Source organism: Melozone crissalis, unplaced genomic scaffold (genome assembly GCF_028551555.1).
Source record: "Melozone crissalis strain CALT ecotype California unplaced genomic scaffold, PUWL_Pcris_2 ptg000006l_1, whole genome shotgun sequence".
NCBI classification, from domain to species: Eukaryota; Metazoa; Chordata; class Aves; order Passeriformes; family Passerellidae; genus Melozone; species Melozone crissalis.
Window position 1 is genome coordinate 14,280,835 of NW_026535784.1, and position 254,167 is coordinate 14,535,001.

At 40.0% G+C, this 254,167-nt stretch overlaps 3 protein-coding genes across 6 annotated transcripts; 2 read left to right on the top strand and 1 right to left on the bottom strand.

Moving 5' to 3' along the window:
• Positions 1–8,719: 8,719 nt before the first annotated feature.
• On the bottom strand, positions 8,720–155,051 carry ZFYVE28 (zinc finger FYVE-type containing 28). Of its 4 annotated transcripts, none has more exons than XM_054295065.1 (14): positions 154,886–155,051; positions 88,613–88,753; positions 70,111–70,248; positions 67,400–67,602; positions 65,573–65,662; positions 63,140–63,229; positions 60,389–60,490; positions 51,267–52,631; positions 39,693–39,797; positions 25,464–25,615; positions 24,753–24,869; positions 23,071–23,175; positions 11,921–12,024; positions 8,720–11,025 (listed from the first exon to the last, which is right to left on the bottom strand). In XM_054295065.1, the coding sequence occupies exons 1-14, from the start codon at positions 154,922–154,924 to the stop codon at positions 10,894–10,896; spliced, it is 2,883 nt and encodes a 960-aa protein (XP_054151040.1). In that variant the 5' UTR covers positions 154,925–155,051; the 3' UTR covers positions 8,720–10,893. The 4 variants fall into 4 exon arrangements, with proteins under 4 accessions (XP_054151040.1, XP_054151033.1, XP_054151055.1 ...); XM_054295058.1 differs by having other exon boundaries at positions 25,464–25,618; XM_054295080.1 differs by lacking the exon at positions 39,693–39,797.
• A 693-nt stretch (positions 155,052–155,744) lies between these two features.
• CFAP99 (cilia and flagella associated protein 99) lies at positions 155,745–208,453 on the top strand. The gene is made up of 16 exons (XM_054294576.1): positions 155,745–155,838; positions 158,486–158,610; positions 169,453–169,597; positions 171,697–171,791; positions 178,149–178,261; positions 180,342–180,522; positions 185,504–185,584; positions 188,573–188,638; positions 189,571–189,630; positions 193,514–193,602; positions 195,842–196,046; positions 197,652–197,793; positions 198,579–198,730; positions 200,904–201,109; positions 207,515–207,674; positions 208,278–208,453. Exons 1-16 carry the CDS (start codon positions 155,745–155,747, stop codon positions 208,443–208,445), a joined length of 2,082 nt encoding a protein of 693 aa, XP_054150551.1. The 3' UTR covers positions 208,446–208,453.
• An 11,797-nt stretch (positions 208,454–220,250) lies between these two features.
• On the top strand, positions 220,251–227,370 carry RNF4 (ring finger protein 4). The gene is made up of 7 exons (XM_054295623.1): positions 220,251–220,336; positions 220,799–220,919; positions 221,676–221,755; positions 223,012–223,021; positions 224,149–224,314; positions 225,450–225,498; positions 225,833–227,370. The coding sequence occupies exons 1-7, from the start codon at positions 220,328–220,330 to the stop codon at positions 225,980–225,982; spliced, it is 585 nt and encodes a 194-aa protein (XP_054151598.1). The 5' UTR covers positions 220,251–220,327; the 3' UTR covers positions 225,983–227,370.
• The last annotated feature ends 26,797 nt before the right edge of the window (positions 227,371–254,167 follow it).

Below are 254,167 nucleotides of genomic sequence, written 5' to 3' on the forward strand. Positions count from 1 at the left end.
CGCCGCTGCCTTCTGTCCAGAGAGCTTGGGCATGAAAACACGAATTGCTGCTCTGCTCTTGCCCCAGCCGGGAGAGCTGCGCGCTCCCCGCCAGGCTCGGCGGCTTCACGCTGCAGATCGTGGTCTCCTGTGGGCTCACGGAGCATTGAAAATCTTATCCCTCACTTGAGGCAGGAGCGCTGGGGCCTCCCTCGGTACATCCCGGGGATCGGAGGCTCCGAGGCTCTGGTGCCAGACCCCAACACCGGGTGCCAGCTGCCAGCACCCGCTGGGGACAGGGGCCGCGGAGGACGGTGTGATCCCTGCCGCTGTGCCAGCACTTGAACCGCTTACATTTGACCCAAATATTGTGCTCTGCGTTGGCTTTAACGCTGCTGCGTGACAGCAGAGCAGAGGATGGAAGGACTCGGTACTCACCCCCCCCAAACAGAATCGGCTTCCACGCAGCTCAAACACTTGACCTAAAAGTCTGCTCTGACTCGGCCCGGGCAGAGCCCGGTGCTGTGACAGCGGTAGAGCAGCCTGGCTGTGAAAGCGCTGCCCGCTCCCTGTCCCACACGGCTGGGACAGCCGAGGTGGAAAATTGTTATTGGGCAAGAAGAATTGGAAAGAACTGCTTTGCTGCATTTTAAATATGAGATATTCGTTTTGGTAGAAGGCGACTTTAGAATGCTAGGGTAGGCCTTAAAAATACTTAAAAGCCCCAGTGAAGAAAAATAATCCGATTTTGTAGCTGCTGGATGCAATGGACGTAATGCAGGAGCTGCAGTTCGCGCTCCCTCAGGGCAGGGGTACAGGGGACTATCGGTGAAGGCGGGAGGGAAGGGAAATGTTTCAGCCCGTGGCAGGTTTGGAAGGGCTTGTGCAGATCAGTGCCGGCAGAGCAGAGGCTCGGCACAGCCGGGGACAGCGCGGGAATGTCCCAGCCCGGGCGGGAGGCGCTGGCTGGGCAGCAGCACAAGCTCTGCTCCCGCGGGCGCCGTGCCAGAGGAGCCCACGCCGGCACCGCCGCTGCTGCCCGCCACTGCACACAACATTGAGCACAGAGGGCTGCTGAAACAAGCAGATAAAATATGTGTTTGGAAAGAGCAAAACAATCAACAAGGGAGCTGGGAAAGCTGGGCGGCCAGGGATTTGGGGGATGGCTTGGATGTGCTTACACAGCCTAGGATCCGTGGGGCAAACCTCTAAGATATTTCCCTGAGCAGCTGGGCAGAGACAGCCATTACTGAGTGCAATTAACTGCTTCATTACCACCTAAGCAAAACAAACCCATCAATCTCTGCTGCATTTACCAAAATGAGAGACTGATACCAAGATACAAACACTGTGCTGCAGACTGCAGGCATGGCCCACACCCCCCAGCCTGGCACAGTGACTCTGCTGCCCAGACAGTCCCTGGAAGCAGATTTTAGATACCCCACACTATTTCAGTGTGTGACACACACCAGTGAGCCAGTACTCAGCACCCTCATGAGCTGAGCTGCCCCATGGTGTTATAAGCACCTGCTGAGATGGAGATGTAGGCCCAGGTGGGAGTAATGGATGTGACAACAGTTTAGCCTTTTAAGGTCCACCTTAAGGTGCCTGTGCTTGATGCATCCAGCAGGTTTGAACAAGCGAAATGAAGGCCAGGGACTGCTTCTCGACAAGAGCAGACTACCAAAGGGAAAGAGAACCTACAGGGTACTGGTCACTTTCAGAGGATCAGGAGAAGCTGTGGTTTTCAAGCTGAAACCCAGAGCCAACCTCAGCTTACATGGCACAACACCCTTCTTTACAGCAGCATAGACATTTCCTACAATCTCTCTTCTTCCCACCAGACACATCTCTAAATAAGGCTCCAGGTGACAGGCAGGGAGTAAAAGGTCCCCTGGCATGCAGGAGGAACAGGGATAACTGACTCTGAGATCCAAGGTTAAGCTTCAAAGGACCACTAAAACATCAGGGTCTGGAGACTTCAGCATCTCTAAAACCCTTGGTCTACTGAGAAGATTAAGCTCTAAGCACAGTAAAAATAACTGCACTTACCTCTGTGATGAGATACGAGTGATTTATGAAAGGGATTATTCATGGATGCTTGAGATAGCAGGACAGGATCTCGTGTTCCCAAGTATTTTAATAAGCTCTTCTGTAGGATGGAGATAACATACCTACAGCAGTGTGAGGGCGCAGTAACCAGTGCTGGTATTGTGGTTGGTGGGGAAAGATCAGGAGCACTGTGCATTGTACAAGGTTAAAATGACAAAAATGTACAAAATCCTACAGACTCTACTGTGGCACAGTGTTGCAACATCCCTGTTGTGGGGAGGCCCAAAAAAATGCTCACAACAGCCCCTTCATCCAGAGCCTCTCTGAAAGGATGGACTGGGGCTCAGCAGAAGGGTGGGGGGCAGAAGCCACTTCTCAAGCTCAGGCAGAAGAAAGACATGGCTCCCCCCTCCAGTCCTTCACAGCTGGGTGAGCATATGAATAAATCCCTGTTGTGTAAAAAAAAAAAAGTTTACTTGCATCTTCTATTATGCCTCACGGTAAGGTCTGTGCAGGGCAGACCACTGTGGTTCCATGCCTGGTTCCTCAGCCAAACCTGCTGCTCTGTGTCCAGCATGTGTGAAGGAAAACAAAGCAGAAGGATCATTTCTTCTCTGGCTGCAGGCAGGGTGGTGGAAGCAGTGATTCTACACAGCCATGCTCAGCTCCCACATGTGGCACATTGATGGTAGCCAGAGCCCAGCCTGGCCTGTGCAGGAGAGATGTGTTCAGCATGACACCAGTATTAATGAGCACTGCAGGAAGTCACAGCCAGCTCACAAGGACAGGAGACTGCTCTTGGCAAACTGGGAAATGATTCCTGTAGCTGATTGGGAATTGCACATTGGGAGATTTCTGTGCTCAGGGATTTTCCTTCCCTTTAGATACTGGGCTCCTAAACGGGAGTGGGTTCCTCCCTGCATCCCTCTTCCTTGTGTTTGCTCCATTACCTTTCTTGTCCTGCTGCTTGTAAAAGCCCAATGCCAGCGTGAGTCCAGCCCCGGGGCAGGATTAGCTCTGGGGTGAAACAGGAAGATGGAGAGCACTGGGTGGCTTTGCTGCTGCATCCCTTCTGTACATCAGCCCACAGAGAATCCCTCCTCAGTTGATAATCTGAGACCACCAGGACCCTGCCCTCTGTCACAGGATAGCCCCACTGGGTGCTTATTTTTGCCTTAGTCCCAACATGGGTGGCTGCACCATTGTGCCTGTAAGAAGCACCTGATGTTGTTAAAAATACTTGTGCTCATAGATATAAGGCTTCACAGGAGATTTAAACTCTTCTTTCTCACCTCTGTTTGTTCAAGTTGACTCAACTTCTGGCCCATTCTGGTTCCCATTAGACCCCTGCCAGGAGGAGCATGGCCTTCCAGACCTGTGCACCCAGTGTAGGCATTTACTGATGGCGTCTGCAACCCTATCTCTGACACATTCAATAGATTGCAACTCTGAACGTCTCCAAGCCCTTGGTCACTCCCATGGCTTTTCCCTCACAGCAAAACACACCAGGAACATTTTTAGCAGGACTCTTGCTCAATACCTTCCCCCGATGAGTTCCATCCTCCTTTGTGCCAGGTTCTTTATCCGTTTTATAAATACCACAAATAAATGCAAACCCTGCAGAGGCTGATGGAGCTGAACACCAGCAGCACAAGGGCACAGAGCAGCCAAGAAGATAGAATTTGGCAAGAACAGCCTTCCTCTGGCAGCCAATGCTGTGACAACATCTGAACCTTGGGAAGGCACTGGAAAGGCTCCAGGAGCAGCACATGGGGCAGAGGGTTTTATCACATGGAGCTGGTATTCTCAGCAGCTTCTGAGCTGTTTGTTCTCAGAGGAAGTGCTTTCATAATTGCTTGATTTGAGGTTAATGATTTTTCTGTTTAAAAACAACCTAATATTATTTAATGATTGGTAGTTATTTGCACTCTGCAATTAGAACATGCTATGAGAATTATTTGTTGCAGGAATGGGAACTTGAGATTTTCAAGAAGCGAACATTTTTTTTTCATTTCTTACTGCAGCAATCAAGCAGAAAATACATGTAAAAATATAATCAACAAGCAAAAAGACAACAGCCTCTGTCCCCTCCACCTGCCAAGGAACAGTGTTTCTTTAACACTGGGTGGGAATAGACAAGTAGCACTCTCAATGGGTTTTTCTCTAAGCTCACTGAAAATACCCTCAATGCAGTAGGTAAGACAAAATCTTGCATTTCTCTTGGGAGTTGCTTTTAGCAAAACAGCCTGTGAAAAAAGACCTTTGGGCAGTGTCCCTTGGGCTGTCAGCTCCTTGGCTTCTTTGTCCCTCCAGCCTGGACGGGTCCCAGGTGCCCAGCTCAGGGCTGCAGCACCTGTGGCCTCGTGCCTGGCAGTGGCAGAGGCTGGCACTTGTGTTGGGTATTTTCAGTAAGCACTCAAGATAGCCTTAAGCTTTCACACTTTACATCACCCTGACTTTTGGATTCTTTACTGCTGCTTTACTTTGGAGTCTTTACTTTGTTCTTGTTCCAGTGTAAGTCAAAAGTTGCATAGAGGCAGCATCTGGATGCAAGTCTGCATCCTCAGGTTTTCACAAAGCACCTTTTGAGACAGACACTAGACACAGCCATATTTCAAACACTCCTTACAGGAAAGAAATATGGAAACATTTTCCCTGAGACTCAGTTTAGAGTCTAACTCCAATATCATTCCTTTAAAGAGAAAAAAGCAAGAGAAAGTGCAGAAAGCAGAATGTGAGGAACAAACATGACAGAAGAACACCTCTCAGGTGTACAGGTAGGCAAGGTTCTCCTGCTTTGTTCTCCAAGCAAGGCTGATGTTCTGTCCTGAAAGAAACTCTAAAAGACATGACAATGAGAGGGTATAAAAGAGGTCACTGAATTCATTAGTGGTAGCTTTATATTTTGTTCCTAGACACTTGGACCAAGTGGAATTTTCTTCTTTGAACAGAGGTTCTTTACATGGGAAGTATAGCAATTTCCTTTTTTTTTTTTTTTTTTTTTAAATTAAGGAAGAGTTTCTAGACAAAGTAGTTACAATCACTGGCTCAAACCTGTAAGTTTTGGTCCCTTGTACCTTTCCAGCAGCTACAAGTCCTCCTAGACAAAAGCAGATGATTCAGAGATGGACACCCAGGACTTTTGGACTACTTGGGGTTCAGTTTTTACTGTATAATTTCCCAGTATTTGAGAGCATCATGGAGTAATTTCTTTTAAATATATTTATGAACTTGAAGTGATCATTTTTCTGTTTGTATCTTCAATTATTAATCTCCAGCTTTCTGCAGATAAGCCAAAGAAAATGAAATCAATCTTAAAAACCAAAACAACACAAAACCAGCAGGCTTTGCTGCTACATAATAAACAGAAAAGCTGCTAGTGAAGCAGCAATCACAAATGATCTTGACCAGAAAAAATAATTATCATCAAGTGCCTCAAAATTTGATCTCAGAGGCTCCCCAAACAGAGAGGAAGATGGCATGGTACAAGTCCTTTGGTGACAAAGCCATGATAATCTCAGTGCTCTTTACATACCTGACAGGTGCCTTCCCATGACCAAGGATCTGACTGGGACAATCCATGCAGAGCCATTGGCCCAGCCCTGGAATGCTGAGGGACAACTTTCTTCAAATTGTCCAAAAAGGCTGAGGGACTTGCACATCATTTTCAGACACACCTCTTATGAAAGACAGGTATTTTTAACATGTTTTACAGGATATCAGCAGAGAGGTCACCAGTAGAAATGCCATTCAGGGCTAGCTCTTACCATGATCTTCAACTGTACTGATGTGCCCATTGGAACCACAGCCTAACTCCAGCTAAAAACCTGAAAGCTGGCCATTGCTGAAATATTATGTGGAAAGCAGTCACCTCAAGCACCCTCCCTGCTGCTGTTTTATATCATTTTTATTAACTCAGTGAATTAAAAAGTCATGGCAGAAATACCAACATTTTATTGCCCTGTGAAGAACTATGTAAAAGTGCAAAAATACATAAAAAAGACTTTCTAGAGTAAGACATGAGTTTAAGTGCTTGCTTAAGTGGTGTGAGTGCCTGGCCTGGGGTTATTTTCAGAAAATAAAATCTCTGTATTATGTGAGGTAGTTACAGCTCAGTAAGCTCTGCCATTCCCAGGCCCAGTGGTCCCTCACACCCTGGGCTGTGTCAGACACCTCGTGCTCCTGAGGAAGAGCAGATGGGAGCAGCGCTCACAGCTGGACATGAACAGCAGCCCCTCTGCTCACAGACACCCCTCACTGCTCCCCAGGGGTGGGAGGCTGACAGGGCCCCACTGTTGGATGCTTTAACACAGGATTTGCCCTTTTGCAGACAAGTTCAGTCAGAGCCCTTAAAGGCTGCTGGTTCTTTGCAGAGAAAAATTGAGGGGAAAAAAATCAGTTTCCTACCTTGGAGTGAAACGTGAGGGAAAATCACTCTTTACACTTCAGAACCTTCATGTTTAGTGAAAACAAGAAATGAAATGAGTTCATGAAAGACTAATTGCCCAGTTTGTTTTATGCATGAGCCTCAGCATTCCTAGCACATGCAGTTACAGCTTGTTTTCAAAGAGACCAATTACTTCATTAAAACATCATCTTCACACTTCCAGAGCTGCTTTAACAAGTCTTTTCCTCTTCATCCTTCTAGCCTATTATTTTACCATTTTTTGGTTTAAGAGCAAATGAAAAAAGAGCAAAATGGCAATATCTATAATTTACCAACAGCTATTAAAACCTGAAAATTAGGATCTATCCTTTCTCCACCACAAAGTAAAGGAATACTGCGGAACTTTAAGCACTTTGGTGCAACACCCATGGCATCTCAAGCAGGATGCTACTGCAGGTACAAGGATACCAAGAGGTTTGAAACAAGCCTGTGCCTGGGAACTTGAAGGGCAAGATCAAGAAACAATAAAGATGAAAGCTCTTTGAGTTGTCTTAATATTTCACTATGCATAAGATATTCATGGAGGCCACAGAGTAAATCTAGTTTATACACAGCAGAAACGGAAAGCTGAGTGATGGGGTGAGGCAAAGGGTGAAAGAGAAGAAGGAAAAAGAGCTAAATCCCCCCCAAAAGAAGTCAAAAGGATGCCTACAGAGATGATTTGTTCCAGACAAGCAACATAAGGCATAATTCAGTGAAATGCTGTCATTAGAGTTCACAGAAAGCTCTTGACTGCAGCACAAACCTTGGTTCCAAATGAAGACATTTGAGGCATCACAGTCCCTGTGAGGAAGCAGAAAGCAGGAGTCTCCATCCTGCATGTGCAGGAGCAGAGCGCTGCAGTCCTGGCGCTGGCAGGGAGATGCTATCGGGGTTGCCACGGAAACGGCGGCGCAGCCCCAGCAGCAGCTTTGACTTTGCAGGAACCGAGAGCTCAGTGAGGCTCTGAGAGCTGGCTCTGAGCTCCAGGCAGGGCTGGGATGGGGCTGTGCTTGAGGCTTGCCCACCTCCCCACCCGAGTACAGGCACAATCACACACAGCCCGTTCCCTCCTCCTTCCTCTCAGCTCAGACAATGCACACAGAGGTCACTCCTCACCCATCACTTCCATCCAGGTTCCCCTCTTACATACCTGACATGCTCTGTGACAGCTTTTCAGTCTGTTTGAATGTTCTGGACAGGGGTATTCCCTGGAAGCAGAGGTATTTTACTGAAGTTCCTTTCACTGCAGAGGAAGCCTTGATATCCACCTGCTTTTACAAACCCAGAGAGAGCTGGAAACGCTGTACAATTTGTACAGACCTAGAAAGGATCACTCCAGAGTTTACTGTAATTACTTTTTTTCCCCCTGGAAACAGGCGTAATTCAGAAGGGAACTGTCATACAGGAGAGTCCAGCACCAGGTGAATTATTGTTGTCTTTGGCAATGCTGCTCTTACCTTATTATCCTCTTCACTCCCATTGTGATATCCCCAACAGGAAAACTGCTGTGAAACATATTGTATTCTGGAGAAATCCCCTTTTTGATTAAGAAGTCCCTTTAGGATCAATTTCTACTGTTCACTTATTCATACACCTGAAGGCAGAATTATTTGCCCATAAACATTATGCATGTTAATTCAGATACAATCTCACATTTGTGTGCAGGTTTCTCATCAAGTTTCCCCATTGCTGCACCACTGAAGCCAAGACCCCAATGTAATGGAGGCGTAACGTTTTCTGTTCAGTGAAACGGCATCCCAGAGCCATGCAGCATTAGGTCCACTGGAAAAGAAAATTAATTCCCATAAAACCTTTAACAGCTGTATCTCATACAGGGGGCAGAACAAAGCAGCACTGGGCATTTATATTTCCCAAGGATAACTGTGCACAGAGATCCAAGGAGCACTGTTTTCATTGCAGATTTGTATCCCCCACAGGAAAGATTATTCAGATGTGACACAGGCAGATCAAACATGCCTGATGACTGAAGTGGCCACTGACACAAGATATTTTAGGAAGGGAGATTTTCAGCTGGTGGCAAGAGATAGCACGAGGCAATGCTAAGTGACAGGCTGGTATTCCAGCTTTGATTTACCACCCCTTCACTGTATGGGTGACTTCCACCTTCAAATTTAAGCTCATTTCTTTCACATTTTTTGCAAAATGAGAAAGAGTTAAGGCCAGTTTGTTTGACAGGATGGCAGCTGTCACTCCATGTAAACAGACCCCAAAATGAAAGAGCAATCCAGCACATGGAAGTAGAAAGTCCTGACACTTTAATTATCTGAAGAGATTACAAGATGAAAGTCTTTCTTGAGGCAAATGTATATTAGTATTGATATAGTCATTGTGCTTTTCAGTAAGAGAAATAGGAGTCTGTATTTACATAAGAAACTATAGTGTCTGAGATCTTTAAATATCATATTTATGGAAATGATTCTGAATTACAGCATTTACAAAATAAAAACAAGCTTAAATAAATATTCAGTGCATTAAATAAGATTTTTTCCACAGAAGCAACTTTTTGTGCATATTTATTTCACAATTGAAGTTTGTTGCAATTTTTTTATCCTATAAAAGAAGCATTAAATTTCTCGTGTGTTTTTCTGTTTTTTTCTTCCTAAAAATAAAACTGCAATAATCATTGCAATGTGAAGCCTGAGATTTAAGCCTGAATAAGTATCATTGCTTGCACCACATTACCCATCTCCCACCAATCACCCAGCCCATGCCTTTCCAAACTCTGGTGAATGCAGACACTCCAACCCAAGAGTTTCATGAGGATTTCAGGGATGTAATAATAATAAAAAATATAAATAAGTGAGGATAACACATCAGAGCTGACATTGTCTACAAACAGCATCATAAGGCTTGTGCATTACACATCAACTAAGTGAAGCTGTTTCATCTGAATCAAAATGACAGTAGTGCCAAACTGCAGCACCCTTATATGGCTCATTAACACTCAACAGTAAACCACTGAGCAAAGAGAATGTCCCCAAAAAATAAACAAACTTAAAAACAAATTAACACTGGCCAGTTTTGCCTTATCAGTTTGAGTGACGACCTTTCTCAGGCGTGATACCACAAACAACTTCCTCACCCATTTTGGTATTTCTCACTTTGAAACACAGTGTGTAGTGCCACAAGTCAGGAAAGGGGGCACAGCAAAGAGCTCTTGATCTCGTTTCCTCTGTAACCACAGCACACACTGCCTTGCTTTTCATGTGGCCAACTCAAAGCAGGTCCAAATGCCTTTGAAACCTCAGTGCTCAGGGAGCTCTTACTGCAAATAGTTCGTGCAAGATCATAGCATGAATCTGTGTGAGTCTCATTTCTCTCCTCTCTGAGTGGAGATAACAATTATTCCCTGGTGTTTCAAATAAATACAAATGTCTTCTGAGTTGTTAGCATGAGTGAAGTACCAGTATGCACTATTTTACATGGTTACTCTGCCAAATGTGGACAACAAGTATCCTTCTCTGGCTGACCATTCTGTAAGACCTTTTGGATATCTCATTACATATTTGCCTTTTAAAAAACCTCAGTATGGAAGAAATAATTTTTAAAATATTGTCTACTAAATTTTGCTGCCAAACTTTCAAAAATATCTATTTTAATATGAATTAATTTATTTGGTAACCACTTCCTCTGAAATTTGTTAAGTTTAAAATGCTGATATAGAAACCAAACTTCTGCGTCAGACTTTATTAACAGGATTTAGCATAAATTATTCAGATTATAAATACTTCCAAAATTCCAAACTATGGAAATGGAAGTTGAAAAAATTCTTAGACGACAATTTGGAGTTATTGCTCTGCTTGGTAAATAAGAGGCAACAGAAATATATTGTTTTAGGGCCTTCAGGGCTTCCTATGGGATTCACTGAAAATTTTGCCTTTGTAAATATTGAATAGAGATTTGAAATAGATTTGCTTTTTTTAATCCTAGCATAGGTAGCAAAAATCTAGACATGGGGAAGTTAAATGGCAGCAGGTGGGAGTGTGCTGATGCCCACAGCCATGCTGGGATTCCAGTGGGCACAGGAGTGTCTGAGCTTTGGGACTGATCCACTGGGGATGGACTAATTAACTGGCTACTCTGTTCCTAGCATGTAAGATAAGCAGCAATGCCTGTTCAATTCTCTGAGCCCTATTTCCTTCCACACAGTGCATTTGTTCTGCATATGGCATCGTAACATTAATGTTATAAATTTATGGAAGACTGTCCTGTAGCCTCAGAGCTACAGACGCCTCATAGTTCCCTTTAGCAGCTTAGTAAAATGCAATAAAAACTGTCTGTACAAAATTTATAATAATGGATGTCAAAGCCTACATGCCCTCACTGGGTCCCTCTTTCAAGTTAATTCTTGGCTTAGGTCAAATATATCAGTCCATGTAAGACTCCAGAAGACACAGCAGTAGTTTAATTTGTCAGATACCAGCTCTGTCACTATAGAAAGGAGTGACATGGAACATGTAACAGTGAGTGCAAACACGGACAGGCTTCATCTGGCCATAACGAGGTAATGGAGCAGAGTGGGAGGAACAGCGGGAACAGAAGATCTGAAAAACAAGAGGGAAAATTTCTCCTCAGTTCCTCTGAAGAACAGGATGGGACAAAATTCATTTCAAGGGAGGGGAGAGAAGATTGTATGAGCTGGCACCAGCACCGTCCTCAGCACAGCAAGTGAAGGGCCCCAGCAGGCAATCCCCACCCAGCTTATCTGGCCAGGCTCAGTCCCTCTAGTGAGGGTGGCCAGCACTGACAGCAGCCAAGGCTGGCCTGTCCTCCTCTGCAGCTCCTTCAGAGGTGCAAAGAAGCATCTCTCCCTTGGTTTTAAAGAAAGGCTAGGGGAATACTTGTGAATACCTCTGAATTTCATACTCCTGCAAGTCCACTACATGGTTAAAGAAGCAGCTTCTTCCTTTCTAACTTGTACCCCCCAGCCAGCAAGTGAAACGGGATTGCAGATTTCTGGCTTCCTGTGGTACATGACTGCTTTTTTCTCCCTCGCTCCCTCTTCCACCCCCACAAACTTGCAAAGCAGCAGCCCTACACACCAGAGTGATCCTCCAAGGTTTGGAAAGACAGCAAAGGGACACCCTGTCATGCAGCTGAGCTGTGAGTGCATCACCCCTGGCAGTGCAGGCTGCCCTGGCTCCTTAGAGCTTACAGCAATAGTCCAGAGTGACTCTGTTGGGGTGGGGAGTGTTCTAGGATCTCATCAGGGAATTCTGCCTTTAGCTTTATACACTTATTGCTATATAAAAGTCAAACCCCTCCCCAATCCTTTGTAAACATCAGCTGAGAGCTGGCAGCCCAGGCACACAGAAGCACCTGTGAATTGAGAACCCTGGCTGAGTGTGCACATTTTGCTGTGCAGCCAGGTTCTGTGGTGCACATGAATTTGCTGCTGGCTTTGGTGGGAGCTCCTCACAGCCCTGAGTGAGTCATTACCTTGCCACAGCTCCTGCAGTGGTGCTTCCTGCGAATGACTGTGAAAGGAGCCTTGCATGCAGTGCAGTAGCTGCAGACTTCATCTGGAACCCAGTCAGGAGGATCTGGCAGAAACACAGCAACAAAAGGGAATCAATCAAAGGGGAATAAAACCAAACATGTGATTACCAGATCCACAAGGAAGTAGGGAGAGTAAAATATAACAGCAGCTGCTTTCATCTGCATTTCTCCAGGCGCTTGGCAAACAGTAGCTGAGTGAGTTCAGGATGCCCAGGAGGGCTCAAACTCCTCTCTTCTCTGCCAGGCACCCAGCTTTGGGCAGAGCAGATCAGGCATTAAAATGGCAGCTTTGAACTCGAATTAAAATCTTAGTCATATGCAAGTCCAGGGAAAAGAAGATAAGCAAAATAAAGCAAGAAGACGAGAGATTATTAAAGCAGAGCTGAATCACAAGTGTTTTTGTCAGTGCCACCACCATCAAAACAAGCTTAGAGCTGAGATCATTCCCAGCCTCTTCAGCCTTCCCTCCAGAAAGGCCAACTGCTTTTCTTCAATTAGGCAAGCAACTGTACAGGTAATAAACCCTAAGCCTGATTACCATCTGTTCAATTATTAGGACTCTTCCTGGAAGTCACCAGTAACTACAGAAAAACCACAAAATCAAGTGTACACAGCTCAGTAGAGAAGGAGCTTGCCCATTACCACAGACAGCATGTTTCAGTTGTTTATGTCTCCTGTGAGCTCTCCAACCTCCCATAAAAGACAAGCAGGGAAATTATTTGGTTTTGGCAAGGCAGAAGGTATTGGGCTCCCTTCTGTCGAGCTCTTTCTGCTCATGACAGGCTGACATGACCTCAGAGTCTGGAGTTACAAGTGTAGAAATGATGAAGCTGACTGCTTAATCAAGTTGGTAAAAATCTAATGAGTGCAAAGCAAGTTCTGTCCAGAAGGAATCCATGGACAGGGTGAGCATGAACTGCTGGGTGTATTTATCAAAGTTCCCTGCATGCAGCTCCTTTTTTACTATTATTTACAATTTGCAAGCCATGCAATTGCTGATTTATAAACCTGACAAGCAACATCCCTGCCTCAAGGAGCATACTATCAAACAACAAAATATATGGTGCAGTTGATGCAGAGGTTAAGAGGACTATAGCTACAGGCAGAAAGATAATAAATGAAAAATCCACTGGTTTGTTCCAACATAACTATGACCATTTTTCATGTGTTTGTCACATTGCAACATTTGTCAAATTAGAAGTACAAAGGATGTAGCTTTCAATGTAAGAAACTGCTCAAAAAGCAGATTAGTAAAAACAAAGAGAACTTGAAATTTGACTCAGCTTTTATAGGGTTCTCAACTACTTCAGAGGTTGAACCAGCTTAAGGAAGTTACCCTTCACTTAATGAGCACATCAGTCTGATAAAGGTTACACCTACAGGGCCAGTAACCAAACCCAGAAGTTGATGTGCAGAGAAATTACTGATGTGGTGGACAAAAAGGAGATTGCACAGAGAAGCCTTCACCTCATCCCTGAGAGCAGTTCACCAGAAAATGTTCTGTGGGGACCCAAGGCTACAAATCCCTGATTCAAAGCAGGGTTTCCTTCAGCAGCAGGGACATACAGGACTGCCAGCTTAAGTCAAGCACTAATAACAGTGCAGCCAAGACGTGTTGCTTTCTACTTTTTTTTCCTTTCCTGCAATCTCCCAAGGCACTACATGTATCTTGCCCAGTGAAAATTACTCCCAATATCAGTTTATGGTGTAGATTTTGAAAACTTTGTCACTTTCTCTGATCTGAAACCATGGCAAGCCTGATGGAGAATCCCCATGTTCTCCATCCAGGAGGCCCCTTGGGTTATCACATACATCCAAAACAAAAAGCAAAATTATGAATCAATAACAATGTTCCTGTTTAAAACTTATCTCTACATAGATTACATTTCCAGGGATTTAACTATCCATTAATTCTTACTCATTTTGAACACAGCAAAAATTCAGGAAATTATCCAAGCTCTGTGCCACCAGGTCTCCCTCTGCAGGTCTGGTGGAAGCAGGCTTGGTTAAGATGCTCAATTTGATACTGATGCTTTATAAACTGCATTGCAGGGTGGGCTACCAGGTTCAGAGAGATACTGATTTTAATATTCACAGAAAAGCCACAAAGCACAGGCCCTTTCTGTACCCCCTGCAGCATCCCAATGTGATGTGCCACTTCTGCAGCAGCTGGAGCCACCATCACTCCTTCCCTCAGATCACAGCTAGGTCACACACATTATAAGCCAGCTACAAGCCCACCCCAAAGACTCTGGGACTCATCAGCAGAAAGCAGCTTTCTTATCAGCTGTTTAATTTTTTTTTTTAGTTTCTTTGAGGGGCTTTTTTTGCTTTTTTTGTGGAGGAAAGACAGAGTGATTTTTGATTCCCCCCCTATATTTTTCTGTTGCTGCCTATTGAAGTGCAATGCTGAAAAAGTTATTTTTTAATTGATCTTACATAGATTTTCTCCATGCTAAATAGAAAGAATAACTGCAAAACAAAACCCCAAAAACCCCAGCCCCCTCAAAAAACCAAAACCAAGCAAATAAACAAAAACAAAAAAAACCACCCAGCAAATTTTGATAAATAATGACCTCCAACTAACAATAATCATATAAGCTGTAATTCACAGTTACAGAATCACTTGACTGACAGATGAATTAATCTGAAAACTTTTGTTATTGTAACTTGGTTTTCATAAAAAATAATTCACAACTTCTTGGCAATTTATAGAAACAGCACAACCCTCTCCACAGAACACTCTCCCACAGCAGAGGGAATCTCTCTGCCTCCACACTGGTGTCACCTCAGCTGATTCACTGAATGCGAGTGTCACTAGGGTGGCCAAAGGGCACATTTCCCCAGACAGTGACTCACCAGCAGGGGGGCACAGCCAGTCCCGTGCCCCTTGCCTCAGGGGTTTCGTGCCCTCCCAAGTGCTCACACCAAGATCTGCTGCACTGCAGCACACCCCCAAATAGTAACACTTGGTTATGTAACAGCTTTTAGCATTCAAACCGCTCTACAAATGTAATTGCTTTAATCCTCATCACCCAGCTACAGTCAGTGTGTGGGGAGAAATCAGGAGAGGGATGTCTTGCACAAAATGAAAGCGGTGCAGCACTGAAGTGACATTTGAAATGGGGAACTCTGGGCCACTACCCCAAAGCCTTTCCTTCCAGTTGACTGAAAACGGCCTTACACTGACTACAGACACAGAGCTGTGAGAGTTAGAAATGCAACGCAGTGCTGGAGTGGAGCTGAAGCGCTCACCCTGGCAGGAAGGATGAAGTCCTGGTTAGGTCTCCCTGAGCCCATAGAAGAAGCCCCAGTGGATGTCACCCCTTGGTTCCCTTCCCCAGGCTCATCTCACTCAACCTTGGGAGCAGCCCCTGACTTACATCAACAATTGAGTCACTGAGCTTTTTACAGAACAGGCTATTGAAATACTCTCTGAAGAGCCCTCTCCTGAGGGGAAAAGCTTCCATGTGAGGAGCAGAGAGTGCGTTACACGAATTAAACCCCAAGCACGAGCCTGGAGCTGTGCTGGGAGCAGGGCAGCAGCACTGCACCCACAGGCTTTTTATGTTACACTCCTTCTCCAGGCTATGCTGCTCCATTAGCTCTGCATGCTGCAGCAAATAGCAACATCCAGTCTCTAAAGCATTATCTGCCTGTGCTTCAGGGATTTGGACAAGGAAGGGAGGGCAAACCTTGTTCCTGGGCTAATTGGCCCAGTGCTTTATCATGCAATGAGAGTTTGGAGAAGTCTGCTGGGAAATGGATGAAGTCCACAGCACAAACATCAAAGAGAAGGAGGAAGGGAAGGAAGGGATTAATGAGACAGAATACAGATATAAATTTTAGAAGAAAACATTAAAAGCATGCACAAGAAAAAAGGCAGAGAAATTAAGAGAAACAAGTATTTAAATGAATAAAAAACAAGTTTAGAGAAAGGAAAAAGCACAAGATAAAATTAAATAGTTTTAAGACTGAAAAAGGCTCTTAATTCAAACATCTTGCATAACAATTTCTCATAATTCATGAAATTTTAGTCTTTTTATTTATTCTGTAGCTTTTAGCATTCTCCTTTACATGTGTATGCTACCTCATTAGGTAAATACATTTTCTGCTCCTGGAGTTAAAAGTCAGGTAAATCCAAGATGCTGGAGCTTTAAGAAAACCATAATCATGGACAAAATATCACAGACACTGTAAACTATCAAAATGAACACATTAATTGGGCATTAAATATGTGCATTATACCTAATGCAGTCCCATCTGATCTCAGAAAACCAAGATGATCATCTGTCTCAGAACCCAAGAGGAAGAGAAGGTGGACCCAGGTCTATCTGCTGTGTGATGACTGAAACATTAGCCGGGAAAGCTGAAGATTTTCTGTGGTGCTGAGACACAAGAGACCAATGCAGAGAGAGAAACAACCCCAAAAGTTGTTAGAGCTTGCAGAAGGCCTAGGCCAGCAAATCTGTACTCTGGTAGGAAACAAAACAGAAGCAAGCACACCTCAACTCCCTGCTGAAGAGCAGCTGCTAAACCCTAAACTGTGGTGTTTGTGTTACAGCCAGACAATTCAGAGAAAATACCCCTTTCTGCACCTTTTGTTTTTATCCAGTGTTCCTAATGCAGAACTCCAACTTAAAGTTCCTCTTGCATTAGATTTCAGAGCACATCATGCAAAATAACCCTGATTACACCAAACTGAGCTGCAGAGTGCGGCTCCCACAGCATCCTGTGGAACTGCCATGGCTGCAGCAGTCACAGCATTACTTTCTCCACTGCCAAAAGGGTCAGATGGAGCTGCTGGAGCTCTCTGAGCAAAGCAGGATTGCAAATTCTCACAGCTTTAAGCACAGAAAGTTGAAAACTACGGTGGCTTGACTTTACCCCTCACTTGAACTGCCACAGTAAAATGAACCTTTTTTGTTCCTCATCACATCTGATTTTCCACGTCATTCTGGGCAATCTCTGACTTTGATGTAAGATTTCTACCAGGCAATTGTACCAAAGTAATTTTTGTCCTTGCTCAGAAGATTCAGTGCTGATTACAGCCAGCTTGACATTTTTCAAAAAATAAATTTTTATGCTGAATATAATTTGATGAAAATTTTGGGGCTAAGGGAGAAAAGAGGTACAGACTTCTTAGCTTCAGCTCTGGTCAAATGGCTTTGTTAGGATGGAATTTCTGTGCCAATCTAGAAAGCTTTCACCAAGACACAGAGCTTTGCAAACTTGGGCTCAAGCCTCTGCTCTACCTGATTCAACATCACCTTGAATGATGTCCTGTGTCCATTCTGTCCAGGTACATGATCAGCAACTAATTCTTTGGGCAAATTAATTATTTATATAAAGTGGAGCAACTCTCATAGAAAACACTGGTTTCCATGGAGATATGGGTCAAATCTTTAAATCAGATGGAGCAGAGACTTGAGTCTTCCATATAACCATTAGTAGGAATATTCTCTTACCAATCTTTATAATACAGAGAAGTTGATAATGTAGATCTACATAAAAACATACCAGAACACTCAAAACACATATTTATTAGACAAAACCTAATCAAAATCTCAGCTATGATGTTACAGAATTGAATAAGTCTGTTTTTTACAGTATTTAGGGGATGTTTTCCCATAAGTGCTGCATGGAATTCTCCACAAGTTCCACATAGTGCCAACAAAGAGGGATAGTCTGAGAAGGGAAAAGGCTCTGAGCAAGTTCTTAAAGCCTAAGTCAGATTGAATTATTGCACTACAACCTAAAACCTGTAAGAATCCTGTAATTCTACATGCATGATTAAATATGTTCAGTTGATTATAAAACATTGCCTCCATATGGAAATTTGATTCCTCTCTCACACAGTGTAAGCAGAGCTGCTGAAAAAGGAAAAAGTGAAAAGTTATGGGGACAGAACATGTTTGGCCAATGAAGTGTGCAACAGTTTAACTTCTTTCATTCACAAGGTGTTGCTGGTCATCATCATAAATAACAGAGTAACCACAGGCACAAAGAGGACACAAGAAAAACGGAAGCATTCAGCTGGGGCTGACAGCTATCTCAGAGCCATGGTGATTAGATTCTGCACATACAGGAGCATGGGTGGGTTTTTCTGACCCAGGGACTTATAATGCGACAAGAACAAGGGGCTGAGCCTGGGAACTTCTGACTTTTGCTTGTGCTGCTGAATAGAGAGCAGTCAGGGCCTGTGACCAAACAGGAGTGGGTGGGATGGCAAGGGATCAGGGAGGAATAGTGTGTGCTGTGAAGGAAACAGATGCTAACACTACTTGGCACAAGCAGGTATTTGCTGTGGCAGCCACAGCAAATCCATTATGTCTGCAGTTTTTAGTAGGTGCTAGCAAGCAAGGCAGTTCTGTGCAGATGCTAGAGGGATAAGGAGTGAAGATGCAGGTATGGCTGCAGAGACAGCTGAGATGCTACTGCTAATATTTTCATGGAGCACCAACAGCTTCATAATGCTTGCTGGCTTCCTTGAGAAAAATCTTCAGATTTCTAGATATCTCATGCTAGGACAAGAATTACAACTCACTTTCTTAGCCTGCCTTTAACTTCATTAAACGGGTAATTTAAAATATTCACATTTCCCTCAGTTGTAACAGATCAGTCCTCCTGAGTAATAAGTTACCCCAAAATACATGTCCAGTAAAACTCAGATTTGCCCACCTTTAGTATTAAAATCATCAAACTCACAAGGATAAATGTAATGCTCCCAAATATGGTGAGCAGGGTCACACTTATGCTCTATCTCATTAACAAACTGATAAATGAAAACAATAAAAGGCAATAATTTTGAAGTCAAAAAAGTTAAGAAGTCACTCTGTGTGTGTGCACACCTATGTATACACATGGGAATCTGCTAAGCAAATACAAAGGAAGTTTTTTGTTAGGACTAGAAATATGATGCCAGATGCATAAATGGCAGAAAGACACCAAACTTCTACTTCCCCAGTGTTTCTAAAGCTGTACTGGATATTAAGAATGACACAGCTCTGTCCTGATCAGGGATGCATTGACACTGGGTTAAATAAGAGCAATTTTCTTACATTTTCAAGGTTTCCTTTACATTGTGTGTGACCTGTGCTGTCCACTCTCAGTCAGCTCTCATCCAGCTGTGCTTTGTCCAAGCTGGAGCTCAGGAACTTCCCAGCAAGGTTCCTCCTGTGCTGGTTTGTAGCTCACCAGGGCACAGGGAGAAAAGGCAGTCCCATGGAAGTTCCAGCACACAGGCCCTGTCTGCTGTTACTGCAATTCAGAGCCCAACCTTTTTGCCCAGCTGTAGCCTGCCACTACAATTTGCTTTGAGTTTATACACAGAATTTCGTATCCCACTTGCCATCACTTCCATCATACAACCAGGACAAGAAATTTAACTATATTTAAAAAATACTTATTGAATATTGCATAAATTAATATTCTACCATAGGAAAATAAAATTGTTTTACACTCTCTCCCTATAAATATATATAATTTTTTAATACTCCATGAAGTATAAATGTATATACTCTCTTGACAAAAATCTTAGAGCATTAGGACACCAAAGATTAACATATAGACCATAGGCTCATGCTTGTTTTGGAATGCCAATTAAGCTGTAGTTTATTGTATTTCAGCCTTCAGAAGGTCACAGGATTTAACTCTTAAACCCTTGCCAATGTCAGTTGGCTCATAATAAACATTCACATTTGTTTTATGTCCTAGACCAGCTGGTGGGTTTTATATACAATAAGAATTAAAAGTCTGACAAAAACAAGCGATTCATCTTCATGATGTGAGTAGAGGCTAAAACCTTCAGTACAATCTTAAGGCCATTTATTTGTTCAGGTTGCTGGGCTTGCTTTCCATTTTTGAGGGTTTTTAAAATTTGATTGAATACAATCTAAAACATTTGCTACATTCAGTTAGAGGGATTTATTTGATGATAGGGAAGAGCTTTCCTGGCAGGTAGCTGGCTGGACCATCTCAATTTGATACACACTCTGCCACAATGGCAGAAGGGAAGAGCTATGATGTGCTCCTTTGCTTTCAATTGTTTTCACTTTCAGTTGAAATAATTGAGTGACCTGAGGTATAGAACTGAAGTACAAAAAAGGAATTAATTAACTCTGATGCAATGCTCTCAGCCTTTGCTTGAATACCCTTACAGTGATAGCTGTGGTGTATTCCCTACTCCTGTTGATGGCCCCTGACCCAGATTTGGCCTGAAAGACAAACCCACCAGGCTCACTGCAAGAAACAGGGAATAATGTTCAAGCAGCAAAAGTTGCTTTATCCACCAGACATCTTCAACCTGCACCCAAACAACACCCAGGGGTTGTTCCTTCCACAGTGGCCAGCAAAAACAAGACACGTGGGGAGGTGCTGTAAGGGGAAAAAGGCACATGGCTGCTGAGGTTAAAATATTGGTGGGAGTTTATGCCTCATGCTGGATGCCTTAGGGATGGCAAAACCACGTATCCCATTAGCTGTCCCTGCATACCTCAGCAGAAAAAGTCTGTACAGTGTTGCCAGCAATGACAACTTGTGATCTGAAAGGACAGGGATGTGTATTGGAGGTGAGGGATATTTCCAAAGTTCCCACAAATTCAGCAAATTGACCCACTTCAGATGCCCTTTTCAGTAGCCTTTCTGTGACGTGTTGTGTTTTGGAAGGTGGAAGGTGGAGCTCATCTCCATACTCCTCAGCATCCTGTGTCTCTTTGGGGTACACAATAAAATTCCTGCCCATCAGGAGCCAAGTTACAGACAACTCCACTCTTCAGTTTGCACAGCCAGAAGAGCTACACTGGTTTGTAGGTATTTACAGCATAACCACTTCCACATAAGGCAAGGGAGGCTCCCAGAGAAAGCCTGCAAGGAGACTGTGCAGGCATGGCCAAGCCCCACAGTGAGCCTGTGCGAGCACCAAAAGCAGAGTACCTGCAGGAGCACCTGCTATTGGCTTGGTTTAGAGGATATGTTAGCATGGGACACCATTGGCCAAGGCAGCCAAGCTCATCCTGGCATCCACATCTATTTATTCCAAAGGGACTTACTTATCCCACAAAGATCTGCTTTCTACCATGCAGGCACACATAAAGCACGCGCTATTCTGGAATAAAGGTGCAGGCAGGGGTTGCTTTTGTTGAAGTTATCTCATATGCTATAAATACTACATATCTGGTTTTACCATTCACTTAGGGCAGGGACATAAATGATTCACACTGCCTGGGTGCTGCAGGGCCTTTTGAACCTCCAAAGATTCCCCTTTACTGTGTTGGCCAGAACATCACCTAAGTACCCAGACCATGGTCCTCTTATTTCAGTAAATAACATCCCAACCCACTTCTCCAAACATGAACCCTTCCCCATGCCAATACCAGCTGCCATGAAAGGCTGAAGAACCTTAAAAGCTGAGCAACATGCCAGGGAAAAAAAACTTTTACATTTTGCTGTGACAAAATGCACATCCACTGTGAGAGGGTTATGCAGCATCCTGCAGTTCAGAATAACTGGTTTTCAAGTTCTGTAAGTCAAATTCACCAAGAGCATCAGCATTGATCCAAAACAAAAGAGAAAGAATTGAAGTGGTAGAGAAGGAATAATCTTGCACTCTCTTGCAATACAGCCCGTACATGGCAAGGATTTTGCTTAAAGATTTGTTCCTTCCCGCACCTTCTGTGACATTCTGAATTACAGCACAATAGAGAAATCAATTAAAATGACTACTGAATAGTCCTTTATCTGCCTCCAAATCATCTTCCTGCAGAAGAGATAATATTTCTACAGTGCATTATACATGAATTAGCCCTGCTGTCCTAAATAGATTAGATTTTTTTAGCCTGCAGCTTCAGAAGAAGGGTAAGCAAGCAAACCATGGGTTTTATATAAGCACAAAATAAGTTATAAATAAGTAGCATTTCTCTAAAATCTGATCTTTAAGAGTTCTTTTTTTCCCTCTGTGATTTCTGATCTTTATTACAAATGACATGAACCAATATTTCCTTTCTGTTGGTCACCACCCTCCACATGCAAGCAGAGGCACACACTGCTTATCACCCAGCTCTGTCATCCTGCATTCCAAACCTCTCACTGGAAGGACAGTAGTGTACATGGACAAATATATAGCAATAAACCAAAGTTTTAAAGCACGAGGAAATTACTGCACACTTGAGTTTCTGGGAAGCTCAGGGACAGCTTCACAGCTGATGGTCGTCTTGCACTTCTCACTTGACCACAGACATATTATGGCTCTGGTAATTGGGCTCCTGGTGTGCTGAAACCATCACTTAGGCCTTGAAGATCAAAGCTGATTGCTTTCTTGTTTGTTCCATCTCATATATTTCTTTTCTTATTCTTTGACTGCAAGTGCTCTGATATCTTTTAATCCATTTTTTATACTGAGTTTGCCAGAATAGGACTTGAGCCCATAACTAACTCTGAAGAAGCTCAGATTAATAAAAGAGAAACAACTTTTGGGCTTTCAGAATACCCAAACCTCAACCAAAACTCTGAGACTTACATGCATTTTTCATTCTTACCATGTACTCAGTGAGATTTGAGCAAGCTCAGACGACTTATCTAAAGCTTTCATTTACTTTGAAATAATATGGTGAAGAATGTGAAAATATTAGCCAAAATATCTTGATCAAAGACAAAAGTAAAGAAAACATGAAAGGTACCTCTACCTTGGGATAAAGCAGCACATCCACATGCAGCAAACAATACAAAAACCCTCTCAAGATTTGGCTGAGAAAACCTTACTTAGGGCTTTGCATCTCACACAGCCCTGAGAAACTCATCAGATGTAACATCATACACTGTATTAAAGCCTTTACTATACAGACCCTTTCTGCATTGATACAGAGCAATTCCTACTGAATATGACCATTTGTGGATAAGAGTTTCATGAGTCTGTTAGAAAAAACCTGAAAGAAAATATGCTCAGTTTACCTTCTGCCTTTTTCTCTAAACCAGCATGACAACATTTTATACTCCCTTCCCAGAGTCAAACATTAAAAGACTTTTCATTTTAATGATCACTTTTTTAATACATCAGTGTTGTCTCATTTTAATTCTTAGAAAAAAGAAAATACCTTCAAAGTCCCCATCTCTGGCTTTTGCTGCAAGTTCTGAGGATGATATACTTTCTTGACATAAAGCACAGTCTTCCAATGCTGCATTCCTTAAACCATGATTAACTGTAAAACAATTCAAAAAATACTCATATTTGTCCAATTTTCACTTTAAAGATTCATGTTAGAACTTCTGAGGTTAGACCACAGTGGCACCTTCTTAGACTTCTTGCCTTTTCTCTACCCTGACTCAAACAGTGATTTACAAGTCTCCTGCTCTGCTTTGGGATGACAACAGAAATGAAAGATGCTGTTATTACAGGACATGCAGTCTTCTTCCTTCTGCTAGTTTAGCTGCACTTACATTATATTTCCCAATTCTTAACTTGGATCCTTTAACACAAGTAGATTTTGAGAACAGTGATAGAGTCCCAAGGTGAATCACACACATCAAATCATACATATCAAAGAGAAACTTCACCCCAAAACTCCAATTTTTTTGCTCATTTTGTTTATGCTTACTTTTGTCAATACCTTCCTTTTTAATGCAAGAGTTCATCCATTAGAAATTACATCCATCCAAGTACTATTGATTAATATATATTTCTCAATGATAGTTCTTTACAGCTCCAGTTTCTTTATTACTGTTATTTGAAGGTTCAGGAGCTCTTGTGTTCTCTTTCTAGCAATTCTGTCTAACCCCATTTATTTATTTTTTTTTAACAATAAAAAAACACAGTCTATTTTCACATCATGACAGGCTGCCACCATAAAACTGTTGTGGAAGTTTCAACCAAAAGAAGACTGTAATGCATGTTGTGCATTATCCCACTGCAGAATTGGGACTGGAGTGTAGGTTTTTTCTGCTGACTTGATCCAACTTTTTAACTAAGTGTTTCACATAAAAAACTGAATGCTTTTAAGTGAAACTAGGAGAAAGAAAAAGTTTTCAATCTGGAGGAAAGGAAGTAGGAAAATAAAAAGAGCTCTGGTCACTTTCAGATGCTGGTAGTTCTGATGATAACAAAGGACAAAGGTAATTGCAGTCTTGCTGGGATGACACTGCTACTCTTAGATAAGTTAGCAGACTTGCCACTTAGAAAAGAAATAATAAAAATGTTCACAGAGTAAAAAAAAATCTTTTGTTGGTTCATGATCTAGTTCTGGTTCTATTACTTTCATTATCTACAAGTGAAATGTGGTATTTTTCTATTTTGAAGCCAAATTCATCAATTTGTTCAAGAGAGGAAAGATTTCAGCATCTTACGATATTCTAAGATGAGCATTCCCATCTTACAGTCTGTTCTTTGGTAATTTAAAATGGACCCATTGTGAAACAAATCTGGGGAGGAGAAAAAAAGAATCTACAGAGTCCAAACTCTGCATAAATCATGGGCTATAAACTATATGGGCTACAAACACTGTGCTGCTGTTAAATACAGGAATATGGAAACAGCAGATGAACTCTGAAGACTAACTCTTTAGTATTTGCCTTAAAATGAACTCCTGTGTTCCTAAACAGGACTTCATCCAGTTTACAGCCTGTTTCCATGACTCCTTTTAAACTTAGGTGAAACCCTGTACAGTGAATCCTGTCAAAAAGATAACAATATGTTAGGGGAATTTGTGTCTAACAGCTTATGGATTCCCACTGGGCTACCAGCAGAAATTCATTAGAGAAAACAAATGTTTAGATCATTTACCTTTCTTCTGCTTTTCCTTGTCTTCTGTTTCAGGTTTGGTTGCCATAACTTCAAACAAGGTCTTCAAGATACTTCTCAGATCACTAGCATAGTTTGTCTGCAACTGGTCAGCAACACCTTAGAGTTTGAGAAAAATGGGTAAATCAATTCTAGACTGTCACACCATCCTTTAAAAAAGTATTTAAATCTGCCTGTTAGTACCAGTAATGGCCTCACTTATTTTAAGGGGATCAATTGTTCACCTTAGGAATAAAAATTGAACACCTGATTAAACTAATTAAACTAATTCTGATAAAACTAATTCTCCTTAATGGCCAAGTTACATTCTGGTTTTTATGCTATCTGCAAGCCAATACATACATTCCATATCCTTTGGCAGGAAATACTGAAAGATTAATTTTGCATGAAAACAGAACTGCTAAGTCACATTTCATTCCTTGAACACAAAAGGGCATCACCAGGGAAAAATCAAACCTGATACAAATCCAAATTCTTCAACACTACTGGTCTAAGATGTCAGCATCTCTGATTCTGTAAGTTCCAAACAGGTAACAGGTCCTTCTAAACCAGACTGCAACTTAGGCCCCAAAACCAGAGTTTTCCTGAAACTTCATCTCTAGTCCTTTCTACCACAACTTGATGTGCAAAAGCTCAAAAAAATAAACCAAAAACCCCCTGAACAATACTTTAATAATTCAGTGATTCTCATACCTGAGATACAGACAAAAAGGCGGTGAATAAGATCGTTACTGCCATGAAATCTAGATCTGATCTTCTCTCTTGTGGCAATTTTGGCAGCCTGCAAAGCCAGCTGGATTTCTTCCTGATCAATGTCATCAGATGAACAAGAACTTGTCATTAAACTGCTGTCAGAGAAAAAAAAAATAATGTAAAGGAAAGTAATGTAAATCTTCACTCAGTTGTTCAGGATGTTCAGCAAATCCTAAAGGATTTATGACTCAGGCAAGACTCTATAGTAGCAGAACTAATTGCTGTAAATTCTTGTTGAAGTTAATCAGCACACAACCAATCACCAGCACGTTTGATTTTCACTCTGTGACAGCTGCAAAAAAACTTGAAGCAGAAAATCTCTCGTCTGTATTTTACTGCATTTTTCCGCACAAAGTGCTGTGCCATTTTTCACATTAACTTCTTCTAAAAGCTCAATCCTGAGACCATAACTCCACCAAAAATCCTGAAGGGGAATATCAACCTAAAAATGTGAAGGTCAGTTCTGAAGTCAACTTAGAAATTTACGAACATGGAAATGATCTGAAAAAAAGAAAGAAATTCTGAATTATGTTACCTTAATATAGCAAGAACAGAATCTAACTTCACCAAAAAAATGGAAAGAGCAGCAATAAAATATGATTTACACAGTAGAGGTAGGTTAATTCCCTTATAAATGTAACATTAGAAATAGCTGAAATGTCAAACTATTGTGAAAAATGGCTCATCAACTCTAAAGAGATTCAAATGTGCCACCAAATCTATACTCAAACTTTAAATTTTTTGTTAAAAACCAGATGTCAGACATTCCCACACTTTCACCACCACCACCCCTACCACTTTTCTTTTACAGAGAAGCAGCTTGAAACAACCTGAGACAGCAGGGAAGCCTTGGAGAGAATCTTCAAATATCAGCAATTACCTTAAATATTTGTAAATCAAGATGTTAAAACCAGGAAGCACTTAAGGGAAAAGCAGCACTTTGCCCCTAAAAACTCTGAAATGGGACTAGAGCACAGAATGTAACTACACTGAAGTCCTAAGGATTCACTGTGCTGACCAGAGGAGACAGGAGCCTTCTTACTTGACTATTTTCAAGTCACAGGGAACATGAAACCATTTTTCTCCACATAGTGGAAAGAAATTAATATAGCCAATTATTACCAAAAAACTAGACTATTTTACTTAAAATCATAGTTTTGATGCCCAAAACGCCAACAGTCTTTACAGACAAATACTCTGTTAAAAGAAGAATTACTTAATGCAGGTATAAGTAGCATATGTAACAAAAAAAGTAATTTCTAACACATTTTGAGTTCAATCTGCTTTTGTCAGGTGCAGAAACATGCACCATCTTACAGATCCTGTCCTTATGGCAGTATGCATGAACAGTTATTTTGGGAGAAGACACATGGGTAACATCACTATTTATAACAAAATTTTATAGGATATAGTTTTCCAGTTCTACCTGTAGGCTCCACAGGTAACCCTTTGAAATATAAAAGAGAAATAATTATGTCACCCAATATTAAAAGCCCTAGGAAAAACAGACTGAAAATAAGCACTGGAGATTAGTTATTGATAGAAATATCAATGGCAGACATGTAGCATGAGTACCTTAACTGGCCTCCCATTCTTTCAAACACAGAGTAAAGACCAGGCTTGCAGGAGACACGTTTTATTCATGTTATCTCTTGCTACTAACAAAAAAAAATTTCTTGTAAGGAGAGGTTATTTCTGTGTTTACAGTTCCAGCAGCACCATGACTGACTGGGCTTATCAAAGACACTGAGAATGAAGTGAGAATTCTCTTTCAGTTTTCCTTTGCCTTTCCAAAGGGGATTTAGTAGATATTAGAAAAGCAAGCCTGGCAGCATGGATAGGCCTGTGTTCAGGACAATGAAAAGGTCATGTACAAATGTGGTTTACAAAAGAACAAACTGAAAGGCAGCAAGAGCCAGGAGGAGATTGCTGGCTCACAAGGGTGTGCAGGCAGAGGATGCCTGTTCTCTGGCATCCCTCTCACACACAGATAAAGGACTCTGCCTGGCAACACGGCCAAACGGGCTCTACTTTTTGTTTCACATAAGAACTTTCTTAGTGATACACACATAAGCACCATAAACTGCTCTGCAAGGCAAGCAGGGACCTCCTGACAAAGCCAGGTGCAGTCTGTGTAAATATTACTTTAGAAGAATTTAATGTGAATAACCCTAGCTTTTAGAAGAAGTTAATGTGAGTAACCCTTACACAAAGGTCTCTTCAAAGCTCCCAATACACAGAAGCTTTAGTGCAGGGAGAAAACAGGGCCACTGAATCAAGGATGACTTTTCCCTCCAAATCACAGCTGAAGAACCATTTCAAAGGAAGGTGTTAAGTGGGCAGAGAGCTGTGAAGAGCGCTTTTCAAGAATATAAACTACATGGTCCTTTGCTGTTTTGCAGAAAGGAAGAAAGGCTCATTCCACAATCCTGACCAATTTTAATAATAATATTTGCCTTTCTGAGCCTCCTCCAGGTGGGAGGAATGCAGGTTTACCTACTTCATTCAGGAATGTGGTTTGACCTACTTTCATTGCAGACTGTTCTGTCAGGTTTTGTGGTGTGTCATTAGGACTGGCCATGTCACCACAAGACTGGCTGGGACTCTTTTTTTCCCCAAAATCCCCAGCAGAGAGCACATGTGAATTGCTCCAGCACTGTGGGATGGAAGTTCAGTATGTCCGTACACTCACATTTATGACACATTTTCATATGCACACTCCTATGTAAACTACAGTACCCACATACAGGAGGTTCAGAAAAGAGGATGTTTTGTACTTGGGATTGCTTGTGCTACTACAAAGCAAAAAAATGAATATTTCAGAAAAATTTAAAACTGGACCTAAGAATTGCTACAGAGTCAGAAACAATTACTCTGCCTTTACCAACACAACCAAGTCCAACTAAGACAAAGATGACTCTCAAAGAACATCTAACAACCATCAGTTCTTTACTTTAAAGTATATCTGTTAAAGAATGTAGCCAAAACCACAATATTGTAGAGACAGTAAGAAATACTGTAAGAACAGAAACACTGCAACTGTTTCAGATAAACAGCAGAAGAGCCAGCTATTTTTTAACATTAGAGTATCCCAAACAACAATGACTACATCCATACAAATAGATTCTAATGATTTTATAAATGGGTATTATAGAAAACAGCCCTGAAATGTGATCTACTTGGTGCAGCTTATCTTCCCCCCCCAATAAAGAATATCTTTCCTACTTGGCTTATGTAGGGACAATTTGGATCAACATTTTCAGCCAATACCAGATGTTTAGGAAGCATTTCCTTAATGTCCTACTACACTTGGATCTACAATGTTTCACAGCCAGCATCTACAGAATCATGTCTCATTGCACAATACAAACAGCCATACTACTGCTAGAGACAGGTCCTCATTTTCTCAACTATTTGGTTGAAAGGAACTTTGAACAACCCAATGGATTAAGTTACAAAGAGGTAACACCAAAATACACATGGAACTCCTTGTGAAACATTTAGCATATACACAATGCTCATCATGCATTAATTTTTCAGACTGTAAAAACATTGCAAAGCTAACACATCTGAAGGTGAATATAAAGAAATAAGATGTTATGTCAAAGGTTGATTCCAAACAATAAATCTGCTTTTACCTTATAAAGGAACAGATATTCTGTGGCAGATAAAATGAATTGTCTTTTTGTTTAACTTGGCTGGAGCCACCCATTTTAAAATTACACTTCATTTATTACATGAGAAGAGTTGTACAACTCTTCCAACACTGTCAAGGTGAGTCTCTACACCTTGCCTGCTCTCAAGGCTTTACTGTGAAATTTAGCCAAATATGTACAAGCAAACAAAAGCCAATAATGTAATTGTACGCCATTAAATCTTTCACCAAGATGCAATCTGCTTGATAGCTTTTGTATTTCAAAGGACACTCTGAGCCAGTTTACGTGGCAGTGCTCATACATAATGGTAAACAGGACTGTGGAACAGGAAGGTTATGACAGACATTTCACTTAAACATCTCTAATACAGTAGGCTTTGGGCTGTGCTTGTTGGTCATTGACAATCATCCAAAAATGAGTGAAAGCAGCAAAGTCTAAACGCAAACAACCAAAGTCACCAATTCAACGTTGGTCCAAATTTAAATATTTTACATTTGTGCTTGAAACATAGCAACAGCTGTAGAAATCTGTGTCCACTCACAGATGTTTCCTTTCAAATTTGTCTGGAAATGTTTGGTTCTTTAAACCCGAAATCTGCTCTGCATGAATGCAGATTGTATGATATTCTCTGAAAGAATTTCTCATTATTCACACACCAACCCTCAGAGTATCTTAAAAATGCATTAAATGTACAGCAGTAACAGACAAAAATAATTTAAAAGCTCTATGTTTCAAATACAATGAATACAAAAAAATCAACTGAATCTTCATGTTTTCAAATTAATCACAAAAAACTTTAAAAAATACATGGTTTGGTTTTGTTTCTTTATCTTTTGAAATCTTAAATCAAAAGCAATAGTGGGTGACTTCTTGCGAAGGAGAAAGCCCAACAGACCCACTGTACTCTTTGCCACAGAATCAGAGAATGGTTAGGGTTGGAAGAGAGCTTGAAAATTATCCAGCTCCAATAGAAATATGGGATGCAATGATGTCAACAAATTTAAAACGAAATTAAGACCATCCTTTAAGTGTCTGATTTCAGGCAAGTTCTTGAATGACAACTGATTTCCAGGAAAAGATTTCAGAAGATTGTTAGTGGTGCCTGTAAACAGACAGGGCTCAAGTTTCAGTCACACAAACTCATCCCAACTAAGTCTAAGAAGAAAACTCTATAACAATATTACAAATGTTTACTAGAAAAGTGTTAATAAAAATTCAGTGAGTAACCTCACCATTTATGTTATCCAAATACCTGTGACATCAGGGATTCCCATTCACTTTCTCTGGGAATCTCCAGCAAACTACACAAGCAGGGGCAGAAGTAGAATAACTGCAACAAAACAGATAACACCTTCCTGCTATAGTGAGAATTTATAGCTGGTGAGTCCACTTCACAATGAATTCAAAATCCATGCAAGAATTCAATCCATTAATTGGTACCATTCTGATGCAGAGGTTCACCCAGAGATGCATTTTACAACCAAGGTGCTCTCTAGGATAGTTTGGTAAGTGATGTACAGTAGCAGGTGAGATCCCTGACAGTAGAGAAAGGTGAAAACTTTCTAAGAAGTTTTCTGTGATTTCACACATTCCTAATGTTCTGCACAGAAGGACATTACAGTCATAAACCTTGCTGGAAGTTTTTACAAAGGGTCAGTAGTCCAATTCTTAAATACAAATTAGTGTTCATTTAAAAACTGATTTGATCATTATAAATTATCAATTATCTACAAATTATAAAACAGTGCAGTTCTTTGGACTTCGATGACATCAAACTCATTTGCACTAGTTGGTCTTAACAAATCTCTCATGTCCACTATTTAACACCTCATGTATTGAATAACTAAAGATACACACATGTGTCATGTATGTGAATTTCCTCGTATAGAGACATACATTTAGAATATTCTAGTTCTTAAAATATTTCTCAAAACACATTACCATGAGTTCCCCAACTTTCATTGTTTGCTCAAACAGAGTTTAGCACAATGGCCACTTATGCTCTGTGTACAATATCAATAACATACACTTTTTATCCAATTTACAATATTTAAGATTCTCTCCCATTTGAATATTTTCATCCTTATGGTAAATGAAAAAAAAACCAAACCAAAATGCTTGCAGGCAAATCTATGTTACTGACTGCATACAATTTCTGAAACAACTTCAGCAAGTTGGTACATTGCTCCCACTGATATTTGTGTAGGCTGTAACTGGAAATCTCACCACTAACCTGTCAGCCAAGCTATTACTCCTCTACTTCAGAAGGCTGCAGTCAACTCTGGATTCCAGTTTGCTAAGAAGAACAAACAGCAACTCCAAAGGCCACGTAAAGGTTCAAACACAATAGTTCAGGGAAGACAAAGGTTGTATATCCATGAGGAATGACAAGAGGAAAATTACAGGGGTTTAGGTAAGAGCTATGTAATTCCCATATCAGTGAGAAAAAAAATCCCAACCTACTTCCCCATCCTGCTTTTTGCAGTACCTGTGGTGTTTCTTTTTGGATACTCTTAGCAGAAACACAAACAGTAGGCTAAAACCTATTGTTCTAACATGTGCTAGTTTTGATATGGTTGGAAGAGAAACTGTGAGAATCACGGCTTCTTACAAATGTTTTAAGTGAAGTGAGTGGCTACACACTCAATTTTAGAGCCACTTAAACCCAAGCCAGAACATTATATGCTATTATTTAGGTAATAGCATATAGGTTTTTAGCTAAGGACTATGCTTTAAGGAATGACTCCAGAAGCTACATTTAAAGGAAACTAAAAAAAGCTTTAATGCAGAACTTCATTTCTTGTCTTTTAAACCCTAGTATTTTTTAAGTCAAGAGGGTTTTAAAATGTAACCAAATATAACCCCTTAGCTATTTCCTCTCTCTTTTAAGAGAAACAGGTCAAGAGGGTGAAAAACCCCCACCAATCAAGCCAACCACCCTTAAAGCACACCAAGGCTTCAGAACTTTGTCTTGAGAAACAAATAATGTAACTGCATGCAAATCACTGTGGCTAGAAATTACCAAGAGAACTGGACTTGATTGGACAACAGAATTACCCCATGTGTGAGCAATGCCCAGCTCCATGTGCTAGAAGCCCCCTCTGCTGTCAACCTTCTGAACTCCTCAGGGGGGAAATACTTTTCACACACTGCAAGATTTGCAGAAGCCTGTCCTCAGCTTCTCCTGCCCCTGCAGAAGTCAGCAGTCTGAGGCTGGCTCAGTAAAAAAAGGAATTTGTCTAACAAATTCCTAGGTGCTATCTCCAGCCAGGAAAAAGTCCTGAGCATTGAACTCTGTTGAATTTGAAATCAACAGCAAGAACTTCTGCTCCAGATCTTGGCAGCTTCTGTAGCTCCCCACTCTGCTGGAAGAACATCTTGAATCTTTCCTCAGCTGTTCAGATCTCAAACTTCAGAGCATTCTCACTTGGACTTTGCGAAATCCGCAGTAAAGCAGCATCTTGCCAAACAGATCCACTGTAAGAAACTCAGCCTAGGAGAACTTATGGCTTACTCAAACTCATCAACACTCTGGACTGGGTTTTCAGATTAATGCAAAGATATAGTATTTCAAATGGAAATTAAAATAAACAACACAGCCAGTGCAGAATTTATCAACTTTAACAGTGCTCTCTCCCAAATAGCTTTTTTGATCGTTATAGATAAAACTTCTATAAGTGTGCATATGAAAAAATAACTAAAGAGCATTAGTAATCAACAGTGGTGCTTTCTAACCATCAAATTTAATGTCAGAGACTTGCAAGGTACCACACTTACTGCTTTTCCTAAGTTAAGCCAAAAAGGGGTAAAATCTGCAAGATAAAGTTATTGTACAATTCAAGAAAAAACAGAACAGAAAAAACAAGAAGTTAGAATATTATCTGGGTTCTACTTTTTCCAACTCCACCATGACATTTTTTTCCACCACTTTCTTGTAATCAAACTTGCATTTAAAGCTCTCAATCATTCATTCACACTGCAAAAGGATTAAAAAAAATGAGATTAGACAGCAGGAATACTTAAATTTCAAAAATATATATTGAACTGGAAAAACTGAAAGTGAAATCCACAAATAGTACAGGACTTATAATGAAATGGTATGTAAAACCAGCTCTGTCCCTCTGATACAGGGACAGAGATGTATCAGTCCCAGTTTTTACACTTTATACAGAACTTGACAAAGGACAGGCAGAGCTTGGATACCATAAATATTTCAGGGCAAAGAGTAATTTTATAGAGCTCATTAGTAATGTCCTCTGTCATAGGCAAGGCACAGTTCTGCATGGCATCACAACAAGTGAATTAATTCATTTAGCATCCAGCTCCTGCAGATCCACTTCCCAGCACAAGGAACTCTGAGGAATATGGAAACTTGGTAGCATGACATTTTCATGTTGCTTCCATCAGTTCCCTCAAAAAATAATACAAAAATGAGCAGCAGAAACATGAATGCATCCCAGGGTCCAGGAGAATCCCACAGAAATTCTGTATCCAGATGTGGTAGTCAAAGCTGAGAAAAGCTAATGAAAGTAAAAGGTGGAATCTTAAAATTTTAATTCGAAAAGATAGCTTTCTCTTTTTCACCTTCAATACAGCTGTAAGTATGAGGAAATCCTCTCTCTTTTTCCTTCAATCTAATTGTGATTTTACAATGTATCTTTAGACATGGACAAAAACTCTGCAAAAACTGCAGTTACTACAGTGATTTTAATTACACATAATCTGAAAACTCCCAAACATGCTATTCTAAGGGTTTTACTGAGAGAAAAAACACTAATCTGTAAAATAAAACCTAATTTCTGAAAGCTAGTAATTTTGTTCTATTACTATCACAGAGAACACCAAGTGACATTCAACAGCAGATTTTTTGCACATCACTAAAATGAAAATGATTATAATTGTGGCCAAATTACTAAAAATGAAAATTGCAACTGAGCTATGTAGAAACAAGAACACAAGCCCATTATGATCACTTTGTGTCAGTCTCCAGCCATATGGTATGTTTGATATGCCACTTGGAATACAGCCCCCAAATGGGAAATTTGGAGTGTCTACCAATTCTGCCAGAACTGTCTTACTGCCTCTGCCACTGATGCTAGTCAGCCTAAAATATTGCCCTGTTTTACTTGATTTACACAGAGAGCAATATATTCTATATTTACTTCAACCACATTGAACATTCTAACACCTCTAAAATATTAAGTTTATAATTTTAATAGGGAAAGACCAAAAAACTTCCAAAACTGAATTCTCACCTTCCCACTGTAACAAGCATTTGTTAACATTAGCTGCCTGGGTTATTCCTTGGAAAAAATAAAATTGGCATCCAGTTACTTGTTACTAAAGACAGATATGCATAAAATATAGAATATCCTGTAGAATATCCTAGAAAGGAACCCTATAACTTAGAAAATGCTACACCATTTGACATTTAATTTTTTTTTTGTCTTGCAGGGTGAAGAACAAGATAGGCATGAAACACATCAAGAAGAATCCTGGCGGTGAAAACCCAGAGACATCTGCTTCAGTCACACACATCTCACTGACTAAAATCAGAAGCAAAAGCTGATAGACCTCATCAAAGCTGACTTTTTGTTTTGCTGGTACTGCTCAGCTGGTTGTTGGGGCAAGGGATTTAGCAGCTGAACAAAAAGACTGTATACAGCAACCTGTTTATGAGTGTATTACTACTGCCCTCACATTGCTTGAGTGACAGAGCTGTGCAAAGCAGCACAGACTCTCACTGCCTAAGAGACACACAAACAGTTTGCAGTTCAAAATCATTAGGCAGGAACAGCATCTATAGTGGAAGTGATTCAGATTTGCTCAAAGTATAAAACCCCTTTCTCTCTCCACAGCTCTGCTCACTGAGCTCTTTATTTCTAGAACTCCAGTAAAAGCCATGTAAAGCCATCACTAACAGCCTCTTTCTGGTTGTGAGCAATTTCTCCATAAAGAGCAGCTCTACAGAAAAAAAAGAGAGAGAAAATCCACAGTAATGCACTGATCAGACCCAAAATTACAGTACCAAACATGAATGCAGAACAAATCTGTCATTTTGCATAGCTTCAATGTGAGCTGAGCACGTTAATAAAAGCAAAAGCGCAGGACAGAAGAACTGGAGACAGAGCTGATCAGGTGGGCTGACCAATCAGCTAAAATGCATTGTTAATGTATTTGTTGTACTCCATGTTATGATCTACAAGTTCCCCAGAGTAGCTGTGGTCTCTGTTAAAACCTGCAGCCATGTAATTTGTGCTGTAGCTTTGATAGCTTAAGCTCTGGACCATGACATGAAAGAACTTAATTCTCCTACTACAATTCACAGTCCTGGAGAACAACCAAGTTCTTTTTCCTTCTTGAATCCTTTTCAAGGCACTGAGTTCTACTGATGAGAAAGCACTGTATAAAACCTGCTTCTGTAAGAAACTGTCCACCCACATGAATTTTGTTTGGTCTGAGAGATGGGCAAGAAACTGGCTCAGAGCTCCCACTCAGAGTGCTGATCCATGGTCTGTACCAGGGCTGGCAGCCTGCCACGAGTGGGAATCCCCAGGGATGGATATTAGGCCTCAGTTGTTCAGCATCACCAAAACCATCTGGATGACAACAGTGAGAGCACTGTCCCCAGGTTTGCTGGTGACACCACACTGGGCAGTGAGGTGCAGCACGTGCCAGCAGGGAAAGGCATCTCACAGAGCAGGACAGGCTGGAACAGGGAGCTGCCAAGAGGAATGTGGAGTTAACAGGGACAAGTGCAAGGTCCTGCAGCAGTGATGACACCAAAGAGCCTGGTCCGGGCTGGGATCCTTTGCTGAGGGGACCTGGGGGTGCTGGGGGTGCACACCAAGAGCTGAACAGGGCCCAGCAGTGAAGCTCTGCAGCAGTGACAGCACATCAGATGCTGCCATGCACCCACAGGGACACCACCAGCAGAGATGAGAGATGTCACCATCCCAAACTACCAAGAGCTTGTCAGGCACACCTGGAGCACTCCTGTGTGCAGCTGTGGTCTCCACAGCTCAAAAAAAGGAACAGATGGACTGGAGAGCATCCAAAGGAGATCCAAGATGATGATGGAGAACTAGCCCTATGAGGAGAACTGAAGGAATTATGTCAGTATTTTACTCCCTGGAGAAGGCTCCAGGGGACCTCATCACTGTACATAAAGAGTGGCTGCAAAGAGGATGGAAGCTGACTCTCCACAAGGAGTCATATGGAGAGGACAAGTTGCACCAGGGGAGGTTTCATCTTGATATAAAAATATTTTACACTAAGAATGATCAATGCCTGCCCACATATGCACAAATACAGATATTCTAACTGAAATATCTAGATAATTATCCCACTCTAATTGCTGGCAGATTCTTGCAGTTTTGGCATAAACTTGAGTCACAATTCATTGCAGATACTGCCTTTTGCAGACTGTAAACAATGTGCTAAAACTTCACCACCAATTTTTTAAAATTACGAAAATAGTAGAAAAATATACCAAAACCCACCAGTAGTTAAGCTGCAATGACATATCTAAAAAAAACCCCAACCTGTTGACTAGGGAAAGTATCTAGTGTAACACTAAGGTTAGTTTTAAGAGTTACTACTTATATTTAAAGTTCTCATTTATTGGCTCTTTATAACCTTAAAACAAAGAGGTAGAGTTTACCATGTACAGTTTACTCTAGGCAGACAAACCCTTGAATAGATTCGTCAGTATTTCTTTCTCCCTGGCACTCTTACAACAAAAACTCCAATGAGACTTGAAATCCACTAATTGTAACTACCCCGGTTCTTCTGTTGTCTCACTTATCTTTCCTTATCGTTCCCAAATCAACATTTTTCTTGCATTTTCTAGCTGCAGTCTTTCTGAAAACTTAGGTCCAAACTTTGAGCATATATTATTCTTTGCTGAGAAAGCTGACTCCTGGTATGGGCATCTCAAGTCTGGATACTGCCTAATGAATATTTTGAAAAAAATCATCTTCTGAACTGGGCTGAAAAGTTAATTTCTTGACCACCAGACCCTCTGGGACTAGAAAGAGGAACATTTTACAAAGATCAAGTACTAATGAAATCAAACTTTCCTTAGCAAAACCATTTGAGAACCCAAACCACTGGTCTGAACACTGCTTTGGCATCCAAAGAGTTGGAATTTTCTCCCTGGTTCTCCATTTGGAAAACAATAAATGTACATTTCTACAGAATTCCATACATTCAACACTCCATTGTTTCAAATCAATTCCATCTGTGCTATTTAATACACAATTAGTTCAACATTACTGCTGCAGTTAAACTGGTTTTGCTATCACAGCTAAATTTTCTGAAGATATTCCCAAAACATGCTACAATCTGACAACATGACTGTCAGTCTCAGTACTGATTATTAAATAGCACGAAGAAATTGTTTATGTTTCACAGGAGGATGAAAGACCACATAAATGTATTTCAAGAATTCTATCTTCTGCCAATTATTTTTCAGATAAAATTGCAAAATGTTACATTTAATGTCTAATTGTTGTTAAGTGCAAACAATAAGAAATTAGATACATTAGAAGTGCATATTTCAGATGAAAAAGAAACAAACTCCCAAATTAGGTATTATTTTGGATATTCATATGGCATCATGGAAAACCCAGTTATTTCAGAAAAGAACATTTTAGAGATTATCTTTGCAAGGAACATGTTTGTTGCAGTAAACAAATAATGCAACTCTAGAGAAGCTGTTTAATGGCCAAATAAAGCCCTCTAAAGAGAGAGCAGAGGAACACCTAAAAATAACATATTCTCAAAAATTATACAAATGGATGCACTGAATATTACATTTCAATGTACAAAGATCTAGAAACATACTACTGTGAAGCAGTTAGAACTTTAGAGTTGCTTTTTTCTTTTATTTCATTAAAACAAGCTGGTTTTAAACGAAGTCTTTCAAAAGGGGAAACTCCTGTCATTGCAGTCAAGCAGGCACTTTGCTGGTTTGTTTTACTGGACCACAAACTACATCTCTGGTAATATCCATCAGATTGCAGAAAAATGGACAGCTTAGATTTCATCAAGCCACCCAGGGATGATGCAATGCTGTTTCTCTGTGGACAAGAACACAAAGGCACATGTGCAAATACTGCCTTAAAAATCCAACTTCCTTTCTCCTAACTACCAATACAGTGCCAACTGCAGCACCAATGGACAAAGGCAGTCCAGTAAGGCCTTCCAAAGAGGTGGTGCATCTAATCAAGGCTTATTCTCCCTGCTCCAGTTATTCCTGAAGAGTCACTGAGGCTACACCTACCATCCATTCAGACAGCCCCGTGTGAAACAGTCTTCAATGTACAGAGTACATGGAACAGGGCGACTGCTGCATGCAGGTAAATTGGGTTTTGTTTGAAGAACAGTCAAAAGAAAATGTATTTTAAAAATAAAACAATGAAGAAGAGTTTTTGTTGCATCTTTCTGCCCTTATTTGAAAAATACAAAACCCTAAAAAATTGAACTTGAAGGACACACCAGCCTAAAAAAACCTCTCATTGTTATTTGTAGTATTGCTTCTACCAGTATTAGAAAAGCCATCTTATCTCATCTTTATATCCCCAAACCTAGATGAAAGCTCAAAATCCTGAAGTTCTAATGAAGTTCTGGGGAAAAAAAAACAAATGAAAAAGAGAGGACAACAAGCAGTGGAGAATGAAGTAGTGGTATTTCATCAGCTGAAGTAGTGGTATTTCAATCTGTCTGTACCAGGGCAAAAATGTTATTGCATACAGTGCATGCAATACATCTCATACATGTATGTTATGCAAACAGTGAAAAATGCAAAGATTTCATTTTTATGTTTTAGTTACATTTTTCTGTCCTAACTTTAATTACATTATCACTCTCAAGAAGTGCTTTGAGTAAAACTAAAGTTAAAACTTCCATACAGTTTCAGAAGATGAGAATATAAAATAGGATTGCTAAAAACACCAAGATCATGGTTTCAATCCCTGTATGGGCCATTCACTTAGAAACTGAGCTCCACGATGTCTGTGGGGCCCTTCCAGCCCAGAACATCCTGTGAAGTCAGAAGCAGCTCTTCACTGTATTCTTACCAGTATTGGCCAGCAATAGGGTGTAAGTTAAACTGTTAACTGGAACATCTTTTATTTTACAAGGCAAAACAAAATGGAAAAGACATGTTTTTTAGAAAGCTAAAGGCTGGCTAAGAAAAACATTTGTTACTTGTCAAGATACAACCTGAAGTCTCTTCTGAGAATTGCTACATGGATAAATAAAAGTGAGATCATGGACATATGTAAGTGGTTCCTGCATGCATTAAAAACTTTTCCATAAATAGTTGTCTCATTTGTCACAGCATTGAAGAAAGCTGGCAGGTTAAAAAAAAATAAATCAGAAAGCACCTGTTGTTCAAAAGGAAGAATACTCAGAAGTGTTGCTGTCACTTGATTAATTCAATGAAAATTTTTAACCAAGCATAAGTCAGTAGCATTTGTCAAATCTGACTGCAAATTGATGTTATTACCTCAGAGCGTAAATGCTGGAGAGACTACAGGTAGTGACAGAAACACTCTCATAGTCACTGCTGGAGATGGAGCTGAGGGGGGAATCGCGTAAGCCATCCTGAGAACTGGAAAAACACACGGAGACAAAATGAACTGCTGAAGCAAGCAAAGGCAAAAACAGCATTGACATAAGTCATGGCTTGGCACGGGTCATTCAGAAATAAGAATAAACTGGAACTTGCATTTTTTTGCTCTCCAGATGATGATACAAACCTATTCCGTTTTCTTTCCAAAAGGACAAGCAATTCAGCAAAGTCAGTGGGCACACATCTCACAACAATTTTCAATTTAATTCATGCCATACAGTTAAAATACCCAGGAAATAACTGTGAGTCTTACATTTTCATTGGAGATAGAGGGAGTAGCTTGCCCACGCTGCTAAGTGTGGTATAACTTTAAACTGAAGATATAACAAAGCTGAAAGTTCATAAAGTCATCTTGGGTTTCAGGCCAAGGCACAGTAATCCATACACTTCAAAAACTTCTGAATATTGTGACAAGTCTGACCTATGTTTGCTCCCCATGGGAAGGAAATTCCCCATTGTTTTCTGTTAGAAAACAGAACGTTGACACTTGGGTGATGGAGCTGAATGCACCCACCCCTAAGTTTGCTCAGTCCCTCTAAGTGCCATAGAAGTACCTCAAATTTTGTGCTTTGAGCCAACAGATACCCAGGAAGGAGCAGTCCCATGGCAAACCACTGACACTTTGTTAGCAGAAATCCACTAACTACTAATTAAAAGCATATGACTAATTTAAATGAATGGTAGACAACTTGTCTCTGGCATCCCATGACTAAGGAAAAGCCTCTAAAACAACACATCATTTCAGATCTTACATCATATTATCAACATAAATTAGAATTAGAGGAGTAAAAATAGTTTCATAAGCACTTATAAAACTATCTTGTAAAGACCAATTTCTTGTTTGAATAACAATTTACTGCTCAGCTACTGGAAATTCCACAAACTGAGAAAAAATAATATGAGATAAGAAAATATGTAATCTTGAGCAGAGATATCAAAGTTGTATTGGCTCTAGGCGGTGCAGAAGATTCACTCAAGCCAGCTGAACTGAAATGTTCAGTCAACAAATCTTTGGACAATCCAAAGAGAAACCTAAGAAACATCTCCAGTTAAAAGAGAGATACTTAATATAGGTCAGGGCTATTTCACCTTACTTGTCCACAACTATGAGTAGATTTTTTAATGTCCTTTTGCTTTTTAGATATATGCAAGCCAGTTATGTTTCAAGCTCTTTTTTTCCGCCAAATTTATTATTACAGCTATTTTTTCAGCTAGAAGTCTGGAAGAATGCTTAAGGGGAATTCTTCAAAGCAGTGTATGGAAGGTATGTGCTCTAATCCCACTAAGAAATAATAGGATTTGTTTGCATACCTCCCACTAATCACTTGGAAAATGTACCCCTTCATGTTTCTCATTTCTGACTGCCAATCTGAAAATAAATCCCAAGTGTACCATGCTTTAGTTGAAAGGAAAGACTTCACAACCAGAAAATAATTTTATCAGACTAGAACAAAAATCTATTTAACTTTCATTCGTTTTATGTAATTTCCCTTGCTAATTCTGCTCATTATGAAGAGATATATGCATTTAAACAAAGGCTTACTCTTTTATAGCTCATCACCTTTACCCATCCAATCTTACAATATGGTCATGCTACTAAAATGTAATTTTACTGTCTGTTTTACAGCAGCTGAGTGATATTAAAAAAACCATTAGCACACAATTTCACACCATGATTAGGCAGGTGTGGTGGTGTGCTCAACCCCCCCCTTTCCTTTTTAAACAAAAGCAAGAAATGGCAGTCTGAATGTCTGTACCCAAACTGGGCTCTGGGGAGACAGGTAACACCACAGGAGCCAAGGGCCATAAATCTTGCACAGCAGCTGGGGGCTACCTGAGCACACAGCAGCCCAAGTACAATGGGTATGCAAATATGACTGTAAGTCACTCATTTCAGCCCAAAAACAGTGGACAGGCCAGGGCCTGCTGAGCTCTCCTGTGTGGCAGCAGCCTGCATGCCAGGATCTCCCCCATGGGGATGGATGCCTCTCACAATTAGTCTTCAAGGCTGAGTGAATCCTTATCACAGCAGATACTAAGTGAAACTGGGAATAAGCATGCTGAAATGTGGAAATATTAGCTAAGTGACAAAAAGATTGACTGCACATATATAAATAATGCTTTAGACATAAACCATTGATCAAGTCAGGATCCAGCTACTCTCTGAGCTGGATATCTCAAGACTCAGAGTGAAAGAGTCTTCCTGGCAGCTTTGTTTGATCCTGTCCTCCAGGCACTAAATACTGAAGTGTACCTTGTCACTGAACCTTGTTAAACTGCTCTTCCATTTATCATGGAATTTTGTTAACTCATTGTCTCACAGCAAATACATCACTGCTTCTCCCTTGCAAGTCAAGCATGTCACTCTTTTGTTCAGAATAAACTAATCTTTGAACAGCACAATCAGGAACCAAGAACAAGTAGCAAACTCAGCATCTTCTTGTATGCTCTTCCACCTCTCCACCATTTCCAGATTTTTCCAGTGTAAAAATCCTGCCAGCTGATTTGGGTAGTAATCATTTTTCTGAAAGATGTCAGGTTTGCTGTCCTTCAGTGCTTTCTGTGAAGCTCTGCCTGCTATATTTGCAGTCCAATCAAAATATCTCAGTTACCAGTATTTAAGCACTTAAATTCAATTTTCTTAGGTTCTTAGTTTTTCACTTTGTTTTAAAGAATTTAAGACTTAAAGTTCTTACAGAGAGCCCAAAGGGCTTACATTTTTCCCAAGAACTCAAAAGTTCACACATGTTTTTTGGGAGTTGAATGTAAATGCTCTAGGCTAAAACATAAACCAAAGCAAGCACCACCCTAAAGTAACACCTCTCTGCTAAGAGCAGATATTATTTATTACCAACATTGATCCAAGACATGAAATCCCTTTCTATCATCAGCTATCTATGTGGAAGGGACATTCTGAGAGAGAAGGCAAAGCAATAAAACACCTTCATGGTAAGTAAACCCAGTGAGCATGATGAACATTAATGGCCCACAGCCAGCTGGCATTATCAATCATCTCAATGCTATCTTTACTTTCATCTCTACAAATGTCTTCTCAACAGGCAGTAAGCCTCACCTCATCTCTTCTCCATACTTCTTTGCCTCTCATTTCAATCTTCTCTCACTCCATGCCAGTTCCTGTCAGCACAACTCCTTCTCACCAGTTTCATCATCTCACCAGTTTTTAAGCCTTGTCTTAACCCAGTTTGCCATTCTAAACTGCTTTATAAATGCCTTCATTTTCCACTTCATTTTTCTCTTGGGGCACCAACCTGACCAGGCTGAACAATCTGCTGAGTTCAGGATGAGAAATCCATCCAGTCAGTCATCACTTGGCAATGCAAACTGCTTGAACACACTTGACACAAACCACACTCACAGACATTTGTTTGTTGTAATAAACTATGTGTAGTTCAGGCAATTACAACACAGAAACATTTTCTCATTCCTGTGTATCCACATAGACTGACTCATTGTACTGGAAACAGTATTTATGATTAACAATGTTTATTACTGATTCATATTCAGGCTGTAACTCTTCACATAAGTTCTGTGTTTATTTAGTACTAAGAAATGGGAATCCAATAATGATAACTGTTTTATACTTTCTAAGTGTTATACTAACTAGCTTTTTAAAAAACTCCTTAATAATCACTGCTTTCCCTCTGAGAACACACAGTCTTGGGATAACTGTAGTTTTTTTTCTTATTAGTATCTGGCTGAAGATCCTCTCTGTTTTTCTAAGGTGCAGGTAGATCCTGAGGTGAATTGACCTGTTTTTCCCATCTCAAGATTCCCATCACTAACTGATGATGGCTCAGCACACACACTCATTAGCACAACCATAAGAGAAAATCTGTGCATAAAGCCACATTCTGCAGCTGGGAGCTGCTAACCCTTCCTTCCCACATCAGCCCACAGCTGACCTGAGCTTCACGACATCATGCTCATTTGCAATAATGTTGTTTTGGATTGGGACTCATAGGCCTGCTTAAAGTGGGGAATGTGGCAAAAGTTTCCTTCGTTTGTAGGTTTTAAACGCCTACAGTGCTGTTTTAAAAATTGCATTCTGGCACTGGATAAAACCACAATCCATGCTCATCAAAACATAATTCTTCAGCACTTCTGACAAAATTACAGAATAAAGATTTGAGGACATGGAGCAAAGTGCCATGGGATGATATGGCTGCCTCTTTTCATGGAATACTGGCAGACTGAACCAATGAACCCTTCACTGAAAGCTGTTGGTCACCTTTTCTAACTATTCTAAAAAGAAAAAACAAACTGAAAGCCACCTTTATTTTATCCATGCTTTTTTCTACTGGAATGTGTTTCTAGCCTCTCACATTTAATTAAACCTCTGCTTCAGGGGACAGTTCCTTCATAAATGCTACCAATTGAATACAATTACATTTCATATTACAATAGCTAATTGGCACAAGTATTGTTTGACTGGCTCACTACATGAGGGCTGACTAAAGCCTCATGTGTCACACCAAATCCACTCAAAAATTATCTTTTAAAACTTGTTAACTTGTTATTTCAGGAATCCCTACTTTGAAAGCTAATACGGTTCCCTGCTTTAATTGATATGTGGACCTAGTAAAAGGGAAGCTGGTATAAAAGAGTGACACCAAAGCTTCATAACAGCAGTGGTGTTATAGGATACTGCACAAAATCAGAGTTCAATAGGCAAGGTAAAACACTGCCATTTCAAATTTGAGACCTGTGTTGTTAAAAAGAAGGGGAGGAAGGACTGAAACAATTAATTTATATTGAATCTGAATTTGGCTAGTTGCACAAAGGCAATAAACAGAATACTAGAAGAGGAACAAAGAACTTCAATCAACAGCCAGATAAAGGATTGCTTAAGGGAAGTTTTGCAGTTAAAAGGCTGATGTTTGATTCCCAATCAAGTACTATTTACTTTTTGCTAAGAAGAATATTTGATGAGAATTTTTCTTTCTCCTGAACAGCCAGTTAAAAGACTAATCAGTACAAGACAATAAACAGACATTTTTGTTTACGTGAACTTGTACAGCTGTCCCTAATTTTTCATAGAAAAGCCAACATTTTCATGTAAAAATATACACCATTTTCTTAAATCTTACTGTGAAGACAATATTCTAGAAAAGCATACATTTAAGACATTTAATCAAGTTAATTTGAATTTTAATATCAATTAATTTAGTTTTGATAAAGGAATACTTGTAGAAAAGCTAGAAACTCAGACAAGCAAGCAAGGTACTTGTTGTTAATTTAGTTTTGGTTTTTTTAGCAAATGTTAGCCATCCTCCAAATACAAATGGCTGAATGGCTGTTTTCCATGCATTTATAAAGGTGGAATGACTTATCTTCAAGTTACTGCACAGAAAATGTGCACACATCACATGTTGCTAAGGAGTGAACAAAATAAAGTACAGGCCAAAAAAATCAAAATTAGAAACCAACTGTCTGAAACAGGTGTTCATTTTTTAATGAAGTTATTCTAATATGTTGAGGAAATAAGATTTTTAATATATTGCAATAGACTATTGTAATATATAAATATTGTACAATATATACAATTTAGGATTAAAGAATTGAAAGACTAAGAAAAGAGATAACTTGAACACCAAGCTCAAGAATTAATTATTCCTCTTATTCTAGAGTTGCAATATAGATCAACAAATAGCAAAACATGCTCTTCCAAGGACACCTCATTCTTCCTCCTTACACTGCAAAAGCAAAAGGCAAAATATTCTGATTTTTAGTCCCCACAAGTAAATGCAAACAATGCCAGCATCCAACAGCTGCTGGACACAGCTGGAGCTTGCAGGAAGGGTGAAGGTAAGAAATTCTCCTCACTACCAACTGCAGCTCCTTTTGAAAACTGTCACTGCAAAAGGCTTCATCAAGAATACATTCAAACAGATCAAGGCAAATGCAAAAAAAAAATTGTAAAACTCAAGGTAGACATTTTAAACAGACCTGCAGTGGAAAAGAGAAACTACACTTAATAATCCCTTTTTTTATATCAGAACTGTTCTGAGGTCAGTATTGTAGATAAACAAACATGCAATGGAACCAGGTATTTAAGACTAAAACATGAAAACACCAGCATTTTATGACAACATCAAACAAGTTGCCAAACTTCATAAAACATTAGCAGGTTTACATGGACTCCTTAGCTCCAGAAAGAACGGAAAGACAAATATTTACAAAACACATACAAAAAATATCTTCCCTCTTTGTAGTTTTCTTTCTTCTCTGAAAGAGCATGAATAATTTTACATTTAAATGAACATTTAAAAGAAAGAATTTGTATAGCTTGCTCCTGATTGAAAAACAAGGAATACTAGATAGAGATTTAAATAAAGCCTGGTTGTGGGGTTAACTTACATTGTTTTTTACTCCAAAACACCAAATGGTGGGGGTTTTTGTAGTTTTATCATCTTACTTTCTATTCTTACATGGCTTTTCCCCCTTTAACTGCTTGTTTTGTTACATGACAGCCTTTATTTATCACCTTGTCCCTTCAGCAAGTCAGACACTGCATCTTTGCTAATGCTTTTCTCTTATTTGCATCTCATCAGCACTGCTGCCCAAGACTTGTGTGCTGTTGCTGTTCCATATCTTTGAGATACAAGCAAATAACAAAGAAAGACATCAAATCAGGTAACACTTAAAAACCCAAGCAGCAGAGACCTGTCAATAGCCAGTGGTGGTTGTCTGTGATGGTGTGACTCCATCAGCCACAAGGGAAGGGCTGTGGGATGTCATTGAGCTGCACTTCTCTAAAGCCTCTGACACAGTCCCTCAGAACATCCTTGGATGCAAACTGGACAGAGATGGATGCAGCGCATGGACTGTTTATGGATAAGAAATTGGCTGGTCAGATCCAGAGGGCAGTGGGCAATGGCTCAAATCCCAATGGACATCAGTGACAAGTGGTGTCCCTCCAGGGACCAGAATTACTTAATATTTCCATTAATGACACAGATGAAGGGATTGGGTGCACCCTCAGTCCATGTGCAGCTGACACACCTGAGGGACAGGACTCCATCCCCAGGGACCTGGACAAGCTCCACATGTGGCCCATGGCAATCTCCTGGGCTCTAACAAGACCAAGTGCTGGTGACCCAGGGCAGCTCCCAGTGCCAGCCCAGGCTGGGGATGAACAGATCCAGAGCAGCCCTGAGAAGGACCTAGGGGTGCTGTGGCTGAGAGGCTGGACATGACCCAGCCATGGGCACTCCCAGCCCAGAAACCTCCCTGTCCTGGGCTCACCCAAAGCACCGTGGGCAGCAGGTGAGGGAGGGGATTCTGCCCCTCTGCCCACTCTGCAGCACTGCATTCAGCTCTGGGGCCCCACCACAGGAAGGACCTGGACCTGTTGGAGCAAGTCCAGAGGAGGCCACCAAGAGGGATGGAGCACCTCTCCTATGAGGAAAGGCTGAGAGAATTGGGATTCTTCAGCCTGGACAAGAGAAGGATTCAGGGTGACCTAACTGGGGTCTTCCAGTACCAGAAGAGAGCCCACAGGAAGGATGGAGAGAGACTTTTTACAAGAGCCGGGAGTGACAGGATGAGGAGGGGTGGCTTCAAACTGCAGGAGGGAAGGTTTTGATTAGATAGATAGAAATTCAACTGAGAGGATGGTGAGGCCCTGGCACAGGTTGCCCAGAGAATCTGCAAGGGTCCCATTCCTGGAAGTGTTCAAGGACAGTTTGGACAGGGCTTTGAGCAATCTGCTCCATGGAGGTGTCCCTGCCCATTGTAGTTGTTTGGAACAAGATCTTTAAGGTTCCTTCCAACCCCAACTATTCTATGATTCTATGAAATCTTTAGTGGAAGAGTGTTTGATCTTTATTTTAAACTCCACTGAATTTTGAGGCTAGACAGAGAAGCCTGAAATACCAGCTATTCCAGATACAAGGATTATTAGGGTAAACCTTTCTGGATCACAGAAATTACACCTATAATGTCATATTGTGTAGTAAAATAGTTTGGACTTACTAAAACAAATGGTTTTATCACAACAGTCACATTTAAGAGCTGCTTTATTCAGAAAAGGGAAAGAAAATTTTCTTCTACCTGGTGACTTACAGTAACTAGAAAGTAAATACATTTATCAGCTTGATAAATGAGCCTATCCTGCAGCTATTCCATGTGTATGAGATTGCTTATTGTTCTAGCTAATGGGTCCATCATTCTGAAAATAATCTACTGTCTCCAACATTTTCCCTATGGTTAAGCTGGCATTCACAAGCATGTAATAGGGAGCAGTCACAGAAGCCTAATGTGATCTGCCAATTTAAAAATATCATCAAAAAGCAGTGATTAGTCATTGCCCAGGCAGCATGAGTAAGGAAAGGTCCACAAGTTTTGGAACTGAATTATCTCTTTTCCTGATAACATGACTAGTGATTCACAGGCAAGACCCCAATCTTACATACATACATATATATATATATATATATACACACACACATTTAAGGCAAAAATAGGATCTATCCTATATATACATATACCTATCCTATATATATACATATAACTTTTTAATCTAGTTCTCAGTAGAACCCCAGCATCTCCATCTTTCACAGAATATACCTAAGGAGTTGTATTAGAATGCTTCCAAATAAAGTAGCAACAATCTAGTAACAAAATACCTCCATCCCTACTGCTCTACTGCTGCAAAGGTGGAATACTTGACAACTCATAACAGATGTACTGTAGTCTCAAAAATGAATACAGCTAATTAGAAGAAGTAATCAACAAAGTATCTGTGTAAAAGGCTATGGTGAAAACAGAAAATCCAACTAATGTGTTAACAAGATATTCAAAAACATTCACCCAAGAGTTTTAGAACTCAAGAATGAATAAGATGAAGTATTAAGCTCTCCTTTAAAACTTCCCTGATGCCTGGAGTCTAAAGTTGGCCATCCCTAAAAAAAAGGACTCCATAGGGATTCAAACAGCTCTAGCTCTGTGAGCCTGATTATCATACCAAGCAACTTTAAATGTATCCAAAGCTAAAATAAGTAGACAACAATATGAAGGTCTGTCTGGGAAGATGTAAGGCGACTTCTGCAGAGGAAACCTCTTGGGAGCTCTGTGAAGGGGTCAAGAAGTTTGTGAAGAATGGTGACTCATCTGTCAAGCCTCTGGATTTTTAAACAGGTTCTGTCAAAATACCTCACTTAGGGCTTTTAGGAAAACTAAGGAGCTACAGCACAAGAGGGAGGGACTCAAAAAGGACAGATAATTCTTAATCACAAACTGGGAGAAGCTGGTAAACAATCACTTCTCAGAAAGGTGAGATTTCATTGTTGAGCACCCTGGGAGCTTTGGTTTTGTGCATCATGTTCAAAAACAGGGAAAGCAATGAGCTCTGACAGGTTACTACCAGTGTAAAATTATTATCAACCAAAAGAGACTGCACAACTGCCCAGCCCCCCAAAGTGTGAGTAACATGTACTAAAACAGCAAGACTTAACAGGTAAACACATGGAGAACAACTTTAGCATCAGATACAGAATGACAGCCTCTGAGACCACAAGCAACATCTTGGGGCTTTAGTAGACAACTTCAAAAAGAACCTCAGCACACCGCTTAGTAAGAATTCCAAGTCAAACGCTGAAAACCATTGAAAAACAACTGAAAACAATTATGGCACTGTGCACATCCACAGTTTGCTCATACCTCGAGTAAGTGCAGTTCTGATTCACTTATTGCCAAGAGGAAATGGTATAATTGAAAATTGCTTAGGGCAAGAGATAAGGCATGATCAAAGCTATGGACAATTTGTGGACAACTTCTGAACAAGTAGGCTCTGACTTTTCCAATCTGAAAAAGTAACCAGACTGACAAAACGTGACTTAGGTCTACAAAATCACAACAGGCAGGCGAGGCCAGACAGGAATCAGGAGCACACAAAAGCAAACAGGAAGACAGACTTACAGAACTTCCTGTAAAAGGATAATTCTCAGATAAAGTTTTAAACAATATTAGCAGAGGCTGGATAAGACAGTGGAGAAGTTACTACATTCATAAAACATGCGAAGCTGAAATAGCAGCTTACAGATATATATAATTTTATTAAATTTTACAGACCTGTTCTCAAAAATTCATTTAATATCCTACTCAAGGCAAAAACTGGTAGACAAAGAGTCTGAATTTTGTATTATTTATGAGAAAACTGATTAGACACAATGATTACTTTTACATAGTATTTCATTTGAAGTGCTGCAAAATCATGGAATGTCAAAGGGATTTGTGAATTACATCTTAAAATGAACTCCACTTAGAAACCCTGTTGTAAGGCCTTGAATATGATCATACTTGCAAGCCTAAGACAGCAAATAGTCAGAATAATGAAAAAGATAAGTCGAGTTTTGGATGTGCTAAGTCATATTTAACCTGTAAAAGCAATTAGGTCCAAGCTAAAGAACTCATGATTCTATTTCCACTACCAGTAAAATATTTCATAATTCAATTGGTACACTTATTTCTGTAGCTTTTATATTTGTGGTTCAAGCTACCTCCACTGTGTTACCCTGAACTCTGTGAACATAACAAAATGGGAGAGTCTGCATCACACACACACAGAAACACACACAGTTGTCACAGAAGTACAGAGGTAACTTATCTCTAATGTCTTCCCTCTGCTTCATGATATTAATACTTCAGGGAAACTGAGGATTCACTACAAAACAGGTTATCCTCTAAACAGTAAACCAAAATGAAGTCAGGTTTTCTACTGATCTATGTAAGATCCCTCGTGTCTAATCAAAGTTGAGCTGAAGTGTGGCATTTTCTTTATTACAAGTATTATGATGTTATCTCCCTGTTATCAAGTTAAGTTCCTTACTGTCATTAAATATACAGAACCTTAATCCATGACCTCCACTCTTCTATCAACTTTGGCTGAAATGGTCCAACAGGTTTAAGAGCCACCTTTGCACTCTGTCAGGCTCCTTCAGCACACACACATCCACAGGTACACTTGTGCCCAAAGGCAACATGGTCACATCATCCCCTTTCTCTCAAATGAAGCCAAGGTAAAATGTGTTTAGATAACAATTTAATCCCATGCACTGATGCAAAAGTTAACTTTTTAGTATTTGCCAGACACACTTCTCCTATAAAACAGCAGAGGACAAGGGAAGTAATGACCCAGTACTATTTAGCAGCAGTGCCCTCCTGGATACATTAAGCAGGTAATGTAACATTGATTTCAATGATACAGAGACACTGGATGATCAAAATTCAGATCTCCAAATCTTTTGCAGTAAAGCTGAGGTCCAATAAAAAGCTACCTGCATGAAAAGATATATATGGATAAATTCCTTAATCCTGCAACACTATTGTCCTTAAAATCAACATTAACAATACACCAATCACTGCAGTAGAAGGGTACAGGAATTTATGTACATGCAAATTACTACCAAGACATCAAGTTGCTCTTACCTTGAACTAGATCTTGACTTTACATCTTCCTTTGCTGTCCTTTCACTACTAGTATCTTCATTGTAGTCCATTTTTTTATCACACGGTTGTTTCCTCTTCTCCCACTTCTTCTGCTGACTTGAGATGCTCTCTGCTTCTCCTTGGGAGTCACTCCCTACTTCTACCTGTGAACCTGAGGAATGTGCCAGGCACTTAGAGGAGGTTGGCAGTTTTTGCTCTTCACTGCCAAAGTCTCTTTCTGCTAACAAAGCAGAAGTTTCAGGTTTTAATGTTTCCTGCTCGGGGACTGAACTGTCCAAGTTATCTACATGGTCCATTTCCTTAGACTTTACTAATGTGTATGAAGCATTTACAACACCTCCTGCAGAATGTTTAGTCTTTAAACCTTCAACACCGTCCTCCCTGCTGTCTTCACAGCTGCCACAACACACACAGGAATTAATCAGACAGTTTGTGGCAGCTATACTGAGTTTATGGGACTCATCCTCCTCCTCATTTGCTAATGGATTAGCAGATCCAGGAATACAGCTAATAGCTGCTTCTGGGGTTGTTACTGGGGATTCTGAGCTAGAAGGAGATTTAGGATTGAATATTACAGTAGCAGATATTTTCATTCCCCCTGTCCTGTGCGCGATCACTTCTGCCGTTTCCGCGTCGTCGGCATACGCATCCCAGCCATTGAGGTATAACTGTGAGTCTGCCCCTTCCAGACAGCTGCATGAGTTTGGAACTGAAATGCCAGGCATCTGTTTTCCATCTTCAACATTGTTATTATTGCTTAAGTCACTTTCAGCATCTTTTAAAAGCAAAGTTTCCTCGGTCTGATGGCCGTTCTCATAAAGCAAAGCATCTCTATATTGCAGGTTCTGCTTTGAATCGTGGCAAGGGTTATTCACCCAAGCAAAAGTATCACTTACTGAATCCAACCCTGCCAGGGCTTCTCCTGCTCCATCTAGGTCATCCATAAAAAACACTCTGTCCTCTTCATCAGTTAAGTTGTCAAGATGGTGTCTTGTTGGTGAAGCTTCAGCACTAGAACTGTTTCTTAGGCCAGCTCTGTGAGCTGGAGACTGACAGATGCTCGGGGGGGAAAGCAGAGAAGACATTTCATCGCCGACTCTGTGCACCATCCTGTTCAGCTGCTCCAGCTCCTGCTCATCATACTGCATGGAACAAGCCAGCTCAGCCTCTGTGTTCTCAGCTTTTGCTGAAAGTTCCTTAGGAGGCAAAGCTGCAGTTATGCCTGGTGCAATGACAGAGGGTACCTCAGGATCTGCTCTGACAGGAAAATCCACATCCTGGGAGATGCACAGGTTACGTTCCAGTGTGTGCAGCTCATCCTCGGTCAGCGTCTGAAGGAGATCCCTGAAAAAGGAGAAATACACACATCACTTGTCATTTACAATCATGAGGCATTGATGTCACAGATTTTAAAAAAGCTTTTACTGTTAGTGCAGAAATCCAGAACTTGAGGGCACAGAATACTTTTGACTGTGTTATTTAGTGCATTTGGCATTCATATCCAGAGCACGTGACTACTGATGCCTGAATTTGAGATTACTCATGCAAATAGAGGGCATAAAATTATATACATGCTTGCAGTGAAGCCTCAAAATAAACCAAAACACACATAAAAATGGAAATTTTCCCCTCCCCATCATTTATAGTGAAAATGTCACCCACAATTAGATTTATTTCATCATTTTACTTTTTTAATTCACAAATTTGACTTTGATTAGCAAACCAATTTTCCATCCTTCAAGTTGATTCAGAAAATTATTCTGCAAAAGAGTACCGCAGAAGTTTCACAGCATTACACTGTCAGATAAAAGAATTCAATAAAACAGTAATATTGCTTATACACCACTGGTATCTGGAAGCCAGATCACTGAAACTGGGATTGGAAGTTGGCTCTCTCCTGCCTCAAACATTGAACTCAATCTTCTAGCTTTGTCCGGCATAAACTTCATTTTCTTCACAGTGGCTACTATGGGGCTGTGTTTTGGATTTGTGCTGGAAGCAGTGCTGATAACCCAGGGGTGTTTGTGTTGTTGCTGCCCAGGGCTCACACACAGCCAAGGCCTTTCCTGCTCCTCACCCCACCCCAGCAGCGAGGGGCTGGGGGTGCACAAGGAGCTGGGAGGGGACACAGCTGGGGCAGCTGGCCCCACATAACCCAAGGATATTCCACACCACATAGATAGCATCAGGTCAGGACATAAAGCTGGGGATGGAGGAGGAAGGAGGGTTGTTTGGAGTGGTGGCATTTGTCTTCCCAAGGCACCCTTATGTGTGATGGAGCCCAGCTGTCCTGGGCATGGCTGAATTCAGCCTGGGAAAGTGCTGAGTTTATTCCTTGCTCTGCTTTGCATGTCTGGGGCTTTTGCTTTACCCATTAAACTGTCTTTATCTCACCCCATGACTTTTCTCCCTTCTACTCTTCTGCTTCTCTCTCCAGACCCACTGGAGGGTAAGCAAGTTGGCTGCATGAGGCTGAGCTGTCATCCAGGGTTAAACCACAACACCAGGTCATCAAGAACTAAATAAAGCTCCTGTATGATGTTAAGGACAAGGCAGGGCTGGAAGCAAACACTGAGCAATTCAGCAAACTGTGTTTTCTATAGACATGCAGCATCTCCAGTGTTACCAAGTGTCCTCAGTACTGCAGTTTAGGACTATGGGCACCTGAAAACAAAGTGTTATTAAGTGCTTGATAACTCAAAAACAAATCTGCAGACACAGCAGCATGTAATTTTAGGCCTGAATTTGATTTACATTATCCTTCTCAATAAGAAGTCACATATACAAATATCCTCTGTCAAGAACTGCTGCTACTATTTCCAAAGATCAGTAAGTGTATTTTAGCATAAAAGAATGGATGGGAAAAGCAAAACCTGTTCAACAGAGGTTAGGAGTCCATTATTCCTCATGTGTTTAGGAATAATTTGTAAGCAGGTAACATACAGCTGTAGTAGTAGTGGTAGTAATAATAATAATAAGCACATATTAAAAGAATTCCCTTAAAGGAGTAACTTTGGTATAAAAAAGAGGCCAAAACCCACCATTCAATACATCTCACACCTTGATTTCCAGTAAATGGTTTACATTCTTAGCTTTCTAACTCAAAGATCAAATATTTTTGCAAGTACTACCAATTTTTCAAATAGCTCAAAATGTACATTACATCACTAGTATCTGACCTGTATACCAGCTACCTACAGTTTGAAAAAGCTAACAGTTAAGACAAACATTCTCAAGTCAGAAAAAAATTATGACTATGTACATTGCACACAATTAACATTTTATTTCTTTAAAAAAATCTTGCTTTATATGAGTAATACGACCTTGAAAAAAGCTCTAAGCTTCCAGTAGTACCACTTGTAAGAACAATTGCAGTATTGTATTCCCCCTCTTCACACTCTGTAACTCAGAAGTCAGAATTTCCTAGAATCATTATATCTGCATCTTCAAATCTAAGGTTTGATCATTTTTTTAGTCATAAAAAAGTAAGAAAGGAAAATGGGCAATCTTTGTTAGACCCACCTGCCTAATAAGCTATAAAGCAGTATTGCTATTTAACATACTAGAACATTTTAAATACCTATACATTACTTTTGTCTACACAGTATGTACTGATAACACCTTATCAGTTATTTTAGAAATAATTATACCAATAGGATGGAAAAAAACATAGAAGAACATGCTTGCTGCCATGAGGCTTTGCATTATGAATTTCCATTGTGTTCGTGAAGAAACACTGATGTAGAATTTTATAAACATAAAGTAATGTGATATTGTTAAAAACAAACAAGAGTAAGCACAGAGATGTAACAGCAAAGGGTTTAAGCTTGTCCCTCACATATTCAAATGCATAAAGACATAGGAAATTTCTGGGTTGGGCCAGGGTCCATCAAGTAGAGAATCCTGGCACCTCATGGGTCCTAAGGAAGAGCAAAAGCACAGGACAGACCCACAGGGATCCCTGTGAGTGCATCCTCATGGCTGCCAGCAGCCAGGAATCTCTGAACCAAGGCAGCATCCCTGTGCTCCACAATCTACAGGGAGCTTTTCTTGCACAAACTGAAAATTGTGTGTCAGCAACTGAGCAACAGAAAAGTGCTTAAACATCAGCTACCCTTCTCCATATACACCACAGTCACACACAAGTTATCAAAACAAGGAAATGAGCAACTTCTACAAACGGAGGCTGCACCAGCAACATGCAAAGGAATTTGCTTTCCATCCAAGCCCATCAGCATAATTGAGAATGATCCACTGGGCCCAGGAAAACCTAAGATTGAATCTTTGGACATGCAGCATCTATTCTGGGGTTTTATTCAGTACAGAACACCACATGGCAGCACCCAGGATTATTGCATGTCTCGGTGTCCAGAGCTACTCTGCTTCCTTTCCAAAGGCTCAGAGAGCCTGGCTGCTCAGACTTATCCAACACAGGTTTCACACATTCACTGTAAATTCAGGGCTGGAAACACATATTTACTTTATACTAGCTAGCTCCATGGACTTGAGTAATAAATTCTATTTCTGCCAATAACAACACCCCAAAATTTAAGAGTATGCAGTTTTGAGGATAGTAAATAAAGCCTGGTTAAACAACAACCACCACCAGTGGAATCAGCTGACAATCCTCATGTCTTTTCAGGTGAGTCAGATCCATGCAGCCTTGGAAGAATAACATAACCAGCTGAATTACACATGGTAGTCTACCAGCCCTGTAATTTCAGTAGAAAAATAATCCTGCTTTAAATTCAAAGGGAATATGCTCATTTTCCTAATCCAAACACAGGAAATTTTGCTATTAACAAATATAGCTTATTCTAAAAGAGGTTCAAGTAATTACCTTCACTTCTCTGGTTAAAAATTCCCCAGATTCACCAATCATTTTTAAGGATGACAAATGTTTGAACAACAGGTACCTTTTAGAGACACTGTACATTAGATTATACAGGACTCACTGCCAATCTGTCATGTTGTAAAATGGCTATGAAGATACTGAAAGTGAATGTTAACCAATATATGGAAAGAAATGTGACATTTCACCACTAAAAAAGTGAACATCAGGCATCATCAGTAAACTTTAAGCTTTAATTAAACTGTAGCTGCTTCAGTGGTTCATTTCTTTTCTGCAGAAGAAGCTTTAACTCATTGTGCTCATATGGACAAAAAGGATTTCTCCCTCTGCTTCCATTATTCAGAAGGCACAGATAAAGTCAGCTTCTGCAATCCACCCTGAGGAGCAGCAGTTGCACTTTCTTCTCAGAGGGGCTTCAGAAAACACTGAATTTTAAGAAGTGCATGTTGAGGTTTCACCTGCTTTTTTACTCTTTTTGGCATTGTATCACAGAAAGGCAATCTAGCTTTAAAAACAGGAGGAACATTCTTCTTTCAGTAGTTACAGCTACTCTCAGAAAAACAAAGCAAGTTCCTCAGATGTGCTCTGCCTGTTACAAGCAGCAGCAGGGATTTGCTCTGCCTACTGCAGAACCAATGAGCATATTTCATTTCTACTGCCAATATCCAGGGTACAGAAATGACAAAAAAACTTCAAAGACATGAGGCCAGATGTCTTTAAAGACAAGTCCAGCTTAACAGAGGTCAGGGCCACAAACGTGCACATTCCTCAAGCCTTCTCCATTAACTTTCTCCTATTCTGACCAGAATTTTAAACTGCCTTGTTGTCAGAGAACAGCTTAATTTCCATTGCCAGCCTGTGCTTCAGTTCATGCTCCAAAGGGAGCACAGCCAGCTGCCCCAAAGGAGCTGCCACTGTAGGAGCCTGCTGCAGGTACACAGATGCCACACACATCCCCCCACTCCTGCTGTGCCCTGCTCACCAAAGTCCACAGATGTGTCTGACACACCCACACTGAGAAACCAACACTGAGGTATGTGACAAACTGCACTGACACTCCTTTACTGCCACAGGTTTGAATCAACTCAAAGTTTTGAACACAGCCACTTCGGAAAAACTAATCCAGTTTTCTCCCAGTGCACACTTAATGTAAAGAAAACAAATTTACACTGCCCCACCCAATTATTTAAAACACAGAGAGGATGCATACTACATTTAATTTCTAGTCAATGATACAGAAAGGTTTCAGTGTATTTAAAATGGCATGATTCTTTGATTCTGCACCACTTGATGTGCACCTCCTTGATTCTGCACCACCAAAATCCATGGGGACCCTGCCATCACTTGGAATGGTCTAGAAACAAGCACCAGGAAAGCAAAGAGCTCTGAAACAGGGCAGGATAAAGGAGTGCTGCAAAATCCCAAGTTTGCTGACTTTGGAAAATCCCTGTACAGCAGCCTCAAAGGCATATGTAGTATAGGCAGTGCTTTATCACAAGAATGTTCAGTGTGACAGGCCCTCAGTGACATATCTGTGCACAGAGCAGGTGATGTGATCTGGGTATTTCCTAAGCAGACTGCAGCAGTTTGGCAGAAATGGTTCAAACACCTTTGTTTCAAAGGCACAGGGATAGCACCACTATATAATTATGCTTTGGTAGATGTAATGCTAATATTTTACATACAAAATAAAAGTCAACACAAGCACCTGGCTTATTAATTAAAACATTCAAAGCCATAATTTGCTGCTCAACCTTTCCAAAAACTCAGCAAGAACCTTTACTGCTTTTTCTCAGAGTCTCAACAATCTCTATTGTTTTCAAAGTTGTCAGCCACCAGTAGGACACCAAAAATTTTCATACCTAATAGATATTTATCTTCTCTGCTAGCTCTGATTTAATTATGTGGATAAACATAATTAAATACAGTACTTATCTTTGCCTTACGGATATTTTAGGATAATACAGTTTTAAAATTAATTACCTGTAATCCTACAAAATAATCAGCTCTATGATGTTACTCCATGAGCTAAAATACTTAGTTGGCTAAAAAGTTACAGAAATTTACAGAGAAATTCACTGGGATGTGATCACATTCTGCAGTAAGATGTTCTATATTCTTACAACAGGCACAGAACTGGAACACAAAATGCAGCTGTTTTTAACAGCAAACTTCTGAATCTGTTTTCATGCCTTAACTATTGGTGCTGGAGACTGGAGAAAGACTCCAGGGAAAAACACTCTTCCTTTGTTGGGGAGCAGAACATCTTCTTCATAGGTTTCTAAGAACCTTCTCACAGAGTATGGATTGCAGCCTGATGAGTTAAAAAAAAATTATAAGAAAAAAAAACCCTACACAGCTGAGGGACTTTTAAAATAAATTCAATTACTCTGTATGAACAGCACACTTATTTGCATCTCATTGTTATTTTCATTCAATGTATTTTCCATTCAAGATTATTACTAAAGGATCTTTCTGAGCTCAGTTCTTGCCAGTATTAGAGTTCCTTCAATTCAGAGACTGCCAGACCTGGAATTTCATATTACTTCTTGCTTGAATTTTTGCTCTGATAGATGTTATCTCAGTAAGAACACTTTGCCAACTTTGTCTCCCAGACAACTGAAGTGACATTTTTTAATGTTCCCTTTCCTTTACAGAATAAATACAAGTCTTAAAGCATATCAGAACTTTGCCAAAATTGAATATGAAGGATTTCTATTTTTTAAAGTTTGCATTGAAAACTGCAGTTATTGAACAAACAAGGATTTTACAAATTTGTTTTCAACCCCAGAGCTACATTCACAGTAAAAAATGCAAATTAAATGAAAATTAAATGGGCTGAGCAATACACTGACTTCACTGATTTTCATTTTCCACGTTGTGGAATATGAGGAAAATAAAGTAGAAAATACAGATTATGAGAAGAATATTAGCTTTTAAGTATCTTTTTGGCTTTAGACAGCAAGTGGAATGCTGGGGAAAATAACTGCAATAGCCACATATTGGGAATAAGGTATTTTAATGTAAACTTCATGGACTTTTCAAGCTTCAGTACCAACAAAGCTTTTTCCTCCTTCTAACTTCAAGTTTTGCCCCTCAGTTCATGTTGTTATTCTTTACCCAGTGTTTTAAACTACCACGATTACTCAAAAAAACCCAACCAACCAAACATGTTCATTTATCAATTTTAATTCTCAGATTTCAATATGAATATCACTAATGTACCTAAAAATAAGACTTCTAGACAAAAATACTAGGAAGCTTTCAAGGGACACACAAGGATGTGGTCTAGATATTTATAAAGGCTAACTTCAGAAATAGCTCCCCTCTGAACCACCCCTGACAGAGCTCACATTCCCTCAGGAGATGCCTCACCTCTAAGGGATGAGAGGAGATCAATGTGGATATAAACTATGTGAAAGCTATTCTGGTATCAGACTGTCACTATGACATCCAGGGAAGGCAATAAACTGCTGAAAATTGGACACAGGGAAAAAACCCCAACCTTTCAAATTATTTCTAGGAACAAAAGTTGCAGTTGCTCTATAAATCTGAATTTTAAGAAAATAACAGGGCTTATGGATTAAGAAAATTTTTTAACACCCAGATAAAATACCAGAAGAGTGAACATAAAGATCCTTTAAAGATACAGCTCAATTTCTCCAAAGTAACAGATCAGTCTTCTAAAAACCTCAGCTAAGGAAACAAGATTTTAATGTTCTTTATACTTGAGCCAAAGCCCACATGTCCAATGGTAACCCACACTGAAGCACTATGGAAAGAAGTATAAAGTGATTCATCCTGTAAAAAACAAATTTACAATATGAAAAACTGATAGTCATTTCTATTAGGTTAAGAATTATCTGGGTATTGCATCATAGCATAACAAGAAAATGTAATAAACCTAGTTAAGCAGAAACATGGATGCTAATTAGAAACAGAATCTCCCAAAAATAAACTCTAACTTTAGTACTTCAGGCATCATCTAACCAGAAGGAAAATGTGAAATGCTATAAAATGATACTCAAAAAAAAAAAAGAAACTATCACAGAGATTAAAAGTTCAGAAAACTACCATGAAATGAAAACCTACATTTAGTTATTTCATGGGTATATCAAGCTGATGAGAGGAAAATGCTGTTTATGGTTAACACAGCAAACAGAAACACTTTTTAAAGCATTTATGAGTTTTCAGGACTCTGATTTTCACTTCAGAAGAGAAGCAATTACAACTATCATTTATTACTTGCCTTATTTTTCTTAGCAAAGTGTGAAAAGGTCTGAAGAGCTCAGACATATCTTCTGGTTTATGGTCCAAGTTTAATGGTCCCTCGGAGTAGACAACAAGGCCACTGTAATTCAAACACATGCATGAACACACACAAATGAAAATTTTATTACACAGAGCAACCACTGAATAGTCAGAAAAGCAACTGTACATAAACATTAGAACAACATTTAACTACATCTCGTTATCTTATTTTTGTCTTATTCACCCACATCTAGAATTAGATGCTATTTAAAGTAACAGGAAAAAGATCGTCTCCACTCTGTTCCCCTTTCTTAAACATGGCAGAAAAAGCAATGGAAGCATAAAGGGAAGAACACACATTTATTGCATTGCTGCAGCTGAATTTAAAAAAAAAAAAAAAAACCAAGAAAAACACAGAGAAAACCCCACAAGGGAAACTTATTATCAAGTACATTGGGGGAGGGCCACTGATTTGAGATACTGCAGGTGGCTTTTCCTTTTCAGTCTATAATTTCAAGGTAAGGTAGCTGACTCCTGAGCTCCTAGTTTTCTACCTCCAAGATAAATATAACATTGTATTGACATACGGTAAAAAAAGGAAACAGATTTTCTTAATCACCTTAATCACATGGTTTCTTAAGAAGAAACCATGCTTTTAAATCAATTCAGCATTTGTACAAATTTCCCTGGAAAGAGGTAAATTCACAATCCTGAGAGCCTCCAGGTACTTCACTGTAGGTATCTCAACAGCTCCTCCTGACCAAACCACCACTGCCCAAACCTGTTTGTGTACCATGGATTAAACAAAATTCACCTTCAGATCTGCTGTGCCACACCATAGTGGGTCTGAGAGGATTCCCAAAGGCACCACTCTGCTTAAAACTATTTCATCCTCTGCCCACTGCAAAAGCAATGTATGTTTCCCAAAGGCAACCCACCCTCACAGCTGAGATTTCATCAGTTTTCTTTCTCCAAAGCCACTTTCCCCTTCCTGCCCATGGTGTCAGTGCTCTGTTACCCACGATATTTCAAAGGCACATTACTTTCCTTACACTTAAACTCCATATTGCTCCAGAGAGCTATCCAGCACCCAAATCACCCAGAGTAACACAAGTCAAAGTCTTTTGGTCCCCAGCCTCTCCCTAGCAAGCACTTGTGTGACCACCAAAGACTCTCTGAAACACAGCAGCAAAGCTGATATCACTTTGGATATAGGAATTCCTCTGAAGTATTAGAAAAAAAGACCAGAGGATTAGGGATTTGAGGGCAGGAGCAGGGAAGAGGACAGACAGAAAAAGTTGCTTTCTTTGCAAGTCACTTTTTTTTTTTTGTGGCTTAAGACAAATTATCTTGTTGCCAGGGACACATAATTTTATCTTTTTCTCTATGCTTGCCAAGCTTCAACAAGCAGGCTGCCACGAAGTGAAGCAGTTATTGCTGACTCATGTCTTCTGTTCTGCATAAGCAAATGTTACTGCTTTGCCCAGTGAAAGCTCAAGGCTACTCTCCTCAAACTTCTACCTGATGCAAGTCACTGTTCCTTTGGCTTTCAGGCAGTTTGCTTGCCACAGAATTTAACTCTTGGAAAAAATTAAAAAAAAAAAAAGTGGGCTAGAGCACTACAGAAAAAAAATATTATGAAATGGCTTCTGTACATGCGTAACATTTGAAAGAGCTCTGTGATACTTCATGACAGTCATCTAGTTTCTTATCACTGGATAATTAGGAGCACTTAAACGTCTTCTCTTCTTCTCTATCCTTCTTTGTAATTTGGGATAGACATGATCTATTTGCCAGAGAGCCCTGGTTTTTCAGTTAGTGTTGGTGTGTTCTCCTTCATTGTGTCTTCCAGCAGCTTCAACCTGAGTTCTCACATTCCTGTTGTCTTCCAATAACCAGATTATTACTGTTATTATTTTTAGAATGACAGTTAGAGACAATATACCATTTAACAGGAACAAAAGGCCACAGGGATTTCCTGAGGAGAAGTGTATTACACTCAGGATTTGAGGGTTTTTATTTCCCTCAATTATCCTACTTATATTAGCTAACTGTAAAACATTCACAATGGTAAAATATTAAAAATATGCTGGCTTTACTCCAGAGAAACTGCTGCCTTAGTAAACCATGAAGACTCATTAGGAAAAATGCATCTGATTTGTTCAATATTGCAAAAACTGCATGAAGCAAAACCACTGTCAGTTCAGGTGAGTGGTCAATACAGGGCACAAATCAACACAAAAGTTACAATTGTTAACACTTTCCTTCAAGAGAAATACACCTAACTCAACAGTTACAATGCAGTTTGCCATGATAATTCCTTCTGAACCTAGAGTCATTGAGAAAAAAACCCACAAATTTAATTGAAAATCTGTAGTTTTCAAGACTTGTATCCTTAAGTCATCGTATTTTTGAGTGTCACAAAATATGTGCTTTCAAAAAACATTTCTGACAACATGACATTACAAAGACTAATGTTCCTAATTTTTAAATTTGGCTGGTGGATGCCTGATCAATTGTTCCTGCCTGCTCTATTTAGAGACCTACCTTTTTTTTTTTTTTTTGTCTTGCTATTCTACATTAAACTGGTAATGATTTAGAACAAAACAATCCTCCTCTTTAATTTTTTTTGAAAGTTAAAGCAAAATCAGGTGTGAAAGACAGACCATCAAAATTCTAAACACAGCTCTTCAAATCTTCAATAAACCTTTAAATGAGGCAGAGCAGAGAGTAGTTAAAAATTACTTACCATACAATGGCTAATCTTGGAATTGTAAACATTAAAGCTGGTTCATAGTCATCTATCATATCTTGAGTGAGGTATCCAAGCCTTAAGGCTCTAAGCAGAAGAATAAAGTTATTTAGTAAGACATCAAAGTCATGAAGAACACATTTCACTAAGGAAAAGTTTGAAAAATTTGTTATAAGCCAAACCAAACTGATAGTATTTAACTCATGCACTGGTTTTGTACAATCTAAACCACTATATATATAACAGATTGCTTAAGTCTCTGCTTTAAAGAAAAATATAGTATAATACAAACATAAAGGCAAGAAAAAAATCCCTTTAAGCATTTAAAGCTTTTATCATCATTCAAAACACAATTCGCTTTTATGAAATTTTCTGTATTTACTATTTCATGTCAAGCTTCAGCTTGATACTGAAAACCACTGGTGCTGGCAATTTTTCAAATTAAAGAAACATTTTTAAAGTAATAGCAGAAGTACTTGGTTTCATTTTCAAACACAAACTGCTCTAATTATCAAGGTCAGTCTCCCCCTTAACTAACAAAAAACCACCCAAGAACAGCACAGTTCTACACTATAACTTACTGAAGTCTAAGGATTTCATATTTGAGGGAGACTTCATTGTCCTCAAATAACTTCTCAAATGTCTTAAGCCCCTTTTAAACTAAACTCCACTTTGCTTGGATTTTTTTACTTTGCTGTATTTCCCAAGTTTCTTCACAATTTTCAGATTTTACCATATGTTTCATAACATCTTCAAATTTCTTCTCTGACTTGTTCTATCAGTGTTTAAGATTGCAATGAAAACTGCACATGAATGCTGCTTTTGGTTCCCCAAAGAATGGAAATAACTTTTCTTATTCCCTGTCAGCATTGTCCAGCCAGTACTGCTGGGGGTGGATGGGACACAACCACAAAAAGCAAACCCTGGCTGGTGCCAAGAGTGGATGGACACACTGGTGTGTGGCCCATCCTCACCCCCTGCTCCTTCCTACAGCCCAGACAGACTCCCAAAAGCTACAAGTAAGAAACCAGCTTTTAGGATTTTTGCCCTCTTACTGGGCAAATGCAGAATCCCAGAATTGTCAGGGTTGGAATGGACCTCTGGAGATCAGCCAGTCCAGGTGATACAAGAACACATCCTGTGTGTTTGGAATGTCCCCATAGAGGGAGACTCCACAACCTCCATGGGCAACTGTTCTGCCACTTCAAACTGGAGAAATTCTTCCCCATGCTAGTGTGAACTTGTCTTGTTGTAATTTATGGCTGCTACTCCTTGTGCTGTCGCCAGGCACCATGGAAGAGAGCCTGGCACCATCCTCTTACACACACCTTTGAGATATTTGTGTGCATGGATCAGATCCTCTCAGTCTTGCTGTCTAACAGGCCCAGCTCCCCCAGCCCCTCCTCCTAAGAGAGATGCTCCAGACCTCTCCTCATCTTTGTGGCCTCTGCTGGACATGTGTATGCCACAGGTGAGCGTGTGCATGTGTGGTACTCCCTGACTGATGGAAGGTAATTCCTCCTACTTGTGAGCCTTTCTGAGTTGTAATCCTGTCCCCAAAATGCCTCTGATCTTGGTGCCACATACAGACCGTGGCAGCGTGCTCTGCACTCCTCCATTCCTTGATGAAAGGGTTGATCACACCAGGCCCAGGGTCCTGCTTCCCAAGTTCTCCTGACATCACAGTGAAACCAAGACTTATCCTAAGGGCCTCTTACAGTCAACTGGTATCTAATAATTCTACACAGAACATAATTCACTAATTTTCTTTTAAGAACAGTGCTGCACTGCTCAAAGCCTCACTTCGGCTGAGTATTTCACATGCTGCTCCCCTCTACTGCCCATCTGCAGGCTAGTAAATCTGTCACAAGGGAGAAGAAAAAGAGCTGTTCAACACAGTATATTACAAATTCACACTTTTCTTGGCACTTTATACTTCCAGAAGAACTCATGGATTGCTGAATTGATTTCTTTCATCATTGTCCCTTCATATATATAGAGCCAAAGACCAGTCCTTTCAGATTTTCAAGAGCTTTTATGAGTTCTTAATGAAAATCAGTGGAGGTTCACAGATTATTTGAACCATCTTTCCATGCATTCTTGCATGAAATATCATTAAGTCTTGATGCCTTGAACAGACTAAGCTTATTTAAATGCTGAGTCTTCATGTACACTTCTGTAACTAGGCATACCAACAATACAGTTATTGTTGGATTAACTCTCGTGTTTTGTTTTGTATTTTTTAATGTAGAAAACAAAAAACTACAGGTTTGTGCCTGCCAAGCATGCTTAATACCTTTGAATTTGGATACTTACCAGAAAAGCAAAATACCTGGTGTTTTAGGACAATTCTTCAATATTAATAGTTAATGCACTGCAATAAAAACTCAGACAAAGCAAACAAAATTTAAGATCTAATCCTTAACTTACCTCTCCACAGTTTCACAGAACAGTACAATAACCTCTTGCTGTACATAGTATTCTTTTGGAGACTTCACAGGTACCATGGCTGACACGTAACTACAAAAATTACAAAATAATGTACCACTGTTTCACGTGCTTTAACAATAAACCAAACCTAGGAGGAATCATCTTAGAAACCTAAGATGATTTCCTGCACCAATTTGTATTTATTTCAACAGCACTCACTATGAAAACTCAACTGTGTAAGAATCTATGAGAAACACAGCCAAATTACTTATTGAAGTGGAATTGCGGCAGCGGAAGTCAGTAATAATTTAGCAATATTATAATTCTATAGCACATTTATGATACAATGATGCAATTACAATAGCATTTAGCTATCAGAACCCTTTACTGCGTGGCACAGTGCCTTGGAAGGATCTTTACTGCCCCATCTTAAAGACAAAATAGTTCACTCTGCATTTCCTCAATAAAAAAAATCTGACTTAAACCAAACATTTTATCTACAATAATTTTACCTGAAATGAGACGAGTAAAATTCAGTTACCCAGATGACACAGTGTATGACAGTTAAAATTTGGCCTTATTTCTGTGTGGAATTACTAGCAAAAGCACTAATTCAACAAGGTAAGAAACACTGGTAGAAGTTCAGTGGTTTTCTGTCACTGTGTTACTTAATTGGTCATTTGTGGAATACAAGTAGCACAGAAAGGGAAGAAGCTGTTTGCAAAACAATGGTGAAGAAAAATGCTGTACATAGAGAGTGGTATTGACAGGCCAAAAACTGCACAGACACTGCCAAGAACCAGTTACTGATTGCTATTGGTGTCTGCACTCAAACCCACACTTAAAAACATGTTTTTAGACAACATTTTCAATTAAAGTGATTGCAATGTACCAGAATAATGATGCCTTTTCTAATCAGAAAAAACCTGCTTACCCTGAGTGAAGAACACAAGAGAATAACAACTTTGAGGAAGGGCAAGCAGTAATGTGGGACATGACAGTCTATAGGTTATTACCAAGAAATACTAAAAGACTACCCAATTCTAAGAAACATGTTCTGCTAAGGGCAGCAGTGACTGTGCCATATTAGATCCACAGATAATCCTGCCTATTATCTTGTCTGTAGCCAGCACCACAAACATCTAACACACAGGCAGGTAGCTGGCTACACTCTGAAGCACAGTGCCAGACTGGTCAATGTGACCCTTGATGCAAAAAAGCATCACCCCAAAAAGCAATTATTTTTACTTAAGGTATAAATCTCAAAGTCATTCTTCAATCACAAGTTTTCAAATCAGTGATTTCCTGTGGTTAATTATGGTTCATGTAAAAGCACTTCCTCCATCAGAATTCATTTTGTCTTCCTAAATTCACTGGGTAGATAGATCTTGCTTGTACCACTAAGCACAAGAGAACAAAACTTCTGTCTCTAGAATATTCATTACCATTCTTTTCTTTTTAAACATCTATTTGTTGCCTTTTCTCTGACAAAGAAAACATTAAGAGATTTATGGTTTCCTTTTGTGTCTTGGAAATCCTCCCTCAAATGCCATATGCCAGTATGCAAATGGGGGATTATAGTTTAGTTAGAGAGAACAAATGTTGATTGCTAAAAAGCTATTTAGTTTTTATTATTGCTACACTGGAAGGAGAAATCTAACAATACACAAATTAATAAAGAATTCAAATACTATGATAAAAAATTTACATCCTTTTTCCACTCAAAGAATATAAAGTGAAAGAGTCAATTTCCAAAAGCCAACAAGCCAAAAAACAGCTGCAGTGGCTAAGACATGGCTCACAACACAATTACTTCATCTCTTTTACCTTAATTCAAACTCAGCAAAAAGGACATCAAAATGCTTGAGGGAATCTTTCATTTTTTCTGTGTAGAGGTTCAAATCCCTTAAGGCCTGGTCACGGATGATATTTCTGACTTCCTCCAGGCTTCGGGTCAGGTCCTTGGCCAAGGGCCTCATGGCCATACTCTCAATTTCACGATTCATAATAATTGAACCAGCAGCCAAACACTATGAAAGACACAAAGAGAGAAAATATTAGTTTTTAGAAAGTAAAAATCCTTCTATACTCAAAAACAAAGCACAAGATGTGCTATTTAATAAGATGTGCTTTTGAACAAGGGCAGGACTTAGCCCCAGTTGGCTGCAAATTATTAAACAAGTGAAAGATTTAAGGCTGGTATGTCAAGAGTCAAAAGCTTTCACAGAAAAGGTTAGGGAGCAGCTCAGCCAGGGAGACATGAGAAGAGGAAAAGGTTGAAGAATAAGAATGTCTTAGGGTGACCACAGTGCTGACAGAAGAAGTAAAGTTATTCTCCCACCGGTTAGGCAATTAGTAGGATAGTAGGATTAGTAGGATAAACATTAGTAGGATAGGTCCTCTATGCACACTCAGATTCCGCGCATAAAAGAGGTGGGAATCCAGCAAAGCTACAGTCCATGGACTGGTTTGATTTGAGGTTTGATTTGGATATTTTGTTGTAAAATAAATCTGTTCATCATAAAAAGAACAAATTCTGCAACTGTGATGTCTTTTACAGCAAAACTGCTCACACTGGCTGTCACACAGGGATCCAGTTAGGCCAGTATCCTGCTTCCCACAGAAATTATAATACACAAAAATCAGGTCACTGAGTGATTCTTCCCTTCCAGTGTCTGGAAAGAAACTATTTAAGACTTCTTGCCCCAGGCATTATACATGGACTCTCTCTGACCAGCTGACAAAGACATTAACCGTAGATTTTTACTGTAACACATTAATAAAACTTTTTAAAGATCTTGCCACTAAACACAACTGCTGGCTTTATTCTTTTATGGTTATATTTAGAAGACAATGAGCACCAATATAAATCACACCTGCTGCATTAGCAGAAATACTTCTGCTAACTGAGAAAATACAAGGTTGTTCTCAAAGATCAGGGGTTTTTCCCTTTTTTAAATCTCCATTTGCAGCTGTGTCACCCCCCTCTCCCAGGCATCCTCTGGATGGGAGCCACAGTATGAGGGACCTGCAGTCCCAGAAGGGATCCTTTCTCAGCAGTCTGATGCATTGATTTGAGGGCACTCAGAGAAGATCATGTTCTTGCTTCTTATCAGCCAAAGCAGTGTTTGTGGGAAGTGTGGATAAAGTAAGTGTTACCTGCTGAGAAGGATTCTCAGTCTGATAACTCAGTGATTGTACGGACAACGACAGAAGTGTGTACTCATAAAGCTCACACAACCTTCCTGCTCCATGAATTTACAGGAGGACAGTGCCTACAGCAGTAGGAGTTGGCATTACATCATCACTGCATATGTTCCTTTCCCTGAAACCAACAGGTCTCTCCAGCCTGAGGGTTGCACAGTGAAAGTTGGATTTGGAATCAGGTTTAGCTCATATAACGCATCAGTGAATAAAACAAGACTCAGGACAGGATTACAAAGCACTGACATACCAAATTAATTTTGTAAATTCTATCTGAGACTTCTCTGACTCAGAGGAGCCTACAATTAACAACTGTCAAAGCAAGTTTCAGAAACAGAACATATGGAGGCATATTGGAATATTGGACTGAGCAAGATGGGAAATCTTCATGGAGAACATGCACTTGAAAAAGAACGAGAAACTGATAGGAAAAAAAAAAAGGATATTAACAGGAGGCCAAGGATTGCTTCAAATACAGGAGAGGCAACACTGATAAGACCACATGTTGTTGTGTGGTGGGATTTCTGGACTAACCCCACTCTCAACAAATTCATGGTGTCACCTTAAGTCACCTTCAGGCCAGTGAAAGTGAAGAGTTTATCACTAAAGATGCCACAATGATTTACTTTTTTTAGCCAAAGACATCAGTACAAATAAATAAATATCTTGCATATTGTTTTGAAACTTCAGGCTTCCTTTGGTTAAAATAACAGAAGCTTATTCACTACAAAAATTCCTTGTTCCCACAGGTTGCTCTAGAAGCAAGTCTTTGAGAGAAACCAGGTAAGAGAAGAAAAGTGGACTTCAGTGTTCTGCAGAGGAAGTACTGTATTTTTGGCATACACATGAAACAAGGCAGTTATATACAACAAATGACAGCCTGAGGTTGCATATTTAGGATGAATTATAGCATAACAGAGGCATTAAAATAAAGTGACAGCATGCACTTCTATTTGTTGGAGATGAACTTTTGTCCTGTTAAAACTCCCTAATACACTTTTATTTGTTTCTAAGATCATCTAAACACAAAATGGCTGATCAGAAAAAAACTCAAAAACATCACTCAGCTGCTAACCCACAAAAGAATAGCTTTTCACTATAGATTACTGACAACACACAATTATGAAAATAATCTGGTATGCTCTTAGTCCAGCCAAAACCACAGTTAAAGAACCCCATTTCTCTGAGCACCCCCAGAGCAAGTCCTCTTGTTTATTTTGCCCTGCAATTCTTTTTTGTACCTCTTTCAGAAAAGTCTGAAAAGGTTCTTATGGCTTTACACAATAAAAAAAAAGTGTCTACTAATCCAAAAAACAGCAGTGTGACAGACCTACCTCTGCTCCAAACCAAAGCTGTCCTGCAAGGTTGTCATGCCGAATCTCCTCTGGAAACTTCACACAGAAGTCTCTGTTGGCCCGTTCATGTGGAATGCATTCATCCATGATTTGGTTTATGATGTTCAAAACATTATCCTGAAGCAAAACACAGGATACCATACATACTGTTTGTATAGAAAATAGTGAGGTACCAACCCATTAAGATAGAAAATGCAGTGTTTAACTCTCATGGTCTTCATACTCACAGTGAAAACAGAGAACACTGCACAGAAACAAGAACAGCAAACTTCACTCTTTGTAGTTTTCCTAGAAACTGTTTCTCAGATTAGTTGCACTTAAATTTGACTACTTTAAGGGGACTTCTGATGAGGAGGCATGACAAAGAGTTCATTACGTCCAGCTGTCTGTATCTATCAGTAAATAAATTAGAAGTACAAGTGAATTATACTTCCATTTCCTCTCACCAGCCCCAACAATACACACTCCCCTTATTCCCACAAAGACACCTGACAGGATACCTTGCAGTTGTTAGAAATTGAGTTATGTTGGGATCATTTAAGCTCATCCTGGTAATCTAAAGCACTTTACACACTTGAACCCCCAATGGGCAAGGGCTGGCACACTCACCAACCACCTCATCCCCCAGGCACCAGGAGGATAAGGGGCCACCACAGAAATTACAGCTTTAATAACTGCTCTGATCTACCTCTGCGCCAGGACAATGATCAAAGACCTACAAGCAGTTTCTTGATATGCAGTAAATAATCTGTATTCATTTATTTGAAAAGATAATTTTCATATTCCCCTGCTGGGAACTGTACAGAATTTAATTAACATAATAAAGGTAGATTGAGAGCATGAAAAAGGCTGAGTGCTTTCATAAAGATGTTTTGTCTTCTGCTTCTTCCGCTATTTAAAGAATTCACATTTTATTTAAAGTATTTCTCAAACAAATACCACCACATCTGCCTGTACAAAATTGCTTAACAGACAGAATTGCCTTAAATGTACACTTAACTGGTTTATTTTCACCTACATTTAAAAAACAAGAAGACAGGAATTTGGAAGAAACCCGCCCCTTTAACATGTTCCCCATCAAAAAAGACAAAACCTACTTTAGCTACAAAGAATGATCCACATTTTCTGCAATTTCTCCACAGACCGTTGCACCTGCTGTTGCCACAAAATAATCTTAACATTAAGGCTGTAATTACAGTTGTCTTCATCCAAAATAAGGGAATAAATTAACAATCAGCAATATTTATTACACACTGGTATAAGGTACTTGATGTGTTAACCATTAAAACAGTTTCACAATAAAGTATTTTTTGCAAAGCTGTCATGAGATAATAAGTTTAATTTCAATAAAGTTGTAAAAAACAAAAAACCTAATCTCATACAGTTAAAACATGTAACAATCAACCATCTTCTCTGGAAGTAAGACTGAAAATCAAATGCCCTTTGTGTAGCCCCTCCAGGGCATCACAACACAGACCATGGCCAGCAGGTATGAGAAAAGACAACAAAAGAAAGCTAGAATCACTGACAAAACTCCTGATTTTAGAGATGAAATCTCCCCCTCACTGCGCTGGGCCCATTGTACTGCCAGGATCAGTGGGGCGCTAGGATCCCTTAGAACCCAAAGGGATGCCCCTTGTAGGAACAGATGGAAAAACCAACCTTAAATACTCCCTGGAGTCATTGCAAGGAGCACTGAAGTTCAAATGCTGGAAGAGAACAGAGCAGAGATGCCCAGACCCTGCTGTAGCAGCAGCATCCTGAACCCCTGGCTGCAGAACATTCACCACCTCCAGGATAACAGGGATTTAGACAAACAATCACATCCAAACTGGCATGACACTTTAGAGTCAGAAAATCCAGAATAATAGCAACTTTCCCATCCCCCTTCCATTTCTTAATTCATGGTGTTGAGTACATTTCTCTCACCATTATTTAGCTAACTCTACCTGGGAACCAAAGTATTTGGAAAGTAGGTCTCCTAAGAAAAACAACTCCTAACCTACCCAGCTGCCCCTCAAAGTAACAGAGCAAAGACTGGAACTGAGGATAAAAACATTTACATTGTAGAAAGGCATGAGTCACTCATGAAGTGTTTCAAATCTGTTATTACTGATCTATTTTGAGACCAGGTGCTTTGCCTGTAGCTCTCATTTTATCACTAGTGCTATACAAGTTGGTCTTTATCACCAGGACGAAAAAGCAAGATTCCTGTTTTCAGAGAATTAATCAAAGTTTGTAAAGGCCTTTTTGCATTGGAGAGATATAGTGGTAAAAAGCAATCTTACCAGTTAAATTTTTGTAAAACTTTCATGACATGCAGAGAAATATTAAGGCAGGAAATGGGAGAAGAACACTATTCAAATCTGGTTATATCAGACTGTAAGTAATCCAATTACATTTTATTTTAGGACATGATATTCCAATTTATTTTACTTGCCAACCAACTTTAATATGGGGAAATGCAATTTTTCTCTTACTTTTTTTCCCCTAAAATGCTACACAGAATAAGAGGAAAAGACATATTAAAAAAACTTTGCTCCCTAAATTTTATTTTACTTCAGTGGATTATTTTTTAAGTGCAATCTTGTTTGACAGCAGCTACAAGACAGACTGAATTTCCCTTACATAACCACCTATATACATATGCAAAATTCCTGAGTATCAAAGAAGATTTTACACAAATAGAATAAAGAAAGAGGACTCACAGCTGGTAAGCAACTGTTCCATGGTTTTGTTCTGTTTTTCTAATCATTATACCTGTTAAAAAGCTCTAAGATGGTCTAAATCATCTCAGGAGATAATTATTACAAGCCTAATGAAATTTTATACCTTAATGCACTTAAATATTGCAACTAAAGGCAAGATGACGTAACGAAGATAATTCAACTTTTTACAATATGCTAACGTTTAAGCATATAATTTATTTGCTTCCCACTTAAAAGACCCTTAATATTCTTCCTCATTTCTTCAACATTCCTATAATCTCCAGATGTGTCTGCTCCAGAGCATCCATGATCTACCAATATATCTTCACTTATGCCAAACTTTGAGTCAGGTGTTTTTTTAATATGTGCAGTACTAATAAGTTAAACTGCAGGTAATTAGAATTTTAATATGCACTTTCCAATGGAGATAAATCACAATAGCCCATTTCCAGTAGCACTTGTCTGTATGCTTCACATGGGCAGCTGGTTATTCTGCCAGAGAGCTGAGTGAAAAAGCCAATTAAAAAGATGGGCATCTTTTCCTACCTGGTCTAGCAGGGATACAGGAAGATTAGGAAGGAACAGTTGATGGAACTTAGATATAAAATGTACAAATACTGAAAGATTTTTACAAGGTAAATTGCTTTTGCTGTTTTAAGATGTGCAATTTCCCAAATTCTCTGTTGTTCTACAGGGTTTATTTTATTGTCCTACAGAAGAAAAAAAAACCAAAACAAACCAACATTTCTCCATCACTTCCCTTCCCTCTACCATTTTTCTTATGACACCCAGAGCAGAGTAACTTCCATAAAAAATCTGGAATATTTGCTCCCATAATAATTTCAAATCTCAGATGCTTTAAAATTGGAAGGATGCCAGCCAATTTAGACAGACTATCCAAGGCATTGTAAGCAAATTAGTCTTTTCTTTAGAAGAGCTTCAAGAAACATTCAATTTATTTAATTATAGTATTCTGCTTTGTAAGCCTATAACAAATGGGTTTGGATACATGGTAGCACTGAAATTTTGCTCCAATTTAAGCAACAAAAATCAATTAGTTGGAATTGAAGTAGTAAATCTTTCACTTGATCCATCTTTCCACATAAAAGCCTCTGGATTTTAATGCCTCCTTTGGTGGCTTTATCTGTTATCTTTTGGTTTATCTGCACACTGGGATGTGCAGAGTTTTGTTTCAGGTGCTCTGCTGAGGCTTTTCAGCAGCACAGGCAGCCACTGCAGAGATTCTGCTTTGGGATTTACTCCAAACTCCTCATTTCCTGGAAAACACAGCTCAGAGTTTCACATAACAGACAGCACTTATATTTCATGCTGATAGGGAAGATAATGAGTGGTAGTGAGACAGTGTATGTAGGTAGCCAGAGTAGAGGATAACAAGTTGGTTTATTTTTGGCCTATCAGTAATTAGCCATATATGAAATAATTAGAGCATAAAGCTAACATCAATTGCTGCATTAGCTTCCTGAATAGGTACCAAAAAATGCCAAGAAATCATCTTCCTTATCCTATGAAACATATGTTTAGAGCAACAAAAGGCAAATTAATCTTCTCTTTTGTACATATCATTGATGAAATTTATGCCACTCTTCCACAACATTAAATTTAATATGACCTTTCTGAGGTCTTTTGCAAGACTTCTTCAAAGGAAGGTAACTTTCTGTGCTCTTCAGTACCTCTTTAACAGTCATGTTTTGAATTATCAGTAAAATCCTGCTAAGGCAATGTGGTCTATGACAATATCACCATGAGCTGAAGAGATGATTCTTTATCCTCTTCATTTAATTAAGTCCATGACATTTTTTGTTACCTTTTCTAGCTTGGTAAGTTCCACAACTCCTTCAACAACACATTATGGCAATCAGAAGTCACTGATGAACAAAAATTAATGCCAAAAATAAAGGAAGATTTTATTGTAATTAAAACAATTTGTGAGTATTTAGGGTTTTATGGGCTACTTTAACAAAAGAATCCAGTACCAAGGGGTGGTGCCCTCTGTCATGTCACAAACAGGTTCTCAAGGTACACACAAAAGTCCTGGCTTCAGAACCCAGACAGTTATTTCACACTAGAGATCCAAAGCCTCTCTGAGGTCTTCCCTCCAGTCCATCTTGCACAGATCCAAAGGCTGAGCTTTCAGACTCTTTTTGCCTCATCAGCTAATTGATTATTTCCTACTGGCAATGTAGTTCGATGGAATTGTTTGGGTTGGAAAAGACCTTTGAGATCAAGTCCAACCACTAACGCAGCACCGCCAAGTCCCCTGCTAAATCATGTGCCCAAGTACCACATCCACAAATCTTTTCATCACCTCCAGTGATGGTGACTCAGCCACTGCCCTGGGCAGCCTGTTCCAATGCTTGATAACCCTTTTCATGAAGGAAGTTTTCCTAATATCCCATCTAAACCTCTCCTGGCACAACCTGGGCCATTTCCTCTTGCCTTTTCTATTGTTACTGAGGAGAGGAGCCTGAACCCCACCTGGCTACAACCTCAGGTAGTTGGAGAGAACAATAAGGTCTTCCCTGAGCCTCCTTTTCTCCAGGCTAAATACGTCCGGCTGCCTCAGCTACTCAAAACCCCTCTGCTTGGCCACACCATTGCTGATCCAGCCCAGCTGCCATTGGCCTTCTTGGCCACCTGGGCACACCTGGCTCATGTGCAGCCACTCTCACCCAGCACCCCCAGGTCCTTTTCCATGGGGCCCTTTCCAGCCACTCTGGCCCAGCCTGTGGAACTGCAGGGGTTGCTGTGAGCCAGGGGCAGGACCCAGCACTCGGCCTGGTTGAACCTCAGAGCCCTGGGCCCACTGATCCAGCCTGTCCAGATCCCTCTGCTGAGCCCTCCTGCTGTTGAAGAGATCAACTCTTCCACCCAACTTGGTATCATCTGTAAACTGAGGGTGCAACTCATGAGACCCCACTTTCTAAAAGTAACATAATTTTTCCATGTATGAACTTTGGGGAGCAGCTCCTAGTCTAACCCATCCCACTAGAGAGTAATACCAAAACTGATGATGGCACCTTGGATATTTAGCAATTTAAATTCTGTATTGCCCCAGCCTAGCAACAACAACTCTCAATAAATAAAAGAGGAATCCCCATTCACAGAGGGCAGAATGAAGGAGATGTCATCATGAATTACTGCCATCTTCACTTTGCCTTCCCCTGCTGCAGTGAAAGCATCCTGCATCCCCAACACATTCATTACTGAGCTGGCATGGATCCAGCTTTCTTCCCTACAGTTCTCTGCTGCAAATTAATTCCCTGACCTGCAGTGCACAGCATTTTCATTCCACTCTGTCCACAGACTTAGATAACAGGAGTTTCTCACAATGACCTATCTGACCTATGTGAGCAAGTGGAAACACATGAAAAAACTTGTTAACGTGAGAAACTACAATTTAAGACTACAGTACTAAACATTATTAGAATCTTTTTTTCAAGGAAAAAATACATTTAAATATTAATCACTCCCTATATAAGATCAAATATGAAATGTAGAAAGAAAATACAATTCCTGTTAGTTGATGGAGTTGTACTGATGGCCCAACTTACAGTCAAGCATTTTATATTTTATAGCCATTTGCTAATTATTCTGTAGTGACCAGAAGTTCCCCCAAAATTTAAGAAAAGCTGTTAAAAGCCAACATTTTAAAATACACATTAATTTATTTTATTTATTGATAATGAATGTTTAACTCTGCAGGTTTGTTTTTCACCCAACTACAATATTCTGCTGATGACCCGATTTACTGGGGGAAAAAAGGCCAATTTAACATCTGTGAACCAAACCCAACAGACAAAAAACCCAACTCTTATGATACTTATAAGTTACTTAGTGTATTTAGAACAACCATACTCAAGTTCATTTGCAGTGAAGTATGGTGAAAACATATGAAAGGGTTGACAACTCTGCCTGCTTGCAAAATAAATGTTAAGATCTTTCACTCAAAGGCAAATCCAAGTAGGAAGCAGGTACCTGACACCAACTGCTTAAAGATGTCAGGCAGCAAAGAGAAGACATCTGTTAGAGCAATGCAACTCACACAAGTCATCACTACTAGGAGTAATGAAATGACAAATGTTGCCATCAGTTATAAAACAACTGAACTGGAAATGAAAGTCTAAAGGAAAACCACCCAAATTTACAAGCTCTGTGATGCCAGGAAAAAAGTAAAGTAGATATGTGTATTGTCTCAGATTTAAACTTAATCTTGACATCATCACTTTAAAATGGCTCTTGTCAGTTTTTCTTTCTTTTTCTAGACTGGCACTGTCCCCACTAAAATTAAATTGGAAGACACTGCATAAAAGAAAATAATTTTCTCCAAATAAGTCTTAGCTCACTCTCACGTCAAACAGCCTAATCCTGGCACAAATTTCTGACTTTACTGCAGAAAGTCTCTTAAATATAAGCCTTATGAGAACTTGGTTCTAGAGTCCACCAGCTCTGTTCCAGTTTAAAAAAAGGCCTCAAACACAGATACAATTCAGAAAACAATCATGATTCCCTCCTCACCACAAATCAATGAGGAGCACCCAACAGGTTGGACAGAGTTTGCTTTTGGTTCTTACTTCTTCCCTCTGTTGTTAAAAGGTATCTTTGTCTGCTACAGATTCTAAACTTTGTGACCATGAATGTTTCTTTCAGTCAACTTTCTCTTTGATCTCAGGAATTACCCTGCTGTCTCCTTCACTGACATAACACAACTAATATAATGTCTCCAGGGTTACAAATTAGGCAAGAAAGACCTGGCCATTACTTCAGCTAAAAGTACTCCTAGTTCAATCCACACTGTTTAACCTTTGTATCAATTAACAAAATAGCATCAGGAATAGATCCTTGCCAACTGCTAACCAATCATTAGGTTCCAGAACTCAGCAGGGAGTTCCTTTCACTTTTGGCTAATTTGCCTCCTTTAATGAGATCTATTTCCACCTAATTCTACAAGAAAATGTTCTTCAGTGGACAGATGCAATCAAACAGGAAAACATCCCACCTCTGAACTGTCTCATTGTTCACAGTGATTATGGTACATACTCCCAGTTTGCTCCTGTCAAGGATGCTAATGATACAATTAGTACTTCACAGATAACTCACTGCCAACCCACTACAGCAGTGCCCTCTGAGTTCTTTAGCAGCTCCTGACAGGTACCCTCTCCATCAAGGGATGCTCCTTGATGCTGACTTCGTTTGTAAAAACTGCTTCTCTTCAGCATGGATCCAATTCCAATAAAGCACAGAATGAAAGAGCATACATTTCCCCCTACAGATTCCTTATTCTTACACCACTTAAACTTATCAGATAGCTGGAGACACCTTCAGATAAGGTTTTTTTTACACCTGAAACACAAAGCCACTTTCCATCACAGACTGGCGTCAGGCCATTCTGCAGTGTCAGACTTTGGCAGCCAGGCCAGCTGGAGACTCAGCCCTTATCTCCCCATCTCAGCCACCCTGCAGTCCCTGTCCCCATGTCCCACCAGCACTCAGTGCTCTTGTGCGGGGGATACCAGGGAAGGGTTTCAGTGCACAGACCCAGAGCGACCCACGTCATTTCACTGCTAGAGTTCACAGGCAGACTCCACAAATACGTGCATCAGTACAGCTGAACAAGTGTTTGCAATGTAAAGCTTACCACAGTTTATTTAAACTAGCCTTGGATAAGGATCTAAAACTTCAAAGCTCTCTCAAAGCTGTGCTTTGAGGGGTGCCATGCATAAGTGTGGGAATAGGAACAAGAACAGTGTAAATTTTTAAACTGACGCTGCCAACAGACCACGGAATAATGCCTAAGGAATTATGTGTGATAACACAGAAATACACATTGGAACAGGGTTATTTTTATATAAAATCAAAGTTCATTTCTCTTGTTAGCCCATGCTCAACTACACAGCCAAGCAATAAAGTTAAGATACTTACTGAAACTAAAATGTCTATAACATTTCTACCAAGTGCCCAAGGGCTGGCTTGAATCCAAGACTGGGCAGCCAACATGCAGAGCTGCTAAAGCTATCACAGACCTCTGACCAAAACCACTCAAATTTACAGAAATGTTTCCTTCTGAAACCACTCTATGCCCTTCCATTAATACAGTTATAAAGCCCACTCGTAACCCACAGCACTGGTAAATTTAAAAGCCTTCACCTGCTAGGAAAGAAAGAACACATTTAGTATTAAAAATCAATGAAAAATCTGATTTCACTGAGTACAGAATTAATTGAGTTATGCTGAAGTTGTGCAGCTGCAGACAAATGACAAAGAAAGGCCAATTGTGAAATTACACCACAAATACAGAGTTATATCCAACAACACTTAAACTGAAAACCAAGGAGCCCAAATCTTTGGAGACTTTCATTCTAAGAGTGTTCGAGCTTCAAATAATTTCTACAGTGTGTGTATTTTAAATGAGTGACTTAAAGTTCTCCTAAAAATTTACATCAAGATAATGCTGCTTTCCTGGTTGAGGAATCCCCTCATAATTTTCTTTTCTCAATTATAAATTATGATATTTACATTTCAGAATAAGCCAGACAACCACAAATGTTTTAATTAGATCTACTGAGAAAACTCATCACATTCCAGCTACAGGGTTAAAAGATTTTACAGTCAAATTTGCAAAATCCCTATGGAGGAATATTGTACAAATAATAAACAAGGCTGGCACTGAGGCCAGAGGTTCGTACAAATGTATGAAAATGAAAAATAATTTCTCATACCAGTTATCAGCTAAGTCAAAGGTAAACATGACTCTGAAAGCCCACTAGATTCCATCTCTGATTATTTGTGTCTGCATCAGACCCAAACAGAAAAAAAGCAAACAAAAAACACCAAAAAAGACTCTTTCACAGTACCAGAACAATTAAAGCAAAAATTACCAGAGCTTACATCACAAAGGCAGTTTAGCTCAGAGCCTCAGTTGCACAAATCAATTGAACAAGCTTTGCAGCCTCGAGAGGATCATCATTTACCACCTCTACATGAACTATTACTCTGTTTGGTTATGAGCCCAGTGTATGTGGAATAGCAACAACCTCAGCAGCAGTTACAGACACTGCAGGGCAAGTGAGAAACTAAAGAATACAAATATCTGCTGCTTGGTATTTGTGTAAGTCATCTTCAGGCACAGAAACCTTGACACCTCTAGAGAACTGAAAATGTATTCTCAGAGCAAACCTAAGAATGTGCATTGTGTACATCATAGGTTAGTATCAAGAGCACTACATTTTCTGATTAAATTCTGAGCTTTTCTCAGAACTATGGAACAAGGAGCAGCATGAACATGTAAGAAGTATCTAGCTTTATCTCTTCAGCAGGTGAAGAACCATGTACTGGGGGTAATGCTGCTGCTGCTCACCTCAACACCACTTGGACAAGTGTTGACAAAATAGCACCACTCTAAAAAATGGAAACCCAGCAGGAGAGAGTAGGTGGAATAAGCAAAAAAGGTAAGCTTCCTTAATCAAGAGAAGATTTGCTGCATAATTAATTTTATACAAGTACAGATTTCCCAAAGCCTTTAAAATGGGAAGTTTTTATGAGTGTAAGCAGTGCATAAGCATGCAGGAACAAAGCCCACTGTCTGAAGCCTGCTCTCCAACAGCAAATCCATCCTTATCACCAGCTGTTTTCATATCAATCATTTCAAACTTCTTCAAAGCAACACTAGCTTGCTAATACACATAATACTTTCAAAAATGAATCATTTTGTTAATTATTGTCTTAAAGTCTGCATTCTTTTTCACCAAGAACACTGTGCAGCAATGAGTTAACACAAATTCTTTCAAAAGGATAAACTGGAGGCAGAAGACAACCAGTGCATCTTTTCTCCAAAGAGAACTTGGGGTTATGAGCAAACTATTTAAGCTTCTCATTCGCTCTGGCTAATTATAAAGTCGCAATGATTGAACAAACCCTAATGGCTAACAATTTATTTTCTTCCCATCACCTTAAATTCCAGCCATTCAATTAGTAGTTTATTGTTAAATTATACACTAATGGTAATGAAAGGGCAGTGTGAAATTCATCTTTTCTCTCAAACTCCAAAGCATTTTGCCATCCCTCCTTGCAAAATGCAGAAGTTCTTTTTGTGTCCAATATTTAACATATATAGATATATATTTAACATATTTAACACCTAAAGGCTTTCATCCCAAGGTGCAGCAGGAGGATCCAGCAGGAGGAGCTCAAAGCCTTGGCCCAGCCCCAGGGATTTGGCATCAGTAGCATGAGCAGAACCTGTGGGATGAGTTCTGTGACTGCTGGAGGGGTGCAGCTCTCCAGGAGCAGAGGGCAGGGCAGGGCAGGGCAGGTGGGGCATGCCAGGGGCATTGCTGGCTCTGTGTGTAATGCAGGGCTGGGATGCACTGGAGCTGGCAGTGGCACAGTGAGAACCTCTGGGGAAGGACTAAGGGACAAACAAATGAACTGGGGATGTCCCAGGAGGAGGAAAGTGAGGGGAGATCTCAGTGCAGTTACAAATTCCTCCTGAGGGGAAGAGGAGGGACAGGCACTGATCCCTGCTCTGTGGTGACAGTGACAGGAATGAGGGAAGGGCCTGAAGTTGTATCAGGGGTGTTCAGGTTGGATATTGGGGAAAGGTTTTGCCCCCAGAGGGCGGCTGGGCCCTGACCAGGCTCCCCAGGGCAGCGGTCACAGCACCAGCCTGGCAGAGCTCAAGGGGTGTTTGGACAATGCTCTGGGGCACAGGGGGTGGCTCCTGGGCATGGGGCTGTGTGGAGCCAGGAACTGATGATCCTTGTGGGTTCCTTCCAACTCAGGATGTTCCATTCAAGGATTTTGTTAAATGAAAACTTACTTAAAACAATCTGACACACGAGAAAACCAGATTGCACAATATTCCACAAAATATTCTTCATAATACTCCATTATTATGAAATTAATTATTTCTTATTAAAAAACAGGCTTTAACTTTCAAGTATGTTAAGGTCACAATGAAAATTAAATTGCACTGCTAAGAACTGACTTGAAAAAAATTACTGACTTGCCTTTTTGTCTTTCTTATCATACTTTCCCAGCATTAAAGGAAAAAATAAATAAAGGAAGGGGATTTTTCTATATGATTAAGTGAAAAGGCTTCTAGCACAGGAAAGAGACTTAATCCCCAAGTACAGAAACATCACAAAATAAATAATTTGCACGTATTGTTAATCTTGCTAACATGGAGCTACCACATCCATATGGAGAAGAGAAGGAAAATTGCAGCATATTAAAGTCATGAGACCACATAAACAATTCAGACTACATAAAAAATTCAGTGGCTGATACCAGAATCTATCCTTCTTTGCAACAGTAAAAAAAATAATTAAAATTTAGCCAATCACACTATAGCAGAGCTGACAGCAATCCTCTGATGGCACTGCTGAAGAGTGTGGCAGAACTGTAATGCCCCTGACAGTCAGACACATCACATTACATTATTTCCTACATAACTGGGTCTGGTACAGTATCTTACTTCACAAAGGCTCAAAAAAGTCAGCCTTAAAATGACCTGGCTCCATTGTCCTCATTTAGCCTCCAAATGCTCTGGGAATGACACCTCTGTGTCTCAGCCCCCCTGCCAATTCTCATTCAAGGTACCAAGGTGCTAATTGTTAACAATATAAAAACTATGATCAAGGGCAAATAATCATACATTAAGAAATGAAAAATCATTTTATCTTTTGAAGCTGAGCATTGGAAGACTCCAACACCTCTGAAATTAAGAGCCTTCTACAGCTGGGTTCTCTTTCACAGAGAATAAATGTATTTTTAAATTTGAATACAACTTGTGACCAAAAGAAGAAACTGTTCTAATTGAAGTACAGATAAAATATTAATTTTGCTCTTCTGTCAGCACCTCAAGTTTTATATGGATGACTACCTCATCCACCAAAGGCAGTGGTTTTCCACAGGAGTTTGCATGCAATGATTGTGGTCATCATGAGCAGATGGTACAGCACAACCTTGCATCACAGCTCTTTAGCAACAACCTATGGCTACCCCAGCATGCACCATTTAACATAATATAATCACATCCCTTTTTCACTGATAAAAAATTAATAGTGTTTTGTACACAAAGATAAGTTCTCTTTTCATTATTTAGCAACTTGTCAATCCAGATTGAGTTTCACCCTTGTGCATTATTGATTACCACCTGTGTTGTCATTTCATGCTACATCAACTTTTGTTTATTTTTAAATATATATAATAAGAAAACTCAAATGTCACACAGTGAAGAGCCTTTCCATTTCCCACTACAGAGAAATCAATGCATGCTCTATGACAATTTACTCTGCTCAGTCATGTTTCTCTTCCACTCTGGAAATGTTACCAAGCAATTTGCAAACCCTGCAACAGCTTCACAGTTCTGTGTGATGGTGCTATGTTGGAAGTTTTGTTTGTTTGGAGTTAGATTTTTGCTGGCCTGTTGTTTTCATTTGTTTGGTTTTGTTTTGGTTGTTTGTGGTTTTTTTGTTTTGTTTGAGTTTGTGTTACTGTTGTTGGTGTCTTGCGAGGTTTTCTTAATTAAATAAAAAACAATACAGAAATCTGCCCACATACATGGTGGAAGCTGCTGTCAAAGACAGCTGGATGCTATCCCCATCAGGCTGAAATTGGTAACCAGCCCCTAAAGCGACCCATGATCAAACACAATCACTGCTTTTGTCAGACACAACACAGTGCCAAAGAGCTTCCCCACTTCTAGACTTGTTCATCCATCCATCTCCCTCTTCAGAAAGCAAATCACATTCCTAAGCTTTTAAGATATACAAAAAACACATTTCAAAGATAGACTATATATTTTCTTTTTGTGTAAAAATTTTGATTCAACAAGGCCAAGAGCAAGGTCCCTCCCCATGTTGGGGAAATCTAATGAGAGGTGTTCAGACCCATAGGAGGGGGGTTGGAGCTGGCTGATATTTAAGGTTTCTTCCAACCCAAACTATCCTATGAGTGCGATTTTAGCATGTGACAAAGCAGATTCCCCAAGTATGCTGCCAGCAGCACTGTTCCTTTACTCCTTGTTTGCCATATTCAATTTATATCATCTTGATATCAATTTACATCATCCACACCCCACAGTAAGCTCCTTCAGCCTGGAACACATATTCCTTTATGGTGAGGACAAAGCTTTGTTTCCACTGACACTTGTATGTCAACTCATTTCATAGTGATGCTTTCAGTTGTTAAATTGAGCTTGAAGAAATATGGAGATAAGTGTGGTTGAAACATAGCATTTTTGACAAAATTCACCACATATTTTGTATTGCTACAGAAACTGAGACAGACAAGTGATAAAACACAACACAGAAATATGATTAGCTTTCTCTGAGGGCTCCAACTCCTCAGCAACACTTACTTAGGCTACATAGGGTAACAAAGTTCAGGTTCACAGGTGCCTCCTTCTCAGCACTGTATGAAGGAATGACCTACACAGGTGGCAGTGCACTAAAGACTGCATTTTACAGCCTCATGTTACAGCAAACTGGAACTGCTAAAGCTGAATTGGAAACACTGGGCTGCCAATTGCAGTAATTCAGGAGGTGTTTCCCAAGAAGGCAAACAGCAGGACAGGAGTGAAGAACCAGTGTAATGTACTGCCAGTCAATGCAGCGTCCATCACTCCTAGCAGTGAGCCAGAAACAGTCATGTCTCACAAATATTACAAATTCCCCATTTTACTGTGCTGTGGAACAGTGCAAAAGGACAGCACAGCCAGGAGAGTCTATGGTTTGCTCTAGGTCAGTGCCCTGATGGGGCAAATTCCTCTCTTGTGCACTTCAACAGATCAAGAGACACTGCTGAGACACAATCTGCAGGAATAATGCTGATAAAACCATGCTGGAGCTGACTCATGTGCTATTCTGAGACCTCACTACTGTACACAGAGAAGTAATTCTCAGTGCACTGAAACAGCAAGCAAGGACTATGATCCTAAAAACAGTCTTACCTGCTATGCACAGGTTTGTTAGTGGTGAAGTCCTAACAAATCTCTGCTTTAGAAACAAAGGGGTTTTTTGCTCTAAAACAAAACAAATTAATTTTTGTAATATTTAACAGTAAACCCAACTCCATTTAAATAGCCAATAAATTGGTTTAAACCAGTTTACCAAGTCAACTAACAAAATACTAATCAATGTGAAAACAGCAACGATCAAAGCAAATTAATTTAGAGAATGATAGTGAATGCATGAGTGAATAATTCAAAAGTGTACATGAGCTACCATCACTTCTTGTAAAATTCAATACTGTGTGATGTTGTGAAAAGCATAGGAAAGGACACCTTGTTATACCACTAATATAAAAATACTGCAATGATTTGTGTTGCAGGGAAAAAACCTCAGATGAACAAGCACTGCATATTACTGAAGACTCACTAATGCAGAGATGTTTTTCTTAATAAAAAAAACCAGTTTTCCTTCTAGAACCATCAATCAAGTTCAATAAACCAAAGTTTTACATTCTACCTACCTTTTGGTTCATTGAAGAAAAACTTACACAGCTTTTCATCATGCATCACAGCACACTTTAGGTATTGTTCATCTTAACAGAAACCAGTAAAGAAGTGTTTTATTCTGTTGAATAGGTATTAATCACATAATAAATGCAAGATATTGTATTGATAGATATGATTTCACAATAGTTTACCACTGACATGCAAACAGCAAGGCAAAATGAGGGATGGCATTTTTATAATAAGCTACCATAACTGGAAAACAGTGTTACATCACATTATTGTGAAAATGAAAAGCTTTGAAAGCCATTCTCTTACTCATCTTACCACTCTTACTCATGGATTATGCTACTCAGCATCCTGCTGTACAGTCAACCCACAGCATTTGAAAACCAAGCTGCAAGACGCTCAGAAATTTTGAAAAGTTAATTTACTGTAAAAAGTGTGATTCTTATCAGAAGACAGCATTATAACAAAGCAGAAGACAACACTAAGAGCTGCAGTTCTTTACTAAGGATGCATCAACAGGCTTGAAGACTGCAGTTCTCTGCACATCCACAATGCACCATGTCTTCAACCTGCCTTGACTAATTCTGCCAGTTTTGTTAAGACAGAAAACTTGGAGTATGTCCACTAGGAAGTGTGACATCCTTTAGGCAGAGATCTTTCACTACAGCAAACTTGGAGATCTTTCACAAAACCATCAAAAGTTCAGAACAGACACAAGGATTTAAATCTTGACTCTTCAGATATGGGTAAGAGCCAACATCACACCCAACCTCTCTCCAAGAAGAATCACAGTTTGTAAGACTTGTTAGCATTTAAAAAGAAAATCACATTAATTTAAAGGCATTTCCTCTCTCTGATAAAAATAAAATTGAAAAAAAATTTGTTAATCAGACAGACACTAGCAGTGAATGATATGAAAATAAGCAACCCAGGAACAATGAATTAATTTAAAAAACAGATGCCAAGATAGGACACGGAATTTTAGAAATCCTTGTCCCAAAAAACCACTAAAATCTGATAGAAATGCTATGACTCAACTTCAGGGAGATAAAAATTGGGAGTAATCTCGAGATCTTAAAACTACGGTTTCCATGGAAAAGCTGGCAGAATAGGAAAATAATCATGCAAAGACTGGGAGTCTGGTAAACTATGTTCTGTGGTCACAAAGTACTTTTCAAAAGCATTGCTTGAAGAGTCAGAAAGTGCACATTTCTAAAGAAAAGGCCTCAGAATTGCATGACAGTTTTTGCAGACACCAGAGGCGTTGCACAATGCAGCTGTTACCCTCCTTTTACATGCACAACCTCCCAGCACAATTCTGAGCCCAGGGCTGGCTGTTGGTTGTCCATCACTCTCAAACCCCACCACACCTTAGGCTAAAACCAATTTTTCCTCCTACTGTGTGATATTTGGTCAGCAAATATCTACATTTTGAGTCCTTACTAAAACACTGTTCCTGCTCTCATTTAGAAATTACAGGACAAATTCTTAAAAGAAACCAAAAACCACTGCATTTACACAAAGTATTACAAAATAATGTAAAACCTAATTAAGCAAAGCCATTTTTGAGATGACATTTGACCTATTCTACAGAACTTTTAAAACTACGAATTACAAAAATAGCTACATAAAAAAATCCTCCATCTTTTCTTTCAGTTCTAGCAACAGATTGTTTTAGTAACAGCAATCTGTTTGGCAAATGAAATTACCAGACATCAGAAGATAATAAAAGTCACAAGGTAGTGAATCACTACAGAACAAGCCAAGCAAACTGACCAAGGAGCAGTCAGAGCCTGCATTTCCTGCACTCCTACAGGTGAAGCATTCAGAGAAGATATTTTTTTTTATTAGAACAGCTCTTCAGGTCTGCCTATCCTACAGGAAACACATCAGAAAGCCTGTGTGCCTGCATGGAAACAGGGAATAAATTGTCACTGCCAAGGATAAAACAACCAAGGACATTTGTCTTGCACAATGATAGTGTTAACCCACCCTTAATATCAGAAAACCTTTCCTGCCAATCTGGAAAGAATTGAGTAGAAAGTTTGTGGAACATCCACTGCTGGAGGTTTTGCAGAAGTCAGATAAATATTTGTGAAGTGTGGTTTGAGTACAACTGATCTGTCATACAGAAGACTGAAGTCTTCCCCTGAAGGCAACTTTCACATCTATTTTTTTTCCACTCCAAGTCACAGCATTTTTAATTGTCAATAAACCTACAGCTTCCAGTTTGGTAATCTCTTAAACTCACATTTTTCTGTAGGGACAACACAGTAGGAAATTGTGAAGATATTCAAAGTCAACAGAAGTATTAAAATTGTTTCTGACAGAACAACACAATCACTGTCTACTCTTTCTCTGTAAGCACTTCAAAAAGCTGCAATTTGTGAAATTTAGTTTTCTTGCAAGCAAACACAGAGCACCTGACTGTTTTCTTTTCAACAGATTCAGCTAACCTAATGTGAACACTTCCTACAATGATCAGAGCACTTTTCTTGAAACTCATTGTAACATGATTAGTGATAAAATTTTTCCACATAATGAAGTTTAGTACATTTTATTAGGAGTAACAGGAAGAAATTTTAGCAGGGGTGAATCAAAATACATTCTTTACACTTAACTGCATCATATTTTACTTGGAGGTGTAAATGTATATTTGTTACTATGGTCCTTCCACTTACAATTGTCCTAAAGTGACATCAAACATTTACTTTTCATACAGAAATCCTCATAGCATCTGAGCATCATGTATTTTGGACTTGAACCTACTCCAGTTTAAACTGTAATTCTTGGATGTGACTGGGAGAGGAAATATCAAAGCATTCAAGTAAATATGAATGGTAGAAAAATGTAGATTCTTTCTACCTCTAAAAATCTGAATTACCTAAACACAACATAACCCTCTGAATGTTGTTCATTTACTAATGAAAAACTCTGAGATTCATGAGGCATGAAAGATGAGCAGCTACAAACGACATGCCTATTTTTTGCTACTTGAAATTTTGAAACATGCCTCATGCCCTGTAAGCTTATTTTATATAAAAGAAACAAAGTTATAATGTGTATTCTTATTCAGGGAAAGCATCAACACTCTTAAATGAGATGTAGGAGGTTTAATTTATGGATAGTATTTTCAAGAATATACCCTATAAAGTAATGAAAGGCATGTATCTAACAAAGGTTCATTTTAAAAAGCTCTGACAATAAAAACTAATGCAAAAAAATTAATGGAATACATTAAATGTACATAAAAATCCCAGTGAAATCAGGAAGTTGTCACTTTGATTACCTGACAGGAGCGAAACTGGTTGACCAGCAGGGTACATCTCTGTGGGTCCTTTCTTCCATCCAAACTGTCCAGTTCAGCTGCCACTTGATTTAGTTCCTCATCAGCATAGTAGAACTGAGCAAGGAGCTGAGGGTCTGTTCTCTGCATTGGAGACATGGACAAAATTACATTACTATTGCAAAAAAACCCCAAACTAATCCCAAAACCTAAAACAACTTCAGCTAGTTGTATTTACTGTGATTTTTTGAACATACAAGCCAGATAAGCAGTATAGCAGCATGGAAAATAATGATATTGAGATTATTTACACACACGCAAAATTTTTTTTCTACTTTGAAGAAAAAAAAAAACCTCTCAAAAAACATCTCACATAATAAATCTGAGACATTACTCAGCTACCATTATCTCCAAAACCACCCTGGCATTCTCACTTCTTGTGGCATAATTATCTGGAGGAGTCAACAAGTGAATCAGAAGGTTTGTTTATTAAACAGAAGCAGACTTCAGCTCTAGGCAGAACAAGACAAAGATGCTCTCCAAGTTAAAAAAAACAAACTATACCCCCCAAACCTGTCAAGCAATGGGATAATCTATCAAGCACCATGGTAACCTTTGCAGCATGGTCTGGTCAGAATCCTCCCTTTGAGCATCACAAGAATGGAGCCACAGAAGAGAAAGGTACTGAATCTACCAGGGTCAGACAGATGCACTTCATAACACTAATAATAATATCACTAAACAAGGCATTACAGACAGAAAATGATGTCACAAGCCTTTCAGGTGGCAAAGAACAGAATCATCACACTGGATTTCTGGCCACATTAAAACAAAGTAACTATAATAAAAAACACCAAACAAATAAAGGAATGCCTCCTCAAAAACACTGAGAAATATTAATAGTAAAGTTTTACATCATAAATTTTTTTTTTTGAACATTAACAGCTAGGAGTTCTGGTTCCAACATCTTAATTGTAAGCTGTCAAAAATCTACACTCTTGAATAGTGTCTTCACTATAGCCCTGATATAAAGGTGCCCAGGGAGAAGACTAAAACTTGTGATATATGGTCAGGGAAACAAACAAAATTCAAAATGAAGGATAATAAGAGGGAGAGCATGCAATTACTCTACTACTAAATTTTATGTTTAGTTCTAAATCTCTGTATTTATAGTCAAGCTTAGTAAAGCATTTCTTTAAGCATTCTCTACCCGATGATTTTATTATTTCTGATTTTTATGTTTTCCTTCAGCATTTATCCACAACCATTAAAACCCTCTAGACAATAAACAAAGATGCAAGAGTCTGTGTATGGAATTCTGACAAAGCATGACTGCTTATTTTTAAGCATCTAAATTGCATTGCAGAGGCAAAATAAGGCAATTTATTAAGACTGGTCTCAAGCAAAACAAGCATGCCTGAGACACAGCTCCCACGTGGCTAATTTTTTCAACTGGAGGAACAGAAGTTTTAATTGAGTTCTCTCAACTGTGTTATGTTTGGTGTGGATTAGTAGTGTGATCTTTGATTAATTGTGTCAATCGTATGTGGTCCCTGGCAAGATGAAACTGCATGAAACTAAACCTCTTCACAGGGGGCCACTTAAAGCAAATAAAACAGAAGTTTACTAATTCAATTTACTGCAATAAGTAAGAGAAAATTAGGGATAGTGCCAGGTACAATGCCAATTTTTATTTTCAGTTTATGTAAAATATGGTTCAAATAATTTAATCCGAATTCCTTACTATTCTTTGGCAGCATGAGAATTAGCAATTCCCATTGTTAGGTACTAAAATTAATAGAAAGACTTAATTTGAAAACATCTCATGGAGATCCTACCACTTAGCCTGGTAGTTTGTTTCAGGAAATAATCCCATTTCACAACAAATTAATGCATCCAAGTTCCTGTTTTGATTTGGTGGACATGACCAAATTTTGCCTTATTCAGCATTAATTCTATTTGCTTATTTCTGTTTTCACTGACTGCTGTAACCCCTTTAACCATGTCACCACTGTGGGATGCACTTATGGGTTTGGGATTTCTGGGGAGAATTTTTGTTTAGTTGCACAGGAAGGTTTTCTGGACGTGGTGATATTGCTGTTATCATCCCAACAGCCTCTTCAGTATCAGCTCTCCAGGCAGGAATCTCATTCTGCAAGTACACCTTGCATTCCTTCTGCGTAATTTCTCTTTATATTCCACACATTCAGCCCAACAAATGGCCCAGGTTATCCTGAGGATCTCTACTGCCAGCACAATGTACCACACCACTGGAGAACATTCTCCACAGATTTGAAACCATCATTTCATATATGGGTCAAAACTTGCTATCCTCATTTGTATGCTGTACACAAATTATCATTCCAGCCAGTACCAAAACAGAGATCAGCACACCACAAATTAAACAAAAAAACCTCCAACCAAACAAAATAACACATATTTAACCATGTTATATAATAATACACCATTATTTTGTGAAAGATCACTCACTGAATATTTATTTTAATGATTTTTACTTTGTAGTAAGTTCCACTCAACAGGTCAGATAGCAAAATCACAAGATGCCTGCCTGTCACCCACAAAGTCAGTATAAAACTGTCCATATGAAAAAGTTGCAAGAACTACTGAACTGTTACATTCTGGCTTTACCCATCAAGTCTGACCAATGAACAGTGACCAGGATTAGGTTAGTTCAGTTTATTGCATAATGAATTCTGATCTGATTTTTCAAAAAGGATTTAAATGGACTGTAAGAGAACGTTTAAAAAGTCTTAATTTAAGAGACCTGTTAGCCAGTTACAGATTATTAGATTAATAACAGGTCTGTAGAATTATTTCATGCATGTTATCAAAGGAAAAGTTGCCATTCTCACATCTTGTAAACAAGATCAAAACCAGAAACTGTCCTTAAAAAATAGTGACAACTAACAGAGAAGAAAAACTCTAGCACAGACTTCCCAACATGGGAAAGAGACCAAAAAATAAACTACCAACAAGAAGCCAGGGTGCAAACAGAACAATCTCAAACCACACAGTAATTCTGGAATCTAAGAATCATTTTGAAAATTGCATTAACAGACACAAGGGTGGTTCTTAGGGACACATTCCTTTTTGAAAGAAAATTGCAAGTACTTTTTGCATGACTTTTAGCAGCAGCTTTCAAGTATCAATACTACCTTTTTTTGAGTAACATAAAACATGTGTCATCTTAGACCTGACAGCAGCCCACAATTTGAACATTAAAGGGAAAGTTCTCCCCAGGTTCCATGATCCTTTGTAGAGAAGTACAGATTTTCTTCAGGCTTTTTCTTCCACTGAGATTGCAACAGGAATGCAGCCACCACCACCACAAGAAGACATGATGATCCCAAATAAGCCAAAGAAGAAACAGAAGCAAGGGAGCCATGCAAATGAGCAAGATCCTGGCTAGTGATTGCACTATCTTCTGAAGCCTGCCAGCTGTCCTCTGGAAAATAATATCCACCATTTTTGAGCTGCTGATCTAAAGTCTTCAGAACAACAGCTAAAACCCAACCTTGCTTAAAATAAATTCCACGGACTTGAAAAGCTCCAGATCTCCCATTGCTCACTGGCACTCTTCCAGCACTAAGCATTTGTTTTTCTGCCACACACTCAGGAACCCTGACTTGATCCCTATGGAACAAAACTATAGAGAAAAGCAATACTTATATGCCTTTGCTGATGGTAAATCTAGATTGCCTTTTGACATGGGAACAAAGTAAACCTACATCCACTGGGGTAACTTTTCAAGGAGCACTTGGTAAAAGGTGCATTTCACACAAATACATGTATTTTATTACACATTGTATGAACCCCCTCACAATCACAGCACAATATTTGGTGACAGAACATGTGCAATACTTTTAACTGCTGCAGGGTCCAAATGACACAACCATTCCTTAACCAGGAAGGTTAAACATAAGCTCAACCACTCCTATTCTGCTACAGCTCTAACAGCTGAAGTGAGAAGTTTTAGAGAGAGGCCATCACGTTCACATCAGTGGAACTGCCTTGCATCCATGCAGCTTCCTTTATTCCCCTGTGGTATGGGAAAGGGCTGTTTTACAAGCCTGGACAGTAAGGAGTTAATGCATGGCTATGCCTCAAACACCGATTTCTCACTCAAGTGAGAAAGTCAGAACAGGATGTGCCTGGAAATGGGGGCTGTGCAAACACAGGGCAGCACCTTTCTGGAGCTAATTTTCCCATTCAGGTCCATGGTGAGCACACGAAATAAAGTGGAGAAGCACGGAAGTGGGGCTAAGGAGTGGACAGGGCCAAGAGAGGGGCTCAAGACTACCCAGGACCTAAAAGTGCTCCCTCACTCTTTTCAGGAATTCTCCATCAGAGCACTGTACACAGCCCATAGTGTGGCATGAGACTTGGGGAATCCCACCCAGGAAGGGATCCAGGCATTTCCACGCCAGCTTGAGTGTACATAACCTGACAAACTTTTGGTTTCATGGGTCCCCACTCCCAAGGGATCACATCTGTGAACAGTAGAACAGCAAAACAGTAATCAAGCCTCACCACTGGACACACAGGTGGTGTCATCTTTCCTCTCAACTATCTGCTCTTATCCTTCTCTTTCTTTTCCTTACATATTTTGTGATATTTTTATACTTTCATAGAAGAGAAACAAAATACCCACATAGTTTCCACTGCAACTGAATTGTTTTAAAATAAACCTGCCTCATAAACACACTGGTCACTCAGTGTCTTTTCACTGTAATTCAGCCCAAGGATTTTATTAATAGGAATCTCAGCCTGCCTCAGAGGCAGGTCATAATAGTAGTGTGTCTCAAAGAAGGAGAGTCCAGTTGTTCTCAGTCTAAATCTGTTGCCTACTACATTTTCAGGGAAAGGAAAGAGGCACAGGATCAACCTCAAACTTTCCAATCCTCAAAATAAGTACTGCCATTATCAGACAGTCCCAAACATGAAAAATTACTGCACAGCACAGAAATTTTTTTAAAGGGACTTCCCAAGAGAAAGCACATTCCCTTTAGGATGAGAATTCATGAAAGCTATAGGTTAGAAATTCACTTCTATCTGCAGTGTACAGAAAATAATGCTTCTGTATTGGAAAACAACTCCTTGTACCAGGTGGCAATGTGGTCTGTGCAAAAGGCAGAATTAGGCCCTAGATATTGAAATAAAGGCACTGATGAGCCAATTCAGTATTTTCAAAACTTACACATGATGCTGCATATATCTAGTTTTAAGCTAAAATTTTAACTAACTACATAACATTATCTGGAAAAAAAATTATTCAAAAGTCACAGGAATTAGGCACAAAGTGCAAAGTTTACTTATCCCCACTATGAAAATGTAATGTACTTACAGCAACAGAAACTTAATTTACAACTTTTTACACCAGTCACAGTTGCAGGGTTTAACTGGCAGATGACAAATTCCAAAGTCTAAAAGTACTTCTTGAAAAAGAGATATCAGCAAGTTGTTACATCTGCTTATTTCTCACCTCACATGTAAGCAAGTGTATTCACATCCTTCCTTTGGACAGGCACTTGGAATTTGTCATTAATTTCCAAATGCTGATAAATAGCAAGAAGAAACAGTAATACTCTAACAAGCAGGTGAGTCAAAAATTCTGGCATTTAACTGTCAAGAAGGTTTAGCAGCAAAAATTTTTCTTCATACTAAATGAAAAAGCAACTGCTGTTCCAAGTATATAGTTGGGGGGGGTTGTTTGAATCTGGGTTTTTACTTAGTTTGTGGTAGTTTCCTTTTAGTCTACTATCTGAAGTGCTATCTGTTGAAGAAAAAAAGGGAAAACAATCCCTCAACAGTCATATTTTGTACAATGTCATGAAGTCTTACGCTAGTGTTGCACATGCATAAAAAGAAAAAGGATTCAGAGATGAAGACAACAATTGGTAATTGATCACGAGGATATGTAAAAAAAGGCTCTGTGAAAAAAGCTACAGCCTGGTAAAAGCTTTGCCAGCTGCTCTGTGTTTATCTATAGAATATCATTACACAAGCAAGAAAGACAGGTGAACAGCTTGTTAACACAATAAAATGCTAGCAGCACCTTAAGCAAAAAGACAAACAAAACAAACAACCCCAGTGAGATAGTGATTCACAGACAACAAAAATCAGGTGGATGAATTTTTCCCATGTTCTTTACATTGGGTATAATTCAAACTCCTCAGAAAGGAAAATCTAATAATGGGTATGCTTAACTAGAGTACCAAACATCTGAGACTGCCATGCTGTGGGTTCTCACTCATGATGGATCAAGTCAGTGTAGGCAGTTTCTGTTTCTGAGGGTTCATCCTACTAATCTGGAAAAGCATGTGCTCAATTCCATATTTTCTGGGAGAAGCACACCAGCATATGCTGAATACAAATTACTGAACCTCTTGGACATCTATTCTGCAGAACAGGAGTGCTCTGCAGCTGAGCCACAGCCTTGATTTCTAGGAAGGAACACGGACCCCAGAAGAGAAAGGGGTTTTGCTGTAGGGGAGTGATGGAGCAGCCACTTCTACCAAGTGAGGAGTGGGGAACCTTCAAGGTTGCCTTACCCATATTGCATCTGTTCTGCTCATGATGGCAACTGGTGAGTGATTTCCCTGTCTTTATCCTGACCCACAAGCTTTTTCATCCTATTTTCTTCCCCTGGCCTGTTGTGCACAGGAGTGAGAGAACGGCTGGGTGGGCACCCAGCAGCCAGACAAGGCCAACCCACTCCTCTGAATTTGTAAAACACTTACCCAAAGCCTCCCCCAGCAGCTAATGTCTCAGAATCTGACCTTAAGCTAATCAGATTTCATTCTCAGCTGTTGCAAGAACAATCAAGTTTAAAGAATAAATATTTACTTAGACACAAATTCAGCTTGTCAGGATACATATTGAAATATACAAATCACTCTTTTTTTCCTGAATGCTTTTATGCAGTTTGCTTTAGATTTGTCTAGATTTTTGTATTTAAACATTACACTAAGCATCTCTACAAACAAAATTGATCCTGCAGTGCTTTTAGTGATTTGTTACCTATCAAGGAAAAAGAGCCAATTTAGCTCCCTGGGCTTGTTGATTGATTATGTCCAATTCCAGATGTACAGCCCCAGCTTGCACAGAGGAATCCTGTGGCATTTGGAAGTGGCACCCAGCAATTTGTCCTGCAAACCATCCTGTCACACTGCATCTTAACTTACCACATTAGAGGACTTTCAACTCACTCTAGTTATGTTATACCATGTCTAATGGATGTGTCTAAATATTTATAACAACTCCTAAATATTTGGGCCAGTAATGACCTCTTAGACTTGTCTAACATGCTAATTTCTCCTGAGTTATTATGTTGCTATAACCTTTTTTCCTTTCAGAACCAGACTTTTATTCTAAAAAACCCCAACTAAACCAAATAAATGAAAAAATGCAACAATCTCAAGCAACCTATTTATGCAGTTAAAGGACTGTTTTGAAGACTCTTTTTGGCTGTCACCTTTTAGCACACACATTCCTGAATAATTTTTGCCTTCTCAGGTCTATAGTTACCAGTATTTTGGTCATGCTTAGCTGACCTGATAAAATATCAATTTTGCTTTGCTGTTCAGAACTAACTCATTTTGAACAACCTGTCATACATACTTTTTTAGTTCTAGATCATAACAATAATATCTTAATTAGAACATAGACAAAGCTCCAACAAGAGGGGAAACTGACCCAGCAAGTTGAAGCCTGCTGACTGTAGAAGTGTTGCTCCAGTCCTTCTCAGGTATTAATAGGCAGAGCACATTCCTCAGTTTCTTCATGTTCAAAGCACATTTTTTTTTTTTTTTGGCTCAGCAAACTCAGGGTAAGTCTGAGGTGTTCCATGTCATATTTTAATAAAAGCACCATCATCTGTGTAAAGCTGCTCATACATAATCTCATTTGCCTTGTAGGAGACTTTCAATAAACTCAAGCTGAACACTTTGACAGATGTTTGGGATTTAACTACCTTGGCATCATATCAGTAGCACAATCAATCATTGCAACAAAAAGATTTCATCAAAACTTTGTTTCCAAGTGCATCTGTTCAAACCTGGTGATGAAAGAAACTGCTTGTACAGCCCTCAGCACAGAAACTTTTCCCAGCTTCTGCCTTCTGACAGTAACTTCAAATGAATGTTTGCATGAGTTAATCTTTTTATCTTATTTCCACTATTTCAGCTAAATCACATAAGCAAGTAGCTTTCCAAGTGCCATCATCAGCCACACTGTTTCCTACTCAGTTTTCCAGGTAACAGCAAGGTTCAGTGATTGTTTGTCCCATGTTTAGCACAGCACTCATCTGTGGAGCTTCACCCATGTCTAACCAGAAAAACACTCCAGACACAGTCCTCAATCTCAAGGATTTAAAACCATCTCTCTATGCAGAAAGACCCCACTTCCTTGTTGGCAGAGCCTACCTGAAGTTTTAGGGAACTTTTAGGGATTTCACTGCTTTTAAGGACTTGATACTGTGATCAGTACCCTTTTTCCAAGCACACTTGAGCATGAATAGTGGCTTTGAAAATTACCAGAACGTGAACAAAAAGAAAGGCAGAGGAAAGGCACCAGACAGACAGACAAACAGCAGGACTACACAGAACTTTAAACCATGTTTAGAAGTTCTGAGGCAGTCCAACAACAACAAAATATATTCAAGTACACAAAAAGCAGGTATTTGCTGTAGACAGGAAACTGGCTGGATGCTAGTGCATGGCAGAAGGCTCCCATGCACCCCTGCTCCCACTCCCTGCTGAACTGAATTTTTTTTTTTTTTTGCTCAATTAGGCATTCACAGGTCTTTTCAGACAATATCCTCAAGGTCTGTCCTTGGTCTCCTGGTCACGCAGAAAATCTCTCCTGGGAGACAAATGGGTTTGTACAGCTATTGCTGTTTTCTGTGCTGGCTCAGCACACAGTTTGAGTTTGACCAGTTCTCCTCATCAGCATGCATGCTGGATAAGCTCTATCAGTCTTCAGCTATTCTCCACCCCAAACTGCTCCTTTTAAATCAAGACACAGAATGCACAACAACTAAGCAGAAGTTAAAGGCAACCATGAATGCTTTTTATGCTTAATACCCCAAATCCTCTAGTCAATCATATAAGTGATTCATACAAGTATTTAAGAATCACATATTGTTTCTTCTGGAAAGATCAAGCTCCTCTGACCTGGCTGCTGCCTCTTCAGGTACTTATAAAAACCTGCATAATTGTGGCACCACCTATTTAATGAATGGACACTTTTCCCACATTCTCAGCAACAGCTTGCAGAGGAGCTATTACACATACACTCCATTGCCTATTACCCTCTATTGACCAGCAATATTGCTTTCACATAACTGTTGGTTGTCCCCAGACGCATTCTGCAAACTTCTGATTGCCAGGTATTTCTATAGAATGCTAAATGCCAGAAGAGACAAAGGCATTAATTGCAGAACTGATGCTAAAAGGAAATTCATTACCAGTAATGCTTACTGTAATATTTACAATGCCTTGGAAGGAATATGAAAACTAGTTTTCCTTTACTGTATTTGATAATACTATTGAAAAACAACATTACATTGGAGACACCACAAAAAGGAGAAATGTGATGTTTGAAAAACAAAGCTAGCTTAAGTAATGCAAAAATACCAGCTCATAAGTAAAAATTGACTTCTATTTCAATGTAAACACCTGCTGCAGACCTTTATTAGCAGACAGTAGAAGCCTTATTTATTAGCAGACAGTAGAAAGTTTTATCTTCCAGCCCAGCTGAAAACCTTCTCCACCATCCCTGCACTATGCAGCCCAGTCAGGCTCTAGAAATGAACACTAACTGGGGACCATACCAAAATCACAGAAAGGCTTAAGACACCTCACATGTAATGGAGCAAAGTACTCCAGTGCTTCCAAAGCCTTAAGGAAGGACACCTGCTGGAGTGGCTTTAGCTTTTATTTCAATACATAACAAGTTAAACTGTTCCATTGGTTTCATTGTGAATACTGCATTTGACAAAAGGTTCAGCATAAATGCAGTCTTGGATCAAAGCTGTTAATTTCTTTTCAGTTGCAAAACAGTGAATATTTTTCCCTAAGCAACATAAAATCCAAGTTCTTAATCATTGCCAATAATTTCAAGACTGGTCTAAAAACAATCAGTAACAGTTGCATCCAGCCTGACTTGCACAGTTTTCTAACCTACAGTCACACAATCCCATTACTTACCTACACCATGTCAATTTGCTCTAGAGGAGACAAGAGCAACCACAGGCATTCTCCTATTCCTCATTTTTCCTGCTCTAGCCTTTCTGTTTTGTGTAACAAATGCAAAGTGAAGGTCAGAACCTGGAAGTTCTTTCCCACACAGGTCTTGCCTACACCAGACACAAATCTCTCCAGCCCAATCAGGATTTTGTTGTTCCATTCCAAGGTTCAAAGATGAGATCTCCAGATCCCTCTAGATCTGCCAGGGGAATAATGGCAATTTCCTTCTGAAGGCAAGAGACACCAGTTAAAGCTTACTGAAATACAAAAAAAAAATCTCTTTTTTGCCCTTTCTTGCTACCTTAGAGACAAACTGCCTTGCATGTGAATTTAGCTCCAGCTTTTTCTGTTTTGCTCCCTCCAGCAGTGGTTGCACCACACCTGAGCCACAGCTCTGCTTTAATTTCCAAAATCCAGTGTGCAAGAAACGGGCAAGCCTGCAGACTGAAAATGCCTGCAGAGCTTCAGGGACTACCAATGATGATCTAAAAACATCTCAATGCATTATTAAACACAAACCTCCTGCTTTTAATACACATGACCCAAGGAACTGTGGAAAAATACTTAAAGGAGACCCATATTTTACACTTTTGTTGCATCCTGCAAACACAGTCAAAGCAATTAATTGAAAAGTCTTACAGTAAAACGTTTTTGGTTATTCCTCCAAGCAGTTACTTCATCTAGTCTAGTTTCTTCATGTACTGAATATTTTACGATTTCTAATGTTATATTGCTTTTCCTTACCAAGTTATAGGTGAAACACAGCATTTGTTTTCAAAGAAAATGGAGTGAAGACTGACAGGGAGTTCTTTTACTATTGCATATATACATACCAATATACCATAACTCAGATTTTTTTGCTATTTGTTTTCCTTGATCTAATTTTTTTACATTATTTGTAATTATTAATGATATTAATAGAAAATCATTACAAGACAGGCTAAAAGAGAGCACATCCAATTAAAGGTACTGTTCAGGAAGATATAATCTCTGAAGTTAATGTATCACATCCCTAAATTGTGCTGTGAACACAAACACCATTCAAAACCATGACTAATATCCATAATCAAAGTATGTGTTGAGAGAAATTTTATTTACTTTTTTGTTTATTTATTTGAAAGAAAAAGGAAGTCCAGAATTTATCAACTGGAAATGACAGGCAAAAGAATATAACTTGGAACTCATGAAGTCTGGGGATATGCATGTGTTTTCAAGGGCCATCGAAGATTATTTATATTCAGCAAAACACAATTATGATTTTGAAATGGACTGAAAACAGAAATGTAAATCAAGTTGGCAGTGTATTTCTACTCTCCAAGCAGCTACTGCTTGACTGCTTCTGTTACTACCTACACCAGCCAAAGGACTAGTCAGGACCCAATGCAACCTGAGACAAAAAGGGCTCTACCTATAAGGGGGAGGGAGGACTTAATTACAATTAAGATGGTAAAAGTACTGACTGATTACAACACAATGACTCATTATAGGGACATGTATTTATCTATTAATTCCACATTCAGCAAAATAATCTGGCAAAAATTTATGGCACAAATTCCCAGGTGTATCAATGTAGATTGTTTCAGAAAGACCAGTTTGAGACAGGCAGCTCCACATTTAAATTACACAAAACCCACATGTGAAATATCATGGTCACTGTTTATGCTGGAAGTGCTGCAATGAGGAAGGCAATGAAAATCTGAGGTACAAGATATCAAAAAAGAAAAACCAAAAGCACTAAAACAAAGTCAAACTCAGTACTAGTGTTGAGAACACAGCAAACATGGGAAACAAAGATATGAACTGAAAAGATGGATTTATAAACTCAACACAAACTTCCCTCTTTGAAAAGCATCTTGGAGTTCCATAGTTAATCCAGCCTTTCTCACTGGTAACTTCTGAGCATCAAACCCCAAAGCTAAATCCTAAAGCTGTGATGAATGCAGGGCTCCTGGCAAGACAAATCCCAACGTGCCAGATGTTTTCAGTGGTGCCCAGGGAAAGGACAAGCAGTAATGGCCATAAAATAAAACACAACAAGTTTCAACCAACATGAGCCAGAACTTTACATTGAGGGTGGCAGGGCACTGAACAGGCTGCCCAGGGAGGTCATTAGACATGAAAAACCCACCTGAACACATTCCTATGTAACCTTCTCCAGGTGCCCCTGCCTTGGCAGGGATGTTGGACTGGATCATCTCCAGAGATCCCTTCCAACTCTAAACTATTCTGTGATTCTGTAAATTAAATAATTTGAATTATGAAAATTACATTAATAGCTATTGTATATATGAAATTGTATTACTAAAGGAAAGCTTTAAGAAAGCTATTTAAGTTATTTTATTCCAAAAAGGACAAACTAAATTACCTGTGAAGGGAGACTTGCTAAATTACCAGAAGAGCTATTACAAACATCTTTATTTCCCATGAAATAATTTCATTATGCAAAATATGAAAAACCAGGAGACTGCTAGACTTCCTAATGATTATATATAATGTTTCTTACCACAGGGTTGTTTGCACTTGTGAAGCACAGACATAGAAAACATCCCAAATACCCCAAATTTCTGCAGAGGAGCTTAGTGAGGCTGTGGTCTGCCATCCCACAGCCCAGCATCATCAGGGTGCCATGTGTCCCTCTGTGGCAGCACGTGAGTGACTCTGCTCCTGCCCAGCTGGACCTGCACTCAGCCCAGCATGCCAGCTGGCCCAACAGAGCCTTGTGATTCCCAAAAGAGAATAAAAGGGAGAAATTTCTCTTACACACTTAATTTCTCTCTGAAGAAATAGTTAAAAACATGTACAGCACTTAGAGCAAGATATACTGCAGGAAAAAAATTGAAGAACGCCAAAACTTAGAATTCAAAGAGAAAAGTTCCTTTTCTCTTCATTCTGCTCAGGCCAGCACTGATTCAAAAGTCCTCTACACACATTGTCCTCTGCAACAGATGGGAAAACTCCCCAGCAGAGCAGTGTTATACACTTCAACAATTAATTGTAGAGGACAACATGACTCTCATACATTTCACTTTACTTGCTGAGGAATTTATTCTGACTTGCAATGAATGACAGTCCAGTACAGCCTTGCCTTAGTACCTCACCACAAGCATTGCTCAGTACAGGGGACTGCAGTTTGAAAACTGACACTGCCCTTTTAACCAACCAACGCACTCAATCACATCAACCTCCAAAAAACCCTACTATAACAAAATATCATCACAAAAACTAACTGATTAACAGCAACTAGAGCAAATCACTTGAAATTTAAAAAAAAAAAGCTTTTCACTTATTCTCTGCAACACCCCAAAGTCTCTTTCATGCTACCACAAGACAGATTCACTGATTTATATCCAAGGGGAAAAAATTTTGCTGGTTGCCATTGGAAAAGTTCACATAAAGCACCAAACTGACAAATTGAACTGATTTCTGGTAATGAACTAATAAAACAGAATGCATGTTACAAAGTTGAAATAAAACTTCTTAACTCTTTGCTTATTCTATTTACCTAACATACACACAACAGGTTTTCTTCAACATCTACTTTTTCAGTGGCACCTTGAAAGAGTGGCAAGAAAAACAATTCTGAACACATTTCAGGTGTACCTCAGTCACTAATATTCTTCTATATACTTTGAAGACATATGAAGAAACATGCTTAATGACAAATTAAATATGTCTGAGTTTCCTAAGGTGGTAGTTCGTTGACTCACATTCCCACATGACTTACTGAGTCCTTTCAGAGGTTTCTAAACCCTTACCCAGACTAAGCATTAACTCTACCTGGAATAACAAGCTCTGAGGATTTTTTTCCCCATTCATAAAATCAGCACAGTTCCTAGCTGGAATAGAGTCAAAAGTAGCAGTTTTTCAGACTATTTCTCAAGTTTGTCTGTCAGCTTGTGCCAAGAAAAATTTCACTTAGGCATAAGCAGCCACAGCACCCCAGAAATAGAGAGGGGAAAAAAAGCATAATGCCAAAGAGTCCAGAGGAAAACCAAAGTTTGGTAGAGTCAAATCACAGCCCATTCCCTGAGAACTGGGCATTAAGAATCCTCTGTTTTAATAAGTCCACACCTGTGCAGGAGAAAGGCCCCACATGAGACCAGGAAGACAAAGTAAAAAGACCAAATCCTGCAAAGACAGAGCATAGCCTGGAACCAACATACTGCAGACACTGCCTTCAGAACTTTGCAGTTCTAGGCAGCAGATGGCTCAGCTATGCCAAAACACTTCTGAAGTACAAGATGTGTTCATTCATGGAAGCTCCTATTACTTCATTTTCCCATTTGTCCTCTAGGATCAGGCTGCTGAGGCAGTCCTCTGCCAATATGTTATTTCTCCTCAGAAAAACATTAACAGACTGAAGGGGAAAAGCTGACATCATACCTGATGGCTCCAAAATTACACAGGGATTAGCAGCCTTGGCTTATTTAAAAAAAAAAACAACCCTAAACAAACAAGAAAGAAAACAATAAACCAAAACAAAACCAACCAAACAAAAAAACTCCCCAACAAACTCACCCAGGATGACAGGCCAAATGTAAAGAACCAAAATTAATTTTAAGAAAAACTAGTAGTCATGTGCTAGGGGAGACAAGATGTACTGGTTTAGTTGGCCACTGCCATAAGCTTGCCCTGAACCTTGGCACCAAGAGAGAAGCCAATGAACTGAGATCAAACCAATGAAGAGGAAAACACTGGTGGGACACTGATACAGAGAGAAATGGCAGATATAGAGAAAAGAATCTCCTCAAAACTACATCTACTAATGGGGCAAAGTTTCTGTCAATTTTTTTCCAAATAATTGATGGAAAAGCCTTGGATTAAAGCCACGTGCTGCCTGCAATACAGGCTCACTGAATATACTAAACACAGTCCAAAAAAACCTAATCCTTACTTGGATATTGGCAATACCTCATTCAAGACAACACCCATGTTCTTGCATCAAGCCAAAACCAACCAACAGTTTATGATTATTACTGTGAATTCATCAAGAAACCAGTAATTACAACATATGTTGTTTTGATTATAAGAAAAGCAGAAAAGTGAAAAGGACACTTCCCATTCTGAGGAGAAAAAATAATCTCATCAGTGGAATTTAATTACTTGCTCTAAGTGTAAGTAGTTTTAGCAGGAACATATTGCAGGATGCATTCATTTGAGTGTATACACTGGTGGATTTATTTTTCCTAATGCCTTCAAATCACCGAGTCTACTGGACCTGATGGCAAAACTTCCAGTGCAGCAAAGGAGGACTGAGAAGAAAAGAGAAATGTGAGCTCTTTAATAAGAAAGCAAGCTTTTACATACCTTCAGGTTTATTGTCTTGGTAGTTTGAAATTTTTGTCCTTAAAATCAACATCTAGTAGATTCTCATTAGGATGTACATTGCCATAAAAGCTGTATTATTTGATTATATACATTTCTGATATGATAGCTGCAAAAGAATTTTAGACAATCAGATGACCCACTAGCCCATCTCAGTTCACATCTGCACCAGCAGAAATTCAAATACAGCACTAGGGCAGTGAGACATTTGAGAATCTTGACATCTGGTTTCTAAACCCACAAAAAGCTGTTATGGTTATTTTGGCTCAGTCTAAAAACAAACTACTGAAGCTCTGCAACATACTGGGGAAAAAAATGTTTAAAGCTGGTTTATGTGCAAGAGCCTATTATAATGTAGCATTATACATAAGGTTCCCCAGTGACTGCTTCACACAGAAAAGGTTAAATTGCTTAGAGAAACTGTTTTGCAAGATGCTAGAAAATGAATCCTGTTTCTTATTGTAAGCCATTGCCATTCAGACATCATACCACCCTACCAAGATAAATATGAATCCATTTGCATATACCCAGGTGAAATTTTGCACAGAGTAATAACAAACTACAGAGAAGTTTCAAAAAAATGCTAATTAGCTTCCACATCCAGCTTTGCAGAACACAGTAATATAGTTCTGTCTAAGAAATTGCTGCATTCCTGTTCTTTCACCATTCTGCAGCATATGGATGAACAGCCAGGCTGAAGGCAGACTTTGACAGATTTACTGATTTATATACAAGGGGGAAAAAATTTGCTGGTTGCCATTGGAAAAGTTCACATAAAGCACCAAACTGACAGATTGAACTGATTTCTGATAATGAACTAATAAAACAGAATGCATGTTACAAAGCTGAAATAAAACTTCTTAACTCTTTGCTTATTCTATGCATCTCACATACACAAAACCAGTTATTTGCAACATTTACTTTTTCAGTGGCACCTTGAAAGAGTGGATATAAAAACAATTCTGAACACATTTCAGGTGAACATGACAAAGAAGTCTTAATACCAAAAAAAGGGGGCATTCACAGGTTTTATACCATTGCTTGTAACTCTTATCTTTCATCTTTTGGCTATTGGCAAAACAACTGATTTCTTTCCAGCTTGGCAATAACCTAAGTAATTAGAGTCTTCAAAAACCTGCTGTGTCCTTTTCTACAGTTTAATAACCAACCTTAATGTAAAATTTATATTATTGTAGGCTTCATCATGATCTGGCTATGCTTCAGTGCTCCCAAATCATTTTGAGAAACCACCCCCAGTTTCAAGACTTCACCTTCACAGCAAGTGTTAAAGAAAAAGCCAGGAGGAACAGCCCCAACAAAGAGAAGGCAAGAATCAGATTGGCTCAGCAGACAGGACACCAGCTCCACACTGCTATTCCTCCCTTGCCCTTCTGCCACACTGGGTGAATTCCTTGCCTACTTGTTCAGCTGTTCAGTTGTGCTGTTTTTCTGTATGACATGCAAATGTGAAGAGTAAGAACATATTATCAGACCTAGTAAGACATCTTGCTTTCAGAAGCTGCCTTCTGCTTGTAGGCACAGCCTTCACAACAATTTGTTGCAGAGCAACAATTACTTAGGTTTGACTTCTCTGCCAAGTGACTATAGACACATTACTATTTGAATATTCAACAATGAAGAAGAACAAGGCAGAAAAGACAACCTAGAGTTGTCATCTCTGCTTTTACCCAAACTTCTCCAGAAAACAAACAAACAAGAAATACATCATCGTATTTGAATAGCATTTAGCACATGCTTGGTATCACATTCATAGGTTCAAAATGAAAAGCAACTTAGAGAACACAGGAAGACAACTCAAGCTACTCCCCACCTTCTTTAATCAGGCAGCAACTAGCATTTTTCCAATTTATAAAGCTGTGCTACCCTTTGACAAGGTAACCCATCTAGCTGATCAGGGGAAGTGAGGTGACATAACCACTTTGGATTCCAGCAAAGCTTTCAGTGCTGTCTCCCAGTATCCCTCTGGATAAAATGTCCAACAAACAGCTGGTAAAAACATCATGTGATGGACATCATTTATGACCTGGATGCAGGACTGGAAGGGTTCACTTCCTGAGCAAGTTCACAGATGATACAACACTGGGAGGAGCTGCTGACTCCCTTGAGGGCAGAAAGGTTCTGCCGAGAAACCTCCACAAATGTGAAGGCTGGGCAATCACCAAACATGTGAGATTCAACCAGGGCAAGTGCTGGATTCTGCACCTGGGATGGAGCAGCTCTGGATGTACAGACAGCCTGGGGAGTGAGGGGCTGGAGATCAGTGCCAGGGGAAGGGACCTGGGGCTCCTGGGCAGTGGAGAGTGGAACGTGAGCCAGCAGGGCCCTGGCAGCCAGGAGGGACATCCCTGTGCTGGGGACATCAGGCCCAGCATGGCCAGCTGGGCAAGGGAGGGACTGTCCCGGGCTGGGGCAGCCTCACCTCGAGTCCTGTGTGCTTAATTAATACTTGGCTCCCTCCAGCAAATAATGAAGAACATTAACAAAATTACGTGTCTGTTCTAGTAAACCAATCTTTATTGGCATCCTCTGCTAAAAGGATATTGAAAGGATGCTGCTGCATATTGTTTACATCAGAGGCAATGCAAATAAAAAAAATTTTTAATACACACTGAAACTTAAGACAGGTTTTTATTTGCAGACTAGAAATTGAATAAAAAACCCAAGAAATCAAGGAATCAAGATAAATTACTGTAGCATACAAAGTAAAGAACCCATTAAGTCTTTTTTCCAAAGGATCATCACACACCAACACTGAGATAAATCAAAGGCACAGATTGTGTTTCACCAGGGAGAAGCCCAACCTGTGACTTGACAGAGAAATGATGCCCTATTGTAAATGCTGGTTCACCAATGAGGGGAGAGAATGATGCATCTGACTCCATCTTATCAGAAGGCTAATTTAATACTCTATTATACTATATTATATTAAAGAATACTACACTATACTAAAGAATACAGAAAGGATACTTACTGAATGCTAAAAAGATAATAATGAAAACTTGTGACTCTTTCCAGAGTCCTGACACAGCTTGGCCCCAATTGGCCAAAGAGTGAAAACAACTCACAGCAGAATCCAATGAAACAATAACCTGTGGGTAAACAATCTCCAAACACATTCCACATGAGCACAACACAGGAGAAGAAAATGAGATAAGAATTGTTTTCCTTTTCTCTGAGGCCTCTCTTGCTGCCTTTCATCTTCCCAGGAGAAAACCCTGGGCAAAGGAATTTTTTCAGAGAATGTGAATGCTACAATGCCCCTTCAGCCAACATCCCTGAGGCCTCAGAGTGGTCAGAGGTGAAGAACTGTCACCCCACAGAAAGACCCAGGCAAAGCCTGCATGAACCAACAGAAAGCACCACTGTGAGCCTGACACCTTGGTTATTCCACCCCTGGAGCTGAGTAGCACTTGCACAATTTAGCAGCAATCATACCAAGTGTTTTGCAGTGGCATTTGTTACATGCTTGAAAGCACAGAAGAAAAAACATGACTCAGGAAAATGAGGTAAGAAGCAGGCTCTCACAGTTAACGTGTGGTAATTTAATGCACAATAATCTCAGTTCATAATCACATATTTGAATTAAAATGAACCTTCAAGACAACAAATATTCTAAGAAATTTGCATTTTTAGCACAGAAACCAATGGAACTCAAAATTGCCACTAAATTGCAGAACTGGAAAATCCTGTTTTCCTCGCTGTAGGTGAAAACAGAAAAAATGTGAACTTATTCTGAGGAATGTGACTATACAGTAGGAATTGCAAAAGAGAAAATATTTTGGGCAAAATAATGAGAGAAGTCTTCATATACATTGGAAAACAAAGCTTCAGGACAGAAAAGGAGCCAAACTCCAAACCTGAAAACGGGAAGTCATAAACTTATTTTCAGCTTCATCTAAAGGTGTCACTATCCAGCCAAAGTGGAAGCATGGAACCAATCAATTTCACAACAACATCTCCACAATGTTACATAGAACTTTCCTCATAATTTACTCATAAAAGTAAAAAAGAAGAAAATGTTATGCCAATAATATAAGTAACTGAATTAATTCAAGCTTCACAAGTAACTTTTTCCTCTTTGCAACTCTGTAAAAAAAAAAACCAAAACACCAACCAAACAATCCAGGCTACCTAAGAAACCATGGAACCTCAATTTTTTTAATGTTTTGCAGCACTGCCATGTTTTTCTCTTTTCTTGAAGAGAAGAGAATTGACTAGAGTCAATTTTACAGCTGTTCACAGACACACAGGTGTGGATGCAGTGTGAGGATTAGAGAAAACACAAGCAACAGAACAAATAAGATATCCAAACAAGAAGCCTTCAGATCTGTATTGGCTTTCCCTGTTTATACAGAGGTGCTCACATGCCTCTAAGGAAAAGCAGATCCTTTCAACCAAGAATATTTCATGGGAGGCTTATTCTTTACTCCTTTCACGAAAGCTTGGTTATAAATGTCTGTGTTTCACAGTTCTCAGCTTTATTACACAGACCTCCCCTTTGCTGCAACCATGTCTGCAGGAAACTTACCCTACTGATTTCTCATTGAATAAAATTGTTATTCCACCAAAGGTTGTCCAGTTTGGGGGGGAAAATGCATCATTTAAACATTGCAAATGTCAAGTTCTCTTCTTTCTACAAGCACATTATTAAATGGCCATGCTGGGCAGGAAGGAGTAAAAACCAGTAACCCCAGCTACAGTTTTAGGCAGATGAGGTGATATGGATTGTAACCTGAAGCACTGCTAGGCTGGTGACATTTTGGTATAATTTTCTTCATGATATGAAGAAACAGTAAGCTGAAAACTACATTGATTATAAATATTAATTATATTGATTAAATAAGGCCGGGGGAAGAAAATAGAAATGAGGAGGAGCCTAAGGAAACAGCAGAACTTGCATTTTCTCAACTTTTGAAGCTGAGATTTGCAGTATCATTCAATTACTTTGTTTTCTCCTACTGTGTTTCTTTTAGGTTTTAATTTCTATTCAAGTGATTAAACACTGCAGTTCTTTAAAAGCCATTTTACAAACCTTTCCATTACTCAAGAGGCCGTACAAAACAGTATTAAAAAACAAGATGAAAAAGCCGGAAGAGCCAACAAATGGATTAAATAAGGAATGGATATCTCTGATTTTAATCCTATTTTAACTTTCATGTCTGGCGAACAATGAGAAAACTATCAGCTTTGGGCCTGGCAACTGCTGTATCAATGTCTGCTACCAGCATTAGCACTGAATCCATCTGTGGAACAGTTCAAGGACTTGAATAATATTATAACAGCCTTTAATTTTCACCTGCAACTCTATGATTAAGTTTAATAAGACTGTGGTCTACACTGACTCACATTCTTGTGTCACCAATGAACATTTGTAGCATCAGACACATAACATGCCCATCTTGTATGTGGAAAATTAAGGTAATATTTCACAGCACTCCCTTATTGCAAAGCACTGCAATACAGAAGAACATTCTGAGAACAAAGCTGTGTTTGTAAAGCACGTGGAGATTCTTGGATAAAAGATATTATAATTAAAAATTAAATTACTCCAAACTAGTGGGAGGCTTTTTGCACCTTTCCCTAACAGAGCTCACACCCCCACACACAGCACCACCACTATAATGCTCCTGCACAGACAGAATCTAAGCTAATTCCAAAGTTCACCTTGCCTGAAGTTGCAAATATGAAACTCCTGCAGCTAAGGAAATTCAGCTCTTTCATGAAACTAAGACTGAAACACACTAAATCTGAAGCTTTCAGCCTCAGTTAGATCAGGAATCAATGTGGTAACCCTTCAGTGAGCTTAAAATGTATTGCCACCATTACCTTTTTATAATTTCAAACAAATACCTACAGAAAAAAATAATGAATAAGCAGTAAGTTACTGAGACATTCAGATAAAAAAAAATTGTGAGCACCTGTTCACAAGATTTTTCTTATCATCTGGCACTTTTATTACTTGTGAGTCAAGTTAAAAAAGCCCAGAAAGCTTTGCTGAAATATTTTTCATGTATACAGCAGTCATTTCATACAACAGAAGAGCTGTATTTCACATTTTAAAGCCCACTACATCTGAAAACCCACACACACATTGTAATGGTCTCTACACTGAAAGTAAAAAGGTTTTAAGGTGGCACTGACATCAACAATTTATTGCACAGCTACTCAGATGTGTATTATGTTTTGTCCTAAAAAGGCACAACTCTAAAATGAGACTCCTGGCATTACTGAACATGGGGAGGACAGCAATAACCATAAAAATAGAAGTTAAACAAACCAGCTGTTGCATAATTTGGAAGCATCAAAAGTTATCACTTATTTGCTTTCATCATCAAAAGAGATGTTTGGAAAAAAAGCAACTTCAGAATCAGCTCACTGAAGACCTCACAGGCAAGTGCAAGTGAATGGGGAAGTTGATCTTGCACACTTTTACTGGAATCACAGAGTTGTTTGGGTTGGAAGAGACCTTTAAAGGTCATCTAGCCCAATCCCTTTGCAATGAGGGGGGAGTATCTTCAACTAGATCAGATTGCTCAGACCCCATCCAACCTGGCCTAGAGTATTTCCAAGCATGGGGGCATCCACAGCTTCCCTGGATAACCTGCTCACCACCCTCACAGTACCTTATCCTTATCTACAACCCAAATCAAAGCTCTTTTAGCTTAGGCCATGACCCCTTATCCTGTTAAAAAGTCTGTCCCCATTGCTCCTCACAGCTCCCTCCTGTACTGGAGAGCTGCCATGAGGTGTCCCTGGAGCCTTCTCTTCTCCAGCCTGAGCAGCCCCAGCTCCCTCAGCCTGTCCCATCAAAGGATGCTCCAGCCCTCGGAGCACCTTTGTGGCCTCCTCTGGACTCACTCCAGGCTCCTGTCTCCCCCATGTTGGGGCCCCAGAGCTGCCCAGTGCATTCCAGGGTGGCACCTCTCACAGGAGAAGAGCAGAAGCTCAAAGCCAGAGCAATGAGCTGCCCACATCAGGGTACCTGGGCAGTAATGACTACAGGTGTCACACATTCAGGTAACTCCACTGGATAACTGGTTATGAAGCATCCTTCAACAGTGGCAAGTGTTCATAAATCCATGATTGACAAGGGCAGTCAAGATGCCAAAAATCAGAAAATCCACCCAAACCAGAAGATAATGATTGACATCAGTCAGCTGGTAAGACTTCACCATGTAAAATGGTGGCAGTTCTAACCAGCCTTTTTTCCCCCCATCCTATTTAACATCCAAAATTTGCAGAACAACCTTCAGCTTTTACACAGCCAAGTTTTGGGCAGACAGTCTCCTTCCTTTCTTTTCTGGTTAGGCAAAACAGGAGATCTGCCTGTCTTTATAATCTCTATTGGCAAGAGAAACCTACCCTGAAAAAAGCTAAAGCATCCCTTCCCAACAGCCTTCTAAATGTTGCATACAACAGGGAAAATAAGCTGCTGTGCTGAATACAGAACTAAAAAAACCCCAACCAAACCCATATATGTCTTTTACAATTACATAACATTACATTCTGTCTCTAAAAAAAAAAAAAACAACAAACCACAGAAAACGAACAAATGAACAAAATAAGCACAAAAAAACCTGGCAGATTTTACAAATATTATCTCCCTTTGCCATCTAAATAGGAAAGACAAGTAGCAAAAAACAGCAATTGTTTCAAAACATGTACAATTTTGAACATATGAACACTTGACAGAATCTCCAAACAAGCTGGGTTGGAAGGGATCTTTAAAGGACATCTGGTCCAACCCCCCTGCCGTGGGCAGGGGCATCTTTCACTGGATCTGCTTGCTCAATAGATTTCCCTATTTTAAGCATTAAATTCTCTCCTAGCCTTGACTGGGTCTCTCGTGCTTTTTTAGAGCGTATTATTGCTGCCAGTGGTTGCATAAGAGAATTACTGAGATTTTCAGAAATGCCAGCAGAAGTAAAAATCACAACCTTAGGAACAAAACAGAAATTCAATTATCTGCAACTATTCCCAGATACATTATTTTTCACAAGCAATAACCTGGAAATATCTTTAATTTTAAGGCCCACCCTCTAAAGCAAAATACATTTTTTTAAATGGAGTTATGTATTTGTACATCTTCAAGTATTTTTAAATATACAACTCACTTCCTACAACATATGGTAGATAAAAACCAGACAAGTAATAGAAGGGCCTGGTGCATTTGTAAAGTTCCTTCCATCTTCTGAAAAAAAAAAAAAAAAAAAAAAAAAGATCAGTTTAAAAAAAAAAAAAAGAAAGATCAGTCAGGCTGCAAGCAGAGTTGTGCTGAGTGTGAGCAGGTCCTCTAGCAGGGAGATTATGTGATTATTTTGGGATGCCGCAGTCATGTGGCTGCACAGCAAAGCTTTTGTGGGAAACATGACACAATCCCAGTGCACTCCAACTGCTGCCAGCAGTGCCTGAGTGCATTTCCCTCCAACACAGCCACAGCAAAGGAATTACAGATTCCAGGGCTATGGCCTCAACTAATCAGGGATTCTTTATTCCCTCTTGCAGTAAATTTAGAGGCTCTCCTCTCATTTTTCACTGGGTATCACTTCATGATTATCTACCCCAAAAGGCATCTCCCTGGGTATTGCATTTATTCAGTGTTAGTCCTTCTGCCAGACAGGTATGTTTTTCAAACACTGTCATATAGTCTCACATTGTACTTTTCAGAAAAACATCAGACTTGCTAAAAATATTTCACTGGATTACATCTCAAAGACCAACACTGTTTAACTTTATTTAACTAATTCTGCCTCTCAATCTGTCAAACTCAGAAGACATCCACATTCAAGAGCAACAGTTAGATCATATACAAAATACTAGCCTCTAGGTAGGACAACCTCTATAAAAACTGAGCACAAAATTAAGCATGTTAGATGGTAAATAACAGAACACTTTTATAATAGACTGGAAATTCACATATTTACCTCCTATCACATGACTCATCACTAGTTTGCTTTTACCTATAAATATGACATACTCACTGCCAGGTACATGGAGTACTGGAAAACACAATGTAATTACCTGACTTCAGGATAATAGGCATTTGACCATAACAAAAAAAAACAAACCTTGTAATTCAATGCTTGCATGAGGTATTGCTGCAGCAGGTAAGTTCTCCTTCTAAAAGCTCATACGAGTAACACTCAGCAATCAAAACCAATTCCTGTCTAGCAAAACATAGCAAAATGCTACTAAACATAAAACCTCATATGAAAAGTAACAGAAACAAACAGCCACTCCAGAACACCTGGGAAAGAAACTCCTATTCCCAGATTCAAATCAACCCATTTAACCACCTCAGGAGTGAGCCTTCCTGTGTCTAGGAACACATTTTATTCATTTGCTGTGGAACTTTGGCAATCCAAGGGCACAGCCCAACCACAGCCCTGCTACAAGAAAGTTCCTCAGTTCTGGCTGCACAGCCACCAGTGGGGCTCTAGGCTGGAAGTGGAATCAGGAGGGATTTACTAACTGTAATTCTAACATTATATTATTATATTCCAGCTTTTGTGAATTCCTGTAATAAAAGCTTATCATACTGGCAAGATATTTTCTTTGCCCTGTTTGTGTGAGCCAATCTGAAGGCCAGACACTGCACCAGCTCAACTCTTTCCCTGAAAACTTCCCCAAAATTTTACAATTTTTCTTCTGATAGTTGTTAAAACCACAAGGTGTGTGATTTCCATTTCCTCCCATCACAGGCACCATCCCCAGGACATCAAGGCTTTGCTGGTGTACCTGGCTGAACTCAGTGCCTGTCTGAGTGCAGCAGCTCAGAATAGCACAGGGGGTGAGGCAGAGTTTAATTCATGCTCCACTACAGCTGAACACAGCAGCAGCAATTCCCTTTTTTTCCTTGGGAACACACTAAATGAGCCAAGCTGTAACATGCAACTCATTAATGACTTCAGAAGTTAAATCCTTTCAAGTTAAAAATACGCAACAAAAGGCATGTTAATATTTTGACCTGTCTACAATAAATCCAAAACTAATAAAAATATTTTTAAAACCAACTCATGCAGTTGGGTTTTTTCCCCAGTAAGCTGAAATAATTGAGAGAGGAAGAGAAAATACCAGGTAGGATGAAAACCAAGACTGCTGCATTTTGAGAGAAGAGACCACATTTATTGATGCATCATTAAATACAAAGGTTCCCTTAACATTTTTAGGATTGACTCTTAAATCTAAAATTTTTCATACACTTTGCAACAGATTCTCACATTATCTTAATTCTTACACCTTCTAAGATTTTTATCCCACTATAATTACATGAGCAAACTAAAGCTTCTTTATATCACCTCCTGACTTGCTGCTATTACCTTCCTAAGGTGTCAAATAGAGTTTAGGTATTCACTGAGCATTTCAAAGGCTTTCAACTTAGAGTACAACATCCAAATCCACTGACATGACATTTTGTAAAGCTCCTCCTGAACTGAAATAGAAATCTGAAGATACAGCCTCTCAAAGCAGGTCACCATGGAGTCCCAGGCAGAGCTCTTTGAGAGAGGAAGAACTAATGCTGACTGATGCCATAAATACCATTTTGAAAGAGAAAGACAAAGAACAGGTGGGACAATCTGCTGGACAATCTAAGCTGTTTTTCAGGGCTGGTGATTAATATCCTTCTCAGCATCCTAAGATGCTCTCATTATACACATATTGAAAAAAATAATGACAGCAATAATAAATCTGCCAGAGATTACAGATTGAGAAGTGAATTTTTTTCATCAATATATAAAAGGTATCTACAGTAAACAGGTGAAACAGATGACAAATGTTTATGGTGTTGTTTAGCTACTATGGACTCATTTGATGAGCAGATCAGTCCTGTGTGATTCTCAGCTGTTCCCACAGCTCATTAGAGCTTTGCAACTGCCCTGTTTGCCAACCAGCATAAAACTACACCAAACAAATTTATTTCAGACTTCCTTTTCTCACTTTCAATAACTTCTCTTGACTTTGCTTCTGCCAGATTCATTCAGCTATTTAATTCCTGGACTTCATGGCTATAGAACTGCATTTACACCTTGTAAACATAGGATTTTAACATCTCTGAGTATCTTTAGTTATGCTGATATGTAGCAACATAATACAAGTCTCCCAAGTAGAAACTGATGAAGATGCATCTGGTTAATTTTACAGGGAATTTGAACGGAACACTAAAATGCATCAAGTATCTTATTTATCTCAGGTGATAAGGTACTGAATGAACCACATTCTGCATTAAACATTTATTTGAAGACCTAATAATTTTATTTACTATTGCACCTGCTTACCAACTTCAACTTTTCATTTTTCTCATATTAAAGTCAAAGGTCTGATACATCTGTTTATAGCTTAATGCATTTGCTTACCCATGCAGAAAAAGAGCTCTACAGTCAGATTATATTAATTTCCTCACAAGACACAGTCTGTAATTAATAATTCCCTTCTCTGACAAGTCAATACAGCAATCTCTATTCTGTAACACTCACTCTGTAAATACACATTACAAAGACACAAAGTTTCTCCAATAGTTTGTTTACTCACTCAGCTGAACACAAAACAGTCTGACAGTCACCAAGTGACATCTGCTCACTACATAAAGCTTTGAAAAAGCAAGAGCAGATACCACTAGCATCAACTTCCTCACAAGAAACCAAAACAAACTGAAACCAAATGAACAAGCTTCACTTTGCTGTTTTCTTTCCACAGAATTTAGTTTAAAAACCTGTCTTATACCTTCAACACCACCACCTGATCAGGGCTAGGGCTGGGGAGCACAAAACAAGTGATTGCCCATACTGGTTTCTATCCCATGACAGGCATCCTAACCAGCTACCAACCCCCTTAAGCATACTTAAACATCCTTTACCTTGCAACTCTGCAGGTAAATCCCTTCCTCCGAGCAGCAGACTGCATCATCTTACTTCACAGAACGGGCCTGGCCTCATATTCATCCTTAATTTGCTTTTTGAGCCTATTCAGTGCAAGTCATGCAGTGAGGGAGTTTGAAGTGAGCTGATTCCAGAGAGCTGCTGAACACCCACCTGGCACTAACCCACTACCCTCTCCCATGGGATGAAGTGAAAAAGAGAAGGAAGCTAAAAAGACCCATGGATCAAGATGATGACAGTTTAACACCAGCATAAAGGAATTCATTCCCTACTCTGAAGAGATGTCCAGCAGCCTCCTGGGAAGAGGAGCCTCAGCACAGCTAACACTGGACTGTGAAGACAAGTATCATAGCCAGAAACACTCTCTCCCTTGTTCCTCTTTTCCCTGAGTTTTCACTGGTGAGCACAGCATCATATGGCATGGCGTAAAACATATAACAGTATCATGGCATATAACATATAACACCTCTTTGGGCAGCTGAGGTCAGCTGTGGGCCAGCACTGCTTTAGCCACCAGTGTGGGACACAGCCCCACAACTGCTCTGCAAACAGAACACTTCACAATACCGCCCCGGCCAGACCCAGCACAGTGTTATTTCTACATTTCTCTGAGATTCCAACTGTAAGACTTCTTTTTTCAGTCCCAGGATCCCGGCTACAAAATGACTTCCCATTACTATTCTGAAAAACAAAAGAACAGGACAGGGACCTTTAAAAGGGTCTCCCCACTACATTGTCAGACACTTTTTAAAATGCTCATTGTGCATAACTTTCTTAGTTAGAAGTCAGTGACAGATTCTTGAAGTCACTTCACATCCTGCCCACCACAGAGCAGAGGACCATGAATGGCAGAGGCAGGCATGAGACAGAAAGGCTCACAGGAGTGAGCTGTGACTTGCAACATGTAGGGTTTATTTTGCTGGAGCTGTTGTTGCTTGGTTAGCTTAAAAAAAACACCCACAAAACCACACAGCAAATTCATCAGAAGGCCCATAGGTATTACTAGGCAGAAAGTAGAAGAGGAAAACATCTCTTTTTTCTATTTTCTTTTTTTTTTTAATCTTTATGCTGCTTCTTTGGGCAGCAAGGGTACCTCAAATGTGTATTAATATGGTTGCCCTGGTGCTCATTAGTGCTCCACTCAAAATGCTGCCAACAGTTTGCACAAGCATTTCTTGGCTGGAGGAGGTAAATATTTGACAGGCTGATGTACAGCCAGTCTTACTTGGTTAAGCACAGGTGACTCAAAACCACGTTGTTATTCACATTCAATTACCCCAAATGCAGTTACTGTCTCTAAGGACCTGTTGAATAGCAGATATTCCAGATATTGTGTTCAGTACTGACGCCATGTGTTAATGCTTCCTTCATGAGAGAAGGAATGCAGAGAATCAACCATCTGGAATACTCAGAGTTCTGCATATATTTTAAAGAGTCACCTTATTGTGACTGTCTCCATAAGTCAGAAAAAATTTAAAACAAAACTTGGAAGACTTTAGGCACCATCTAAGATCAGTATTGATGAACGCTACTACAAATCTGGGAGACATTCAAATCTCAAATGAATCACACTATCTATTACTAATATTCAAGCTAAACCACAACATTTTCATTCAAGATTTTGCAATCAGCTGCCATATAGCTAATTCCCAGGATTTTTCATTAAAGTGGATTTGGAAGAGAACTCTTCAATCCAAACTGACAATTACCTGCTACACAAACTAACAAACTTTAGGCAGGTTTCATTATGATGGGCACTAAAGATGATGAACAGGCAGAGGCTCCTGCTTTTTTATAGTGTACCTTTGCATCTTTTGTTTTCTTCCACACAACTGTGAAACCCCAAAGAAGACAAGCTATAAGATGACAGGACATCATTCTAAATCAACTTCGTCAGGATGCTTTTTCTTTGTTAAATTCCGCTTAGCTAATGACAACCTATTCCCCACCATTTCTTCCTTGAGCCATTACCATAATAAAACTTGGTGACATTTAGCACCAAGGAAACCCATCTGCTAACACATGGACAGCTAGTATCTTTGACAACCTAATTTTCATCAAGGACAGGAGAAAAAATGATCTCTTGCTAACACTACATCTATCACAAATGAGATCAGCCTGTGCTTTTCATTCTTCGACATGGATTACATTTGGAAGGGAAAATATACTGCTGCATTAATGCATCTCACTGTGCAAAACATCATCTGCAATTGTACAAGTTTCAAGGCAAAAAGAAGTACATAAGGGATAGGGATTTCTTCAGGGAAATCAGGAAATGACTGAAGGATGACTCAAACTGACAAATTCAGATTTATAACTTTCTTATGTATAAATTAGAATAGACAATTCAAATTTCAGTTGTATGTTTAAACATCTGGAAGAAATGAAGACTACACATTGTAGCCTGTAACAATTGGTCATCATCCTAGCACTGTATGTTTACAAACTCCAAAGGTACTATAGAGGTTACAGTAGAAGAGACAAATCTTCAAGAAGTGATAGCAAAGCCCCAGAGCTGAGTCTGTATACACAAAGATAAGAGCTGTGTAAATTCCATATGGTTCTATAGAGAAAACAAAACAAAAAAAAAACATAAGAAGTGAAAGAAAAGAGATCTATTGCACATTCTGACATACTGCTACCATAGGAGGCCAAGCACCCCCATCCTGCTTCACCCAGCTCTGGGGCAGGAGCAGTGCCAAGCTCCCCTTCACATCCACTGAGTATCCTGTGCCTCTCACAAGAACATCACCTGCAGTAAGAACAAAACAAAACCCCAAAGGAACAACAAAATAAAAACAACAACAACAAAAAAATAACACCAACCCTCATAAAATACCAGCAAATCTAGGAAACACAAAAGGATGAAAGATTTCACATCTCCCTCCTCAGCTCCATGCATAAATCCCTGAGTATATCTACGAGGAACATGTTAACGGAATAAATTTATTCATGTTACCATAGATTTTAGAATAGTTATGATTTAAGAAGCAAGATTTTCTTTCCCCTCATGCATCAATACCATTATTAGCATACTTCAATTACAGAATTCTCTGCAGCTCATTTTCAAGGTATCAAGTATTCAGTATTTGAGAATATTGACCTAAGTCCTGGTTATATTGAAACAGAGCAAATAAAGTATGGTCATACAGAATCAGTGCAAGTGATTAACAGCTTATTTTGTTTGCAGGTTGCTGTATCCTGTGGCCTCTACATAAGTTGCTGCTGAACTTCCAGATCACCCTTTAATAAGTTTAACCTTGCATTTCAATGCACTGTGCCAGAACTCACAATGAGGCAAGTAAAAAAACTGTGCTGCTTTATAAATGAGTTCTTCATGGACAACAGTGGCAATAAAAGCCCACTAAGAAAACTGATGTGAGGATAAACGCATTTTTAAAAGCCCAAACACCTTTAAATCCCCTTTAAAGGGACCACAGACAACACAAATTCATATTACTCAGTTTAGTTCAACTTCAGGATCATCCTTCATGCCTATTCACAAGAAAAAGCCTAAACAAAGAATGGTTGAGATCTCATCTATCTTTTCTCACGGCCTCAGTAGACACTAAAGAACACAAAGCACATGTACACAAAATCCCTTTACCTCTTTTCACAGAAAAAAATATAAGAGAAAGGGATAGCTGAAGAAAATATGATGTATTCAAGAAGCATACAGAAGGAAAAGAAACCCAAACCAACTTCTGATGAAAAGATTTTCTGTTCTCGTGAAGCCTCTGAACTAACATTCACTTCACAACTCTGGTCTTTTTCCATCTTGACAAGAGACTTGCTTTAGTGGCTGACACTCCACAAAACACCCCCAGAATAAAGGAGATATATCAGGATGGTAAATGTCATTAAAGTAAAATAGAAGGATGAGAGATAAAACAGGAAAATATTTCTAGCCAATTTTAGTACTAAATTATTTTAAGCAAAATTTTCCATTCCTTAAGTCACCAACTGTTTTGAATTCTTCCTTACATACTTTATCCCTTCTCTCACACAATTCTTTCTCTAGATGAGCAAAACACAAAAGGTTAAAAAGAAATTTAGTATCTTTAGTGTCCTGAACTAAAATATTGACACATTAAAAAAAACAACAACAAAAAAACCAAAACAAAACACAAAAAAACCAAAAACAAAACCCCATGCTGTCCTACTTGGAATTTCCTTTAGTCCAGTAATAACCAGAGTTCTTATTCCCTATTTGAAATGATCCTTGTGCCAGTAGGGTACAGAACAGCAGATCCGAGCAATTTTTAAACAAATCTACTCTAGGCTTCTATTTCCAAAGTTACAATTACATTAAACACTGGCAATTTCTATGAATGACATCACTGTCAGACTTGATTTATATTCCAGAAATCTCCTAGTAGTTATGGACATGCAAATCATTTCACTTATTCAAGTATGTACACAAATCTGGAATTATATGCACTAGGCATACAGAATTCTATGACAATCACTTGCAGGTTCAAAACAAGAATATTCAACATTGTTGCTCTACTTTCTGATGTCTGTAAAATACATGTTCTCACTGAAGAGTTAAATACTCTCCTGTCTCTCATTCTTACATAATTACCAGACAATAATTACCAGAGTTTATTAGAATTTCAGTTTTTTCCTAAATGTACTTTTAAACTAGCAAATGCTGGCAGTGATTTTTTTTGTGCATGTTCTCACTGAATAGCATGTCAAATATGCCATCTGAGCTTTCAAATTTTTAGCCTTACAGTTTAAATTATTGGCCTGCAAAAGCCTCCATGTGGATTTATAAGTGCTGTCTGAAGAATTCACTTGAGCAGCTTTAAAATACTCAGAAGGAGACAGCACAACATCTGTCCCTGACAAGCTGCTGAAAACCAGGCAGGAAGCCAAGCACTCCCCAAAGTTCCAGCCCAGCAAAATCAGGCAGTCTTGAACAGCTGCAAAGCAAGAATTGCTTTTAACATTAAATCAAAGAAATCAAAGCTTGTGATAAGCATGCAGCAGTTGTTCCTTGAAGTTAACCAAAGAAAGAGAGGCACAGCTTAACTCGTCCATATCAACGTATTACAGCTTATTATTATTTTACTGATGAAGTTGTTTGTGTCTGTTAAAATTACATTAGATTTAAAATACAGGGAAGGCTTCACTGCTTTGCAAAACTAAACAAATCCTCCTCTGAGGACTTTAGCAGGCAAATTCACAGGAGAAAACAGAGGGAGCAGAACAGTAGAAGAAGAAAGAACACTACAAAATAGACTTTGGATGCTTCTGATCATCAGCTTCATGTCCAGAGCCTTCTCATAGATTTCAACTTCTTTTGGGGGTTTGTTTTGCTCTTAAGGAAACAAGAATGAAAATTGTAACAACAAAAACTACAAAACAGACAGAGTGAAAAAGGCTTATAAGGTCAAATGGAGATAAGCAGAGGTCCAAAGAGATGAAAGAAAGGTAATTGGTAATTCTGCAAGTGGAATTCAAAAAGGAAGTTCTAAAAGATGCTTAACTCTTGGTGAATACAGAAAGCTAGAAATTAACAAACAAGAAAGCCAGTCTGTTTTATTACTTAAAAGAATGCCAGAATGTTTCAAGAACATTGTCATTATATTACAAAGGTTCTATATTCATTACCTTGCAAGGGTTCCATATTGCCAGAGTTTTGTACCTCCTTGATGTTTCTCGTAGGCAACTCCTCCAGGCACTGACTCTTCCTTGTCCTCACAGCAGCCACTGACTCCAGTTCCCACCAATCCACTCTTTTATAACACTCTCCTTATTGGCTACAGCTGTGGCCTGTTAACATCAGGCCTGCTCCTAATCCTTACTAATTGGCTCAGCTGCAACTCTTTAGGGGATAAGATTACATTCTATACCACCTTCATTTACCCATACTGTATCCCCCTACACAAGAAGAGAATAAAATTATCAACTCTTTCAAGATCAAAAAAGAAAACTCTAAAGGCTTTTTCTAGCAATAAGCCACAAGTAACCTGGGTTTGAACATGGTGCATTAAAAAAAAAATCTTAAAGCATGAATTCTTGAGCTACAAAGTAAATCTTGAGAAAAACTTCACCCAAACACATGCAGTCCCATGTTTTGAGTCGCTCAAAAGTGTTCATCTATACATCTTTTCTTCTGCATAATAGATTTACCTACATTTTTCCTTTTTCTGCCTTCTTGCAGAAAGCTACCAAATAGCGAAGGTTTGAAGGTAAAGAAAAAAAATTCTAAGTCACACAACTTTCAACTGCCTTCTGGTTTTATGCATGGTATGCTATATTAGGCTGCAGGACAGTCAAGGGATGCTGCACATGGAACATGGAGGCAGGTGAACCAGCTGGGGAGCAGCTCACCACACTGCCCAGGAGGGACAACCCTTAAGCAACAATCTCCTGGTCACGGAGAGGAAAAAAAGCTTCCCCCAGAATGCATTGTTGCTATGTGCTGATTCTTTATATCCCACTGGCCCTTCCTCTTTGTTCCGCCCCTGTACCCTCATCTCATTCATTCTGACATTCTGCCCTTCCCTCTCTAGCCCTATTTAAACCCCTGCTCTGTCTGGGAGAGTTCTTCATTCCTGGAAGCCTTGGGGTAGGACTCAATAAAGACCCTCCTTGGAGCCCCATAAGAAGACTCTGTCCCTGTCCCTTCCTTCTGCATCACTCATGGCTGAAGTCACCCCAGAGCTGGAATCCCTGAGCAAGGGCAAGTTGAGCCTGTGCACCCAGCACATCTTTTAAAGACTTCTCTGGGAAGGTCACAGCACTCTGCCACCTCCTCCTGCAGGAAATTAAAGGCTCAGGGCCACTGGGATTGCTGGAGAGCCTGCCCTGTGCTGCAGGTCCTGCACAGCTGGCAGCAGCTCAGCCAGAACAGCTCCCAGAGCCCCGCAAACAGGAGTGCAAAGCAGGAGCCACGTGAGTGACCCTGCTTTCAATGGGCAGGACAGGGGGAGCCTGCAGATCTGCAAACCTGGGGCTGTGAAAGAAGCTCACCCTGGGAAGAGCAGAGGGGGGAACTGAAGGAGATCCCTACGAGCTCAGGCTGTTGGCAAGTGCAGTGAACAGGTCTGACAACTTTCATTACCAGAATGATATCATAAAGCACCTTTCAGACACACATCCTGACTTCCTATTTACTTCTGCTGCTTTCCAAGCCTTGACAGAGCCCTGTCCCATTACCTACCCATGTTGCAGTAATAGGGTGAAGTGAGGTTTTCATACTGGTGCTTCCAAAATGCAAATGCCTAGTGACAGGCAGCACACTCAGAAGGAACCTGTATGCAATAATTCCCTTCCCCATCAGTTTAAAACAAATCAAGCATCATCCTTCAAAAATCATACAAGCCCACCAACTTTTGTTGCTTTTTTTTTTCTTATTATTACCTTTTATTTTTTTAAGATTATGTGATAATTCAAAGGCTGCTTCATTGTTGCTCTGAATATACTTCCTTGGTTTTACTATCATGAAAGTTTGTGATTGAAAATACCCACTCTTGTCTGGCTATTCAACTAAGTGAAAAGTAGCTAAACTTTACTTATACCATATAAAATATAAAAGGAGAGGCTTGTCCAAACTTACTGACAGTTTGAAGAAAAGTAGAATTACTAGATAATTAGAAGGACACAGGAGTGATTTCTCATTTAATATAAGAATCACCTAATTTAACTTGTGGCTGCCATGCAATGATGTCCTGGAGAATAACTCTCTGAACATCATTCACCTTCAAGTCAAATTATTTATCTTAGAGTGCCATGGGAAAAACACAGCCTTGAAGCACCACAGTGAAGATAAACATAGCATCCATAGCTTTCCCTCCAATATAGCAGATATTGACAAACTAATTTTTTCCATTATTCTTCACAGGTTTGCACTTAATCTATTTTTTAACTTCAGTTGCTCTAGGAACCAGGCCTATACCAATGCAGAGAAAGAACTGAAGTCACAATAGGCAGCCTTCAATCCTGCTCAGAGAAAACACAAGGTAAAATGCTTTTTAAAAAACCCCAGAATTGATACCAGAATCTTCTTTGGTCAAGTAAGATTTAAATGACACATTTTCCTCCAATGGCAGCTACATACAATGTGATACTCCAACTGTGCGTACAAGGTACAAGTTATGACATGTTTTTCATTTAGCTCTAACTAAAATTACAATAAACATGATTTTGTAAGTTGCTTTAGGAAGTTGCAATTAGACTATTCAAATACCTTTACTAAAGCAACATAACTGAAACATGAAACTCTGCAAAACGAGTAAATTTCACAAATAATAACTCACCCAAGATTAGAAAAGGGGACTCTTTCTCCAGCCTATCGCGCTGCTGGTTTTAGAAATTCTGTATTAGATTTTCAGGGACTGGTGGAAGGAGTGAGTAAACAGAAACCACAAATAAATATTTGGAAGATATTTCTGATGTCAAAACACAGGTGTGGCACCAGGGATAAGGACACTTGGGATCAATGGTCTGCCATGCACACAAAGAGCTCATGCTCAGCTGCTGTGCTTGGCCACCTTTAGGTTCAGGCTTTATGAGTAAAATGCTGATGGCAACTTAGGACTTGTGTATTTATCCATCAGAAGACCTAAACTCTTGTCCATACATGAAACATGATGATTAATTATCACCATCTATCATCATCTTGAGCCTCCAAACTTGGTACAAATCCACATATTGGTAGAAGTGCAAAGCAGGCAGTCTGGTTCTTTTGAAACAGCATTAAACAAAATTACTTGGACTTGGAAAAGAGTGTGGCTTCTACAAACTCCATTATGGTGGTATCTGAAAACCAGTATTGCCAGTATGATACAAGATGCTACAGAACCTTGCTGTTCCAAAGGGAAAAAAACCCACAAACACAAAACTTCATAAATATTTGCAGCTAGACTACGGGAGATGAAAAGGGCTAAGATAAAGTTCCTACTCAGACACCTGGGCTCCATAAGTGTTTTGTGTTTATTTGTTTAAGGAAAAGGAAATAAGCAACATAAGCAAGGCTGCTCTTTCTCCCAAGATCTGCCAGTAGCTGCAGCATTGCCTTTGCCCTGAGCTTCACCCAGGTGATGTTTCATAACTCTGGTTATGAAAACATGGAATAAATTCCCTCTCCTAGCCAACAGGATGTGTTCACATCTCTCACCTCTCCAGGATGTCCTTTTCTCTCCCACCTTACCATCCACCTCAACACTGCTGTGCATTGATCTGAACTTTCTGAATGTTTGGAGAGAGAAAGAGCTTTAGGATTTTCCCATATAAACTGGGGAACAAGATATGCCTAGCATGCTAATTAATCCCAGAAGCAGTTTAGCTACAGCCAAGGTTTTTATGATTACACTGCAGGAGAAAAAAAACCAACAAGGAGTTCTTGTCAGGGAGCAGCAGGGAGGAAAGCAAAGAACACAAGCTGGGTATTACTGTCCAACTGCAGAGCTGACCTTTCAATATTAAACAAAACCTCCCACATATGCTGGAATTAGGTGAGGTAGGTGGCTCAGGCAGGAAAACAAAGAAAACAAAGGAAATAACTTATGCGCCTGCTATATTACAGAAGAGGGAGACAGTGAAAAGCAGTTCCATTTAAGTGTATATGGTCACAGAAACCAATCCCAGTGATTGGAGCGACCACATGAATCTAAATGGAAAAAAATATTTGAAGAAATCAATGAAATTAGTGGTGAATGAATTAAGAGACAAAAACAGCAGCAGTCTGCTCAATGTGCACAGGAACAGTGTATCATACTGACCCTAAGCCAAATTTGGGAAAAAGGACACACAGATTAAAGGCAAAGTCAAGGAGGGTCTGAATGGCACAGCCAAGAGAATTGGAAAATCAGGATGGATGGTGGGACTATCCAAAGAGAGAAACATGCCAGGCAAGAACGAAGGTAAAAAAAACACTGGGAGGTACTGGACACATGTTCAACCTGAACTGAAATGCTCACAAAGGTTTTTTAGAGTAGTGAGTTTATGCACTCATCCTCTCCCCAGGACAGAGAAAGCTACAGGGAACAAACAACCAAAGCAAGGACATGATCTTCCTCCCTGGGTCACCCCCAGCACTCCCATCCAGCACGGTGTCATCATGTGCAGCCACACTTGGGGACATCTCCCAGACCTGAGCTCCTGATCTCCCTGAAGGTGGCACAGCTGTCTGTCACCTCTTTGGCAATGGGGCAAAAGCCACCAGCAAATGCTGCATCCTCCCTGAGCCAGGCAGACCCTGCCATGGGAAGGGGCCTCCTCTGATGCCTCTCCCACAGCCCAGGGCTCAGGGCAGGTGTGCAGCACCACAATCCCCTGCACAACAGGCTCTCTCCAGCCTTTCACCTACATTTCAATATCAAACAACTTTTAACTGCATCCCTTCACTGACTTGAACTGTTAAACAAATAAAAGAGTAAAAGAAAAAAAGCTGTAAGACAGGCAGGGTTTTATAATACAGTAAAATTCCTCTTTATAGTTGGGTGTAGTGCGCCAAGTTTATTTTTAAAATGCCTTCAGGGCTAAACTGCAGAAAATAGAGCTTTGCAGACAAGAATACCACTAGCTCTCTTAAAGGTGAATACGAGAAGCTGTGTACTATCAGGAACCACATACAGAAAAAAACAGAAGACACAAGATCATTTTATCATTAGAAAAATTGTACTGTTCAAAAAGGCTGACACTGCCTTACACTACAGAGAACCTACCACACTATCTGCCACCACTAAGGGAATTTCAGGAATATTTCTATTACAATACTGATGTTTTCTATTTATCACAACTCTCCAGAGCAAGCTTACAAATCAGTATTTTTAAAAGAGTATCACTCACATAAACAAAATTGCTCACCCCTCCAGAAGAAAAGGTTTAAGCTAAAGTTATGTTAAAGCAAGCAAGAAAGAAAAAAATATAACCTTTTCTCACAAAGAGAAATCTTGAAACGTAAAACAATTACAAGCAGTTCTAGTCAGTCATAATTCTGAACTGTGAAAGATCAAGTTTGGCATGTTAATATCTACCTCTGGGAAAGCCAAGAGACAAGCAAATTGCTCCATAAACATCTCCATCTTATTGCTGGCTATGATGATTTTATGACAACTTACTGCAACTGTGTACTATCAAAAAGCACAGAAACTACTCTGAAGGTGTATTATTCACAGCAACAACTGCAATATTCTGGAATTCTCAGGATCACACTGCACCTGCAAGGAAAAGCCTGCCTGGCATCTGGGCTTTACCAAACCCACCACATTTCAAGGTTCACTTTTAGGGTATTTTTTCTGTTAAGCATTTCGGTTTTGTCACAGATGTTTCTATGAAATTTAAACCCCTTAAACAATAACTAGCAGAAGGTTTTTGTCACAAAATTTTTTAAAAAATCAACATATATCAGAATTAGAACTAATTCCTCAATACTTTAGAGAACTATGCCTGATTGATAAAAGACATGAAAGAAGTGGAAGCCTTAACATATCAAGCAAAGGTCCTCAGAAGAGATAACTCGGGAAACCTTTACTATCTCCAGTTAATGTCTGACATCTTTAAAAAGGCCTTATTTCATATCAAGATTAGCACTTACATTAGAGAAGATGATTTTTAAGGGAAAGTCAGACATGCAACATTAATACATCTGGATTTTCACAATCCTTTCTCATCTTCTCACCTATTCACTGGACCAAAAGTTTTCTTTTCAGATGCTCTCACAGTTATTTATAAACAAAAGCAAAGTTAAAAGCAAGCATTCAGGAATCTTCACATTTCCTCATAAAAGTGACCATTACAGTTTTCAGGCAAACAAGGCCAAATAAAGTACTTTCAAGCCATTCTGTATATTGTCTCAGAATCATTCAAAATGCTGTTTTATTGAATACTTGCAATGGAACCATAATTCTATTTGTCTTTATTCCTATTGTCAGGAAAGCATGTTGAGTCTGCCAACTTTTACCAACTTTCTTCCTAAAAGGAGGGTCAATGTTTGGTATCCATCTCTTACTGAATTCTCAAAACACTGCATTAAAAAGGTAACCATAAAAATGGGCTCAGACCTAATGTAAATGACCACATGTTATAACATCATTGCAAAGAGATTTCTGTAAGTAATTCCAAAGTATGTTCTACAAAAAGCCTAATGTTCTTCACAGCACTCACTGTGAGACTTGAACAAGAAATTTCAAGAAAAACAGCTTTTCTTATCAAAGAGCTTTTTCTTATCAAGCAACACACAAGAATTTAGCTGAAGACATTTCTTTCATCAGTCAGCCCACAGAGGAGCTGAGATTGTAGTCAAGGCAGAAGAGTAACTCAGTCTGTGTCAGACTGAGTTAAGGGATGCAGGTTACAATCTCAGCTCAGCCTCAGCCAGCCCTACACCCTCCATTCCAGTTTTCCACTGGAGATTAGGTTCATCTTCACCTATAGAAATGAAAGCCTTTCAAAGGAGATACTGTATCAGTTTGAAGCAATAAGATGCAATTTAAAACTTGATTTCTCTGAAGTACATCAAGAAAGCAAAAGAAAGAGGATTCAGTTCTTCAAATCTAATTGCATACATTTGTACTCCAAACTCAAGTCTCAATACACAAAATAGGATTTTCCAAGAAGACTGCAGACTTCTCTCTTACCTAACAAGCAGAGCCTACTAAATCAGAACCCTACAGAAAGAATAAAAAACTATTTAATTTCTTTTTGAAGCTTGCACAAAAACAATAAAAACAGCAGGCTAGCATCAATACTGAAAAAGATCATTCAGCTTCAGGTACTTTGTATTCCTCGTTATTTCTGTGGCAGACTCATCTTTTACAATGAGAGGGTTTATATATTCATTTCTCTGGAAAAATAAACTTTCCTTTTAAAAAAACTACCTTTATAAGCAATTTATATGAATAATAAGTTTTTAATCCTCTGAATCCTAAGGCAGCACAAGGCTTCAAGTGGTGACATGGAAACCAAAACCAGAACAAGACAAAGAAGGTGTAAATGGCACTGAACCACACCTCATTTTCCTGAGACCTAAAATGTTTAAAAAAGTTTGAGATAATACCTTGCACGAGCTTCTCCCAAACATCAGAATTCAAATGCTCCTAAGAGGAAAGTTGCAAAGTCAGAAAAATACTTGAACAAACCACAGGAAATAATCAAATTATTGTACTTCTTCAAACAGATTTAAATCATAATACATCTATAATAAAATCCATATTTATTTTAGAAATTTCTCCTATGAATCCTTCTTAACAATCATGTTAACTGTAGATGAGTGCAAGTTAGGAAAAGTACAGGTATAAACATTATACCACAGTGCATAAATTGCCATTCAGGCTATAAAACTCCTGCCCTATCATCCTACATCTCCTTAAAACTAGACAAAAGTTTCTTTATGAACTTCCTGAACATGTCCAACAGACAGCTTCAGAACTATAAGAAGTGCTGGTTTGAGTTTCTCTGCTGTGTTGTACTTTTCTTACAGCATGAAAGTTTTAGACAACTTCCCAAACTGTTCCAGGGTTGGGATTGGGTTTTGGGTTTTTTTCAGGCTGGATACTTTGGATTTATTTGGTCACAGTTACATTGTCAATAAATAATAAAAAGAAAGTACGCAAGTAGCTTCAGAGAGAATGAATGAAAAAGAACCCTTGTGATGATGCAGTATATTGATGATATACAAATCACATTTTTTCCAAAACAGCTCCAGCTGATCAAGTTTTATGCTGTTCATGCTATACAGAAAGTTAAGGAAAATGTGATCACTGTACCAGTCAGGATAAAGCCAACACAGAACCTAACATAAATAATATCACAGAACATCATCTTGTACTTAAACCATTCCAAAATTACAATAATCATAGAAGCACAAATTGCTTATAACAGCTAAAGCTGGAATAAATACATGAAATTCCCAGTCACCCTGCTGCAAAGCTGCTTATTCAAGTTACTCGTGCATCATTCAAACTTCCAGCTTGGTATTTCTTCAAGCATCACATTCACTGTTTCTAAATGTAGTCTACTTGTCTGAAACTTTTCACCAAGATACAAAAAATCAGCATTATATAAAGCACTCTTTCCTGATACTGATGATGCACAATATGAGTCACCACTTCAAAGCCTCCAACACACCAGCACAAGACACATTCTTTTAAGTCACGAATAAACCCTAAAGTGGTTTCTTCTGTCTTGCTTCTAATGAACCCTCCTTGGTTCCCAAAGCAAATTGAAACTCTGACAGTCAAGAGAATATGAGCTCCACAAGCAGAAATAAAAACTTCTTAAGAATACATACATCTCCTTTAACTCACTATTTGCCAGATCTGTTATTTTTAAAGCTTTTCTAAAAAGGCTGGAAAAACACAATCACCAGTGAAACATTAATGTTGTATCTTTATTTATTTCTTTTCCAGGCTCTTTACAGTAGATTTGCAGTGTGGTTCCATGATCTGCAAGAGAAGGGGGTGGAAAGGAAGAGAGGGTTTGAAAGTTTAGTGCACACTCTTTGCCAGTGGCAAGAGCCAGGCCATCCCAGGTGAGGATTTACTCAATATGAGACAGATAAGCCAAACAACTTCACTGCTACAAGAACTAGACTTCTTTTTTTTAATGTGCAATAACCTGTTGATATGACTTGGCCCTGAAAAATCAGACAGGAAAAAAGAGGAAAAAATCTGAAAATTATCCTTGCTGAGGAAATGATTATTCTGTCCTGGTTGGTGACAGCTTCATCCATAAAAGGCTTTTACTCAAACACTTGAAGCCCAGCCCACCTGCATGTGTGTGTGAGTGGGCAGGCAGACACCTCCTCCAGCCCAGACAAGCAATGCTGCAGGTGTGGGCCACAGAGAGCCCAGCAATGAGAAGCCACTGCTGCAATAGCCCAGTAGGTGTGGAAGAATCTCCCAAGTAGATAGTCCACCACAAGCATGCACTGCAACTCCTAAGTACCACTTATTATTACAAAACACTAATTATAAAGTCAACATATGGGTAGAGCTAAATGTGCACACCCAAATAGATGCACATATAAGTATACAAGCAAATACACCCAAGGAAGTCATAAGAGAAAGGCAATAATTTGGGTTATTGCTGAACAACAAAGTGAAAGGATGCCCAGATGAACTGAAACAGCCCTGCCAGTGGGAAGAGCACAATGCCAGGGACCACCCCAAATCCTCAGAATTGGGTGATGAGGCAGGAGAGATACTGCTCCACTGGAACAAACACCAAAGGAATTTTCCAGGGAACTATCTTTGTTGTCTTTTGCCACGAGAGAGGCCAGTACCCACAAAACATCTCTACAAGCAATGACCCAGAACTAGTGAGGTGTTTAGAACTACCTGAATTTATTCACCCCCAGGAATCATTTTCATAGCAGTACAACCATCCCATCAAATAGATGTTCCACCACATTTCATCTTTTTCCTTCTTTAAGAGGAATATTTCCAGTTGGTGGAAGGTCACTATTCCTCTCATGATTCCCAAGATCCCAATCTAGAAAGGTCTTGCCTTTTATCACTAAAGCAAAAGCTAAAAATGTTATCCATGTACCTTAGATCATCTCAGATAAATGCTGATGGTGCTTTACACTGTAAATGCAGCTTTATTCTTGTTTCTACTTAGTCTACTTTGAAAGGAAGCAATTACATTTCTCAGCTGTTTCCACATGATTTCTGGTAAGGCCATCATGAATACCATGTGAAATTTTTGGCTGTGGAAAAGACTGCTTTTCCAAGAATGCAATGTTTTGTGATGAAATACAGTATTGTACATTATCACCAATAGCTATCTTTTTAATTCACAAGTATAATGTGAAAATATGGCATTTTGGTCAAGTAATAGTTTTTGACATCCAAGTTTCTATTGCAATTTAGCCACAACAGCAAGAACTAACACAGATCAGAGCTGATCTCTGACAGTATTAGCACCTTGTGAATAAAGCACACCATCAGCTCTGCAAAAGTAATTCCATCAAAAATAACAAGCTATGAATATATATAGAAAATTTGCTGTGAATGGCAGCAATGTAGTATTCAAAAACTTGTTGACTGCATGAAATTTTACAAAGAACTCCCCACATTTCTAGCCATAGAATAGGGGTTTGGTTGGGGTTTTTGTTTATTTTAACTAAGACTTAAGCACACATAGTCTCTTATTATAACTAGAGTACAGATGAAATCCAGCTGAGATACTTAACATGCTCCTCTAATGCAAATTTATAATTTCAAAATCAGTAACAGGTTAAGGAACATTCCTACTCACTCTTTTCTTGCTTGGTTCCTTCCTCAACCCTCACCCTCCTCTTTTTGCTCTGCCACTTCAGTTCCAGCACAGTGCAATTGCAACATCACTAGAGAGATGCAAGGTGCAGGGAAAATAAAAATACAAGAAGGTTAAATACATGTGAATAACTTAAGACCCCAAACTGCCTTAGGAACAGAAATTCTTAATATGTCTGAAAAAATCCTCTAAGACTTTTCCACACAGCATAAAGCCCAGCTCATGCCACTATCCTGAGCAATCAGCCAATAAAACATGCTAAACTGGAACTTGCTGACATAAGAGCTCAGTCCCTTCCACAGGGACATGGGTAAAGCAAGGGGCAGCTGGCTGGGATGCTGAGAGCCAGCTCTGGCTGCTCTCAGCCACACAGGCACTCCTCATGGCAGTGCAGCAATGTCACCTCTGCTCCCCTAAAATGACCTGTCATGCACAGCCCTGAACTCAGTGCACAAGCAGAAATCTGAGAGGCTGCTAACTAACAGAGCTGTAACAGTATCTGCCAAAGAACCAGGGACAAGCTCTGCCAGGGGCAGACCTTGCTCTGTCGTCCATCAGAACCTGCTACTTCTATACATGGCTTTTCAGTTCTGATTAAATGAACTACACATAGACAGCATATTATGGATTAAAAATTCCACATGAGAACATCTGCTACTACCACACTTCTGCAAAAGTTACAACATATCAGAAAACCCCCTCCAGAACTATGCTTTGCTATTAATTTAATTAATCATTTTTTAGGTATATATTTAAATTCTCACTGAATGCTGGCTGGCATTGGTTCCGCCAAGCTTCTGGCAGCTTCTCACAGAAAACAGCCCTGTAGCCCCCCGGTACCAAAACTGTGCCACACAAACCCAAACCAAGCTCTACAGCCACTGCTGAGCAAAGCTAAAGATTCTCTTCACGACATGAAAATGGCAGCTAACAGTTACTGCAAATGAAGGATTGTGTCTTCCTGCAAGGCTTGGGTCTAATCATTCAGTCACATTATTGCAGTGTGCCACTGATGACAGCTGAAAGTGAGCACTAGTGCTGTCCACAAATGACACAGAATACCAAAAAGAATAAAGTCAAAAAGCATAAAGAAAATCAGAATGTGCTCACACATCACAACAAAGCTCATACTTACTTTTTTCTGTTGAAACCTATTCTATGAAAAATGCTGATATCAGTTTTACTCAGAGGGAGGATTTCCCTCTACTCACTAGTACCTATTTTGGAAAGGTAGATCATAACTTCTGGGGTTACATTGATCGGAGATTTTTTTAGAAGGCAAATCCAAACAACTCACCCTGATTGAGGTTTTAGGAAGCTGCCTTCCAAAGTGCCTGATCATCACCCCCATACACTAGCTAGTGATTTTAAGTGGCTTGCTTACACCAAGTAAAATCCATTATAAAACCAAACACCAGTGTTCAAGAACTTCTGGCTTCTGGACGTGTGTAAAAATTCAGTAGTTTTAAACCCTGCCACAACACCAGCTTTACTTCTTTATTAAGGAAAACAAAAGAGAATAGAAGATTTGATGTTGAAGAACATAATCCACCTTTAAAAAAAAAACGACAAATCCTTTCAATCCATAAATACCTGTTGTAAACCTACATGGTGACTCTAACAGTCACATTTTGTGCAGAAAAGCTGTGCTGTTTCAGTAGTTTTCAGGTAGATTGCACACACATAGGTACCAACAGTAAGTTCAGTAAGTAGCACAAAACAGTGCATATTTCAACAGTAGATGTTCTGTCTAAACAACACAAGAGTGATTTTTCCAGCAAAAAGCATGGTCATTCAGTGGACAGAATCAATTATTAGGAGGTTTTGCACACTCCATGTACTTGACATGATGCACCTCACTGTGACTGAGTCACCTCCACTAGATTATCACCTATCATCACATTTGCTCCAAGTCCCACAGGGTCTGTGTGCTTGAAAATTCCAGGCATACTGTTACTGAAACATGAGAAAAGGTGCAATTTCAGTCCCTGACATCTTGCACATCCAGCCGTAGTGGCAAAATCTTTTGGGCTGGAGGCCAAGTCAGACCTATAATGAAGCTTTGAAGATCTTGGTTTGAAGACTCAGACTGCAAATTAATTTCTTCAAAGAAAAACAGTGAGAAAGAAAATGGATTGCAACTAAAGGATTAAGGGCAGTGGAGTGTTGATGTTTTGGCTTCTGTAATTTAGTTACAAAAGTTAACAGGCAAGATGAGAAGTACCACAGATACACATTTGCCATAGACTGACCTTTTCAACAGGTGGCCTTTAACACTGCCCATGCATCAAGACCATGATCCTAGCCAGCTATAACTGAATGTGCCGCTTATTGAAACAGACAGAAAAAGAAACTGGAAAAAAGACAATTTATGAGTACTCTTTATCTCCATCTGCTGCTCAGCTAAGAATGAAGAATTCCAGCAGAGACTAGCAGAAATCAGTTTCATAGGAAGTTTATACATCTACAAACCTTAAATTACCCAATTCTATTGTACACTGTTTAAGCAAGGCAGTACACAGATTAAAGTTTGCTACATTATGCTGTGTATTCAGTTCTTACCCATAATAATCTGTTTACCTAGAAATTAATAGTATTAAAATGTATAACAAGAAATATAACAAACCTGTTAAAATTTCAAAGGAAACTGAAGAAACTTGTACCCAATTCCCTGCAATCTTTGCTACATGTAGCAACCACAAGCAAAAACAATTTCAAGCAAAATTTCACTTATCCAGTTGCTGGAAACACTTCAAATATAACAAAACAAATAAAAAAACCCAACCAACCAACCTCCCCCCAACATGTCTGACTGATAAGACACTTGTGCTATTAAAACACAAATGAGACATTCAGGTTTCTTTCTACCTGCAGCATCATATTTGTTTTAAAACACATCCCTAAAGCCTCCTAAAATGTGCACTTAAAATGCTAAATTGTAAGACTGGAAAAAAGTGATTCAAGCTTACATTCTCAGCTGTTTGTAAAAGTTTCCTAGTTTCCTTGCATGAGTGCATGTCTGAAGATGTATAATTACTTTCAATAAAACTAACAAGTAAAAATCCACGTTAAAGCTGACATGTTGCAACTAGAAAGCACTTTTGCAATTTATATGTCAACAAAGAGAACACGCAAATTATGTAAGCAAATGGTTGTTAGACATTCAAATGTTTCAGTTTTACAAGTAATGAGAGTTTCTTTATAGTGAAATTTATTCAGACAATTGGTGATGGGCAACAGTGCTTCTCAGCTCAAACTGCATAGTACAGATAGCAAAAAAACAAGAATACTTGATTAAAAGTATTGTTACTTGCTGAACTAGCTCAGACGTATTTCACATTCAGTTGTCAACACACAGAGTCACCTCCACTAAAGATGTGCATTCAGTTTTTGTACTAAGTGATTTTAAGAATTAATTACTGAATCTAATTTATAATTACTAATTACCTGTGGGGATTTACACGTGCCATTATTAGAAAACACCTTTGAGAATAGCTGAAGCTGTAGGATCTCACTGCCACGGTCTGAAGAATCAGTTCCTGCACACCACAGCAACTCTACCTGATGCTATGGAATTGATAAACTGCAAAATACTTCAACTGGCTGCACCAAATCATCTATGAGCTTCATCAGGGATGCCACAGGGACAGAAAAGCTACAAAAGCTCAGTTGAACGGCAGTTAGATCACGCAATTTTTAATTTTATTTTTTTAGTAAGTAAAACATTAACTAGGCAGGCCTAGCATCAAAGCCTTAGCCCAAGTACCTTCCAAAAGCTGGGTAAGAAATTTTACTTTCAAGTGAAGAGAATACAAGAGCTCCCTTTCACTTTCAAGAGGACTAGGATATCACTCTAAATAAATAGCTATTTTTTCAAATTTTTAGCACAATTTAAGGTTAATCTAGGGCTAAATTAGGGCAAATCTAGTCTTGCTGGAAGAAAAGAAGAGGCCATGACTCCCAAGAAACTGAACTGATTAGGAAGGGCTGATCTGATCGCTTTAAAGCAGATCAGTAGAAAATTAAACTCATGAACAAGGTGGATAAAAGACATTGCTAAAGCATAAACACAACTACATTTCTACTAAATTTGTTCAAGGGAAAAGCAGAAGTAAGCAGCACTCAGAAGTATTGAAATTTAGGATGATTACTCTATAATCAGATTAATTCCTATCTAAGAGGCAAATTTCTGCATCTTTCATATGACAAACTGAGGGCTCTGTTTTACCATATTGTTATTTCAAGCTGTAACTCAATTTTAGTGTCCCATTCTCACAAGATATTTCGCTCTAATTTAACAACTCCTTAGAAAAAGCTGCTAGAAATATCAGTTGAAACTCAAACATTGGTGATGTTCAGTAGTGAGACAGCAGGATACAAGAGGGGCTAATCCAGCCTTCTGCATAATCTGAATTATTCCCCAGGGTGGTTATTTTACCCTCAAGGTTTACACATTAAATACATGAATGCAAAGAACCGTAAAAAATTGAAATCAATACAATTTCAGGTCACACTGTTTTTAGGAAAATATCTAAACTGTGCAGGAGTCTTGACCTGGACATTTCTAAAATACCTTTTATGTGACATTCATCTACCTAGACAACAATTAAAAGGGTCAGTGCAGCACAACCTTGCTACCCTTAGCCAAACCACCACAGGCAATGGAAATCAAGATACTGAGCACAAGAAAGCCCAGGAGATGCCCAACAAAATCCTGCTAACTCTTTTAACCCTCAGCAACTCAATATTCATGCTATAATATAAGCCCTACCCAAGCAATCCCTTTCCTCTACTGGGGGATGACAAACAAGAATATGATAAATGTGGCCTGACAACCCTGACTATCCTTCTCAAAAAAGCTATTTTGGCTAGTTCTGCTAGTAAGAGGAATCTGTCACAAACATTTTTAATTCAATTTAAGATGATGAAGGGACTGGAGCACTGTTGCGGTGTGTCTTAAGCTTCCGGGTTACTTCCCCAGGTGTGCCTATACCTCTCTCCCTTCCCCCTTGCCCCCATGCTGAGTGAGTCCTGTCAATCAGGCTTAACATTCCAGCAAGGCATTGTGTGGTTGGGTGATTACACCACAGTTGCTGCCTTTGGCCCAGCAGCAAGGGTCAGACTGGCCCAGGCACAATATAACTGGTAATACTGGGTTCATATTCCAATAGAGCACCACTCCTATGAGAGAAGTCTGAAAGAGCTGGGACTGTTCATCCTGAAGAAGAGAACAAGGCCTCATCAACATCTGTAAATATGTAAAGAGAGGGGGCACAAAGGATGGAGCCAAGCTTTTCCAGAGGCTCCTAGCGTCAGGACCAGAGGCAATGGGCACAAACTAAAACATCTGGGAACATTTTTTACTGTGAGGGTGACTGGCACAGCTTGCCCAGAGACATGGTGCAATATCCATCTTTGGAGACACTCAAAAGCCATCTGGAGATGATCCTGGGCAACTGGCTCTGCATGAGCCTGTTTGAGCAGCAGGGCTGGTCTCTGGTTTGACCTCCAGAGATCCCTTTTGACCTCAGCCATCCTGTAATTCTGTAGTTCAGGTGAGGAAAAAAATGCTTAAAGCCATAAAACAAAGATCATGATCCTTTCTCAAATTTTCTTTGCAGACATGGCAAAATTAACAAGAAAATTGTACCTACTAATAGAATATAATTTGGCATTTAATTCTACAGTTAAATATTATTAAAATTATAAAATACAGTACTTTAAAATATAACATTAAAATACAATATTGTAATCCTGGAAAGTTATTTTCTTTCAGCCATCCTAACTAAACAAAAAAGTTACCTTAAAATAGATGCAATATTTTCTAGTCCCTAACAAAAAATCAGCCAAAGGGTGAATTTTCTGAAACAGTAACTGGATTTCACCTTGAGGCAGTTGCTGCCATTAAAAGCATTCTGGCACCAACAAGAATACCATTATTAAAAAACTGTATGAAAGCACTCAAACCAAGTTTTTGTGAATATTAGTAAAAACAAATCAAGCAAATCTTTTTCTTTTTATTCTTGAAAGCTATTATACCTTTAAAACAACAATTCAGGATACCTGATGTTCTTCTCACAAGATAAAAGGACAAAGTCAGAAGAGAAAAACAGACTAAAACAACATGATCATTATTGTGAACATTCTCTAGTTTCAGGCTTACTTAATTATTTTTTTTTTTTACAGAAGAATGGGACTTCAGGAAAGGTCAGAAACTGGAGGAATACAAAATAGCCTATACATACTCTTAACTGATAGCTAAGACATTTCCATTCTCTGCCATCTCTACAATCTGGGGGAGGGCAAAGCACAAAAGTACCTCTTCCATTGAAAACACAACTACTTGAACTGCTGAAAGCAGATTTGCCAGCTCACTTTAGGAATTCCAAGAGGAGCAAGACTTGCAGGGATGTGACTTGCCCTGCTGAGCAGTCAGCAGAAAGCATAAGAGGCAAGCTCTTCTAGGAGAAGAGTCACACTAAAATGTAGCTACAGATGCTCCAGACTGTCTCAGCAGAAGCGTCTTTCACTTCCTCCATGTGGGAAGCAGAGAAGCCTCACCAGGCTAAAGTTAGCCTTTCAATAGCTTGGCAGAACCTCTTCCCTTAGAAAACAGAGGAGTGCTCCTCCCTCCCTGCAACTCTTGGGAGCCCACATAACTGCAAGTACTCTGTCTGCAAATGGAGAAGGCAGAAAAAGCCAATGCAGCTTTAAAATAAAGCTTTATGGCTTTGGAAGATGAGGCTCTCAAGGTGTGCTCAGTGACAGCAGCACAGACATGGAACAGGACACTGGCAGAGCAGCAGCAGCCCTGGCTCTCCTCATGTGCCACCATCTCCAACGGAACCTGCAAAATTACTCAATTACTTCTTTCTTTCATCAACTCACAGGTACCTTCTGGAAACCTCTACCACAATAATGTATAAGAATAAACAGCTCCACTCTGGATTTGGGTTAGTTTCATTATAGAGAGGAAGCTATAACTGTCTCTTCAGAGAAAACCTTCTTCAGAGACTTCTCTAAAAATAGCCTAAAGCCTATCCAACCTCTCATGAAAAGAAAACCTTCCACGATGCTTCAAAACAGCATTTTAGAAGCCAAAGCAGAACAAAACCTAAATCAGCAAATGCAGCTATATTCCAAGTATCCAGAGTCAAAGCTTCTGTGTAAAAAAGTAATTTTCCCAGATGAATTTCCCCCACCAAAACTGAAGATTCCTTATGCTCATCATAAAAAATCCACCCACACCATGCACCCACACATAAACCTGCCAAGAAGACTTAGAATGAAACAGAACAAATCCTTTTTCAAGGTGTATGGTCCAATAAATAAGTATCAGTCATTGAACACAAAAAGTTAACTGTCAAAATCTGTCCTTCCTCAAAAAAGGATTGGAAAAAAAATCTGCCTTTTTATTTTCTGACTTTTAAAAAAATAAAAAGAAAATATATTAACCTCACAGCCTCATTCAATACCTTCAGTCACATCATGTGTGCTTAGGTTCTCTCTCAGATCTTTGTTCATGTTCTGCTTTTGACCTAAGGCAATCTCATTCAATATGGAAGAATGTGAAGTTCTTAACTGCACTTTGTAAGAAGTTCATGAATCCACAGGCTTGGAAATGTTCATTTCCCCAATATTACAAAAGATTCAATTTCACAGACAAACTTTATGTAGTTGCTGTTGCCAAGAGTAATCCCACTTCTCTCAATCCTCCATCCCCAGCCCTGCACACCTGGCTGGCAGCTCTTGGATGAGAACAGCTCATCTGGCCCTTCACTGCCAAAGTGATTTAATCAGCAAATGTGGAGGGAGAGGCTTTCCAAGGGGCAAAAAGAGGAGTGGGAAAGTGTTCAGTTCTCCTTACACTTGTCCAAACTGCTTCCTTCCAGGCTGAGTCAGCTCACAAGGGCTCCAACAAACACCAAAGTTGGAGGAGCAGGGGGAAAGAGGCCAGAATTGGTCACAGTGCTGCCAGGCTGCTTTAGATTGGCCCTGGGAGCTGGAAGGGAACCACTTACAAATGCAGAGCAATAGGCTGTCCAGAGAGATGGTGAAAACCACTTTTGCCAATGAAGAATAGGTCAGCAACAGGCCCTTGCACCACAGGGGCACCAGTGCATCCTGAGCAGTGCTGGCAAGGAGAGAGAAGTAAATCTGCCTTCCAGTCAGGACTAGGGAGGCATCTGGAGGGCTGGGTCCAGCTCCGGACCTGCTAGTAAAGGGCAGCATGGACATACCAGAGGGAGTTTATCTGAGGATGATGGTTTTGGCCTAGAAACATCTGTCATGCTAGGACAGAAGTAGAACAGATCAGCCTGGAGAAAGCTCAGAGTGGATCGTAGCCATGTATATAAATATCAGATGGGAGGATGGAAAGAATACTCAGAGACTTGTGGTGATACCTAGTGAGAGCAAGAGGCAGTAGATACAAACTGAAATATGAGAAATTTCATCCAAACATCAGGAAATGCATTTTTACTCTAAAGGTGACTGAGCATTGTCACAGGGCTGCTCAGAGAGGTTCTGGAGTCTCCATCTTTAGAGACATTTGAAGCCTGACTAGAGCTGGTCCTGAAAAGCCAAGGGGCATGGAGTAGACAATTTTAACAGGTCTGTTCCAATGTCACCCTCTGCCCAGTTCTGTGATTATCATAGCTACAAATCATCTATCATGTGCAAAAAGCTATGATAGTATCACCCAAAACCAGGCAATTCTTCATAGACAAAGAATTCCTATATGCTTCATTAGTTATCATGACAATATCCTGAATGAATCCTTTAAACATATTGAAGGAACAAAAAAAATGCTTGACATGATTCTGGTATAAATACTATGACTGATTTAGTAAAAAATGACAAGAATTAAATTCCTGTTGTACATTAAGAAGAGCATTCACCTACAAAAACAACTCCCATGCTCATGGATCAGCTGTGTAGTCTCAAGCCTTACCACACTCTTCTGCAAATCACAGCAGCTCACACCAAGGAGGGTCAGACTGCTCAACAGCACATTAGAGGAAACCCAAACATTTGCAAAAAGGCCACAACATTGGAAATACATTTGGTCACTTCTTTCCCAACTGACCTGAAGCAATACCCCAGCATGACACTAACATGGAGCTGTGACATGACTCAAAGGTTACCAAATCCTGAAACCTGAGATCACGAGCCAGCAATCTGGCAGTTCAAAAGGCAATACTTCTTCAGCTTTTCTCCTCAATTTGTTAAATAGCATTATAACTTGCCTGTCACACAGATCTAATTCTCACACCATTCCCACTGGACATTTTACTTTTCAGTCTGAACTTCAATGAACCTACAGCAACTGCTGAGAGTTTTCTTTTCAGGAGAGGTGCAGTAGGATAACAGACACAAAAGGTCTACAACATGCTAATTAATTATTTTCCCTACAGACCTACTATCATACTTTGATGGGCCTAGAGAGCAGCATAAAGCACCAGATACTTAATTTTTCTTTTTGAATATTCATTCCATTAATCCATCACCAGAAATGTACAAAGCTCATTTAAATATTATTATGAGGCTGCAGAGGGTGCTCCAACACTGCTTAATAGACAGTTTCTATTCAATCCCATATTCCTCAGCAAATCCCTCACTGAAACAATTAGGATTTGGAAATAATTCTGAAGGCTGGTTAAGAACAGACTTCCCTTAACACCTTTATCCAGAGAGAAAAGTGACAAGAATCACAAAAGAAATTCTCCTCCCCACACCAACATAAGGTGTTATCAGTGGAAATAGCATCAGGAATGCAGCCCTTCTCCAGCACATTGCCTTTTTCCTGCATCTAATTGCTCCACATGGATCTCATGGACTGGGGAGCAGGGAAAGCAGGCACACAGATATGGAAACACTTTATGGAATATCATTCTCCATATTGCTTTTAAGTTGCTCAAGCAAATAACATCCCCAGAAGCAGCTGCTGCTGCTTTAAGAGTTGCTCCTCCAGAAGAGCAAAACTTTCAGCTCTTTTTGTGACCACTGAGTGCCACTATAAAGCAGTGCAGTGCCACTCAGTGCAGAATGCAGTGACTTGTGCAAGTACTCCTTGCTTTACTGGAGAGATGGGGGCAGGAATCTACAAAGTAAGAGTACCTCTACTTGTGTATCCCAGATGTTACTTTTTTATTTAGCTGTGCAGAAATTTTATTTGCTAGCTTTCAAAATCCGAAGTACAAGGCAAAAGAGAAAAAAACTACTTTTGGTTAAAATTAACAAGGATTTGTATTCTCCTCTTTCTTACAGTTTTCTAAATCTCATTACAGTAAGCACACAGTGAAAAATATTACAGTATCTGACAATACTGTCATCTCAATATATTAATTCTGAGCCAGCTGATGAAAATTAAATAGAGGAAATGCTTTTGAAGTATTTAACATTTTTTTAATGTTTAAATAGTGTAATTAGCCAATCTTTTACTCTACTAGTTCCAAGCCCAAAATTAACAAGTTTTAGGTTTGATAATTCACATATGGAATTTGAAACAGAGAACAGATATGCCAAACTCACAGTAAAGCATTCACCACATACCTTCACAGCTCTTTTTGGTAAAAACAGCTAGCTCAAAGCACCATGCAGTTCAATAATGGAAACCTTGTCCTTTGCATAAATATCACTGCCTTGCCCTGCTACTCCTGCAGAGGTTTACTTCCAACACGTGCTACCTGTGCCTGTAACACTGCAAGATTACTTGCATTAACATTTTATACAAGGTCTGCACCTTAATGTCACCTAAAAATAACTTTGGGTGAGCCTATTTTATGCTAAGGAACTGAATCAGAAGCCCAACTCTCAGTCCCACATGACTTCACCTGGGTTTCAGAGTGGCCTCTGTGTAACAGAAATTAACACCATCCATACAAAACACAGAACAACACAATTGGTGCAATTTGGGTTGGGGTTTCATTTTACCAGTATTTATACTACGAGTAGAACATAAAACAGAAGCCCTAAAGACACTGAAGATGCAACTCCACAGCTGGTACAAGGGAATATAAAGACCATCCTGCCACCAAAGGAGGAGTTCATGCTGCCCCCTCTCCCCAGTTAAGCTGACAACTGAGCCTGTAAAACTATATATTATAAAAGGAAGTTTCCTGTGCTAGAAAGATGATCCAATGCAAGACACAGCTACACAATTTCCAACACCAACATCAGGGAGGCAAGACAGGACTACATGGCTGCAAGCTGAAAAACCAGCTGCCCACCAGCAGCATTTCTGCACTTTCATTACTGTCCTGGTTAACTTAAAACTCACAAGGGGAGTGCATAAAAATTCTTGATGAGTGTCAGGTATCCTGGACACTGGAGACAGGCAAATATGTCTCTCTTTGCACTAATACATTTAACCATATCTTATTTTACAGAAGATTTCAGTCACTGCAATAGAAAAGTTACCTAATAGGTAGTAAAAGGAGGGAGTAAAAAACAGTGTGTAGTAACAGGGTTCAAGTAACCAGACTGAGTAACTAATCCACATCCTATCATGAGTTTGCAAGAACAGGTTCAAAGGTTAAGATTGGTCATTACTTATAAAACTTTTATCCAACACTGTAAAGCCTGTTTACAGCACAGGTACCAGCACTTAGCATCTAATTCCTGCTTTACTATGCAGCATTACATCAGTAACTTGATCTCACCAAGAGCAAACAAAAAATAAAATCTGGAAGTAAAATGCCCCACCTCATTTGAGGACCCACACCCTCCAAATTACAGAAGCATTTTAGTGGAAGGAAACCCTTTTTTTTCCCCCCTCAGAAGTTTTGCAATTCCATATACACCAGAGATGCTACCACGAGGGGGAGATGAGAAAGACAGAACTAACTGGAGGGATGGCTAGTGAGGCATCACTTTAACCATGACTAATTAACAGTTGAAAATCACCATTACCTATCTCCCATATGTTCTCATTTGTAAGGAGGAGCTGGACACTGAATCTAAACATATGGCAACAGTAAGTTGCACTCCAATCTTTGAATAGCAAAGTACAGACAATCTGCTCTATTGCTTCAGCTGTAAAATTATATTGCAGGGTAACCTAAAAGGAAAAATCATCTCATAAAAAGCACTGGAGAGAAAGAAGTGGCAAATAAGGAATAAAATGGCTGAGAAACCCCCAAATTAAGCTTTTCTGGCTAGTTTGGCTATTGAGCTACATTTAGGGCACCAAATAACCCCTTCTCACCTTCATGCCTCAGTCCCCATTTCAGAGACAGGAAGCATGACTATTTGTATTTGAAAGATGCACAGATGATACCCAAGTTTTGGATCACACACAACATGCAGGCACATGTGGCTACACACAGACTGAGAAATGACTGTAAAAAGAGCTGGAACCAACCTCACAACATTTCACTGCTTGACCTGACTGATAACAAATTACTCTGGGCTTAAGCAAATATTGTGCTTCTCTTTCCTACAGTAAAGCTAATGTTTCCAGGAGAAAGGTTGTCACCTCTTAACCCTTCAGGATTATTCCTGAATTATTGTCTTACATAGCATATGATTTCTCACAAAGTACGCATTTCTACCAGACACATTTCTTCTCTAAATTAATCAAAAAGCAAATCAAGCTGATCAAATGCACTGAACAAGTCAGATATTATATAACAGACAACCTCTTTGTTTCACACAGGAAATCAACACAATGAGGCACCTACAATTCACTAACACTACTTTGTTAATATCAGAACAGTAGATTATATATCCATGAAGACAGACATACATATATTACACCGAGAAATTAACACATTTCTATTGCAGAGCAAAACATGGGTTTAATGTTTTCACACAGGAAAGGATGTAGTCTTTATAAAGATTCATTCATTTTTGGAAAAAAAATGCATCCCAGTTTCATATCCAAAAATACTTCAAAATTCAGAAGTAAGTGTTATTTTAACATTAACTTACTGGTTTATTGCATCAATTATACACAGGACTGTCTACTATGAAACTGCCAAATAGTAACTCTCAAATTTCAATAGAAAAAGAAATAAACTGAAAAACAGTTACAACCTAAGACTAAGGCTTCCTGAAATAAACTAATTGTCAAAGCAAGTAGTGTGGCAAATTAATTGAGAAAATACAACTTTAAAAATCACTGGACAAAAAAAATTGTCAACAGAATCCAGACTCTAAAATAAAGATAAATGCCTAAATGCCCAATAAGAAGCCTTGCTTCCTTGTCTCTTCTAGTGAGAGAAGTGAAGGGAAAAAAGCCTACTGCCTTTCTACTTCAGTCTCTGTCTTTCTACTGCCACCACTACTATCAGGTCTAGTATTTGTCAAGTATCCTGACTGAAATCAAGAAGGAAAGAAATTTACAGCAGGTTTGCAATTATGCACAAAACCCCACCAAAAAGTCTAAGTGGAAGTAATGTCAAGGAAACAGGAAACATTGCAAGCAGTAAACAAAACTTTTGCAACAAGGGTATGATATAGCCTAGGGGAAAAAATTGAAAAGAAACCAGCAAAAATTTAAAAACCAAATAACAGCAAAGCAAACCAAAAACCAGCCAAAAAAGCCAGTCTTACTGAAAATGGAATATTTTCTGTGGATATAATATTCTCTTCAAATATACTTAGTCAGTTGCTTCAACAAAACCATAACAAAGCAATTACTAAAATACAATAAAACTACCAAAGATACCCTTCCATAAAATAACTCCAGAACACCACCAGAATAGCTGAAACCAGACTCTCCAACAGGAACACATCAGTTCTCAGCCACTTCAATACAAAGAAAACACTAGCCAAATTAACAATTAACACCCATGAGCACCTGTCAGTGCACAATAAGCACTATTTAACATAAGGCCTCTTCCAATTATTTCGTGCTGATCATGACATAACTTCCTTATGCTCAACTTTCTACAAAAAAAGTAAGATAGCTGTGCTGTGCAGAGAAGATCATTCCTCAAAAGAACAGTGCTACCTATGGTCTTGAGAACAAACCTTTAGATCCAGCCAAACTCTCCAGCATGAACATTCATATCAAACAGAAACAGACTTAAAGAAAAATCACTGCAATCAAAATTACAGCCACATAGACAAGGCCTGTGTGTACACTTGCAATCAGCACCCATGGCACCACAATGTCCTTACAGGACCTCATGTAACCATCACTCATCACCAAAGGATACAGAAAAAGCCAGCTGCCATTCCCACTTCATCTCTTACACCTTGGTGAGGACCTGCAAGATGCCTTAAAATACACAGCAAAATAAATCACAGGTTCCAGATGAGATTTGAAGGCCCTGTGCATTTTTGCCTGTTCCTTACATCATACTAACTCTTCCTTATTCTGTAAGGGCTTCCATCCATCCTGTACCATAAAATTATATCAACTCCATCAAGACTTTTTTGTAATGTAGTTGACTAGACCAGATGTCCTGGTCCAGCTTTACAAAAAATACTTAGAAAATAAACATTAAATATCTAGCAATGCAGACATCCACTCTCTATACAGGCATCTTGAAAATAAAGTGAAAAGCAGACAGTGCTTTGAGAGGATTTGGAAGGTTTTACAGGAAGAATGCCGGTATGTTCTCATTGGTATGCTAAGAGCACACAGACTTCAACAACTGGACCAACATAGAAAGGTAAAATTCCTGCCTGCAGATTGGTGATTACAGAAGGAGAATTAGACAAAGATATTACTATGAGAGCCCTCACCATTCATAAAAAAGTTTATTAGATGACAAACATCCAAAAGCCAATTCTAGACAAACATTCAAGACCCCTTTCAAGCTCAGGTCATTTCTTGGCAGGAAACAATAACCTGAGAAAACTGTGGTTTTGAACATCTGATGAACTTCAAAATGCCAGGAAATGTTTCCTACATTAAAAGGCTACAAAGGAAGGTGAGAATTAGAAGAATGCAAAGCAGAAATGCAGAACACCCTGAGCATCCAGTTAGTTCAGCCACCTATGATTCTCAGAGATCAAAGTGCCCCTTGATGACAGGAATTAACACATTCCAGCATAAACATCACCCTGATTTAAATTAACCTGTGTTCTATTTCAAAATAAAGAGCAGGCATTTTGAAAGAGGAGGAGAGTCATCCCCCCTTTTTCCTATTTCAAACTATTCTTCTTCCATTTCTATGCCAAGTCTTTTTTTAACCCCATCTTCTTCACCTGCCTCCTCCAGTCTCTTTTCCCCCAGTTGCTTCCCTTTCACTCATTCACCCAGAACGGTGCAGCCAGTACTGATGTGATGCCCACTCTTACATTATTCATTCTGAATGGTCATCAAGTATGAATAAAGACCCTACAAGAGAAGAAAAACAAGCTTGTGGCCTACCAAGACTAAGCAAAGTGCAGGCACAACTCAGCTCCTGTTTATCAGCTTTTCAGGGCATCTTATTCCTAAACAGTATCACAAGCAGTAACAGCAATGCAGGAGAGGGTGGTGAATGTGTAGAGGGACCAGAGGAAGAACCATCATCTATGGGATCAGGAAGGTGAAGGGGAATTGTCAGGCTAGAGGCCTAAACAGTAATGCAAAAAAGCCACTGACTACTGGAGTGACAGCAGGAAAGCCCTACAGGCTGCAGGGCAGGACAGACAAACAGGATGCTGTAAGTCTGACCCTCGTCATCAAAACAAATAAATAAGAGCAAGGCCTTACAGTCACTCCAGCAAGGCATACTGAGCCAGGAACACATTGTAGTTAAGTTGTCCAAACATTGTATCTCCCAAAAAAACCCTCATTCTTTGCTCCACCCTATATCTAGACTTCTAGAAAATGCATTACAACTTCTGTCACTCACCTGTTCTCAAGAGGCAGGCAGCTGACACTGCCTCAAAGGAAAACCATATCCTGTGACCCTGAGCTGTCCACCAGAGCCAGGCTCAGGGTGTGCTTGAGCTGACTTAGGGGCAGCCCGAGTTTGCAGGGTTCAAGAACCTCAGCTAGCAGGGAATGCAGCAGCTCCCTTCCTGCAGGGGCACATGGCCATCACACCAGTGATCCCAGCTTGTCATCTGAGATACAATGAATGGTTGGAATATTGAGTAAGTTCAAGAGGAAAACAAAGACTCAGCTGAGAACAGGTAAGACAGACTCAAATTTAGCATCATCCTCCAGTATAACAATCAAGCTGGAGAAACTTGCTCTTTTACATTGCACTGTGAAGGTGGGTCAGCCTTCAAATGTGAGCCAAATAAACATACACAGCCTTCAATTAATTTATTTTTAACACCATTATTTAAAAATAGTTTTACTGAATTAATTTAAGTCAATGTTGCCAGCACAACTGCCAGGAAAGTAGATCATCATAACTATTAAAGCAGTTAAATGCAGCACATCAACAGCATTTGCACTGTTTATTTTTCAGTTAGTTCAGTAAGAAAATGTTCTACTGTGGTCCAGGGCTGAGATACTCTTAGTGGGAGTTTTTCTGTCATTTCTCTAAAATAACCTAGGACAAACGCATTGTGATTTCTAAGAAGTAATTTTTTTGTAAATTCTGTTAAGTACCATCACATTGTGGGAGGAGAACAACAGAATCCAAACATCCAAATCAGGTTTCCTGGAGAAACACCAGAGGATGAGTCTGCAGGACAAGGGACACATTAGGTAACACCACTATTCCTTTCTCTAGAACATTTAGAAAACATTCTCCATTGGAATCAAACTCAGCTTTAAGCTCTGAGAAGCCAGCAGTCATGGAAACCAGAAATATGAATGAATTGAAAAATTGTTTGTCATTTAAAAGAAACAACTTAATGAGCTGTCGAATTATAAGAGCACAATCCGTAGCTCAACAAACTCCTGTGCTGCAGACTACCAAACTTTTTAAAAGAGTCCAGAAGAAACAGCAGTTTCCATTTGTCTCTTCTTTGTCCCTGGGGATCTGCTGCAGGACAGAGAAAGAGAGAACTACCAGACATTACACCAGGCTAGATGGGCCCTGGATCTGATACATTTTGATTCTGCTCACAGCAATCCACATCAAAAAAATCATTTCACAAGGTCCAAATACATTTCACACCAGAGTAATTAAAAACAAACAAGCAATTCTCTTAGTCAATTGCAATAGTGGTCTCCTTCCCTTTTTCAGCCACAGGTAAACCAAGGCTAAGGAACAACATGACTGCAGGTAATTGTCTTGATTTAGCTGCAGTGCTACAATACATCAGCAAAGAATTATTAGCTCCCACACTTGTGTTCAAACCACTAGATGGTGCTTCTAAAATGAAGCAATTCAATATGCAAAACTCTGAATAATGCATGATGATTTATAAGTTGCCTTCCTCAGGATTGTTATCAATAACACTGATTAATGTAGTTAAATAGCTGCAGACTCTGATCAGAGAGGGGCAACAAGAATAATTACACAGATAAGTGAGATCAAAGAGCTGATCATTAAAACAGTGACTTTTCAAAAACCCAGTAACAGCTGTTTTCTCAAGTAAGAAAAACTCCTCAATCTTCCATCTTGAAAGTTATTAGTTGCTAATATAAATATTACACTACATAATAAATTTTGTTCACAGACTGCTGTGCCCAAAGGTTTTGAATACTGTATGGCACCAGTCAAATGAAAGTAAGTTATAAATAGCTTTTACCTGTTCTTTCACTGCTCATTTAAAGACATTTTTCCCAAGAATAAACTTGCTCTAATTCTCTTCTGTGAACAGCAAACCTGTCACTTGCAAGATTTGGAAATCATAGCTAAAATAAGATGCTAGCTGCTTTCCATCTATCACTGGGAAATCATCCTTTTTTATTCACTCCCCCAAACTAGTATCAATAGTTGCTTGGCAATTAAAGCAGCTTTGTCCTTTTTCATTTCTGACCATTTCCATCCATTTAAATGCTGCTCAAAATAATTCTCTCTCCTGCTGCATCTCATTCTACTGACCCAATTTTAAAAATGCTCTTTGCATTTTGTTAAGCACAGTTAACTGTGTACTTTTTTACTACCTTCCATTCTTCTAATGAACTTCAATTCATATTTAAAATCCCTTTTTCTACTTACAATCTTTTCCTACAAAAAATCCTGCAAACACGTTTCTTTTCATACCATTAAAGAAAACAAATCAGCTATTTCCTATTGTACTTCCCATCTTTTACTTTTTGGAGTCAGCTCTGCCACTAAATAAGCCTCACAAGGTTGCTGAGGAAGATTATTCCTTGTGAAGTTTTTGATGTTCAACATTCACCTAGGATTTCTAGGACTTCTTTTCTTTCTTTTTTTTTTTTTTTTGAGCACTTCTCCTTGTGCAAAGTAATACAGAATCTCCTAGAGGTTATTTGGCTATTTTTGAGCTTTGCCACTGGCTCTCACTTCTCTACTTAAAGTGATTGCTCTAGATTCACCAGGCATACTCTCTTCATCTTGCTTGCTTACTCCAAGATACCCTTTTACTATCTATTAAGCCTTTTTTTAATTAGCATACCTATCTGCTGTTCCAAGTCCTTTAACAACTATTAGTAGCAACAATTATTACTAGCTATGGCTCACTTTCATAGAAATATAGCTAAGAAAAAGCTTAAAAACAGTAAGAAAAAGGCACTCCATGCAGACATAGAAACAAGCCTCCTCCAAGTACCTGCCATTCCACTTATCCCTAAATGCTATTTCTGCTCACAGAGCACCACTGCAGACACACATTAACAGGCAGCAAGAACCTCTTGAAGATGTAGCTGCTAATCCAGCTGCAGAAAGCAATTATCAGATTTAAGAAACCCACGAACAGTATTTCAGAACAAACACATGGGAAGAAAGCAACTCCAGTTCTCAGCATCTCAAGCACTCCAGGGGGAGAAGATGCTCAGCCTCTGAAGGGTGTGGAAGAGCTGTGCTGAGTACCCACTTGTCAGCAAGTGTTCACTCCCACCTACAAGTTTCCTGAACCCACCTTCACATGCCCATGGGAGCTAGAGCCTCTGATTTACAGCAGGACGAGGGCACAGCTGCACTTTGGTCAGTCTTAGAGGAGGGGGTGTTAAAAACCACACCTACAAAACCTCCAGACTTTCTGCATATTTTCTGAGCATCCTTTAGCTGGAGCCAGGCATTCTCAAAGCAGTAGCTTTACTACCAGCAACTACAGATTTGGACTCACTTACAGGAACATAAGAAATTCTTTACTTAATTGCTTTAAGTTCACATTTACTGTGTGAAAGAAACTGGGAGCAAAAAAAACCTCAAACATATAAACACCAAATAAGCAATATTTTTAAAATAAAAATATGAAAAATAAACAGACACTGAAGATCTTCAGTCTGTTATGTTAAACAGATTAAAAAACATTCAAGTTGTGGTTAGAGACAGACTTTTTTTTCTCCCCATCATACACAAAACAGCTCTTTCAAAATATCAATAAACATGAGCTCAATTCAAAGCAGGTAGCCCTGTGAGCTAGTTACCCACGCATTTTTCAAGCTAGTCTCCAGATTTAAGCAGCAGCATTCACAGAAATTGTTCTGAATTCTTTGGACATCAAATGCATTTCAAAGCTCTGCAAAGCCAGCCCAGTTCTGTATTTTGGCTGGACGCTCAGATCTGCTGGGAGCAGGTTCTGGCCGGACACCTGTGGAATGCTCCAGCAGGTACAAGATAAGAAATTCCCTGAAGTGGCAGGGAACATTTCTACTGTATCTGTGCACACAGACAAATATCTTGATTTAGACAGGATCATTCTTTTGTCTCAGAAGGTGGTGGTGCCTGGGAAGCCTGCAGTGTCCTGAGGAGGTCAAACATAGAGTAACTATTGTTCCACCGATGTGCTGCAATTCAAGAACACTTCAAATCACCCCTCAGCAAAAGTTTCAGAGGCAAACACCATCCTCCCTCCAAATACTTAAAAAGGCATTGAATCCACAGTCCCCAAAAGCAAAACACATGTTACAGACAACACTTTAAAAATTAAACAACAATCAATGTGGCACAGGAGGCTGGAAACAAAATCTTGTCTCTGCTCTGTCTCCAACACATCAGTTAAAAGTCTGCCTCCCAGCAGCTCCACAGATCACGTCACTGCTATTTATTCCATTCTCTGCTCACCTCCACCACGGGCACTTGATCTGCTTTGTTAGAATGTGGCAGATCAGCATAGCTGAGGAGCAGAGCTGGGCAGGAAGAGCACTGACTGAACGTGGATCCAGGGAAGTCGTGCTGCTCTCGTGACACGCTCCCAACGTTAGTCAAGGCTTTCCACTTCCTACACCCACATTTTCTCTGCCATTCTTGGTATGTTCAAACAGAGGCAGCAGTTACCAAGTAAATATCCTTGCCTGGATGCAGGTCCTGCATCTTGCAGTAATGATTACCCCAAGACTTTTGTGAATCCCCCTTGTTATGCACTCTGCTCTATTCCATTTCCTTGTCTTCACCATTTAAAAAGATTAAGCTGAATTAATTTACATATTTTGGGGCTGTGTTTTTTCAGGGATGAATTATGAAATAGTTCCCCTAGGATTAAGCTAAACCATATATTCAGGTTTCTGAGCAGGCTGTACTAAGAATTTGCTGCACTCTGATGCCATCCCACCCCTCACCTTCAGAAATACCTCTGAAAAGCCATCAAAGCTCTGGGCCAAACATCCAGTGGTGCCAAAATCTGCTGCCATGGAGAAGTCCTATTATATGGCTGTAGGATCTGGAATACTTTAGAATATTCCCCATTACTGGGAGTAGCAAAACCTACCTGATAAAATGCACCTGGAGCCCACAGTGCCTAACAGAGGGTTACAAGCAACATAAATCCTGAGACCTGAGAGCCTCAGCCAGAATAAGTATTCAGCAAAATCCTCTTCAAAATGCATTACATTCAAAACAGACCCTGGAACCCACTGATCTTTTGGGTAGGAATCCTTGCCAATTCCTTTTAGTAGAAAAGCAAGCAATAAACCAGGAAAGGTACAGTCTCTACATGTGAAATCCTCTGCCTCACCCTCTATAAAAGAAGTGCTATTCAAACCTCTGTGTATTTAATGACATGATCCACACCCACTCAACAGCACACCAGGAAAAATGACTTTTTCTGAAGCACTTACAATTCACCAGCAACCCATTCTGAATGCCAGAACAAAAATGATGTTGCAAGCTACTGAAACTAAGAAAAACTGTTGGCAAAGATACAAATACGCAACAAAAAGCAGTGGTGCTGGTTCCAAACCAACAGCAATAGGTGCTCCTGGTTTATGAGGCCCAGTGTCACACAACAGGCTTGAAAAGTTCCTTCAACCCAGAGAAGTCCCACAGAACTTTAAGTGTACATTGTTTGATACAGACCCTAAATGCCAAACACATACCTTACAACAAAGGGACAGTATACTAAAAAACAAGTTTTATCACAAAAACATAAAATCTCCATTAGAAAGAAAAACAATATGAAGTTGAATGAGTTTTGTTTAAAAAAAACAGTGAAAAGGCCATATTCACAAAGATTTCCTCTGCATTTAAGATGAACAGTATTTCTTTTCATTCATTAACTATTCTTCCCTTAGTTTTTCCCCTGTATAAAAGATATAAAAATAAGAAAATCCAATGAAAGTTATCTATAATTTATTACTGTATTTTTGGTTACCTAATTTCTATATTATTTCCCTTGCAGTTATTAGCAGTAATATCTGACAATTATGTGCTCTTCAGTGGTACTCAAGAGTTAGGACTACATGTAATATCCATAAAGCCACCATAATATGACCTTTTATTTTGCAGTATCACCTCTGCTTTTTTTTTTTTTTTTCCCCCACTGCAACACACCGGCTATAATTCAGCCAAAAGAACCAAGTACCTGGAAGGTTTACAAACTGAAACCCAACACTGATAATAAAGCACAGAAAAAAAACGACTGATAGTGACCAACAGGAGCCAAAATTAAATCAAACACTTCAGAAAGTGCATAACGATACTGACTGCTGTAATGCCTGGACAAGAAAAAGATGTTATAGATGTTCAAAACCAGTGATGTCCTTGATTTACGAGCCGAACATCACATGCCAAACAAGATCATCCTCCAGACAGTTGTTACTTAACTCGAGCCAGAAGATGATAATTTCATCGCAAAGCAAACTGCGTTTCTTGGATTCCTTCCAAGAATTTCAAAGCGAGAAGGGCACAAAACACTCACCTACAGAGCACCTTCCAATAAACCTCCTAACTTGCCAAGTTTCCAGGCGCACACACACACAGCGCTAATGGCACAACAGGAGCGCCCGACCATCTCCGGGCTCGGGGCTGGGCGCAGCCCGCAGCGCAGGCGGGAGCGCTGCCCGGGCACGGCCGCCAGCCCGCAGCCCCTCGGCGGTGCCGGGCAGAGCCCCGAGCCCGCCCCGGCGGGAGCAGCCCCGCGGCCGCCGCTCTGCTTTGTCATCCCCGCCGCAGCGGGCGCCGCGCTCCGGCCGCGGCCGCCGGGACCCGCCGAGCGCCCGCGGGCTCCGCTCGCTCCTCACGGCGCCTCCCGCCGCGGAGCGCCCCGCGGCTGCACGCCCGGCTCCGCCGCCAACCGCGTCCGGACTTCAGCCGCGGGGTGACGGTGCCCCCGGGCAGCGGCGGCTCCTCGCAACTTGCCTTGGGTTTGTACAGCCACTTTCGGAACCTGTTCATCATCACCGCGGCCGCTGACACCCCGCTGCCGCCGCCGACGCCACGGGAGCTGCCGGCTCCGCAGCCGCGCCGCTCACAGGAGTGAGGCGAGCCGTGCCCCTCGCTGGGAGCCTCCGCCGAGTCGCGCTCTCCTCCTGCGCCGCCGCCTGGTCCCGCGGAGCGGCCGCCGGGCGCTCCCGTCAGCGCAGGGACCGTCCGGCGGCTCCGCGCGCTCCGCGCCGCCCCGACCGCCCCCAAAACATTGCGCGGCCGGCGGCAGCGCCGCCCCACCGCGCATGCGCGTTACCGCCCCCGCACCCTCCCCTCCCCACCCAATCGGGGGGCGGACCGGGCCGGGCCAGAGCAGTCGCCCCGCCCACCCGGCTGCTCATTTGCGTAACACGAGAAGGGGGCGGGGAGACTGCGTGCCGCGTAGGCCACGCCCTGGCAAACGCCTTGTTGCAGTGGCTGCCGGGAGTTGTAGTTTTCTGCGGGCCCAGCTGAGCGCGTCCGCTCGGGAATCGCAGACTCTACCTGCTGCCGCCAGCGCTGTCCGTGCCCCAGAAACCGGCGTGTCACTGACCGCTGGCTGCCCGTGAGCGGAAACACCGTGGGGGGAGAGGCACTAGCTCCTTGGCAACGGCAGCAAACAACCGCCGCCATCTTGTTTCCCCGCTCCTGAAGTTCCGGGTCCCCGATCGCGCCGTTTGGCAACACTGAGGCGGGCTCGCAGCAGGACTACAGCTCCCAGCAGCCCTCGCGCTCCTTGGCAACGGGGCGCGCGGGGTTCCTGCGCCTGGAGGGACACGGACGGCACGGGCCCGGTGGGAGCGCTGGGAACGGGATGGGGAGCGCCGGGAACAGCCGGGAGCGGCAGCGGCAGCGGCGGGGACAGCCGGCAGCGGCAGCGGCAGCGGCGGTGCAAGGCAGATGTGGCCGTACGTGACACCTCCGGAAAGAGCCGGGTGCAATCCCCGATGCGTGCAAGTGGCGGGTGCCACGGGCAGGCTCGTGGCTCCTTCGTCCCTTTATTTTCACACAATCATGGAATCACAGAAGGGTTTGGGTAGGAAGGAACCCTGAAGTTCACCCGACCCCAACGCCCCGGCCATGGGCAGGGACACTTCCACCGTCCCAGATCGCTCCAAGCCCCATCCAGCCCGACCTTGAGCACTGCCAGGGATGGGGCAGCCCCAGCTTCTCTGGGCAGCCTGTGCCAGGGCCTCACCACCCTCAAGGGAAGAATTCCTCCTCAATATCTAATCTAAACCTGCTCTCTTTTAGTGTTCATGTTCATTAGGGGTTCATAAGTACAACAGAAAATATCAAGGGGACTGTGTTACACTGTGGACAGGGTTGCTGAGCTTTGCTCCCTGAAATTTTGCCAGCTTTGGTGTCCATTTGCTAACCCACCTCGTAGACATAACACAACTTATTTGCAGAAGGTTTTATACAATAAGTATTTAATTGTAGAGTTCTACAAGATAAGAGATAAAAAACACCATGTCATGTTAAGGAAAACACTTGCAGTAGGTATGCAAAACATTGAAATACATGACAATTAAAATTAAGATTCTCAAAGTGAACCTTTTCCATCTGATCTGTCTGAATTTTGCAGGGAGGCTTAGTTCAGCTCTTTTTAAGAAGGACAGCTTCCATTTGAGGAAATGCAATCTCAGTCTTTCTAGGCTGGGAATGTGGGAGCAGATGTAAAACCTGAAAGAACCTTTCAGGTCACTGAAACCAATTCCTACAATTGTGGCCACTCTTATCCTGTGTAATTGCTTTCAAAATATCTCCAATCTCCACTGTAAAATAAGGTTAAATCAGGTTCTCACCTCCTATAATTGAAATCTACAGCTGATAATGGAAGAAAAATTCTGCCATTTTATACACAGTATAAATTTATATCATTTTTATACATAAGAACTGGAGTAGTTTTCTAAATGATTGTGTGAAAATAAGGGTGCATATCATACCAAAAGCATTTTATTCCTGATGTGTATATTTTAAAACATTGACAATAATAATAGCAGCTTCTTTAATTAGAAGTGGGGTCCTTTCTATTAAGAACCCTTGTATGTTCAGAGATCTGAAGGCTCTACTACAGATCTTAGTTTTCACATTCCAGTTTTGGGGTTTAATGATTGTTATTTGGGGGGAGGCATGGATATCAGAGCATGAGAGCTCAGATTTCTTACTGGTATGCCAGAAGAAAAAGCATTTGTTACCGGCAGAGCTGTTGGAGCCTGAATTATGATTCAGTCTGAAGTACAGAGATATTTCTCCCTCGCTTATCCAAAATCCCTTGTGAGTGTAAGAGCCTTGGCAGGTTCTTACCCGAGAAACAAATGATTCTCAGAGGAGTGGAGTAAGTGATTCCCTTGCACAGTGGTGCCTCTTTCTGTACTTGCCATCCCTGGTCATGATCCAACCCTGTTTTGCTGGACTTTTTTTTTATTTGGATATTTTGTCTGGATCATAACAGGCACCTAAATGGCTATATTGAACATAATCACAGACAAACTCTTTTTTTCAGTTCTTTGAGATTAGTAATGAAAAGTGCTATTTAGGCAATTATTGAATAAGATGGTGCTGAAAGGCAGAGTACAATACCACTGTGTCTGGAAATATTATCCTAATATTTAAAAGCAATAAATTAATTCTGTTTACCACAGTGGGAATGAATCACCTGGATCAGGCATTCTTTTCTGACATCAAAATATGACGATATATATATAATACAAGAATTGTTTTCAAAATTACATTTTTATTTTCACTGTGGAAAGTTACTTTTGTGCTCATTTTTTCCCATTGCTAAACCAGATTAATGACTTTCAGGCCTGATAATTGCTGTCATTGTTCCTTCATACACAACAACATGTGTGTGTAGGAACAAATGCATTATAGCTCTTGTCATCTGAACATTAAAATCGAGGTAACAAGTCCTACACATTCTCAGACATATGGGTAAGGCTTCATTTGAGTTAGACAAAATCCAGTTATTTCACAAGGAAAGCATCAAGCATAAATACTGAACTGCTGTGCCTTCAGAATGCTTGGCAGTGGCCCAGACCACTGAAATGCTGTGATCATGGCCCAGCCTGCTGACCAACAGTCATTGCTTCCTTAGAATTCCTCTCTGTTCCTGTTCTTTTGTTTCTTTTGAAAAACAGGCTGTTTACAGCAACATGTGATGAAATTTAAGACTAAAATTTTGCTTTCTGGTACATCTCAGTGGGAAGAGCAGTCTGTTATGTAGGACCTGTATGCACACAGGCAAAATCCATACTTTTTTTCTATCTCATCTTTAATTCTATTTTGTCAAATAACCTGGTGCAGTAACATGTATCCTTAAGATATTTTGAGATACTTACAATATGTAATTTTGTCTTCTATTTTCTCACTGTTTGTACTGTATTTTCATTTCTCCTGTCAGCTGTTCTGAGTAACTGTGGTTTTGAAAGCTTGACCTAAATGTTCTCTTCTACATTACTGCAGTGTAACTTCTGTATGAGCCTATCACCATGCATTATACCACAACTGAAGGAGGCACAAAAAAATAATGATTTTCTGTATTTATAGGATTCTCCATGGTGAAGATGGTCAGCCATAGAGAACTTATTGCACTCATAGTGCAACAGCTTAACAAGTTTAACCCTGAAAATCAGAGCTTGGAGGATTTCCTGAATGAATCAGCTGTGATTCAGGTATATTAAGTTTTGGTTGATCTTATACAGTTTACTTTGTTACTGTGTGATTTTAAATGCAAAGTTATCTGTTTTCTAACATGTTGTTGTAACTTTTATTGATTCTATTGATACAGTGACATTTTTTGTTCATGAGTAAAGTCCAAATTTCTTATGGTTATCACCAGAAAACAAGGCAGTAAAGATCAGAGGGGTTGAAAAACTGCTTGGATAGCAACAAGAGGAAGGAAAAAAAAAAAAACAACAACCTTCTAAAATTGATGAAATAGTCATAGGGAAGACTTCTGTTCCACTTCTGAGAAAGCTGTTTTGAGGGTTCTTGTTCTTTTCTTCCTTCAAAGCAGAAGTTTCTGACAGCACCACCCATTTGTATGTACAAATGCAGTTCAGAAGCTGAGTCACAGGATCAGGTATTCTTGCTTTGAGGACATAAGTGCCCACCAGAACAGTGTGATAGAAGGACAGTGACAATAAATCAGCCAGCAGATTCTAATTTAATACTGCAAGTAACCAGAGCATGATTTTCCCATTTGTGTCTGTTCTGGCTGAAGCAGTTTCCATCCCTTCCTGACCACAGTGTGTCACCTCTTTGTCCTCAATGTCACCCTGACTTGTGCTGAGGCAGCTGGTGGAGTCAATCAGCTTTAGCAAACCACCAAGGGAAGGCAGTAATGTTGTTTTGACTGCTATTGTGTGTATGTGCCATTGTTATCAAATGGCATTGTTGGAGCCCTGATTCCACACTGCCATGTGGCTCCAGTGCTCATTTCCCCTTCTGACAATAAGGGATGAACCACTGCTGTTCCAGTCTGACAGTCTTTTGCATTGATTTTGCATAAATACAATGACTAAAAGAATATAAAACTGTGGAGGTGTGATAAGAAAGCTGGGGCTGAGCAGTGGCTTCACACTCATTCCTTGGGTGCTTGCCTTCTCCAGCAGTTGCCACTCAGGCCCCTTCTTTCCTGCCCTCCTGCCTTGTAGTCCTGGCATAACTCTTTGTGATTCATGTTCTGAATTACATCAGGGAACTGATCCAGTTTCAAAATAATCATTTTTCACTGGGCAGAGAGCAAGTAAATCCAGTTACCACTGCTGCCAAAATAAATGCTTATAAAAATGAATCTTAAGATCATTGTTATTCTCAGCCCAGGAAAACTAGTAAAAATACAAAACTCCAGTAACTCCATTAGAGAAATATGAATCTAAAGTTTCATAATAAACCCTTTCAAAAGGGGAAGGACAAGGAAGATAGCTGAGGCCAGAGGTAAGGCCAAAATCTTTTTCTGGGCTAGTTTTTGGTCACCTACTACACAGGATTTATCAAAGAAAGTAAAAAGACCTGTGTTTATATAAAATTCAGCTTTGTTTCAGTAGCAAATGGGTGATTAAAATTCATCATTAAAAACTTACTTCTTTCTTTTCTGTTTCATAAGAGGCATATGATCCTAAAAATATTGTAGCATTTTTTGCACACATGATTTCCAGGCTTGGTAACTTACCAATTAGCCAATATTAACTCACCCATGCAGAAACTTCCTTCAGTTTGTATCCTGATCAACAGCCTGGCTCTAAACCACAGACTAGATTCATACCTGTTTGTCTCATGCCAGCAGCATAACAAATAGCAAAGCTCAGGTTATCTACTGACCAAAAAAATCAGGAGAGTCAGATTCCAAGAGATCAAATCTAAGTCATTACAAGACACAGCTCCATATTTATTTATTTGCTGACCTAGATGTGCAGTATATCACACTTGACTCCTCTACAAGACTTCTGTTCTTCTAAATACTTTTAATAGTTTTCCATCCCCTCAGAGTGCATTCAGATGTTAACACTGTAGGTTTCATTCATGGTGTATATCTTTATTGTATTTGGATGGCTTAGAGTCGTTATGTCTTCTAATGTGATATCTCAGGTGTCTTGTTTAGTTCTTTGATAACTTGTTGATGGTCTCCATAACATATCCTCCTTAGCCTATTGTTCACCTGTCTGGGGATGTTTCTGGTGAAACCAACAATTTTGGGCTAGATTATTTCTCTCAAAATAAAAACACAGTACACCCAAGTCATTCCAGAACAGGTTCAAGGAGTTCAGCACCCCACTGGCAGGGGCTGCAGGAGCCACTGTGATGCCAGTCTTGTCAAGTGCCAGATGCTCAAAATAAGAACCTCTGACAGCCACACATTGTCACCTGAACTGCCAGGAGCCAAGAACACTTTGCAGAGCAAAACCTCTGTCAGAATAAAGTAGATTTTAAGAGCAATATATGTAGGAACTGATTGAAATGAAACAAAATTACTCCTTTGGAAATCTAATAAAGGAAATGAAGAGATGGGCATCCTTGGCTGATCAGAAATGGGGAAGACAGCAGTAAAGAGTAAGAAATGAAATGCAGAATGGAACTGAGTTGTGAAGCATCTTGACAGGCAGCTTTAGTTTTATGTGCTAGAATCAACTGTGAGATGGTAGGTGGAGTAAGTGGGTCAAATCAATGGACTGGCAGGATGAACTTAACAGTAGCATTCCAGATGGTTGGTTTACTGAGATGGGGTTGGTTAAACCCACAACAGAGACACTTATTTCAATAAAATAGAAAATTCTGAGACACTAACTTGGATTTTTAGCTAGGAAGTGATAGGAAAATACTATTTGAAATATACTGTTCAAAAAGAGTGAAGAAGATGTGCACATGAACTGGTGATGATATCCTGGGGAGTAATCTGCATGAAAAATGACCTCTGGAGTTATGGGTTTGACTGACAGGCAGGGTGGCAATAGCACCAATAACTGAGGAAAGAAGTAGCATAAGAGTGCTGAAGCTTTGTACTGTTGAAATTAAACTGACAACAATGAGAAGGAAATGTCACAGAGAAGAGGCAGCATCCTAGGCTGAAGTTTAGAGTTCTTATTTGTGTACAAGATAAATGGGAATATGTTGTGAAAGGAAGTTGGATGCAGTGCTACAGGAGGGAGTCTGGAAGGCACAATCTGTCTTGATCCAAATATCCCTGTCAACCATTTACCAACAGCATGAGACCATTCTTGTGGGAATCCTTGCAAATTAAAGCCATAAAAATAGCTGGTGAACTGAGGCACAGGAAAACAAGTGAAAGTGGGCAAACAATTATATTTTAAAGTGAAGGACTTTACAATATGAATGTATAAAAAAAGAAAGAGGCAAGAAATAAATTGTGTTGAAGCCATCAGGTTGAAAATACACTTGCTTTGCAAATGATAGTAAGAAGGAATTCATAGATTTCCATATTGTATCTTTCACTAAGCATACAGTCAGGCATTGTTGAATATTCTGATCAAAATCCACTGGGTTTCTTTCAGTTTCACTCTGCTGCTCCAAAGGTGACAATAGTTCAGAGCACAGTCAATCTTCAGCAAGATTTTATTTTTAATTTCTAGATGCACCTTAGGTTATGTAAATAATTAAAACAAAAGTCAAAATACATGATTATGTGAAATAGTATATTTTGGTCTTTCATAAAAACTATGTAGAAATGTTTATGTTTTGACAGTGCACAATGGCGCTTAACTGTAGAGGTTTGGAATACTCTGCTACCCAAATAGTGAGTGGATGGCAGAGAAGGATAAACTGAGTTCTGTTCTATGATCCATCATTTTTCTATCCCTGTCCTTTCTCTTGCCCTCAAGTTTACTTGCCCAGGTGTCTTTATTTAACCTGTCCCAGTTCCATCTCTTCAAGTGGTTGGTTCCAGTGCTATTGTCCCTGTGCAGCAAGTCCTGCTCACCTCTTTGGTATTGTTCTGCTCACCTCAAATTCTTGCCCATTCAGTTCCAATCCCTACTGTACCTCAATCAAGTGAGAAATCTCTCCCTCTCTCTTTCCAAACTGAAGCCCACAAGAGGCAGATGCCACAGAAGATAGGTGAGACAGGATCTCATCTCTCAGTTTGGGCTCCCACACTGACCCAGCATGGCTTGTCCCAGGTTCACCCTGTATTGTAGTGAAAGCTCTGCTTGCCTTGGACTGGCCATGGTAAGGACACACAGAATCTTCAGGGGAGTTCACTGCTACAGTTTGAATTCACACAAAACACATGCAAATGGCTGGTTTTCAGTTGGCAAAATTTTGTGCATGGATTTTCATCAGAAAACCAAAAGGCCAAAGTTTGTAAGGCACTGCTGACCCCTGTGTGCCACTTTGAAAATACATCCCCAGCTGCTTCCCTGCATTTGGTTTGAAACTACTCAATATTTCCAAATAATTAGGTAACAACTTAAAGAAATGACAACTTCCTGTCAAAAATCAGCTATGTGTGTGAGGCCATGTAAGCTGCTCTCAACTTGTTCCTCTCAAATAACATGGGAGGTTATCCATTAACTTCAGCAGGAGCGGAATCAACCTCTTGATTATTATTATTATTTTAACTTCTTAATGCATCTTTATAATTTTATTCAAATGCCTGTTCCATCTGAGCATATTCTCTCAGTGTAGGAAATGAGAAATCCCTTTGGAAAACACTTGGCTGTACACTTTCCTTCTGAGTATATCCTAAAGTTAGCAACATTACACTCTACATACCTTGGTGTACATGAGAAAAGCAGTTTATTTGTAGGAAATTATATAATTAGATTCTGCTCTCCAGAGGTTTTTTCCTACCTGTATGTGGGATTTAGCTTTACCCAGCCCTTTTACAGCAGCCATGGCTCACACCTAATCCCTGTGTGCTGCTTGAGAAAAGCACCCATCTTGCCCTGCATTTTTGTAATTGAGGTAGATCAAGAAGATACCACATCAAATAACCACTGTGATACATTTTTCACTCATTGCACTTTGCAGCCACTCAGTGTTTCAATATACAAATAGGAAATGAGAAAATTAGTGCTAAAAAAAAAAAGAAAGTGAGATTAAAGAAAGGTAAACTGTACTGGGACAATAGTTCCAGGTCTGTCTGAACCACTGCATGTATAAAGATAGAATGTTCTTTTGGTGTGGTGGAAATGCAATAACAAATTGCTGAGTGCCAGGGAGCTGTCAGTGTTTAAAACCAAGATGTCAGGAGAGAACATGATCTCCACAAGGCCACTCAGGAAGCAAGAAAGACACATCCAAATCTCAGTTCCTATCTTCCAACTCCCATTTCAGGCTTCTGTATAAAAATAGAGTTAGGAAAACTCACTGATTATCATCCTTTTGTTTTAGAGAAAAAGAGGAAAAATATGGAAGGATTTTTAATTATTGAATAATGGGAGATTAATACCTAATTCCTGTAATTAGAATGTTACGATCAAAATCAGTCTAGAGGTGTTAAACTACATATATTTTATTTCTGCTACATGTAAACTTTACACCATAAAAGGATTTTCTGTTTATTGTTCTCAGTGAGTGATCAGACTTTATGTTCTTCCAGGAACTTTGAGTTGTAATTTAGTTATTTACAGCCTTCTTGTTTATTATACTGTAATTTACAATGTTTATTACATAATATTGGACTTGTTTTTCATTGCAAATATTTTCAATAAAACCACAGATTCATTACCAATGTGATGGATGATTCCTAATTGCAGCAAACAAACCTTCACCTTCAATCCCAAAGAATCATTCCCTCAAACCTCCTAAAAACAAATAAGTCCACTTAAATGCTTTTACTTCAATATTGTGACCTTGTTGCTATTAAAACAGAATTCAATTTGAATTATCCTGAATAACACATTAACTTAAAAAAATTCCTAAGTCTGTCTAAGATCTTTAAATTATTATATATTCACATTCAAATATACATCTGTTCCTGTTGTTCTTCATTTGAATGGCCAGATTACTTCTCCTTGTTTATCCTCCAAAATGCTTTTTAATGTTCCTTTTATCAGACTGATGCTGTCCAGATAATATTTTCATTCCTGTGTACTAAACCCCCTTCTTTTTATTAAGCATTCTTCACTTAAATCTATCAAAAATGATCCATGTCCAAAGGTGATCTTTCATCCAGTGCATGTTGTACACAAGCATATAATTCCATCACACCTTTTATAGGACTGAACTGCATCTGTTCATTTTGAAAAAAGATTAAATTTTGTACCTAACTGAAGCATGCCAGCTATTGTTCTTCCTTGTGACTGTCAGAATCAAGCTTTGGTCATGATAACAAGAGACAGATTTTAACACAGGAGTTACCAGGCAATGTATGTGCCTTTCTCTGTGCACATCACTTGATTTTCAGTGGGATTATCTGCTTCAATCAGAGCTGCAGGATCAGACCCATCACATTGACCTTCCTCCATACATCCCAGCTATAGAAGAGCTTATTTCTGTAAAACCAGAACTGCCACCCCAAATTCACTGTTCTGCTCCTTTATCCCTCATGCTGATAGCAAGATATGTTTATGTGCTTCCCATTTCACAAGAACATGGTGTGATTTGGCACAACTCTCCACAGTTCTCGTTTGTGCTGGTTCAGCTGTGTCTCACACATGCCCACTCAACTGATTTTACTCAATTGGGAGTAAAATCCTCAAATGTCAAAAGTCATAGATTTAAATATGAAGGTAATGTAATGCAAGAATGATATATATGGTGCAATAAAAAATCCTCCTAAATTATAGAAGTCTAATTTGTATTTTTAGTTACTGACATAAATGCAGATTAGGATCTTTCTAAGGAAATGATGGAATTTGAGTTTTCTGCAGTGTTCTGGGATTTAATATTAAGTACAAGGGAAAATAAGGTTCCCTGTACCTCTTAATACAGCATTGGTCAGCATTGTCTGCTCTAGATGAAAAATACTAACTTGTGACTGCAACACAGATGGTGAATAGTAGAAGCAGGATATTTTCCTACTTAAATCCAAAGATCCCAGGGGTTTTTCCCACTGACTTCAGAGAGAAAAATACTGGGTTCTGGTGACTGATTCAGACCCTGGTGACGTCAATAGGAATATTTTCTTTCATTTTTACAGCTTTTTGATTAGACCCTTGGAGAGGACTAGTGCTGATAACTGAAGCACTCTAAACTAATCAGGCTCCATCTGCAAAATGTGCACGTTCTTCCTAGAAGAAGACAAGTTCACTACATACTATTGCACAGTTCTCTCAGGAGGTGAAAGCTATTTTATCTTTTCATCAAATATTATCTTCTTTCTAAAATATTTGTTTCACCTAAATTATGTCCTTAGCCTGAGAAGTCTCAAACAGAGCATGGCTGATATTTTTTTCCTTTTTTTCCCTCCAGAGAGAAGAGCTTTTCTTTCTCTCCTTTTCTGATCTCTCTGGCCCCTTCACACAGGTTCCATTGTAACCAGCCTTATTATGATACACCCATGGTGGAAAAGCTTCCCTTTTGCAGATATTTCTCCATTTAATTCATGCTATTTTTTGTACTAACCCATGCTGGAAGTTGTTTATGTTCAAAGCCCTTCTTGCCCAGTCTCTTCTCTCCTTGAGGAAGCTTGACTGATTCCCAGCTACAGCTGTGTGCCAGAGAGCAGGAAAAACACATCCATGGAAGGTATTAGGGTCTTCCCAAAAGGGGGAAGTAAAACCAATCAGCACATAATTAGACAAGAATCACATTTTCTTCCCAGCAACATTCAGGATAAATTCAGACAGAATTGGGGTTTTTTAACAACTTAAACAGTTAGTAATCAGACAGAGCTGGATTTTAATGCCATAGAGAAAATACTGTCAGATATTTGTATCTGTCCAAAACCTGTTTTGTCTTCTGATATTTTTAATATTCAGTGAACAGAAAATGATCACTGCATGTGTTACTTTCAAACTTTTAAATTATCTGGCCTTCCTTATGTTGAAGGGCTCAGACATACTTGCAAATTTAGCTAACTGCTAGTTGTTTCAGAAAAATACGTGATTAAAGTGTACTTAAAAAGGTAAAAAGTTGCTCTGATGGACAGAATAAATGCTCACAAATTAGTGTTTATTAATTCTTGTTGGGACCAATGACTTAGTGTGTTGCTTGGAGGAAATCTCTTACCTGCTCCATGCCATAGTTCCTGCATGTTGAAAATTATATTAGCCAAAAGCAATCTCATTAAATACAATTAATGCTAGTGAAGTGTTTTGAAAACCTCATACAAAAGGTGCTATAAATATACAATGTGTCATACTGTACCATTTCAGGATCACTTGACCTTCTGTGAAATACATCTCACTGACATAAAGCTCAGCACAAAGCCCCACAGAAAAAATGCATTTAGGAATTAGTGCTAGAAATTACACCTACCCAACACATTACTTTCCCAAAGCCATTATTATTTCAGATATACAGATAAACTGTAAATGTCCTTGATGAAATTTTTAGAGGACACAATGCACTTTCTATTGAGTATTCTAACTGGTTTAAAGCACTGGCTCAGGTTTTGATTCACTAGATTATCTGCAGGGCTTAACCAACACCTGGCTCACCTTTGGGACTTCCTATCCAAGTCATCCTCCTGCCCAGTCTTGTTTAGTTGAGTAGTGATGAGATCACTTCCTTGAGTGACACAGCTGCAGGCTGCTCCACCAATCTCAATTTTTACATGTAGAAACAGAACATTTGGTACCTTCTGTGGCTGAAAGCAGATTCAGCTGATTATGTTTCATGCCAAGACATTTTGTCCTGTGGTCCCCAGTCAGTGCTGATGTTGTAGGGCACAGCTGTCCCCAGGTGCACTTCTGTCACCCTCTTGCTTGTCTCAATGTGGTGGTTATGTTCATTCTTGCTCAAGATGTAAGCAGGAGTAAGAACTTCTGTGTTCATCCTAACACTTCTGACTGAATTGTTTACTCAGAGCAGCAAAGCAGAGTAAATGCAGACAGGCAATTGCAGTTTTATGCTGTGGTCTCCACTGTATGGGAGATGAGTTGGGCACAAGTGGTGTCCTGTTGTTACCTGTTTGTCTATTTTTGGCCACCTCTGCAAAGTGTATTTGAAAAGCACAGGTTTGCCATAGCACTTCATATCAAATCACACAGAACATGAATGCAGAGATTGTGATCTAATAAAGATCTTGAAAACAACTGAAATTTTAGCTTCTAGCAGAGATAGTTGAGTTTCTGTTGATCGTGTCTTCAACAGGCTTGACCAGTTTTATGATTTTCTGTTTATTAACAGAGCTACTGTTTTCTGCAGTTTCTTCATAAATAACATCATTTGCTCAAGGGAGCAATTGTTTTAGATTCAAAATGTCACAATCCTGCTTTCAGTGGAACTACATCCTCTCTGACTTTGCCATTCAGTTATTTAGGTTTGCTTTTGCCTTTTTTAGTAAATTCCTAAGAGATCTCATATCAAATATTCTTAGAGATATCATATCAAATATTATATGTATATATATGTATGTATGTATGTACATATATGTATTTCATCATTTAGTAGGGGCTTAGATTTATGAGTTTTCTTTGTTACCTAAATCTTCATCCATAAAAGGTGTTTTTGGAAAGAACTGTTTGCCTCACAAGAATCCTCAGTGCTTAGCAAGATTAAGTCCATACTTTCCTTTTTTTATTCTTTTTTTTCATATTTTAAGATTTTTTTTCAGTCTCTTTCCTAATTTTTCCTGGTGATGATGCACAAATTAAAAGGAATTAAATATGAAATCTGGGTTTTGAACAGGAGTAGTGAAAAAAAATTAGGCTGTCTCTGAATGACAACCTGAGAAAACACACTTTGAATTCTTCTGTATATTTTTTTACATTTAAATACTAGAATGGTAATTTTAAAGTTTTGCCTTCTATTTGCTTGATCTCAAAGCCCTGTATAGTGGAAAACTCACAGACTTCCATCCAACAGCCTCTAATAACACCCATAAAGTAGACATAAATTAGGGAAATAAAGCAATCAAGAGGTAGCAGACAGCCTACCAGGCAAGGTGAACATCACATCTGATACATTATTGCAGTTCTGTTGTTCCCACACCTCTGAGCTCTGGGAGAGATGACACATCAAACATGGACTATACATTTTCAGAAGATGCCCTTAGCCTTTTTTCTTGGCTTCTTATCTAACCTCCTTCAATCAAAGGATCGTTATTGTTTGTCATTTTGTCATAGCTCAGCTGGCCATTTTCAATTCATGTAATAACAAACTGCTCAGATTTTATTGCAGTGTTTAAAGGTGGCTCATCCTAGAAGTTTCTCTCATATAGTAGCACATATTGCATAGGTTATTTATTGTGATTGAAACTCTCTGTAAAGTTGAGGAGCATTCAGACTTTTTAAAGTGTTTATGGGGTAGGATCCAGAAGGAAGGGACCATCCCACTCTCCCGTTCTCTTGGGATACTGCGTGAACATTACAAGTGACCAGGAGCATTAGCTGGGTAAGAAACAGTCTGCATTAAAAACAATCCTGACACTCACTGGTTTAGCTTAAATCAGTCATGTTCTCCAAAGTTGGGTTTCAGTAGCAGTTAAGAGTCTTTTCCATAATCTCTGTCCAGCTTCTCTCCTCAATTTAGTCTCCCTAAGTAGCACAGACTTCATCCACAAAGAAGAGGTTTCCTGAGGGAAAACAAAATCTTACTGAAGCTTTCTCATACTGTTGGCTAAGTTAATCAGTGCTCATACCTCAGAGACTTCAGATTTTCTTTGCATCAACTGCTGACATTCACATGTGAAGGTCATTTAACTCAATGCTTATGTCAGCAGGTAAAATGAGTACTTAACATTGGAGAAAGTTACATTTTACTTAACAAGGGCCATTAGTTTGCTGGGACTGTCCTTATTTGATAGCATCAGAAGGGCAGCAGCCCTTCCAAAGGCACTGCTGTTCATTGTTCATGTTTCGCAGTTACTTCAAAATAATTGTACTTTTTGCACACAACTATTTTCTTTCCAGAACACATTAATCATTATTAAATTTGTATCTTTATAGACTCTTAATGTGACAGAAGAAAAATTTGTATTTGATACACTAGCAGGATGCACAGAATACAAATCCATATTGGATGTGGTGGTGAATGCCTTTTATGTTCAGGATGGGAGATACTGCCCCATTTCTGAGCGTAATCTCTACATAGGTAAGTTGTCTCTACAATACCAAATGTGTTTACCACAAAATTTCAAAAAATATAATTTTACTAGTGTAGGTCTTGGTATTATGTTACATTGGAAGCACTGTCATTGTGTTTAGTGCAGTGTGAAGTACAGGACCTTTTCTAATGCCCTAATGAATGTGAAGTCCAAAACCTGAAACTGTTATTTAGTCTGAAATCTTACAGATGTTAACTGGAATTTTACCTAGGAAGGGTAAGATGCAGTTGGAAAATAGGATCAGTGGCTGCAAGAAGCATCTCGGACATTTAGCCACCCTTCAATGATTTCCCTTTATTCTCTTCTATGCAACCCAGTACCTCTGCCATTCAGATACAGAAATGTGTAACAAATCTCTGTGTGCTGAGGATCACAGCACATCTCACAGTTTCAGACACAATTGTCTCTATCCGTGTGTGGGTTTCTTCATTACTGACCATCACAATGACATAAGTATCTTAAGATACTGCCATCCATCTCAAGGAGTGAGGTCAGTTATTTTCATTTAATTAGTTACTTGGGCAGAATCAGTTCTGATACAATTATATCTGATAGTATCCACCCAGTTAATTAGGGCAGTTACTACTCCCAAATTTATTTCAGGTATCGAGAATTACATGAAAAATTAATTTTAAAAATATTTTCTGCTATTTATTTGATGCACACATGCTGAGGTTGATCTGTTAAGTCTCTAAGTTGGAATTCCAAATACCTCTGTCACTGGTTCTCTAATTCAGATAAGTTCTGAATCTTTGTGGGTATATTTAAAAGTCAATTTAATTCAAAGTGGTTGAAAAATACAAAGAAATGTATCTAATATAAATATATCTACATTTTATGCTTTAAAAGCTACTAAATTTTTATTACAATTCTGGTCTCTTCTGTCACAATCTGTAAAAATACAGAAATCTAAATCAAACAACAAACAAAAGGGAGCCTGAACTGTCAAGGATGAAATTATTAGTGTATGGAGTTTATTCTGAATGGTAATGCTTCATTGTCTCCATTTCTCCAGAGCCATGTTTTTCATTGTCTGGGGCACATAAATTATACCTTTAAGCTGAGTGATGCTATAATTGGATTGTCAGGACTGGTCCACTCAAAAGCTTCCATTAATCATAGGCAGAGGGTAGGAACAGAAAATTTTCCTTTATCAACAAGTTGAGAGTCTAAGGTCATTGGCTTACATTTTTTTTAAGCTGCTTGTGATTCCCTTTGCCAAGCTGCATTGACACTTAAATGATCAAAGCTGCTTATAAAGGCTGTTGCTATGTGTGAGCAGATTTGAATTTAATAAAGCTTGTAGGAGATAAATGTATATTCTGCTAAGACTGATTAAATACATTGCTGAACTAAAGCACATGAGATTGAAGCCTAAAGATACACTGAGCTGGCTGCAGCACATTGGCCAGAATTTCCTGATTTTACATCACAGTTTGGTGGAAGCTAAAACACTGCACTGTAAGTGAAACCTGATTGATCAAAGTGAGTGGGGACAAATGAAAGCTGATACAGGAGCCCATGAACTTTATAGGTCTACTAAAATTTCACAGCACTGACTGTGCCTCTTCCTGTATCATAGAATAGAATCATAAATCATTTAGGCTGGAAAAGACCTCTAAGGTCATTGAACTGTGTTCTTGCCATAGAGGGTGCAAGATTCAGGTTTGAAATGTCACAATTTAAAAACTTGATTTTATTCCAATTCAGAAGAAAAACAAAGGTTATGACATTTTAGGAAACATGGTCACTTGTAAAAAAAAGCAAAGTAAATACTAGAACTATTACATTTTATGTTTGATTTTTCGTTATCTATAATGTTGTTATGTATAATAAAGTATGAATTTGTAACAGAAGAGTAAGAGCTATCCTCTCTGAAAACATTAAAACCAGAGTATGCTAAAAAATTCACTATCAAAACTGTTAAAAATTAAGGTAAGGTAACGTAAATCACAGAGTATGTTGAGTAAAGGGTTATTAGGTATAGTATAGGTTTATTAGAATTGAGTATAGGTTTATTTAGTATATTGAGTATAGGTTTATTAGAATTGTCTGCTGTATTTTAAATGTATGTATCTTTTGATAGTTATCTGTTATCTAGCTACTTTTCAACTGGAAGAGATTGGTCTTCAGCACTTCAGCAGAATTGTGAAATCCTTGGACACAGCAAAAATGCAACAGGTACAAAACATTTAAAAAAATAATTAGGTGTTCATTGTGTTTGACCAATCAGACAACTTTTCTCAACTTTGAGAATAAATTAAATTGAGAAATTACTGTTATTTTCTGTTAAAATTCAGAAATTAAATTAGTATTTTTTACCAAAAAACCCTTCAATTTCTTTACTTACAGGGAGATTCTTATATTCAGTCAAAGATCAATTTAAATGTATTTTATATAATCTGAGAAGGTCAAATAATCACATAATTTACAGTTTATGTAATTTACAATTGTGCTAAGTTGCACACTCACTCTTGCCTCTGCTCACATTATTTCTTTGACATTATTTCTTTGCCTCTGCTCACATTATTTCTTTGATTATTTCTTTCTTTTCTCTGCTCACATTATTTCTTTTTCTTTCTTCATTATTTCTCTTCTCACATTATTTCTTTAAAATCAAGTTTTTAAATAGTGAAACTTTAGAGAGGAGATGTTTTTCCATATGCAATGAATCTGTTGAAACTTGCAGTTCCTGATGTTTAGTGTTCTTCTTTCCCTTGAACAATCCACTACCACTTTCATTATCAAGCCTATTGTACTTCCATCACTTTTTCTCCTTCCCAAAAAATACTGGCTGGCTTGGAGCTATGCATGTACCGACTGCCCCAGTACAACATGCAATTGACCAAACCACTGCTGCCAAATAAAAAGTGGGACAACAAAATTCTGCTTCCCTGTCCTTTTCTGAAGTAATGAATTTGGGGTTTCCTCCACTATTTTTTGCTATTTTTTATTGTAACTGTAGAAACATAATTATCTTCTGCTTCTCTTTCAAAATCAAAGTGCTAATTATCTTAAAAGCAAAGTTGTACAGAGGAGCAGAAGGATAAACTGAGCAGCAGTGCTTTCTCATAAGCCCTGTTTTCTCAGGAAAATGGGCTAAAAATTAAATCACTGGTGACACAGCATCTGTAACCTTTGATTATCTAGATGTTTCAAAGCATAGCCTAAACATGCTGTTTGAATAACAAAGATGGAATTAAAGAGATAGGCAAATTTTAATTATTAATACTCAAAAGGCTAAGGTTTATCCTCATAGTGATTACTTTGAATGTTCATGTGGATGCCAGTGTCTCTTTAATGATTAGAGTTGTTTTGCAATAGGGACAGAGTAGGTTAAATTGTCTGGTTTTAGATGGACTTACTATGGAATGCTTATTATTAATTCCATTCAGAGACAAAAATTAGACATTTCATTAACAGTTAAAAAGAACAGAGGAGTGGCTGGAAGAATTATCATAATCTGGTAGACAGACAAATCACTCTGTCTAAAATGCTCTCCCAGGCCCTTCTTTGGTAAACATCTTAGCCAGGAGCTACTGGATTGGATGCATCTTGAGCTCATTCAGCTAGCAACACAATTTTCCCACATCATGCCAATTACCTCTTGTTGATTCCATTCATCTAGCTTTATGTGGCTTAAGCATCAGTGCCCTGATGTTCTGGTTTAGATAATGCCTCTTTCCTTGTCTGGAATAACTCGTTTCTGATAGGGAGGTGCTGCATATTCCAATGTTGCGCACCTGCTATCACTGTAGCAGGTGTGACTTGGTTTGCTTAAGTATCTTACCAGATCCTCATCACCATGGCACCTAGATTTCCTTTTTTTCTTGTATTAGAACAGTTTCTTTGTCTCCAAAGTCATGCTAGATTAAATTAATGCACCTGCAGCAGAGGGTTTAGAAGCAGCATTTTGTCCCCCCAGCAACAGAGACAAAAGAGCAGAAGGCAGATCTGCAGCCTTAGCAACAAAAGTTATGAGAAATTTGGGAGCCTCCTTCAAGATGCTGACCTCTAGATTCTGCCTGATGACTATTGTGTCTGAGTTCAGTTAGGACACTGAAAAAATATTCACATATATTTATGTAGGACAGATTTACTTCAATCAAAAATAAATTTAACACATCACAGGATGAGTGGAATTTTCTTCATCACGCAGATAAACCTCACTCAGATGAATAGTCTTCAGGTGAATGATGTCAACCTATGGGAGATTTAAGACCTTTCTCTTAAAGACCTCTATGATGGAATCCATTCAACTCAAAGTCATAGTGTTTCCCTGTGTTTGATGAATGTTCAAATATTTTCATTTAGGCAGAATAACAATGCTACTTCACTTACACATGTTCATCTGCTTGAACAGCAAATCACAAGGTCTCGTTCTGTAATATTAAGAATATATGCAAAAATTTTTTATGGTATTACAGAACCATGGGATAAAACCCATTCTTGTAACTTTAGTGTGATTATCCTTTTAAGAAATTAGCCATGCATTGCTGGTTCAAATCTATTTTTGTATTCTCTTATTCTACATGCTATTCTTCTACATTTATTTTAAAATTTAAGGGTATGTGTCTTAGAGAAAATACACTATTGAAATAAAAAGTTGAAGTAAACAGCTTTGTAATTTCTGAATTGTCTTGTAAAAAATACAAAATACAGAATGTTTTCTTTCTAGCAGTTAAGAAACTGTTGTTTCTGCTTCATGTTCTGATTGCTTCTAAAAGCAGTTCTACAGAACTTCTGAGATAATCAAAGGAATATCACTACATAAGAACTGGGCACAGTAATAGAATTTAGGATGAGGTAGGAATAGCAGGACATGATCAGCCTCATGGTGGATGGTGGGTAAAACCTGTCCAAGTTGGATCAATAATGTTTTCAGTCAGTGGTTGATCTGTGTGGAGAAACAGAACATGCTGTTTCCTGCAGTTAATTCCTTAACTCAAGATTCAAAATCTTATATTGTGAATATAAGCAGTTCAGCTTTGCAAATGCCTACAGGGATGTTAAGATAATACCAGATGAGGACACTTCCCATTTTTGATTTGTTTTCTAGAAATCTGTATGATCCCACTGTGTAAAAGTGTGTTAAGAATAACAAGTTCAAATTCTCAAAAGTAAGGTATTAATTCAGCCCACCTGTAAAAGCGCATTACAAAACAGTCTTTAATTAGACACATTTGTGTTACTGCAGCCAGAGTATACATTAAAATATAAACATGAGTACAATTCATTGCTGGTGTAATTCCATCACTTCCAGAAGGGAAATGGTTCTTCATTACCATGCTATCTAAGTAGTGAAAATTTTGCAATGTTCAAGACAGAGGAGTAAGCAGAATAATGCTGTTACCAAATGACTACAAGTGACTTTGCTAAGGAGACAGAGCCTGGTGACATCCAAACAGAAATCTGAGAGAAGCCCCATTCTGTTGCTTTAAAAGCAATGACTGCTGATACTGGGTTTTCCACCTGTGTCACATATGGCCAAAGACAAAACAGAAATATTAGGGATTTTTCCTAGCAATTCAGTTCACAAAATAGAAAAGTTTCTTTTGTCTTATCACCATCAGTGATAGGGATTATCCATACTAAGACTGTGGGTTCAGGCCCACTTTGGTCAGAAATGATGTCCAGTCATCCTACATTGCCATTTGCAATCCCTGCAGTGCCTGGATGATCATCCCAGGGCTGTGTTCCAAGAATTCTCTAGTATGATGCATATTGTGGCATATCCTTACTATAGTATTTCTCTGGGGACTGTGACTAAGACAGTACAAAAATATACATCACAGTGTTGATATCTGATTACACAGTTAGATATCAACATTCTCTCTACCTCAGGAGTACATAATAGCATTTATCAATCACATAATTACCTAATTGTTTTAATTTAGGGGGAAGTGCTAGTAATCAGTACAGGACTGGAGCTGCTGTAGGAAGTCTCAAACTGTAACAGCCTGCTGTTAAATACAGCACTAGAAATCACGGGGTGCCTTTATTATAGTTTCATCTGCCTTGAAGAATTAGTTGAGTTGCTTTGTGAAAGATAGTTACAGCTATTATGACAGAGAGTCAGTGAGAGCTGAAACAGCAATTCAGAGGTGTGGTTTCACATGGCTCTGTAGTAGACAACTGACTGAAGCCTTTGAGGATGGACTGGGCTGTAGAAGAGGACACAGAGAGGGAGGAGTTCAGCTTAATGGAAGCTAGTGGGAAAAAAAAAGGGAATATTTACAAGTGACTACCTGTAGTATTTCTATTTCTGTGAGCTCTCTGAATACCTAGAAATTTGAAAGCAGGTCAAACCTCAGGGTCTGTTATATTTTAAGTGTATCAGCTTATGATCAATACTGTATTATAGTCCCTGTATACACACTTGTCTCCATGGGTTTTTATAAACTTCATGTATAGTCAGGGTTTCCCATGAGATCAGTGCTGTGGTAGGGGATATGTTCACTGTAATCACACCAGCTGCTGGGATACCTGAATGTGCAATTTTGTTACAATCACTGGTAGAAGTAGTGTCTACACCGTGCATCCTTTCTGGTGGAAGTCAGTCTAGACTTTTGACATTGTATTTACACATTGCAGAAGTACAATTACTGTTAGGTGACAAATTAAATCCAATATGCATGTGCTACAGTGGAAGATCCTCTGTAAGGACAGTGAATGACTTTCTAGACCAATGGGATGAATTGCATCCCTCACCATATGCTTATTAAACACCACAGAACCTGGAAGCATCAAAAACCCAACTTCTTCACAATTCAACACTTCGTTTATAATCAAGCTTTTAGGGATAAAAGAACTTCTTTTGGATGGTGTGTTGGTAAGATGACACCTGCGAATTTAGGGAGCAGCAGTAGTTTCTAGACAAGAACGGAAATCCAAGGGGGTAATATTCATTTAGTCCTGCAGTGCTGGTCAGTCTTTTGACTACCAAAAGCACAGTAGATTAAAATATGGCTAAATTTAAAGGTTAATTCCTTGGAAATGGAAAATACTATGGATTTCAAGTAGCAGGTTTTCTAAATCTGTTGGACATCTGCAGCAAACACCTTGAGTCAAATCTGAGTTGTTTGTGGCTGAATTATTCACAAAGTTCTGAAGCACCTTGGGCCTGGCACCACATTTGAATTACGAACTCCTTCGTAGTTCTGCAGAATTAAAAACTCAATACAAAAAATTCCATGGCTCTGTGTAAAACAACTTAAGGTGGGGCTCATGCCAAGTCTAATCTAATAAACTCTGCAAGTCTCCATTTGAAGCTTCTCAAAGTGACAGTGCACTGCTTCCCAGTATGTCTCATAATGTCAAAATTATTTAGTGGACCTTTTTGCTTTTACTGTGATTATTTCAGCGCCATACTTGTACTTTCATTTCCAATAATTTTAATGGAAGAGCTAAGGCTCAAGTTTTGAATTTATATTGCTGTAAATGGTGCAGGCTGAATCTGAGTGCCATTTTTCAAGAGTGTTTCAAAAGGCCATTTGAATACTTCAACATTTAAAGAAAGGCTTTTGACTTTCTGGTGAACTGGAGTGGCAAACAAAAGTTCAAATATTAGTTGTTATTTCTCCAGCATGTAGACCCCTATAATCTATAAGTGTGCCAAATTTCAGTCTTTTCTTTTAATGGGAATATGCCATTAAAAGAAAAAGCCACATTGTATAGCATTTACTATAGTTTTCCCCAGTTATCTCTGTCCAGTTCCCAGGAAGCTGAAAAGAATTTAAATCATTCAGGTGCAGTGTCTGGCCTGACATATTTCTTGGCTTCATGGGTCTTCTAGTTCTAGATAATCAGAAGTCCACTTGGGTATATTAGACTCTAAAACTCTACTGTAAAATTATATTAAAATCAGTGTATTCCAGTAGTAATTAATTTTGAATAAAACCTGTAGGGGGATACAGTATGGGTAAAGGAAGGTGGTATAGAATGTAATCATATCCCCTAAAGAGTTGCACCTGAACCAATTACCAAAGATTAGGAGCAGGCCTGATGTTAACAGGCCACACCTGTAGCCAATAAGAACAGCATTATAAAAGAGTGGATTGATGGGAACTGGAGTGAGATGACTACTGCAAAGATTGGGAAGAGTCAGTGCTTAGAGGAGTTGCCTATGAGAAACATCAAGGAGGTATGAAACTCTGGTGGTATAGAATCCTTGTACTAAAATGATAGTAGAAATCTTGATATATCAAACAACAAAAACTTTTTTTTTTCACAATGTTTGAAGCAAATTAAAGGTGAATTAGCACATCTCTATGTTGCAGCCTGTAGTTTATTTTTTGTTTTGCCATGAAAAAAAAAATTTTAGTATCTGGAAGTGTCTCACAAAATAGAGCTAAAAGACATGGGACTGTCCACCAGCTAATAAGAACCAAAAAATACCAAGCATCTGTGTTTGTAATGACAAGGTCAAATACAAGCAAGTTCTTCAGCAGTGTTTGTTTTAAAAGCAACTGTCTTTTTGGAGTCTTATATATACCATGTCTCAAATACTCATATTTAAAAGGAACCACTTATTATTAGTTTCTTAGGTTCTTCTTCAATGACTTGCACCTGAACACATGGATAAAAGATGAGTGGAGTCACATCTACGATTCTGTGTATGTGAAAGAGAACTTGATTGATCCACTGCTAAGGTAAATAGTGTTTAAGTAGCCTCTGGCCACCTTGAAGTTTAAAAGCTGGGGAAAGCTTCTCCTGAAAGCTCATATTTCTGTTAAAGTGTTTCTCCTATTGAAGTCACTTAGAGCCCTCCTTGTCTTCCCAAGACTTTAGCAAGCCCTTTAACTTACCCAGTGGCAAGGTTCTCTCTCAGGAAAGTCCTTTCACAGCTGTAGTACATTTGCTTCCTAATGCTCCTGAATAGATAAAACATCATATTCTGAAAAAAGTAAAATAAAAGACTCAAATTATCTTAAAGTCATGCCTCATCAGTCACTTCAACATCTGTATGACATTAACTGTTTTTAAAAATGTCTGACTTCCCTGATTTTGGCTTTATGCACAGATTTGTTTGTACTGATGGTCATAAAATCCTTTCCGAGCAAGTCAGATAAACATATAAGCAAGTATTTTAAAGTTATTATTTATTTACACAGTTGCAGCATCACTTAACAGCTTAAATGCTCTGAGGTGCAACAGCTCATTGGTTAGGTGGTGATATGGTAGCAACTGTACCCTTGCCAAACTGGAACATTTTCATGTGGAGCAATACTAGCTCTGCAGCCTAGTGGGTCACTTTTTATTCTCACTTTTCCCTAGAACAGGTAAATTACACCAGTGTGGCTGCAGTCACACATCCTTCTCAATGCAGTATAGATTAAACCAGATGATGGCAAAAAATGTTAGACAAAAACATGCCTTGAACAATAGCAGCTGAAAAGGAGTTTTGCATCTGGTTCTGTCATATCCAAGTCCCTAGAATAATCCTTTCACACTGTGTAGTTTATTAGCGCTTTAGCAAATATATAACATATATTTGGTTTGCACTATTCTGAGTTCTACAGGGACCACAAGGATATATCTGAAGTCAGAATTTGACTCAAAATATTCCATTGTAGTGTTTCTAGTTATAATAAGTGCTTAGAATAGTCTAAAAATACAGAGAGAGAGGTATGGAGACACACATGCATACCCACGGAGCTCTTGCACGTGCATGCAGGCTGAGGCTTAGGCCGCTGCTTGTTTCATTAGCACCAAGTTTATTGGAGCTGTCCTTCACAGTCAGTTACACTCAGAGTAATGAACCCATGTTTTGCCTGGAAGTGGCAAATGTAAGTTATACAAGAATGTTCAAGACTAGACTTGGTTACTGGATTTGAAACATCCTTCAGGGGTCTGAGGATGCAGTGATGAATTTAGTCAGTTCAGTGGCTGCAATTCTTTTAAATGTTTCTAATATCAGTGAGGTTAATATAAAGAGTCTTATTTTAGTGGAGCTTCATTACTTGCATAAGTTACTTGCAAGCCTCACCCTGTAATAACAGTAACAGAATAACAGTCATATAAACAATTTACTGTAAATTTTCATTGTCATCTGCTTTTTAAGTTCTGGGGAAGCTCCATTGCATGTGTAATATATAAGGATATAACATATATAGAGGAAGAATATCTGGCTTGAAGCTGTCACTGTAATTAGACTGTGATACCCTGTTTATGTTTTACCTTTAATCTATATCTTACTGTCAATCCTTAGAAGAAGTCTGAACATTGATACAAGCCCAAAGCTACAGAAATCAAAATCTTCTTAGCTGCCCCCAGGGCTCACTGAGGGTTCATTTGATAATTCACCAAACTCCTTGGATCTTTCTGTTTTTTCTGTTAGAACTGCCTGTGCTCTAAGATGGATCTGCATGTTGTCTGTTGGTACTCAGACCACTGTTCATAGTCTCTTCATCTAAGTATGTGAAGTGTGCAATTAGCCTATAGCAGCTGCTTTTCTGACCCCTAATCTGGCCCTGCCACAAAACCAACTGGCCAGATAGATAAAAACTATGGCTATTTCACCACTAGTCATCTGGGTGAACAGCATCTATCAAGAGGTGAAATAACACAGTGTAGCTAAATCCTGAGTACAGATTCATAGGTTAGGTTTAATAAAATTGAATGGCAGAAAGCATTACAGAATTTGCACCAATGCCAACCTCATCTACTGTTTGTAAGTTTTTATGAAAGAGAAAAATAAAATAAACTTGAAAACTCTGGATTTATTTGAAGGTGGCAGCCAAAAGTGCAGCAGCTGATTGAAAAGCTCACAGATAATTTAAGTAATCGTTCCAGCACTGTCAGGACTTCAAGAGTCACTCAGCCAAAGGAATTTAATTTGACTGCACCCAAGCCACGTGCCATTCCTCCACCTTCACCAGCACCTCTGCCAGTACTGCCTAAAAGACAACCTGTAAGTTGGTTTATTTTTTGTAAGACACTAAATTTCATGTATGCTTTTGCACAAAATGGTAGGGGAGTTAATAATCTAAATTTAGGGGTTTTTGCAAATGAGTTCTCATTAAAATAAATGGAGAAGCAGTTTTGCTGGAAATGAGATGGACTCTAGGTTTGCAGCTCCTCCTTGAAGGTGGAATTTTATTTGTCATAATGCTGAATCTCTAAAATTAAAGCTTTCAGTTTAAATTTATTGCTCATGTGAAAATGAGACTAGATTTGTCTTTGGAATGCTAAGTTATTTTACTTATTGTCTCAGATTGTGATTTAGTTACACTGGTACAAATCAGTACCACAGCTGATGTTATCTCATGGGGTAAAGCAAACAGGATCTGGGATTAAGCTACTATGACTAACTTAATAAAGACTCCAAAATCATCTGTATTTAAATACAGTGGGAAGGGAGCTTAGAAATCATAGATTTGGGCATTATCTGCCACCTTGTATTAGCACTTCAGGTTTTAAATAATACATGTGTTGAATGCTCTTAGAGACCATTTACATCTTAGGATGGCAGAGCAATTTAATGGTAGTGTGTTATATGGTTAATGGGATTTTACATTGAAACAGCTTAATACCAGGCTCTGAAAAACTGCATTTAATAACTACTTAATCAGTATAGGAATGAGTCATGTTGCTGTCATTTTAGAACTTTGTGCTGTGCAGCCCCTCTTAGAATAAATTTGCTTTAATGCAGATGCATTTAGTGAAGTTCATTTGTGTTGTTTGGATTATACTAAATTTGGTTTTCTTTCTGGCCAGTTTACTTTGCAAATTTAAAGCTTATGTGAATCTAAAACCATTAGTGTAGTAGTGATGTAACTTCTATTCATTTCTGTACCTCTCTCAGCAAATTAAGCTTCACTTTACTTTGCCACATTGTTGCCAGTGTGACCAGTTTACATCCTGAAATGAACAGAGACTGAAAACACAGCTCACATGGCAGGAGAGGGTCAGTAAGGTGAGACCCAGCCATAGTGTGGCTCCTGCATGGAGGAGGGTTCTCTGTAATTCAGAGGAGCACAAAGAAATAAAACTCTTCCACATTACATCCTATGATCTGCTGCAGAAATGTTCTCATCCATTTTCTCACAAAAGTGTTCATTTTATGAAATACCAATTTTTTACTCATGAGTTGCATGCAGCTGTCAAAGAATTTGTCACATGGTTTATCAGCAGGGACTATTGTAGCAACAACCCACAGTTACTGTTCCACATTGGAACAACTGTACAGAACTATATGAAGGCAGCTGGAATTTGAGCAACAGGTTATTGTGTCCCTGTGCTGCAATTAGTTCATTCTGATTAGCAGGGTTATTATATTTTTCGGTATTGATTTCTAGCACTATTGTATTCCAGGCATTTCTTTCCAAGTAAGAGGAGATGTGTCACATAGACTGGGTCAGGAGCTGGGATGGCACTGGCATCCTGTGAGCTGGGCACACACTGCCTTCCCAGGGGAGTGCTGGGCTGTGGGTTATTGCACACGGCAGGCCAGTTGTCCTAGTGATCTGTAAGGAGATGGGATTCCCTGTGGCATTCACATTCTCTGAAAAAAATCCCTTTGCCCAGGATTTTTCTCCTGGGAAGCTGAGAAGCCTCAGAGAGAGGGAAAACAATTTTCATCTCATTTGCTTCTCCTGTATTTTGTTCATGTGGAATGTGCTTGGAGATTGTTTACCCACAGGTGATTGTTTCATTGGATTCTGGTGTGAGTTGTTTTGACTCTTTGGCCAGTTGGGGCCAAGCTGTGTCAGGACTCTGGAAAGAGTCATGAATTTTCATTATTATCCTTTTAGCATTCAGTAAGTATCTTTTCTGTATTCTTTAGTATAGCATAGTATTCTTTAGTACAGTGTTCTTTAATATCATATAGTATCATAAAGTAATACATTAGCCTTCTGAGAACATGGAGACAGATGCATCATTCCTGCCTTCATCGGGGCATTCCCTGCAAATATAGTAATTCCCCACTGGCCTTGGAAAGTAACTGGCCTTGGGGTAACATAGCCCTAGAAGTTTATGGTAATCATTTATCATCATAAATGTTCATCAAAAATGGGGGTCACTTGTAGGGGAATAGAAAATAGGTAAATAAAGGTAGTATAGAAAATAATCTTATCCCTGAAGAATTGCAGCTGAGCCAATTACTAAAGATTAGGAGCAGGCCTGATGTTAACAGGCCACAGCTGTAGCCAGTCAGAAGAGTGTTATAAAAGAGTGGGTTGGTTGGTTGGGGGAACTGGAGTCAGTGGCTGCTGTGAGGACAAGGAAGAGTCAGTGCCTGGAGGAGCTGCCTACAAGAAATACCGAGAAGGTACGGAACTCTGGCAATATGGAACCCTTGCCATGTAATGAATATAGAACCTTTGCAATATAATGACAACAGTCACTAAGTTAAAAGGAAAAACATTTTAGTTTTGAGATTTAATTATAAAACAATTCACTTCAAATATTTGGTCTACAGGTTATAAATTCATGTCTCCAGTGGCCTTGGCACACATGCACATGGATGCAGACACAAGACTGCCCATATGCATGCACACATTGACAAATACAGTCCTACAAGGAAAAATGAGTGCTTTACCTTGAGGTGTGCAAAGGAAGCAAATGCAGACAGGTGTCTAAACCTGATAACATGCAGAATTATTTAGACACATTCAACTTTCTTGGATATCTTGGCCTAGAGTACTAAAATCCATTCTTTTAATATCAGCACTATATTAAAATGATAAGATTTTGCAATTATTTTCTTTTAAAATTTTCTATAAACCAGTTATGTATTAAAAACAAAGGCTTCACTGGGATGTTATTGTAACACCATTCAGCCAAATTTAATGTATTTTTTAGATTTTTTTTCTATTATTTCAGCTGGGCTTCATGAGTGAAGCCACTGATTTTTTAAAATAATTAAAGGAATGAAATAATTTAGCCAGTAGAGAGGATTCTGTTTGCAAATAACAGACCCACCAATATATTTGTGCTCTTATCTATAAAAGTAACAACACATAATAAAATAGCATTGCATTAGCTTTTCCTTTTCCATCTTATGACAGTAACTTTAAAAAATAGAAGAGTAATGAGCACCAAAGTTCAAAGTGATTATTCATTTTTTCTCTTCTTTAAACATCTTGTAGTAGCTGCTCCCTAAATAATACCCTGGTTAAGCGATGTCCCACAGGCTATGTGAGGCTGACCACTGCCTGGGGAGGGAAAGCAAAGTTGGTCTCTCTTATTCCCAATCCCCTTTTTCACTTTTGGATTAATTAGGTAGAGTTTGGCCTTTTTTATCTCTGTTGCTGTAATTGACTATTTATAGTGACTTTTTATCCTCTTCCAACAATTGGGTAATAGCTGTACTGTCTGGCTATCTGCTTGTACTCATCCCTATGGGCTAAATCACAATGCAAAGAATGTTTTTGAAACAGCTGATGGAAAAGGCTCCTCCTTCAATTACTTGGAATAAGCATAGCAGTTTCTGAGGAGAGATTTTTCAGCTTACTCTGGCAGATGAGTGCAGTCTGCAGGTAAAGCACATGAGTAGGAAGAAGAGTGAAATAAACTGATATTCACTGCCTGTGGAACCCTTTGCAGATCGTCTGGGCTTTCATTTCTCCATCTCTAAGAGCATAATAAAAGTTCTTAGATACTTCTGGAAAATACTTTCACTGCTACTTCACTTTAAAAGCTCACAAGAATACTTGAGCAGTCTCACCAGTGCATTTAATTGCTAGCTTCTTCTGTTTGTGCATTTGTTTTACCTGTAGATAAAGATGTTGCATAGCAAAGGCAGTGAAAAGTCCATCAGATTCATGATATTTTCTAAGTGTAGTTCATTATATAGTCCAACAAAGCCAGATGGGATTCCCATGTTCCTTGAACTGACCTCCAGTACAAGACAGAATATAAATTTTCCCCATTAGTTCTGTAACTTTTAATTGATCTAGCACATTTTTAGCAAGATAAATATTTAGGCAGGTGCCCAGTAAACTGTCAGACTCTCTCACCCACTCCTCTCAAGGAGACATCCAGTCTTTTTTCAGAGCTTACTCTGGGATAAATTTATTGCTCAAGCAAATACAGAAATCAACTGAAGTCCCAGTGTCCTGCTGGTCCAACTGACAGCCAGTCCTGTCCTGCTCATTTTAGCTGGCATGTGATTGCTTTCCCAGCTCTGACTGATGCTGAAAGGACCCTCTGAGTTCTTTACCTGCCAAACATTTAATCCACACCTCCAAAGGTTTTCCCTTACAAGGATGTTGGGACAGCCATGGTAAACCAAAGGCCCTTTTTGCCCAGTGTCTTTTCCCAGCAGTGCTTAAACACTGAGCTCTGGGAAGACCAGAGGGATGGAACATCTGCTTTTCTCCAGCTTCCTTCTCAGGGTCCCACCATTTCAGCTCCAAGACCTCCTCAGTTACAATGAAGTGCCTGGGTATTTGTTAAACTTCAAAGGATTTCAGTTCCCTGAACTTCTTTGGAGTCTGTAACTTGTTCCTACCACCACACACAGTGCCACTTTAAAGCTTTACTTTATTCAGCTGCCCTATCTGGCTGCTGTTGCTGTGAAAGTCAAGTTTATGAAATGCCAAATAGAATTGTTCCCATTCTGGAAATATTTTTCTCCCCTCGATAGGGCCTATAGGATTTATTATTGCTTTAGCCTTTCTTGGACTACTTCCAATATTGTCTTTCTTTCTGGTCTTTTGAGCAGAGGTTATGTTATATTGAACAGAACTGAAAAGCTGGGTAACTCCAACTAATTGGAATCTGTCCCTGTCTTCTAGAGTGGCACTAATAGAAAAGAATCAATATTTAAAAAAATTAACTGCTGCTGTTCTCCAGTAAAAGTGGATGAGCTTTTTTTTGACTGCAAGAATGTGTCACTTGGAATGTTTTATATCCCCTATTCTAGAGATTTTTGTCTTTTAATATAGGTTCCTCCAAGCATCTATAAGCCTCCAAAGGAAAGAAAGCAACTAGAGGAAATCAAAACAAAAAATATCCAAAAAGCAAAAGTAAGTGTATTTTATTCTTCTTCTATCCTTTCCTTTCTTCTAAACTAGTTTTTCTTTATTGTTTTATCTTCACAAATCTTGAACTTTATCTGAAATATATCTGCTTTTGCAACTAAATAGCTCATTATCTTCATGACTTTTTCTCTAGAGTCATGAAGTTTGTATCCTCTGCTCTGTTTTAGCACTCTTTTTCCCACCTTCTTTATTTTATTATTAATAGTCCAGGACAAGGTTCACCTTTTACTCACTATAAGTACCATATGGGAAATTTTGCAAGCAGCCATATAAAGTAGCAGAAACATGATTACTTTATTTTCTTCACGATGGTCCTTCTAGTCCCATGGACATGTGGATATATAGGGTATTCACTTATTTATTAAGGCTTCAAATTACAAAATCAGTATTTTTGAGGGTTTTTTCTGTAATAACTGAAAAATAACCATGTTATTCACTTTTTTAAAATACCAGCAGATTCTGACTTCTTTTTTGTGCAGACTTCATACTCTTACATATTCTTCATACACTGCCTTCAACAGACTGAGTGTGAGGTTATCCTGGTTTGTAAAGAAACAGAGTACATGGTCTGTGTGTTAAGACAGCAGGAGAAGGGAGAGCCTGGAAAAAAACAGATCTAGCTATTTGATCCAAACTTTGACATGAATCTTGTTCAATGAGGTAGCTCATAGTTAAAGCAGATTGTTGTTGTCCTCTCCTTGGAAAGGAATTAATTAAATGCCCATTTCCACTTTCTTTCTCCATTCCCAAACTGTTGTCACCATATCCAATCAAGTAACAATATAAACTTGATAAAAGGTATGCCATGTGGCTGCTGTTTATCAGAACTCTCCCACCCCCATTCTGAAAATGCCTGACAAGTCTATTCATTACTGGCTGTCCTCATGTCCATGTGAAAGGGACACTGAATTCTGTTCCTAAACTATGGTGAAAGCTTTAATGTGTGACAGATTCTGACTATGCATTCCTTTTGCTGGTCCATCACATTACCTATGCTTGATATTTCTTTATAAAACAATACAGCATGATTTTTTTATCCTTTTATAGTTTCCATATTGTGGGGAAAGCACATTGATTTGTCTGTGTGCTTATTTCCATGTTAAAAACTTTCTAGAAAAACTGGGAAAGAAAAGCCAAATAACACAGTGCCTATACCATTAAAAATCTATGACAACTGTAAAATCACTTAGCAACCAACCACATTATTCAATAAAGAAAATGCATTCATACAAGAAACAAAGATAAACCACTACAGAAATTATAGCTACAGTAACTGCAGTTTTTTGTCACTTCTGCAATGCTATTAAAGGCATTCAGACCATTCACAAAGGTCAATTCCCTCGACTGTTTTCTAAGCAAGCTGAAATGATGGGTGCTAGCAGAAATTTGTATGAAAAATGTCATTTGTTTCATAGCATTTCTGCAGAAGCTGTAGCTGTAACTGTAAGAACCACATCTGAGCAACTGTGAGGAATGAGAACACTGGAAGCCACACTCTAGACAGTTATAGAAACACTGATGTTATCAGCTGCTGCCCAGAAAGCCATTAGAAAATCTAGTCATTGTTTCACAGCTTTGATTAGAGATTTGGTTTACAAACAAAATAAATATCAAAACTGAAAATATGATTGCCTGTAATTCCCTGTATAATGACTTGGCTTTAATGCCAGGAGTGTGCGTATTGAATCAGCCCCGGTGGAGTGATACCCTGAACATAATTCTCTAATGTAGCTCAAAACCAAAGCCATGGTGTTGTTAGCAGTCTGAAAACAGTTCCTGCCAATGGTACTGATGTGGCATAATATGATATAATTATGATATTTATGATTATGATATTTTTAAACTGGTATCTGGACAAGCAGCATGTTTCATTATGGGCAGGTCTATCAAAGGCCTGATGTCCTGTGCAAAGGATACATCCAGGCAGAACCGTGTAGAGAAAATCAATACTTGCTTACTTCAGGTCTTTAATCAGGAGTGAAAATGTATGTAAATACTAAGTCAAGCTTTTGGAATTCATCTTGGGACCAGTGTTGTTTCACATCTCCATTAATGACACAGATGAAGGGATTGGGTGCACCCTCAGCACATCTGCAGGTGACACACCTGAGGGACAGGACTCCATCCCCAGGGACCTGGACAAGCTCCACATGTGGCCCATGGCAATCTCCTGGGCTCTAACAAGACCAAGTGCTGGTGACCCAGGGCAGCTCCCAGTGCCAGCCCAGGCTGGGGATGAACAGATCCAGAGCAGCCCTGAGAAGGACCTGGGGGTGCTGTGGCTGAGAGGCTGGACATGACCCAGCCATGGGCACTCCCAGCCCAGAAACCTCCCTGTCCTGGGCTCACCCAAAGCACCGTGGGCAGCAGGTGAGGGAGGGGATTCTGCCCACTCTGCAGCACTGCATTCAGCTCTGGGGCCCCACCACAGGAAGGACCTGGACCTGTTGGAGCAAGTCCAGAGGAGGCCACCAAGAGGGATGGAGCACCTCTCCTATGAGGAAAGGCTGAGAGAATTGGGATTCTTCAGCCTGGACAAGAGAAGGATTCAGGGTGACCTAACTGGGGTCTTCCAGTACCAGAAGAGAGCCCACAGGAAGGATGGAGAGAGACTTTTTACAAGAGCCGGGAGTGACAGGATGAGGAGGGGTGGCTTCAAACTGCAGGAGGGAAGGTTTGTATTAGATATTAGGAAGAAATTCTTAACTGTGAGGATGGTGAGGCACTCACACAGGATGCTTAGAAGAGTTATGGATGTGTTTAAGGCCAGGTGGGCTAGAACTCTGAGCAACCTGGTCTAGTGAGAGGTGTCCCTGCCCACTGGAACAAGATGATCTTTAAGGTCCCTTCCAACCCACCCCATTCTATGATTCTGATGATAGTGGTTGGGGCTATAAGACTTTTTGAGACTTAAAATTACTCTTAGGGAACTTTGATGTACCACACTCTTTAAGAGAATTGTTTTAATTTTAGGATCTGCTCCTAGAGGCAAATACTAACCAGTTCAGGTGTGCAACCATCAAGCCTGAAAAGAGAGAGGTATGGTGCAAAACACATGCTGAAAAATTCCCCAGTAGGGAGATGAAATATGACTGGAGTATTTAAAGGTATCTTAGAGTATTTAAAAAATATGTTTATTTGGGCTTAGGAATTTTGTGCTATGATTTATTGCTATAGTGTCATTTAACATCCCTATTCCTGCATTTGCCTCTTTTTATGCATAATGTACAACCCCCTTTTGTTATACTTCTGGTGCTGCTTTATAATTTTCCTAATTTTGAGACAACCTTTCTGGGAAACTGCTCCAACAAATCTCCAAACTGGCAATATTTCTCTAAATCCACATATTATTTTTCCATTAACTTTGATGCCACAGAGCAGCCAAGCTGAGGGAATAATGGTCCCGTTCATACAGAATCCTTACTTTGGTTGATTCCCAGTTCACAGTTAAGTCACCAATCTATGTATGTAATATATTCATTTCAGCATCAGTGCTGCATATTCTATTCACTCTGTTCGTCCCCATGATACCAGACAGTTTCACATCAGTATCTATAGCTAACATCATTCAATTAATAAGTATCAGTAGAATTCTACCACTAATTAATAATTCCATGAAGTGTGTTTGACATCCTATTTTGTCCTCTCAGTATCTATTTCAGTTGAAAGATTAATATATTCATATATATATGTAAGTAATATTTCATAGTCAAAGAAATAATCGCTGTTACTTTAGCATTATTTAGTCAATACTTGGACCTACCTTTGTATGTTCATACTCCCACTAGGTTGGGTGTACATAGCAAGTTTTTGTGTATTTTACACTTCCAAAATATGTAGAATTTTTTACTCTCCAAAGAATATTTGATGAATATTCATATGTTAGTTTTGATAAATACCTAATATCTTTTGCTGAGTAATTGAAAATTTGTTTTTGAAATGAAATAATGTATTTTTGGTTTGAACTACAGAACATACATGACAGTATGGAGAGCAAACCAGTGTTCAAGGCTCAAAAGATCCAAAGCAAGGTGAGTAACCTTTAAGGAACTGTTGTCAAATGTACTTGAAAATTTGACACAAGTGCAAATCTTGTCATGATGGAAACTCGACTTGAACCTGTGTTTTTACACTAAGGTGTTTGGCCAGAAGCATGGCATGGATTGGGTCTATGGTTCATAGATTTTGTCCTATGCACCATTAATAATCCACAAAGAGATGGTCAGGGAGTGACAAGAGCAGGGCTACTCCATGATGGAAGAGAAATAAGGAGCCAAAGGTGATGAAAGCACAGGCAGTGCCCTCACCATGCGGGACACACTGTCTGATGTGAGGAGGTTGGTGGCAGTGATGGGTTCTGCTGATAGCAAGTCACCCTTGGACAAAACAAGGCAACAAGTCAGGTCTGGCTGGGGTCCACCCAGAAGTCCAGTCAGGAGACAAAGCTACAACAGCAACTGAGGTCAGGAGACAGAAATGGAGACATAACCAGGAGTAGAATTCCCAGCAAAATGGAAACCGAAACCCATCTGAGTCTAACTGGGGCTCCCAGGCCAGTGAGCAGATGGTGTGAGTGGAGGTCCTGGGTGAGACTGGTCAGGAAGATCATACCCTTTTGGTTTCCTGAGGTAAACTGGGTGTAGTTGCACAATGTAACCATATTGCCTTAAAAGTGTTTTCAGTTACAAAGGGAGAAGATTTTATGTAAAATAGTATGAAAAGAGAATTTTCCCCAGCAAAAAAAAGAATTGTGAAACCTTGGTTTAAGAACTCAGCATAAGGATAGAACAATCTTGCATCAGTACATCACTGTTTCAAAATGAGATCCTAAAGAATGCTGAGCAATCATTCCAGCTAATGAATGTCTGATACACAATATACAGTCAGGCTGGATGCTTGCCTTGTTTCCTTCAGACACATACTGAGGTCATGAAATCCACTATCCTGATTGCTTCTCTTGTAGAATTTTCAAGGGTCAGAGAATTGTAAACACGAGAAAAGAGAAAAGAACTGTTCAGCCTGAACAGTGGAACACATGAAATTTCACATTGATGTTTCTGCAATAACTGCACTACAGATTATCTTCAGTTTTGTATTGTTCAATCTGGCACCTTTCATTTGTTTCAAGTTCTTATACAGAATAATTTCAGCTGTGCTTGTACTGTGGTCTCAAATATCTTGTGAGCAGGTCTGCCTACTCTTTAAAACGATGTATTTAGGTACAGCTCATAAACACTGTGAAAAGATTGATTCTCCACTTGGAGGACTGGGCATCTGGCAAGTATTTCTAAAGCCTGTCTGGCATTTATCACACACCGAAGTTATCTTTAGTAACAGTATCAGCTACTCAGTCTGCTTGCTTACGGTCCAGCAGCATTTAAATTACAGTAAGGTAATAAGATCCTAGTTAATTCTGCACAAAAAGAAAGAGAAAAAAACCCAAACCAGGAAACATTTACATAGTTAAAACAAACATACATGACCTGTAATTAAGTGGGCTCAGTTCAAAACTCTGTGTATTCCATTGCCCTTTCTGATAATATAAAATAACAAAACTTTAGTGCAGACTAACAAGAGTCAAGCCATCTGCCTAAATTGCATTAAGAAAAATATGGATCTGGCATCCTCTGGCATTGATTAGGGCCACTTCTAAAACTTGCTGGTATCTCCTCTAGATGCACAAACAGTTTTATCTTGTCTAAACACATTTGCCTTAAGGTTGGTTAGTTGATATTCAAGATGCTGCTGTAACTTTCAAGCAGAGATAGGCATATTGTTATTGACTTTTAAAATACTTTCTATTCCGGTTGCCTTCCTGTGCCACTCTCTGAGTAGACAAATACTAAGAGGATGGTTAATCCAAACTATATATATATATAATTTTAATCTATCTTCAACTTAATATAATTGTATAATGTTTTAACCAACTAGTATTTTGCTTTCCTCTTTTTAGAACACCCACAGTATATGAAATCTTTTTTTAATTTTAGAGACATATATCATGTGCAGCAGCAATTATTTCTCTTGCTGTTCCAAAGTATTTATTCATCTTTTTCACTGGGAGAATGAGAGAGTACAAATGCATCATCACTCTGTCTCAGTCTGCCTCTTGTTCATATCATATTTGCTCTTTACATATTTATTGGTTTTTGTGAGTTGTTCCATGTTCATTAGGTGGCAATAGTGAATATGATATTTTCCCCCAAGAACTAGTGCTCTGTAATTTTTCCCCTTACTTCCATTTTCTCATCTTGAAAAAAGGGAATATATCTCACAACAGGAAGAGAATGAATAAAATTCAGAACTTCCTTGATACTATATGACATAGAAGAATTTATTCAGTTATTTTACTTATACCTACCTGCACATGTCTTGGAAGTCCCCGTTATTGTAACTATATTGCCATATTTCTGTTTCAATGTCCATCAGATTTCTGGTCAATAAACTGTGAAACTGAAGTTTAAGGTATTTCCATATTCATTTTTACTTCAGTTCTCTATCCAAATTATAGTTAGTAAATACAGAACATGAAATCTGTGTACACAGAAAACTGTCAAAAGTATAGAAACATCTGCATGGGTCAGAAAATGTCTAAGGAAACATTTTATACACAGTACAAGAATAAAATAGAAACCGTTCATATAAGGCAGAAGGCTTTGAGATGTGTTGAGATGCAGGTCAAAAGGTAGAACATCATTGGGCATTAAGAAGTCATAGTAAGTCAAACAAAAGAAAGAAAATACATTGGTTTGGATTATTTTCCTAAATTCCTCAAGTTATCATAATTTTGTCAAGAAACTCATAGGTAATTATTTTTTTTGCATTAAAATATGCTATCGGTGTAAAACCAGTAATTTTACTTAGTGAATTCTAGGTGATGGAATGTGTTTGCTATCCTCAACCTATCTAATTAACATAAATTATAACACATGCTTTTTCCAGCTATGTATTTCAGGAGACTTCAGTTCATATTTCTGCATACAATATTTGCAGTATGTAGCTTGAGTGATTCTGTGCATGTGTTTCTCAGCTACTCATTAAGTTCTTCATTTGGAATTTAAATACATGTTTGAATTCTGAACACAGAACTTATCTGGATAGAAGTCAAACGTGTTATGATTAAGCTTTGTTTTCTGCAGGAATGATCTCAGTTCTTATTTCTGCAGCACTGCTTTGCCTTGGTTCAGATCAGGTCTCTCACATGTGTCTGCAAAGGTGACCCATTTTCTCTACCTGTGCAGGGAGCAATTTTAACTGGCAGAGAAATTGATCCTTTCTTCCCTCAGTATTTAGAAGTTGTCTGGGAGTCAGTCTTAACACAATACTTTGAAGAGTTAACAAAGCAGCCATAGGATCTAGTCCAAGTTACACCTTGAGGCCTGAAAGTCACTGAGAACAGTTTTTCACATCTACTGTCTAGAAAATGGATATGGCAATGGTTTCCAGTTGTCTTGGAAATGCTTCTACATTGTAATAGTGATTATTTATAAAATGCTTCCAAGATCTCCCTGTGAAAGGTGCCACGTTTCTTTTACTTCACTGTTCTGGCTCACTGAACATCTTTCAGAGAGGCAGTTTATTGTCTTTGTCCAAAACAGATCAAATCCTTTAGCACAGTATATATGAGCACTGGAAAATATGAAAGGAAGTGAAGACATTTTATGGGATTTGACATGGTCCAAGACTGATTACAAATTTATAATCCACTTGGGGGACTGCTGATTTCTTAAGCAGCTTGAGTAGTTTATGAACAGCATGCAATTTCATTGTGAATGTCAGATTAATGCTAGATGAATGCTTTAACTAAAATTTATGCTGTCTTGGGTCAATTTATTTAACCCACTGAGATGTTTTTAGACTCTGTTTCATGGTTTACATTACTAACCATGGAATATACATTCCCTTTCCTGACAGATTGACAATATACCCATTAAATTGAACACAGCAGCTATTTTGAGGGAGGGTGCCCTCTACCAGAGGAAATTGGAAGAGGAGCTCAAAAGGTAGGACCACACTCCACCTAAGATTGCTTTTCACATCCCTGCATTTAGGATATGAGCCACATCAAAGATAATTAAGAAAATTCCAGGTAAGCTAAACTAATGATTCTCTTGTAGGGCTTTCTATTCTATAAAAACAGTTGACAAAGGAAGAGAGAAGTGGATTGAAGTAGGCTGAAGAAAAGGTCTACAGTAAAGTAATTCTTTTTGTGTAGATGCTGTACAGTGTTACTGTGTTCTGATTTAGCACTCTGGCTAGTGTTCACTTGCAAAGTCCAACAGGTATCACTTTTACATTTATTCCAATTCTCCAGACTAAATAATGACCTGAATACACATCTATTTCTGTGTCTTTTGCACAAGATGCATTTACATTAAGCCAAATAATTTCATATATCTCCATTTTCTTCAATGGTTGTGGTCAACTACATGCCAAGTTTGATACTTGAACTTGTTTATATGTAGATAACAATACCTGTCCATTTCTATCACAGTAAGATATAGCACACTAAGAATGTGCTGTTTCTTAAACCAAGATAAGCCAAGAGCTGAGAGTGACAGGAGGACATGTAGGGACAGTGTCCTCACTGGCAGCAGCTCCACAGTCCCCTGGCAGGCAGCAGGACAGATTCAGGGACAGGCAGCAGGGTCAGCCAAGGGTGCTACAACAGTCTGGGCCAAGGTCCAGCCAGGAAGCCAAGTCAAGAAGGCAGGATCAGCTTGGCCTCAGGCTGGGTGCAGGCTGATCTATGGAGCAGCTTAGGCAGGGACCAAGGCTGTTAGCCCAGGCTTAAATGTGTCTCCTGGGAAGAAACTGCACACACACCAACCAGGACTTTCCATGGCTCTTCCTCACACAGTTTTTTTCACTCCACTCCCATCCAGTGTTGACAGTCACACTGCAGCAGAGCTGTCTGAACACAAGCACTGAATCCAGGGTGTGGGGAAGGGGGGTAATAAGAGGTTGCAGGTCCTTTTGTGCATTTAGCACTCTAAGAAATCCTGACATAAGGATTCCTCCTTATTCAGCAACACAGGTTTTCAGAGGATGTTTACTGGGGAAAAGGTGACTCCTGGATGGCCACCGAAGTTGTCTTCTACAGCTAGAATCACATAACATTTTGACTAAAAAACTTCACAAAGATAAAACTTGTATCATGTTATCCTGCTTTAGTATTACTTCTAATCCACCTGGCTTAGCAGGCTAAGCACTAAATATTGATAGCATTTTAAGTCTTGGAAAGACTCTGTAAGTTTGGATTTGATCTTTGGACCTAACAGTATTGGTTCATGCATCAGGATTTTAGCAGGTAGATATTAAACATCAATCAGGTTCTGTTATCAGCTATTCACATATATTGAGGTTCTTCCATATTACATATGCTACTGTTCACTCTGGCTGGAAGAATTTGTTCCACTCAGCAAAGGAACAGTTCCCTGTAACTTGACACTATTTTATCTTAATGAGTTTTAATCTTCAGCTGCATTTAAGACAAAACAGATATATATATAGAAAGAGATAAATATATATAGATATATATAGAAATAGATATATCACATGCATATGCATTGGGGAGCAGCAGTAAGAGGCAATTCACTCCATGTTTGTGTCTCTGCCCTAGTTATTGGCTCATTCCCTCTTCTGCTGCAGGGCTTTCATGGGCCTGCTCCAGGGCTTTGCTATGTTTTTCTTTCTCAGCTGAGCACAAAAAATAGGAATATGACTTTGTTTAAGAGCTGAATACTTCTTTGCCTCATTACAGCAATATTATTTAATTGACAAAATACAATATAGAAATAGTGTTAAGCAGAAGTTTTTTGTTCTCTGTGTTAAAGTGGACAAGAAGATTGTCAAAGAGGAAAGTTATTTGTTCTTTCAACCTCTAAGCAAAGCAGTCCTCTGAGAAAATGCACATCCTTTTACCTGTTTCTCTCTGCTGCTTATGAGAATCCATACTCAGCTAAAGTTTGCCCTCTCTTGGGGCTTTGTTTTACTGAAAACTTTCAGGTGCATGCTCTCATGCACTTTCTTCTAGTCTGGCTTTCTCAGGCTTTACACATAGTAGGAACACCTCTTAGACTGGAATTAAAATGCATCTGTCAAATGACTTTGTGATTCTGCCTTTTTTCTCTGCAGAGATCAAACACTTTCTATCAAAGGCTATGGAAATGCTTTACAAACCAAGGCAAGGCTACAAAGCCAGATCCCTGAAATAGTGTTCTCCTTTTTTCTCTCTTGCAGAGTTGAAAATTTGCAACAAGGGGCTGGAGACTCATCTGAATTCTTGGAATGGCAGAAACAGATGCGTGGAAAAGATTTGGAAGATCAACTGGCTGAAATAGAGTGTAGGAAGCTTCAAGGAAAACTGAGTTATGAAGAGGCAGTTCTAGCCCATCAGAATGTAACCCAAGAAAATAAGAAGAAAGCTGATCTATTGAGAGAAGAGGTAATACATACAGGGAGGCTCAAATTTTGCTGATTTCCAATCTGTGCAAATCATAGCACAGATGAAACCTGCTATTAGAGGTGTAAAATTCTGTGCAGTGTCTTTACTGACTGGAGTCTGCAAACAAAGGGAAAAAGAGGGCTATAACTTCCAGATACAGCAATGCTGTACATGAAAGTACTTTTTACAAGTTTTTTTTTTAATTTGATTAACATTTATGAAGTAAATTGAATAAAAGCAGAAGGTCAAAGAAGGCTCCCCTATATTCTCTATATTGTCATTATGCAAATCCTTTTTGAACAGATACTGAGATACTAAGCACCATTAGCTTTGAAATCAACAATATATAACTGATTTTTTTATCTTGTTAAAATGAGAGCCCCAAATATGAAAAAGCATTTGTTTTCTTAAATAGATGTCATTCAATTTACTTCATACTATCTGAAACATCTAGATTTCTCTTAGGTGAAAACTCAGACAGACAACCCTCTTTGGATCCATCTGTATGGGAAACTGCATATTTATGCCAAGAAATACTTTCACACTGTTTTCAGTCTGGCAAATCAGAGTTTCTCAAAATCATTACTAGATCTTTCTGTTATTTTCACAACTCACATTACATTTCCCCAGTGCTTTTCTTATAAACTAAACAGGTGATCAAGAGTCACCAAATAATACAGATTTTAAATTTTTCACAGCCACCATCACATTCTTTTTTATTTCTCCAGTTTGTTTCTATGCCCTGTAGGCCAGTACCTGTCTTTTGACTATCTCACAAATGTCAGTGCAATGTCTCAGCAACATAAAATGAACTATAGCAAGAACTTAAAGTGAACCCTAGTGTACAACTGCACATAGTATAATTGCTCATACTCATTCCAAAAGTATTGCAATTGTTATATTCACTTCAGAGCATATGTCTTTTATTTGTTAGCAGAAATGTCTCAAAATGAATTGATTTGGGGATGTGCAAATAAGACTTGCTCTAACCCAACCAATTCCACATAGTTCCCTTTGCTTGTCAACAAGCAGAGCATGTCATCCACATGCAGATCTCCAGATATTCACCAATGTTCAGCTGTCATGTTGACCTGCTTCCTTCTTTTAAAACTCTGGTCTTCCATCAAAAACAGGAAGAGCAGCAAGGAATCTAGTCTGAGAAAATCAATTTTCCTGCTCCTTCTTCCTTTCCTCTGACAAAGAAAGGAGCATGGTACCCAAAAGTGGACTTGACATTACAGAGCTGTGGCTTGGGCCAAGAAGTTCCTGCAGGCACACAACTAGCAGTATATTAGATTAAGCACACTTCTTGCTATCTCACAACCAGATCCAGAAATTACTCCTTCTGTCTGCTCTTCGAAACATGTAGGAGGGAATTATGGAAAGCAGCCATACAAATGTCATGCAGGGCAGTTATGTGTAAATAAAACACAGAGAGGAGAGCTTAAATCTGGGACTCTTTCTTGTCCCCAGCCATTGTCCTTTTCTACTTTTGTGGATGATGTAATCGTTTGAATCCAGTTGTCCTTACCCTGTTTCAATGATTTGAGGCACTCAGATCACCACTTATCAGGAGTTGTATTCACCTGTTTGTTTGTGATTTAGAAAGCAGAGCTGATGCACCTGTGTGCAGAGAAACGTCTACAGGAACAGAAAGAAATGAAAGAGCTGGTGGAACAGGTCATGGAAGGACACAAGAATGTAAAGCAAGTAAAAGAAAAGATCCAGGAACACAAACAACAGATAGGTATATATATTGCCAGAAAAATGAGAGGTGATGCTAAATATCCCCAAACTACTTCATCTTTCTTTTAGTGGGCCAATTACAATTTTTATAGGAGGGAAAGTGAAATTGAGGGAAAGATCCAGGCTATACATTCCCATGAATGTATGAATGTGAGTTCAGGAATCAGCTGGCAATGGGCAGATCAGAAATTCTAAGCTACCGGTCATTGGAATTACTCTTAGTTTAAACAAGAGATATACATCACTAATGTTCTGCAACCAGTTTCCCTTCCATCTAAAAGCAGCACATGTAAATAATTCTACTTTTTTGTCAAATGCAGATGTCTCTGCTTGTGTATCTCCATACTTGTATTCATAAGGATTGAGACAGGCAAAGAGTGTTAGATACTCCAAAATGGACTAGCAGAGCCTACCAGCCTTTGCAATTCAGTCATTTCTAGGATATACATAGCTTGGAAGGCTATGAATATTTTCTATTTTTTAATATCCTTTTATTAAGTAATAAAACAGTATGTACAAATGAGAGCAGAAATTACAAAGCAGTAATTCAAAGTGTCTGTGTATGTATATAGTACATTTATGTGCTGAATAGAAGGATAGATGGTGGAGGTGGGAAGTACTCATTTGTTTCTTTAATGATTCCTCCCACCAATACCAGACTATTCCCTCAAGTACCTTTAGATCAGTATTATTATCATTATTCATTAAAGCACTTGACTTTTCCTCCAGATGGACTACTTGTTAAAATAGGCAAACAGCTAACTGAGGTTAATTCTTGTCTTTCAGTTCAGCAGGTTTGTGAGGAAAGTGGAGAACTCCTCCGGCAAGCTTTAGAAGAGCAGGAGGAGAAGAACAGGAAGAGATATGAACTCATTCAACAAATACGAGCTCTTGAGTCTGCACCTAGCATCAGACACAAGTTTGTTGATTTAACAGAGGTAAACTCAAAAGGAAAAACTACTGGTTTTACACAAATGTGTACTGTATATGTTTCACATATTCAGAAGGATTGTGTACTGCAGATATATCACAGTCTGGGTGGATGAAGTACAAAGTGACCTCATCTCATACATGTTGTATTTTGTCATATTGCATGACAAAAGTTACATGTGAAATGGGACATTGACAAAGTCTATAAAATGAAAATTTTATCAAGAAGAATATTCTGACAGGAAGTGAAATCTTAATCCTCTTGAACCTTCTTTGAATTTTGCCAATGGGATCTGGGTTTCCCAATATCTTAGAAAAAGAGTCTGGACAGTGATTACAAGATGTTCTGTGCATCTTCACAAATTCAAAGATTTGTCAGTCAGGGTAAGAACTGAATCAACACAAAGTTTGCACTCATGTATACTTAGTTATATTGCAGTAGTGATGGCCATGGTAATTAACAAGATTGATTTCATTTGCTTTCAACACTGTCAACATTCAGGTACATGAAAGAGATTGTCAAGAGAACCCAAATTCTTCTGAGCTGTTATAATTCTGTATAAATGACTTGTGTGTGTCTATAATTTATAATAACTGTATTAACTGTATCTCAAACTTCTTGGACTTGCTGTTGATGCACAACAACTCATATGCCTGGGACTGGGCTCTGCAATGGCCAGACTTAGGCAGCATCCAGGAATCTGTTATCTTATTTGTTAACTTAATCAGAAGCAGATTAGCAGATTGGACATAAGAAATACATTTTTTACAATGAGTGTGATGAACCACTGGCACGGGTTGCCCAGAGAAGTTGTGGATGCCCCTTCCCTGGAAGTGTTCAAGGCTGGGCTGGATGGGGCTTGAAGCAACCTGATCAGGAGGATGTTCCTGGCCATGGCAGGGCTTTTGGACTGGTCTATAAGGTTCCCTTCCAACTCAAATTGTTCTGTGATTCTGTATCACAGCTTCACTGTTCCATCATACTGACTATTACAGGAGCACTCTAATGAATTGGCACACTTTCGGTGATAGCTTGCCCTGGTTTTCTTTCTACAAAAGGATTTTTCAGGCCTAGTGAAATTAAGTATTTGTCCATAAAATTCCTGTTCATTTTCCTAATTTTTAAAGTACCAGTTCTTCCCTTCATGGTACTTTAGTTGCTTGAATGCCAGCAGTATCTACTGCATGAGTGTAGAACTTTTCTTATTTTAGGAACCACTTCACTGGCTTCACTGAGCATTTTTGAAATGCAGACACTCAAAAAATTCAGCTTCTACCACTCTATGCCTCAAGCAAATTCTCTTTCCTAAACATGTTTGATGTCTGCTTGTCATGCTCAAACACTACCACTGAGATAGACAGGTAGATAGATATAGAGATATAGATAGATAGAGAGATATAGATATATACACCCTGTTGCAAAACATTTCCCTTTCACTTCCTATGAATACAACTCTATGGTCATTTCAAGTTTAATGGTGGACTTGAAAGAAAGGAAAGGTATATATAAGAGCAAGGGCCTAAAACTGAAAGCCTTCACAAAGCTGTTTGGAAATGATCCATCTTTGTTTGCAAACTAAAGTGCAGAAGTCTCACTTTAGATCTCAGCATCTCATTATCAGTCACATTGCAAAGTGGCTATTAAAAAGCCATCATTAAACATTCAGGTTCAAATATTTTAAATTTGGGCATTAGGATCTGAATTTTCTGGGTATGAAGCATTGTATAGTCCTAATAATTTCAGATTAAAACAGTATATACCATTATAGATCAAATGCATACTTTGGAAATAGATAAATACAAAAAAATGCATATTTTTAGTGTAAAGTCTGTTCTGGTTTCACACATTAAAAAATTACTTTTATACATTTTAAAAATTCAAAAGCCTAATTAAAACCAAAAGTCAAGTAGATTTTTTTTTTTGAGAGCAAATATATTGTATCTATTATTTATCCTCTATATATTTCTCAATGCTTTTTCTTTAAATGTTTTATGAAAGATATGCTCTAGATTTTAAAACTAGTTTTTATATATCAGTTAGTTTAGGACCATCCCTATATTTCTGGAAATCAGAATATATTCAGTGTGAATTGGAACACAGTCAAAAAATTCTGCTTTTACTCATTTACTCTCCCCTTGGTATTTACAGTGTTATTTAAACCTATATTTTGTGTTCTCTAGACTGGTGGCCATGGTTTGTTTGGTGAAATGTCAGTAGTGGAACTACGTGAACGCCTCGCCCTACTCAAGGAAGCACAGAAGGCAGCAGAGGAAGAGAAGAGAGATCAGATAATTCATGAAAAACAAGCTAAGGAACAACTTATTCTAGACAAACTGGACCAGATTTCCCAATTCAGAGCAGAACTTGGACGAGCAGCTGCTTTCAAGTGAGTATAAAACAGCATGTGACATTTAAGACATTGCAACTTTGTTAATATTTTGCCAGCCCTTGAGGAGAAGAACAAGTAGAGAGCAAAATACAGCCCTTCTGTACTTTTGTCAAGGATTACGCTGGGGCCAGGATTTCCTTTTAATTCTTGAAAATAATTTTCATCAGATTTAACAAATCTTTTTCATCATTTATGGTTGAAGACATCCCATAGGCTGGTGTTGACAGTATTGTCCCAGGATTCAGGGCCAATAACATAAATTTAGAAAGAAGTTTTGCCTTTCTTCTGTTCCTTTTCAGCTAATCAGAACTAATTTGATGTTATGAGAATAATTCTAGCTTGACACTTAAAGTTATTTCTCATTCTCATCTAAACCAATATTAGAGCTGTATTTTTCTTCCTTGAATTTCATCTGCAATATTAAAAGGAAGGTCTTATTCTAGAAGTTAAAAATATTTTAGGAAGATTTTTTGATAGCAATAATGAGTTACAAATTAAATACATTGTAGCACTAGATCAAAAAGAAGTTCTTTGCTTACAGGCTGAGCAAATTTTGCATTCATGACTAATATTTATTATTCATTATCAAATTTATTAATCGTTGTAATAAAGGATACATAACCATCACAGATGCTTCACATATGCAGAAGAAAGGTCCCTTCCACAAGGGTTTTAAAATCTAAGTTAATGCTATTAACAAATAAAGCTGAGCAGGAAGAAAGCCTGTGTAAAAGTATACAACATGGCACACCTCTTGCTCTTACACCATTTTTACTGCATCTTAAATATTTGCCACTTTTTTCTTTCAAATTGTCTTTTATCTTTTCCCTTTTGTGGCTTTGAGAGTTAAGTCCTTACCTTGCCATATTTATTTTGCAAACTGATGTTCAGGCTGACGTTCAGAAGGCATATTCTATCAGGCTACAAACACGTGTTGTTAGACATGTCTTAGATTCACATTTATTGCCAAAGGTGGCTTCTCAGAGTTCAATTCATGTTAATCATTTATCATCCAATTCTACATCTCAGTTACAGAAGGCAGTATTGATGTATACCTTTAGTTTTCACTCTTCTCAGCTGTAATTTGGTTTGTTGCTGATAGCCAGTCTCCAAAGACTGGAGTTTTACTATGTTAGTGCTTGAGAAGAGAGTTTAATGTATTTAATGAATCAATAACTGCAGCTGCAGTGGGATAGACTCACAGAGCAGTGACCTTCTTCTCTATGGCATGTATCAAGAAAAGATTTCAAGACTTAAGAACCTGAAATGGAGTTGGAGATAGAAATATACTCTCATTGCTAAACAGTCAGTATTGTGAAAGCCTGTGGGAATAACTCAAGCCACTGCTTTCCACTAGAGAGGCAAATTAAGCATTAAGAACTTGTGTACTACATAAAACCTGTTTCACTGGTACCTGCTCAAAGAATCATCTAGATGTGCAGTTTGTCAATTTTCTATAGGGCTGGGTTCCTTTAAACTAGACTCTTTGGCTCAATTCAGAACTAAAACTGTTCTGATCCTGAAATAAGTTGTGCTTGAATGAGAAGCTTTGATTCACTTTTTGTTCTGTCATGTGAAATGCTTTTTAGAACAGACCAACATGCCAAAGATAGTAGAATCCAAATTAAATTATACACTAAATTTCAAGCCTCTGACTCAATCAGTCAATCTGGTCAGATTCTTGGTAAGTTACACAGTCATTTTAATGGAGCCCTGTCTGCTTTCTAAATTAAGAAATATAATGTTTCATTATAGATGTTAGAAGGCATTTTCCTTTCATGGTTCCTAGGCAATTTATGTATGTATACCATTTATGCATATGTTGGAAGTAATTCCTATAAGAAGGCATCATCATAGTGTACCAAAAATCCTTTTCTTTGGGAGTGTATTTCATGCATTTTCATACAGAATCCAAATCTCTGGTGTTATTTTTGTTAATACAGAAATATGGCATCCTGGCCATGGCATTTACAAATGCTAGACACTTCCATGCAGTTTTTATTTCTCTCAACAGAAATTATGGGCTTTGTGCATTAAACCTTATTTGCAGATCTTGAATCCTGAAATACCTCTGAAACCAGTGTGAGTGATTGTTTGGGTTCTATTCTTGATATGCTGCACAGGAGGTGTAAAAAGCTAATTTTTATGTTTACAGAATTGATTCATCATTATAGGGATAGCAAGCAAATCTTGCCAATGGTCCTCAGAAGTTAGCCTTATGCATCAATATAAAATTATGTGTTACATCCTCAATTACATTATGTTGAAGGCTACTACTAATCAGCTAAAGTATGGCAGCCTAACTATGCTAAACACCTGCTTTAGTGACAGCTGGAGTTTAATCAAGTCCCTACCAAGCAGGTTCCTTTCAATAACATTCACAGTCATACATCAACACAAAAGAAGCACGTTGTGCAAGCATATAATGAGCTATATTAAACAAAATAGGAAATGGAACATGAAAAATTACAGAGACATTGGCCTTTAATAGACTGCAAGCTGTGGCATCTATCACAGCAATGGCTTTGTGAGTGCTTGCAGGGTGGTACATATACTGGACATGCCTTTAATTGCTAGAAATTCACACAGTTTGAAAATCAGCACTGTCATTTGAAGTGGACAAGCAATTCTGCTCTCAGCTCAAGCACCAGCAGAGTTGTGTGTGTTTGAATACAGGTTAATGTGCTCATATGACGTGCTTGTGTACTTGAGGTACAACTCCCTTTCACTCAGTAAGGGACATGTATTACTGCCATCAATCTGAGGGACATGTATTACTGCCATCAGTCTGATGCCCTAAGGGTCACACAATAGTTCAAACCATTGCTCTGAGGCTCCCTCCATCCACATTATCTGTGGTTTGGGGGGAGAGTTACTTTGTGCTGGACTCGAGATCTGGAACTGCAAGTTCTCACCCTTCTCGTGGTTTAAAGCTGTCAGAGGAGAGCAGGACTGATCCTCCCTGAGTTCCTTGTGTGTGAGGAAGATGTACAGACTGCCACCAAGGCAAGAGTTCCCTGGATGCCCATCTCACACTGTGGTAATGCTGTGGCACACTGGGCTCCCAGCACTGGATTACAAATGATGGAGTATTTGCCAAAATGGCAGAGCAATCCTTTCTCTGCCTGCCACTGCCAGGGCTCAAACCCCTCCCTGACAAGGGGCATCAACCACACACACTGAGAGAAACCCCTCTCTTGGCCTGAGCTGGGGAAGGCTGGGCATAGTGTGAAGGCAGCCAGAGCAGGAAAATGAGGAGAAGGAGAAAATGAGGAGGTAATGAGTTCTTCACTATCATTGAAACAAAAGGGGGAAATTTATCAGTAATGATGGATCAGAAATATGAAGATGTGAAGAGAAGCTGTAAAAAAAAAGACAGGCTTTTCTCAATGGTGGCCACTGAAGGGACAAGAGGAGTATCAGGAAACACTTTTCACTGTGGAGATGACCAAGCATTGGCACAGATTGTCCAGAGAGGTGGTGGAATCTCCATCCTTGGAGGTGTTCAAAAGCCATCTGGACACAGACCGGGGCATGGAGCTCAAGGCTCTGCTTAAGCAGATGGGGTGGTCAAGATGACCCCCAGAGGTCCCTTCCAGACTCAGCCATTCTGTGATTCAGTGACTGAACTTTGATTATGCAACTTGAACTTCATTTTTACTTCACATGAGGAAAACAGTGTTATGAATAACAATCATTTCCCCACCTAAAATTAAGTGCTTAATAAGTTAATTTTTTTTTGGAAGGGAGCCAGATTTTGAGTGCTTAAATCACTCACATTAGTACAAAACAATAATCAGTCTAATAGTGTAGTGCTCTTAAATGTCAAAACAGTGACTGCCTTAATAGTGAACTGTTAACAATTAGACACATCCACTTTGCTAACTGCAGTAACTTAGAATTACATGGTGTAGGACAGAAAAAGGCAAGGAACTGTGAAGTATAGACAGCCCTACTCACTGAGGCTATAAGAAACTTTTTTTTTTTTAATTGTTATTTGCACTATAAGCAATTCTCTTTTAAAAAAAAATATTTGTGTTTTTGCACGAGACTCCTTTTTGTAAGGTGAGCTCAACCTCCTACAAGTATTGAGTCAGTTAAGAGCTGACTACAGCTCTTACATACATCTCTCTTTATACTTTTGATAGAAAGCTGGAGTTTGAAAATGTAAATGAAGAGCCAAATATAGATTATAGGAGGAAACTTCTGTGCAAATCTTCAAATTTCCCATTTTTTAAATAGCTGAGAAGAATTTTCATAAATTATCACCTAATTTTCTATTGATCTGGAGAGGAAGAGGTGACAGAGATCATAAGAGGTTTTTCTATCCTGAGCCCTCAAAGTTCTCAACTGATGACAGAAAACCAGAATTTTAAAATTTCTTTTTTCATTCCTTTCTCTCTTGGAGTTTCTGTTATGATATGGTGTGGCATCTGAAAATCTATGGGATTGGCAGCATTAGTGGCAGGAATAGTGTAGATGACTGGCACAAGACTACATTTAGAAGAGGAATGAATATTATTCTGGAAATAAGCAACTATTTACAATGTTCATATTGAAGCAGCTGCTGCTGCTTCCTGATGTTAAACCTCTTGCTATATTTCCTTTAATTGTATTTACAAGAATCTGGATTTGCATGTAAGGAAAGATTTTGTTGTTTATTCTCACGGACAAGATTTAATCATCAAATATTTACTTAAAACTGTACTGTTATATTCTCCCTTATCCTTTAGAATGCAATGCCTTCATACAGTGCAAACAGAAATAAACCATGTCCTCAATTAGATTAAGTGATAGCACACAATTTTTAGATTTACAATATAGTGTTAAAAATTAATCTCAGTGTAGCAGAGTATATCACAGTGCTAAAGAGGATAAGGAAACATTATCCTAACCAGATAGCATGACACATGGAGCAGAGGGGTTCAGGGAGAGTCTCAGGAAAAGTAATTGGAAATGAGAAGCCAAGCTTAACTGTGTCCCTTACTTAGAGTTCACAGTCACATTTCAGAATGTGACACAGGTCATGTTTCCCCTTCATCCAGTTCCTAAGGATTTAGGACCTCTAGTCTGGAATGGCTGCACTGAAGAAAACTTGTTATCACAGAGAGTTTCCTATAAGCAGAGATAAAGCTAACAAGGCAGGCAAAAGCCATCTCTCCCAAGATGAAAGAAGTGTTTGGATCCTTGATACAGACACAAAGGCAAATTGGTGGGTTTAGCATCAGAAGGTACTTCTTCCTTCTTCCCCATCTACCAGCTTCTTGAGAAGTGTGTCTTCTACTACTAAACCACCCAAGATTTAAGGAAAGAGCTCAGTTGTAAAGCATTTCTTTTCAAAAGGCAACTTGTCTGTAAAACTAGCCCTGCCACTGACAGAATGAGAGCTACAGAATCAGTGGACAGTGCCCCAGTGCACTCTGCTCTGGGTCATTTGGAGTCTTTATTTGGTTTCCAATAAAAGCAATTGCCATGTTGCACCACTGCAACATAAAAAGACATTTTATAAAACTATCCTTTGCCAGCTGCTCCTAGCAGATCTAACATGGCTGTACAATTGTGTACATTCCTTGGAAGATCTGACACTTCCTTTAGCTCTGAATTTATCCAGAGAATCATACAGTTGCTCGTGACTTAATATTAACTCTACAATTTGATCTTACTAAGCTTAATTCGAGGGCAATGTTGAATAAAAGAGAAAGTTGGATATTAAGTGAGTCACTCTGGTGTAACTTACATGGAGAAGTTATGAATAAATTGGACCAACTGGGTGAAAATATGTAAAACCAGATGAAATGTAAATTCCAGGGGACAGAAAATTGGCTACAATAGAAGGGGGGGGGAAAGGAAGACTATCCAATAATGTCTTTGCTATGCCTTACTTTTAGGCTGCACATGCTGCTATCAATTTATGCTCACCCAGAGCAACTAACCTTAATTAATATATCACCATCCCATTGATTCTGTATCTGGGCATTGGGATTACACAGAAAAAAAAATCTTTTATTTGCCAAGGAATACAGCAATCAAGATGAATACTAATGATCATATAAGGCAAACTCCATAGTTGACACAAGCAAAGACCTGCACTATTATCCCCGGTTTTGCACATTGTTTTTCTAAAGAATGTCATGTCAGGCTTGAAATACTTAAGATATTGTCATCATGGCATCCTGTGGGAAGAAATTATTTGATGTGGTTTAGCTGTTCTGTAAACAACAAGAGGCAAATTGTGAGTACCACATGCAAGTTATATTTATATGATTTAAATCTCTTTTGAGTCTAACTGGTTCTCAGAAGCAAGAGCAAATTCTTTATTACCAAGGTAATATGTGCTCAAATGGACTTATTCTGTGGGATGATAATATTTTACCTTCTCATTGTTTCTTTTTGACTTCTCAGGCAAGAAGAAAAGAAAAAGTCCCAGCCTGGTGAAAGGCCCATGAAAGATGAACGCATTTTAAACCTGCAGAAGAAGATTGTAGAGAAAACAATGGAGCGTAAAAAGCAAGCAGGACTCTTGAAGATTAGCCCCCAGAAAACCAGAATTGTGCCAAGCAAGGTCTGGTTATTACATAAGGAGAAAAGATCTGCAATAGACCTGCTGTTCACAGACCTTTGCTCAAGTGCCAGCACTGGCAAGGGGGCGGAGGCAGATGGTGCCATACATGGCTGCCAATAACAACACCCTGCCCCCTGCCTAGGCACCGTTTCTCCAGCCTGGCCTTGACCTCACCTTCTTTTCCCACGTTCTGCTGTCACAGAGCAGGACTCATTCATTCAACACCTGCCTTCCCACTCTTACCACCACACACTCATCCCACCAAGGCAGCATCTGACCCCATCTCCACCTCTGGTCTTTCCCAGCCTCCTATCACACCATACTAGGATGCTCACCCCCTCCCACCCAAGGCATGTTACAGTTTATCATTCCCATGGTTTTGTGGAGAGTTGCACCAGTGTTTAAGTCATCTTAAACTGGGCAGCCCACTCTGCTTGCTTTTCTGTTCATCATGCCAAGTTTGATGCTAACAAGTTTCCCAGTCCTGTGAGCAAACAAACTGTGTTGTCAGCCAGCAGGATTATCAAATAGAAGTTTAGTGCATTTGCTAAAGAGAACCACTGTATCACCTGCAGTCTGACCATCTCTCTGTTCTTCCTGCAGGATTCTTTTCAATGGAACCATTGGAAAGAACTGGAAGAGAGTCGGGAAAGGCAGTTCAGAATGCTTCAGCATGGCTTTATGGACAGAGAGGCAGTTCAGAAAAAGGAGCTCATTGCAGCAGCAAGAACTGGAGCCAAAGCCTGTATACTGCGCTCTGATCTAAAATAAAATACATTTGGAACAAATCCAGTGACTGCCATGCCAGGTAATCCAAACTGCCCAGTGTACCTATTTACTACAAGGTTGAGTTTTATTCTTATTTTTTTTTAGTGTGATTAGAAAATATAGTGTGATTAGAAAAATGTGGGTCTTACAGGCACAATAGAATAAAAATGTGCGGGGAGGTTGTAATATCATTTAATTTTTTTATGTTCTTTTATAATGATAAAATGATTAATTATATAAGGATTTTTTTTCTGCTAGCATCGAAAGCTTTAAGAAATTGAAATTTAATCATCAGAGCTCCTACAGCATAATGGCACATATCTGTGTAAGAATGTCAAGACCTGTATTTCTGGTTTGTATACTATGCAATGGTTTGCTACACTCATTTTTCCAAAAGAATAAAAATGAGGGCAGACCCCAGGGAATATTTGTTTACATTATGCATCTTTTCAGAAGGCATGGTCAGCCTAAGTTCCAAACAGGTCTTCTTACATGACAGTAACTACGTAAGAGGATTGCCAGTTTCAACAGTGTTTTAGGGGATGAGGGAAGAACTGTTTAGAAGGTTTAGAGGATGTGAAAGCCTCCAGAAGTAGGAGTCTGGATTCATTGACCCAGGCAGGCCATTCCTCTATTTGCAGACATAAATTTCTTCAGTCTTAAAAGAGTAAAAGGAGAACGTAACATTGGTCTCTTTAGGGAGCTGCTTCCACAAAAAGTAAAAATTCTGTTACTCACCTAGAAGATAATTTGCCCTCTGACAATTTCTATACTGTGTAAAACAGCTTTTAAATCACAAAACTTATCCAGGCACAAAGCCAAGGAGGATATAAATCAAAATTAAAATCTGCCCAGCATTAGGACTATGCAAGGTATTTCTATTTTAACTCAATGCCAGTTACTAAGTGTTTAATTATGGCTATTGCAAATATTTAAATTGAAGGAGACTGTCACTGACATTAGAGTAAGGCAGCTGCTTCAAATGCTCTCACAACATTGCATTTCTCACTTTTTATTGAAGGAGGTCTAATGGAATTCTTTTATTGCCATCTAGCTGTGAAGATCACTTCCACAGCCCACAAGCTGATAAAATGTGCTGTATTTTTCACTCCAAGGAAATGCTCTAGTAGTCCACACAGGCAATGCAGGTAGGGCTCATGCTACAGAGCAAGAGTTAAGGAACACAGGACAGTGAAAGAAGGAATCATAGAAGTAGAACTACATAGAAAAGGGAACTGTGATGCCATGTCTAGTACAGTGTTGTATATCTTTAAATTACATACTCTCAGTGGCAGGGAGTTTGTCTTCCTTTGTTCAGCATTCTTTTGCAGTGCATTCCAGAGCAACAAAGCTAACTGATGATTCTTAACACCTTGATTTTCGAGAAGCCAGCAATTAACAGCTGACACTCATGCTCTAGGATATTGCATGGCTGAACAGTTCTCAAACTTTTCATAAGAATTTTTAAAAGAAAAAAAAAGCATCATTAAACAGATATTGAGATAGTGGAAATTTCAAATCCCCATCACACTGCAGGTTTCTTCCCCTGTGATTTTGGACCAAGTTTTCAAAATTCTTATTGAATTGCAGTCAAGCTGGTTCAGAAATATTTCCTTCTCCATATTTTCTTTGCTCTCAAATGAAAGTACTGAGGAATAGAAGAATCTCAATAATCCAGCTGTGGAATTTTTGCCTTCAGAAATAGGCCTATTACTGCTTTGGGATCTGATGCATAAAGTCATCTTCAGAATCAACATTTTGAGGAATGTAAAAGAATGTGTTTTGAAGAAAATACCAATATATTCCTATATTGGTATTTTTGTATCAATATAGCCTATTGATTTTTCAGTGATGGCAGGCCTTGCAACAGAATACACAGAATAACATAAAAAATACCACCCTGCTCCTGACAAATGTGTATAACTTGATGCTGAACACAACAGATCCTCTCCAGAACCACTCTGCCCTGGCTCCTAGAGCACATTTCCTAGTATTCCTGTGTGGTACATGGAAACCTGAGGTGAGCAATGCAGAGCAATCAGAGGTCTGGTGGGACTTGTTAACCTTGTGTTACAAAAGCAGCTGCAGTGGCCCTGGAGCCAGGTGAGCTGTGAAGGCACCCAGCTCACTGAGACTTGCTGCCTGTGGCAGGGACCGTGCACCACCTGCTGCAGCCACACACAGAGAACCGAGGGAGAAACGCCTCCACACTTGCTTCACAGGAACGGCAGGTGGATGAATAATTCATGATTCACTCATTTACACATTTGTTACACCATTTGCAGCCACGAAGAGGAGCCTGAGTGAACAAGGCTGACTCTGAAATAATCCATCAAAACAGAGTAACAAAATCAGAGGTTGCACCTGTCTGATCATAGTGACAGACTCATAAGGAAACATTTCTAGTGCTGGAAGCTGCACATTCAGAGATCTCTCATTTCAGCACAAGCAGCCAGACCACATGTCCTAGGGTGACGTTATGGTGCTTGTATCCCCATGCATGTGTTCTGTTTATGCTGGATATCATGTTCTGTGCCTTCAAGGGTGGCTCTGAAGAGTGAAAGTTCTGTTTTGTTCTCAGCCGCTCCCCCATGGCTGGCAGACACAGACAGGACAGTACATGGTGCTGCTTGTGCTTTCTGCTTGGCTTTTTGCTTTGCTTTTGCTCCTGCCGCTGCTCTGCTCTTGTTTTTTGCTTCTGCTCATTAGTCAGTTTAGCTAAGCAGTCCGAATTTTTCCCTGGACTGTTTTTCCTTTCCCTTTTTTGGAACCACTCGAGCCTGCTCCGGACTGGGACCTGGGAACACTGAGAGTTTGCACCCTGTGGCTGCAGCAGCTGCCCCAGCGCCGGAGGGACTGAGAGCAGAGCGACCACTCCCAGGAGAGACTTTGTGAATTTGACATCTTTTTCAGAGCAGTGAAAGAGTGGTGTCATCCAGTATTGTTCATTTTGTGTGCTGGGGGGTGCTGTGCCTGTTGAATGAACAGGTTCTTTCCACTTCTCTCTGAGGAATCTTTCCTGAACTGGTTGGGGAGAGGGGCCATGTGTGTTTGCTTTCTGGAGGGTCCCCCTTTTGGAGGTTTTTTCCCAAATTTGCCCTAAATCAGGACACCACAGAAGCCTTCACATGCCACTAAGGAGGTGAAGGAGATGTAACAAAGCCCAGATTAGCTGAGGAAAACCAAGGCCTTTGCCATGTGACAGGCACTGGACACGGGTGCTCCCCACTCAGGTACCACAGTCACTGCTGGTGGCATTTGGCTCCCTCCTCCACATCAGCCTCAGGAACAAGGGAAAGCTCACAGTCAGTGACTGCCATGCCAGGCAATCCAAACTGGCGTAGAGAACATAGGTGCTTCATTATTTAAATGAAATTAAAGACACAGAGATGGTTATGTTGGGATGACGGGGAAAAAAATACCCAGTACAAATCTCCAGCACTCCTCTCCGAGAGGAGGAGAAGGGAAGACAAGTCACTAGGGGAAGCTACCAGTTCATCTATAAACAGCCAAATTGCCAGGAACAGGGAAGTAAATCCAGAGAAGGACAGCTTCTTATTGGTAAAGGTAAGGTACAACTGTTGGAGAAAACCCTTTTTGATAGTGAGGTGAGGGCCTTGAAACACCTCTGCAAGTGTTTATGAGTTAGACATTGGATCTGGAGTAATTATTCCATGGGTAAGAGGTAACTATCTCCCACACTGATGGATCTGAAGAATTTTGCTCAGTCTTTTGGAAATACAGTGAGAAAAATAATTTCTTCACAGAAAGTGTGATTTGATATTGGAATGGACTTTCCAGGGAGGTGGTGGAGTCACCATCCCTGGGGATGTTTAAGGAAAGACTGGACATGGGCATGGTCTTGTCAGCGAAAATGGACAATAAAACTCCTTAACACCAATACAGTGCTAAGAAGCAGGCATTACTTTAGTACGACACCAGATGCACAGGGGGTATCTTGGCCTAATGTGCATGCCTGGCTGAAGGTGATATATGGGTTTATTAGCCAGAGATCACAGTATCACAGAATGTGCTGAGTTGGAAGGGACCCACAAGGATTATTGAGCTCACTTCCTGGCCCTGCACAGCACCCTCCCCAGGAATCACACCATGTGATTGTCCTGAGAGCATGGTTCAAACACTCTTTGAACTCTGTCAGGCTGGTGCTGTGACCACTTCTCTGGAAGCCTGTTACACTGCCCAGCCATCCCCTGGGTGAAAAACCTTTTTGTAATATTCAACCCAAACCTCCCCTGACACAACTTCAGGCCATTCCCTTGGGGCTTGTCACTCACCACAAAGCAGAGATCAGTCCCTGTCCCTCTTCTTCCCCTCATGAGGAATTTGTAACTGCAAGGAGGTGTCTGTCTTCTCAGGCTCCTCTTCTCCAGGCTGAACAGACCAAGTGCCCTCAGCTGCTCCTTCTCCTCAGGGCACTTCACCATCTTTGTCACCCTCCTTTTGATGCCCTCTATTAGTTTAATATCTTCCCTATATTGTGGGGTACATATTAATCAGAGAAGTGTTAGATATGAAGTTGCCTGGGTTTGCCCAGTGAGCCTCAGAGGGGCCTCTTGAGGGTCCTGAGGAACCCCTGGTGGTCTGCCTGGAGTTGGTTCTCACCCTCGGTATAAAAGCTGCACACTGTTTCTGAAGGAACTGCATTGGCTTGGCTTGGGACAAGGGGCAGTAACCACCATAGCTCCATCGAGGGCTCTTTCTGCAGGAGCAGTTTGTAACACTGGGGTTGACATGGTGGTGTTCAGTCATCAGTGGGATCTGATGATCTCAAAGGTCTTTCCCGACCTAACTGATTCCATAGTTCTGAGATTCTGGGGAACGTTTCCAGAACACGGGGGGAGGGACGGGAGATTGAAGGGGGGGAGGGGGGTAGGGAACCCCACCCCAAAGCTCACACACACTCCACCTCCAGGTACAACAGCTCAGGAGAACACAGCAAAAGCACGGTCAGGCTTCGGCCGCCCTTTCAGCGTCTGTCAGGGCCGAACGAACCCGAGGACCAGGAGACCTTTCCCGAGGGGTGGCGAGCGAACTCAGTGGGCCTCTACAACCCCGCCTAGGCCCCGCGCCCGCGCGAAACTACAGCTCCCAGCACGCCCCGCGGCAGCCGAGAGCAGAGGAGGTGGGGTCGCCCGTCTAACCACTGTCTGATTGACGTGCGCGTCGGCAACTCCGCGAGCGCAGGGCCACAGCTCAGCCAATGGTAAGCGAGCGAGGGCGGGCGCTGCCGTGGGCCGCTGCCGGCTGCCTCTGAGGTGAGCGCGGCGGGCCGGGGGCTCGGCCGCGGGGGGAGCGGCGCTGCTGGGTCCGTCCCTCCCGCTTGCCCGACGGTCCGGGGCAGCAGGTGAGGGAGAGGACGGGAAGGGAGGGGGAAGCGGAAAGGGAAGCGGCCTTTCCCGGTCGCAGTGGGGGGAGCCGAGGAGATGCGGCCGTTCCTGCCGGTGCGCGGGGCTGGGCCGGCGCCGCCCCCGCTCCGGCCTGAGGACGGTGCCCGAGCCCCTTCCCCGGGTGCGGCCCTGGCCGAGGGGTTCCCCCGCAGCCCCCGCCGGGAGCCGCGTGGCGGGTCCGCCCTGCCCGGCCCGGCCCGGCCCGGCCCGGCCCGGCCCGGCCCGGCCGGGTGCTCCGGGGCCGGCTTCGCCGCCGCTTCTCCCTGGCCGGAGCGGTGGGTGCGGGCACGGCCGGGCTCGTTGTCCTGCCCCGCCTCCCCGGAAGGGTCTGCTCTTGTCCGGAGGAACGGCCGGGGCTCGGTGGATGGAGCTGCAAGAAGTTGTCGCTCTGCCCTCCCATTTTGTGTGACAGCAGGAGTGGGGGGAATGTTCCTCGCCTACCTCAGCCCGCACCTGCGCTTCATTACAGGATGTGGAAAGAGTCAACTATTTTATTTTTAATTTTTTTTTTTTTTTGCTGTATTCTGTTTTTGGGATTATTGAAAGCGGGTTGTGGCGTCTCTCGGAGAAACTTGTGCAAGTAAGAGCAGTGAGCTTTACTTCTGGCCTGTATCCATTTTTCTTTGCTGTGTCTGGGATAGGACATACGGCCGATGAAAAGGTTCAGTGTGTTGTTTTGTTCTGTGGGTGGGTTTGAGGGATTTCTTGGTTGTTTTTGGAACTGTTTTGGGTTTTTTAGGTTATTCATGAGCATGTCATATTTATCTGTAGGTGTAACTGCCTGCTTAAAGCAAGCAGACTGGTGTATTTCTGTTTATACCCTGTTATCACTCATCTTTACTCTTTTTATGGTGCCTCTCACCAAGGTCTCTTAGTATGGGAGCGTTTTACCTAATTTGGGTAACAGAGACTCAGTTTCTTTTTTCACTAAAGTTTAAGAAAATGAAATCATCTTTAAAAGTACTGGAAGTACACGATAGGAAGGTGTAAAAGAGTGAAAAGTTAGCGTTCTCCATGGTAAAAAAAAATTGAGACCAGCGCTTTGCGCCTGATATGTGTGTCTTCTGAAGACAAAAATGCTGTTAAGCAGATGCATCTTTGATACAATGTTTCCTGTTGTTAGGGGTACAAAAAGACATCTGGGGTAGAAGTGAGAAGATTTAAAGACACGGTGATGCCTCGGACTGGCTGCCTAGAACAGAGGCTAGACAGAGTTAAAGTGGGTATTTATTGAAGGCTTTTAACAGATACACCTTGGGCAGTCCAAGAGCCTCACAGAGGCTACAAGCAAGATGGGCAAGAGTTTTTCGGGCAGATACATGTTTGGTCTAAATGCATATCTGGGATTAATTGTCCAATTACAGCTTCAGGTAATGAAGTGACATTCCCCCAGTTTACTTTTGTTTATACTTTTTGGGCCTGAGGCTGTGATGATGACCTCGGTTTTCAGTCCTGGAAGGATTATTTTGTCTGACCAAACTGTGATGGGAGCTTACTAACATTCTATATGAAAGTTCAGAGTTAAACGCTAATCCAGTACAGGATCTGAAAAATACAAAATTAATATGTAAGGCATTGTTTGGATATTCCATTTTGACAAATTCAACATTTAATGGTGGTGTCAGCTGTGCCTTGCACATTCCCAATATTTGGATTGGTTTCTTTAGGTAGGTGCTTCAGCGAATTTGTCATGTTTAGGATAAATATGAATTTAAGTCTTGTCTGTGTTAGTGAGACAGGGAAAATGTCTATCTCTTGCTTCAGACAGTTTGCCTCCATTCACGTGGGAGACCAAGATTTCGTTTTGAGAGTGGTGCAAGAAAAGTTTTCAGTATTTTAAAGAATCAATTGTTTTTGAGTGGTAATTCAAACGTGTTTGATTAACTCAGCTTGAGCTCGGTGAAAATGTTGACTTTTTTTAGAGGAAAAAACAAGATACTTAAATGATGAATAGCAGTAGTTACCACTCCTAGTGTGAAGATTCTTGATTTAAATAGCTTGACCTTTTCTCTCAAGTACAGAGAAAAGTTGGTACTTGTAGTCTTTGAAATGTTCCTTGTTCTGAGATCAACCCTGTTTAGGAACAATAACTGCATGTGCAGAACTCTGCAGATGACAGGAAGGGGAGTGGCCTTTTCTGGTGCTGTACCGTCCTGCAGTGAAGCAATAGAAATTCTGTACAAGTTAAAAGTATTTATTGACTTGCTAAGCTGATCTGCTAGGTTTTTACACAAAGAAAAGTCTTTTTACTTCTTAAAAAGTCATTATTCTAGAATTTCAAAATGATGTCTGCATGCATCTTGCTACAAGTCTCACAGATAACTGCAGCTACAGTTGGGAGTGATGTCTGTGGATTGAGGCAGTAATTCTTTGTATTAACAACTCCTTGGTGCTGGGTGGTTTCATAGTGGCTGCTGGAACAAGAGTGTTATAGGCTTTGTCATTAACTTGGGCTGTCCAGGCCTGTGTAACAAACTATGTTATTAAGTGGTCCTGCAGTTTTGAAGATTGTTGAGGAATTCTTCCAGATGAGTGCATCTCTCAATATGCAATGTGTTACTAAACTTTATCTGTGGTATATTTAAAAAAGTGAACTCTGCTTTGTTTTCAGAATGTTTGGGCGCTTGATGCTCATTGAGGTTTCCCAAGTAAGCCAATAACATGTGGAAATCTATAGCCCCCAGAAAAGGTTTGTTCTTAAAAAACAAAAATGTTACTGGATCGTAGGACTCCTTCCATAGTCTTAATAAATTCTAGCAGTTGGATTTTCTTAGTAAACAGCACTCTCCTGACATGAGCCATGTTAAAATTGATGAACCTACCTGTGATGATTTGAGGTAGTTTTACAGTGATGAGCTTCCCTGTGGCTGTCTATTCTCAACTTAATTCTTCAGAAGCAGCTTCTGAAGAGGTATTGAGCCATTGGCAGCTGGAACATCTGTGCCTTATAGGTACTGTCTGCATTAATCATAAAGAAACCCAGTGGTCAGTGTTCTAAGATTCTGAAATTAAACCATTTAAATAGCAGCAGTGTGCTCTGTCACTTTTGTCAAAAGGTGATTCTGTCCTCCACTGCAAGTGAGGGTTGACACGAGATCCTGTCAGACATTTCACAGCAATCCTATGTTCACAAACATTACAGTAATCCTGTAAATAATCTGGGGTTTTGTGTCTTGATAAAGAATGAGTGTGAGTATTTAAAGTGGATAGGATGGTCTTAACAGGTCTTCTATTGTGTGTTACTTCAGTTTTCACTATAACTTTAAAATTTAAGTTGGTTGGCTTCATTTTTTCTTCTGTTACAGTTCTTCTTTGGCATTTAAGCCACTCACAGCCAGAAAGAATCTGTGCAAACTTCTGTTTGGAGTCATCACAGGTGTTCCCTGCAATATTTTTAACCTTTCTAAGTATACTTGGTTAACAAACCATTGCACTGGGCTGTACTCAGTATTGAGTCTGAAAAGCACCAGGTCTTGTGAAACCTTCTGGGTATTTTCCGTTCAGACCCGTGCTGCCTGATGAATACAATAGGTTTATTTTTTGCTGCCTTTCAGCAGTGCAGACATGTCGAAGTTGTTGTTCTGAAAGAGTCTATTTAAAAGCAGTTCTGACAACTTGTAATTTAAAATAAGCTTATATCAAGTTCATTTCTTTATATTTCTCAGGTGTGTGCACCAACTAACATTTCCCAGCTTTTTAATGACCAGGTGTTTTTTCCAATTCAATATCTGAGGAGAAGTGAGGAAACCGTGTCTTGGCTTTCTTGATGAAGTAAAACTTACAAATTATCTGATGGCTTAACTTGTTAATGTACCTCATGTGTTGCTCACTCTTGCTCATCCTCTTGCTGTGTGCAGAAAACTGGTTTACCTAAGTAATTTTTAATTTCATTTGTAGCTGGTCAATGAAGATAGTAGCTTTTCTTGAAGCAATTATTTTGAAAGAGAAGATATGTAAGGTTTAGGGATGGTTCTCTCCCTTGCCTCCCTCCCTTATCCCTTGTGCTCTGTCTCCTCCTTCCCCTCTCTCTTCCCCTGGTCTCCTAAAACCTCCAAATCCATGAATAACGATCATATTGAAGTAGGAGCTTGTATAGCACCTAGGAAATGTGCTCACAGAACAGTCTCGCTGTTTTTCTGGTTTTTCTTTGGTTGGGTTTTTGTATGATTGCAGCATTAGTCATGGTCTGGTTTTAAGAGTTCTTGTCTTCTATCCCAGAAACTCAGTAAAGTGATAAAATAGTATCTTCCCAAGAATGTTGATAAGGCTCACAGAGAAGCTTTCTTTCTGAACAAGTGAAATGAAATCTAGACCTTAAGAACAGTGGGATGAAGTGTTAAAAGAGAATTCTCATTACCTGGACACAAAATGTTATGGAAATGATTGCATGGGTGAGTCCTGCATTGAGGCAGCAAGAGCCTGAAGCCAGTCTGCCTTCTCTGGCAGCCTGAGTCTTCAACATCCCAGGTGACAACATGAGACTAGTTCTTATCTACCAGGAAAGCTGAACATGTCAGTTTAGATTTCTATAAAAAAAACGGGAGAGGGTGTTACACATAATAGTTCAAAAAATGAGATCTATTATGCCCATGGATTCACTAAGCATTAAGTCTATTGACTTTCATTTTGCCTTTTGTGCTGGTTTTAAAATGAAAAAATGTGAGAAAATTGATGAGTGGTGTATTGTGTTGCTTACAACTATACATAAATACAGCTTTGGGCTTCATAATAAGCATCAAATTGAGTGTAAGCATTTTTCTCAAGCTGTAATGTTTTTTTTAAATAATGTCACAGTTCGGTGTTAACAGGTCTCTTAAAAAAGTGATTTAGGAAATGGAGTGAGTTAAAGCAGAAAAAGATCAGTCTTTAATTGAAGGCTAGGATTGACTAGCAGTGCTGTTCCATCCCACTGTGTGTTCATGTTTCCCTATCTGGGAGTAGGCTACACAGTGTGTGCTGCTCTTTGTGGCAAAAATCAGTCAGCTCTGGAGACAGTTCAGCAGTTCTTGTTTAAAATAGTGCCCAGTTCTGGACAAATTTAGGAGGAAACGTCCTGAAAGGCTGTCTGCTCTGACAGGTTTGGTTTGAGCAACCCCTCCCCCACAGGTTCCCGCAGGTTCAAAAGGAATTCCTTTCTCCAAAGTGCAAAACCCCCTGTTTATTTAACAGTCAGATTGCTCACAGGCATGAAAAAAGGAGTGAATACTGTTCAATAATGAAACCTGTCACTGCTCTGCAGAGATGGCAGATCCAGAGTCCTTTCTGCAGGTGTGGCTCAGCAGTGGCGGGCCCTGGCTGATGTCCTAGTGCTTCGGACTGGAGAAAAACTGAACAGTTCCAGAAGAAGAAGCCACAGTCCCAGGAAAAAGCTTACTGCCTCAGCTCATGAAAAAGAGGCTAGCTAAAAAAACCCCAAGGAACAACTCTGTCTGTCTCTCTCTCTCTCTCTCTCTCTAGAGAAAGAAAGCTGGGAGAGACCCCCAGACGCTTAGCTCTGTTTTTGAACACAGGCACCACAATAATTCCACTACTTCCCTCCCCTCCTCAGCTCTAACTTGAAGCTGCAGGACTCTGCTCTATATCTGAGCACAGAGCAGACAACAGGGGTAGCAGAGTGTGCAGTCACCTCAAGACAGAGCTGTTCTGGTCCCTCTACCACACCCAGCCCCCCCCGCTGTGTGTTGGCCAGGTGGTAACTGTAGCACAGGCAGGCTCCGGGATGGGACCTTCACTGCCTGTCAGTCACTCAGAGCTGCCTTTATGCTTTTGAGCTCTCTCCCTTGGCAGGTAGCTGGGTGTGCACATGTGCAGGTAACACAGCAGCTACAGGGAGCTCAGATTGTCCTGCATGTTAGCCAAGATTTTGAAACTGAAATTTGTCTGCTTCACTTGCTTTAAATTCCTCTCAAGCTGTTCGGGTCCCAGCTGTTGGAATCTGGAGAGGGTCGGAGAAGAAAGCAGTTCATCTGGAGTTTATATTCTCTGAAGATGGCTGTTTATGACAAAATTCCACTGGTTCCTGCCCACAGACATTGCCTTGAGTATCAGTCAGTTGCTTTTCAGTTCCATGTCGTTGGCATTTGTTAATATTCTTCTAGGTTGCTGTCAAACTCACTTTTCCAGGTGTTTAGTTCACGGGTGAGAATGACTGAGGCTTCAGGCCCAGCTGCAGGTGTCTGAGGCTCACATGCTGAACTTGGGGACTTCCCTCCCCTCTGGCTTCGGGCAGAAACTGGTGGCTCAGTAATGGGAATCTGGGAGCAGGGGGGATTGGAGAGTACAAGCATTGCAGACAGGTAACCTTCTCTCTTCTCTTTGATAGGTTTGGAAAAGCATCATCCTCTAATCTTCAGAAACCTGGAGTTTTTATCAGTGAGCTACCTGAAGGAATCTAAGGGAATTATAGCTATAGCTTCCTTGCCATTACTTTTTTGGTGTTTGTACCTCTTCTTCAGTGGTTTTAGATCAAGAAGCACTATGAGCACAGTAAGTACTTTGCTACTCAGTCCAAACCTGATTCTTGAAACATGTTTTCCATTGTATTTCTGCAAACTATTTTAAGAGTTTCTAGCGAATACACAGGAACACAAGTATATTGAATCTTCGTGTACATTCAGATTTTTAATCACTCTAGGTGCTAGCAGTAGTACAGAAATGCTCACAATGTCAGCAAAACCCAATAAACTGTGAACTAGTTTCTCATTTGCAAACCATCATGATAGGCTTTTTCTTGGTGAGGCAGCTGGTAAGAGATCTGGATCTGGGCTGATATTTTTATCCTTGCTGGAATCGATTCAGGTAAGAATAAGCCATACCACCTATTGATGACTATTGCAGCCATTCCAGGAGTGTTTTCTGTACCTGTATGTGCTTTCATTGGTGTTGCAAAATTGAGGGCTATGTTAATACTGCTTGCACAGAAAATGCTAAGTCTTTGTTCTCTCTTAGACTCAACGGAAGCGCCGTGGAGGAACAGGTAATTCTAGGCAAGCTCGAAAAAGAAGCAGGCTCATGGCTTCCACTGCTGAAATGGCTTCAGAAGCAGAGCCAATAGAACTTGAAGAAAGTGGTAAGCTTTTTTTTGAAGTGATAAGAACAGAAAGTGCTTCTGCAGGGTTTGGGTACAGCTGAACATGTATTTTTGCCAGTTTCTAGGCTGTTTAGTGGAGAATAAGGGAAACATGATTTTAGGAAGTGCCTAGTGGCACACATGGCTAAATAACAAGTCTACTGAAAGGCATGGCATGGCTAAATAACAAGCCTACTGAAAACTGGTTTGGTTTGTTACTGAGCTACAATGCATTTGTCACTAGTGATAGATGAGTTGCACAGGAAAAGTCCTCAAGAGCTGCTCAAACATCTGCATGTCTATTTAGATAAGATGGGTGTTTCAGCAGCTTCCACTACACAGAGTGGCAAGCTAAATTTTGAAACTCCCAGGTCTGAAGAAGATAAGGAAAACTTTTTATTATTAATTGTGCCCAATCCCTCAAGGGAATGTGCACAGCACAGTGCTATTATATCCTGTATGATTCATGTTACATTTCTGTGTGATAAGCATTCTCCTGTCAGATGAGTTGTCTGTTGCTGTTGTCATCTGACAGAACTGTGTGAGAAGTTTAGCTGCTCTTTTGCATTTCAGCTTGCTGAAGACAGGGCTGGTAAAGCTGTCTGGGAGTTGCTGAGGGCAAAGCTTGAGTGAAATGTTGGACTCATTCCTGAAGAGAAGATGGACAGGAGATGGTTGAATCTTAGGCTGTTACATAGTGGCAGGCAACTTTCCTCCTCTGCAGTCTTTGACCTTGATTCTAACTTTGTTTTTCAGCTGGTGAAGAAGTAGTAGATCTCACATGTGAATCTTCTGATCCTGTAGTCGTTGATCTAACTCACAATGATTCCATTGTGGTAAGTAGTGAATAGCACACTTACCTAAATATTGTAGTCAAATTAGTTTTCTCATGTGTTGCCTGATAGAATCTGACTTTAAAGGGTAAGTTTTAAATTCAGATTTGGCTTTTCAGGGCCTGAAGGTCCTGTGTTACAGAGAATAAAGAAGCTGCTCTGGAGGTGTACTTGCAGTGATAGGGTAGTATAAACTAACTTTTTGCTCCAGAACCTGGAGTTTATATACATCAGTCATAAATAATGTAACCTAGAGATGCAGTTGATAGTTGAATTTTTTTTAGATATATCAAAGGTAGAATCATAGAATTGTTTGGGTTGGAAGGGACCTCTAACATCATCAAGTCCAACCATTCACTCAGCACCACCAGGTCCACAACTGGGCCTTATCTGTAAGCACCACATCTGTCTGTGTTGGAAATACCTCCGGGGTGATTTCAAGCCAATGCCACAGGGCTGACCTGGGCAGCCCCTTGCAGTGCTTGACAACTCTTGGTGAAGAGTTTTTTATAATACCCCCCCTAGGCCAATGATTTGAAGAAAAAGCCAAGAGAAAGAAGAGTGAGTAAAATAAGTTCAGGTTAATACTCCCAGAAGTCTTTAAAACACCTTAATTTTTTTTCTGCTCTTTTGAAAGCTAGAATAGTCTTTGATCGAGCTGGCAGTGTTGTTTATCCCCTCAGTTTTAGGATGCCACAGCTGCTGTGCCGAGCAGAAGCAAGCAACAGGAATAGCATAGGGAGTGTTTCTTGCTGGGGTTATTCCTGAGCCTTTGCAAAGGAAGGGCCTCAAACTTAACAACAGAATTTGCACTTACCCTGCTCCAGTTCCACCAAGAGCAGGCTGGGGGATGGGTTTCTTTTCTTCAGCAGCTGCCATAATATGGCATGTTTATGGACACCAGTGCTGAACTGGCCTGTTTGAGGAGAAAGAGGGAAAGCATCACCTGAAACTAAACCATGGAACTGAAAGGGGGGAGCAGGAAGGAGTGCATTCAGGTGGTTCCCAAGTTGCTTCTGTTGCTACCCCATTGGAGCAGTGGGAGCAGAACCATCAGCATCCACATAGTTGTTTACAGTGAAGCATTTAATATACTGCTTTTAATAGTCCTAATCAAAATAAGAGTAATAGCCTATCATTCTTGGCTTGTTTTGTTGGAACTGCTGTGCCTAGCTGGTCTTTGTATGTAAGACCAGGGGTGCGCAACAAAGTCTAATTGTATTTTCTTTTCTCTCCTCTCCCATATGTATTGATGCAAGATTGTTGAAGGTGAGTTGACATTTTAAAATTGATAATGGAATTCTCCTAAATGTAATAATTATTATTTTTTGTTTGCCTTTTTCAATTAATTTGAGCAGCATTTATTGAAACTGCAAAAGGTCAGCCAAGGACATTGCTAGAACATCTGGCCAGTGCCTTAGAGGATGAATCCAGTCTCTGCTTGATAGTCAGTATCAGAGCTTGTAGAAAGTATCTGAAATGAAATATATCAAAAGCTGCTCTAAATACTTTTTCTTATTTTCTAAAGACAGAATTTCTTTAAGCCCCAAGTTGACAATAAGTTTAATTAGAACTAGCATATTGGTTGTGAATGAAAAAAAAAAGTCAGATTTGTTTTAGCCTGTATTCCAGTAAAGGAACTAGAGAAGGTGATTTGTGCTCATAGTATGCACTAGTCTAACATGCCTCAAATTTTGCAGTGAGAAATATTAACTTTTTTTTCTACTTTAGATGTTAAAATAGTTACAGGTCTAAAGAAGTTCATCTTTTACATCTTTCAGATGTAGTCTAACTACATTATTGGAGATGCATTATGTGTTGTCAGCTACTTATCTAGAATGTAATCTGTCCTGTGCTCTGAATGAAGCAAGAGTAAGTGAAAAACGCCTGCAATAAAAGTTGTAACTGAGCACTTAGGCAGGAAGTGTTTTAATTTTGTGACTTTTTGTGTTGTCTTATTGTTTAGTAGCTTGATTATTTCTACATGGATACTGGAGTTGCAGAGATAAACTTGTGCTCAGTCCTCTCTCTTCCAGATCACAGCAGTTGTTGCAGTTCCTCAACATAGGATTGTAGCAGTTTCTGTCAGTAAGAATTGGGAGAAGTGTCTTCCCTTTATAGGGGAGACTAATTCACAGGTAGTGTAATTTCCTGGAATGTGTGACACTGAGGATCTTCAAGATTAAGTTTTAGCTGTTTGTAGGGTGAAGAGATCAAATGATTTGTGTCAGTATGTAGTAGAATATTCACAATGTCTTGACATGTTCAGCCTTAATATTTAGAAACTAGTTTAAGATTGCTTTTAATGCAGCTGAATATGGTCTAATCTTGCATTTCAGGGATAGTCTCAGGGAGGGAGATAATAGTATAGCTAACTTAACAAAACTAAATTACAGAGAACCAACGACAGAGGAGAAATCTGAGACTAAGAAGCCAGAGACAGGCAGACAGCTGTGTGCTGAGCAGTGATGATGAAGATGAAACCAGAGATAACGACGTGTACGTGGCTGATAAAGCAGCTCGAGAACTGGGACCACTGGAAGAGGAAACTGCAAGTTCAAAGTACGTACACCTCATGAGCTGCCAAACATGGAGTTGTGCTTCTTTTGAGGCAGACAGGACTGAGTTGTATTTGTCATCACCTGACTTCCTTTGAAGCCTTGGCTTTCTTAGTTCCCTCTTTTAATGAGTATGACATCCCATGTTGTACAATGGTCAGATGATACCGTTTTCACTTTAGGATGAAAAGCCAGCCCAAAACAGATCTACAGCTTTGTATTCAGCCTTAAAAAGATGAATGTGGGGTATGGCAAGGTCTGCTGGGGTAGATGTTAGTAGTGCTTCCTGCTTAGATTGAAGATAATGGGATAAAGACCATCTCATGCTTTCTATGCCTGTTTGATTAATAAATTACAAGCTGTGGTTCAGCATGGGCAGCGACATAAGAAAGCCAAATGTTTAGGTAAAGAGTTCTGAAGGTTTAAACTAGAGATTAGTTTGTAAAGAAAAGTGTCAGGAAGCTCTTTTTGTTTCTGCTAGCTGCTATTATTCAGCCCTTGGGCTGGGCCATGTTCCCTAGGCAGCCGGGCTGTGTCTGTTGCTGACTGTGTGTGCAGTACTGCTCTCCTGGAGGCTGAAGGCAGCAGAGGCTCGTCTGTAACCACAGCTCAGTAACAGACACTGAGTTGGTCTTTCCACCTTGGAACTGGAAATTTGAGTATTTCCTTGTGTCACTGTGTTCCTGACCTACATTTTATAAGGAGGAGTTCTTGAAGTGCCTATGTTACTGGGCTGTTGCTAAATTAGAGCAGGGGATTTTGGAACTTCTGACAGCCTGTTCCCTTTCTAGAATGACTCATTTCCAAGGCAGAGCTCGGTGCTTTTGTTACAGAGCTGTCACTGATGGCCTGTTGGAGATTAGTGCTGAACAGAGCAGAGAGACTGCTGTGAGTTCTTGTGCTAGACCAGGGTGACTTAGTGCATCTTCCCCCTGGGGAAAACCTTTCCTTCAGGACAGAGAGACCCAGTCTTGTTATTGCATGCCACAAACAGAGGAGTTAAAGGTACACAGGAGTCTTGAAAAGAAATGGACCATGGTGCACTCAGATGGTGCCGTGACATTTTGTGTGGGTAACCCTTGGTGTGCAGTGAAATTAATGGCTGCATGTTTTTTCTTCTTCTGTTCTCTGTACACAAGGCCGTCTGGTACTGTTAGCTGTCCAATTTGCATGGATGTCTACTCAGAGGTAAGGACCCACATGCTGTCATCCTTTATATGCTGTGTGAGGGAGAGAGGGGCACAGGGGGCTCATTTGGCTGCTGTGGGATGTTACAGAGAGCTGGCTTGAAGCACAGCTTGCCTTGAAGCTCCTAATAACTTATCAGTCTAAGTCACTACTTGTTAGTGGGGGTAGAGGGAGGAACCCTTGGCAGGATGGCACCGAAAGATCTTCAAGTTCCTTATTATTCTAAGAATAAAGGACAATTCCAGATATTCTAAATCATGTTTGTGTGATGGCAGTAGACCAGCAAAGTTGAATTCTTTACTTCTAATGCCTGTTGTGGTTTCTTTTTTTCCAGATTGTGCAAAGTGGACGACTGATTGTGTCAACAAAATGTGGCCATGTCTTCTGCAGTCAGTGCCTCCGTGATTCCCTTAGGAATGCCAACTCTTGCCCAACTTGCAGGAAGAAACTCACTCACAGACAGTATCATCCCATTTATATATGAGTACTTTTATTTCTCAGGACAGACTCAACTGGATTTTGGGGGAAATGTTATATTTTCAGTGCTCTGAAGATTTAAAGAGCAGCAGGTTGTGCACAAATCCAAATAAAACTGGTTTTTTTGGAGACCAACTTGAACATATCTAGACAGCTTTTTTATGGTCCAAATTGCTTCTTGTTATGTTCCTGGCTATCATGCTACATCAGTGACTGTCTAAACTAGATCATCAACCTAGACCAGGAAGGAAGCAGTTAATCCATTTCCTTCTACTTTTTTTAATGCTTAAATAAGGGAGTGTGAATATTTTGTTTTTTCTTACTCTGCTAATTATTCCTACCTTCACATACAGGTATGGAATAGTTTCCTTTCAGAACACAGATTAGCAATTCACCATTGCATTATGCTTTTTTTCATCCTGTAAGAAGCTCATGACTCTTGCTTTCTTGCATATCATCTTTGCCCTAGTAGAGTGAGTACTGCACTGAAGGGTGGTTTTTTCATAAATCAGTCTTAAATTGACAAGGTTTATGCAATAAAGTGACCTGCTGTTAATCAGCAGTCAAGTGTTTTGAGCAGCAGACATGAACATGCAAATGTTTTTATGAACTCCATGAGATCCCAGATACATAGACACACTGCAGCATGTACAATGTGAAAATAATTCTTTGATTGTTTCAGCTGCCAAGAATTCCTGCATTTTAATCCCAACACTGAATTTATTTTCTCACACAATGAGATGGTCTCTTGGGTTTACTTGTGCTGTAACACTGTCCTAATAATTATCAATAATACAGTCTTCTCTAGGCTTCCTAGTGATGAAAGTAAAGAAGCAAATTCATCTGTATGCTGAATACCAAAATATCTACAGATCTTCTTACTGTATCAGCTGTTCCCAGTGTAATGCTTTAAATTCAGTGTGTTCTCTTTGCTGTTCTCACTGGTTGTTACACTGACACCTGACTGGTTGTAGCCTGGTGAATAGCACTGAAAATTAAATTACTGTCCTGCCATTTTTGAGTGGAGGCTTTAAAAAGTATTTGGTAACAATGTTGACAGCCAGTTAGAGAAAAGTTAATTCTCCCTTTGCCCTGAGGGTTGTCCAGTTTTTTTGAAATGCAGTTTTAGAAAAGAAGTCAGATATATCTCCTAGAAAAGACAATTCCTCTAGTTGAGAAGGCAGGAATACACCAGTTTATGCACTCTTATCCAGTCACTTTTTCCCCAGGAGTGAGTTCTAAATGTCTATTTTAAACTTACAGCTAAAATGTCCGAACTGATCTCGAGTCCAGGGTGAGCTGATACAAACAGGTTGATGTGGGCAAGATTATTAAAATCAGGGGGTTGTGATCCACAGCTGTGGTAGGTGCATCCATGAGAACCTCCAGAATTAAACCTGGAGGTTCCTCCAGAATTAAACTTCTCTGGAGTTGGTTGCTTATAGAAACCATTCTAAGAACCATTCTGTGCCCTGGTGCAGCACAACTGAAGGGTGTGTTTAGTTAATGTTGGTATCACAGGTGTCACTGCTAACCTGTCCTTATCTGTAGGAAACCTTTAATTAAAGCAGCTCTTCTAAATTAGCTGTCTCAAGCTGCCTTGCAGCTCAAAGTAAAGTTGACTTTTTTTTTTTTTTTAATTAGGATGTTTCTGGATATAGAAATAGAGAGCTTTGTTACATAAAGGCTGCCTGAAGAAATGCAGCACCTTCACCCCCTGGTCTGGAGTGGCTTTGGTTCAGTGCTGTTAGCAGGAATATGCAGTTTCTGTGTTGTGGCAGTAGGGTGACTCCTACAAAGTTACACACAGGTGGTTGCTGTGTGCTCCCATGGGTAAGATAAACAAGCAAGGACTACAGCTGTCTCAGGATACTGCAGTGACACTGATGGCTGCAGTTGGGTCCCAAAAAGCAGAGTTGATGCTTAAAATATTAATTGTGTCAGGAGAAGCAGCCCAACATTAAAACTGTAGAGACCCGCAAGGGTCACAGAAGCTACTTTGTCCCAGTAGCTTAACAAAGAAAGAATAAATTATGGCTGGTTTTCCTGGGGTGGCTGCTGTGTGAAAGGAAGGATCAGAAGAGGATTTAAGGGATTACTACTGAGGATGAGGGTGAGTCAAGTCACTTAACCGTGCATCTTTCACAGTCTACTAGCCATGGCTTAAATAATTTTGCACAACTTCCTCCATGTAAATACCACTTTAGAGTTAGCGTCTCAATAAATAGATCTAATCAAAATTTAGATATCATAAACTATAACAAAGAGTTTTTAGCTTTTGTGTACCCTGTGAAGTGCCACAAATTTTGTGCATCTCAAAAAGGATATTATGTCTCAGCACATGGGAAAAAAATGGAAATTCATTGCGTGCTTTTTTCTTCAGAGGAAAAAAAAGTCTGATATATTTCAGTTCCAGCAATATTTCACATTGGCAAGAACTCATAGAAAATGAAAAAAATCTTTATGTTAAGTAGATGTCTGTCTTGTTGTATATAGTTCAATTTTTCCTGTATTTAATTGTATTCAAGTCTGTCTGCCCATCTATGTTGAACTCTGCTGGTAGGCAGAGGGTTCTCTTAACAGGTGAAAATAAAATGATTGGATTGATAAATCACAAGTGCTTTTTTTCATTGTGCTGGAGTCACTGATCTGGGGGGAAATAATCCTGAAGGCCAAAGCCTTTGAGATGCAGGGGCCAGTGTGGGTTGTGCAGGGCAAAGGAGAAAGGCACCATCTGGGGCAGGGGGGATGTGGGGACAAGAGGCTGATGTCCTGCTCAGGATGGGGACAATGGGGCAGTGCAGAGGTGGCTTTGTGAGTGGCGGGAGCCTGACAGCCAGGGCCAGAGAGAGCAGTGAGGAGGCTGGGAGGGTGCTGGGCCACCTCCCTGGGGCTCCCATTGCTGCCTGGGTGTGAAGCAGCCACTGGAGAGAATGCTGAGGAGAGAACTGAACTGCAGTTCTCTTTGAACTACAGGGTAGTTTCAAAGTCCCAATAAAGCTCACTTGATTTTTTTTTTCTTCAAAGAAACTAGAGATGCTGTTTCCTAAAGGTCTTGGCTTATTCCTCTTAGTTGCTTTTATTGTGTTTTGTTCTTTTTTACTATTTATATTGTACACATATGGAGTAGTTGCCTTTCCAAATGCTGATGAGTAATTTGCTATTTCATTACACTTTTGTTTTTATCCTAAAATAAGCTTATAACTTTTTTGCTTTATGCTGTACTATCTTTGCCTTATTACACCACATTCTGTAATAATGGATCTTTTTTTATAAGTCAGGATTAAAGTGGCAACCTCCATCATGCAATATGTCACCTGCTGTTCAGCAGCTGTCAGATGTTTTACACAGAGGGCTGTGTGGACAGGAAGATTGTTTGTTGTTATGGGGAGTCCTTGCTGCTTCAGTTAAGCCCTTGATCTGCTTCTGGTGGAACATTGGACCCATCAGATGTGCTCTCTGATTTGCAGCCAGATTTGGCACTTTGGGTGGATGAAGCATGCAGCAACTGCAGAAAGCTGTTCTCACTTGGGGTTTGATCCTGTATCACAGTTTTGGAAAGCAGAAGGGGTGGATATGAAACAAACCAGAGAAAACCAGGTCCAGGGCATACCAGCCCTGGTCTAAGGATCTGGGTATGAACCATGGTGCAGTGGCTGGGCTGAACATGGGATCTGGGTAATGTTTGCAGTGCTGCAGTGTCTGAACTGAAGGCTCAGATTGGGTGGATGGTCCTGGGGGCTGGAGAGGAAACCATGGCTATGGACTGGGGACCAGGGCAGGAACATCACTCACTAGAAATTGGAACTACAGAGGGAAGTGTACAGATGTGTTTGCAGCTTTTTGTGTGTGAGCAGACGGTTGGCAAAGGGGAGTTGCCAAGGGTAAGTGTTGGTGTATGGCAGGTGAAAGAGATCAGCAGGGCCAGAGCTGCATTCTGGTTGCAGAGCTCAAACCTCCATTTGCCTGGATTGGGATGGTGACACAGGTCTGGGGCTATGCTGACAGGTGACGTGATGCTGTCTATGAAGTTTTGTCAACTGTAGAGATGTGTCCTTGCATTGTGTCTGCTCTACACTTGCTGGCAGTGTGTGGAGGGATGGAGTGTTAGAAAATAAAGATAGTGCAGAAGGTAGTCTCACACCTGAGGAGTTGCAGCTGTACTCATCACCAAAGATTAGGAACAGGCTGCCCTTAACAGGCCACAGCTGTGTCCAATAAGGAGACGAGTGCTACAAAAGAGTGGGTTAGCTGGGTCATGAGAGAGATGGAGTCTGTTGGCTGTGCTGTGAAGGAGTCAGTGCTGTGAGGAACTGCACATGAGAAATCACTAAGAAGGTATGGGAGCTTTGCAATAAGGTGACAACAGCAGTGAATGCTAATTTTACATGTTCTGTAAAAATCTATTCTCTAGGTCAAGAGCATGCAGTTGAGCCCCTGAGCTTCTGAGGATGGTTTTACCTCCAACTACTTTGTCTTTTTTGTCAGTGTTGCCTGATGATGTAAAATCCAGCTTGGTTGTTTGTGTTTCATCAAAAGACCAAATTCATTGTAGTTTCTAGAGTTGACTTAGGGCCTGTGAACAATGAGATGCTTTACAGCTGCTTCATATTATTTCTGTAATCCTAAATCCTCCTACAGTTTTTCTTTGAGAGTTCTGGGAAGGTAAAAGGAACAGGAATGTCTGGTCTGGGGTTTCTCTCCCACCACTGCCACCACCACCACCCAATGAGGTTTCTATATCCAGCACACAAAAAATTAGGTTGCTCAAGAACTGTTTTATTCCTTTTCACCCTTTTTCTCTCAATGCCCTTGTGCCTCACGGTTGGCACCAAAATCTGTCTTGGTTTGAAAGACAGGTGTCTGCTAAGGAAGGCAAGAGCCTCCCATGGAATGGAAATTGTAAACCCCCTCCTTCTGAATTGGCCGCTTTTTGTGTTTTTCTTCAGCACCCAGTTGTTAGTGTTTCCTAGGAAGTTATGGGGAAAAATAATTCTAGAAGTAAAAAGGAACAAAAGGAAAGAAACCTAATCCCCAGCATCAGAGGAGAGCATTGCCATCTCTGTTGAGGAGAGCTGTTGGTGCTGTGTCCAAATGCAGCCCAAGACTCCATGTGTCCCTTCAGAGAGGGGTCCCAGCCATGGCAGTGGTGCAGGATGGATGCAGAGGTGATGTGAGAAGTACTGGGTTTGTTAGGAAGGAGATGGAGGTCTCAAAGACCATTTCAAAAATATTTTGATTGCTTGCCCCATCTTTCACTCAGTAAAGCCCTTGATTACACCAGCCATGTAAACATGAAGCCTCACTTCCCCCTAGTAACTGCTACACACAGATTGTAGATTCAGACTTTGCATATTTTTATTTTCCGTAGTAGATGTTACCCTGAGGTTTTAGGTAAGCATTTAAACGCAGATACATTAGGAATGGAGAACTGCTTCTTTCTAATCCTGTTTTCTCTCTCATATTTAATGAAGAAGATATTAGCATTAAAAGTCTTACACAGAAAAACAACGGGTTATGATATTGACGTAATGCAGAGGTTACAAAGGTCAAGGGATTAATGGTCATAGAGGTCTGTCTAAATGAGCATTTGCAGGTGTCAGTTTTAAACACATTCTAATTCTTTATGGGGGAACTTTTTCACAGAGAGTACACCAAATGTGTTCATACATAGTAAGGGATTCTTGCTTCCTGGGGAAAGAGAAGGGCTTCTGCTTTCTCTAGCAGTAGTTCATCCCACTTAGTGCCTTATGGGATGAGATAGATAGAGCAGCATTATTTTTTTATGTAAACTTCTGTGTAGCTCTTTTTGCACATCTTGACTTGCTGCATGATCACAAGTGGGCAATTCATAATTAGTGTGATTAAAAGCACATATATTGCAGTGAAAAGGAACACAAAAGTTAGTCATTAAAACTCTGCTGCAAGGAGATGGTGTGCTATCTCTTCTTTCCTTTGCCAAAAATTCCTCCGCAAGTCTAATTTCAAGCCTTGCTTAGCAGAGGAAGGGTATGAAACTGTGGCTATTTCAATGACCAGTATCACAACACCATTTCCCCAAATCATTTATTAGTTGCCACAAAGATTGAAGTGTATTTCTAACTAATTCAAAAATCAAAATTTTAGATATGGATCATGCATATATTTGTGCCTTCCTTTTTGCTGGAGTGCAGACAAATGAATTTTAAAAATAGCCTGGGGTGAAGGTTTAAGTCATTCGTTTTACAAGGCTCTTTAAAAGCTTCTTTCCTAACCTGCCAAATTATAGGATGGCTATAATTTGTTTAAGTCTTTCAACATTTAGGGAAGTGCCTGCTGCATATTGAAGCATTAACTCGCCTTAGCTGAGCAAATTGAGCACGGGGCTGCAGGAGCAGCCGGGGCTCTGCTGGGAAGGAGCTGCCTGCTCCACACCAGGCCTCATGAATTGCAAAGAGCTAATTAGGAGAAATGCTCACAAAAGACTGATTTTCTGACACTTCTGCCTAAGAAATATTTGAAGTGCTTTGGGCATTCTGAGGATTCTCTGTCTGTAGAGATGGTTTGTTAAACTTGCCATCAGTGTTCCTTTTATTTCTGTCTTCTCCCACCTCTCACATCTGAAGGCAGAGAGCATTGCGTGGAACAAAGTGCTGCTCAGCCACTGTCACCATCAATCAGAAAGATAGGGGACTTCCAGCTGGAGGTGCTTGGACCCTAAAATTGATTTTTTATTATTAATTTTTTTTTATTATTTATTTCATTAAAAATCAGCCAGTTCCATAAACTTCTACAGCCATCTGCAGGAGCTGCAAATTCTCCCCCAGAGAATTTGCTCCCCTCTGTTTTCAGAGGGGAGCAGAGACAAGCAATTCAAGCAGTGTTGGAGGCTGGGGATTTAATAAATGCCACCAGGGTCCCAGGCATGAGCTCAGGCAGAGCCCTCATTTTGGACCCTCCTTCCCTGAGAAATCAGGGCTGTTGTTTGTCCTGTGTTCAGGGATGCCCAGGGAAAAGGCTGATGCCCAATTTGCTGATCTGCTGTGAACCTGCCACTCCCTCTGGCAGCAATGGGGTTTCACTGAGCCACAGCAGGGCAGTACCTGTTCATCTGAAGAGATGAATGAAATAATTGTGTTGTGTGCACAGCAGCTCCTTGGAAATGCAAGGGAAGTAGAAATGGTTTACTTAAAAGATGGACAGGAAAGCTGTATATACTCTTATTTATTACATCTCAGCATCGCTACCAAGATATTTTATAGGATTTCATTGGTTTTAGTATTGTTTTGTATCTGTTAGGATGCCTGGAAAAAGCTTTTTGGACATTATTTTGAAAGCAAATGTTTATGTATTTATCTATCCTACACACTGATTTTACAGCTGGACTTACAATGCTTGGATATCCTGGACAAGAGTGAGACTGTCAAGTCTAACTTCCTCTGTCATCCCTCTGGGCTTCCTCATCTGAAATTGCAAATATCCACAAGACTGCACCCTTAATATCTGAAATATCCCTTGGGTAAGGAAGGTGTTGTGTTTGTGGGCTGGCAAATACCTTGTGGTCCTGGGTTTGTGTCCTGTATCCCCCATTCCCTACCATAGTGATGCCCAGATGGAATTATGGCAAGCCAGATCAGGCACAAGGCAGTTCACTAGGACAGAAAACACTTTGTGTCTGGTTTAGGTTAGGTCCAACACCTAGGAAGAGTTTGAGGGACACACGTGGTGTTTGACAGTGCAGCTTTGGCTGGTTGCTGGCAGGCAGGAGCTCACATCCCAAACTGGGTTATGCTGCTCCTACCTCATGCTGCAGCCAAGATCCCATGGGAGAGACCATCCAGCGCTGACATGCCTGGAGGGACTTGGGAACCTGCCCCCTGCTGCCAGCTTTCTTCTGGAAAAGGGTTTTGTGCCAGGTGGGCGCATGTGGGAAGTGTCCTCTGGGATGCACTGACCTCAGAGACAGGAGGAGGTGACAGTGCATGGGAGACTTGGGTTTCTGCCAATGCTTTGTGTGGGCTTTTGTGGCACGTCTCCCTGATTTCTGGTTGTGGGATTAATCAAAATTTGCAAATAGAATAAAACCAAGGTGAGGAAATACAATGTTGGCTGGTACTGCTCCATCTTGATCTGGGCTAAGTGTTTCCAGCCAAGTCCAAAGAATATGTGCACGTAAGTCACCATTATCTTTATTCCTCTTGTGGTGCCAGCTTGGAAGGAACCCTGGTCTGATCTTTCTTGGCAAAAGCATAGTCTAGACAAGATGGCCTGGCTCCCTGTCCAGCTGAATCTTAAGAATGTCAGCTATTGGGGAGTCCCCCACATCTCTGAGGAGTTTATCCCCATGACTGACTGTTCTCTGTGTGAAAAAATTTTCCTCTTTTGTCCAATCTCACCAGGAGTAACTCGTACCTGTTACCTCCCCTCTTTTCCATGTGACCTTGTAAAAAGGGAGTCTCATGTTCTTTGTAGCCACCCTTCAAGTACTGGGACACAGCAATAAAGTCTCCCCTGAGCCTTCTTTTTCCAAGGCTGTACAAACCCAGTTCTCCCAGGCTTTTCTATTATGGCTGGTTCCCAATCCTCTGATCACCTTTCTGACCCTTCTCTTGACCCTCTCCAGCCTGTCCATATCATTTTTGTGTAGTGGGGACCAAAACTGAACTTTGTATTCCAGGTGTGGCATGACAAGTGGGATAATGACATATTTATTTTTGTTGGTGATGCCCTTGTTGATGCAACCCAGAGTCCTGCTGGCTTTCTTTTTATATTGTGTTGAAATATTGTTGGAACACTGAGTTGCAGATTTTGTTCATTAAACAACGCTAATGCAAATTATTAAAAATGAATGTCTTTCTAACTAGTCTGTTTTTGCTTTATGTGTTCAGTAATTTGAAGAAATTAGTGGTGAATAGCAAATTTTGTCAGTGCTGTGAATAATTATACCTGCAATTATTAAACACTTGTTATTAAAGTTGATGGGGAAGCTGGCAGTTCCTGTTGAAACTGCATACTGTTAGTACTGAAGAAGCCAAGAGAAAAACAATGGAGATGATTAGGGATCTTGGTGGGACATATTGAAGAAATCTGACTGTTATTCAGCCTAACAAGGGAACTGTTAGAGAGGATTTAACTCAAGTGTTTGGTACATTGAAATTTATTGCAGTGACAGGCCCAATAAGAGGGAAGCAATTATTAAAGGTTAATGGCAAACATTAAAATGTGCAGTTGTGGTTCTCCCCTTCAGCACTAAGCTGTGAGCCAGGCATCTCAGCAATGCCTTATCTTAGGTTTTACATGTGAGACAAGAGGAGAAACCTCGTGGACAGATGGACAGAAAAAGACACAGCTCACAGAAGGGCAGTTGGGATTTAGCAATGGAGTTTCTGTCAGGAGCTTCCCAACCCGTGGGAGTGTCCCATAGTGAACCAGTGAAAAGTGAGCAGTGTTTCTCCATTGCCTCTTTGAAGATTTGAGGTTTGACAGTTAAAGCTTTGAACTGCTTCACTGTGTGAGGTCATGAAAAGGCTTTGCAGTTGATACTTCAGGCAAACAAGCAAGGAACACTTAGACACATCAGGTGAACTTAGCCTGGATACCAATGAACTTTGGGGGGGTCAAAAAACTTCTCTCCTGATGTGCTGCTGCTGTGAGGGGGACCTGAGGTTTCCCCTCTCAAAACCCTCCATAATAAGGGCCCAAGCTGCCACAGAGGCTGCTGCAAAATGTCCATCTGCCAAGTGCTGGATGGAGTCACTGCTGCCCTGCCTCCCTGTGCTGGTGTGGCTGCCTGGGATCACCCAGCACAGATCTTCCCTCTGCACCCTGTGAGCCAGGCTGGGCCCATGGTGCTGGTGACCCCCTCCTGTGCTGCTCGTGGCATTTTCCCACCTTACTATTTCCTCTCTGTTGTTCTTCTTTTATGAAAAAATAAAGTTGAATTATCACTTAGAATACCAACATTTAACCTTGTTTGTGTTTTAATCTCACTTTTGGGTATGTTTAGAACCTGATTCCTTTCTGCAGCTGTGGATCGAGGCAAAACTTGCTTTTCCTCACCTGCAGCAGATTAGAACAAACGCAGCCTTGTGCAAGCCCTGAAGGGATGGTGTTGGTCACTTGTGGTCTTAATGCTGCCCCTCCTGGCTGGACATCCCACTCACCAATGAGGAAAAGAATTTCCTGCCTCTTGCTGAAGAAAAAAAATCTTGAAAATATTTCTATGGAAAATAAATAAGGCCCCTCTTAGGGTTTTCTGGGCAGCCTAGAAACACAGAATCATCAAAAACCAGAAAATATTTCTTTTCAAGAGCTAAATATTTTCCTGAAAAACGCTTTTATTTATGATTGTGGTCTTAAATCAGCGCAGGACACTGATACACAACATGCAGCTCTTGCTGACTTCCCCACACCAAAGTACATGGGCCTTTGTGAGCTCCTGTGCTGAGCCAAGAGGGGAATCCCTGCCCTCCTTGTTCAAATTTTAATTCCTATTAATTTTTCTGTCACAGTAATTTCTCTGTCAAGCAGCTGAGCACCCTGCTAGGTGGTGACTGGTGAGGCAGCGTCTGCCTCTGGGGCTGCTCCCTCTCTTGGCCACTGGTGAGCTGACTGGGACTTTGCCAGGTGCACCTCAGTGTGGGCCAGCCCAGGAGCAGAGGCAAGACAAGACATTTGTCCCATTTTCTGGCTGCAGAAAGGACAAGAGTCTGCCAGCAGCATAAAATATTGGCACTGCTGCTTGGAGAGGCAAAGACCAGACCCTGTTCAGAACTGAGGACCACCCCAAAGCTGTTTTTTCCAGAAGCCTTGACAACTGCTGGCACATTTGGTTGGTACGAGGCCAGCTGGTGTTGTAAAAGGGTCAAAAGGTGGGAAGATATTGATTTGCCTGACACAGAAGGGGGTCACTGGTGCTCTGGTGCACGCCACCACATCGGTCACCTGTGGGCCAGCAAGGAGCTGAGGATCCCTGAGTTATAAATTCACATCATATTTTTGCCCTGGAGGAAAGGTGCCTGATGTGCTTAAACAAAAACCATCTCTGTGTGCTCCAGGGTCTGTGAGGAAAAAGAAATTATGGCTCAGATTAGGGAGGTGAACAAAGTAAACACTCATATTTTTCAAATGACCTCAGCTCCAGAGGAGAGATTAACAGGCAGCATTGGGATGTCTCCATTAAACACCTCTCCACCTAATGGCTTCAGCTAGACAGAAATGTTTTTTTCCTACTGCTGTAGAGCAGATGAAACTACTAGAGGAAAATAATGGATATTAACTTTCAAAAGTATGGTGATTTGGACTGAAATAAAATTCCTGTGGTTGACACTATGTACTTGAGTTATAAGATCAAGTAGTGATTTACTTATGAAATTGCTACGAGGAGGTCTTTGAAGTGGTGAATTGGGGGAAAGCATGCCATAATATATTTAGCAACAGATAATGCAAATTGCAGAAGAAGAGAAGAGGAGAAGAAAATAAATTAACTTTTTAAAATGTTGTTGAGTATTTATGGGGAGGTAATAGGTTTCATGTGAATCAGAACATTAATCCTGGGGTCCTGGAGAAATGCCAGATCCAGTAATTACATTTTGTCAGCCCAAGTCACATTCACAGCAAAGTGCTGCAGGCTTGCACCTACGCCAATCCCCTCCACCACACAGGGAAATACTTCCACCTCTCTCATGCCCTCCTCAGGGTTCCCAAGCCCCCTCTGAGGTTATCCTGATATATCAAGACCCTTAGAGATGCAATGTGTCTGTATTCTCACAGGAAATCTGTCAGTGCTGCCGCCAGCAGCGCCTGTGCCTAGCTGGGACCTGGGGATGGCCACAGAGGAGGTGCCAGGTTCCTGATGTGGGCAGTCAAGTGATGGGCTGAGCAACCCCAGGGCCAGCAGCTGCTCCCCACAGGACTGCTGCTCCAGACCCTTCTCCAACTTCCTTACCCTTCTCTATTGGACACAGTTCCACACCTCAGTGTCTTTCTCATAGTGATTGGGCCCAAACTGAGCATAGGATTTGAGGTCTCATGCTCTCAAATCCCAAACAGGATTTGAGGTCTCATGCTTCCCAGGGAACAGGTGCACCCCACTCCTGAGTGGGCAGCCAGGTGCCCAAGGGAGACTGGCAGCAGTCCCCAGGAACAGGGCAGGGCATCTTCTCATCCCAGAGCTGCTGCACGAGCACAGCCCACAGAATGTATTATGGGATGCACCCCAAGCTGAGGACAGCAACTGCTTCCAGCAGGGCACTGCAGCCCTTGCTTGCAGCAGCCTCTTTCCCTTTGCCCTTGTCTGCCTCGTTGGACCTTTTTGTGAGCCCTGAAGGCACCTGCAAGAACTGTAAATCAGTAACAAGGAGCATGTTGCAGAAGTTCAGTACGTCAGAGACAGATTAAAAGACCATAACTTTCATGAGCAGACATAAGGGTTGAGAGAGATTTATTTCAAAACAGCTTTTGAGCTCTTTGGTGCTCCCTGTGCCAGTTAGAAGAAATGTCTATTAAGTCTGTAATCTGCCAGTGACTATATACACAAAATGCACTGATGCTTGTAGCCTAATTGAGATGCCTATTGTGCCCTCTGGGTGTACCAGTGCTGCCTGGAGCTCAGCACAGTAAATAGATATGCATGTTCTACAAAGACGGAAAGCAGAGCTGCTCTACGCCAAGGATTTGCACAGCAGAGGTGTCAGTGTGCTTTTATTTTCCATGTGGGTTTCATGGTTTTCCACGGAAAATAAACTTTCAGTATTTCCCTACCACGCCCTAGCCCAATTCCTCTGGGTAAAAATAACAAATACATGACCTAATGCAGTGCTGTGCTGCTGGATGTGGAGGCAGAGGATTTGCAGCATCCCATGCTGATGCTCAGACACCATTCCAGAGCTGACAGCAGCTCTTGGAGGGGCAGTCGAGCCCTCTGCGCTAACAGAGTTAATCCTGAACTGCTGAACTTGCCCCAAGATGTCTCTCTTGCAATAGAGGTCATGCCCTGCATCTTGCCTACAAAGCAGGAGAGTCCTCCTGGTCTTGTCTCTGCAAAGCTGATCCTGCTGTGGGAATGATGGTGCCCCTGTGGATTGTGCCTGAGGAGGGGAATAAACCACCCATCTCACAGACACCAGTACATTTGTAGTCTATCACATTTTGACATCCAAAAAAAGTGCTTCTGTGTTGGATGATTTACTTATTCCTTTTGCTTCCTGAACAACCACAGCCACCAGTCCAGCCTCCATTGCATCAGAGGCCATGGTTGAAAAGACTTCCAGCTCAGTGAGTGCTTGTTTGCATGATCACAGTTGTGTTATGCTCCTAGTGAGGACTGCAGGGAGGAGGGGAGATGACCAGGCTGTCTTCATCTCCATCCATCCTCTCCTTTCCCAGTTTTCTGCACTTGGGGAGCTTCTGAATCAGGCTGGGGCAGACCTCGCTCTGTTCCCACCAGCAGCACCTTTCAATGTGCTGACAACAGCGATTCGAGTGTCTGTGATGTATTTACTGCTCACTATCTCCCTGCCCTCATTTCATAGAAAATGAATATTTCATAGAATATATCCTGAGTGAATATTTCATGGAATATATCCTGAGTTGGAAGGGACCCACAAGGATCACCAAGTCCAGTTCCTGGCCCTGCACAAGACAGCCCCAATAATCACCCCATGGGCCTGAGAGCTTTGCCTGTGCTCCAGGCCTGGCACTGGCTGCAGAAGCAGCAGCCTGAGGCAGCCATCCTGGCCTTAATACGATCCTGTGTAGAATAGCAACCTGTCACACTTACCTTAACTTTGATAAAGACTCTCTGTTCTCTTGGGAAGGGTGCATAGCAGAGAAGTGACTGCAGCCATAAACACCACGTGTGAATGTTTTTCCTTTCCCTCCCAGGACACTGGGAGGCAGCACATTTGAGTGAATGGCCACCAAGGGCAGAAATGTCTGCTCTAACAAGTGCTTGGTGCTGTGACTGTGGCTGGTTTGTCTTTCCTTCTGTACCCCAAGACTTGTTTTAAACTTTCCCAGGTAGAAACATAAATGCTGTGTTATGTGTGATAAAGATGGATCCTGCTGGCAGAAGCAGTGGTCTCTGTTGGTTTTTTTCCAAGCTGTTGCATTGGCTTTATCAATTATCCTTTCAAATGTCTGGCATTGATTTCTCAGTGGCAGACAGCAGCCTGGATGAGATGTTGCTCTGGCCTTGCTGGACACCAGCATTATCCTGCAAGAACAGACTTTCATGTTTTGAAGAAATGCCCATTTTACCCAAGTGTGTATGGTTTACACTTATGGTTCCCACATGGAGCTACTAGAAGGAAAACCAGAAAGGAAACAAGCTGGAGTCAGCTTTTTGTTTTCTTAGCACACTGACTGAAATGTGTCTGTTAAATTACTGCTTGCAAAACCACAGGGTATTATGAAATTTTGAGATGAAGGAGATCAGTAGAAAGACTCCAGGGAATCAGGCTTAAAAAAATGCAAGTTTTGGATTGTGGCAAAACTCTGAGAGGAAATTCCAGAAAGCTATTTTAAAGTTTAAAAAGTGTTCCCCAAGATTTCAGGAGGTCCAAGGGCAGTGAGGGGTGAAGTGCTGTACCCACAGCCAGCCCTTCCTCTAGGCAGACCTCAGGAAGGAACATCTACATTTTGATTTATAAAGTCAGCCCTCCTCAGGCAACTCAAGACTTAATACTGGGCATAAACAACATTTGTAACCATTATCTTATAGGACAAAACTAAGCCAGTATCAAATGATTAATTTTGTTGTTTACAACATAGATACAATGCTCATTCCTAGGTGCAAGAACTTGAACTGCATTAGAAAACATAAAATAAATGTCCTGATTTTCTTTTTTTTCTTACCAGTCTTTAAAAATTGGTTACTAATAGATCTTCTGTCCTTTTCCTACCTCCTTTCAAACAATGGCCCATCCAAGGGCATCTCTGAGCTACAGCTGCTGTTACCTGCAAGAGAATACATAACAGGCTTCACCTCCAGGCATCACCTTGGAAACGGCAGAGCAGCTTTGTGCAGTGTCCAGGGAAGAGTGGGATGCTCTGCAGAGAATCAAAAGGCATTGCCCTTCTCCAAAGAGCTCTCAGTCTTTTGTTTATGGCAGCAGCAGCCCCAGGTGGAGGCAACTGAGGTGGGCTGATGCTGCCCATCGTCAGCCCTGACTCCAGAGCCCTGGGCACGGCGGGGTCAGAGCAGTTTGGGCTCAGCTCGTGGCACCCAGGCCTGGGCTGCTGATTCAGGACCTGTGTGAGTGTCAGTGGTGCAGCTCTGGTGAGCACATCTCTCAGTGTCTCTTTTGTTGTGGCAAGGAGGAGTCTTTGCACTGCGTCAAAATGTTCTGCATTGTGCAGGAGCCTCTGGCCACTGCAGCAACATTACTCTGATTACAGGGAGTGCTAAAATAAATCACATCCTCTACTGGCTGATGTCATTGTGGAGAGGAATGGCCTCACTGCCTGCAAATCTGTGGCTCTTAATAGACAAAATATATGCATACATGGAAATGGTGTATTCATAAAAGATAAAGCAGAAAACCAATAGCATGTATTAAAAAAAAAATAGGTAAGTGACACAGACACTTACTGAGCTGTAGAATGAAGTCAGGCTGCTGTTTCTATTTTCTTTTAATCACATTTTATCCCAACAGCCCAGCATTGTCACACATCCTCACCCTGGGCACATGGACTAGCTCTGCTGGCTGCTGGAGTCAGCTGCAAAGTCTCTTGTGACGTTTTGGCCATCCCAGAGATCCCTTCCAACACATTTCCATAAATAAAACCAAGTAAAGGCCTGGGAAGACACCTGTAGCATAGGTCAGCATTTATCCTGCTTCAAACAAAGGGTATCATGCTTGTTTTATCTCATTACTAGGGAATTTGGCAAGAGCTAGCCTGTGAAAAGCATGGAGTGCTGGGGGAGATGCCCTGTGCTGAGGGAGTGTTGCAGCCTGCAGTGGCATCAAAGCCACAAGTGCTCTGTGTTTATCATGAACTGAGCTGCTCTTTGTCATTTTTACACTGCAAAACACAGTATTGGGGATTCTGGTGAGACTGAAGCTGGAAAAAAGGCAGAAGGGCAGCAGAGAGTGTGTGGCCAAGGGTCAGAAGGAGCAAGAACTAATTGTCTCCAGCTTGTCAGCTAGCTGTGATATTTGTACACGTCTTTATTTCTCAAGGTGATATGGGGGTGCTATAAGAATAACGAGCTCTTCAGCTTGCAGGCAGAAGGATGCTTTTACTAAAGGTGAGACATACTGAGAATGCTCCTGACACTGAAAAGACATTTACCTTCATGCCTGGTCTCGATGAGACAGAAAAGTCACCTGGGTAAAAGGTGGAGAGGCTGCACCTGGAGGGGAAATCAAGCTTTTCCCTCTCACTGCTTTCACTGTCCACCTTGGGAGCTCACATCATGCAGCCTTCAACACTCAGCACTGCCAGCTGCCCAAAGAGGGAGGCAATGCCTCCTGGTGCCAGCGGCCACACAAAACCCAATGCACAATTTTCTCCATGGATGGAGGCAAACAGGACTCAGGACTTTGGGCACAATTTCACAGAGATAAAACAAGGAGAATCTGTCACCAGCTGATGTTCCAGGGCTGTCTGTGTGTGTGGGGGTGGTCCCTCTGCCTCTCCATCAGGCTCAGAGGAAAGATGTGGCCACGCTGAGCAGTTTGGCAGCCAGGCAGGATGGCTACAAACCATAAAGCAGACAGGTTAATTTGCTACCTTAACTCTTGAAGGCTGCCTCAGGCTGAGAAAATCAAATTTTCACAGGGAGTGAAGCAAGCAAAAACCCCACAAACATCTGTCTTTGGTGCTGCTGAGAGTCTGGGAAAAGAAGCATCTTTTCCCTGCATACCTGCATCTCAAAATGATGGAGGCACCAACAGAGCTTTGGGAAGAGATTGCTCGTCACAGTGGGAATGAAGTGAAAACCATTAATTAGCATTGTAATTGGGGAAAACAGAACTCTATCATACGAACAAGGACGAATCAGCCTTTTTATTTACAAATGTTTAGGTTTTTCGGCTGAAGGCTTGGGCTTGAAGACGTGTGCAGTCATGCAAAACCTCCCCACTGCTTTGACAAAGCCAGGACTTCCTTCCCTAACAGTGATCATAAATGGGGGGAAAAAAGAGAAAATGGGTGTTCAGTGTTGCCTGGACTTGCTGAGAAAGAGCAGGAGGTTACAGTGATTTGTATGTACCCTAAGCAATAATTTTAAAGAAAATTTTTAACTTTTTTTTTTCAGAAAGAGGTTTCATCCCTTGTGCTGAGGGAACACGGATGAGCTCACATGTCTTGCAGTGGGGCATTTCCAGATTGCCACAACACTTAACTCTGTGCACAGACCTGCAAAGGTGCTTTGCTCATGAGCTGGTTTTGCACATGGGCAGGACACAGTGGAAGAAAGGGCGACTCAAAACCTCCACATTTTCCCTGGTCCCCTCTGTCTTATGTTCTTCTGTTTGAACTGCATTTTCTGTACCATTATCTTCTCCTGCTTTCTGCTAACACACCCTCACCCCTTCCCCTCTTGGCTGCCAAAGAAGCATGCTGGAGGCTTTTCAGGAGATCCTCACCACAGCTGAAGTGCAAGAAACATCTCCAACAATCCATGTCTTCCTATCTTGACTGCAGTCAGTACCTCTCTTCCTGTGACACTCATGGGACACTCACCTGCTCTCCCTGCCCAAGTCCCAGCTCTTCCTGACTTGCAGCTCTCTGAGGTCTGTGAGGTGTTCTGGCCTTTTTTTGGGGTATGTCTTCCACAGCTGCTGTGTTTCCTTCATTTACAAGGATAACACACAGTAAAAACTCACCCATGCTAACTAGGCCAAGCAGATGAGACTTCTTGCAGTTTAACAGCACCAGGGGCAGCATTTTCCAGTTTTATGCAGAACTTGACAAATGGTCAATGATTTTTTCTATGCCATTGAAATTCCACTGGCTTTTTATATTATGTTAGTGTTGTGATTTTTAAGAGAAAATGAGAGTTTAGTTTAACTGTGGCAGATATTTTACAGAGCAATCTACTTTATAGATGGGATTTATATGGTTCTTGCAGTAAGGCATCATGACAGGCTCAGAAAGAGGATTTGCACCATGAGTTTTATTTCCATTTAATTCTTGGGAAACTGAACCCAAGGAGGTTCAATAGATGGTGGGAATCATGGAGGGCATTGGGCAGAAAGGAAACTTCACCCATCCCTGTACTTCCTAAACCAGAGCATGAGCAGCATCAGTGGGTGACCCAGGTTAGATTGATTTCTAAAGGGCATCCTCAGGAGAAAATCTCCTTCCAAGAAACACATTTCTGGCAGCCCTTCCCCTACCAGCTTTCTAAGCTTTCAAGCTGCCAAAAATGAATTGCTCTCTTTGACAAAGCTTTAGAATTAATTCAGGCTGAATCTGCTGCCCCTTCTGGATTTGAGTTATTATCCATTATTTTCATCTACAATGCATTTGGCTACCACAAACTTTTAAATTAAAACATTTTTCCACGTTTTTTCTTTTGCACTTTGAAGAAAGTAAAATTGTTTGAAATGCAGATAGGTAACCCTTCTTTGAGAAGTGCAGGACATTCAAGTAAATCTTTAGCAGAGAGTATTTCTCAGAGCAGCAAGTTATTTTACTGAAGCATATGATGTAGTTGTTTTATATACCATTTATTTGCAGACATATAATGAAATATCTCTTCTTTGTTCAGTCTGTTTCCAATTTAGTCAGCAAGAAATAAAATAATTAGGAAAATACACCCGTGTCTTATCTGGCACAACAGCAGCGCCATATTTTTAATTTGGAATGAGATGACTAGAAGTGCTTCATTAGCTGAAGACAGGGAGCTGTTATATGGCCTGTGGAAGCTGAAATGTGATAGAAATAAATGTAAATAAAGTTATCATAACCAAACCCAACTGTAGCCTGTATCCCTTGACTTCAGTTGGCATGAATTATCGACAATAATGTAGACATTTTAAAAGGGGGAAGAGAAAATTTATCATTTCTCAGTCAGCCTTGACTCAATTAGCCAGGATGGGAAGAATTTATGCTTGAAAAAAGATTTCTGATTATTTAAAGTTGCAGGGCTTCTCATTGTTGTTCTGAAAAATTTGAACAACATCCGGGAGGGAGGGAGGGAGGGAGGAAGGAAGGAAGGAAGGAAGGAAGGAAGGAAGGAAGGAAGGAAGGAAGGAAGGAAGGAAGGAAGGAAGGAGGGTGGGTGCTGTCTGTTGATGCTCATTGTAACTGGCTGGGCTGTGTGAGGTGCAATGTTTGCAATGCCCAATCTTTCCTTGTTTCACCTTTTTCACAAACAAATGGCACATGGTTGATGGTACAAGGCACTCTCTGAAAATGGATGCTTTAATAGTCCTAGTTTCTCTCTGAGATTAAAAATAATGGTATGCTCAAAGATGTGTGCTAAATGTTCCTTTTTCTTTCATGTACAAGTCTGTTCACATGAAATTTCTGCTACTTCAAAATAAATAAATAATCTAGCAAAAGCCCCAAAACCCAGCAATTCTAGCCTTCTGCTAATGGTTTGTGCCCTGGAACAGCGTACATTAAAAAGCCCATTTCTGCTGAAGCTTTTGATAGTGCACTTGACAACTCTGATACTGAAGTGGCACAGAAAATGCCTCTGCCAGCCTTGCTAATGCAAAAACTGCTTCCTTGCACTTACAGAAATGCCTCTTGCAAGCACATACTGTGCAAACATGTCAGTGTTTATTAAATCTGGGGCTGAGATGTGGAACGGCCTCAGTTTCCTCTGATACCAAGGCAGATGATGTTCCACTCCCTGCAGGAACAGTTCTTAGCTGCTAAATAATGCTATATTCTCATTCTTCCTCAAGTAAATTCTCTTTCTCTAGCAATCTCACACTCTTGGAGTGATGCCAGCCTTATCCAAATGTGACTTGCCCTTTGGGGAATTTCTTTGAATAATTTCTCTTGTAGGGAGGAGAGAAGCTGAGAATTATGGCACCCTGTATTCATATAAATACCATGAAATGGTTGTTTACAGAGAACTGCTTATCAATCCAGCAAAAAGCCCCACTGTGCAAATGATGTGAATTGGTTAGAATAACAGGTAACTCTTATAGGACCTGCAGCTGAAATCCAGACATATTTATACTTGCTGCTATGAGATTCCTGGTGCTTAGCATCTCTTTGGAACACATCATTATATTAATTGTTCATTTTCTGAGGATTAAAAGACCAGGTTAGGACTTTAGGAGACAAGATGAAAATGATTCAACAATGTGGGGGCAAATCCAGTCAGTTGCAATAATCTCATCAAATATTTAAGTTGAAGTACAGATGCTTATTGTGGAAAGAAATTTGGTCTGGACTGGAATTTCACAGCTGGTTTTGGTATCTTTGATCTTGAACCAAAATTCGCCCCCAACACCCCAGGTCTGGAGATACCTCTGCAAGGCCACCTGTAAATCTCAGTCTCCATGGAAATAGGCTGCTCTATGAAGGGTGGGACTGAAGTTTCCCATGGGGTTGGACTCTGTGTCTTCCCTGTCCTTCCCTGTGCTTCCCAGCTCTCTCATTTCCTCTCTGCATGGCCAGGCAAGAAGCAGCATCTTTTATGCTGTGCTGACATGGGCTGATTGGCCAGTGAGTTCTTGCCTCTCTGATAAGGGACTGGAAGTGTTTTTCCCTTGGTGGGACTACCCTGGGATGTGAAAGCTAGTATCTGCCCAAAACTCATAGAATGGCATACCTGTGGGGTCACTGCCTCTGTCAAATGGGGACTGAAAGTGATTGGTGGATTAAAAAATTCTTAATTGGGTCACTGAGACAAGGTGGTAGCATTGGTTTGGTTTCCTTTGCCCACTACAGCTGTGAACATCTTGTAGAAATTACTTTCCTAGCTTATTTTGGGTTTTTTGTGCCTAAACTTGTATGCTCTTTTGCAGACAAAAACCCCACTTCAAACATGGGATCTCTCTGCTGTGTGGCACTGTGTGAACCAGGTTAAACTTGTGTCAGGGGTAAAAGCAGCAAAGTTTAGTTTTGGTGCTGTGTCCCCCACTGAGTCATGCAGCTGAAACATCATGGTTTGGGGTCAGTGTCTGCATCACAGCTTAGGGTGCAAAGAGGAGAGGCTTGTGGGGGTTTGACTCCATTCCTGTAAAACAGATAAAGGCTTTAGATGGATCTCTTCTGTCTCAGACTCTGCCCAGAAATGGGGACTGCCACACTGCAGAAGACCTGGGGAAGAGAGGCAAAGGTCAAGAACAGGAAACACAGAATTATCAGCTTCACCTGAGTTCCTGCTGCTCTGTTTGAGCAGGGCACCATAAAACCAGTGCCATAAAAAACAGTGCCACGTGACCACATGTCCTTTGGTACTTGGTATTTTTAAGGCTGGGGCCAGACATCTTCTGGAAAGCATTGTTATCCAGAAACTGATTGGGGGGCATCCCAACAATAAGTGAAATTTTAAGAATTATGTTGAAGGTGGTCTGGTAAACTTGGTTTGTCCAGGCTTTAAAGCAACACTTAGAGCATCCTAAGGCCCAGTTCTCCACCTTGTTGTGTCAGGATGGACAAAAGATGCTGACTGAGACTGCTGTTAATTCCCCAGGGGCTTGCTGGTGTGAAGATGTTCCTATCTTGGACTTTGTCTCTCCTGACATCCAAGAAAGACGATGCAAACCCATAAACTTCCTCACTGTTACTCTGGCCTCAACTACTTTACAAATGTCAATTAAAATTCATGAACTGGATTGCTCAGAGATGAACAGAGGCAAACAGGAAATTTTTATCCTTTTTCTCTGTTGGGTTTCTTAGACACAGGGTGGAAACTTAGGTAATCCATGAGCTCTGTCTCTTCATGTTATGAAGACATCTGCTAATAAAATGACAATTCAGTGACAGGGAAAAATAAATTATTGAAGAAACAGCTGACAGAAGAGCAACGGGATACTCTTTTTTTCCCCCCGTGATCATAAATTTAAAAGCCAAAGCAGAAAGATAAACAGTAAGAAAGATTCATAACTTGCATTGTTCATTTTGATAATATTAAAAAGAACTCCAGATGAAAAGAGTGCAAAAGCAGAACATGTTTCTTTTGGTACAACTCACAAAGAAATTGGACATGTGCTTGTAGGTGCTAATGGCTGCATAAAGGAGGCAGGTTCTGATCTTTCAGCTGTCATACTCTGGATTAAAACTGATGGATGGATTTGGCATCTTTTAAAAGGTGAAATGAAAGGGTCAAAAGAGCCCCAGACGTTGTTATACAGCAGTTGCTGGAAACAGGAGGAAGACTCCTAGAATAATTTGAACCTGACATGTGGAACCAACAAAAAATGCTGGGAGACCTCTCAGTGAATGGCTGCCAATGCTTCATTTTAAGGGTTAGTGAGAGGAAAAGGCAGGGAAATGGAACATCCCTGGTGATTGTGGCCTTCAGAGGGAGTGGAAAGCCTGGGCTCCTGAAGGCAGGGAGCTGGCTGGGCAGGCAGGACTGGAAACTGTGAGCAAGGAAACTGCTGCTGTATTTTCTTGCTGCGCAGGGACTCTGTGAATAGAGAAGATCACACTATGAAAATATCCTCTTCAGTCCCCCAGCACACCATCAAAGCTCTGAATGTGTAGTTAACACCTATTCTGAAAGGTGGAAATTGGATTTTCTTCTCAAATGCTAGCTGAGAGACTAAACATCGTTTCCTGTACACTTTATTTCAAGGGTTTGAAAGCATCTGAGGGCAGACTTGTCCAAGCTGCTCTGCTTCATTTTGAGCAGCTGCGGGAATTGCTGGTAGGAGGACATCCTCCAGCTGTGCCAGTAACCTGCAGCCACAGCCTTTCCCTCACACAGGGGGAACCTCATGCTCTAGTTAGGAAAAACTGGAACCAGCACAGTCTTACCTGCTGTCCTAGTACTAATGTGCAAAACATTTCTCTGTTTCACAAGGGCAACAAGGGGACAGCAAAGTTGCTTTTTTAATGCAGAAAAGGTAATGAATTTCATTATGTAAAATGCCAGCTGGCAGAGAAGCAACATTACATGACATAACCTGTATTTCAGTGGCCAGAATTAGGTAATTCTTTATACAATGCAGGTCATGTTTCAAAAGGCTTTCTTCAGAGTAGGCTGAAAGAGTCTACTCTAAATGGGGAAAAAATGAGAATCAAAGTAATGTTTGGAAAAAAGTTGCTGAATTAAGATCAGTTCAGTAGAGATTCATTCCCATGGTAAGAAATTCACCTTTGTTCGATTTTTTACTGTTATTTGGAAAGACAAAAAACATTTTCTTGCTTTTTTGCTTCTGCACAACACAGGAGTCTTTCAGCACAGGCACTGAGAACAAGAAGCCAGGAATCACACATCTTCCCAGCTACAGCAAGCACCAAGTCAAGGTTCCCCTGGGACTCTGTTCTCATGGTGGATGCCCTGGGATAAGTCTGACTTTCTGCAAGGCCTCTGTGCTTATGGCTTTAAAAACCACATAGTTCAAGGACCAGAAGGTTGTCTAGGAAAAAAATCCAAGAACCATAAAGTCAAAGGGGTCATAAGGCTCCTGAAATGAAGTTTTATTATCCAGCATGTGAGATTCCTTTTATTTTGCTCTAAACCTCTTCAGCATTAGATAAAGTCTTCTCAGCTGAGGCATCTGGCTGTGAAACAAATTCCAGAGGAAATTGGGTGAAACTAATTTTGACCATCTAAAGGAAAAGCTGCAGACTTTTGCTTTACAGAAAGCCTTGCTGAAAGAATGATGCTGCTTTCATTATTCTTCAGTTTAGTCCCAGCAAGCACCCAGAAACTCTCTCAACCAAAGCCAATAAATTGATAACTTCACCCAGAGAACATTTACTCCTTTTCTTTGAAAAGGAGTGAGTACCTAGACTCCTTGGCCATCCAGGAGCTTGCTGTCAATATCCATCATACCTGAAAGGAGCTCAGATACTCTGGAATTGGGTGTGAGAAGTGAGGGTAAGGTGATTAAAAGGCAGGCAGTGTACATAGATGCTGTGATGCTGCACACTTATGTGTAAACGCATCCTTCCCTATACCTACCCACCTGCATGTTCACTCTCCTGTAGAGGAAAATGAACTTCTAGTAAAATAGCAGCTTTTTGGACAGCAAAGACAAATTAGTGCCAGTTGCTGAAGTTGTCCAGACTGGACCCAACTCACACACAATTCTACTGTCTCCCATGGGCTTGGGCAAGGGGCATTACTGGAAAATTCTTCAGCCTAGTAAGGCTCTCTGATTTCTATCTGCTATTGGTTGTTTGAGCTGACAGCAATGAAATAATAAAGAGAAGTCTGAGGGCAATCAAAAGAGACTTCAGGGCCTTGGCACCATTGGCAGAGGGATAGGGAGCACAGGTGCTGGCTCCCTTGATCCTTCCAGTTACAAGGAATAATGCTGTTAGGCAGATCCATCAGGTCAATATGTGGCTCCAAGACTGGTGTAATTGGAAAATTTTTGAGTTTGTTGACCATGAGATGATCTACTCAACACCTGGTCTACTGAGCACTGATGTGATGCACCTGCCTCAGAGGGGGAACAGAGCTGTGGCACAGGAGCTCGTGGGGCTCCTTGAGAGAGCTTCAAACTAGCTTGGAAGGGGGAAAGGGATAAAACCAGGGCTCACCTGTGAGGAGTGAGGGCACCGTGTGCCGAAAACTTGAGGGAATGAGCACCACTGTGATCCCTTAATCTGCTTTACAAGACATTGGCTACAATGTACCACACCTGAAATGTTTCCACACTAGGCATAAGGAACAAAGCCAAGGTGCTTGAAGCTTTGGCCCAGTCTGGGGAGATGAGTCCTGTTACTGCAGTGCAATTTTGGATGTTTCTAGGCTCTTGAGGAGAGGGAGAGGCAGAGGGATGGTACTGTATGGAACAGAAGGGTTAGAATATATGGAGCTCACAGTTGATGATGGAACAGTTGAGAGCCTCTAGATTACAATCAAGTGGCAAACAAATAATGTGGATGTCATTGTGGGAGTCAGCTACAGACTACAGCCAGGATGATGATACAGATGAATAAGGCTTTGAGGAGCTAAGGGACACACCTCCAAGCCAACTGCCCCCTGTCCTTACTGGGGACTTCAGCTTGCCAGAAATTAACTGGAAGCATCACAGCTAGTACAACTGAGGCCAGAAGATTCCTAAAACACCTGCATGTGCTTTAAACTGCCCATGGCATTGCCATGGGTGTGAGTTGCTCCTTTGAGTTCAGTCTATTACCAATGTCATCAAGTAGCACCTGTAAAATTGGGAACTAAATGCATAATTAAGAACCCCTTGAAATGAAAGAAACCATGAATTTTAACCTCCCTAGCACAGAAACTCTTATTTCAAAAAATCTAATGACTAACTGGTCTCTTAATTTTTACTTGAGGTTATAACAGTAGTTCAGTGTATAGACTCCTTACATCATTCTGTGTGCAACAGGAGACCAGTACAAATATTCCAGTGAGGTGGTAAAGCCATATTGAGTTTTTCCAGCCACCCTGACATCCTGAAGGCAGAACTCAAAGGTAACTGTGACCTGAGCTCTCTATTCAGCCTTTTATTGACTTAATGGCTCACAGGGAAAATTACAATGCTGCTAAAACTGGGTTGGTTCAAAGGAAGAGCATGAGAAAGCCCTGCAGTGATATGCACTGTTTATGCAGTGAGTTTTTATATATGGCATTCCTGGAAAATGTGAAAAATTTTCAGAGTATAAATAATTTTTCCCTCAAAAGGGTTTTGAAATGCCATGCTTTAGATTAACAGTGAGGTAAATTAGCTTGTTCAATGACTATGTTTATTTTCTTAGGGATGAGATGGAATTTTATAAGTAATTTAATTCAAGTAAGGACAAGAAACATAGTCATAGGTCTCCACAGCAGTCAAATTAATTTCCTCTGCCTTTTGTTCCGGTTCATACAAACATCCAAATCCACCATCAAAGTAGCAAGCTCATTTCTAAAACAACCTATTGGCTCAGCAGCTAATTGTAAGTGGTAGCTAAGTTCAGTGCAAACCTGTAAGAGTACTACATTTACCTGCAGGTTTAAAAAAAGACCCTGGCCTGCACAGTTTATAAAAACTCACTGTCCTGCACTGTGAATTTTAATATTGAAAGCTGGATTTAAAAAAATCATCAGGATGTCCCTTATTTTATGAAGGGTAAAAAGAAAGCATTTGTTTCTGCAATAAGATTATCAGAATTAAATACTGTGATGTCAGACTAAGTAGCATTACTTTAGCTCCTGTATGGTTGAGTGATTTTACTATAATAGTTTCTCATAATAATACTTTTTATCTGTAATACATAGGGGATAGAGAGACTGACAGAGCTATAATCTTTCTTTCAAAAGCACGGTGTTAAATGAAGAGGGTTCAAGTGAAAATATAATTTGGAAAGGAAGATAAAGATAGCCCTATATAAGACTGTGTCATCATTTCAAGTGAAAGATGTTAGCTCTGAAAATAATAAAATAATGCCATATATTATGAAGATAAGTCAACTTCAAATGTGTACTTCAGGGCCTGGAATTTATTTGTTTGTGGCAAAAGGCTGTGTATGCTTATGTGTACACAGCTACTCTTGCCACTGCTATTTGCTGTTTGTGCAGGGCTGTGTGTGCTGAGCATTGAATGCATTTTTGAAGACCAGGGTCCTGCCACAAAAAACCCTTTCCACCTACTAGAATGAACAAACACGTTCTCCAGGTTTCACAGCTGGCTGTGTGTAAAAGCAAAGCTCCTCTATGTGTACTGAACCTGGAAACTAAACCTGGAACAGCTTCAGTGTGGATGGCATCTTCTACTGGCCTTCTTCCATAGCTCTCCCAAAACTCCTGAGGCTGTCTTTCCCATGATCTTTTAAGAGTATATGGTCATTGGTGAATAAAAGGCAAATATGAAGTGCTCCTGAACTATCCTCTGACCACCACAATCACTCAATGCCTTCACAATTTTAATGCTGCAAAAGAGATTTTAGACTGTCCTAAGCAATCGGGTGTGCTCACACCTAGGATTTCTGCATTACACCACCCAAAGTTAAAGCATTTCATTGCATCCAGAGAAGGGCGATGGAGCTGGTGGAGGGTCTGGAGCACAGGTCTGAGGAGGAGCAGCTGAGGGAGCTGGGGATGTTCAGCCTGGAGAAAAGGAGGCTCAGGGGGGACTTTTGTTGATCCCTGATGCAGGAAGGAGGCTGTAGCCAGGTGGGGGTTGGCCTCTTCTCCAGAAAATGACAGGATAAGAGGACACAGTCTTAAGGTCTGCCAGGGGAGGTTTAGGTTGGACATGGAGAAACTCATCTCCACAGAAAGGGTGATTAGACATTGGAATGGGCTGCACAGGGAGGTGGTGGAGTCCCATCGCTGGAGGTGTTTAAGGAAAGACTGGACATGGCACTCAGTGCCACGGTTTAATTGACATGGTGGTGTTTGGTCATAGGTTGGACTTGAATTGCAGAGGTCTTTTCCAACCTAATGGATTCCATGATCCCATGAAGTTATCACCAATTTTTACGTGCACACATCTATGATTTTTGCATCAGGCCACCCAGATGTGTCAAAGTGCAGAGCTCCAGCATTTCACCTTTCCTGGGCCTGCGTGTGACTGTGCATGTGAGGAGAACATGGAATCATGGAATCTTTCAGGTTCTTAAAGACCTCTGAGACCACCGAGTCCAACCATTAACCCAGCACTGCCAAGCCCACCACTAGACCATGCGGCAAACTACTAAACTATAGCAAAGCACCACAGCTACACGTTTATTGAGCACTTCCAGGGATGGTGACTCAGGAAGTGGCTCTCGGCACCTCAGGGCACAGCAGTGCCCTCAGCGTGTGGTGTAACCTCCTTTTTCAGCCGGCCTTGTGTGGGATTTGGGAGCGGTGGTGTCTGTGTTGTTCTGAGGGATGGTTGCACAGAGTCAGTATGACAAAAGAGCCCTACATTTAAGGGCTGTGTTATGTCGGAACAGCAGGGGGTCTGCGCCCCTTACACGGGGCTTTGCCTAAAACATCCCCTCATGCTTCATCCCCGAGCGCTGCGGCCCCTTTAAGGAGTCACATGGCTTTTGGGCGGCGTTGTAGTCCCTTGACCGGGGTGGCAACTCTGGCCGGCGCGGCTGACGGCAGACCGGAGGACTACAACTCCCAGCAGCCATCGCGGAGACGGATGAGCTCATCCGCCGCGCCCTGGTGGGCGTCGCG

Coding starts and splice junctions, on each gene's coding strand:
- ZFYVE28 (XM_054295058.1), bottom strand. CDS start 154,924: ATGATGAACAGGTTCCGAAAGTGGCTGTACAAACCCAAG. Junction 60,491..63,139: donor CCAAGATTAGCCATTGTATG/GTAAGTAATTTT, acceptor TTTGAATTACAG/TGGCCTTGTTGTCTACTCCG. Junction 39,798..51,266: donor AAGTCAAGATCTAGTTCAAG/GTAAGAGCAACT, acceptor GTGTTTTTCCAG/TTCTCAGGATGGCTTACGCG.
- CFAP99 (XM_054294576.1), top strand. CDS start 155,745: ATGGGGAGCGCCGGGAACAGCCGGGAGCGGCAGCGGCAGCGGCGGGGA. Junction 185,585..188,572: donor AAAATATCCAAAAAGCAAAA/GTAAGTGTATTT, acceptor TTTTAATTTTAG/GATCTGCTCCTAGAGGCAAA. Junction 188,639..189,570: donor TCAAGCCTGAAAAGAGAGAG/GTATGGTGCAAA, acceptor TTTGAACTACAG/AACATACATGACAGTATGGA.
- RNF4 (XM_054295623.1), top strand. Junction 220,920..221,675: donor AATAGAACTTGAAGAAAGTG/GTAAGCTTTTTT, acceptor TTTGTTTTTCAG/CTGGTGAAGAAGTAGTAGAT. Junction 225,499..225,832: donor GCATGGATGTCTACTCAGAG/GTAAGGACCCAC, acceptor CTTTTTTTCCAG/ATTGTGCAAAGTGGACGACT.